A 283,999-nucleotide genomic window follows, 5' to 3' on the forward strand; every position below is an offset into this window, starting at 1 on the left:
GAGCCGGTTGTTGCATAACAGTTGCGGCTCCACCGCAGGCAGTAGCTAGGCCTACCAGCAAGCAGGGCCTCAGGCCCCGAGGGGCCCCAAGCCAATACATCCATGCCCCAAACGCACCTGGTGTCCGGATCAGTGGTAGTTGGTGTATTTTATTTTATTTTCCCCCCAGAGGTTGAATATAATCCCATCATACCAACAATTATTTTCCTTTTAAAAGTGATTTAATACTTTTCACAGCAACATCAGTGCAAGGAAACATTAATTAAACACAGACAGCAAAATTACCTTTGGTATGATGACATAACTTACATAACTTACTTTGAAAGATTGGATTTTCTGTCACTCACAGTATCAGCATAGAGGTAAAGAGGTGAAAAGGCAAAATGGGCATTACATCACTCACCTGCATGACATAACTAATAAGAGATAACATAACTAATCAGAGTTGACATAACCTAACCCTAAACTGGTGCAGACGCTGATCATATTTTATTTTTTGTCTGACATCATAGCCTTTAAACAAGACATGTGGGCCTTTCACCTTTTAGCATGATATACTGTAAACACGCCAATGGCAACACATTTGAAAAGGCACTAAACATTTTAATGATCAGTAAGGTGGATCCACAAACACACACAGGACTTATGCGTTCAGCAATGCTGTGAGGTGTGTTTCGGTGGCTCACTCACAACTTTTATGATTGTTGGTGTTTATTTTAATTTTTAACACAACAATTACAACAACTAAAACAAAATGACAACTGCAATGGTCAGATAGAAAATGATATAGTTATTATAGTTTTTATTCATTAATTGTAATTATCAATTATTTACAAAGAGAGCAGTAAATGAACAGAAACCCCTGAAAATACTTGCTGACACAGTGATCGTCCTTACATTAAGACTGTTATACCTCCACCCCATAGATTAGGATTCTGAAGTTTTTATGGTTGTCAAACACTTTAATTGTGATTTTTTTTTTAATTATAACTTCACTTGTACATGGTTGTTATGTATCAGGATAAGTGGTGGTGGTGATGATGGGGTCTGGAAATGTGAACAGAGTGGGAGCTCCTGTTGTACCAGCCTTCTCAGAAGTCCAGACAGTCCTTGAGCCAGAGCCGTGTATAATAGAGTTCAGTCAATTTTTCCAACACCCTCTAACTTCAGCAAAGAGCTGTCCTTGGCCAAATTAGGGCCCTAAGTAGGATTTGACATTTTTTTTAATTTTTAATTTTCTAAGGTGTATGTATGCAGACAAGTTTTACTTTTTCTTTTTTTCAACAACATACTACCACCTTCAAGTGAAGCAAGAGCTTTTTCTTGTTGTTTTTCCCTCTGTGTTGCTCCTGAGTTGTGATGTCTCTCGGGCATCATCTCTTCACCTGCAGCCTCTGACCAGTGATTGGTCAGATGTTGATTGTTGTCAAACACTGCAGTGACTCATGTGGTGTCAAATTACAGCTTTCATTGCTTTCTTGCCTCATACTGACTTGGTATCGTTCATGCATCAATTGCTCAAAATGCATCGATTTGTGCGTGCGTGGGCACAGTTTGTGTTCTGTGTTTAGGGAGAGGCGGCCCTGCAGCAAAGCATAATGTCACTGTTGCTCAGAGATGTTAAATATTATGTTTTCACAACAAAACACAAACTCAAAAAAGAAGAGGAACAAACACAGTTGTGGTCTCATTTATCATGTGCTGTTTGCTCATTAGCAAATATTTATATTACCGAGACATTTCCAGTTAGTTTGGCCCTAATAATGAAGAAAATGAGGAAACTGTCAGTTTTTTGTTTAGTTTTTTTTATTTTCAGAAAAACAGGAAATTTCTTCACAACACTGCCACACATCACATGTCTCAATGTTTCCTCTGAAACACATCACATTACAAACGTATTCAAACCTCAGTGGTCAGACTGAATATTGAAAGGTATATTACACAGAAATAAACTGACACTTCACTGCAACACAAATATAATATATTTATCATAATTAAAAATACATTCCTCTTGACCAGTTGCTTACAACCTGAGGCATATTTATCTCAGGCTCCTTTTGAAAAAAGAACAATAAAAAGCATAAAATAAATAAGAGGCTCAGTCATTAGAATATTCAAGTCTACTACGGTGGCTCCGCGAAGTTAATGCATGCAACTTCAGAAAACACTTGCAAAGACACAAATTTGATCTATTTGACAACACATGCACTGTAAAAACTAAACAACACAACAGAGATGGATATTCATATCTAAGATATAGATTATATACTGGCCTAACATGCAATGTTTGAAATGTTTTATTATCAAGAAATAAAACAAATGTCACTGACTCAGCAGTTACACAAACTTCTACTCCATATCCACATAAATAAAGTGAATCTCAATCTTTCCAACCTTACCTTTTGCTAACACTCACTCACTCTCTCCCTTCCTGACTCAACTCGATTTCTCAATGGCTCTGGCTCTTTCCATCATGACGCAACAGGCCTCAGCTGCTGAGGTGGTTTTCTCATAACTTCTGTTGCTGATTGGGTGAAGTCATTGCAGAGAAGCTCAGGGAGCCAATCAGTGATAAGAGTATATAACACACTCACAGGCTGTGTGTGTGGGTGATGCATGTTAATATACTCCACTGTGATGGCACACTGCAGGATGGTGAAATGTTTCCATATGAGTTCACTCTCAACTTGATCTTACTTTCATTTATTATTCAGTAAAACATTTAAGACAGCCGTACAACACGCTGCACTTTGTCCCCAGAGTAGCACTCAGGGAGACAGATTACTCAGACAAAACCACATAGTTTATAAAAATCATTATTTTTTGATTGTAGTTTAAAACAGTTTTACATATCAGAGGACTACCATATTCACGCAGGGTACCTGAGAGTGTCTATTATCATAATCTGTAAAAAAAAAAAAAAAAAAACGGTTTTGACGAGTTAACTTGTCAACAGTATCGTTCGGCAAGCTGTGACGAGTTTACTCGTCAAAGGTCGCGAAAGAGTTAGAAAGCAATTTAGCAAGAATGTGAATGAAGATGCAGATAAATGAGAGGGCTCTGAGTTCAGACTCAGTGCACCTCAAAACACAACTTTTTTTTAAGACATGTTGATACAAAACACAGGGATGCAGTGTCTTCTAGTCTCAGATCAGGAATTACTATAACTTTTGTTCAGGTATTTCAGGGAACTCAATATACCCCCTTTAAGCGATGTATGGAGTGGAAGGACTACTCCATCAGCCCATGGGAACACCCCAGGAAGAGGCTGAGGCTACTATAGGCCATATGTCACATTTTGGTGCTAGCATGCTAATAAATGCCAGTTACCATTAACACAAAATACAGCGAAGGATGGTGGGAAAAGAGCACTGCAGTGATGTCTTTTAGCCAATGGGATTTTTACATTTTTGAAATACAGCAGAAAATATATTGTATTATTAACAGAAGTTTATGATACTTACACATTTGATTCAGCATGATAAACTTAAAAACGTAGTATTACGATGTTTAAAGTCTAAATACAAACAAACACCAGAATTAGTAAGCTAATGTGGAACGATAACCAAATTTTACCACAGTCACATGACTTCAAAGACAGCTCAACTAAACTTTACGTCATCAGAAACGCACACTGAAGAGTTCCAGCTCTGAAACTTGGAGGAGCTCCAGTAACCCTGAGCTTGCAATCCAACATGGCACTGTTTATTAGCAACTTAGTCAGATCTTTGTGTCATTAAATTGTTACAGACAATAGTGTCCAACTTCTAGACATGTTGTTATGTTGCTTTTATGCGCAAACTAACATGTAGCGTGTTGTTATGGTGTTAACCAACAATATTGATAACAATAATGGCAAACAAATTACTTATATGGTCACTTCAGAGGTTATGTCAGTCACAGGTCCAACTTTTGAGCTAAATGAAAACCCTTAGTAAAAGTGCAACTATAAAAAGGTGTGTTCACTGCCATATTTGACGTCCCTGACAACCTCTGCAGTGTCAGTTGCTTCTTGTTAGCAAACAGCCTTTTTTTAGGCGCAAAAAAACAATTCATTAAGCTGTAGAATAAAAAGTTGAACTGCCTTGAGCTTGACCGGACTTTATCACAAAAATACTCAAAAAAAAATCATCATTTATCTCACTTTTATCAACATTTAATTCTGAAAAAGTCTGCACTAAATCTGTACTTGAGCCTAGTGTTTTAGGTAGTTAGCCCTTTTGGTCGTCTGGGAAGGGACGAGGGAAAAAAAATCTGTGCATAGACATGTTGTGGTATGCAGACATGCTGCAATCTTACATAAGGTGCAGATGATGAATGTAGAGCATTGACAGCATCTTAGCAGATGGTGAGAGTCAGTCAGAGCTTTCTACAATCCCAGGATGAGGAATTGTTGTACATGTAGGCTACATGTATGACATGTCACAAATATGTTGATAAAACAAAGTGAAATTTGACACATCGTAGAATTAATGCTTTGGTGGAGGGAGGGTGCTTCACAGAAGAATAGCTGCCAGTTGATTGAATCATCTGTCACCCATCATCACTCAAACTGCATCTTTGTTTCATGACCAGCTAAACCAGCTGGTAAAAGAAACTCACCCTGAGACCTGTCAGGAGAAAACAGAGTCGTTCCTGTTTCTACACGCTATGATAACGTCGTTAGCAGCCAACACAGTCATTAACAGTCTCTTTACATGCTCACAGTCACCAGTGGTTCTTCCCTGGTCAGGAGAAGATGCATTTTCGTCTACCAGAGATCCACCTGCCTCAGAGTTTTGGGTCATTCCGCCAAGATAGCGCCATTTGCTTGTTGTAACTCTTCAAAATTAAACTTCATTTTTCATTCCATTTCAATTTAGAATTTATTAATATACACGTTTACTCAACTCATTCAAAATGAATACTGGTCAATCTCAGGCTACTTTATTTCATTTATTGCAACTTTTGAAAGTTTATTATCATTGCATTTTTTTCTGTGCTGTTACCAAAACTCAAAAGCCATTTTAAAACCATGTTTAAAATATGAACCACATATACATGTAGCCTATTTTATTAAGCAATCGGACAACTGATGGAACCAATATGAATGTAAAAATAAAGTGTTTTTTCTTAATTTTTGGAGGAAACAATTTCATAATCGGAAAAACATTTGGTAACAGGAAGAAGAAAAAAAAGGGTAACAGCAATGAGTAGGCTTGGCTATTGAGTGATATGAGTATGAGTAACAGCAATGAGGGTAACAACAATGAGTTGATGAGAGAACACACAGAGCACATTCTTAAGATTGTTAAGATCTTGTTTCCATGGCGGTCAACTGCCGGTCTATTCCTTCTTTGAAACAGAGAGCTGTGCTGATCATTGTGTGATGTTCAGATGGAAACATCAAGGGTTAGGGTCAACAAAATCTCACATGTTCCTGATCTTGCAGGGCAGAGCTGTATTCCTGACAGTCTTTTTGAATATGCAGTTTAGTAGATTTACTTCTCACTGCCCAGACACAGAGTTGTCAACCTGTCACCAGGTTTATTATTCACGTTTTCTATTATCATCCGGCAGTTACAGAGAAACATTTACATTCCTTTGGCATCATATCGTTGGTTAGTGTCAAGCATCAGTGCTCTCTCTCTTGTAGCTCTGATTTCGGCCTCCACCCCCTAGCTTAAAATAATGAGCTTCAATATCAGGTAAGATGTGGGATATGTTCAATAAGGCAAGTTTGCTTAGATTTATGTCTGACAAACACAAGATCCTGAAGGCAGTATCTCCACTGTGGCTGCAGAAGCTCTGGTGTTGGTTTGAGTTGATCAACTTTGTAAGGTCTCAGCTGTCCAGTTGACCAAGCCACTACTTACTTCATACCTTGTACCTTGTTACCTGGTTGATCAAATGTTGTGTAGAGACGCCCTGAAACAGCCTCTTATACCCCTTTCCCACTGGCCAAAAAACCCGTTTAAACCCGCTAACAATCGCCTTTTGGTGGCAGTGGGAAAGGCGCACCGAGCCGCGTCGACGCGGGTCAAACGACTCGGCAAGCGACGCGGGTTAAAATCGCCTTTAATCGGCTCGGCTCTGCTCGGCTTGCAGTGGGAACGCCAGACCCGCGTCAACCCGCTAATTTACGTGATGACACTGAACGTTACGTGACGCTACGTCATCGCGCCGGTCGCGTCTCATATCACGTACCAAAACAAAGCTCTGCTTCGCTCTGCTCTCATCCGAGACTGGGATCAAAACATCAGAGAACACTGACCAAAAACGATTGAAAAAAAGAAAAGAAAAGAAGCGACAGTCTGTTTAACTGACGTGTTGTGCCGCCCGCGGACGTCCGTCATCCGGCCGCAGCAGACTCTCTGTCCTCCACGGTCCTGGTGCTCCAGGTCAGCCAGCCAGAGAGTCTGCCTCGGCGGACGGACACTCCGCGGCGGGCGGCTGTGGCATGACTGTGTGTGTCTCTTGCACCGCGGATGAGAGCGGGGCGACTGGTTCATGCTCTGTCTGATCCCTCAGCGGGGGGTCAGACTCGGCTCATTTTGGTCAATGGGAAAGGGGCCAAATGCCGTTTGTTAGCGGGTCGACCCGCGTTTAAAAAACCCGCGTCGACCCGCTAATTTTAGTGGGAAAACAGCTTTAGTTCCACATGGTGCCATAATTCCAGTTGCTGCTAGAGAGGGACTTGTTGCAGATATTGACTGACATCAATGTACATCAAGCACCACCAGTAAACTGAAGTCACATAGACAACAATGAAAACAGCCTGCACCCTGTTGTGAGGACTTGTCTCACGACATTTCAAAGATGAGTCAGGTTGAAACAAAGGACAATGATGATATTGATGAAAACATTTCACACATTGCAGTGGTGTTTGTCAACAGTAAACAATGAAGGGACCGGATTTTTTTGAGTTCACACAACAGAAAATACAGCATTGTAAACATTGATTAAATATCAGTCCTCCTTATCAGTCAGATAATTCATCTTTACACCAGTGTGGATTGTAAGTCCCACAGGGAGGGCGACGATATTCTGTCATAAGTAGGATTTCTGCTTCATTGGCTCTTACATAACATTACATAGCTGTACTTTTAATTTCCAGTTGAATGTGATCAACAGTGCAGACATGATCTGATGTGGCCTCACTCTGTCAGCATATTAAAACACACCCATCTCCTTCTGTCTGTAAAACCTCAGAGCTTCAGGCTTGCAACTATTTTCTTATGCAAATTACTTGTGTATGAACAGAAGCTCATCCTTACTGTCACAGCCTTTAGTGTCACTGATCCAAGCATCTGGACTGAACTTTTCCATCTGAATAATGGTTCAAATGTTGCTTTATTATGTATTTATGTAAGTATGTATACCGTACTATATTGAATATACAGAAACTTTATGTTTCTGATACTTTTATTTTCTTCTTGACTGCCACTTATTTTGGCCGACTGGCGACTGCTCTGTGTGAAAGTAGAGAAGCATGAGTCTAAAGATGCCTTTGGGAAACCCAACGCCAGCCTGTGAGTCACAGTGTAATCCCATCCAGGAAGCTTTCCTTTGTCCGTGTGTGAGTGTTGGAGCGCCGACGTCACTGGGATGAGCTTCCAACAGCAGAGATCACAGGCAGAGGATGAACAGATCAGAGCGAGACAAAAGGCCTGTGAAGGGTTAAAAGCACACAAAGCATTCCTCCTCTGCCTTTTTTCCAGGAACGGAGGGAACATTTGAACAAGACAGAGACACAGTGAGGTACAGTGGTCAGACACAGGACAGGATTTTACACTTCACACAACCCAAAGAAAACAGCAACGGGTGAGATGTGCAACGTAAGACATTTTACATGAGTCTGTGTCACTAACGGCTTCTGATGGGGACACACTGTCATGGTTGGTTAATAGTTCATACCAACCACATCAGAAATAAAGTATTTTCATTGGCTGGTTAATTCAACAACCACACTGGAGGCTGTGATGGAGAAGAGGAAGACGGAAGATATGTCATTTAAAAACAGGGATAACTGCAAATGATTTCAGACTCTGTGCAGTTGTTCACATTGAAATGAAAAAGAGGATCAGTATAATCTCTGGTTCCTCTCTCACCTCTGCACAGTCACGGGGCAAGTCACAGAAAATGGTTAAAAGTGTGGGGAGAGGATTGCCCGACCACCCAACATGCTCTTCACAAGGAGAATAAATCCTGCTCACATTTGATTTATGTTGAAAGATAAATTGGATTTAAGATCAGGTGGCAACTTCCAGGGCGAAATGTGCGGCTACTGCCATGGAAGCACGAAAACCTGCAGTTCCTCTAGTGGCCATAATGGGCCTGGCTCCAACAATGAGTCAGTCTCCATAAATTCCTGCTGAAATGTCCAATTTTGCATCGGTGCAAAAACGGTTTTGGTCTCACGATTATGTGTTGGCTTCATTTTTAAGATGCAGAGGTTGCTGTTTTATCCAAGGCTGCACCTTTTGTATATTCATGCAAATAATCTCTGCTTAATATCAGTAAAATAAATAAATAAATAAATAAATACAGGATTTGTGCAATGTTGACACAGAATTCCCACAAACCTAAAAAAAAAACTCTCATCAGTCTCGGAAGTTACTGAAATGCTGATTCACTAAAGTGTTGTAGTCACAGCAGGAGACTTCCTTGTGTCACATGTTGGATCACAGTATCAAAACTACAAGCCACACAAAGACAAAAGCAGAAGTTAACAACCTTACATATGCAGTTTGGAAAGTTAACTTTTAAAAGAAGAAGCTCTCACATCTTCACCAGAGAGTCATTTTTTTGCCTCTATTAATTAAAGACAACGAGAGAGTATTGATTTTATATGTGTAATGTTTTATTATGTATTTTTTTTATTCTGCAGTTCATAGTTCATTTGTTCGTCCTCTTCCACTTTAACTGCTTTATACATTTTATAGTGTATATGAAAATTTATGAGAAACAGAAATAAGATTTTAAAAGTGTTGAAGATAAAAAGGTCCGGGTGACAAATTTCACAAGCTAAGCCTTTCTGGAGAAACTCAATGCTCTCAAACATGTAGAGTAGCAATATGAATGAATGCATTAGAAAACGTGTGGGAATCGACCCCTGACCCCATTACTGACCCCCCCTCCTGTCTCCGGTCTTGCCTCAGTCTGAGTCACTCCTTCCTATAGTTGGATTAAAACATTACATAAATAAGATTATATGTAATACTTTGTCTTTGTGCAGAGAGGCCGACTGATTAGTGGTGATGTAACACTTTGTTGATGGGGCTGAAATAGCAGCACTGGGATTAATGGGCCTTAGTGCCTTGCTCAGCAGAACTCCAAACAATGTCTGCTGGGAGTGGTTTAAGATAAGTTTTTTGTACCAGACACATTTCCTGAAATAACAACATTTAGAACTGTTTTTATTTTAAGTTTTGACATCCATAATTAGATGGACAATGTAATTTTACATCTCTCTCAGGCTTCTCTCCGCAGCTCTGTGCAGGTGGGTGTCAGCCATCGAGCCTCTCTTCTGATTGGCTTTTGTAAAATACAGCAAATTTCAACAAACAGGGAAACCAAATCCTGCAAGTGTTGGGTGTGGGTCCAGTCGGGCGTGGCTTGGTGACTGGTGTGACATCATAAAGTCACAGAAGTCCTGACGGCTGGTTTTAAAGCTCAGTTTCTGAATACAGGCTGTGTGCTTTTAAGTATTACGTAATATAGAACCTAGACCAGTTTTATGATCACACTACACATGGACATCTACCTGTACTGTATTGAAGTTTTAATCAACTTTATTAGTTATTAGTAATTTTGGAATCCACCTGAGTTGTGGTCAGTATCTAGTGAAGATATGAATCAATATCTTCACAGTTTCACAATTTTTCAAGTCTGTCTCATAACAGTCACAGTCCCATATGTACAACAAAGGAGTTTTTGTTAGCTGTGATCTTTCTTCCTGTCCATACTTGCCCTATAGAGAGATGAATAGATTTATAATTAATGTGGTTTAAATTACTGTCTTTTAGTTGAAGGAAGCCTTGAAATACCCACTTGTGGAAGTGAAGAGTGGATATCTGGATGAACTGCATTTTCTAAAGTTTGATTTTCTAGGTCACAGACTGAGAAATGTGTTTGTTCTCTTGTCTTGACAGACAAATATGTCTTGTGCATTATGTAAGCGTGACTTGTTCTTCTTCTACCCACAGATATGATTTGCAATACATTTGTTACGTAATTGAATTGCCTTAAACCACACCTCTGAACCACTCAGACGAGTGGAGTCATGTGAATAGAAATGTTAGATATTACAAGAGCAATATATTTCTGTTATGTTTTTGCCTCTTATGTAAAGACGGAACAAACACAACTTTAGGTCAGTAAACAATAAACATATAAAATAAATAATAAAATAAACTTCTGGTCACAGTGAAATCAAGAGAAATTTACTTCATTTATGACATGTGTAACCCTGTGGCCTTCATTATAACCATTTTTCTTGCTCTTATGGGAAATAAAGTAAAATTAGATTAAAATGTCCACACCATCTAAGAGGTGTAATGCATTAGCTGTGAGCTGAGACTGAAACTCAAAGACATGATGATTATCTGGTAGGTTTTTGTTGTTTTAATGGTCTATTGATGCTCATTCACAATGGATATTTGAGGAGAATTATATATTTGGAAACTGTAAATCATACTGTATCAAAACAAATGAGCAAAATGTGTACATGTGTTCAGATTTGAAAAAAAAGAAAGAGAATAACATTTGATACAAATTGCAATAATCAGGTGCTCTGGGTTTTTAAGTAGCTTTATAATCTCCGTGAGACGTGTATCACTGCCAGTACTGCAGCTCTAGATTCTGACCGTGTTAAGTAAGTGGGTCAAAAATATGGGCCAAACCACAATGACTAACTAACTTCCTTGAAGGACATTTCCATGCACCTGTGCTGTCAAATAGGATTTTGGTCCTTCAGGCAAAGAGCCATTCCTTACAGTCAGACAACCTTAAATTATGAGAAGACATGAAAAGGGTATTATCATTTTGTCAGGAGTTAATAATGGTTTTTAAATTATAACTGTCAGTGAAGTTTGCAGTCATTTTCAACACATCAGTCAAACAGTGTACAGTATGTAATTCATGGTCAGGACAGGAGTCAGATGTAAATCTAAGCTATATGAAGACACTTCCTTTCTCATTAGAGCTGTGGATCTGAAACATTCATGTCAAACTAAAGGAAGGCTTTATAAAACAGTCTTTGTGAATCTAAAGGACTTAAAATATCAGATGCTAAGGATGCAAGACATACAGTATTTCTGTCGGCTGTCTTTGTTCCTAAAATAGTTTTCGCAGCCCATTCTCTATAGGATAAGAAAGATTTACAGGGAGGAATGTAAAAGCCCCCGAGGCTGCGGCTGTTCATGACAGCTCAGTCATTCTAGCCTTACTGCATCACCAATAATCCACGCTGCTGCTTTTTGAAGGAACTGTTTCTTGCTGAAAAGGTTCTGCGTTCAAACTCGCTGACTGACCCAGCCTTTCTGTCTGTGTAGCTCTCCTCCAGTCTTACAGTAACATGCAGGTGTAGGTGAACTAAATCTGAAATTGTGGGGGTGTGAATTGTGGTTGTGAATGCTTTTTTGTCCCCACATGGCGTCTCTGTGATCTACCCAGGGCGTAACCGCACTCTCTGTGCCGGTAAGAAGGTGCTATGGTTACAGTAATGATGAATGAATAGTGTTTTTTGATGTGAGCAAAACACTATTCATTCAAACTCAATAAAGATAGTCTCTTTTTAAACTCATCTTAAGAGTAAATGTTATTGATCTAGGGCTAACTTATAAAGTACGTAGTACGTACCAGAGGAGTCTTGACTTTTCCTATGGCTGCGTTTTATGATGCGTTTAAGATAGGATAGATAGATAGATAGATAGATAGATAGATAGATAGATAGATAGATAGATAGATAGATAGATAGATAGATAGATAGATAGATAGATAGATAGATAGATAGATAGATAGATAGATAGATAGATAGATAGATAGATAGATAGATAGATAGATAGATAGATTCATCCCATACCTGAAATAGCAGAACAACAGCGTCCTTACAGTAATTCGCATGGTTACTAAAGTAAACACACAACTTCACAAAGCGTAGCATACCTATCGTCACTGTGGTTACTAACAGTCACGCCTTGGTTAGGTTCAGAAGAAGCTTCCTATTTGGATTAAGTATGTCCTAAACATGATTTTTGTTGTCGCAGTAACAATGTGGTTAACTTTGCTGAACGCTCATGTAGTAAAGAATTAACATTTTAGCTGCTGGTTTTCCATGCATGCACAGGCATCAAATAGCCAATGATCTCCTTTGTCACATTCTGCCATTATTGACATAAGTGAGTCAGTCACATGTTTGAGCTCCAACCCGCTCCACAACAAACACACCTGAGTCTGTGCATGAGAATAACACACCAATCAAAAACTTTATTTATCCCCAAGGGGCAATTAAGAGCAGCAGGTAGAGCAGCAAGCTTAAAGGTGTACAGAAATGGCCGTTTGTCCTGTTTGTCGCGCCGAGTTGTCACGAGCTGCAACACGAGTTTACCCAAGTAAGGAAAATGAATTTGATTGGTTGTTATCGAGCGGGCGGGATATTCAAAGCTTGGGGCGAGACCGAGCTCTGTGTGTGTGTGCGTGTCTCAGACGTTTGAATGACGGATGACGGATCCAATATCAGTGGCTGGTGAATCGTGCTGACGTATAATCCGTGCGCCTGCATTATCCAATGCGAAAAAAAAAATACACACTTTCATCCCGGATTTACTCAAAAATAGAATTTTGCACAAAGTTTGGCCTACATCGTCTGATAGATGAGTTATCACATTAATTTTATGATCCAGAGTGGGCTCAAATTCAGTTTTCTTTTCTGTACACCTTTAAGTTAAAAGCAATCAAAGTTGGAGTCAGTGTTTGTTAATGTCACAGCCACAAACACACAAACCACAACCTGGATCTGATGTTTCTGAGCAACATCTTTGCCTCTATCTATTCTCAGTTTTAAAACTCCATATCATTGAAAATAAACTGCTTCAAGAAGGGTTTTTTGGTATCCTCATCCTTAAAACACATTTACCAACATCCTCCCACTTTACTCTTATCTCTATGGTAAACTCCCTCTTTCACTCATCTTTCTTCTGTCGCTCCGCTCCATCTTTGACACATTAACATTTCACAGTTTGAAGTTTAACTTCTCACTCTCTAGTCACCATCGATTTATAGTGTGTAGTTAGAGATTGATGCTGTTTGTTTTCTCCCATTCAAGGACGCAGCTGTAGCCTACAACAGTGTTTAAGGGACATTGTAGGTTACAAAGGAGCTGGACAAGAGCAGGTTTAATTTCTGAGTTTGAAACTTTGAATTTTCAAGTTCAAAGTCGCAACTTTATGAAACACTCAGCTATTCTGGCACGATAAAAACTCACAAAATTGTGAAAAACCTCTCAAGTTTCTGAGAGAGAAAAAAATTGTGTTTCTTTTTCTTTCAGAAAGTAAACATAATGCCTCCAAACCTTGCAAAGTGTAGGAAAAAACTACTGTATGTTGGAGGTTCTGGCTTCGACCCCTGGGCTAGTGTGGGTTCACTCCAGGTTCTCCAGATTCCTCATGTACACTGACTGGACTGACTGGAAACTCTGTCCATACACACTAAAAAATATTGGGTTATTTTTGTAACCCAAATTCTGGATTTTGAGCAAGTCAAAAATAACCCAAATTGGGAATGTGAGTGTGTAAGCTCTGTTGGTGTTGGCCCTGGTGATCCTGTCTAACAGCTCTGAACACATGTGAGCAAGTGCAGTGACACTTTGAATGACTCTGCTGTTTTCCTCTAGGCTATATGGAGGCAGGGTAATAGCATGCACGCATGTTTGGTATTTAAATTATCTTTGTGTTACTGTAATCTGCTGCTCCATGGTTGGTACTCTGTCGGCTGCCTCCTTTTCTTTGTTCACTACAAATCCAGACAAAAACCAACAGGGCTTTAACCAGTGTTGCTTAGGGACTGATTCATAAACACCTCTCTTACAGTAATCCTGAGGCTGGAGCTGCACAGGCTCAAACTGGTTCCTATGCAATGATGACTTGATTGAACTTTACACTGTTGTGTAGTGTGTAGTTTATGTGTTTCACTGCCTGCTTGATATAAACAATACATGTTACAAAGATGATTCCCCAATCCAAACCTTACACTTTGTTAGATAGCAACGAGGTCACACAGCAGCAAATGTTGATGCTTGTTGCTTATTGGTTTTAGGCGCACCCTGCTGTGTCGGCTGCATTCACGGCTGCTTGCTTCCTTCACACAGAGTCAGGGTCTCAGAGTTGGCCCAGACCGTCTGAGAAGAAGTGAGGACCAGAGTAAATTCCCTCTGTCGTACCTCACACTGGTCCCCACAAAGAAAACACACACAGAGCATGTCAGCACAAATGGACATGTCTAGACATCACTGCCTCACATGTTTGACCCTGTGACCCTATGTCAGTGTGCAGATCCTCACAGGTCACACACACACACACACACACACACACACACACACACACACACACACACACACACACACACACACACACACACACACACACACACACACACACACACACACACACACACACACACACACACACACACAAAGACTCACTCACTCTGTCTAGTGAACTTGCTAACCCCTAATCTCCACCGGACCTCAGCAGACCTCAGACTCAGTAAAAGTTACAACACAATAGAAGTTGCTCACATTTCTACTTTTGATTCTCAAATTTCAGTGTTTTACGTAAAACTAGAATCTACTTCTTCCTCCGAGGGTGCATATTTATTCTCAGATAGAGAGTTAACACCAGAGCTCTATTTCTCTCTCTCTCTCTCTCTCTCTCTCTCTCTCTCTCTCTCTCTCTCTCTCTCTCTCTCTCTCTCTCTCTCTCTCTCATCGGCTGTTGGTCGAGCCATTGTTTGCAGAAATAGAAAATCTCATGATGGACCTAACTTGTCCTGGAGGTTTTCCACTCACCCTGTGGGGAAGTTTCCCTCAAGTCTCTTTGCAGCCTTTGTGGATTACAGTAATTCATGTGTTTTATTCTGCTTGGGCTGCTTCAGGAGGAATTACAGGGTCAGTGAGGACCTGCAGACACAACATCACACTATGAACCAAAACAACAGAATAAAAAAAAGTTTAAAAATAATCTTATCACTTGAAATATTCAGTGTCTTGTTTTGAAAAATGTTGTTTGTGATCTATGTTCTTACACTGTTGCTCTTATGAAATAAAGAAAGAGTCATTCATCTGGTTATAACTAGATTCAACATGAATGACACAAAATAGCAGCACTGAATTCTTTACTTCTCGTTTTTCATTTTTCATGCACTTTGTCCTTGTGTGTCACTGTGGTTATTTCTGTCGACGTTTTTGTTGGTGTCACGTTGGTGTCATTGACTTCAGAAACTGTTACAGACCCTCTGATCTCATGACTCTCATGACTGACGAGTTTTCAATTCAGTTTTTTTCTTTGGAGATTGACTTATCAAGTGTGTGACAGTTTTTTTTTTACACACTGTTGTGTGGTATTGTGATGTATGTATATTTCTAAAATAAAAGTTTTTTTTGTATTGGTAAAACAAAGAAACACAGGAATTGGTAAACTGTGAAAAAAGGGTTAAAGCCCCAGTATGTAACTTATTTGGCTTTTTATTAGCAAAAATCAAATATTGCTTTCATAAATACGTATTTCACCGGAGCTGTCGGCTCGGGGAGAAAGTTTTCGAGGTAGCGCCTGTTACAAACTGTCACCACTGATATGCAAGTACACCATGGGGGTAATTCCTACACATTATACCTTTAAGGGTTAGACTGTTTGTTTGTTTGTTTGTTTTTTACTACCTTTTGATTACCTCTTTTGTAATAATTTAAATTTGGGGGAAATAAATTGCACCTTCAGACCCCAGAAATAAACATTGGTTAAAATAAATTGTTTCTATGGATATTTTATGGAAACATTTCTCTTGAGAGCAAGTCGTAGTACTGACAAATCTCCTAGTTAACATTCCCAGTGTCAATGTACAAGACAAAGTCACTCCACCTTTACTGTGAGTTATGTATGAATGAGACAAATTAGATTTTTGTGTGTGTGTATGTGTGTGTGTGTGTGTGTTTGTGTGTATGACCATGACTCACTAAACCTTATCTGTAACAGTGAACAGTGCCACACAGATTACATCCTGTCATGAAAGTCCTAGTAATCAATAATGACAATGTGTTTTGAAACATTACTCATGTGTAAAATTACTGAACTGAGTAACAACAGCCATAGGGACCTGTAACCACATCACAGGTTCAAATATTCACACCGGCTCGAGGGGCTGATAAAACCAATAAAACCAACATACCGTGACCGACACATGCTGTGTGCATTCACACCTCCAGCTTCTGAAACTTTTCCATAGAGAGCAGTGTTATCAGTGTTATCAGATAACAGAGCAGTGCCGAGGGATGTTAAACTTTTCCACTATTTTGTTATTAGTGCAAATTTTCATGTTTATAAGCCACGGATTCACATTTTTTAGGTTTTTTTTTTTGGTTTTTTTTGTTTCCTTGTTTGGCATGGTTTATGTTTGACAGGGACAACACAAGGTGTGAAACTCATGTGTTTCACAAATTTGAAGTTTATAACTGCTGCTATTTCTCAACTCTACCTTTACTTTGTTAGGTTTTATTTAAACAGGTACAGAAAAAACACAGACCAACACATTTCCAACCCTACAATTAGTAACAAATTATTATCTTTTCAAAAAAAAATCATTTTATTGTCTAAACTGTTAAATGAAAACATTGATAATCAATACAGCAGCCTAGACATAAGTTGGCTACAGAGAGAGTGTGGTGGGTTCAGTGCTTAAAGACATTATCACATTCAAAGTTGTAAGACAGTCTGAGCCTGAAACATTGTCTCTGAAACAAAAGAGTTTTCCCCCAGACTGGATGTAACCACTTTGTGTATTATACCCCTTGGTTATTAGTGATTTAATCAATCATCTATGTTAGAGTTTCACCATTTGATGAAGTGTTTCCTAAACACCTCATGTCCCCTGACTTCTCCCTGAAATGTTGCATGTCTGATGGTCTCAGTGCAAGAAGTACAAAGGGGTAAGTGATAAAGACCCCCTGATGATCAAAGGTCTCCAGGTGTGAATGGTGTCATGTCTCCATACAAAGTCCCATTCTATGTAGTTTAGAAGTGTCTTTGTTCTGGTTGGATATTTAAGGGAAAGAGCAAGAACCTCACCTTTGAGTTGATCTGCTTAGAGTTCCCACACATCAAGTGTGTTGCATTATCTGTTTCTTAAGTATTGTTACTGTTGGCTAGTTTATCACAATAAACTGGAATGTTAACACTTCATTTCTAATATTGCCTTGTTGAGACTTTTGTTCTAAATAGTATTTATTTGGTCTTTAGTTATATGGTCAGTTTTATTTGGTAACATTCATACCCTTAACATCTGAGTTGAATAGAAAAGATTGATGATTGATCATGTCCTTTAACTATTGAGTTATATTTTATGACCTCTGAATATCTCAACCCAGGTGTCAGGGCTGTTCTTCTATGTTAAGAAGGTCACTGAATAGTTTAAGTTTATATCTGCCATGAACTAAGTTAGTCTAAAATATCTTAGTTATATACGTTTCACTGGACGCTATTCATATCCTTAACCTGAGTTGGACAGAAAAGATTGAGTATCATGTTCTTATACCTCTGAATACTTCAACCCAGACATCAGGGCTATTCTTGCATGTTAAGAAGGTCATTGGGTGGTTTTAATAATCTATACCATCCCTGAACTAAGACTGATTCCAGATTTCTTAACAATAGAATTTAATGATTATATATTTTTTTACATTTTAATGATTAATTAACTTTTAATTCCAACCAATATTTAAGAGAAAAGTTATTTTTAAATGGAGTCAGATTAAATAAATAATTACTTTACTTTATTTTGAAAACCTCATCTTAACACCAGAAAGACAAGATACGTATTGTTATGTCTCTAGATATTTCCTCCCCTACAGAGTTTCTCTGTGTGTGTGTGTCCTCTTAGTTGAACACAGTTTGACAGAGTGTCTTTGAATGGATCACATAGTTCGAAACAGGTCTCTCTGCTCGTTGCACAGGGTCTTTGTTAATGTTTCTTTACAAATCACACACTGAAGTCACCACTGCTTCAAGTGTCTCCATGAGGTTTGTGTCAGACACACTTCGGTGCTGCAGCTGATAACCCTGTTGGTCACCAGGTCAAACTAAAATAACTGACTCTCCACAGTTCACAGAACCACAGTGTGCACCTGTCTCTGTGACCACACACCTCGTAAACGGTTCAATCCACCGGCAAATGCTCCTCTGTGATCTGCACCTCGTGTCTGACTGTCTCTCATTGTTTTTGGCTTGTCGTGCTTTAACTTCCTGCCATGGCTAAATTGAGGCTCTGAGAGAAGTTAAGAGTGAAGCAGAACAGTGATGATGATGAACAATGAACTGAAACTCAATCAGGTTATAACTGTCTGTGAGTTCAAGTCACTTGATACACGCACACACACTGAAACTGAATATTTTATTTTTGTGTCGAATGAAATAAGATCTACTGTGTTTCTGGTCACAGTGTTAGTCGTCCTGCAGGTTTTCCAGTGCAGCAGCAGCAGCAGCAGCGGTGGGTTGCTAACACCTGTTCACATGACCAAAACACTGTTCATCTATGTGCGTGTGTGTGTGGAGTGGAAAAACTGACCTGCATCAGAGCTGCGGTGGTTCAAAGGTTAATTACAGGTTTCTCACATGACAGTTTCAAATCAGGTTACTGAGTTTACGACACAGTGTAAACATGTGTGTGCGCGTGCATGTGTGTTTATGTGAGACATGTTGCCTGCTCACCACCTCTTTACAAGGCTGTTGGCTGTGGGTGAAGCGTGGTTGGGGTTAAAATCAGGGTCAAATGTGACTGATGTTACAGTGAAATAAATCATGTCCTTGGACTGTCAATCAACTACATCCAGAAGATGAATGACACTGTAGATATCATCAGCTACTACAACAATGGAACTGTCAACTGGTCTTTTATGTCTATATGTTTATAAAACTCCACATCAAATTATATTTATACGCTTTATACATAACTGCTGGTGATATGTGTAAAACTCTTGGTCTAACTGTGAAATATTCATTATGTTGTGAGGTCAGCAGAAATCTGACAAAACTTTTTTACTGCCCAAATATTTTTCATTTTCAGACTTAAGGTCCAGGTGGCACCGACTCATTTCAGTGTATATTCACTCAGGTTTCTCTGAAACACAAAAGGTCACATAAACTAACTATTCGTTTTATGATTAAAGCTTTAAAGTTTCAACATGTTATCTGCAAAACCTCAAACCTGTAGGCAATTTGCGTTTGACCTGTGGTGACCTTGAGAGGTAAACGACCTCAGTAATGCATTTTTCCAGTTTTTTGCCCCATTTCTCTGCAAGACTGACTCCACACTAAATGATTTTCAAAATCTTTTTTTTTAAAGTATATATTTTTTGGCTTTTTTGCCTTTATTCAATAGCACAGTGAGATAGACAGGAAAGGGGGAGGCAGAGAGAGGGGGAATGACATGCAGGAGAGGTCTGCCCGACGCGGGACTCGAACCGGGGACGCCTGCGTTGTGGACTGTAGCCTCTACATGGGGCGGCCGCTTTAACCACTGCGCCACGCACTACCCCGATTATTTTCAAATCTTAACTAATCTAAAAGACCACAGACATGAATACTAGTACTAATCCTCTAAACATGTTTGATGTTAACGATTCCAGATTGGGAGGTGTAAAATAATCGTGTTGACTCTAAGGGACTATATTGAGGATTATTTGTACAAAATACTCGTGTGACAAGCCTTGAATCAGGCCTCACTTGACTCAATCTTGGACCAGTGGTCCCACAGCCCAGTAAACAACATGCTCCACATACCTGTAGTACTGGATGAAACAGTGTAGTTGACTGCTATGTGTCCCACTCCCATCCTGTGTGTTCACTGTTGGATTCCTCTGTGTGTCGTCATACATGGTTCATATAAAGGAGATGAGCTGGTCTGAGCAGATATCTGATCACATATCTGTGTGCCATCCCTGATATCACACTCAGAGAACAGAGGAGGAAATAGCTCAGTGTGCTTATCAAAGTTTCCCTTTCTGTCGCATTGGTGACCTGAATGTTTCACTGCACAAAATCCTTCCTGACTGTTTATTCAGTTTGGGCCATAAAGAGCTTTGGAAAAGAATGAGGATTGTTTTCCAGATCACCAACATCACAATCAGTCAGTAGTGCAGAATGCCGAGCGTGCATGTGTGTGTGTGTGTATGTGGAATCAGTTAGTCATTGTGCTAAGTAAAGCACCAGCACCTGCTGCAGTGGATTTACAGGACAGACACAATAGAGAGGAGGAAAGATACAGTGCAGTCGCTTCATGGCCAAATGTATGCGGACACATTCAACTACATTCAGACATTTTTGCTATATCTTGCTCTTGCTCTCTGCATTTTTGCCACTCTAATTGTAAACTTTAAATTGTAAATCATTTCAAAAATGTGTTTTACCATCTTTTATCTCTTCATTTTAAAGCTACATCCTTCATTATGTTTTATATTTTTCTTGGCCAGGACCCCCTTGCAAAAGAGATTCTGAATCTCAATGGGATTATTCCTGGTTAAATAAAGGTTAAATAAAAAATATATATATTTTATCGCTGAAAGCACTTTTTAATTGTACAAATTAGTAAAATGGCCTGTATAAGTCAATTTGCCATGTTTTTTTATTCTATGTTGTTTCCATATACGTTACATTTTATTGGCTCACCTAATGTATGTGATGATAATGTACATCTTATTCCATGTGTTAGAGCTTCTAAACACGTCACTATGTCAGTTCACCTAACTCAGCACTGGACCAGAGGTTTTAGTGCGACACTGCTCATGTGAACTGCCTGATATTGCTTCACTGTGCATGACATAGAGGAAAGCATGGAGCCATCACGTTCTCAGTTGCTGCCCCCTGCTGGTGGCTGGTGGAAGTTAAAGCTTCTGTAATACAGCTCTGATCAATCATCATTATGTAAAGCTGTGTTCGAAGGAGATTAAAACTACACCTCAGTTCCTGAACACAGCGGCTCAGGACAGTGAAACACCGTCATTTAATCATCCAGGAACATCCTCAGACACCAGCTTTAATTAAAACACAGGAACAGGTTTCTGCCTCTGGTGGGAATTTGTAGCCGTGACTACAGCGCCCAAGGGTCTATGTGCAGCTGTGCAGTAGTTGAATGTTGTCAACATTTCTTATTCAAAGGAAAAGAAAAAGAAGGTTCAAACTAAATATTACTTTTTCAACTTGATTCATAGCCGAGGTGCTGTGATTTTACTATAATTTAAAGGAATACTCAGTCATTTTGCAATTCAATTCAATTTCAATCTAAGCAGCAAGGCCTTAAGGAGATCAACTGATGACAAACATAAACACGGTCTGCAGCCTGAACAGTGGAGCACAGTGATGCACAAGTTTCTTTATGAATCTCTCAGGAGGCAGACTGAGTCAGTTCAAATATTATATAAAGGCAACAACAAACCTCAACAGCCTCCAATTGAACATTTAATTCATCATCTATCTTAGTACAGACAGTCAACGACATGACAGACATGAAAACACACACACATCTCAGAGAGGTCGTTTGAGAATTGGAACTATACTTTTTTGTCACCTTTGTTAATTGACAATGGCTGAATTAAGTCACACTGGACTAACTCAGTCACACGTACCTAATCATCAATTAAGCCCCTTCATAATTTATAATAAGTGCCCATTAAATTATACCTAAATGCTGTCCAGAGCTGAAAGTCTCTATCAAGGGTGTTGATTTGGTTGTTGTTTAATGTTTTAGATGATTGAAGTGAATCAAACTACATAAATATTATCTGATATTACTGAGCACCCAGCCTCAACAGTGCAGTAAATAGCAGCAGCCATGAGCCCAAATCAACACCTGAGACCAGTTTATTAGAGAAACTGGGTCACTTCCCATCGGGTACATAGTGTTACAGTGCATGTGAACATCAGAGTGGAGACACCGCCACGTCTAACCGGCCCCTCTGAGCAGCAGGTAGACAGCAGACACAGTGATGGCGGTGGCAGTGTAGGTGAACACAGCGTTATAGAAAGTGCTTGTCCTGATTCGATCTCCTAGTGTCCTCCGGGTGTCCTCCAGACGTCTCACCACATCCTCAGGTTCCCACTGGTCTCCTCTCTCTGGAGGTGCTGGCAGCCGCTCGCCTGCCGGTGCGTCTGCTGCCTGTGGCGTGGCGTCCAGCAGCCTCCTCACCACAGACAACTCACTCTCGACTCGGCCGAGTCCTTGCTCCAGCTGTCCCAGCTGTGGCGGGAGGGACTCCAGGAGGGACTGAGTCTTTTGGCTGCCGACACGGAGGTCTTTTAAGGCGGACAGAGGTGCAGTGAGCGAGTCTGGGGTCAGACTTCCTTTGCCGCCCCTCTGTGTGAAGGCGTCGGACAGAGTGACCCTGAGGCTGTCGATGAGCGTCCGGAGCTCGTCCTGTTGGGAGCGGTGGTTTCCAGCCTGGACTCTGAGGGCTTCCTGCAGGCTCTCTGGACCTTTCTGGGCCTCCAGCAGCAGACCCTTCAGCTCCTAGGAGGAAGAACGAAGATACGTCAGCTGAATCCATGCCGGCACAGTAAGCACAAAAAATAAAATCATACTGTGATTATTTCAGCAGATACATAGACTGCAGTTTCTTTTTCATTGATTGTTTATTTTTTTTTTTCACTGTAGAAAAATGTTTTTCAGCACTTGTTGTCGAAACAGAAGAGGGTTAAAAAAAATTGATGATATAGTGGTCCCTTGAGGGTTGAATATTATCCAAGAAAAGGATTATAAAAGAAAGAAATTAAAAATTGCGGGTTCTAACCCTGCCTTCCCAAAAAGTCATTTTCAAGCCTTAATTACAGCGCCACCATCTGGCCAACTGGGCTCATATTTTAATAAAAGTTGATGCACATCATTTCCAATCATTTTGGAGTTTCATGTTTCTGGCTCATTCCAGCTTACGGGAATTTGAGCTCAAGCGGCAGACGACAAATAAAAATAATAAACCGGGACAATTTTAGAAGGGTTCTACTCCTTCGGGGTTAGAACCCTAAATAGTACAAAAATGAACATGGACATGAAGTTAGATTTGTCAAAAACAAATTTATACAAGCTAAATAATAAATTAGTAAGAAAATATAGTTGACCATATTGCGATTTCAACTATATTTCAACTATTAATTGTGTAGCCCAGGCTGGAACTAAGATCCGCTGGTGTCCTGAACATCAACCTCAGCAGAAAGCAGCAGCTGGACCGTCACCACAATCTTTCCTCACCTGCAGGCGGACGCGGTTGACGTACGTCGATCCCATGACTCCAATCAGGGCTCCGAGCACCGAGCCGATGACGGACCAGTTCTTGGTCCGCTCTGCTCTCGTCCTCTCCTTCTCGTGACTCTCCCTGACGCCTGCAGAAAACAAGGCAAACTTCTCCCTCTCAGTTTCCTCCGCGTTCTCATACGTTGTCCGGAGACGCCGCTCCTCCTGCATCAGGAGAGAACATGAGACAGTTTAATCAGCTGATCCGTTACTCTCATGCTAAACTGTCGGGACTAATAAGTACATTTCCAACATTATCAATCCAATACATATGATTCTGCAGAATAAATTTACCTCCACATCCTCTCCTAATCTCAAACTAGCGGGATCGTCAACACTATAAAACCTCACACAGCCACAGAGCAGTTTCTGACCCTCCTGTTTAATGTGAATTCTCACCGCCTCCACTGACCTGCAGCAGTTTGTGTTCCAGCGTGGCCAGCTCCAGGTAGTGAGTCTCCTCCCTGGACACTCTGTCCAGCCGGTCTCGGACCTCCTTTAGTCGACCCTGCAGGGCCTCCAGACTGACATGGGCCTCACGCACGATCCCTCTGGCAACCATGAAAGCTGCCTCAGCCTAAACAACACACAGACATGCAAGATTCAAGAACATACACACACACCCGTGTCATGCAGCAGTTCTTCCCAGGCAGCACAACTAAACTCTTTAAAACAGGGAACAGTTTTAAAGAGGTGTTGATGCAATTTAGTTTGTGATGTGGTTGAATTGTTTTGTGTGTCTACCCCCATCACATCAGTGTGGGTGGAGCTTCTTACTGTCTGCTGACCTCAGTGACCTTGGTCTGAGCCTCGCGGACCTCGTTAAGCCCGACAAACTCCTCATATCTGCCCCACCAGTAGTTGACTGAGGCCGTGGCAGTTTGAGCTGACCTTTGACCCCACTGCCGCCCCAACTCCCCTGCACTCTGCAGGAGGGAGAGAAGACGATGTTTCAGTGTGGTTCTGTGATTTCATCGAAAACATATGTTCATACAGTTTCCAGTTTCCTGTACCTGTAGGGCGGCCAGGGCGCGCTCCTTCGCCACCTCGGCACCACCCTTCCCACCAGGAGGTGGTGGGTCAGTGGGTGGAGGAGGGGCAGGCTGTTGGTGAGCACTGTAGGTTCGGACCGGAGGGATTCTGCCGGCGATCGAGCCAGGCAGGGAGAGGCGGGACAGACAGCACGAGCCATGAGCCCGGAAAGAGATCCGTAATCCTCTGTACCTGATAGAGTAAAGACACTGATAATCGTCAGCGTTGTCAATGCATTTTGTGTAGAGCTACTCATTAAACTAGTGTCTCTCTTGTACTGGATAAAATTGTGCAGAAGTACCTCATTGAGAAGAGCAGCAGTCAGACGTGCAGCTTGAAAACTGTGAGAGCTTCTACTGCCGCTACAGAGTTGACATTGGAAGAGGCGGCTGTAAACAACAACAGTGACAAGCAATAAATTAGATGATTCATATACTGTCAACTGTAAATGTTACATGCACTACGCACAAAAAGTTAGGGATATTCGACTTTCGCGTGAAAGTAAAATGTGCATGCTACTGTGATATTATATGATGAAAGTAGAATATTTAAGTAGAAGTATAGAATGGTAATTTCTTCATCTCAAACAATTTATTGAAATTTCATCTGAAAGTTGAATATCCCTAACTTTTTGTGAGTAGGCCTGGTGTACTGTATCAGCTAGAGGTGTAATGTTGTGTCAGAGGAATCTGACAACTGACTGAACAGGGCCCAGCTTTTAAAAATATTCCCAGTACAAACTCGGCAACCCATCTGTGTTCATTTTTCAAACTTTTTTAGTTGTTTAAAATGGATCATATTGATCATTACACATTAAGCTCTACAATAAGTGACATTAATGTTCAAAGCTAAAAAATAAGTTTCTGTATAACTTCATTCTGCAGCAGGACAAGACCAAACACTGAGCTAGCATCAGGGAGTCCAGGGGGTCTAGATCCAACATATGATTATTTCATCATCAGTCCTGAATCATACTAAGATCCAGAAGACACTAAGATAGACCAAATCCACGTCAAAGCTGTTGCAGGTTCTCTAGGATGCTAGAAACCTGTCAAGTACATTGAAAAACGATGTGGGTCACTGTGAAGGACATAACAACGGGGGGACAAAAAAACTACTGTGCTGTTAATGTAGTATTTATGTGAAGTGGCATCACTTACACCTGTACTAAATGATGGTTATTTAAGCTGCACACACGGCCAACCGCATAGCCACAAATAAGTGTACAACATAGGAGTAAATATAATCAACATGGACTTTACACACAGCATGACCTCACACGTAGCTGTGTGAACTGCGCTCATTGTGCTGCGAGCAAACTGCTGACATGCAACAGCGTTAATAGTGACTGGCACATCAGATGAATATTCAGACAGACTGTATGAAGACAATGTTTACATCAAGTGTTTATATCACAGTTATTCTCCTCCTTTCCATGCCTCATTCCCACCTGACCCGGCATTTAGCTCCACGTTTCTGGCAGGTAAATGAGTTTCCAAACGTGTAAAACTGCATATTAAATCCATTTAGACCTGTGGTGATGTGTCGAGATAAGATTACCTTCTTTCGTCGATGTCGTCGAAGCATTAATGTCACATATATGAACTTTATTGTGGCTACCGGTAACCAGCTAGCATCTCTAATAAAAGTGCTAGCATCCGGGTGATTGTTTTCGTTCAGGCACGTAGTGGTCATTCTATTTCCGGTTAGAACTCGACGGGGTCCTGACAGCGCGGATTAGAACTGAGGCAGCCGTCCGTTCTGTTCTACAGTTCCACAGTGACACATCTCTTTGAAACAGCTCTGAACAGCTATCAGCATGTCTGGCAGAGAAGGTGAGACATCTCCTTTCGTCTGATGGTCACATTTAAACCCAGGGCCAATGTAAAGGACGCCGGCGTGATAAAGCTCAGTGAAGCGAGTTTCACGGGCTGGAGGCTAGTTGTTAGCTTGTTAGCTTGCTGTTACTAACGGCTGCTTGAGACAGCGCGAGGCTGATAGCCCCCTTCTATAGCCCCCTCTATCTTTCACCAAACTAAACAATGGGCTTTTATCTGTTTACTGCAGGTTATTGTAAATATACACACACGAAGGACAGTGGGTTTAAACCACGTACACGATTAATTGGTCAGCGAACAAAGTGTTAGGCTCATGGCCTCAGTAAATGACTCATAATTAAGCTAGCTGAATCTTTACAAACACAATTTATTTGTTATTTACAGGAAAAACAATGCTTTGAATTTGAATGCTGCCCTCCCGTTTCACCAAATACACGCTGGTGCATATTTCATTAAACGACAGATCTACTAATAAGTCATAGAGCACCTGCTTGACGATATTTATATTGTCTATGGTTGTATGACATTTTTCCACATGAGCACTTTTCGCAAATCGTGCTGACAAAACAACCTTTATTTTATTGTCCTCAGGAGGTAAAAAGAAACCACTGAAGGCACCCAAGAAACAAAACAAGGAAATGGATGACGTAAGTATTTTTGCCTTTTCAGATGGATCAATAAGTCGATTATTTGTGTAATTATTAGTCCATACTAAAAAAAAGCCCCTCATATATCTTCAAATGCCGGTTTGTACGTGATTTTATTGAAGCAATCAGATGAATTGGACCTGATGTCTGCTGTTCGTTTCTGAGAATCAGTGTCACTTAACTTATTCAGATTTTAATTTCACAAATAATTGAACTGAAACCTAAATTTAAGCGAGGCATAAAATGAAAGAAATCGTTTGACGAGTTTAGTTGAAGGATTGTAAACTGAGTGTGTCCCTGCAGGATGATGTGGCCTTCAAGCAGAAGCAAAAGGATGATCAGAAAGCTATGGAAGCAATGAAGGCCAAAGCTTCAGGAAAAGGACCGCTAGGTAAGACAGAGGGGTGGATGGGGAACGTTTCTCATCATGACTGCCCCTTTAATCACCCATACAGACAGTGAAGCCATAAACAACCATAGGATTTCGATTCATAAATAGACAGTGCTATGGTTTTGATCAGGGTGGCGGTGTGGCACCAGTCTTGTCATGACCACAATGACCAGTGCAGAGTTGCAGCCAGTGATGCCAAACAGACAGTGAATGCACATAAGCACACACGCATCAAAGCACAAGCAAGCATAAAACACACTGCAAGGCAATGTGTTCTTCAGTATTGTTTGTTCATCAGTCTCATTATTACATTTCATGCTTTATCATCAACATATCAGCTTATAATGTGATAAAAAAAAGAAGAAGAAAAGAAAAAGGTTTTTTAAACAAAAACATTGATGTTATGTAAAAGAAGAAGAATGTGAGATAAAGTGGAGTTTCCTGTTATACATGCCACATATACACTGAAATAACTGAGGTGGGTATATGCTAACTGGTAAGTGCTGCTTTTGCAATCCGGCACTCGGTGTCAGAAGAAGGGTCATCTTATACAGGTTTCTCAAATGTTGACATAACCCTACTCAAATCATGCTATGATGATATTGACTGCTCTCAAAGGAAGTCCCATTGTATGGAAATGTGCAATGATAATAAAAGCATCTAATCTAGAAATTGTCAATGGAAACTCAAACTGACCTCAAATTTGCTTTACACTCTACCTTTCAGTCATTAACGCATGAACAACTCTTTAAGAATTTAAAACCTAGTGTTATGTGTGGCCACATTTGTGACAAGTTGTATGAAACTTGCCATATAATTATCTTATATATTGATTGTGGTATCTTATTCATTATCTGCTCCTTTTTTCCCCTCCAGGTGGCAGTGGCATCAAGAAGTCCGGCAAGAAGTAAAATCTGAATGTGGCGATGATTTTTGTTTGCTCCCTGGGCTTGCTTCCTGTGTCTGAGATGTTTGTATGGTCACTGAAAGACTCTAGTTTGCTCTGTTAAGCACGAACCCTGTCAAACGCAAATCCCACCCTGCTCCTGCAGCAGTGAACATATACAGAAAGAGAAATAGTCTAATAGTTTTCAGGGGCAGGAATATCTGTTACCAGACAGGCCTGGTACACGCAACTTAACTCCCCAATGGTATGTAATTAGAGGTTTCACACTGATATTTGTTGTTAAGGACATGTTACCCAGTCATACTCACTGACCATCTTCCTATGCCGTTTAGAAATGGTCTGAAGCTCAGAAATGGAGCCGTGAAACAATCCTGATCTCCGCTGTATCTTTTATGTCCATGTGAAATTTAATACAAATGCAAAACACCCTGAGCTCTTTTTTCTTCTTTTTATTTTATTGTAAAGAGGGAGATACCAATAAAGTTTTTGTAATTACCACGTGTTAAGTTAATTCTTCATTTGCCGAAAAGGAATTCATCAAGCAACCCCAACCATGAAACCACATTTTAAGTAACAAAAGTGTGATTTATTTTCCACCTTTAAACTTCAGATCAGATTCAGAGTCCACCAAGTCTTAATCCAAAAGCAGATGGCAAGAAGCTGTAGGTTGTCAAACACGTGAGTAGAAATGATCAAGGTCAAATTTGACTATTGTAATTGTACTATGTCTAAAATGTTATGAGCATCGACCTCTGTCAAATCACTTATATTTACACTACACATACAGTTTGATTCACATGTGGTCGATTGGGCATTAAAGGTTGTGAAGGTTAATCCTAGTGTTTCTCCTTGAGTCCCAATTCACATGCTTCCTGGAAACATTTGCTAAAACATTAGCCTATACATGGTGCTAGAAATATTCAAACCCTTTACTAAGGTAAAAGACTACTGTAATCTAGAAGTACTCCGTTAGGGATAAAATTTACTTATTCAATGAAATGTACACACATCTACCATCTTTACATTTAATTTAATTGAGAATGCGTGTTTAAGTCATATTTTATAGAAATGCTTGCACATAAAGATTTATAGATGTCACTCTTAAAGGGACAACGAGGAGTTTGTATTTGGTTATAAAAAAGTCTCACATTAATGTGGATGAATCTACGCTACCCACACTGGCTTGCCTTGTACATTTGTATACCACTGATGTAGCACACCATGAAAACGTATTATTTAGTTAAGCGATTCTTTGCTCAAGTCTCCAAGTTTTGTATTTTGTAGTTGAATGACTTTCTTCCCTGATGAATGGAACAAGTTAAATTACTGTTGTCCTACAAAAGGAGATATCTGGTGGTTTGCATGAACAGGTAGCCAGGGATGGTGACAAATTCCTGGCTATCTTTTTATACCACTCTTTTCTTACAAGTGAGGAAATAGAATATTATAGTTCACATGATAAGGTTAAAAAACATTAGTATTTATCATCTCTAAAGTGTATTTATTGCATGTGATCGGGTACGTGAGTGAGTGACATTATATTTCCTCTCCACTGTGGTTGAGATAAAAACGCAGTAAAGCAGGCCGTCATTCATCGTTAACTCTTTCCTTTATTAGTGATACATTTTCAAATATAAAAGTCGTCTCAAACTTGAGCTTTCTCTGCATCTTGTAAATTAAAGTTTACTTAAGACACTGTCAACATGATGAAATTTCAAGACAACTGACCATGTGACCAACTGTAGTTGAGTAACATGTGAAATTGCCTCCATTGATACAGTGGTTACTTCCTACAAATGTACAAACAAACAGCACTACACCAGGACGGCTCTGGGTTCATCAGGGTGAACCGTTTGTGTCTAGTGGTTCTGAGGGTACTGGGCTACAAGTTTATGGTTGTGTTTGTTGTTTGTGGATCTGGCCTCCTGAGTTTAAACATCCTATGTGTTGTTCATCTTGGCTATTTTCTGATTAAGGATCTTGATCTCCAGGCCGAGCTTCTCCCTCTCCAGCATCAGGTTTCCTCTCTTCATCTGCAGCAGATCCTCATCCACGGCAAAGGGCACCTGTGGTGGTGCCGCCTGAAGCAGCTGCTGCAGGTCCACATCTGTACAGATGAAAACACATGATTCATTCAGTCCTGCAGGTATGAACAGTTTTAATACACAGTTAAGTTTGAAATGTCTGTGTTCATTTTTGTTGGTGTTCTTATATTTTAAAATGTCTGTGTTGCAGGTGGGGCGCCCTTGAAGAATACAGGTATTATTGGCTGCAATGAAACACCTGTAAAACTGAATATATACATAATGCTGGTTACCATCCTCATCATCTGATGTTGGAGTTACGGACTTCAGCGTCACCTCCACAGGGTAATGGTCGCTAACATCGAGAGCCTAGAAAATAAACAGTTATTTATTGATTGACAGTCACTGTGGGAGCAGTGAGAAGCTTAGTGTGAAACAATTATAAGTACGTAAATAAGTAGTGAACACATTTCAGTCCTATTATTATTAGACCCATTAACTTAATAATTCTGCTTTTTTTATTCATCATTAAAAAAAAAGGGAGAGTAAAGAATAGTAACTGCACTTCATAAAGCTTTTTCTAGCGCCATCTATGGGCCAAAATGCCAACTTTGTACACACAAGTTAATTGGCTGACTCACCATGACATCGGTTGTTCCCATTAAATATTTCTGAACACTAAGGCAATATTTTGTACATGAACCTAAAAGATAAGATCGGCATATATATATAACTAACTTAATTGTCTTAAACTCTTACAGACCAATGTTAAATGTTGATTCATTTACAGCTGCATTATCTGGTTCCTGTCTATCTCAAGTGCTACTGTCAATAAAGGCCAGAAAAAGGCCAAAAGATATGACTAACAAAAATATTGGATATCTGGATTATGAATTTAACACAGTGTTTCTGGCAGAGTATTTCAGCCAAGCTGCATGCTGAGGCTCTATGAAACAAGTCCTGACCTGCTCCTCACTGAGGCCGTAGGCCTTATGGAAGTTGAAGGGTTTGGCAGAGTTTGGTACCACAGCCTGGAGCATGTCGTTGCCGTAGATCACAATCCTAAACAGAGACATGCAAGTCACAGTCAGCCAAGTATTATACAGTACACCTGTTCATCTGAATTTCAGGCACTTTGAAGAAACCCTATCCCTGTCTATCAATCTATTATCTTACCTTCAGATTAAACAGATAGATTTAAGTATCATCAAGTTTCTGAAAGTTGTACTATTCCTTTACGTCTTTATTTCAGGCTGATAACAGAGCTGATACTGCACTTGTTCTACTTAAAGTCAAGATTGAGACATTAGCAGCCTGTGATTAATCTTAAAACAGGTATTAAACATCATCATTATAACCTAATGATGCCATTATAAACAACATCTTTTTATTATAAAGAGCTAGTGGTTTTTATAAAGGTAGTATGAACATCTAGGGTCCTATAATTTGTAAAGGGCACTGAGATTTCTTCAGAATTTAATGCATTTTGCTGTTTGTTTGACATTGTAATTTATTTTTTATTTTGTTTTCTATTGTTCTTTTTTGTGGAATTGTACAGAGTTTATTTTAGTCAAATACAAGCAGGTGTTGATTTATCACAGGATTAACTTGGTTATGTACATATAAACATATACAAACAGTTAGACGCTCATTACCTGCAGAAAGCATTGGAGATAAGAAAACAAGTTCTTTTACAAGATAATCTGTAAATTGGAGAATTAATTTGACAAACATGTGTTTTCTTTTTTTTTCTTCTTGTAAGAATATTAGTAAAATATTATTTTGTAATTTAATTTATTTTATGTATCTGCTTTTGCTGATATTTGTAAAAACAGAGGACACCACATAAAGTAATGTGGAATCAGACTGAGATGACAGAAATAAAAAATGAATTAATCTAGTGCACCACCGGTATTTGTGTGTGTTACCTGTCGTAGGTGTGGTCGTTTCTGGAGCTTGCTGTGGTGTCGACGTCATCTTTAATCAGCCAGTGGAAGTTCTTGTCGCTACGGATGCTGATCTCCTTCATCTCTTTCGTGGAGACGTAGGAGCCGTCAGCGTTGAAGTCGCCCAGGATCATGACGTTCTGGAGCAGAGAGGAGGCAGAGCAGCAACAGGTGTCAGCAACAACCAACAGGTCTGTGTCCCTGACAGGTGAAGGGGTCTACTACTACAGTAAACAAAGGAAGGAGGGGGGTCTTGTTAATGTAACTCTTCTACAACAGTTTAGGTCAGCTTGCTTAAGTTTGCATTTCAGACAGTTATCCAATAGCTCTGCCATCATCATAAACTCACTCATGTTTTCTATGGCTATACAATACCAGGATTCAAATAACGTTGTGCAAAATACACAAATATTTGCAATTTTTATTTAAGCTTGAAACTTTTAATACATTTTTTTTTCTTTTGTACATTATGTAAACATCTTAACAAAGTACTTTTGTGCATCAATCTGATGATGTCATGTCCTTACATCAGTCTTCCACTTCTTCTTGACCTGCAGGAAGACTTGGTAAAGTTCATCCAGCTCCTTCTCCGAGTCAGTTGGTTTGGTGTGAACTGGGATCATCACGAGATCCTTCAGCACTACGGTGGGTGCACACACACACACACACACACACACACACACACACACACACACACACGCACATTAGATAGATGTATCTGAGGTTTTCTCCCCTATATAACACTAATTACATGCAAATGTAACTCTAAGTCCAGAGTCTGAGCTATGATGAAAAGAGGTGAGAACAGCAAGGTGTTATGTTATGTTTTGTTTTTGAGATATTCCCAAAGCTGCAGATATTTTGACATCTTTGGTATTTCAAGTTTTTGTGTGTATCTGTGTCTTCTACCTGTATTGAGGCATTTGAATCGCAGGATGTAGGGATCTCTTGCAAAAACATCTCCTCCCACTGTTGACTCGTCATCAAACTGAAAAGAGCTCACGAGGTTGACCATGTCATCTCTGCACAAACACACAGACATGCAATAAGTGAGAAATGAAGACTTGTTATAATAGTTTTATATAATAACACTAAAACATGGCATTTCAGATAATTTCACCAATTTTAATATTATATCCTATCCTATGGATAAAATTTGGACTTTTTTCTGTTGTGAAATCCTCTGGGAACACTCTCATGCTGACAAACTGCTGTGCAGCCTCTATTAACCTCCTTTATGACTCCACCACTTTTTTCACCTCTCACCTGTACAGGAACATAAACTGCTCCTTGTAGCGTGTTCGACCCAGACGAGTGCTGATCTGCAGAGTGTAATGATGCTTTTTGTTCGCTCTGTACAAAGAGAAAGACAGACACCTTTTAAAGCATTTGAATACTTGTAAAAAAAAAAAATGACATTCCTGTCAGTGAAAGTGGAAATGCACCTTATTCTGACATGGGAATATTCACTTGTCATAACCTTTGTCACGCCGGATAATCAACTTCAATTAGCTACTTTTGTTGTGTTTACGGATTGGTAGCAGTTTGCTCCGACACACCTATAAAAGGTGGCATTGGTGACATTAAACCTGTTTACTGTCATCATGCTAGTGTTGTCTTTGGATGCACGTTATGTTGAAGTAAGCCTTATTAATTATTTAATTGTATTTAATGATAATGGTAATAACAGAAACAAACACTCACTTGTTGAGTGCATCCACCAGGACATCTACAGATTTGCCGCTGGCATCCACTACCTCCAGGATCAAAATGATGTCATAACGGGACACAATCTGAGGAACAGAGAGAGGCGGAGGCTGACGTCAGTGTCATATCCATTTAACAAGTACAGTCTGAAGTACATATGATCAAAAACTAGAATATGACTGAAGTCCTTCACAGACTATTTGCATTCTGCCATTTGCCTATCTGATCACTTTGCGCTATTACATTATTTTTATTTCACAGTCAAATTCACAGCTCAGCTGCTGCGTTTAGTGACTGAAACATGATCCACAAAAGTCTACAGATTATCCAGAGAGTTCCTTTCATACCCACAATGACAAAATTACCTAATCAAACAGTGGCTGTGCTGTAATTACAGCTATTTATTTGAAAACTGATAGCTCAGACAGGAAGGAAATAATTCTTGAAATGTGTGATGATCAAGGAGGAAACTCCAACATTTGGCTGATTGACCGATGGTACAGTATAACCCTGTCACCAGATATGAGTAATGTAGAGTTTACTAATTATTAATCATCTTATATGTTTATTCTTTTGTTGTTACTTGTTACAGTAACAGTGTATTTGACCATTTTTATTGTTCAGGTTCCTAGAGTTGACCAACAAAAAATTATATTATTCTTCACATTAAAAAAGAGTTTTTTATAATAGCAGGTGACAGTGCGTGTGTTTTCATTCTGGCTGACGTTACCTTGACCAGGATGTTGAGAATGTCTGGGTCTGACACTTTCTTTTTTCCAAACCTCTGGATGTTAAAAGATGCTACCTTCATGTTGGCTGTGGAGAGAAAAGACACAGACATGAAGGAGTCGGAACATTATTGGAATTTTAATTAGTTTGTTTGTGTCTGGAAACATCATGTACAGGCCGGTGGAAATATTACTGTAGTGTGTTTGTGTGTGTTTGTGTGTGAGAAGCGTTGTGTGTGAAGGTGTGTGCCTCGTAAAACCTGGCGACAGCTCACCTTGCCTGAGGCCCATGTAAGAAAGCACTTAACATGAACCGCAAACAATGAGAACATGCTCCTTCTGCTTTAACTGCACTGTTGGATCCATGGTTCATTAAGTCTGCTTTAGTTACTGAAAAGATACTTAAATTGTCAATGTAGGGAAATTCATTTTGGACTGGCATGTACACATTAAATATAAGTAATTTGTAAAAAAAAAAAAAAAAAAAAAAAAAAATGTAGTGTACAGTATGTAGTGTAGTAGATCTATGTTACATAAATATACAGTATATCCATCCTTAAGCCTGTCAGTGTATGTAGTACATATATAATATTGTGTACCACCTTCCCTGAATGTGAAGATAATTTATGAAATAAGAAAAACATACAGTACATAAATATAGATATTATATGTATGTCATTTTTGTATTTACATATAAATTCATCTAATCTGATCTAATCTTATATCTACACTTACACCTTTTCAATATATGTAGCCTACAAACAGCTGACAGGAATTTTGAACAACTATATAAACACATAACAAACCAACATATTAAGAAAACTAAAAGTGAGATGACACAACATCATACTGCAGGGAAGTTTATATGGTTTACAATAGGCTGAAAATAAAAATTACATGACAAAAACTGTGAATACTCGAAAATGCACAACCCTTCGTATATTATTCAATTTTATGCATGAAAAAAGTTTAAAATATGCAAGAAATTAGACGCCAAAAACGCAAAAATATGCTTTGGTGCAACAAAGGGTCAAGAAAACTAAGTGAGATTGCATGGCATCATACTGTAGGGAAGTTAAACTCAAGAGGCTATACAGACATTAACTGAAAGGTTATCTAGCCTTTTCCCCCCTAAACAATCTCATTAACATCACAAGCTGCATTTTTGGACTTGTTCAAACAGGTTAAGTCACTACGCCTTTTGTTGCCCCCTCCTAATCCTCCTGTCTCTGATATGACCGAGCCCCTGCCTGCAGCACGCACTGGGCATCAAAAGCCTTTTTTCCCCCATTTTGCAGGATTTCTTTCACTTTTGATGATAAAAATACTTTCTGAAATACTTGTAAGTCAAAACAGAAAAAGTAAGTGAGAAAACATTCAGTGAGAGCCTTTTATGGAGTATTTTTACACTCTTTTATTGCTACCTAAAACCTATGAGAACCTATATAAGACACAGCCCTTGCGTTAACTGCAACTGCTCTTACCTGTCTACTGAAACCAAATATTTAAAACTTTTCCTTGAAATAAGTAATTTTCTTTAAAAAAAAAAAAACATTTTACAATCCAGTATCAAAAACTTGTGACAGCCTTATTGAAATCATTTCAACTTTTGGCTTTATTTTGTCTTCAGAATGTCAGAATAGATTTCATATATATAATTACATTAAACCGTTTTACTTAATGATTAGTTATTTACTAAAGGTTATTTACTTAATGACCTTTGATGATTCACAGTGATGAATACCTGCATTGAACAGTTTCTTAACACAGAAATGTTACGTAATTATTGCTGACATTATCAAGGGTATTATCATACATTATATGTTATATACGATACGTTTGGCAGTCTATTGAGGCGGGTGGGGTTTTGTGCCCACACTATTGACTGGAAGCCAACCAACTGTGGGGGCTGGAAAGAGGCACACAAAACACAATGATCCTATACCCTCCATAATGTTTTCCTGGTGTATAAGTGAGTGTTTGTGTGTAGCATGTTGTGAAGGAGGTTGTCAAACTAGTATGAATTAGTTGTTACTCAGCTTGACCTCACTAGATGCTACCTTTGATAACAGTGTGCCAACAAATACAAACAGACAAACACAGAGACACGGATGTCAAACAAACTACTCAAAACACTGGTTTCAAATGTCAGTGTTGTCCTGACAAGTTTTGTGTCGCATGACTTTAATCCTGTAGCTGCCTTTTGTTTCTTACAAATATTAATTCTCCTTTTGGTGATATCCTGTCTGCTCCCACTATGGACTGTGAAATAATTAATAATCAATAAGTCTCTGATGTCCAAATGGGCATTTTTGTTCCTGGTTTACAACGTTAATGTTAAGGCTCTCTTCTGCAGCAGGAACTTTTCAGGAGCTTGTGTACCGGTAGTTTACTTTAAATACTACCTATAAACTCCTGTTTTAAAAAAAACTTTTACTGCAGACAACAAGAAACCATGGCTGCTTGTAAACATGCAGATCAGTCTCTCAAACAGGAGAAAGCAGCTTCTTTAAGGGTTGGTCCATCAACAGTCAAATATCTCGTCAACTGTTAATTAAATTTATTACCATGGGACCTAATCCAACCACACCAACCAGAGTGTTTCCTGATCCAAAACTGCTCTGGTAAGACTTTCAGTTTAGGCTCACCGCTTGGTGATGTTTCGGGAAAGGTCCTATTTTGGATTTAAAGAAACAAATGTTGACTTTTTTACATTTATATTTTAGGCTTTTTGCACTTTCATTGTGATAGGACAGTGGGAGAGATGGGAAATCAGGGGGGAGGAAGAGACGGGACTGAAATGCAGCGAAGGGCTGTGAATTGGACACGCTGCAATTAAGACCTTGCCTATTAGGCTGCACTCTACAATGTGAGCCAGTGGAGTTCCCTAATATTGACTTTTGAATTTACATGAATTATACATGAATTTACATGTTCAGTAAAGTTTCAGAAGTTTGTTCTGAGGCACTACGACATGGCTCTGTCTCTGTGTCCAGTATCAGATTCCTGCTAAACAAAACTCCCGATGTTGGATCCACAGAACCTATATAAGACACAGCCCTTGCGTTAACTGCAACTGCTCTTACCTGTCTACTGAAACCAAATATTTAAAACTTTTCCTTGAAATAAGTAATTTTCTTTAAAAAAAAAAACTTACAATCCAGTATCAAAAACTTGTGACAGCCTTATTGAAATCATTTCAACTTTTGGCTTTATTTTGTCTTCAGAATGTCAGAATAGATTTCATATATATAATTACATTAAACCGTTTTACTTAATGATTAGTTATTCACTAAAGGTTATTTACTTAATGACCATTGATGATTCACAGTGATGAATGCCTGCATTGAACAGTTTCTTAACACAGAAATGTCATGTAATTATTGCTGACATTATCAAGGGTATTATCATACATGTTATATACGTTGGCAGTCTATTGAGGCGGGTGGGGTTTTGTGCCCACACTATTGGCTGGAAGCCAACCAACTGTGGGGGCTGGAAAGAGGCACACAAAACACAACGATCCTACCCTCCATAATGTTTTCCTGGTGTTAAAGTGAGTGTTTGTGTGTAGCATGTTGTGAAGGAGGTTGGGTTAGGGGCTGATTGAGAAACAAGACGTATAGCTCCTCAAGTCACTGTTTCACTGAAAGTTTGTTACATAACCTTACAACTGCTCCAATTTTTAAATAAACTCTCCTGTCTTTACTGATAATCTGTCTTGATTTAAATTTACAAAATGTTTGTTTGTAGTTAAGGTTTATCTCAACCCGCCCTCTCACTCTTATCTCTTTGCATAATTGTGAAGTTCCTTCAAGGACCCTCTTCAGCTGTTACCAACACACATCCATCTTCAAGTTATTGTTTTGTTTTTTGTACATTTCAATGAGGTGACAAAAACACAAGAGGAGATGCTAAGTAGCAGACATAAAAGTTGACCACTGATTTTGTGTTAATAAGTTTTCTGTATGTGTAATATCTGCTGCCTTCAAGTGGCCAAAAAAAAAAAAATCAGTTAATTCAGGATTTAGATTTAGTCTGATGATCTCAGGCTGAGATCTCCTAAAACTGCAACCAAACGCAATATTTCAAGTTTTAAGTATCAACACAACTCTATCCTAAAACTGCTATCAAAACACTATTTAAACCATACAATGTTGTCCTTTGTTCTCCTAAATATACGATCACATTGTCAGTGGTGAACCGGTGTGTGCATACATCCAGCAGCAGTTTCACTGTGACTGTTTGTCTGTGTTTACTGTCGACCACATCCTGCAGCTGAACTCTAAAACCAATGTAAAAAAGAAAAATACTCATACGCCTTTGAGAGCACTGACATGTTGTACAGTGCAAAGAAAAAGAAAAGGTAAATTACTCATATGAGTCTAATGGATGTTATGCACAACCTGCAGACAGCCTTTAGTGCCATGTGGTAATTTAATAGGCTAGTAAAACCACAGCTGGGTCCGTAACACTAGTTGCCTCTTGGAAACTTTACACCTAAGATAAATGTTTTGGTATGAAAACTACATTGTTCTTGCATTTTATCTGCAGAGTTGGACCAACAGAGGAGAGAAGCTAATGAATGAAGTAAATATTCCACTACCACAGAGCAGTTTTACTTGTTCAACTTTAAACCAACAACAAGGATCAAATTTAGTCTTGTATCTCTTCAAATAGAACATGTCAACTATAGCCTTTTCTCACCTTTCCATGAATCTACACGTCAACATACAAGAAAACGGAAAAATACCTGTGTTTTTGGAGATTTTAAAATTCCAATTTCCATTGCTGTTTCAGTTAGATTTGAGTCCCTCTTGTGCCAAAAACAAAACAACAAGATCTCAGGATCTATCAGGAATCCCTCGGATCTCTACTTGTTACTCCAACTGTGTTACTCCACCTGTATTTTGAGTTGCACAGATGGGGGAAGCCAGTTTCTTTGTCTAAAGCCTCTCGGGTATTTCACTGAGGGTGGAAAACCAGACAGACAAACAAGCTGTTTCTCACCTGAGTGAGGAGGAGGAGGAGGAGGAGGAGAATCTGCTGCTGCTGCTTCTGACAGGAACTTGGATCAGATTGTGTTTCTCCCAGTGAGGCTGAAGTGAAGTGAAGAAACCCTTGTGGACTCCACAGTCAGAAAAGGCTCCTGGGTCTGCAGTTACAGTAGTGCTGGGGGCAAGTTGTCTATTGAGAGTGATGTGATTGGTTGGAAACCAGCCAATAGTGGGGGCTGGACAGAGGCACACAAAACCGAATCCCGCCCTCCATAATGTTTGCCTGGTGTAAAAGTGTGAATGTTGTGCTTGTGTGTCAGAGCTATAATATTGACTGAAATTAATGTGTGGTATAAACATATGTCACCTGGTTGTACTCGGACATAAAGACAGACCGTAAACTAGAGCTTTAATGACTGTGTGTGTGTGTGTGTGTGTGTGTGTGGGACTTTACAGACAGGTAGTTGTTATGGTTAAGGTTTCGCTAAACAGCTGCAGGGAATGCATTATGTCTCTGAGTGACCTCGTAAAGATAGCTGTACAATGAGAGTGTGTGTGCATGAGAGAGAGAGAGACAGAGACAGAGAGAGAGAGTTGTCTGCTGCTCGGTTGCTCAGTCGCCACCCTATCAGATGACCTGAACCCACAAAGCAGTGGCATGGCAACCATACAGGAAGTACAAGATACCCAATAGACTATACCAGAGCGATAGATATAACATCGCTCTGGACTATACATCCTAAACCAGTGTAGATCAAGTAGAGCAGATTAATACTGTACATATACAACTGACACATTGCAGGCTGCAGGGAGGTTTTATTGTATGAATGTTGCAACAGCATCAGGTTGAGCATTGTTGTTGTTCCAAACAAACTAGAACCTGTGTACACACGTAAAATGACTCTTACCATGGAAGCAGACATCAGCAAAAGCGACTTCACCACACCGCTCACTTCTCGTTACTGCTTGGCGTTGTAATGAGTGTCACGCCCACTCTCTTGTGTTGCTAATGTTAGTTGATAATTAAGACAGCTGTGATGTCTGCCACTCAGCAGCTAATTTGGGTTTCACTAACAAGGTTTAATAACTCAGTAAAAAGCAAAATGGAGTTCCTCATAGAAAACAGAGACAGAAGCAAAACACCTGAGTTTTTTTGGTGCAGATGAATTTTTGTCAAGGAATGACTTCACAGAGGACACAGTTTTGGAGCTGAACAGGAAACTGGGCCGACTGTTATGCGTAGCAGTGTAAGAAATGCAGCCGGACCACATGCTCCCACATTATGAGCAATTATTTTCACTTAGTAACAACAACATGATGTTTGTGTCAGAAAAGCAGAAGCAAACCACTTTTTTATGTGGTCAAGGTCCTGGCAGCATACAGATTAGTTATATATTTATTTATGGAGTATGTATTTATTTCATTTTAATTTTGATATGCTCACTTGTCCCTTTTGATTAAACTCAGTTTGAATTCAGTCTAAATTAAATAAACTTGACTTTACTAAACCAAATTTAATGGTGCAGCAGAGCTTGGCCTAAACGCCTTTAATGTAAAACACAAACACTAAGTATTGAACCATACCTGATCTGAGCTCATTGACCAAAATAAATTGAACCTACCTATTTGTTTCTTAGAGCACCGACAGCCCGGTGACACAGGTTTTCACTCATATCAGGACTCTCACAGTTACTGTGGTTTGGACTGGACCAAACTGGTGCATATGGCAAACAGATGGAGAAACTATGTGTGACTTATCTCATAACAGTACGAGCCCACCTCTCTCCTGTCCACTCTTTACTTCTGATAGAGCATTTCTTATTGCTTGTGTTTTCCTTTTATCACTGATTGAATCAATCAATCAATCAATCAATCAATCAATCAACCAATCAATCAATCAATCAATCAATCAATCAATCAATCAATCAATCAATCAATCAATCAATCAATCAATCAATCAATCAATCAACCACTGTTTATTTATCAAGGACCTTACCACACCCAAAACAGTGACTTAAGTGCTTTACGTTGATAACATCAAACACAAAAGATTTAAAAAATAACACAACGGGAAGGAAAAAAATAAAAAATAAAACCTGCATTAAAACATAAATAGGAGGCACAGGAAAGGAAAAAAATAGCTCAGTCATTAAGGCAGGAAAAGGAAGACTGGCTGACTCCTGAATAAAGAGAATTACAATAATTAACTGAACTTGGACCAGTTCTAGGTGAGGCAGGCCTTAACAAAGTAAAACAAAGCTTAGCTACTTTGACAACAATGTCAAAGTAAGAGTCAAAACAGCTGTCAAACATCACCTTTAGATTCTTTACAGCAAGTTTAAAGTACTATGCTTAAAGGGGCTTTTTTTTTTTTTACAATCCTTATTTCTAGCATAAAATACGATCATTTTATACAGTATCTGTATAATGTGAGAACACGGGGCACGCAATGCAGCCTCTAAATAACATTGGCTGCATTGCGTGCCCCGTGTTCTCGCATTATACAGATACGCGGCTCTCGGCTGGATCTAATTTCGTCGGAACAACTTGTAATGACACCAAAATTATCTGGGTGAGTAAATGATCGTAATCTATGCTAGAAATAAGGTCCAGATTGTAAAAAACGGCAATTCCCCTTTAAGTGCCCAAATTTGAAACACTCTCATTCTTTTTTTCCTTTTGTCATTGTTTCTCTTCTCTCCCTATCCCATTGTCTCCTGTAATGTTTATTTGTACTTTCCCACTATCCTGCCTCAACAAGAAATACATCAGATACACACAAAGTCAAAAAAACATAGGTGTGTCACAGCTACGGAGGAGAAAGCTGAACTGCCAAAATATACTTTGTGTATTTTCTTTCGAGTCACCGCCAACAATTTATGATGCATTGGTTGTTAGGCTGCTTGGACAGGTGATTGACACCTCAGCAACACTGATGAGAAAAATCTATAACAATCTCCCTGTGATCAACAGGATTGTTTCTTAACACAACTTAATTTTTGTTGTTTTTATCTTTAGTAATGCTTCAGAAACCTGTGAGACATTACCAAGAAATGTTGAGTAGCCTATAATAATTGGTGAAACATTTATGAAAAAGTTCTATGAGCTAGAATCAAGCTTGAGGTAACAGATCAGAGACCACATAAACTGGGACAGTGTATTGGTGAATCATAATATGATTAGTCCAAAAATACTGGAAAGATTCAGGTGAAAATACTCTGTTCACCACAGTGTGTAACCTCTTTCATATTGTCATGTTGTTGTTTTTTTACATCGTCATTCTCGATCATTCTCTGAGTGACTGGGAGGCAAACAAAAGGATGGGAATGTCAGTGGGAAAGCATTTGGTCTCATTTTTCCATTTAAACAGGGACACCAACAAGACTGAACCTGCCATGCTTCTTAGCGCTCTTCCAGGGAAAGGTATGTTGACAAAACAGTCTGACGTTTTTTCCCCCACATTTACTGTTTTGGCTTCTAAAAAGGAAACACATTGATGGTCTGATGAAGCTCCTCCTCGTATGTCACGTCAACATGACAAACAGGAAATGCAGTTTGGTTTCTTCACTGTTTGCCAGAGAAGACGCGTAACCTACACTGAGAGACAGAAAATAGAACAAGAGAGGAACAAAAGGTAAAACTGAACACTTTCACCTTAAAATCAAATTGAATGTAGGTGAAGGATAAAACACCTGAGTGTCTTCTTGTTCCAACATCCAGGTGTGTTTTTAGTTTCACTTATAACAAAATGGCTTCAGCTGGATCTGAGTCTGTCTGCAGTCTACACTCTGAAAAACTGAAGCTCTTCTGTCTGGACCATCAGCAACCAGTGTGCGTCGTCTGTCGAGACTCAAAAATACACAATGATCACAAGTTCAGTCCCATTGATGAAGCTGCTCATGATCTCAAGGGGGAACTGCTCAAATCCCTGGAGCCCTTACAAGAAAAACTGAATCTCTTTAAGGATGTGAAAGGAAATTTTGATCAAACAGCAAGACACATCAAGGTCAAGGCCCGACACACAGAGAGACAGATTAAGGAGCAGTTTAAGAAGCTTCATCAGTTTCTAGAGGAGGAAGAGGAGGCCAGGATCAAAGCTCTGAGGGAGGAAGAGCAGCAGAAGAGTCGGGTGATGAAGGAGAAGACTGAGGCTCTGAGTGAACAGATAAAATCTCTGTCACAATTGATTAGAGCCACAGAGAAGGAGATGAGTGCTGAAGACGTCTCGTTCCTCAATAACTACAAGGCTGCAGTGGAAAGAGTCCAGCAGCGCCCCCTGCTGGATGATCCACAGCTGGGCTCAGGAGCTCTGGTAGATGTGGCCAAACATCTGGGCAACCTGGCCTTCAACATCTGGAGCAAGATGAAGGACCTGGTCTCCTACAGTCCTGTGGTTCTGGACCCAAACTCTGCTGAAAAACATCTCATCCTGTCTGATGATCTGACCAGTGTGAGTCATGGTCAGAGACAGAAACTTCCTGATAATCCAGAGAGGTTTGACTCTCATTGTATCGTCCTGGGCTCTGAGGGCTTCACTGCAGGAAGTCACAGCTGGGACACCGAGGTCGGGGACAACACAGACTGGACCCTGGGTGTGGCAGCAGAGTCTGTCCAGAGGAAAGGAAACGTAAAGACTGGGCTGTGGCGAGTGGGGCTGTGTGATGGTAAATATGCAGCAGTGTCGCCATCAGATCCCCACATGGTCATCTCAGTGAGGAAGAAGCCCCGGAGGATCAGAGTTAATCTGGACTACGACAGAGGAAAACTGTTGTTCTGTGATCCTGATACCAACACACACATACACACCTTCACACACACTTTCACTGAGAAGCTGTTTCCATACATCAGCAATAAAAATGCACTCCAACTAAAGATGCTACCAGTGAATGTCTCAAACATTGACACAGCTTTGTCGGTGAAGGTGACACGGTGTAAATAGTTATTATCTTTTAAGTTGCGAAAATCAACAATAACAAATGATTTCAAGGAATCCCCTTTCTCTCTGCATCTTTACATAACTAAGTTTCAAATATAGACTTATAGTGTGGTGCTGAAAGGTTTGACACTTCCTTCTTTTCTCCTTTCATATTTATACCCACAATGGTCACATTAAAGTAGACTGTATCAAAGATTGATTGATTAATTGATTTCTTCCCTGTCTTTTTAGACAGCTGTGAAAAAATAAATTTGAAGTGACTTGACTTTCATATTTGATTTATGTTTATGTTTATGTTATGTATGTACAGTATTCACTGATTTAGCCTGATTGAGGTTTGGTCTCAACTTTGGTAACAACACAGAAACCCCTCCGAAAACGAAGAGGGCTTTTTAATGCTGTCGACTGAGTTTTCTTATATAATCTTTATTCATTTTTAAATAAATGCTATATACAATAACACATCAAAGGTGAAAGAAAAGGGAAATTACTTGTGAATAGAAAAGAGAAAAATTAAACAATAAATTTGTATTTTTTCATTCAACATCAACATGTTGATATTCAGCAGATCAATTAGAGTTACAACTGAAAATTGCTGCAATTATTATTTGTGTTTAGTATTCAGACAAATAAACAAATAAAAAAAATGTTGATGACATTTTGGAAATTCTTTCATAAGATTATCAGCTACATCAACTTTGCTTGCTTTGTTGCATGTGTCTTTAATTTCCTGAAATGGACTCAATCTCCTCACATTTATTTAGTTGATAACATAACAAAGAGTTAGTGTCTTACTGCTGCTTTTGTAGAACAAAAACCTACATTGCTGGTGCTGGGAAAGGAAATGCATGCCTTGTTCATTACAAAATTGTTCAGAGTTTGAAAAAGATTGCCAGACAAGGCTCCGCCTCCGCCTCCAACTCACCTGAGACTAACCAGGAAATAGACTTGTTCCTTCACGACACAGAGACAGACAATAACAGTCTATTCCAGACCTAATTACAGCTTCCTTCACAAGAGGAAAGATATGACGCTAAATTCTTGGAGCAACTTTTAACAGCTTCATCCTGCTCCTGTAGAATGAAGTAAAACAGCTCAGAGTAACTTACAAGCGGAGGGAGTGGACTGACTTCCTGTTTAGAGCTCTGTCTTTTCTTTTTTTTCCCTACAGACTCACTGGAAGAGAAAATGGCTTTCCGATCAGAGGAGGATCTCTCCTGTCCAGTCTGCCAGGACATTTTTAGAGATCCTGTTGTCCTGTCATGCAGCCACAGCTTCTGCAGAGACTGCCTGCAGAGCTGGTGGGGAGGGAATCCAACACAGGAATGTCCAGTTTGTAAGAGGAGATCTTCAAGGAGTGAACCACCTCGCAACCTGGCTTTAAAGAACCTGTGTGAGACTTTCCTATTGGAGAGACATCAGAGAGCTTCAGAGTCTCTCTGCAGTCTGCACATTGAGAAACTCAAACTCTTCTGCCTGGACCATCAGCAACCAGTGTGTCTCATCTGCAGAGATTCAAAAACACACAGCAACCACAGGTTCAGACCTATCCACGAATTTGCACAGGATCACAAAAAGGAGCTTCAGAAACTCCTGAAGCCTTTACAAGAGAAACTGAAGCTGTTTGAACAAGTTAAAGGAAACTTTGATCAAACAGCAGAACACATCAAGGTCCAGGTCCAACACACAGAGAGACAGATTAAGGAGCAGTTTAAGAAGCTTCACCAGTTTCTAGAGGAGGAAGAGGAGGCCAGGATCAAAGCTCTGAGGGAGGAAGAGCAGCAGAAGAGTCGGGTGATGAAGGAGAAGACTGAGGCTCTGAGCAGAGAGATAGCAGCTCTGTCTCACACAGTCAGAGCCACAGAGGACGAGCTGAGAGCTGAAGACGTCTCGTTCCTCAACAACTACAAGGCTGCAGTGGAAAGAGTCCAGCAGCGCCCCCTGCTGGATGATCCACAGCTGGGCTCAGGAGCTCTGATAGATGTGGCCAAACATCTGGGCAACCTGGCCTTCAACATCTGGAGCAAGATGAAGCACCTGGTCTCCTACAGTCCTGTGGTTCTGGACCCAAACTCTGCTCATCCAGAATTTATTCTGTCTGAGGACCTGACCAGTGTGAGTCACGGACAGAGACAGAAGCTCCCCGATAATCCAGAGAGGATTGACTATCACCGCTCTGTCCGTGGCTCAGACGGCTTTAACTCAGGACTTCACATCTGGGACGTTGAGGTTGGAGACAATACAGCCTGGTTTGTTGGCATGGCGACAGATTCTCTCCAGAAAAGGGGACGAGTAAAATCTGGATTCTGGCAAATCGAGTTCTTTGGTGGTAGATACAGTGCACGGCTGTTAGGATATCCAGCTGGGATGATCCGAGTGAAGAGGATGCTCCAGAGGATCAGAGTTCATCTGGACTGGAACCGAGGGAAACTGTCATTCTTTGATCCAGACACTAACACACATATACACACCTTCACACACACTTTCACGGAGCAGCTGTTCCCATGCATCGGCACGTTGAATGAAGTCCCACTAAAGATTTCAAAAGGCAAACTCTCTGTAACCATGGATTGGATCAGTTAGAGATGATTGTGAGGATGGTGCTCAGAGGACAAGTCGTCTGTGTTTCAGATCATCACATTTCTAAAAAAGACTGGCACTCAAAGCTGTTGCCTCTGCGTTCTTAATAATATGTGCCTAAAACATTTGCATAGATACTGTACAAAAATGAAATAACAACAATACATGATGTGCACTAAGAGAATGTCAAAGAACAAACATGAAATGTCAGTGAAATAATTTTATTCACAATAAATGATCCATGTTCTTTACTTTTTGTGTAATTCTGCTGAAATATACAGACAAATGTTGCCAGAGGTGATAAGATACATCCTAAACTTGTATCTGTTTTAATAGGTCAACACTTCAAATCATGTTCCTGACATCAGAGACACACAGAGGACATCTATGTCTTTAAAAGTAAATTCATTGCTTCATTGGTTTCTGCATCTTTTGATTCCATACCATGCCAGGCCTACAATGTACTGTTCACTGTCTGCCTGCTGTCATTACAACATATGGCCACTTGATGGCACCACAACATGATTTGTGTGAGGTGTAAACCTGAAGTATTAGTTTGTTTAATTTGTGCAGGTTTTGTTTGTTATCTATTTGATTCCATGTTTACCTTCTCTTTACACTAGCCTAATGTCTTTAGTTTAAAATTAATCCAAAGCGCGACGCCTTCAAGAATTAAACAGTGGGATGAAAAATACAGCATTCATGTCATATAGCCATGCTACTTAATGCGTTGCTGTGCCTCTGTATGCGGAGACTGTCCTCCAGTCAAAAAAACGTCCCCACAGGTCGTTTGTTCAGCAGGTAACTGTGACCCATAGTTACGTTTTGTTTTCAGGTGACATCTAGTGGCCGCAGTAAATAGGCTACAGCTGGAGAAGTGAGGTGAGCTCGTAAAAAGAATGCAAAAGTTAGTTTGGAGACAAATGATGATCCTTTTCCAACCCAAACCAAATGTTTGTGCTAAACTGAGCCATGCTTTTTATGACAGCTTTTTGGGAGATTGTTCCCATGGAAACATTAGTAAGAAAACAGGTTAGTAAACTTTTTAAATGAAAAACAAGTCAATTTTATTTGTTTATTCCATTTAAATTAACCAGTCTGAGGACATCTTTAAGAAACTGATCCCAGATCTGAGACCAGTTCAAACTTTAAGAGATACATCAGTCAAATTTTCTGTCAGATCACAAGTTTCATTTCCTCGCTGATTGTGCGTGTGCGCATGTGTGTGTAAATAAGTCAGTGAATCTTTTTCCAGTGTGGATCTGTTCACCAGAAGAGGAAGCCTCCGCGCTGTCACCACTCCAACCCTGCGCTCAGCTTTGTGAGTAAATGTGCTGAAATACAGATGATAGAAAAAATTATAGTATTTGTTCATAGTTGCCTCTGGACTTTTAATATTATACTCAGAGTAAAGGTTCACTGTGATAGATCATCTCTGCAGCAAGATTCAAACCTCTTCAAGTTGTTTTTTTTAACAAAGAATAGGTCTACAAACCAATTTCACTGTTGTAATTCTGAATTAAAATAAAGCCCTATGATCAAGTTAAAGTAGACTTTAGATTTTAGCCTCTGTCCTGTTGTAATTTAAAAAAGCTGTAAACTCTTTGTCTTTTAACACAAACTTTATTTAATTTATTTGTTAATAATGTGTGGGGTCTTGCCACAGTAGTTACAAATAATTGACACATTTACATTTGAAATAATTAAATTGGTGAAACATCAACATTTATTCAGTTCATTTCTAAACAAAATCACTTGGAGAGACCTGAGTCTGAGCAACTGCTGTTAATAGATAGATAGATAGATAGATAGATAGATAGATAGATAGATAGATAGATAGATAGATAGATAGATAGATAGAGAAAACTTTATTGATCCCAATGGGCAATTCAGTTTGCAGTTGCACCTAGCCATGGTGAATAAATACATATAAGCACAGGACAATACAATACCATACCACAACCAGCATGACGTGAAAAGAGTCTCAACAACACTCGACAATCCCTCATTGCACAATTGCTTCCATGATTTTTAATTCATCATTGCTTTGCATTTTGTTTCTTTTTTCAGTATATTACCGGTATATGTGTTTATTGAACTGCTTGCAATTTCCTGTAGCATAAATCCTCAAAACAAAATGCAACCAGAAATTAAAGCAGAAGTGAGTGATATATTTGTGTTAATATAAGTCTTAAATAGTTATATCTTCCGGCAGCAATCACTTACATAGAGTGTTTGGACCGAAACACGGGTCTGTCAGTCACTCTGCTCTGCTCTGAGCCGAGGAGAAAACATTTATCGTATCCTACAGTTTTTATCCAAAGAGGAGAGAGAACGGCATGCAGGGCTGTGTGTGCAACCAAGGAACGCCGTGAATGTGGTGACGTAGCGACGAGGACTGTTATGGTGCGTTCAAGGAAACTCGTAGACTCGTGTTTTTCCGTCCTGTGAAGTTATATCAGTTTGATCTGGTAGGAGTTCACGGGTCGGAAGTTACGAGTGGCCGTTATAGTGACTTTCACAGGTAAAACAGGTCGGAAAAACACGAGTGGGTTGCCTGGAACGCTACAAAGTCGTAAGTTGTGACTTGAAGCTGTAATTTACGATTTCAAAAGCCTGCCTGGAACGCATCATTAGCGAAAACGACCGGATCACTCACTTCTGCTTTAAGTTAGTTGACATTAAAAAAAGAAATCTGAATTAGATATTAATTGTAAACTAGTTTCTGAAGGATGTGACCTCAGAGTAAATAACAAACACCTCAGTTTCTTCTCTTGTCTCATCATCATCATCACCTTCTTCTTCTCCAACCATCAACAGTAAACTTGGGGAAATCATGGGAGGTTATTATGGGCTGGTGGTTCTGGTCGGCGTGGCCTTGCTAATGATGACGGGGCAATGTGACCCACAATGCAATGGGAGAGACGGGAGTGCAGGAGTGAAGGGGTCCCCGGGCAGAGACGGGGTACCTGGATTGAAGGGAGAGAAAGGACAGCCAGGTAAAACAGCGCTTAAGGCGCGAGGGGGTGTGTCCTCCTGTTCTCACGCTCCCTGATATCATCAACACTACCATCATTAGATACCCAATATCCCTCATCATTAATTTTTTTCTCCAGCTGTGGCGGACCACGGCCCTGTGGATGTGGGCGTCCTACAGCTGCTGAAGGGGGAGATGGGAAGTCGGGGCTTGCAAGGGCCCATTGGTCCTAAAGGTTACCGTGGAGACCTGGGAACAGCGGGGTCAGCGGGACCACGTGGTCCCCGTGGTCCTGATGGGAGGAACATTGGCAGGGGTAATGGCTCGTCTTCTAACCCTAATAACTAATACTTTTAGCTCATATAAGATAAAAACAACAGCTGACAGGGAAGATAACAAACAACAATAACGTTTATAGTAAATAAACCTCTTTTTAAAAAAGGGGGAAACGTCCTCTTTGGATTAAATTCATTTATAAACCCCCACTCTATAAGAGACTTCAGTCAAAATGTGAACACGACTCATCAATTATTTTTCTTTATATTAGGGTTGTGTTGTGTTTCCAACTATAAAGGTTTTTTTTTTTGCATGGAAATGAAACTTTTGTATATCATTTTTTAATGTGTGTGTGTGTGTGTGTGTGTGTGTGTGTGTGTGTGTGTGTGTGTGTGTGTGTGTGTGTGTGTGTGTGTGTGTGTGTGTGTGTGCTCTCTGCTCACAGGACAACAGTCACCTGACCAGGGCCGTTCAGCCTTCTCAGTGACGAGGACTGACCACAGCTATCCTCGCGAAGAGAGGGTTCGGTCTTTCGTCTGTTGCATCTCTCTGATCTAAAACTTGCAGGATTTGTATCAATCAGAGATTTCTACTGTAGGCTGACGCCCCCTGAACAGTATTGTAGCTGGGAACCCCTCTGACAAACCCCTTATTAACTCCCTTGTTTTTATTAATGTGATAATGGTAATTTGCAAGAGTTCGGTCTTTTCTTAGGGTGGCAACTCTAAATTGCCATAGTGTTGATTGTGAGTGTGTTGTTCATCTGTTTTTGGTAACAAAACAGATATACACTAGCAACCTGTTCAGGGCCCCCAGACCCATGACCCTGCATGGATAAGGAAAGTATAGATGATGGATGAAGGGATGGGTCTTTTCTTCATCAAAAGCATCCATTTTTGTAGCACTGAATTCACAGTGTTTGCAACAGGCAGAGCAATAGGTGGCAGGTACAGACCGACAGGCCAACACTGCTTTGATGTATGATATTTTGGTGGCAGGCAACAGAAAGATGAACATGGACAATACAATTTCAATGATGATGCATTATAATAATGCACATGATAATTTCATTTGATTTCTTTAAATTCCATTTTTCTTCATTTTCCCTCCAATTGGCTGAGGACCCATGTGTTCCCTGGTGACACCACTACCACACAGATAGTTTCAGCTTTATCTGGTCAGGTTTTCGGATACTACAGACCTCAAGATCAGCATTTCCCAACAAAGTGGTTCCTTCAAAACTGTTAACTGTTCATTAACATATCCATTCAAATGGAAGAAGAGATAAATACACAACAGCACATTTACTTGTTTCCTTGTTGATTTTCCAAGTTCTATCAGCCTATAATTAATCTCTGACTGTTATCTGTGTGTATTTATCAGACAGTAACCTTCAACACCGCTGTGGTTAACATACCTGCTGATGTCTTCGAAACAGCCACAGGTTACTTCACCTGTCAAACACCTGGTGTTTATTACTTCACCTTCCACTCCGTGGCCAAGGTAACTTACTGCTCTCTGTTCTGTGGCTGCATGTGTTTATATGAGAAGAAATCCTGACCACATCATCATTTGTTTGTTGTAAAGATTGTGCAGGTTTTAGACATTGGGATGTGAGCATTAAAGCTGTGCTCTGTGTTTCAGGTCAGCATGTGTCTGCGTATAGCCAGTGAGGCTCTGACCAATAAGTTGGGATTCTGTGATTACAACAAGAACGTTGACCACGTGAGTTTCATTCATCATTATACTGGATATGGTTTCTCTCTCGGCCCACCCTCACTTCCTATCACTGTAATTCTAACCTGGCTTTACACTTTATAATGATGAACAATTAAACAATTATGGTCAAATTTATTATTTACATTTACATTTACCATACATTTGGTTGGAAATTAGCCTTTTTTGATTTTGCTTTAACTGATAACGAGAGATTTTACAGAATATAATTACAAATACTTTGTACCATGCCTGTTTTTACCATGTATTATATCAATTGAATTTCTCGCATCAAATTTAACCATGTATAACACAAAACAACACAGTCTGGGGAATGGTATTTTTCAAACTGTGCACGGTACAGTATGTGAAGTCTTGTCTTAGGTGCCTGACATAGTCAATCCACCTTGACCATACACCAGTAAATGTTTCCTGAGAGAGTATGGCAATTTAATTTAATTTAATTTGCATGTGCATTTTTAAGATGCACTGGACCAGAGAGCTATTCCAATGGAGTTTCGTCATGAAGACACAACGTGAATGGCTGTGTTGTTTTCCAGGTGCTGTCGGGGGGCGTGGTTCTACAGCTGACTGCTGGACAGAGGGTTTGGCTCGAGTCCTTCAGAGACCAGCAGACAAGTACTGAGATGAATGACCCTCGAGAAAAACTGATCATCTTCAGCGGCTTCCTGCTCTTCGCAGATTCATAGTGAAATTCAGCTGGAAACCTGCACTGTGACGTCAGCCTCTAAAAATCCTCTGAGTGCAGATCATGTCCCTCAAAGCTGACAGATTTCTGTAGCAGTGATATTTTTTAAACAGTGCCTGTGAACTCATAGGTAACACCTTCATCTGATCTGTCCTTCATATTAATGCATGTAAACGAACATAATTAAAGTTTATTATTGAGTCTGGGTTTGTTTGGTGAGATGATTTCATTGTACACTAACAGCTTTTAGAGTCAATCATGACCATGTGAATTAAAATACAATCAATAGAAAGAAAACCACAAAATGTGGCAACATACTGTACCACACACTAAGACTGTATGGTTTTCTTTCTATTGATTGTACTTGTATGCCACACTACCAGCACCTTGACTGTTCGCTGTTCACGGGCTTTTTTCAAATTTGTAATATATATGTGAATTAAAATATATGGTGGCCCTGGGCTGGGAGGTCAACACACTGCAGCTTAAGAAAACACTAGCAACTACAAAAATGTGCTGCAAATTCAGAAATCATCATCATCGCTAACTTGACAACACAAACTCTGCAAATAATAACAGATGTGTCCTTTCCTGTATTTCAGGAGTTAAGGTGAAGCAAGTTGACAAGTGATGAACCTGATTTTAACTTGAAAGGTCTCAGTGGAGCCTTGAATAACACGTCTGTGGTGATTTCACAACAAAAACCAGTTACCTTAGTAGCAACACAGACATACACTAAGACATCTCTAAGCACATAAACAGACCAAGATCCTCCTAGATCCACATAGAAAACCTGCTTATGTGAACAGCAAATATGTTTGAAACGGACTGACCTGACGGTATGAGTATCTCACATGTGGGATGGAGAAGTAAATGTCTGATAACTGGGACATTTTCTAAGCTACTTTTGCTGTGTTAGCAGTTTACCAGGTATTAATGGAAAAGCAAAAAAAACGGAGTAGAGCCTCATGTCTTGAAGGGGACGCCCATGTGGCTCACCCGGTGGAGCACGTATACCACTCCAACTCTGTCCTTACTTACTGTGACAGACGTTGGGTCAGACCCGATTCATGGCCCTCCAACTTTCTGTCACTCTCTCATGGTCTCTATCAAATCAAAAGTGAAAACCCCCGAAATACATTCAAGACGACATAAAAAGAAAACATTTTGAACTTTGCTCTGTACTGACCCATCAGGGGTGACACAGAGTTTATTTTATTGTTGACATATCTGCCCCTCTATGAGATATCTGCTGTGTTTGATTTGTATCACATAGAAAATGTGATATAGATCATGTGACCAGAGGACTGAAAGTTATAGAAGTGAAACATCTTTTATTTCATGTCCTTCCTCTTTCAGGTCAACTTTTTGCAACTTAGTGTCACTCTGGAAGTTCTCAGTTGAACTTGTGTGTGTATAAGTCTTTCCTTATTTCAGTTTGGCTTCTTTTTCTTAGAAGAGCAGGGTCAAAGGTCTTAAAGAGTACAGCTGATGTTTCTGTTTTTGTCAACAAATCCTATGAAAAGGCCAAAATCAAAAGTCAAGTTTTCAGAACCTCCTTAACTTGCACTCTATAACATCATAACTGAGACACTTTTTCACGAGCATCACTCAAACAGGAGGATATGGTGTATTTGTTGGGGACTGCGGCAGCACTAAATAAATAAAAAATAATGAATACATTTGGTGCATCAGTGTGAGGGTTTCTGTTTTTGTCCAACATAGAGGAACCAGATGTGTCATGTGATGGTTGGATTGAGCAGAATATCAAACATCAGCTCTTGAAGTGCCGTATGAGTAAATACCCACTACATTTCCCAGTTCTCTTTTGTTTCAGTTTCTCTGTTTTTGCTGGTTTGGGTCCATGGCCTCCCTAAACCAGAGGCTGCAGCATATGAAATGGACACAAGACAGTGATGCCAAAATCAAGTCAGCTGATTCATCCTCACCACCAGCCATCATACTCAGCAACTTTCAATTGTAAAAAATAAAATAATAAACTATAATAAATAACTAAATCCCAAGGGATGAGACATAATGGTGCATTCAGTTTGTCCAGGATCCCAGTCAGGTTCGTCACCAGAAACTCCTCCAGAAGTCAAAATTCCTTGGGCCTCGAATTTGAATGAATTATGCCTGGAAAGTCTTAAAAAAAACCTCTTGAATTTGATGTGAAAGAAGGTGTGGGAACCCTGATTATGACACTTTGAAATAAGAAAGCCACAATAAAGTTCATGATCAAAGCTGCTCCCTATCTTAACTTTTTCTTCTCAAACTTAATTTAATAACAGAAAATGACTTAATTAAATAAGTAATTATTCAGATACTATCAGACTTTTATAAGTATAGGCCTACTCTAAAAAGCAACTTTAAGTTATTTGTATGTATATTCAAGTGTAGCTTTCAAGTACTTTTTTTTAAAAGTATATTTTTGGCTTTTATTTGATAGATCAGTAGAGATGGACATGGAAGGGGGGAGGCAGAGAGAGGGGGAATGACATGCAGGAAAGGTCTGCCCGACGCGGGATTCGAACCGGGGCTGCCTGCGTTGAGGACTATAACCTCTACACGGGGCGGCTGCTTTAACCACTGCGCCATGCACCGCCCCAGCTTTCATCTACTTTAAACATGACTGAATGGGAGTGGACCCAGCATCATTGGTGCTGTTGTGGTTGAATGGGAGGTCATCCCTGCAACTAGCGTCCAAAACCAATGACATTTGTGTCTTCATACTTTTGACCATTTTGTGGGCATTTTAGGATATGGAGCCAGAACAGGCTGAAGATCAGTGGGACCTCTCTCTCTCTTTCTCTCTCTCTCGCGCTCTCTCTCTGTCTCTCTCTCTCTCCTTCTCTCTCTCTCGTTCTGTTTCTCTCCCTAAATTGCAGAACTACCTACATTCAGCTCAGAGAATAATTTCCGTAGTAAAAGCTGCTGAGTCTTTGGCTTTGTGTTCCTCCTCCTTCTCCTGCAGCCACTCGACTCATAACTTCACTTCAGTTTGTGTTGAAGTGGCCAAGGAGGGTTTTTTTTTTTTAATTTCCCGTCTGTTCTGTCAGGTGAGTTTTATTTTTAATCATGTTTTACATCTGTGAGTTGATCAAAGTTTAACAAGACACTGTATGTGGAATTGTGGAAGAATATGATCATGTCTCTGCTTCTTCATTATCCATGTGTATATCTAAATATACTGTACTGTATACTGTATACCGTCATCAGATGATTGAGATGTTCAGAAACACTGCGGTAGAATTGAACCTGTCTCTCTCTTTCCCTCTTTTCTCACCCCCTCTCCTTCATTTTTATCTAACCCTGATTGTCCTTTACTCCTCTTTCTAAACTCCTTTCTTCTCCACCCATCTTTTCTTCTCCTCTCTTCCCCTGTACCATCCCCCTCTCTCTTCACCATCTTATTTCTCCTCTTCTCTCCTCCTTTCCTATTCGTAATCTCCTCTCCTCCTACCTCATGTCCTATCATCTCATCACTATGTTCATCCTCTCCTATCTTGTCTTTTCCCCTCTTCATCTACTCTCCTTCTCACCTCATCTTTCCTCTCTTCTCTTTTCTTCTCCTCATCTCTTCACAGTTTTTACCTTTCTCCTCCTCCTTCATGTCAGGTTCTCCATCATGCTCCATCAGTTTTTTCTTGTCATTGGGGCCCTGATCTCATTGGCTGTGCCCATGCTGGTTGCCATGGAGTCCTGCCCAGCAGCAGGGATGCCAGGGATACCAGGTGTGTGCATTCATGTGTGTATGGTTGTATATGTTGGTGTGCATATGTTCAGGTTTGTAATGTTAGTGTTTGTTTATCTCGATCCTCAGGTATGCCTGGTCTGCCTGGCAAAGACGGTCGAGATGGAAACAAAGGCGAGAAAGGAGAGCCAGGTACAAATGAAGGAAAAAAATAAACGTGGAGGCTGCGAATTACTGTAAAACAAAATCTTCTAAATAAGAAAAGTCATACAAACAATACAAACAGAGAGACACCAGATGGGCACTAATCCTCTAACTCATCTGCCAGAAAAGACTCAAGTATATTTCTCAAATGTTGAACTATTCCTTTGTTGTTGGTGTTGGTGTTGTCTGCAGGAGCAGCCTGGCGAGGCAGCAGCGGCCCACAGAAGGGAGAGAAGGGGGATCCGGGGCAGATGGGATTTTCTGGTAAAAGAGGTCAGAGCGGCGAACCTGGGAAAGCAGGGGCACTGGGGCTTTCTGGACCTGCAGGTGAATCAGGAGCGGATGGGTATGTAAACAGACAAACCAGTGAGCGAGGCACCAGTGACTTACACAAGAGATAGGATATCTATATACATAAGAGTTACTATCATGATCACGTGGTGCATATTCTTCTGTAATTCAACTTTTCATTCATCTTTTCATTATCCTAAGTCAGGGAACAACAGAGGATAAATAGAGGCTCACAGTTCTTCGCTCTGGGGGGGCAGGAGCACCTTGATCTGGCTCTGGGCCTCGTGTAACCACATGTCCTGTCTGTGACTGTAGGACGGCTGGCGGCCAGGAGAAAGCAGCATTCAGCATGGCCAGGGCAACCGCTCAATCCCCAGACAGAAACAGCGTCATTCGGTTCACCACAGTCATCACCAACATCAATGATGACTACAACACTGTAACGGGACACTTTAGGTGAGAACACCAAATATTGTACAGGAAGTGGTGATTGATAGATTGCATAGAAATAGCCCAAAAATAACGGTCAATTGCAAGGACTTGGTGGAGAAAAATTCTGGCTTTTCCCAAAAAAATCAAAGCAAGAAAAGCACATGTAATCTTTTGCCTTTATGAAAAACATGAAATTACTATAAAATTGGCCGTTATTTTTAGGCTATTTCTTGACATAACTACGCAATTAATTGTTATTTCTCGGCTATTTCTTGAGATTATCACGTAGGCTAATTAGCGGCCTACCATCTATCCATCTATTTCAGGTGTCGGATCTCAGGGACCTACTACTTTGTGTACCACGCCTCTTTGAACGAACGACTGTGTGTGCTGCTGAAGATGGACAACAAACTGCTGACAGCGTTCTGCGATCATCGCCGTGGGAAGAGACAGGTAGCCTACAACATACAACCTACTGCATTCAAAATACATATAATGGAAACAGATACAAACATTTATAAAATATATAGGAATGTAGAGAATAAAATGAGGATATTACAGTAATGATAAATGAAACCCATGAAATCAATAAAAGAGCATATTAGGGAATTAATACTGATGTTGAACTACACGCTGTGATTAAATTACCTCTAGGTGACCTCGGGGGGTTTGGCGGTCTACGTGTCCAGGGATCAGGAGGTTTGGCTGGAGACCAAAGACTACAAAGGGATGACAGGGAGCATACGTGGTTACAGCATCTTCTCCGGCTTCCTGCTGCACCCCCACTGACCCAAAACACCCCCACTGTTACTAAACACTGATCCTTTCACCTTTTTATACTGTAAACACACTGTTTGCTTTTAATTTCCAAAACACTTTTTTCTTTGTACTTTAGTTCCAGCCAGGGTTTTTGGTTGCAGAAATTAGGCACCAGTCAAATATGTGCGGGTACAGAACTTACTTACAAATACATACGTATGTTTTTGCAGGATCTAGAAAATCTGATAAACCCAATAAAAAAACTGGAAAAAAACATCAATGTTTTTGTTTCTTTTCTTTTTTTTAGGTTCCATCAATACACATATTTGTCTCTGCATACAATTTGTGTAGAACCATACAATTTTTCTTGAAGCTTAAGCTACTTAAAGGTTATACGTATACAACATAGAAAAGCAGGTAACAAAACATTACATAGATTACATTGCATACAAGCGTATAGACACACCACCAGAATGGCATCCATATACCAGGCCATGTCAGAGTCATCTATACTATACAGTATATATAACTTAGTGAGGAACACTGAAGCTCAGTCCAAAGGGGTCCACAGCATCAAAAACTGGCTGCCACCTTGGAGAAACCTTCAACGTTATCACGAAGAGTATAAGTCAGTTTTTCCAATGGGATAATGCTCATTACCTCCTTGTATCAATCGTCCAATGTAAGAAATGTCCTTATGAATCCAAAATTTAAAAACTGTATTTCTTGCTATAAACAAGAGAACTCCGATGAGTTTCGCCTTGTGACTTTTCCTTGTGCTAGACACCTTGGCTACCAAAACTCACACACACTGAAGTGGTGATAACTATAGGTGGGGCAGAGCCTACCAAGGCTCACATAGATGGTATCAATGTCGACCGGTACAAAAGTACCGGTAGCTACATCGTCTGCATAGAGAGAAATGTTATGTGTTTTACCGTTGACCATTAAGCCTTTGATTGCTGGTGTAGACCTTATTACCTCAGCCAAAGGTTTGATGGTGAGAGCAAACATTAAGGGACTCAAAGGGCAATGCTGCGGCGTCTCACGTCCCAAAGGGAAAAGATCTGAACAATAGGAGTTTGTAGTTACAGTTGCCTTATGTGAACGATACAGCATCCTCACCCAATCAGTGAATTCTGTCACCAGTTTAATTTTTTTCATAGTGTGACAGTAGACAGTCCTGTCACTATGCCTCCAATTGATCATGTGCCCTGGCTACTTGGCCACAGGGATATCCCTTTGGTTGAATGGTCAGCGCGAATGACTCTCCCCCGGGAGACTGGGGTTCAAACCCTGCCCGGACCCTCCTTCGTCCTGCCACAAAAGCATAGAGAAAAAAAGGACTATTAAATCCTATCAAAAGCCTTTAAAGAGTCCAGTCAGGCCCCACATTTCTTCATCACTGGCCATCTGAATTATGTTTAAAAGTCTTATGTTATTAGTGGAGCTCCTCCCCTTTATGAAACCTGTTTGATCAGGTCTTACCAAGGTCGGGTTTAGTGGTTCAAGCCTAAAAAATGTTTTCATTTCTATATAATTTCTTGTTTTCTCTCGTTTAATTGTGCTGCATTTTTATTTGAAGAAATGAAAAAACACACTATTATGATCATTTCCATCCATTATTTGTTATTTAGTATATAAAGTCTGATAAGGATAAAAGTTTTACAATATAACAGGGAAATAAGAAAACTCTTTTACACAGAAGAAATCACAGCTGGAAAATTGGACACAACACTGAGTTACTGTTGTTTACGTAAACAGGTTTCAGTTTCCAGAGGAAATGTTTGAACAGAGTTTGACCATCCATCCATCCAACCATCCATCCATCCATCCATCCACTTATGGAAAAACAGAGAAGAAACAAAATATGAATACATAGGGAGTGAACACTGCATTTTCTATATCTGTGTTGTTTATGTAAGGTTAATTAAATACTGTAAATGTCAGGTATATGAACATTTGATTAAAGCAACATGTAGTTTCTTGACCTTAAAGTAATGTTTTTTAACTCATTCCAGTGGTAGAAAAACAGTTAATTAGATTAATCGTATCACCGTGGCAGCAACCTGCAACTTTCCTGGGTAGGAAGGAAAGCACACACAAAAAACAGACCATAAACAGAAAAAGGTCAGAATGGAATAAAAATGTAAAGAGGATCAGAAAATGACAAACTAGCATATTTTGCAGGATGTCACATTATTAAAAAAATACACATCAGCTCTTTGCTAATAGATATTGTTGAGGAAATTAAACATTTTGTGGAACAGATACTGACTGAGGTCAAGAGCCTCAGAGACACCCTGCCAGGAAAACAGTTTGTGTCTCTGACACAGACGAAGAGGAAGTCGGAAGAAAAACAGAACCACATGTTAATTTGGAGGAAAGATGTTTTAAAATCAGACACATTGAACTGATGCTTCATCATCAGTTCTTCCTCAGGTGGAGTTTTCCCAATTGCTTGATAAACTGTTTCACTTCTTCTTGACCCCAGATTGGGAACAAGTAAGAACAGTAAAACACTGCTTATGCTGATGTAAAGTGTTCTTTGTTTGACCAACCAGTGAAAGTGGACAAGGCAACACAAGACAAAAGGTACGGTTTAAAGGAGTCCTTTTTATTTATAGAAATATATAAAAACTAATCAAGTCTATGGGGGAAGTAATTAAAAGAGTCTGGAAGGAGGTGGCTGAGAGTGTGGCTCCGTGTGGCCTGGTGAGTGGCCGGGCTTCACTCACACAGGCTGGCAGGCTGGCTGGATCTGCTGGTCAGTTGGTGTACTGGTTCGGTGTCAAGGCTGTATCATCATTGCTGGCGCTGTGTGCTGTGCTGCTTACGACTGCTGCAGGCTGCTGCACTCCACTTCGTGGCTGTAAAGCGCTTCTGTTCAGCCCTTGAGGTTCCAACCTGACCCAGCGTCCAAAGTGACTCCAGCCTACGCCACACGCCACCTGTCACAGAGAAGATCAGAGGGAGACTCAACACCAGATACATTCAACTTACAATTTCTTAAGACCTCAGACCACATTCACACAGGTACCTGTCACAGAGAAGATCAGAGGGAGACTGAAGGAGAGAGTGTGTGTGGGTAATTAAGCTGGTTGCCGACCTGTCCAGCACACCTGTTTCCAGTTAGCCCGTCACCATGCAATCACTGCAGCACACTCACTCTGTTAAAACCACACCCACAGCAAAATCCACCACAGTGTCACACAAAATACAAAGATTACTAGCCGATACAGCTTTAGCTGTTACACTGATGATGCACCAGTGATAACACACTAATAATGGTTTAATTGACCACTGTGATGGCCCCTGCTGGCCTTTTCTTCTTTTGTCTGAGGTGGAAGTGGTGCTGCCCTTATTTGGATGTCCCCGCTGATCAGCAGCACCTGGGCCCGGTGCTCTGTGTGGCTTTAAAACCCAGTCCCCAGCGCAGCTCTCGCTCTCTTATCCCGGCGCTTGCACATTTGGTCTCTTTTCCTTGTTTTTTGGTTCTGCATCCAACATGACACACACACACCATAACCACATTCACACAACTAGGAACTCAGACAAACCCACCTCATCCATTTGGCCTTTGTTAAAACTTAAAAATTTGGCCTTTGTGAAAACTCTTTTGTGTTAATAAATTATTTGATTATTGGCAGTCGTTCGTTCCTTTTGTCACCGCTTATGAGCCAGGTTGTGACAACCACTAATTAATTCAGCTAAAGTTCTTTAGCTAACACCAGCTTTGTCCAAAAATGCAGCCGTTAATTATGTCATAGTTTAACTTGGGTCATTCCTGTGTTCCCACAGCCTTATTATCCCCAATTTCTAACTTTTGTTGTCACTGAAAATTAGGCCCTATGTTCCCACAGCCCTTTGGTCCCACCATTGGTTGGGTTTAGGCAATGAAGGAAGGAGTTGGTTAAGTTTAAAGACCAGGTAGAGGCTAGACAGGCCAGATAGATAGAGTCCAGATAGGTGAGTCCAGTGGGAACATAGGGCTGAGGGAACATAGGACTGTGGGAACATAGGCACGCTCCCGTTTAACTGATACAATTCTGTAGTAATGACATGTACCTAAAATTTAACCACAAAATAAAGCTGTTAAATGTAGTGTGGCAAAAGTAGAATGTTTCTCTCTGAAGCGTCAGGGTGTAAAAGCTTTAAGTAGTGCACATGAATATACTGACTAAATATTTCAATGGAGAAAAAGTAGTTAAACAGGTTAGGAAACATGTTGTTGTGATCTGTTCTCCATTCTTGACCCCCCCACATCAAATTGGCCTTTCTCACATGCAAAGTCAGTCAATAGAAAAAACAAAAAAACAGATAATAGGCTACATCTGACATGATGCAGAAAAAAAGTATTGCACTAAGATGATTCTTCAGTGTGTAAACACAGTTTTACTGTGGTAGTCGGTTGAAAGCTCAACGCTCACAGTACAATTACCTGAGTTCACAAACTACAGAAGTAAAAGGACAGTGCACTTTAGTATTCAATCTCTGGCTGCAGCAATCACTTTTTTCTTGTTTCCAAGATGACCACGAAAACCAGCAGGACTTGAGACCAGTAGAGCAGCTCTCTCTCTCTCTCTCTCCAACTCTTTCACTTCCCGTTTTTTTTTTCTGATCGAGCTGCTGCTGCCGCCGTGAAGCAGAACAGCTCTTCACCTCGGCTCTTCATCAGCTCATCGGTCCACCACAGGACGACTGACTGCACCACCTGCAAATGGTGAGACCTTGAAAACCCAAGAACAGGCAAAGACGGAGAGAGAAAGAGAAAGGAAACCACTCAGTCAGACAGATGATTTGTTAATAGAGGAGTGGATGGTGCACAGGTTGCTGAATGTTTCTTGATCTAATCTTTAAACACTGCTGTAATGTTATTACTATAGTATCTTCTCTCTGGGGCATTAAGAGTTAGAGCTTCTGAAACTCTGAAAGCCTAAATTTACCATTGTATCATATCATGTGTATAATATATGGAAAATGGGCCAAAACATTCAGCACAGTATCACTGCCACAGCATAATGTGTGTGACAGTCATTTTATAATCATTTTATGAATCTAAAGTCAGGATCAGTAAGTTATAGTATCTGTGTCTGTCGAGTCTGTTGCTGGGATAAACACTCACGAGGGGAAAAAACACAACATGAGATTGTAGTGTTTCAGTTTCAGTTTAATTTATTGACAAGGGACAATGTACATTAATAAAACATTGTAAAAAACAAATGTAAATGCACCCGAGTTAGCTAAAAAAGCTAATTTTCATCACCAGTCCCTCTGCCTGATGATAAAAGGCAACCTTAAAAAAAAAAGCAACAACAGTGTTATTGTAAAGGTCTAGAATAAGTCTCTACGGAGTTAATGCAAATTAATGTGAATGTGACAAAGTTTTTGTCCATGAGTTTCCAATGCACCTGTTTTTATGCAAATGTTTTTTATTCTTGTTTGAGGTGTAAACGTTTGTGAACTGATGAAAACAAAAAGTGACAAAGTGAAATGATGACAGACACAGTGAATGAAGCCTCATGCACATGAAGCTTCTGTCCTCAGAGTCCCCTGAGACAGAGACAGAGATACGTTCTCTCCACATTTACCTTCATCTCTACAACATGTGGCTTGTGTATGTGTGTCTGAGTGTAGGCCCCCCGGTGGCTGAGCTGCAGTTCTGCATTGTTGCTGCTTCTTGTTCACATCGCCCCGGTCGCCCCACAGACATGTGGAATCCCAGGGATTCCTGGGATACCGGGCACCCACGGCCCCTATGGCAGAGACGGCCCCAAGGGAGAGAAAGGAGACCCTGGTGAGTCTCTAACACCTATGTGGTATCTAAAAGTTTATAATTCAACGTTGTGTCATATAATATGTGTTTCTTTCTTGTCTGTGTGTTTGTTATGTTTTTTTTTCAGGTGAGTCAGCCCAGCCTGTGAGGGGCCAGAAGGGGGCGCAAGGTCTGCGTGGACCTACAGGACGGTCTGGGATGAAGGGGGACATGGGTCTGCCTGGGCCCTCTGGGTATCCAGGTCCGCAGGGGGAGAAGGGAAGAGCCTTCAACCCCGCCAACCAGGCGAGAGCCTTCTTTTCCCAAAAAAGTGTGTTATCACATGCACCAGAGTTGGACACAACCATCAACTTCAACAGGTCAGTGATGGTGAAGATAAAGCAGTAGTGGTGCTTACAGTTTTTCTCTGTTGGTTTGGCTCATTTCTTGAAACATAAATTACATTCTTAAAACTATAAGACCATTTGGCCAAACAGTCTTACAGTTCTGCACAACATTACAGCTCACTAACAAAAGCGCATATCTCTCCCAAAACTGTTCACACATGCTTCAAAACTAGATTCCTTTACCATGTAAAGTGTCAGTACCATCAAAATGGCAAAGATCTTTCTCAATTGCTTTTGGCTCATTTGCATTCACTTAGTGCTTTTACCAAAAATAAACTGGATGGTTCAGCATAACACCATGGATGAGCTGCAGAACCTCATATCTCTCCCAAAACAGTTTACTTATGTGTCAAAACCAAACTTCTTTCTCATGTAAGTAGTCAGTGCCCCCAAAATGCATCATCCCTGTGGCATTCTGTGAGCACTGCAAGTCAAAATGCTTAGATGTTTTGTCACTATGGCAGAGACATATAAAACCTAAGAAAAGGACTTTACAGTAAGAGCAGCCTCCAAAGTTTGACATCACACACACTGCACTCATATTGCCAAGGAAATTGTAACCATTTTTATTCACATATAGCCTACATAAAGTAACTCAAGATTATGTACTGTAAAAACAAAGTGTATAGGCCTACAGTTCTCTGTACATGTATGAAATATGAACACAAAAAAAACAGAAAAAATATACCAAGCCTATAGTGCAGTAAACAAAGTTTCACAAGTAGAGACATTTTCACTGGTCATCACTGTCATCACCCTCTGTCTGACTGTCAATTACTGTCATAAATTTATGAAATGCTGCAAGAAATTCATATGGTTTTCATGGTATTAGCCTACAGTATGTTGACTAATTTTGACAGTTGAACAGACTATTGTGCATATGATGATTTACACAGTGAAATCATGCTGACATGTTTTGGAGAGAGCAACCATTAGACTGAGAATCAACTAATCAGCTTAGATCAGCAAGATCTATTCATTTGGAAAATGTGCTAAATGTATGCTCATTGTGCTAACTCTAGGGTACTTGTACATAACCATTTGCAAAGATGCACTAAGACACTTGAGACATGTACTAAGACATTTGCAATTTGATGAAATCAATGGGAAATGCCATTCTGTTGTGAACATTTGCAAGGTGGTTTGGAGATTTGTCCATGTTATTTTGAGAATGTAATTTCTGTTTCAAGAAATGAGCCAAACCAACAGAGAAAAACTGTAATGTCATGTGATGTAACCTAATGAGACCATGAACAGAAAGAAGAATGTCTGATTGGATAGGAGAGGTCAAAGGTCCGGATCTCGATCTAAAAACTTTGTATTTTTTGCCATAGAATTAAGCATTAATGACTTAAATAGCAGCACAGTTATGTGTGGGGAGAAAAACATCTCCAGAAAAATATAAACCATCAGAAATCTGCTCCATCATGGGGAGGGGGGTGTTGATTGAATTTGTAAGCAAACATTTGGTTGAAACAATGTGCAGTTTTGATCATAACATCAGCATCATCCAAACCACTGAGAAGAGCTTAGACAAGGACAAAGGATGCTTAGACAGCTTAGACAAGGACAAACAAAACTGTTGTAATTTTGACAGGAAACTGTATTTTGATGTGTTTTTCCTGATGATTATAGTAAGTAACAAGCAACTATGTTGCCAAACATTTGTTGTTATGGTATATTGTTAACAGTGTGATCCTGGAAAGAATGAAAATACCTAAATGATAAAGAATTGATTATAATTAATTTTTTTTAAGCTTCTTCTAATCTTGCTGACGTGTTCACAATAAAAGTGTCAACAAGCTGGTGCTATGCCAGTGTTGCAGTATTTTTTACCATATTCCTCATATTAGTAAGCACCATATTAGCACTAAATGCAAAGTGCAGCTAAGCCTGACGTAAACATCATTGATTTTACTGGTATTTGGTCACAAACCATGTCTACAACAATTTAAATATGACAATCTATCCAGTTATTAGAGAGACACTTTCATGATGACAAGCTAATGAGTAAATACTAACAGACACCGAAATGTTCCCACAGACCGATTCTGCCGGAGCTGGAGGAACGGTTCCAGGGACTTTCCCTGGCAAACGGGTCGTTCATCTGCACCATCAAAGGCGTCTATTTCTTCAGTTACCACATATCAGCAAAGAGCAGAGTGAGTCCAACCATTCCCAGGCCTTTGTGTGTGGGGTCTGCATGTTTTCCCAGTGCCCATGTGGGTTCTCTCCTGGTTCTTCCCGCAGTCAAAAGACCTGCACAAATAGGTTGATTTGTGACTCTGAATTCCCTGGAGGTGTGTATGTGAGTGTGTAGGGGTTGTGTGTCTCTCTATGTCAATCCTGTGACAGACTGATGAACTATCCAGAGTGAACACCACCGTCCGCCTATATCAGCTGGGATTAGCCTCCCAAGACCCTTCACATACTGTATGAGCATAGAGCTAATAATATTTTTTATGATTTTAATGAATGAATAAATGAACGAAGAGCCAATTCTCCAATTATGTGCATTTGAAGAACGGAGAACAGGATTTGATACCCTGATTGCACCGTGTAAAATGACTCCTGTCCCCTTCACTCAAAATGTGTTACCTTCTGAATTCCTGTATTTTATCACTTATACCTGTAGATAATGTTATTCCCTTGGTATGTATAAATATCCATTGTAACTAATTCGGTTGTGTTTGTGCTCTAGGTGTGTCTGAAGCTGGTGAAGGGCAGTGACACCCACATGACGCTGTGTGACATATCGGAGGGCTTCCTGGTCACCTCGGGCTCGGCCATCCTGAGTCTGAATGTAGGAGACACAGTGTCGCTCCAGGCAACCACTTACAACAGCATTGTGACGGGCCAGATCAGCAGCACCAGCCACACCTTCACCAGCTTCCTAATCTTCCCCACAGCCTAGAGCCGCAGCCTCTGACCCACTCACACAGTCAAATCTGAAAATAGCACAGACTATCGGTGACATTTACAACAATAAATGAAATATATGATCTATGGTGGATCAGCAGAATGAATAAAGGCTGATTCAGGTGTGGTGTGTTGCATGTTTTAGTCTGTTACGTAAAGCCAATATGTACATTGAATTACAGTAATCCATCACAGTGAAGTCAAGATTTATTCAGCTGTTTTCGGTCCATTTCAAAGGTGCAGGTTGTAAATCCATGAATAGAGACTGTCATGTTCTTCATACAATTTACAGTAACACATTAAAAAAAACTTCATCTCCATCAGTGATGTTCCTGAACCTTCTGTGTACTTTATCTAAGCAAATATCAAAGAAGAGAGCCTGAAGTCATACAGAATATCACAACCAATCACATCCTGTTATTGGCTATGACAGATCAATCAGTGCCATATTGGTTCACAGTAATAAGAAACAGCAGGTAATGATGATTTCATTATTTACAGTATTTGACTTTGCCAACACACTGGTATCGGAGGTATAGATAGATAGATAGATAGATAGATAGATAGATAGATAGATAGATAGATAGATAGATAGATAGATAGATAGATAGATAGATAGATAGATAGATAGATAGATAGATAGATAGATAGATATATTTCTTAAACACTCTTGAAGAGGTTAAATGTATAAAAAAAACTAGAAAAACTGATAATACAGTAATTTCAACATTAATACTTTATTTACTAAAACATCTTTGTATTTGTACAACAGTAATAGAGCTGCCTAAAATGTTATTATGCCTGATGAGAAATAAATGATAGTATTGTGGTGTGTAACATTTCCTCCAGTGACTCACTGTTTAAAAACACTGTGGCATCAGGTGTCAAATTAACCTGACTCGTTGTGACTGATCCCCGGCCAGTAGTTAATCAATTATCCATGACAGAGCGTCAGGTTACGGGACATTTAACCTTACAGCCGTGTGGACGGTAAACAAACAGTTTTCACAGGAAGCTGAGGATTTCTGAACGGACTTATCTGTTGCATTGGACACACTCTAACCCAGTCATGATGAATGCTTGACTGAAGGTACAAAAATATATTCCCTTATTCTGTTAAAGCATTTCCAAATGTAAGGTTTTATACTATGGCCCTGAAAGCAGCTATTTAAACTTAAAATCCCTCAAAATTATCCAACCCTTAGGCATCAAAACACAATTCGTATTTCAAAAAAAGCTGTGAGCTGCTGTGAACGGTGAGCCACTGGCTGGGCCTCAGGCCAGCGTGTCGCTGGCCGATGGGCAGCTGAACACGCCATTCCGGGCATAAAAGGTGTTTTTCACCACCGAAGACCTGGCACGGGACGGAGTCCTGTAATCCAGAGTGTAGTCACCTGTGGAGAAAGGCAGACGCGGTTATCTGGTAGAAAACATACTTTTCTCTGTATAAAACAGAGACAGACAGGAGGCTGCTCATGGCGTGATCAGTGATGTTTTGACTGTCAGGCAATAGAAATGGTTATGGCACATAAGATTTCAATATGATATGAAACACATTTTATAACAATGAAATATTGTTTCTAATTCTTGTTTCTAAACAGTCCCTCTATCTTACCCAGTCTCCACCCGTACTCCCAGGATGAAAGCAGAGGAAAATCAAACTTCTCCTCAGGTCTCATCTGTCCACGCCTGTGCAGGTACTGACTGCGCCCCTTCCCCTGCATGGGACAGCTTTGTTTAATGTGACGTTTTTAATACTTCCTGTTCAAATCGCCACCATCATCTTTTTTGTTTTTGACTGTTTGGCAACAAGTAAAGTACAGGTTAAGTTTAATTTTTTTTTTTTTTTTTTTAGAAAATCAATTTAAACAGACTTTTGTTTTACATTAGTGACATTTTTTAAATTAAGATTGAATATGTTATGATTAATAATACTAATTATCTAATATAATTCTATAATAATTCTATAATAATAATGATTGAAACAGTCAGATGTAGCTACATTAGTATTTAAATTGGTATTTGTGACACCTGGACATTTCTTGTTGTTGTTGGACAGTTTGAACCGAAGGTGTGTTTCTTACATGGTGAGAGGAGTCCTGATAGAGAGATTTTCTGGTCTGAGGAGAAACTGGTCTCATCAGGGGGGGGGCACTGGCACGCCCCTCCCCTTCTACAGGGAGCACAGCAGGAGGAGGAGGAGGAGGAAGGTTGCTCTTGGGCATCATGGTAACAGGAGGCAGGCCAGTCCTGGAGCGAAAACACCAGATTAATATAAATAGTTAGTGTGGTGAAGTCACAGTTTGTGCTGCACCATGGTGAAACAGTACAAATGTAAATGGTGTATGGAGTATTATATAAATAAACGTCTTATATGGACATTATCTAAGAATAAGAATAATAAGAATTACTTTTTGATGCAGTTTTATTGCATGTGTCACATCCAGCTCAATGTTCAGCTGTGTGCTCTGCATCTGCACATTTGAGTATTGCAGCTCACCGAGGGTCAGCAGGCAGCTGGGGCAGCTGTGTGGACTGTGTGCTGTGGTCTCTGGGGTCAGAGCAGGATGGGTAGAGCTTGGCGTAGCGGTTTTTCCAGGCCAGACGGGTCAACATCTCCTTCTGAATCTGCTCCCGGTAGCAGTTCTGGCACTGAGTCGTCAGCAGGCTGCGCATTTCCTGTCAGGAAGCCATTAGAAACTCAGTTTAGCATCTCTGAGATGCATCTCAAAGGGCTTTACACTAAACAAAGACACACTTACAGTTGTTTTCATGAGTTGTCACAGTTCCTCTCCAAATAACCAGTAATTAATGCTGAACACCTGAACCAGGTTGAATCTATGCACATCTAAGATAAATAGTTTGTATAAATTAAAAACTGAAGATCAGTTGCAAATCCTTAGGTGCACCTCAGCCACCTAGATCTAATTTGTGTTAAATTAGGATTTTATTTGATTGATTTCATTCAAAAAATCTTGACTGTTTAAACTTGCAACTTCCAGATTCTTGATCTGTTTTGTATCATTTTAACTACGTTGTCATTTTTGTCTCCAGCAATATATTTGCTGACGTTCTGCTCACCACCTTTTCCCACATTTGTGACTCAGTTCGCCAAGACAAATATTGTTGTTTCATGGTGGACAACTTGTTGTATTTACAAACAATACAACATTTCAGATAAAAATGTTAATTAAGAAACACCTGTCATCTATAAAGAAAAAATAACTCACAAAAAAAATCTATGTCACTGGTTTTCCATTTAAAATGAGCGATGATAAAGAAAAACAGATTATTTTCAGGGCCACAAATACAAAGTGGAAGAAAGTCAAAGGCAAGTGAAATTTGGGATTGAAAATCAGTCCATCAACACAACAAGCTGTAAAGCTGTAAGCTACTGTACTGTATTGTGTAGAGATGCTTCGTTGCTGAAATCCCATTATATGAAATAATAAATTGTAATTTCATTCCAAAATATCCTACTTTACCTTTGAGGTGTCTGAAGTGGAGCTGTGCAGGGTCGGCCTCTCACTGTGGGAATGAGCTGTGGCTCAGATAACACACGGTAATACAAGGAAACATGAGACACACACACACACACACACACACACACACACACACACACACACACACACACACACACACACACACACACACACACACACACACACACACACACACACACATTTGTACAGCAGTCGTTGTGTGGACACTCATTGACATAATGCTTTCCCTCGCCCCTTACCCTAACCTTAACCGTCCAAAACAAATCCTTAACCATTACTCTTAACCTAACTTAAACCTAATTATAACCTAAAGTCTAAACTAAAGTCTTAACCCTCAAACAGCCCCTCACAGTAAGTGAGGACAGGCCAAAATGTCCTCACTTTCCCAAAATGTCTCTGGGCCAGGACCCCCTTGCAAAAGAGATTCTGAATCTCAATGGGATTATTCCTGGTTAAAATAAAAAAAATAATAAAAATGTCCTCACTCTCAAACTCAAACTGGTCATCACATGTAGCCTATAGCTGTACAAGTACACACACACACACACACACTGTGTGTATATCTCCTGCCTTTTCCCTTCATTCTTTGAGCGGAGGGTCATTAATTTTTATGCCTGAAGACTATCGGAACAACTAATGTTTAACCTACTGACCACCCCCACGCGTCTGTGTGTATTTGCAAAGTTGTCGGTTGACAATGGCAACACCTACAACTGTGGCGTAGGTCAGTTTTCCAGCTGTAACGGAGTTAAGTGCAACTGAAACTAAATGAAAACATCTATGAAAAAATGTTTAATTTTACAGCTGAACAGGATCAATATAAGGGCACCACATCCTTTTTTTTTTTGATACAGACTACAGTACATGACAAAATGACCTGCACAATAAAAAAAAGCATAAAGTCAGTGATAAAGTATACATCCAGTTTCATATCATACATTTCATCATACACACATTGATTACATTTGTACTGATGACACAAACAGTATGAAATGTGTACTTTCTGTTGCATAATTTTCATAATTAAAGCAGATATCAGTGGAATGTTTTTGTTAATATAAGTCCTAAATAGTCCTATTTTCCGTCAGCAATCACTTACATGAAGTATTTCAGCCTAAACACGAGTCTCTCCGTCACTCTGCTCTGCTGTAACCCGAGGAGAAAATTTTCCTTGTGGGATACAAGTGTTATCCAATGAGGAGAGAGAACGGCATGAAGGGCTGTGTGTGCAGCCAAGGGATGCGCGTGAATGTGGTGACGTAGCACGAGGACCAATTGATGCCTGACAAGGGCGGGGGCTGCTAACTCATGGTGCGTTCAAAGAAACTCGTACTTTGTGTTTTTCCTTCCTGTGAAGTCATACCAGTTCGATCTGGTACGAGTTCACGGGTCGGAAGTTACGAGTGGCCGTTATAGGGAACTTTCACAGACAACAGGATGGTAAAAACACGAGCTACGGGTTACCTGGAACGCTACCAAGTCGTAGTTGTGACTTGAAGCTGTAACTTACGGTTTCAAAAGCCTGCCTTGAACGCAGCATTAGCCGAAACGGCCGTGAAGCTGGTATCTGCTTTAACTGTGTTTACATCAAAACAGTCACACCACTGGTCTATTCATAACCATCAACCCTATAATAATAATCATGGTTGCCTGGTCTGTTTTACTGTTACAGAGTCCTACACTGGAAATATCTTCAGTGGGAGTTTATTCAGGTTGCTGAAGTATGGGAAAAGTCTCTCAGTGAAGGTGTGTGTGAAGGTGTGTATGTGTGTGTTAGTGTCAGGATCAGAGAACGACAGTTTTCCTCCATCAAAGTCCAGCTGAACTCTGATCTTCTTTAGTTTCCTCTCCAAAAAGAGAGTGATGGAGAAATCTGGTAGCAGACGTACTGAGTATTCACCTTTATACAAGCCAATCCTCCATAATCCAGATTGCGGTTCTCCCTTTCTCAGGACAGACTCTGCTAACACGCCAACTTTCCAGTCTGTACTGTCTCCAACCTCGACGTCCCAGCTGTGAGTCCCTGAGTTAAAGCCCTCAGAGCCCAGGACGATGGGATAGTAATCAAACCTCTCTGGATTATCAGGAAGCGGCTGCTTCTCTCCAATTCTCACACTGGTCAGATCCTCAGACAGGATGAGTTCTGGATGAGCAGAGTTTGGGTCCAGAACCACAGGACTGTAGGAGACCTGGTCCTTCATCTTGTTCCAGATGTTGAAGGCCAGGTTGCCCAGATGTTTGGCCACATCTACCAGAGCTCCTGAGCCCAGCTGTGGATCATCCAGCAGGGGGCGCTGCTGGACTCTTTCCACTGCAGCCTTGTAGTTATTGAGGAACGAGACGTCTTCAGCTCTCAGCTCGTCCTCTGTGTCTCTGACTGTGTGAGACAGAGCTGCTATCTCTCTGCTCAGAGCCTCAGTCTTCTCCTTCATCACCCGACTCTTCTGCTGCTCTTCCTCCCTCAGAGCTTTGATCCTGGCCTCCTCTTCCTCCTCTAGAAACTGGTGAAGCTTCTTAAACTGCTCCTTGATCTGTCTCTCTGTGTGTTGGACCTGGACCTTGATGTGTTTGGCTGTTTGATCAAAGTTTCCTTTAATTTGTTCAAACAGCTTCAGTTTCTCTCGTAAAGGCTTCAGGGTTATCTGAAGCTCCTCTTTGTGATCCTGAGCAGCTTCATCGATGGGACTGAATCTGTGGTTCTTGTGTGATCTTGAGTCTCTGCAGACGACACACACCGGCTGCTGATGGTCCAGACAGAAGAGTCTGAGTTTCTCAGAGTGCAGACTGCAGACAGACTCTGATCCTGCTGAAGGTCTCTGATCCCTCTGCTGTAAGAAGGTCTCACACAGGTTCTTTAATGCCAAGTTGCAAGGTGGATCACACTGTGGAGATACTGTCTGACAAACAGGACACTCCTGCTTTTTTATCTCTGTCCACCATCTCTGCAGACAGGCTTTACAGAGGCTGTGGGTACATGTAAGGAAAACAGGATCTCTGTAGATGTCATGGCAGACAGGACAGGAAAGATCCTTTTCAGACTGCAAAGACATTATCTCTCAGAGCGAAGCTGTAAAGTCAAGACAGATCAGTGTTACAGGAAGACAATTTATCAGCTTCACCTCCTCCACCGTCCTCTTTAATGTTTCCAAAAACCTACCCTCACTGTGGGTCGTGGCTTGAATAAAGTTGAAATTCTCTGACTGCATTAGGAGGAAGTGACAGTCCTTCCGTCTTCAAGTCTTGTGAATGTCCTCTCTTATTCGAGATTTGCTCTGAAGGTAAATAATAGCATTTTTCGCTCAGTGTTTGTGGTTTCCTCTCAGTGCCAACATATCAGACTTCCTGGTTTGTTTGGGTTGAGAGCTCAGATGGGAGGAGTTTCACTGGGTGAGGCATTGTTCGTTTAAAGCCGTCTCTTTCTGACTCCCAATCGAGATACAGAATGAATAATCCATCTACACTGACATCATCGGAAATTACATTTATATTTGTATTTCTGAATCCAACATGAGAGAGGTTTATTTGATGCATCATATATGTAAAATGTTGAAGGTGAGTCAGGAGTTGGTGAGTCAGTGTTTGTGTCGGCCTGGCCACATTCACAAACTCCAGAGGAAATATCTAATTCTTTACAATGACAAGAAAAAGTGTGTGGGTTTCTCCAGGAATCCGTCATAAAATGTGTCTATTTCATCTAACTTAAGTACTAAGTAACTTTAGTACTGTCAAACACCATGTCCTTTAGCTAATACTATACATCAACATCACTGTAAAGACAGAAGAATCACTTAAACATAAAAATGTAAGGATTTTTTAATAATTATATTTATCCAGCTAAAACAATGATACCATCCTGATTTATTTAGACTACTCTTTTTGTTCATTGTTTTTCCATCTGGCCTCTGCGTCTTTCCCCTGTGGAAACTCTGCTGTAGTGGGCTACACTAAGGTTTCAACACAGACCCAGGAAATGAACGACCAAGGTCAACGTTCTTTCTTCCAGTTGATTTTAATTATTAAATGTACATCATTTCGAGAGTTTAGTTTCACATTAAATCACCCATTCCCAAATACAAAATGAGAATTTTTCTTCCCTCATACAAAAATCCTCCTGTGAGTATCAAAAGTAGCAGTGATTAGGCAACAACATCCAGGTCAGACATAAAGGACAGATTCATCCAGATTTACACACAAAACCAAAAACCCAACCTCCAGTTTCCAGCTCAGATCTGAATTTGAATGTTTCATGCAGTGATTGACATCGAGTGTGTGAACGGAGCCACACAGTTAAAGGTCAGATCTGCTCATGTGAAAAAGCAGCTGAGGGAACGACAGAGAACAACGACGGACCTCTAGCGCAGGAGCAAGTAGTCTGTGGTACAGTGCAGGAGACAGTAGTGTGGAGGCAGCTCAGTCTTTTATTTGTTATGGCAACATTACGTACTCGTGGGGTTTGAGGAGCCACGGGTCAAAGAGAAAGAAATCAACAAACATCAGTAGTCGTGTGCAGTGAATCTGGTCCGTCTACACTTTAAAGAAACATCACACAACAATAAACCAAACACAGAGAAATCCAGTTATGTTAATTGAGATGTTAAGCTATTTGTTTCGTTCACAGCACTTTATCATGCTCAGGGCAGTGGGCCGGGCAGAGGAGCCCGCCAGGTTCAAAGATTTGGCTCCTCGCTAAAATCCCTCAGAGAGTTGAGCAATGGCACTGAGTAACCTGAAGGAAAGTGCTGTGTAATTCCAGTTATTTTTCTAATCATACACATTTAAAAGTTCAGTCCAAGTCTTTTCCAAATCCAAAATCCAGCTAAACGTTTTAGGAAACATGACACCAACGTTCTCTCCAACTAACTTCTCTTGTAAAATCAGCAACTTTTTATTTAATCTTTAATTTACCAATCAAGTATAAAACTCATCAAGTGCAAAATTTGTCAATTGATATTGTCAGGGTAGTAAAAAACGATCTCTTTCTCAATCGGGTCATTTTTACCGTTTAGCCTCCCTGACTCACTGCAGAAGTGCGTCCTCTCTTGCACCAAGTCTCGTCTCAGTGATGTTTGTTGTTTTTTTTCCTCCCTCCAACTTTCATTGGTTCTTAAATCAGATTTTCTCTTTTTGAGGAACAGTTTGGCAGGTTGAGTAATTCTAAACTAATGAAACAAATACTTGAGGGCAGAAAATTGTGAAAACATCTGATTTGAAGTGAAAAAGTTTGCACATGAAGCTTCATTAGGCAACTTGTTCATTGGACTGTTATTTACGGTGCAGCTAACGTGTCCACTTTAACAGGGAAAATGCAATTCCTGCAAAATGTTGCAGGAAGCGTGGACAGTTTATGTCACGGTGCATCATGGGACGACGACGTGGAAGGGGGAGCCGGGGATGTGGTCCTCGCCCCACTTGACCACCAGGATGTAATTGCCCCGCTCTTTCAGCATGTAGCTGACGTTGTACTGCAGGTTGCCCATGTGTTTGACCAGGACCTCCTCGCAGGGGACCTGAGGGCCGTGCACGCCCACCAGGAGCATGTTCTTACCTGAGGAGAGGAGGAGGGAGGGGTTAACAGGTGCGTCATAGTGTCAGCTGTCTTTCCTATCACTGTTGAGATGTGGAGGTGTATAGGGATGTGATGACTTCCTTACCGGCCTTGCTGCAGTCGACAGAGAAGCTGCTCTTCTGGCCCACGAAGGCCTTGCTGAGGCCGGGGCCTCGGCTCAGCACCTTGCTGGCGTCCGAGTCGCCCAGCCTGGGCATGGCGCTCTGCGTGAAGCTGCTGCTGGAGGCCCGCACTGCCGGGTCCAACGTCAGGGTCGACGTCTCACTGGCGTTGGTGACGTTCACCAACCGGGGGCCTGAGAGGATGAGAGAGAGGAAGAGAAATCAAGTAATATTTTATTTGAATAATTATTCCAGTGGTGGTTTAAAATGTTTAAAAAAGCAGGAGAAAAAAAAAAAGATTTATGTGAAATTAGTCCACATGAAAGTTAAGCCTGCCTCTGCTTCTGCTTTAGTTACTGATCTAAGTAATGGTACAGAGTAGGTGCTGGAGTAGACTTCCTGCCCAGTCGTCATTCTTCTATTTGATGAAGAAGAACTCATTAGAGTGAATATTTTTTCAAAATTTGAGGAAAATGAATAGTTATACAAATATGCTGTAGAAATATAAGAATATGAAGTTTGTACGTGGTGAAATAACAGAGTGAGTGAAAGTTCAGGTGAGTTTTGAGGGGTGATGTTCCCCATGTTACCTGTGACTTTAGCCTTGAAGGGGCTGCCTGTGATGTGGTTTGGTCCTCCATATTTGATGCTGATCAGGTAGTTTCCAGGCGCCATGGGAGTGTACTGCACCTTGTAGCCCTCTGAAACCTCCTGGCAGTCCATCTTCACTTTGGACGGCCCCTCGATGGTCACAGCCAAGGCCCCGGGGCCCGCCTTAGTGTTGTTGATGATGAACTCTGACTGGGTACCTGCAGGAGCGCAGAGAATCGACAAGTGGTGTTGTCCTGTTGTTAGTGGGTTCACACTCTCCCTATTCACTGGTTTTCACTATCTTTTCACAAGCAAATTCATTAATTGATGAATTAATAACAAAATAAATGTTGTCCTGTTTCTTTATGATGCTGTTGTGTTGTAAAACACTTTTCAACATTGTTATTTTGATGGCGCCGGTATTTCAACTAGTCATGAGTAAAAAGGCCAAAGGTCGGACAGGTAATCAGACATGTAACCCACCTGTGGTGCCTCTCTCCAGGCCAGCTCCGTACGCTGTGACCAGACCGGGCTCTCCAGTCTGTCCTGGTTCCCCGACTCGAACCTGGAAAGGACTCCCTGGGATGTGGGAGCCGTTGAACTTGACATCGATGGTGTGGATGCCGTTCTCTCGGGGGATGAAGCGGATCGCGTACTTGTCTGGAGGACAGGCGGAGGGATGTGTTGCAGATAAATGTAGTTTTTTTTTCATCTTATAAACCCTCTTATGAAACACAGACCTCTCTCCAGCTCGGTGACGACACACTCCTCCAGAGCACCAGAGGGGCTGTGGACTTTGGCCTCCATCTTCCCCTGCGCCCCATTCAGACGCACCGCAAAGGATGCTGGGTGATTCACCTTCAGACCAGACTCCTACCGAGGCCGGACGCACAAACAGTCAGTGTACAGAGCAATAAGGTAACACTTGACAACACAAACACACATTTCACACACAAACACACTCACAAGGAAAGACCCGTTTCCCTGTTTCAGTATTTTTCTCTACTCGTTTCTATTATTCACTCCGCTCTACTTCTACTATTCACCTCTGTGTATTCTACTGTTTTCTACTCTTACCTGGGCTCCTGTTGGTGCAGCTGCAGCAGACAGAGGCAGGAGGCCACAGAGTTACAAAGCAGACAGACACACTGACAAAGTGCTGCAGTGTTATAGTACAGTCTTAATGTCACAGTTTAAACAGATTAAACTTAAAATAAAAAAAACATTTTTGTCAAAGACCATTTACACTTGGTTCTTTAAAATGTGTGATCAACAATTCAACCAGTAAATGATCAAATTGATGCAATAAATAAATCAGATCATTGATTTTTATCTGTTGTCTGTACTATAAGACTCAGGTTTAACTAACACAGAAGAACATTGTTCATCTACAGCTACAGACAAACAAACAACAGTGTCTGTGGGGGCAGCAGGAGTCTGCTGTGCCCCACCCCTGTCTGCTGTAGCTAGGCAACCAGGGAGCTGATGATGATGCTGCTGCTGCTGATGAAGATGAAGATGACGGTGCTGTTAAAAGCCTTTAAATGAAACACAAGAGAAACACCAGCAGTTCCACACCAGACAAAACGAGGGATGACCAGAGCCAGGCGACACGGCAGGAAGAGAAAGACAATCTGTCTGTGTGATGAAGAGTTTTCTCTAAGTTGACATTTTGTCCTGAGGGCGGCGTGAATGGAAACGTCAGAGTTCACAATGAAAAGAGTTCATTGTAGAGTTGAAACAAATATCAAGTCTATAGTTATGGCTGTCAATTGATTGTAATAGTTAATTATGATTATTAGGAAATTCACTGCAACCTTTTTATTTGTTCAAACTGTACCTGAAGGGATATTTAAGGTACAGTTTAATAATGGAAATGTATCTTTATGATACATTAAAGCAGAAGTAAGCGATATTTTTGTGTTAATATAAGTCTTGAATAGTTATATCTTCCGATAGCAATCACTTACATAGAGTGTTTGGACCGAAACACGGGTCTCTCAGTCCCTCTGCTCTGCTCTGAGCCGAGGAGAAAACATTTATCGTATCCTAAAGTTTTTATCCAATGAGGAGAGAGAACGGCATGCAGGGCTGTGTGTGCAGCCAAGGGATGCGCGTGAATGTGGTGACGTAGGGACGAGGACTGTTACGGTGCGTTCAAGGCAGCCCGTAACTCGTGTTTTTCCGACCTGTGAAGTCGTACCAGTTCGATCTGGTACGACTTCACGGGTCAGAAGTTACGAGTGGCCGTTATAGTGACTTTCACCGGTAAAACAGGTCGGAAAAACACGAGTGGGTTGCCTGGAACGCTACAAAGTCGTAAATTGTGACTTGAAGCTGTAATTTACGGTTTCAAAAGCCTGCCTGGAACGCAGCATTAGCCAAAACGACCGGATCGCTTACTTCTGCTTTAACTATGACAAATTATGTCCAGAAACCACTTTAGCTTGAGACTGCAGCTGATTCAAAGCTCAGTGTAAAAGCATGTGTGTTAATTGTCTGTCAAAAAGATGGAATTAAAAGAAAATATTTTTTATTAACTCACCATTATTGTCTTGTCCTAGATACAGTATCATAATGACCCGTTTCAGTGTTTTCTAACATTTCACATGATTAAATTATGGTGCAATAAATTAGTCATTAATAAAAACAAATGTTAGAAATGTTGCTTATCCTTAAGAGTGTGTGAAAAAGGATGGAGGACGTTTCCTTCAGCCGCCCTCTCAGGCCTGTGTCAACTTCACACAGTAACAGTGTGTTTGCCTGACTGTGGTCATGTCCATGAGGCCAGTTGCATAAAGAGTTATTTCAACCTGCCCACCTATAAAACTGCAAGGGTTCGACTGATATGGGCTCATTACTGCTGTGCTCAATGTTACCTTATTTCCAGTTTTATATGAGAAACAAATCAAGGGTTGAATTTCCAATGTACTTTGAAGAAGCTCTGACAGTATGATTTAGGCATCGTTACTAGTCTTCAAAAGATATTCTGGACAAAATCTTTGAGTTCTCAGTTCAGTGTTGTTTTTAAAAGCTGAAGCTTGAAGAGTTTCTCTGTGTTACACTGATTCCTCCCTGAAATTGATCCTCAGAATAAAATAAGAGCTAAATTCAACAATCATCTGTCTTCAAACAAAAACCCAAACCAGTCGAAGCCTCACACCCACTTCGTCTGCTCTGTACGACGTCATATGTTTATGCAACTGTGCCCCAGAGCCCTTTAGCAAGGCAGGGCGGGCTGGGTGTGGAGGTGTCTCCTCATGCCTCACCTGAAGGCCGGTAACAGTGAGGCGGCGGGCGTCGTTCACCGGAGCCATGACGGGGACCAGGAAGGGGCTGTCGGGTATGTGCTGCTCGTTGAACTTCACAGAGACTTCGTAATCACCTGGGGAGAGGGAGAGAGAGGGAGAGAAGGTCAGAGAGAGAGAGACGTTAATGAACAACTATCAGAGTAACCTGCTGGTGCGTTTTCTCTACCGGGCTCCTGAGCGATGTAAGAGACGCCACAGGATCCGTCTTTGCGGTCGTCGAATGAGATCTCTGCTCTGCTGGGCCCCTCCACCGCGATGGACAGACCGCCGGCCCCCGCCTCCCTCGTCCAGATACTGAACTCAGCTGGTGAGAGAGACAGAGAACTGGTAATCCTCAAAACAGATCTCTGTTTTCTCTTTAAGAAGCTAATAGTTCTAATTAATTAGGTGAACTGTGATTTACTTCTAAATACATCTTCGATATAGAAAGCAGAGTTTGTGTGGTCAGTGTAACGATAACATCTCTGTGTGTGTGTACCTGGTTCTCCGGCCTGTGCTCCCTCCAGTCCCGGACCTCCGGCTCGGACCTTGGCGGGGCCGCCCTCGCCCAGCGGTCCCACGGTGAACTGGAAGGGGCTGCCTGGCACGTGCGCGCCCCTGTACCGCACACTCACGCTGTGCACGCCCATCTCAGTGGGCACGAAGCGCACGCAGTAGGTGTCGTTTCCCGCAGCGACCAGCTCGGCGGGCTGCTTGGCTCCAGAGGGGGAAGTGACCTCGGCGGTGACGTCCTTCACGTCGATCGCTGTCAACGAACGGCACCGTGTTTTATTACTGTGTTTCAGTGAAGTTTTCTTCCTGCACTTGTTCAACCTGCTCATCCAAACGAAAACTTGACCAAAGTAACTAGTGGTAACTGGTAACTATAGTAACAGTGCAGTATAAATTAAACTCGTGCCCATTGAAACTGAAAACCAAAAACAAAGCAAAGCTGAAAACAGACGAGACACAAACAGCTGCAACTTAACAAAGCTGCAAACCTTGTGCTGCCAAGCCCAGCATTTTTCCCCCTAGGGCTCTATAACGCACCCTCCACCCCAGCACCGGGGGCATCAACCGCCCAAACGCCCCTCACAGGCCTCGCTCCACCCGCTAACACTAGACCAGAGAGGCCAGAGATGAGACGGACGCGGCCAGGAGAGAGGCTCGGGTCTGAGGCTGCGGCAGAGAGACGAGCCCCGCGACCGCTGGATCCTCCAGACCACCAGAGGGAGCAGTAGGAGCGGGAGGAGGTGTGAGAGATGAGCTGCCGAGACAAGACCAGGAGGAACCAGCTCACTGGAGGAATGAGGAGGAGGTGAGAGGACGGAAGAGGAGAGGGGAAGGAAGACACAGAGCAGAGAGGAGGAGAGAAGAGAAGAAGAGGCAGAGGAGGAGAAAATAAAGGGAAACTGAGCAAAGGAAGGAGGAGAAAAGGGAAGAGGAGGAGGACAGAAAAAAGAAAGACAAACAATTCAAGGAAAAAGGGGAAGGGTGAGACAAAGGGGAAAGAAGAAAAGACATGAAAAGCAAGATCAGAAAGGACAAAAGACAAAGCTGACACACAGATTAGAATCAGTGCTCAGAAGACAGAAACAAGCTCCAGAGGAAATGGATGTAGAGAAGAAGAAGCGGCAGCTCTGACGACATCTCCAGTTTTACACAAACACACACACAGCTCTGACTGTTTGAGACGTTGACAGGTAACGTGGTGGGTTAAATGAAGACGTTCCTCTGACCAACACTGCAGAAAGCCAATCAGACGACCCTGTCAAAGTGTGTGTGTGCGAAACCGTGTACCTGGTATCTTCAGGCTGAGGTCACACACACTCCCCACGCTGGCAACAGATGCTGCCTTCTGTCGTCGAGTGATGCTCTCCCGGATACGACCCTCACCCGTCACCCGCACCGTGAACGGACTTCCTGTTGTCAAACACACACACACACACACACGTCAACCTGTTTGTCCAAAATGCAACTTAGTTCTCCGTCCTCAGGGCGCTCGCTTGTCATGAGGAGAGATTGTGGAAACGATGAAAGCCATAAAAAATGAGTGATTGTACCCGGGACGTGTTCCTCAGCGAAGCGGATTGAGACGATGTAGTTTCCTGGTTCAGTTGGACAGTAGGTGACTCCACACGTCCCGTCATCCATGTCCTCCGTCTGGATGTCCACCTTACTGGGACCCTCGATGGCCAGAGCCAGGCCGCCGTAACCTGGACACAGATAGTAGAAGTTAACTTGCCATGTTCCCAAATCACAGCAGTTATCCCGTTGCATAATCAATACAATTAGTACAATGAATACAACAATAATACTGACATCACATTACAGGGTTTACTGTACATCAGTAAGAATTCAAGTCAGCAACCTGAATGTGAGGCAGCGTACAGGACAAGCGGTGCAGATATAAACATGCTGGTGTAATATTTGATTGATGTCGGTGTGAGACAAGAGATCGACAACAGTCAGTGGATCACTAACATCGACAGGATTTAACCTCTGTAGAACATCTGTATGAAAATTCATGGATCCAATAATTGTTCATATATTTTCAGTCTTGATCGACCGCCAGTCGTGCACCGACTAAAAAAAACACCACAGCCCATGAGGACAAGTCGCTGTAACGACTGAAGCTGCACTGACCGGCCTCTCGTGTGTCGACCACGAAGCTGGAATTGGTGAAGGTGGTTCCCTGGATGAGGCCGTCGCCGTGGACTTTGACCCGGCCGGCGTCGCCAATCTCAGACTGGACGACCATGATGGTGATGGGACTGTTGGCGACGTGTCGGCCGTTCTTCAGGATGCTGACGCGGTGTTCGCCCACCTCCCGGGGGATGAAGGAGATCCCTGTGAGGCAGAGGAGGCAAGGAAAGGAGAATTACATCTAAAGACAGATTTGTATACAAGTATATTTTTGGGGCCTTTTGCCTTTAATTGATAGTTTAGTCATAGAGAGACAGGAAATGGGGAGGCAGAGAGAGGGGGAATGACATGCAGCAAAGGGCCGCCTGATTCAGGATTGATCCAGAGCCGGCGGCAGCGAGGACTACAGCCTCTGAATATGGGGCGGGTGCTCTACCCACTGAGCTACGGCGCCCCCTACTTTTTTAAAATGTGTGTGTGTGTGTGTGTGTTACCAATGTGGTTGTTGGCCATCCTCTTCAGCAGGCAGGGCTCGTCACGGCCGGACGGCGATCGGATGCTGGCGGTCAGAAGGCTGAGGTCCGTCTCATTAATGTCCAGAGAGAAATCTGCTGCTGAGCCCAGTTTGACCTGAGAGCGCCGCTTGTTGTCCTCTGATACACACAGACACACACAGACACACACACTAAGAGTTAAGACACTGGCAGCACAGGTATCATTAATGTGTGTGTGTGTGTGTGTGTGTGTGTGTGTGTGTGTGTGTGTGTGTGTGTGTGTGTGTGGGCGTGCAGACTGACCAGTGACCCTCGCGGTGAACGGGCTGCCGGCGATATGGTCGTCGTTGTACTTGACCAGGATGTTGTAGTCTCCGGGCAGAGTGGGCAGGTAGCTGACGCTGCACGTCCCGTCCTTGTTGTCCACACAGTTGATCTCTGCCTTGGACGGACCCTCGATGGCGAGGTCCAGACCGCCTGGACACACAGACAGATGAGTAAATATTGACATCCATTAACTCAAACTACAGCAACATAACGCACAGCAGCTCCTCCTCCTCCTCCTCCTCCTCCTCCTCTCTCTCCCGTACCCTCAGAGGCGTCGTCTGTGTAGACGGTGAACGTGGCCATCTTGTTGGCGACGCCGTAGCTCAGACCGGGACCGTAGGCGGTGACGTTGGGACTGCTGGCATGGTTCACGTAGAACTGAAGGGGAGACTCTGCAACACACAGTCACCATTAGGACACCAACACGGATAAAAACGATGGTTACGTATGTGTGGTAAGAGGTGGTGGGGATGGTAGAAATGAAATAGACCTGCAGGTTAACGGAAGTAAAACTTGACTGATGATGGAAATCAGTGTCAAATGAGGGGGCCATTTGAGTTGAGGACAGATTCCACTAAATAAATATCTTCATTCATTAATAATGATATTTTAGAAAACAGTATTGGTACAGCTTTGGGTCAAAAGTTAGTGTTTTAGTGCGTTAGTGTCTTGTCATGTCAACGCTAGTGAAGTGACAGATCTCAGTGCTGCACCTCACTAACTACGACTGGAGGCGCTGAGGCTGATACAGCAGCGGGTTAATGTTCACGCTTATGAATCACATGTTCGACACATTAGCTGGAACAGACAGATGTCCACATGCTTTTAACCAAACCCACCGACACCACAGACACACACATGTACAAACACAGATTCTCAAGGTGTGATGTCATACAGGCTGGTGGTTAATAGTTTTCTCCTGTTTGCTGAAACACACACACACACACACACACACACACACACACACACACACACACACACACACACACACACACACACACACACACTCTGTTCTTAATCACAAACATGCAAACCTTATGTACAAAGCTTCGACATGGTCCTAATCACACACACACACACACCTCCATGTTTCATCCTGGCTATGACATCATTGTCCAAACATCCTGACAGCTGATTGACATGTGAGGGAGACATCGGCTGCAGCTCTTCATCTGCACACCAGGTGTCTCCAGTTCAGTTCTGTCCAACTCCAGACGGAGGGAACAATGTGTGTGTGTGTGTGTGTGTGTGTGTGTGTGTGTGTGTGTGTGTGTGTGTGTGTTGTGTACTTACCTGGGATGTGTGTGCCGTTGTATTTGATGTGCATCTCGTGCAGACCAGCCTCAGTGGGCGAGTACTGCACTGTCACTGTCCCATCCAGGTTGTCTGTGATCAGCGGCTGGGCTGATTTTCCTGAAGGCATCAGCACTTCACCTAAAGACAAAAACATCCTCCTCTTTAACCCTCTAAGAGTTGATCACTGAAAATCTGTGGCTTGATCTTAGACATGCTGCGTTTTTGTCTTGACTACAAAAAACATCTGCAAGTGGTTGTAAAGGACTTTCTTAGTTTGGTGTCCAAACTTCTGCACATGCCACAATTACTGTTACTTTCTATATTTCATGTTGATGATAGAATAAGTAACAGTGATAATGTTTGAAGAGGGACTTGTTTTAATGGCTGCTTGCTGCATTTCAGTTCTTTTCACTTCAGAATAAATCAACTCATCTGGTCATTTGCACACCGCTGCCTGTGTCTCTTTATATTTCTGCCTTTTATTCTTGTCTTATCTAAAGCATGTTGTGTTGTCGTGACGGTCTAATGAGTTGAATCACAGATAAAACTGTAGTGTGAGCGTCCGTGTGTCTCCCACCTGTGATCTCCCCCTTCCTGAAGGAGAACGGTATGACCATGTCGAAAGGTCTGAAGCCGCTTCCGTTGACGCTGCTGCTGACTGGCGTGTAGCCATCTGACGTCACCTGGAGACGACACAGATGGACACGGACCAACGTTAATGTGTCATCTGGTACTAAGAACTACTTTCTGGGCTTCTCGGCGGCCCGCATTAGAAACATGCTGCGGCATCCAAGCCCCGCCCCCCACACAGGGGCATCCTGGGAGGTGTAGTGCGATAGAGCGGGAGAAAAGAGGAAGAGGTATGTAGGAGTAGGAGGATGCTGATGATGATGATGATGAGGAGGAGGTGACTGTGATGCAGCCACAGCGATCAAGAGTGCACTGAGGAAGAGAAGGAAGAGAGGGACCACCACAGTAAAACCCCTGACGAACACCCGTAACCGTAGCAACGCCTTCTTCATTACAAACGCATGGATTTATTTATGTAATGATGCTAGAAGATTGCTGCGATCCCATTGGCTAGGGCAAGAGGAGAAGCAGTGACACGGAGGAAGCGAAGCGGTCGAGCGAGTATGCTTTCGAATGAAGAGTGAGAGAGAGAGGGAGAGAGAGAGAAACAGGTCAGGTTTTAATCAGCAGCCATTCACCTGCAACGGAGAGGAGCAGTGTGTGTGTGTGTGTGTGTAATTCAATCAATGTTTTATTGTGTGTGTGTGTGTTTTGGGGGTACCCAGGGCTGAAAGCCAGCTCCAGGGGGAGGAGCCTGTTGCTGTAGGGACGTCTGCTCCTGCACCATGGGAACCTCATCAGTGGCCTGAAGACACAACATTAAGGGTTAACGTCTGACAAGAAGAGGAGCCAGGAGTCCTGTAACGGACGGTCTGATCTTCACAGAGTCCCGGTCTCCACGTCGTAGAGTGGAGAAGAGAGAACAGAGACACTGACACTAAACCCACAGAGGAACGGAGGCAGCGCTCCCAGACGCTGGAACAAGATTTGTGTTTTAAAGGCAAAGTAAAAAGAATACTGATAAAAATGTGATAGGACTAAATCTGCTCAGTCTGTTTATGCAGGATCTGTAATTAAGGAACTAAACTTATTTAACTTCATTGAAGGCAGATGTCTCTAAGGTGCTGTGACGACCACCTCCTCCTACTGTACGTGAGCCACATCACACTGAACCGTGCTGCGTCCCGTCCTCACCATGACTTTGAAGGGGCTGCGCGGGATGTTCTCTCCTCCGAACCGCACGTAGATGACGTAGTTTCCTGGAGCCGGAGCCGTGTAGAAGATGTCGAAGGTGCCGTCCTCGTTCTCCAGCACCTCGGCCTCCACCTCGCTGCCGTCGGGCTGAACGATCACGCAGCTCACCTTCCCCTTCCCAGCACCCTTAGCGTTCACCACCAGGCCGAGCTCCTCGCCGATGGCCACCGTGGGACCCACACCAGGACCTGGGGGACACACGTTTCATAGGGTCTTCATAATGTCCCCCTCCGCAGTGTTTTAGAAGCTTAAATGAACTATTATCATTATTAGTGAGCTCTGTTTCCTGTGAGACGCGTCGTCAGTGGTCGCGTACCGGTGACGGTGCACTTGCTGGCGTCTCCGGTCGCTGTGGCGCGAACTCTGTACGGGGAAGCTGGGATGTCGTCGCCGCCGTACTTAATGACGATGGTGTACCGGCCTGCGCGGTCTGGGACGTAAGACACCCGGTATGTGCCGTCACCGTTGTCATGGATACTGGGCTTCTTGGATTTACCATCCTGGTCCTGAAGAGGGAGAAGAACAGAAGAAGAAGAAGAAGAAAGGTGTGACTCTTGTGACCTCCGACCTCTAGTCTGATTAATTCAGTTTGTGTGTGTGTTACTAACAGAGATGAGCACGCTCAGTTGGCCTTGGCCGGCGTCCTTGGCATCGATGCTGAACTCAACAGGGAAGCTGGCGGGGACGCCGCTGGTCAGCCCGGGGCCACTGGCTCGCACTTTGCTGGCGTCATGAGTGGGCAGCACTCGGAACTTAAAGGGGCTGCAGAGATGACAGACACAAGTTACTACAGACGGTGATCTCAGGGAAAACCGCCGCCATGTGCCACGAGCGAGGCGCCCAAACCTACAACCTAGAAAAGCAACTGTGTCATCTACACCGTTAGCAAACCACGACTTAAATCCCTCCTGTGTACCTGTGGGGGACATCGTCCTCTGCGTACTTGATGGCCACCGAGTACGGCCCCTCCACAGACGGCGTGTAGGACACGGTGTGAGTCCCGTCCCCGTTGTCCGTCACCTCCACGGGCTCGGCGACTCCTTTAGGTCCTGTGACGGCCACCGCCAGGGGAGCCACGCCAGCCTTCCTGCAGTCAACTGCAAAGGATTGTGGGATATTGCACCTGACTCCTGACCCCACGCCGGGTCCAGACACTTTGACCTTAGTGGAGTCGACCACGTCCGTCACTGGGACCTTGAATGGGCTTCCTAGTGAAAAAAGAAGGAAACGAAACGTTGGCTAAAAAGCTTCTGGGGTTGATTTACATTATAAATTTCATTTTGGGTGAAAATAAAAGCTCATTGCTCTTGCTCTCTGTCACTGACCTTTGTCTTTATGTGGTCACAGCAGCGTCACTATCTGCTACATTTATCCTGATTTCACACTTTCATGGAGCAGGACCACAAACCCACATCTGTGTGTGTGAAAGGTGTCGAACCAGAACTCACACTGAGCTTTTCCTGAGCAAAGTCAATTAAAACTGAGCTGCGGCTTTTTAACTTGTGCCAGTAACTTTGACCACATCTTAAAGGCATTAAACCGAAACACTTGGCACGTCTTTTATCAGCCAATAACACCAGCAACATCTTTTAAACATTAACTGGAAAGCATTTACCGCATCTTTTAACTCCACTGGTTGTTGACAGGCGGAAACAAGAGCGAAGCCAACAACAGAGTTGTAAAGGCATCGACGTTAAGGTGAAATAAACAGACGCATGTGAGGACCATAAACAAACAGGTTTCTTTACACTTCTTTAGATGAAAAGGCCATGAATAGATAATAATAACACTATTTTTCTCAGATTAATTTGAGTTTTTTAAGTCATGTCTGCACCTGACTAAATACCAGTGTTATTGGTATTTTGTTTGTTACTTGTTTTTTTGTGCCTTTGTTTTTACTTCATCTTAAAGCAAGAGAAGAGCAACAGAGTTTCATTGTACGTCTAATGAGAATAAAAATTCATTCATTTAATATTTTTATTAATTGGCTGCTGGACATGAGAATCTATCTATCTATCTATCTATCTATCTATCTATCTATCTATCTATCTATCTATCTATCTATCTATCTATCTATCTATCATCCCTCCTAATCCAATCTGAACTAATCTATGTTAAATATCTATTCATTTAATCATCCTGCATTTTTCTTACTTGCAACAACTCCCAACGATCAAAACCAGAAACTATATATTTTATTGCGCTGTGTTTTTTTGTTTTTTCATTTCATTTTATCTTTTTAAAATCAATCCCACACAAACGGTCCTGGTGCTGGAAACACTCAAGAGCCAGATTGTAAAATAGTCTCCAACAGATGAACCATTTCTTCCTGTTTTAGCTACAACACTGTATTTTTACTCCTTCAGTGGGAACAAATTGACTTCAGGTTGACAGCAAGAAACGGACGCGTTTCGGCAATCAGCGCTGAGGACGGCTGATTGCCGAAACGCGTCTGTTTCTTGCTGCCGAGCAGTTTTAATGAATTAAAAAGTGTTTAACTGAAAGTGAGTGCTGTCACAACCTTTTTTTATAAATAATATCCAGACAAATGATCCTTTACGATATTTCGGTGTTGGATCCATTGAAACGATCCTAAACCATCATAAACATAATATAACTTGCTCACCTGGGATGTGCTCTCCTCCGTAGGTGATGTTGACATCGTAGAGGCCTGGGGTGAGAGGGACGTACTCCACGCTGCAGCTGCCATCTTTGTTGTCTTTACAGGACATCTTGGACTCTGACGGACCCTCCACAGTGATGCCGAGACCCCCGATACCTGCCCCTCTGTGAAAGGACAGCAGTGAGCCAGACTTTAAGACTGTTTTATGAAGACAGAGCTCTGCATCAACAGACACTCTTCTGTAAAAGGTCTGTTTTTAGATAGAGAAGAGATCAGTCTCAACAATTGAAAAATCAACTGTTTTATATATTATTATTGCACCTCATATTTTCAGGTATTTCAGGCAAGGTGCACTGAAGTACAGCTTTACTTACTTAACTACTAAGAGGAGACATATCACATAGTGACATAAAATACATGAAGATACATTTATAACTCAGCAGCACTACTAAATGAAACATGATATCAAGCTCCAACCTCCAGCAGCTGTACCTGGTGATGATGTTGAAGTTGTTGGGTTTGTCCGTCAGGGCTTGTTGGAGCCCGGGGCCAGTGGCCACCACCCTGCTGGGGTCACATCCCTCCGACACAGACACCTTGAACGGGCTCTTAGGAACCGGAGTGTCGTCATACAGAACCTGAACGCTGTGGACGCCTGAAGTACACACACACACACACACACGTGAGACGGACACCTAAACACAGTGTTCCTCCATTATCAGGGGTGGACAGTAACTAATTACTTTGACTAGAGGATTGTACTTGAGTGCATTTTCCAGTATCTTTACTGAGTTTACTCAACCATACGTGATTTACTTTTGACTTAATTCCTATGAAGTACTCTTACTTTGACTGTGAGTCATGTGTGAACCTGTCAGTGTGACAGATGAAAACGAGGTAGAGGTATTCTTCACCACACTTCACTCTGTGGTGAAGAATACCTCTGTATTTAAAGGTTCAGAAATAAAGATTTATTTGGTTTTAATGTTTTCTGAGTTTAACACGACCAAACGTCATCCCTGTGTCACGTTTATTTAATTAAAGAGTTTAAAGTTTAAAGAAACAGCTCGTACTAGCTGCTGTTTTCATGATGTGGTTGGACAAATAAACGGTAATATAACATTCGCTTGTCTTGGCCTCATATAAGACCAGGAGGGTCGGTCTACAGGTGAAGGCGTGTTACCGTTCTCAAAGGGAGTGTACTCGACGCTGTATGTGCCGTCGGCCTTGTCGACGACCTGACAGTCCGTCAGTGCTCCAGACGGGTTCCTGACCTCCGCCCTCACATGGTCTCCTCCCCGCCGGCTCAGAGGACGGGCGTCCACCGTGAACTCTGTGGTGGCTTCTCTGAAAACAGCTGAAGAAGAGAAGAGGTAGGAAGACGTTACAATCAATTCATTTAAGCATTAATAACATTGTAGAAGAGGTTTTCAGGTGGACTCATACTGCACCTTGTCCCTCCACCCCGGGTCCAAACACTTTGACCTTGGACGTGTCCACAGCAGGATCCACCATCACCTTAGCAGGGAAACCAGGGACGGTCTTTCCTCCGTACTTGAGCAGCAGGGTGTACATGCCAGAGGTCAGAGGGACGTAGGTCACTGTGTAGGTCCCGTCCTTGTTGTCCACCACCTCCGTCTTAGCTTTCACACCTGGAACAACAGATTTTTACTTTTTTTTTATAAGCCGCAGAACTGACGACTGTGAATGTACAAAGTGTCAGCTGTTTGTTTTGAGACGCTTCACAACTGGAGAAACGCAATCTCACTACTCTGAGCAGGATCTCAGGATAGACAGAAGACAAAAGGATAATCAGACTGACTGACAGGGCACAACGCGGTGTTGTGTTACCTGAGCCTGGTGCGGAGCCAGTGGGGCTGCTGGGGGCGGAGTCGAGCGCGGCCTCCAGGCTGAGTTGACCCGGTCCGGCCTGAGAACAGTCCACATTCACCACGCTGGTCTCTCCGACCTGCACAGACACAACAAGCTGCATCACACCTCATACGTTTTAGATTAGGAATCAGACATTTCCTCATGAATCCTGGCAGAGCGAGAGCAGATCTCATGTTTGGATGTCGACAGAGCCAGAGAGAGACTCACACTGCACTGACAATTTCCATTTCACACTTCTCTTTCAATTTTACATCCACCGCTAAATTTTAGGTGAATTTCAACAAAAGTGGTGAAAGATGTGACTCAACGATGAGTAGTTGATGCAGAGGAAGATGACGTGATGAAATGATGTCATTAAAAGCAGCAACTGATGGAAAAACACAATGAATCACTGTGGGAACATTCGTTTCATATCTTAATCTGAGAAGGAGTCTCCTCACAGACAAATTCAGATTCTTTGTTTGAGCCAATCACCATTTACTGCTAAATTCATCCACAATGGCTGCTGACAATGAACTGATTCAAACTGTTTAACCTTCATCTTCAGCTCTGCCCCCCGTCCGTCTCTCCTGACCCTCACCTTGCCTCTCTTCAGCCCCGACCCCGACGCCACCACCTTCGAGGGATCAAAGGGCATCTGGATGTCGGCTCTGTATGGTGAGCCTGGGATGTGGACCTCCTCAAACAGGATGTTGACCAGGTAGTCTCCGGGCTCGGTGGGCAGGTAGGAGACGGAGCAGGTCCCGTCGCCATTGTCCGAACATTCGATCTTGGCCTCGGTCGGCCCCTCCACCGTCAGCCCCAGGCCTCCGGTGCCGGCACCTTTGGTGTCGATGGTGAACTCTGCCTGGTTCCCGACCAAACCTCCCTTCAGCCCTGGACCAAACGCCTTCACCTAGACAGGAGAGGGGGGTAGGGATGATAACAGGACCATGTAGCCACTTTCTCACTATTTATTATCTTAATTTCCATTGGAACTGTGAAATCAATTTATTCCAAATCAAGGTTTAATTCACTCGTTTTCTAAATCTGGTTTTTCCTGCTGATTTCAGGCGCAGAGCTATAAAACACTGAACATACAGACAAATCATAAACCTTTTATTTCTATTTTTGTAAACATTATTATGTGCTATTTATCATGTGTTTTATTCTGTTTATTTTCATGCTGGTCCTAGCAGTCTTTGCCAGTAAAACACTGTGGGTATAAAACATTGACTTTGTTGAACATCTTTGAATTAAAAGCCCCTCCTTTTCCAAAATAATGTTTTATTAATATAAATTGCAACACTTTTATTTACTCTCCACCTGAAGGATCAGACGTTACCTTGCTTGGGTCTGGAGGCAGCTGGGCCTCCACGGGGAAGGGGCTCCCAGGTACGGGGTGTCCATCGTAGGACACGTTGACAGCGTACACCCCCTCCTCTGTGGGGGTGTACCGGACCAGACTGACATCAGCTTTGCTTGGCTGAGGCTCCACCTTACAGGGAACTGCGCGCTGACTGGGACTCAGCTACAAACACACAAGAGACGCTCAGTTTCTATATCAATAAATGCTGCAAACTTTGACAGGACATTAACAGAGCATCTCTGTCACTCACCACTGCCACCTCCAGGTGACCTTGACCTCCTGCACCCTTGGTGTCAATCATAAACTGCTGTTCCTGGTCGACCTCAACCCCTGAAATGAATAATTATCAATTTAATAATAATAATTTACAGATGAGACTTAATAGACTTTGAGTTGTATGGAGCCTTATCAGCACTAAATACTTCAGCTACTACTAAAAATAGTATAGAACATGATTCAGAAGTAAATGTGGAACTGTATTTGCTGATAAATACTTTAACATGTTGATGTGTTTAAGTTATTTTCCAGTTGTCTGGGAAACCAGCTGAGAGTAGAGGAAGACAGAGAAGATGTCTTACTTCCTTCCAGGTTGTCCACGGTGACCTTGCTGAGGTCCAGCGGAGCAGCGATCCCGACCTTGAACGGGCTCTTGGCGATGGGATCCCCTCCAAACTTCACCAGGATGGTCATCTCCCCCTGTCGACATGCGCGACACAGTTCAACAATTTGTCACGAGGCACAACTTGGTTTGTTTTTTGTGGTTTTTGATCATTTGTTCACAACTCTTCATTTTCATGTGACCACTGCAGCGATGAGCAGCACGGACACAGGTGTACAGGTGTGTTTTTACGGATCTATGAACAGACACATGTTCAACACATCTGTTGTTCAACCTCATGACTGATACTTATGTGATTTACAGGTGAGCGAGTGATGCACCTCATCACTCAGGTGGGTTGACGTACCTGTTGTACAGGTGTGTATTTGACAGTCTGAGAGTAGTCGTAGTTGTCGATGATGTCGAAGTCTTTGACGGTGGAGGAGAAGGAGACGTCCAGCGGCGCTTTACCAGCTCCTTTAGTCAACACGGTGAAGTGAGTGGGCTTCCCGCTCTCCACACCTGGACAGAAAGAGAGAGAAAGAGGTTCAGAGTGCAACAGGTAGAAAAGAACAAGTGTGTGTGTGTGTGTGTGTGTGTGTGTGTGTGTGTGTGTGTGTGTGTGTGTGTGTGTGTGTGTGTGTGTGTGTGTGTGTGTGTGTGTGTGTGTGTGTGTGTGTGTGTGTGTGTGTGTGTGTGTGTGTGTGTGTGTGTGTGTGTGTCTCACCAGTGCGAGCCAGTCCAGGACCCTCTGCTTTAACCTTGGATGCATCATGGGAAGGCTCAACTTTGATGGTGAAGGGGCTCTGAGGAACTTCCTGTGTGAAACATGCACAGTGGAACTCACCAGATGGTAGTTGTTTAAACCTCGCACTGTGTGTTAGTTTGTGTGCGTGTGTGTGTGAGAGAGTGAGTGTGAGACTGTACTTTGTCAGTGAACAGGACTTTGACGACAAGTCTTCCTGCAGCAGGAGGGATGTATTTCACGGTGAACGTGTCATTGGCGTTGGGGATAATGTCGAAATCCACATCAGCCTCTTTGTCACCGACCATGTTGGCGTCACACTTGATGCCCACACTGACATCACCTGAACCAGAAAACACACACACGAAAGAGAGTTAGGAAAGCTCACTATAGTGATAAATTCTTCTTGAGTGCAGAAAACTGTCGGGACACAAGGGGGCGCTAGACTGTTTTTGCTTCCTGCTGCTCGATCATTTCATCTATTCATCTCAGGGACACTTTGGCCTTTGGATTTTTCACTGACACCAGCTCCAGTGTAAACAGTGAACTAACCATTCAGCACGACCTGCATTCCCTGCAGCACGACTGAGCCATCAATCACAGCTCAGGAAATCAGAGTATGAGAGGAATGAGACCTGAAACTGACATCGGGGCCAACAGAGTCAGATTCTTAGTGGGGGGGAAACCACCAACTTTTACCCTTTACTAGTTTCCTTTTTTATTGCCAAGTAAATCTTACAGGGCCTCGTGGTAAACTGGCCAAATGGCCTCAGGGGGGCCACAAAAAGACATAAAACAACCAGACACACATAAAAGCAACACAATAAGACACTAAATAAACTCCTCCGAGACAAAGGTGACATAAAACGACTGCAAGGAGGCACAAAACTACTACATTGCAGTGACCCTGCTGTGTAGAGCAGGCAAAGGAGGCCGTTCTACATGTCTACACCCAGGGGCCCAATGACCCAATGTGTTGAGAATCTGATGTTAAATGAAGTGGGTGTTTCTGCAGCAGTAATTTGAGAAGTTTCAGTGAACATTTTTTTGTTTTACTGAAGTTTTATTGAACATATAGATGGTAATATAGAGGAGATGGTCATACACTTACACCTGTTTAACTATTTTACATCTGCTTCAGACTCTCTTTTTAGTTCTGTGGATCAGAATCAGATGCTTTATTGATCCCCAGGATGACATGTGTAAGTTACAATTGCTTGTCCAGCAAATAATAGAGATAAAAGCTATTGTTCACCTTCTTTACTTCCAACAGGTTAGAACTCTGTCAAGAAGTAAACGTCATCTCCAGCTGGTTTCATGAACATGACACCGAGTTACAACACTTGTTTAATCTTAATTTTAACCACCAAAGCCTTTTTTCCAGTCACCAATCATACAGCGCTTTTCTCTACACATCACTAAAACATTGGGGGCAATGTGGGGTCCAGTGTTTCCAGTACCCTCCCCAAGGACACATTGCTATGTGACCTGAGAGCTGGGGATCAAACCATCGACTTTCTGATTAGTGGACGACCTACTCTACCTCCCCAAACACAGTCACCCTGAGCTCAGTGAACTTCCTGAATCCATGAGGATCCACACAGGTTTCATGGCAAAGTGAGGTCTACCCAGTGTTAGTGTGGCGTTCCTTATAGAGTCAATGCAGAGCGTGTTTTGTTCACGGTGTGTGCAGGTAGATGATGAAATGTGTGTTGCTCTGCTCAGGAAAGTCAAAGTGATGAATTTCCTGTCAGGATGTTTCTGTCTTGAGATCATTGCCAGGACATACCAGTATTTGTGTGTGTATGTGTGTGTGTGTGTTGTAATCATTCCCAGACAATACAAAAGGTGAGTGTTTGTGTATTCGTAGCAGTGTGTGTAGAGTGTGTAGACTTCAGTGTGTAATTCTTTTGTGTGTTGTTCTGACAGATGGAAACTGCTGTCACACCAAATAAAACAGTCTGTGGGGATTTCCTGCTGTAATTGTTACCCTGTGTGTGGTTGTGTGTGATTGTGTGTGTATATGCGCACGCATGTGTGTGGTCGTGTGTGATTGTGTGTGTGTGGTTGTGTGTGTGTGTGTGTCTGTTACCGTCTCCAGCTCCTGAGCAGTCCACAGTGAAGTGTGTAGGCTCATTAGCCTTTAGTCCAGTTCTCTCCACCCCGGGACCGAACACCTTCACCATGTCAGGGTGGCTGCCTTTACCCACGGTCACCTATGAACACCAACAGGAAATGACATCTTAATTTGACAGGACATTTAGGAATGTTTCTCTATTAAGTTCATCAGTTTTTTAGTATTTTTCTAAATCATTTTTTTTTAGAATGAACACTTAATACGGTGTCCCACAGGGCTCTGCCCTGGGGCCACTACTTTTCAGTCTCTATCCATTACATACATGGTTTCCACACAGGAAAAAAATCTGGAGTCCCTGTGGTACCAGGCCTGTGTTGCTGTAGTTTAATACAGTGAACAAAAAATACTCGTAATCAGAAATTGTAAGAACGCTGCTGACCAGTGTTTTTGCTACGCTGATAACATGAACAGCAGCAAGAGATTACGTGTTAACAAATCAGAGACCTCATTGAAATTTCATGTAAATAAGAATAAAATTAATTTTAAATTAATGAGTTGGACAGTCACAAAATGTTTTTGGTGTGACATATTTATCATAGATAGCACACATACAGCTACATATGTATTGTAGGTTCATGGTGAAGGTGATATTGCGGGTCAGTGTGATATGTTTAGTCAGAGTGAAATCTTTCCTGTGTGGTAAACATTATAGACACTCATGTTTCTTTTATCTAATTCAGACTCTGAAAAACAGATCAGAGCTTCATGCCTATCTACTTCTATATTTTCATTTTTGCCAAGTTTGAAATATGTATCAGTGTCAATTTTATATTCCAAATTCTGGTTGGTCCTATGAAGTGAAATTAAAATTTCGCTCAAACTGTAATTACCTGTATGTGAAATACATTCCCAAATAGTTTTTTTTAGGTGAAAATGGAGAAAATGAACCAAACAACACAGTAAAACATTTAAATGAGATGTGAGAATTTATTTTAAAACCAATCTAACTCTAACAATTCTGAAAATTTAGTATGATTAAATGGATTTTAGTACAGCTGATGATCGAAGGTGCGTTTCAGTCAACATGTTAGTTACAAACACATTCATGCTTGTTAGAATTGGGTTTTGCCAACAGAGGTTCAGTTTCTCTACAATTGAAAACAAACTGCAGTTACATTTAGATTTTTATCACAGCAGATTTCACTGACAGTCAGGGTCACGAGACAGTGGACACATGTCTAGCTCCACTTTTTCTGTGATCGGATCATGGCTACAAATTTTTTACAAATTATAGTTAAGCACCCCTCAACTCCTGTGAATCTGAGGTGAAAATCCAGTGATGTCATTTTCTGCATGAATAATGTTGTGACCATAAATAAAAGACATAATTTTTTGCCTTAATCACACACAACAAAAGGAACACAAATGTCTCTGACTGTTAAATTATCCTCTCAATTCAGATCCCATATTAAACAAATCTGAAAATAAGGCAGCATTGTCTTAGTTCTGTTCTTTCTGGCAGAATTTATCATAATGAACAACTTGATTATTTGCTGGACTTTGTATCACTATGCTCCCTAAATGTATGTACATATAGAGGAAATACAAAACTTTCCATCACTCCTTTGTTTCAGCTTTAAAGCCGGAGTGAGAGTGGGTGCCAGGCAGCCTGCAGGCCGCTGCAGCTCACAACTAGCCTGTTGGATCATCACAGTGACATCAGCTCCAAACCTGAAGCTTTTCAGACAATTAAAAAAACTCCCCTGAACCAGATGAAATGATCTGTGGAGCCGTGTGAAGTTCGTCACCAGCCACAAAGAGCCAGACGAAGCACATTGTCTTGCTCAGACTTTAAATATGGTCAAGACGTTTCCAGGCTTAAAGACTCAGGAAACAAATTTCTTCTGTTATTTTCCTTGGATCATGTCACAACATTCGGACTTTGTACCTCTGTCGCATTATAGCACAACAACAGGAATGTCTTTGTTAACTCCTGTTGGCATCGTTATAAATTCCTGAGCAAACGTGTCTGCAAATGCATGCAAGGCCTGCGGGCAGTTTCTCATGAGACTTATTTACCCCGAGGGTGAAACTATACACGACTTAAAACAACAACCGGGGAAGACAAATGATAAACAAGACAATGAAATAACAGTAATTACGACTGTAAATCTCTCAGACTGTGACAGTGCAGTTCGAGTCTGGAAAATGAAAACCGTTTCACCCTGTATCAGTTTGTTTCTGTCATTTCATTTCACCCCTAATCAGATGATTGTACATGAGGATGCAGAGATCAAAGGTCACTGCAACTCTGACCTAAGGAAATAATAACATGATGCATGACACTGTAATGTGCTACGTGTTCATGTTTCTACTTCTACATGAAATAGACACAAAGTGAAAAGGTCTTCATTCAACAGGAGCAAAATTACCTCACAACAACTATAAATCATGAGCTATAAAGATGATGGCAGGGCTTCACTTGTCTGAACCTCTCACATCTCCCAACTTGTAGGGTTGTCATGACAAGATCATTCTCAGTGTTTCATAACGGATCTGAGGAGGTGTCGTATCAACCAGGAGGAGTCACTAGAGCAGGAACACTATCTGACATTGCACCACAAGCACGATGAGTGTGTTGATGTGACGTCAAAGTCAGAGGATTATCCTGCATTAAAGACAACTCACAACTTGGAAAAAACAAGCTTTGAGTTGTGAAAAATGAATTAAACGGTGCCAAACATGGAAATTACAGGTTGGATATTCAGGTATCATCTGAGAGCGCCAATCAGTGACAGCAATAAAACATGGCAGCTCTCTCGTAAGAGAATGCTATTTTAACAGAGAGATCAGTGCAGAGCATCTTAAAACATGCTGACAGAGATGTCTGAACAAATGTTTCTTTGTGTCACACAAGACTTTTTTTATTTTATCTTTATTCTTAACTCTTTAACCAGGATCTGTAGCATTTGGATCAAGTAGATCATGAAAAATTAGGTGTGGCCAGTGTGAGAGGCATATTAAATCAATATTTAAGTTAATATAATGATCAGACTCCATATTGGTTGATATCAACTATTTTATCAAAATATTCTAATATCTATATGTATATTATATTATATATATATTATATATTTATATAGTTTTAGGAGCAATTCAATTTATGACACAAGTTTATAGTTTGGATCAGAGAGGTTCAGATTAGTGAGATTTAAAACGCACAAAAATCAAAGAGAATAACAGTGAATGACACAGTAGTTACAGTAAAGGACAGATTTGTTAGTGTACACACTGATTAAATCATCTAAAGTTACATAAAACTTTAGTTAAGAAATCAAAGTGAATAATCGATCTGAATAGTGAGGCACTAGTCGACACCAAGGAGCACACAGACATACAGAGGTTACAGTTTGTGTTGTTAATGAGACACATGTAAACTACATATAAAAAGTTAAAAAAATTAATAGAAAATACAAGAAGGTTGAGTTAAACATGCTTTTGCAAATGAATTTTTTTTGATCATGTAGTGGCAGTTATTGTTTCAATCAACACAAAATATTCTGATATTAGTATCAGCAAACAAACACACACGCAAAATTATGTCGTACCTGACAAATTACACATCTGATGTTGTCCCCATTTAAATAGCACATTTATAAAACTTTGTTGTGGTGATTTAAGTCTTTAACTTTCTTGTTGCATTTCCAATGATTCAAGTGTTTTCTGGTGAATTATAGATTTATCAAATTATTATCAAACTTTTTCACTTTTTATACATTTTTTTTACTGGCTTGAACATTTTGGGGTGTTTTCTGCACATACCAATTTTCTTTTCTTAATTGTGTGTTTTCTCTGTGAAGCTAAACTAGCTACTGAACCTCTCCTCAATGTATGTGATGATGATCAGAGGCTTCCTAGTTTTAGTTTTCACTTCACTATGCTTTGAATTCACCACATTTAATTTCTGCTCTGACTTCAGCGTCTCTGACTGGACGACGTTGATGTTCTCTGTTTTGACTGAAGTTACTGTCTGAACAACTTTAGCTTCAGTTTCCAACTTGACCGGAGCCCCAGATCTGGGTGGGACATCCCTTTCTGTAGTGACACAGTGCTGTGATTGGCTGCTTACCCTGAAGGGGCTGTTGGGGACGCTAACTCCTCCCCAGGCGACGGCCACGGTGTGCTTGAGAGGGGAGGCGGGTGTGTAGGAGCAGGAGTACAGGCCCTCGCTTTTACTCTTCACCCTCACCTCCACAGGGAGTCCCTCTGCGTCCTGGCCCACAGACAGAAGGACAGTCAGTCAGAATACAGATAATTATTACATTTCTAAAAAAAAAAAGCTCCTGCAAATCAAAAGACATTTTTAGAGCAGTAGTTGAATAAAATTAGATTCCAGACTAATCGTTTTAACAATCAATAAAAAGCCAGATTTGCATTCTTAGTTTGTTTGTGTCACATCCCCTTTGTATGACACACTGAACTACTGAGCTACAGACGCACAAGGAGGTTGAAATGTGAGCATCACCCACAGTAAATTCAGACCTACCTGAGCCATGATCTTCAGAGGTCCTTTCCCAGCATTCTTTGCATCGACAGTGAACTCGGCCGGCTGGTTGACCAGGCAGCCGCTCTTCTCCAGCCCCGGCCCGTACGCCTTGACCTGCAACCATGAAACCAGGAAGTTAAGGTGACCTGCTGGGTTTTTGTGCGTCAGGTGTGTGAACTGGGCTTCAGAGGGCAAGTCGCTCACCTTTTCTGAGTCACTGGCATTGTTGTCAGGGACGATGAACGCCATGAAGGGGCTGTGCTCAATGTCCTCCTCGTCACAGGTGACGTGGATGGCGTATTCACCGGCCTCTGTCGGCCAGTAACGCACATCACACGACCCGTCGTTCTGGTCCTCGCACTCGATTTTAGCCTGAGACGGCCCCTCGATGGCGAAACCTGGGGAGACAGCAGGTCGGATCAGACCGGGCCTAGAGGAGGGCGCAGGCTGAAGGCGCCAAGAAGACGTCTAACGGCGATGAAAGACTCACCCAGCACTCCCACATCAGTGCCAATGGACTCCACTATAAAGGCAGCAGGTTTACCCACAATGCCTCCCTCCAAGCCAGGACCCCAGGCCCTGATCTGCTGAGGCCCCGCCTCCGGGCCGACGGCGACCTCGAATGGACTGGGAAACAGAATGAAAGAAAGAGAGAGAGAGAGAGAGAGAGAGAGAGAGAGAGAGAGAGAGAGAGAGAGAGAGAGAGAGAGAGAGAGAGAGAGAGAGAGAGAGAGAGAGAGAGAGACAGAGAGAGAGAGTCAACGTGAGTGAAACCACACAGACTCTGTGTGTGTGTGTGTGTGTGTGTGTGTGTGTGTGTGTGTAGGGGACGTAAGCAACACCACACAGCATGAGCTCACCCATGAGGCTGTCAACACATTTACCCATATACACACACACTGTAATCCAATCTTCAGCATTTACTGGCTGATTTATAGTTTGGATCCTCATTACACTCACTCACTCACTCACTCACTCACTCACTCACTCACTCTAACTGCTATGTTTGTGAGGACCCATTAACCCTATCTGAGTCATCACAGCTAAATGTCCCGTCCCACCCTGAACTCTGACCTTCACCCTGTTTAAGCCTTGGCTCTTCGTCTTTTGGCAGAAATGTTGCCACACACGGACCCATTAGAGAAAGACAGACTCTCACTGGTGACGAGGTCCAGAAATCATCATTTACTGAATTATTCTCTGGGCACAGAGAGAAAAGAGTTCCCCGTGTTGTTACTGTAGCTTCTCCAAAACCCCCTGAGGAGCTGAAGTCAGATTCTTCACTGTGGGAACGTTCAGACCTGTACGACCTGGGACCGAGCCTGGACGCCACTCTGCTCTGGACCACACAGTTGTGTACACAGGTACTTCCTTTACATGTACGCGGTCAGATCCATGATTTGTTCTCGTATCGAAAAAAATGACCTCAGCACATGAGTTTGTCTCGTCGCCAAAATCGCATTAGTCGGTTTCTCTGCTCCGAGATGTGGGAACTCCCTGCGCTGACGCTGTTACTAATATCTGCACAACAGACCACAACAATCCGCTGCACGGAGAAGTGACACAGAGAAGGCCCAGACTACAACCCCTCATCCCCCCGTGTCTCCAACCATTCAGATCGGATGAGGTCATGTGCTGAGGTAATGCCTTAAAACACACACACGCAGTTTACAGCTCACCTCTTGGGGATGTGCTGACCCCCCCAGGTGATGGAGACGGTGAATTTGCCAGGACCACTGGGATAATACTCGTAGGAGAACACACCGTCCTGACTGGAGATCTGCTTCACTGGCTCCTCGATGCCTTCTGAACACACACACACACACACACACACAAGAAAATGAATGTTATTTAGAAAATCCAAGGTCCTGTGATAGACACTCATCAGAATTTAATGGAGTTAAATAATAACATTATCAGAGCTCATTGTGGCTCATATGGGACTAAAAGGTCAGAAATGTATCTGGATGTAGTTAGATCTTAAAATCCACTCTGTGTAAATCTCAGTGTAAAGAAGTTCTGGTTGTGGTTCTGGCTAAAAGCCTGGAGCCTGAGCTCTGTGCGGTCCTGACGTCACCTCCAAGCTTGACTCGCTTCAGTGGCTCCAATGACTCAATGAAATCTCCCATTTCAAACGTCTTTAATCTGCCTCTCAGGTTCTTCAACCCAGTGCCGAGGCGCTATTGTTATCCTGCGTGTTTCTCCTTCTTCTTATTCATCTTCCGTACCAAATTTCGATTCGCTACTCCTCCTACAGTTTTGAGAGGACCCTTCTTGACAAAAAAAACAATATCAGAAGAACTTTGACATTCTGATATCTCTGTAGTTTATCAACTATTTCAGTGATATCGCTCCCACACATTTGTGTGAAACACAACCGCCACCCACCCACACACAACTGATTCTCAATCAGTGATGACTAAGCAGATAAAATCACCATGGCATCCCACCAGCAACAAGGTGACGTGGACAGGATGCACTGCTGCAACATGAAGGGGAAAGCTGCTGGTTATCAATTTACAGTATAACACTGAAACCATCACAGACAGACTTGCTCCACCTGTTTCAAGTTTCATAAGTCACATAACCTACACAGGAGAGTATCGGCCCGTGTGGACTGATCCAACAGATGAGCTATTGTTGCTTAACTTGCGGAAGAAGTTCATACTGGTTTGTTGCGTATTTGACAGCAAAAAGGGGAACAACACAAAATTTGGCAGATGGCCATAATGTTATGCCCGATCTGTCTGTATGTAGATATTAATAATGTTTTTTATTTATTTTATTGTATCAGAATAGATTTCATGTGTGTTATTTCAACTTAAAGTTCTCTGCACATCCACCATCTCTGTTTCTGATTGAGACGTTGGTCAGACGTTGGTCGGTGGTGCGTTTGTCAGTGTGTCGAGACAACCACGCACGCAGGTTGACATCTCCTCAAAGTGAGTGTTTAGAGAGAGCTGATCATGTGTCAGCTTAGCTTGTACAACATGTAACTCTTGACCTTAAGGTTCTGGCTTTGAATCCCATGTTGACAGCCCAGCAGAGCGTCCCCCAGTCCCATTTCTATCCTTTAGCTTTACCCCCTGCAGGTTCACATCGGGGTAGGGGTCTAATCCTGATTCTCTTTAGGGGGAAGGGGTGGGGGTGATGTGGGTAGAAGGCTGCACTAGCAAACACAGAGATACATAAATATTTCTATTTTACCCATCATTAAGGATTTTCAAATTACAACAACCATTTTAAGTTACATTAAATTGTGTGCCCTTTTGTGTTGAGTTTAGTAGTGGAGTTCAATTTCATGGGGGGGGTATTACCCTGCCCCTCACCACTCTGTTGACAGCGGTACGTGAAGGCGTACGGATGACGGATTGGATTGGGCCTTAATGATTGTGTAATAGCTGTGAACGTGCACTTACTGGGTCCTTTGACGAGCACCTTCAGGTCTCCGCTGCCTGCTGTCCTGGTGTCCACCTTGAAGTCTCCCACCTGTTTCACCCTCAGACCGGACGGCTGCAGCCCCCGGCCCGTTGCTCTGCAGGCCCCCGGCATGCAGGCTGAGCCAAAACACAACAACGATGATGAGTTCATGTGTGGTGGTGGTCATCAAACTCATGAGTCCATTAGAACAAGTTAGTGATGTAGTGAAGGCGAGACCACTCACCAGGCCCGACGTCTACGCTGAAGGGGCTCTTGGGGACCCCCACCCCTCCAAAGGTCACGGTAATCGCATGCGGTCCGGCCTGGGTGGGCCGGTAGGTGCAGCGGTACGTGCTGTCGCCTTTATCCTCCATCATCACCTCCACGCTGTTCTGGCGGCCCTGAGGGTCTCTGATCATGGCCGTCACGTCACCTGTACCGGCTCCTGCAGAGGAGACGTCGACAAGACGACAGTGAAGACCCCTCTGCCGTGCATGTGTACACACTAACTAACAGGTGTGTGTGTTGTGAGGCCGTCTGTGTGTGTTGCAGTATCGCCATTACAGACGGTATGTCAGTCTGTGGTTGTGACATCACATCTGTAATAAACAAACTCTGCGCCTCTGACGTCTCTGACCTGCAGTGTAGATGTCAAAGTAGGTGGGTTTGTTCGCGATGTTGCCCACAGGTTCAATTCCCGGGCCTTTGACTGTAACTTTGGAGGCGTCGCCCAGCGCTTTGTCCACATCCACCTCAAATGGACTCTTGGGGATCTCCTGGCCTGCAAACAACACCGTCACCTTGGACACAGAAACAACAGATTAGACGCTCTAAACCATGTGACACGATTAAACACACTCATTTTTTATTGTTGTCCCTTTCAAAATAAAACAACAGTGTCCTTCACCACGAAAATATAAACACAAGGACATGTTTATACCATATAATTCCCAAAGAGCTGTTCAGGATTTAAACTGTACTACAGAGCAAGTTCAACATACCTAGAAAAGAATGTAGTTATCTGGGTTAACTGAGCCTAACATTTGTTGTCCCGAGGCCTCGTTGTAAAGTTTTTATTTTGTCCCCGTCAGCCTGAAGGAATGATGCCTCTGTTTTTCTAGGGATCTGATTGGTCGGTAGTTTGGTTGTCAACAGGTTTTGATCTGATCCTCTGAAGTTAACCTGTTCTGGACCAGGTGAGGAGTCAGTTTCCCAGTGACAAGTGAACCACGGTCTTAGGACTGAAAACCCAAAGTTAAAGCTAAAGTTACCTTGGTAACATTAAAACCTACTTCTTAGTACTGAGCTTTGGTCTTAAAGTTACAGATTAAATCATCAATTCTCCTCTGCTACATACGTATATAATAAATGCATGTGATTATTTTATATTTTACATGAGAAGAGAGAAACAGAAATTCACCTTGTGAGGTCCCATGACTTGAGGAATGTAGGTGACGCTGTACGTTTTCTTGCCCTCGTTAAGCTCCGCCTTAAGCTGATCAACAAGACATAGAGATGGACACATGTTTTAGAGTTTCTTTTTTTAGGAGATGCTGTGAGGAGAAGAAGGAGAAGGAGTAGGAGGAGGAGGGGTGGGGGTTGTACCTCCTCTCTGGTGCCGTCTGGATGATCCAGGTAGATGGTGACCTGACCCTGACCTGCACTGAACGTGTCGACCGTGAACACAGCAGGACGCAGCACTCTGTTCCCCGTTGGTTCAATACCTGCACAATAAAAAAAACTCACGGTTAAAAGGCTGATCATTATAAATAGTTTCAGTTTGAACCAGCTGCACATTTAATCCAGATTAAAAAGCTGGGTGCAAACAAATTAGTAGTGAGAGGGAAAACTGGAGATTCACCGTGTAAACAGATGAATGTGGTCTTTACTGTGATGAGATGAGATATCTAACTCATAATTCTGTTTTCCCATAGTGCTCAGTGTGTGTGTGTGTGTGTGTGTGTGTGTGTGTGTGTGTGTGTGTGTGTGTGTGTGTGTGTGTGTGTGTGTGTGTGTGTGTGTGTGTGTGTGTGGTGTCCTGTTGCCTCTGTAGGCTACATGTAACCATTTCCAGGTATTTCCTCCTCAGGGTTGTAGTCCACGTTGGAGAACAAGTAATGACCTTACCAGTGTGTGTGTGTGGACCATTGTTCGAACTAACAGCTGCCGACTTCCTCACATTGTCAGACAGAGACCAGTGTTTCCAGTGTGACCATTTTTCAACACAAATTGGGAACAACAGGTCAGAAACAGAAGCTCCTGTGTTTTCCAGACACCTTCTACAGAGTAATCAGTGTTTGTTTATCATTTTTGCTTGTTGTGCTGTGTGTCGTTATTTACGGTTACAGCGACTGAATCTTTTTATAAAGTTAATCTGATTTCATTTGGGATAGACTGAAGAGTTTTTCTTAGTGTGTGTGTGTGAGTGTACCTGGTCCATATGCGCGGGCCTTCTTGGGGTTGAGTTTGGGTTTGAGTGGAGCTCCAGGCTTCAGTTTGGCTTTGGGGAACTGAGACAGGTAAGTCATCACTGACTGTTCATCCACACTGGGGTCAATGATCTCCTCCGGGGCGATCACCTACACACATACACAAAAACACACACATGCACAAAATTAACGTGTGTTTTAAATAAAACTGTTCTCTACCTGAATATACCCAAATCATCTTTCAATACCTCTGGGTGAAATCAATAATTTGATTTACGATAATACTAATTAACATGATCGCACCCTTGATGTCACACGCAGAACCACAGACATCATTCTCCTTCGTCAAAACTTGGCATCTCTACCCACAATGCAACTCAACTGCCGATAGTTCAAACTGAGTTTGAGGTGTGTTGAACGAGTAGTCTCAGACAGAAACAAGCAGTGTGCTACGAGGTGGTAAACTTTTCAAACACTTCCAGATGTTTTCAATTTCACCCTTTATGCAGCTCCTTGTGCACTCACAACAGATTTAAAAAAAAAAAAAAAAACTTTATTCATATGTAGCAGCAAGAAAATACTTAAATGAGACGCTCAGTAAAGCTGCTTGCGCCAGATGGTCAATCGTATGTGGACTCCTGCATTTTTCACTCATATGTGACAGCTGGAAATATGATGCACACATGGATGTGACTCTACTGCTGTGAACAGCCTCAACTTTCTGGATCCAGGCTGCAGAGATTTTGTTCCCATTCAGCCATTAGAGCAACAGCGAGGTCCAACACTGATGGAGGGCGATAAGGTCTGGCTCAGAGTCCACGTTCCACTTCATCCCTGGGGTGTTGGACGGGGTTGAGGTCAGGGTTTTGTGCGGTCCAGTTGAGTTGTGTATGGATCTGGCTTTGTGTACAGGGGCATTGTCATGTCGAAACAGGAAACATCCTTTAACAAAGTGCTGACACTAAGTTGGCAGGAACACTATTGTCTAACACATCATTGTTTTCTGTCGCATCAACATTTCCCATCGCTGGAACTAAGAGGCTGAAACACAGGCACAGACTAAAATAAGAAATACATACAAGTAAGTAAGTGGAGAGAAGATGTCCACATACTTTTGTCCAAATGGCAATTTCTCCAAGTTTTTCTCTGAGGCTGAACTTGATTTCTTGTCACGAGTGAGGGTTAGGGTGGGGGATCACTTGCCAAGTGCTTCAGCCATTGTTGTGTTTAAGACACAAAGTCGGGATATGTCCTTTGAGCCGATGAGCTACAGGACTAGCTGGTTAGCAAAATAAAGGGAGTAAAATATAAGCAGAACTTTGATGCTGCAAGTAAAGGGGTGCAAAAATTGGTACATTTTATCTAGATTGGTAAGTAAAAAAATGTTAATGCTAACATTACTGTAGCTATAAGACAACAGTGAAAACTTATAGCACCTTTAGAAAATTCTGAAAAGGGTGATAAGGCTTCAAATTTGGCATAATTAAGGGATGTGGCAACTTTGAGTGACAGGCGAATGAGCATATCCACCAAAGTCTCAGCCCATAAAGGTCTCACCGCTGTGTCCATCTGGGTTTAGAGGGCAAAGTCACGTGGAGTGGAGCAGCTCTCCAGAAACCTGTAGCTGACATCACAGAGGCTACATCCATCTTTATTTGCAGTCCACAGTTCTTAGAAATGCAGCGTGCATAAAGGAGTTGTAGCAGAGACCACTCATTAAAACAAAACTAAAAACCAAATCTAACCTCATCAGTGAATCTAAAAACAGACCAAGGTGAACAAGCTGGCCGCAGGGGAGATGTGTGGCGGAGGAAGACGAGTGATGATTCGCAAAGGAAATGAGGCTGTGAAGGAAATCTGACAAATCCCTTAGTTCAGTGCAGGACACTGAACTCTGTCACACTGTTGTCTTTTACGGTCGCCACTCTTTCCCTCCCCTTACGTCATGGTCTAAATTCTTCCTTCTTCAAGTCAAACACTGATTTGGATTACAGTCACTATTTTCCCAGCTTTCAAAGATGTCCTGAATTAATGTCATGGGTGTAACAGTGGAGTTCGTGAGCTGTGTTTTTTCTGGAGGAGACTTCCTGAGGGTGTCAGCTGACTGACAGGAAGAAGAGCATAATGTAATGCAGCAATGACACGAAAACATCCAACTTCGACTTTATGAAACCAGAACAAAAGAAACTTTCTTCATTATTACAGCCGAGATTGTTCTACATACTGAACATAAAGCAGAATATTACTTTTGAGGAAGGTGAAAGATGACCTCTAATGGAGAAAATAATTATAATTATAATTTTTTCATAGAAGCGCAATTTTAAAAGTGCTTTACACTAAATACTTTGATCATTTCTTCCCCGGAATAGTCATTTATTTCACTCAATAAAGAACATAAAAAAAAAAAATCCTCTGCTTTGGACAATCAAGTTGGCCAAACAGCCCCTGTCTGAGATGCTGCTTGTGACCTTTGACCTCTGGAGAAAAACCACAGTGAACCCAACTCCATCTTCATCGGGCTGCATAAAAATACAGGACGTGTGATGTTTGTTGGATATGGAAAAATGGAGAAATGGACACTGATGGACATTTGATGTCCTACATCTCCCTACATGTATCAGATGTCACCACTGTGAGCAGTGCAGACAGATGTGGCATCATCCCTGCAGCTGGTTCACAGTAAAAGCCTCTCAGACCCTCCTCATTCCCTTACATTCATGTCTTGGTAGCTGGAGGGCTTTTATTGTGAAGTAGCTGGAAGGAAACAACATACAGGGAAAAAAAAACAACTGAAAATCAGTCATTCCGTCTACTCTTATGTATAACAGAGGGAATCGAACCTGCGGGATGCCCAGCCAGTCGTCAGCCAGCTGCATGGCTTCAGTGGCATTGTTCACTGGTTTCACTGAATCCCATGTCTCCCAGTCTGGACAGAGACCTGCGAAGGACAGGGGGAAAAAACAACACTGTCATCAATGGGAACACACAGACACACGACGGTGCAGCGCTCTGCGGGGGAACGTACCCGGTGCACAGCTGTCCACCAGCGCTCCCAGGGCCTTGCCCGTCCTCCAGTCCTGGCTGAAGTTGGTGATGGGCAGATCAGGGACTTTGTGTTGGATCCAGCCCAGCAGGCGTTGTTTAGGCGTCTTTGACTCTGACTGAAACACAAACGCACCGACATCAAATCAATCAGCCAACAACAGATGCACGAGCTTCACGTTCTGCTGTTCAATATTTCTACGTTTAATCGTTCTTCCTTTGTTTCCCTCTGCAATCAAACTAAAACACTGTTGCCGAGGAACAAACCGAGACGGAGGCCATGAGATCAACAGTTGGGCGTTACCTCCTCATCCTCGCCCTCCCACACTGGCATGGAGATGGAGTAGTGCAGGATCAGAGTCCAGACCAGACCCAGGATCAGCTTCAGGTTCCCATCCACGATGGCCTTAGAGTCTGAGGGAGATAAAAAACAGGACAGACTTGAGATCAGCTACACAACTGGTTTATTGCTTATGTTTTCATTTCGGTCAATACAGTTGCAGAGATTTCTGACATACATGTTTATACTACAAACAGAACGCCGGTTTGTCTCAGACTGGGATAAAAAAAAGAAAAAAAAAAGTGCAACACCGAGTAGAGTTAATGAAACCTCATCTGACTAGTAATGGTGGATATTAACATTTAACCTGTTTGTTTTCAGCAGAGCAGAACGGAGAGCTGCTGGGTAATGCTGCTCATTAATCAGACTTCACTGTACCAGCTGGTACCTCATACAGGCTACAACACACACACACACAGGACATGATATTAGCTAATCTTCAGCTCCGGCACACAGAGTTCAGGGCAGACAAAACATTCCAGTCATTTTTAATCTCTCTGCCTCCATTTTTCTCTCCCATAATAACAACCTACTCATTAAAGGGGACAAAGTGTTTCGGAGCGTGGGCTGAAATATGTCAGGGACACAGATAAGTCAGATATTTTGAAATAATTCATCAAAAAAAAAACAGCCACATGCACTGCAAACCAAAGCTTCAGATTAATGATTAAAGTAACACCACAGAAGACTTTGTAATTAACTGAAACGCTGAAAATAAATGCACTGCGTCTAGTCTTCACAACAACCCAAAGCGCTTTACACTGCTAGTCATGTTAACCCATCCACACGCACATTCATCCGCTGCTTTAGTCCACAAATAGCAACTTTCAAACCACACACACTGGAAGACTGATCAATCAATCATTTTCCAGCTGTTCCAAGACGAACCGTGATGTGTGCTGCTAAAGGAGCTGGGGATTGAACCCCTTTCTGTCTGATTAGCAATGTACTGTACAACTGAGCCCCAGCTGACACACAGGCTCATTTACAGTCAGTCAGTCATCATCAAACAAAGCAAAAAAACTTTGCCAGTAGCCATGAGTTTGGTTATACTGTATAAATACAGTATGTAGGCCACTGCGTGAGGTGCAAACAGGTCGTGTTGGTTCCCAAATGAAAGTGTATGTTTATGAAAGTAGATCTGCTTCACAAATGGTGAGTGAGGCACAACTAGCGGAGGCCTGAGTCAGCTCTGTCATAACAAGATAAAATGTCGGTGGGATATTTTGGCTTTCCTGACAGTGTCCGACCTTCACAAACCTCCAGCTGTGTCTCAGGAGTTTCATCTGTGTTCAGTACAGACGTAGAGCAGGAGCCACTGCTCTGCATCTGTTGCTCCAGTCTTAGTTTTGCTAATTGATCGGTCTAATGGCAATAAGCCCAAAAATAAAAACGGACTCATTTAATAAGAACATAAGGCAAGGTCTAATACTAGTGTTACAATAAATGACACCAGCACTGACCAGTAGCACCAGACAACAATGATAAAATCAAAAAGAGCTAAACGTGACTCAGAATTTGTGGTTTGCTGACATTGTTATAAAGTACTGTATTGTGACAGAGCCGCGTCTGATGTGGTTTCCATGTCGGCCGTTTTATTTTTGAAAAGTTATAATTTACCCAGAATTCATTGTTCCCCAGCCCAGTTGAAGACAGTCAAGGCCTGAACTGCTTTGTGCAACAGATGAATTTAGACTCCGCCAATCTGAATTCATTCAGTTATATCAAAGATACTCTATTTACCAAGATACCCCATGAGAGGCTGCTCCAATGATAGAAATGGTTCCACACACTGTCTCCTAAATGGGCGTGGCCAACCGTCACCCCACCTCATCTGTTAACGTGTGTGGATTTATACAATTTGTAGGTAGATGAAAGTGAAATATTTATATTTTCTCATGATAACATACTAACAGTCATATTTATCATGACGAAAATTATTTAAATAATTTTCACGGGAGTTTGCGGCCGTTTGTTTGGCGTTGCCTGGGACATCTGTGCCAAATCTCGCGAGAGTGTGTTGTTGAGACAGAGACAGGTCGTGAACAAAGTTAATTTTCTCCTGATGTGTCCGTCTGAAAATTGCCATTTTTGTGTCAAAATGTTCAGAAGAGATGTGGCTTTTGAAAAATGAGTTCAACATTTAGTTCAGTGACTGTGGGGCGAAAGGATCGACCATAATCTGTGTTCACGTTCAATTTTCCCATTGGAGTCAATACATTCAAGGCTGCCGCTAGTCTCCTAAAAAGGCGTGGCCGTGCAGAAACCCACGTGACATGTATACAGGAAGCTGACTCGTCATGGGGGTCTTGGTTCATAAACCGTCTTTGGTTATATCTAAGCCACAGGCAGTGTGTCCTTGTGAAAGCGCCCCTCTGATTGGCTCAGGAGGCCGAACAGTGTGTGTAGATGTCGGGGACGTTTCAGTCCAACGTTTCTCTCTGTGCAGGTGTTGCCACATCTATGACTCACCTATCAGTTCTCTGATACACCTACGACTTCATGCCTGTGAGGTGAAGTGATGACGTCACTGATCAATCACCGGCCGAATCAGACGGGTCCTGATGCGTCTCGTCTTGTTAACACATCATCACTCATTAAACAAATAGTTGGAAGCTCTCTTGACACGGCCGGGGGGGGCGGTTGCCGTTTTCAGTGGTGTTAAACCAACTCCATGGACTGGAGGAAAAACTGATGGAAAACTGTTGTTGAACATATTGTTGGAGTCAACAGAGGCAAAACACTTCTGGGGCTGTCCCAGGCTAAACCTTTGTTGGAGCAGCATTCCCAGAACAATAAGCGCTGTGTTCAAGCTCAAATAGCGCTGTGTTTGGAGAGTCTGTACCTGGGCCATGTTTGTGTTTAACTAAGTATAGTTACTTCTTGAAGAATGTGCAGCCTGAAGTAGAAATCTGCACAGGTACGCAAGTTGTATAAATAGGGTAGTGGACAAATTTTCCTGAAAGTGAAGATGACAAGTCATCATCTGTAGGACAGAGCTAAAAACAGCAACTATGATTCACACGCTTCTTCCTGCTAATATGCATAAAGAGAGCCTAGAGTAAAACGAGTTCAGCTTATTGTCTGTATAATGTCAATGCCCCACACGTTTTTTCATAATGTCAATGCCCCACACGTCCTCTTTCACAGATATAAATGCATGACCTTTGCTGCATGACGTAATGTCTCTGCTGTGATTACAGCCTAAACCTCATACGAGCCTTCACACGTTTAGGTTACCAAACATGTTTGCGTGTCTTTATGTGAGTGGAGCTGCTGCTGCCGACTCTCTGCAGTGTGTTGCCATGTTTGACTCGGCGGACCTGAGCCCGTGAATCCACCTGGTGAAGCTCCAGCTCTGCTGCAACATCAGCAGAGCAGCTGTGCTCCCAACATGTTGCAGCAGCGCAGGTTTAGGTGGAGCTTTAGCTGCCTCACCCATGGGTGACACAACGCCGTAATGACGACTGTGTGTGTGTGTTAAGGCTGTGCGAATATCCACAGAGAGGTTGCGACATCCTGTTTCGACATTCCTAATCACTCTCTCTGCTGCCAGACTCGACTCACTCATTTATCTCTGCTCCTCTCTCCGTTTCTCTTTTGTCTCCATGTATTTCAACCTTTTCACTCTCCACCTGTTTGTTTAATCTCTCACTCACTCTGATCTATGTGGCGTCCCCTCCCTTCTTTTTCCTCTTTCTCCCACTCTTCCCATCTGACCACATTTCTTCCCTCCTTTCTTTGTCACTCCGAGGTCATCCTGCCACACCTGTGTGAGTGAATGTGTGTCACCACCAGCCGCCTCTCCGGCAAACATCCTGTCAGTGAGCAGCGCTACACAATGGCCTTTGCCCTTCACATGCACGCACACGCACACGCACACGCACACACACACACACACACACACACACAGGGCACCACCCACCGCTGAGCTCACTCAGCTCAGCACTGATCAGTCTCTCTCTAAATGAGACACATCTAGACTGTTTGAGTTGAGACATCATTATTTAGTTAAGACGGATTCAGATTCTACTTTTCATCTCTAAATTGATGTTTCTGTAACTTTAAACAGCTGTTGCTCTATTTAATGGTTCTCTCACACACACACACACAGAGATTTCCTCTCTCTCTCTCTCTCTCTGGTGCAGTGGTTTCCAACCTTTTCTATTTGTGACCTATTAAACCAAAGTGATTTCTATTTATGTCCCACTGTGACCGGTTGCATAAATCTGTGGGTTGTGACTAGTTGAAGAAATGAGGGATTTCATTTTTACAGGTTTAGAAGAAAGTAAATGTTGGGACTGTGGTTCCTCAGATACTAAAATGATCAGATGTTAAAAAAAAAAAAAAAAAAAAATATATATATATATATATATATATATATATATATATATATATATATATATATATATATATATATATATATATATATATATATATATATATATGTGAAAAAGAAAAAATCTCTTTAGGATAGCAAAAAAAGAGAGAAGGAATAAAATATATATATAACTTCTCATGAATGTGTTTTCCTGCTGATTTTTCTGACCTGACATGGACGTTGGAAACAACTGCTTTGGTTCTGCAGATCTGCACTGATCTGATTTGTGCTGCCTTACATTTCATTTACTGAACATTTTTATGATTAAAAACAAGGTTTTATTTTTGAAAAGTATCCCATGAGTAACTAGTTCCAGTTCAGATGAAGTGTTGCTGTTTCACATTCGTAAATGGTAAACCTTAACCTCAAACTGTGTGTGTGTGTGTGTGTGTGTGTGTGTGTCCTCGCTGACACAGTTTTGTGAGGAATGAGGGTATCGCCATGGTAGCCTATTGTTCAGAGAAAGGACCAACACAGAGAGGGTGGGGGGGTGGAATTTAAAAACACTGAGTCAAAACACAGTAGGCCTACTGCTTAAAGTGTGTGTGTGGTGGTGGGGGGGGGTTTACAGCGATAATAATCTGCTGCATTGTTTCCTGATCTCTCCTTCCTCCAGACTCCCTTCATCCTCCTCATCCTCCTCATGTGATTGACTCAGACCTGGCAACCCAAACCAGTTTTCATCCGTTCACAGAGACGAAACCCCGGCAGCATGTTTCAGATGCTGAGTGAGCGGCTGATGTCATGCTCTGGGTTTCCTCCAGAGAACACAAATACTTCAGGTAAGTAACATGCCAACACACACACACACACACACACACACACACACACACACACACACACACACACACACACACACACACACACACACATCTTCAGACACTGACTGGTCTTGCCTTGTAGTTTTGTGCCAAAAGGTGAGTCCTGGCCCCACTTGAGCCGACTCAGCACAAATCAACATGTTCAGTCAAACTTCTCCTCGGGGCGGCGGTTTTCAGAGACTGAGTCACGACGACTGTGTAGTAACATTAAAACATTTACCAGAGAGACAATACAACACGGTCGTCCTGGCTAATTTCAATGACTCCAAAACAGACAAATTAAGATAGCCTACTGATTATTTTTTACAGTGCTCATTTTCTCTTTTACACTTTGCTACATCAGTGAAAGGTATTGAAATGATTTTCCACTAATCTTGTTTTTTCCGCTCTTCTCTTTTAGCTTCATTCTGCACCGGGCGGGCAGCTGTGTCACATGTCTCACTGTCACCATCTTGGCGGCATCTGAATCTATCCTAACCCCACTTCAAAGCTGATCGAAGCCAGGAGCAAGGAGGGGTGTGTGGAGCCCAAACTTAAGTACAGAGACTCACCCACCTATCTATCAAAGCAGCCACACCCCCAAAAATGTAAGCCATAAAAGATAAACAGAAACTGATCCCAGTACAGTTGTCACAAAGAAGGAAATTAACCATAGAGACCAACACTGTTTTTGCACCAGGCTGTATTATTATTATTATATTATATTATTATTTGTGCTATTTGTGTTTTTACATGCGAGTCTGTGGGGACTGGCCAAGGGGGCAGTTGTCGGTCTGAGAAGTGAAGCTCACTTCCGCGTTCAAAAAACTGCAATCCCCTCGGCTTTCTCTGGGGGCTGGTGTCAGAAGGGAGCATTCTCCATAGACCCCCATGTTAAAATCGCCAACTTTACATCCTCAATAAACATGATCAAAGCCTGGTGTCAGAACGTTTTTTGGTCTCAATCGATAGTTTCTACCCCCGCACACACTCTGAGGGGGGTGAATTTTTTTTTAACTCTACCGTTTTACTGTTATTAGGTTAAAACTCTGGCCAATTAGGGCGCGGAAACGTTGAGTGACAGGTCCGGAGCAGCTCCGTGGACAGCTGCTTCGAGGCCAGTGGGCGGGTTCTCGGCCGGCCAATCCAACATGGCGCTGTTCAGGCCGCCATATTTGAGTCACAAAAACGACTCCCCAAAACCAATGAGTGACGTCACGGATGCTACGTCCATTCTTTTTACAGTCTATGGGACTGGCTCACTTTTGGAGACACACTCTAGTGGTCATTAAAGGAAGTTCAGTTTTTGCTGCCCCTCATTCTTCAGCCCTGTAGTTTGGCGTTTGTGTCTCGTAGATAAATGTAGGCTTAGCTACATGCTGGATCAGAGTCAGTATCAGGTGATACTGGGCTCACCTGGTTCTCAGCTTTGAAGTAATTAAAACACAACGACAGCTTTTAAAATCTGAAGGATATCTACTGTATGCTACTGTGTGTCCTTAAGCCACAATTAAAGCAGAAGTGAGTGATATATTTGTGTTAATATAAGTCTTAAATAGTTATATCTTCCGACAGCAATCACTTACATAGAGTGTTTGGACTGAAACACGGGTCTCTCAGTCCCACTGCTCTGCTCTGAGCCGAGGAGAAAACATTTATCGTATCCTACAGTTTTTATCCAATGAGGAGAGAGAACGGCATGCAGGGCTGTGTGTGCAGCCAAGGAACGCCGTGAATGTGGCGACGTAGGGACGAGTGACTGTTATGGTGCGTTCAAGGAAACTCGTATTTTTCCGACCGTGAAGTGGTACCAGTTCGATCTGGTACGAGTTCACCGGTCGGAAGTTACGAGTGGCCGTTATAGTGACTTTCACCGGTAAAACAGGTCGGAAAAACACGAGTGGGTTGCCTGAAACGCTACAAAGTCGTAAGTTGTGACTTGAAGCTGTAATTTACGATTTCAAAAGCCTGCCTGGAACGCAGCATTAGCGAAAACGACCGGACCACTCACTTCTGCTTTAAAAACCTGAACCAGTATCTTTATGCACAGACCTATTGTACGACTACAGCAGCGGTCAGGGTTCTGCTGCCCTGTCCGCAGCATGAACCAGTCACCTGCAGCCGCCTGATTTACCTCTACACAAATCCATTCACAAAAGCTCCCTGTTTGATTCAGGCCGGATCTGAGGCAGATAAACAGCAGTTTGAGCCTCTGAGGCGGCCGCTGCTCCTGCCGATACCTGCTGATTTGTTGACCCGTCTCCATGGAGACGCACAACAACATCCAGACAACAAGAGCTCTAATGGAGGCGTGGGGGCTGGAAAGGGTTTAAAGTCTGTGTTGGAAGACAAAGAGCGAGTGAATGTGTAGAAGGAGAAACGGAAAGTGAGGGAGCGAGATAAAGTAAGTGTGGGTATGTATTAAGTGTGTGTGTGTGTGTGTGTGTGTGTGTGCGTGTGCGTGTGTGTGTGCAAAGGTGAATTATGTTGAAACAAAATGCCTCTTATCAGCGTGGCGCACCTTCTCTGCTACAGGAAGTTACATAATGAGCTGCCAGACGAGGACAGAAACACCTGCTCTCTGGTTGCACAGCCGAAACCAACAACCTACTGACCACAAACACGGTCAGTACCGTTACCTGGTCACCGCACTCTGACAACTGATTGATCTGATCTGATCGTTTCAGACAAGACTGAGAAAATTGAAGCCGCCACAATGTTTAAACCTGGAAAAGCAGCGAGTCTCAACAGGTGGGTTGTGTTGATGAAAAACAGGAGTGGACACATGCAAAGAAATCCCCATGGTTACAGCTGTGACCATTCACAAGACACAACCAGAAAGTTGTCAGTCACGCCCATTACTTGATTTGAATCAACAGGAGAAAGTTTGTCACAAAGTGCTTGATGAAAAAGTGGCGATAAAAAGCAAAAACCTCTATTTCAACTGAAATCACAATATCTGTTCTTCTGAGAAAGAAAAAAAACCTCTAGAAATCAAGAGGTGGTGATGCTCCTTCTCATACCTGACTAATGATAGACCAATTAATCCAGTCACTTAATCGCATTTTTAAATGGCTTTTTTTAATATATATAATTGTCATGGGTCGATTACACACAAAAAAGCACCAGAGACGGTTTTAATGCTAGTTACCGTAGCTGTGGAACAATGTGGAGCAGTTAAGACACTCTGAGCTTTCAAAGATTAATTTGCCACTTTTAATAGCATACAATGATTACTGTCTACATTGCATTTACCACAGTCTTTTAATGCAAATAAAGTGAAGTTTGGTCTAACAGTGGCATACTGAGAAACTTTGTTTCCTGCAGCTTAAAAACTGGACCTGGAGATTAAAATAAAGAAATACTGCTGGTCTGCTCTGCACATACTGATATTACTCTTTTGCTCTTTTCTTAAGTGCACTTCAACTTTATTTATTAGTTAACTTTTCACTCATAAGGTTTTTAAGTATGTGCACTACAGACAGAGTGCCGATCTATTTGAAGACAATGCAAACTACAGTGATCAATAAACTTTCACATGTTTTACCAAATTTTGTATTTCACTGCTCCCTAAATATCGATCAATGACTTGACCTGAACATTTCTTACTCAGTCCAATGTAAACACATTCACTCCTGTTTACAAGTGAGATAACTGTCAGGTAACCACTCTGCTGTGAATCCCTGCTCCTCTCTCGCTCTCTCTCTTTCTCTCCCTAAGTCTCTCGCCCTCAGAGGGTCAACATCTGTCTCACTCACACCAGCTGTTCCTTCACATGACGACTAAATCACTGTCACACAAACACACACATTCGGCTTCCAAACCCACAATTTGCTGCTGGACTGTACAGAACAGTCGACGCCTGAGGCGCAACATCACACTGATGTCAGCGAACGCACCACCCACCAGCCCACCCCTTCCCCTCGCTGCCCGACGCTGGCAGGAGAGGACCGAGGCCACATACTGTATTTATCACAGCTTCTCATCTGACACAGTGATTAAGTGTGATAATAAAAAAAGTAAAACAAACAAAGCTTGAGCATAATGATTCAATGAGCCGTCGGTCTTACAGTATGTACACACATAGTGACAAATGAAGTGAGGCAACATGATGTGTTTTGATTTGATCATCAGTTTCAGTGTGACTGTATTTAGATCCTTTAACTACATCCAGTTGTTTTTCGTCTGTACGAATAAAAATCTGAAATACATCGATACAGTTAAATGACAATGACATCATAGGTTGACTTTGTGTGCGTGCGTGCGTGCGTGAAAGCAGCTTTCAAAGTGAAAGTCCAGTGAGCAAAGTGGATTTTAGGTGGAAATGCCCTTTAAAACAGGACAAGCGGTACCTGTAGTGGTAAACAGGATGTGGAGCTACTGTGTGTGTGTGTATATGACACACACACACACACACACAAATTCCTCAACAGTGAGATCATAACCCCACCCCCTCACCCCCTAATTCACCACACACACACACACACACACACTTCAACACCCCCTCCCATCTGAGGACCCAATGGATAGTGGCAAAGAAACAAAAGCCACACCAACACACACACGCACATACACACACACAGGAAAAAAAAAACACACACCAACTTGCACATTACCCATTACTCTGATCTGAGAGGCTGAACACATAAGAAGTGGAGACCATCATCATCCTCACCATCATCATCATCATCATCTTACTTATAGTCCTCCATACGCTAACCTCATAACATCACAATATAGAAAAAGTAAATACACAGAAACATGTAAAGAGTGACATTTGTTCTAATGAAGAGACCTCTACTGTTCAAAACATCAGGGCAAATACAATGTAGAACTGACTCGTCAATATAATTATGCAAACCAAACTTGATCTTGATTAATCTTATTTGGCTGAGGGAGAGTAAACAACCCGTCATCAGCTGATATTTATATCAATAGACTCAGTCTCAGTGATGACAAACAGAGTTACTTTGAACAACTTCACCTCAAATAACTACAAATTCTACGCTGATTAAACAAACATACATAATTCATATTTAGTCAATAAGAAGAAATGAGTGAGTTGTCCCCAAGAAGTTTTAAAGTGACTTAAAAGATTTGAGCCGTTACCAAATCAGTCAGGAGTCTTCCCCCAAAGCCTCCGAACGACGGCACCTCCCAAACTGTGGCACCCATGACATCACCGCATGATGCATTGCTGTAATAACGACAGCACTTAATTAGAGTCACATGAGCTCAGAGCAGCTCAGAGGAGGCGATCCCAACGAGGAACCCAGATGACAGATGAAGAGAGGACCGTTAACGTCCTCCGTCTGGTTAATGAGGGGCGAGCGAGATACCGAGTGTGTGTCATTCTGTCTCTCTCTTTAATCTGGTCCATGGTTGGACAGTTACACAAAGGAGAGAGAGAAAGATCAAAGACTGAGGAAAAGTTGCCCTCGTGTCACTCAGAGCCATTCACAAGGAATCAAAGAGGTGAATGAACCAAGGAGAAAAAATAAATCAAACTGGAAAGAATCTGGTGTTGGTTCAAGAGGTGAACGACCACGAGGACGAGTCCCAGACCAGTTTACAGGCCGACTGTAGTATTTTGAAACAGATCCTCAAGGTAAGATGCTCATTAAAGCAGAAGTGAGTGATCCGGTCGTTTTCGCTAATGCTGCGTTCCAGGCAGGCTTTTGAAATCGTAAATTACAGCTTCAAGTCACAACTTACGACTTTGTAGCGTTCCAGGCAACCCACTCGTGTTTCTCCGACCTGTTTTACCGGTGAAAGTCACTATAACGGCCACTCGTAACTTCCGACCGGTGAACTCGTACCAGATCGAACTGGTACCACTTCACGGTCGGAAAAATACGAGTTTCCTTGAACGCACCATAACAGTCCTCGTCGCTACGTCACCACATTCACGGCGTTCCTTGGCTGCACACACAGCCCTGCATGCCGTTCTCTCTCCTCATTGGATAAAAACTGTAGGATACGATAAATGTTTTCTCTTCGGCTCAGAGCAGAGCAGAGTGACTGAGAGACCCGTGTTTCAGTCCAAACACTCTATGTAAGTGATTGCTGTCGGAAGATATAACTATTTAAGACTTATATTAACACAAATATATCACTCACTTCTGCTTTAAGGACAAATAAAACTTCCCCAAAACCAGTATACATCACAAGTCTCTAGCTGGGAGTAGGGGGCGGAGTCAGGTGCTGCCAAGATGGTAACAGTGGAGCAGCTCGACGCTGCTTCAAAACCGCTCCTCAGAAACATGGAGGTGACATCACAGGGTGGGTTTACATGGACAGTTTCAAACGGTTTCAGAAAGGTTTAGGAGACCAAACCGATTGAAAATCCAACCAGTTTGAAGGGGGTAGTAGTTTAAACCTTTCTGCCTGCCCGGGCAGTCGTTTTGCGGCAGGTAGTCTCTTTTCGGCACAACACCGGCAACATATTGCATACGCACTCCCGAATCCAAACGCTCTCTTTTCTTTTGCTGCTAAAATTAGGAATATGTCACGCTGCTGTTTAATACAGAGAAATATTATAACAGTGCTCAACCAACAATGTATTTCGGCACAGCTGTAGCACTTCCGTAATCAATACTGTTGTAACCATAGTAACACAATAACTTTAAACTTTATCTATTTTCTTTTTTTTTTATTCTTCTTTGCTCCTGTTTTTAACTCTGTGTTTTTTGTTTTTATGTTGTTTTATGCTGTTTTTTTTGTTTTTTTTATGTTTTGTCTTTATGTAAAGCACATTGAGTTGCCTTGGGGGTGAAATGCGCTATATAAATAAAGATGCCTTGCCTTGCAATCACTGACGGCTGCGGGCACATTTGAAGCGTTTGTTTCATCGGCGCATGTTAACACCCAACCAGTTTATTTTGTAACCCATGTATACGCTTCAGCTGAAATCTTCAAACAGATTGAGTTAAACCAAACCTTTTTGAAACTGTTTGAAACTGTCCATGTTTATCTTTACTTAATGGACCAGAATCATTAGAATCAACCTGCATGTCTTCAGACTGTGGGAGGAAACTGGAGAACCCACGCTGCCACAGGGAGAAGATGCAAACTCCACCCAGATCGAACCTGGAACCGTCCTGCTGTGAGGCAACAGTTCAATCCACTGCGCCACTGTGCCGCCCGTAGTGAAAAATCCTCTTTGCCAATGTAATATGAGAAAGGAAATGCACATCACACTGAGGACTGAGTGAAACACAATATAAACACAACTTTGTTTGTGTGTAGTCCTCGGGTGCCGGGTACAGTACACATACAGTGCAGCACGTTCAAGTGAGTGGGACGGTGGTTTGAGGCTCTCTGGCCCCTCTGTAAATATTTAAGCTCATTTTAGTGGGAAGAAAGTTGAGCTCGAAAAGAAGTTTGAAAAAAAAAAAAAAAAAAAAAAACCAGCAGAAGAAACATGAAAACATGAGAACCACAAGAGCTGAGTAACGAGCCCAATGCTGCCCTGTCATTACCAGACACACACACACACACACATCTGGCATTACGTCTGCATGCATAAACAGGACACACACTGACAAACACACTGCAGCGTTTAGCCTTGCATGACCTCACCCTGCTGGTTCCCAGGCTATGATGTCATCAGAACCAGACGAGCCATGTGGTGAGGAAGAGGAGGACAAAGAGGGAGAGGAGGGGATTAATGAAAAGAAAAAAGGTGTTGTGAGAGAAAAAAAAGGGACAGTCGCATCAGAAAATTAACAATAGGAATGAAACAATGCGCAGAAACCTGTAAAGAAAGAATATTTAACAAAAGAACAAAGTCAATGAAAAGTCACAGAGAGAGAGAGCACCCCAAGGTGAGACTGATCGGCCAAGATCAATATTATGTTTTAAATGAACCATTAACATTTTAATTTATCCTGAGGCTGACCTTCATTACAGTACAGAAACAAGAAACTGGAGGAAATGCAGCACCTGACTAGTTTCACCTTTATTATCATTATTACAGTTATTCAATAAACATTTAAAAAAACTTTGTCCCAACTTTCAGGTGTTGAATATTTAGCTGCTGAGGAGCAGGACAGGCCTCCCAGACACGGAGGTCAATACAATACTTGACTTCACAAGTTTCATCGCGTGGCCAGAAACACAAAGACAGTGATGTGCAGATGACAAGATGTCGAAATCATTTAAGTGTTTTCTGCCTCCAAAAAAGGGTAAAAATAAAAGTACAACAAGGATTGAAGAAAAACTATAGGGGGAAAAGAAACGAGAAGGAAAAGGAGATAAAAAAGAAACGAGGGAAATCTGGAACCAGAGTGAAGAGAGGAGTCAAGCCAGACTGCAGGAGGTTCGCCACTGTGATTATCACTGAACAATCCTCAGCACACCACACACACCACTGTGTAAGAAACTAGGGTTTTGATCTCTGTGTGCGCGTGCGTGTGTGTGAGTAAGTGAGAGAGAGAGAATAAAATAGAAACATGTCTCGTCCTTTGTTGGAGCCATCTGTCGCTCGCTCTCTGTCATCTCATCTTCCCGTCTGATCATTAACCAAATATTTAGTGACTGTCCCGAACTGTGCGTCATGTCGACCGTATCTGCAACCACACAACTCTGTGTGTGTGTGTGTGTTCGTGCATGTGTGCTTGCTCGCGCACGTGGATGACAATGACACCAGAGACATGATGACAACAATTCAGCTTTGTAAGTACATGAACATCTGCGCCGAGACAACAGGATGACAGGGAGCAGCAAGGACACAAACACAGGTGTCATCATTATTCACTAGTATCTGTGAACTGTAACTTTGGTGACCTGGACCTTTAAAGGTAACTTTAAAGGAAAACCAAACTGATCGTATTCAGTTTCTCTTTTTAGGAGGACAAAATGCATCTGACAACAACTTGTTTTAATTAAAGGAGAAGTGTCGTTTTTTACAACCTGGACCTTATTTCTGGCATAAAATACGGTCGTTTACTCACCCAGATAACTTTGGTGTCATTAGGAGTCCTTTGGACGATATTTAGATCCACTTGAGAGCCGTGTATAGTGGGTGATGTGATATAGTGGGCATCGAAATGCAGCCTCTAAATAACACATTATCTCCCATGAAACTTGTTAATTTCACCAATATTTTGTTATGATTCGCTAGTGCTATTCCCCTCTGAGTCCAAAGTTGCCTGTTATCGTCATCTGGTGTCTGTATATTGACCTACTAACCTCTGAACTGGATGATGTCACCCGCAGCACGGCTCATTCACTCTGCCTCTTTGTGTATATCATTTTTATAACTACAATAACCCTTGCTAAACAGTATTGTTGTTTATGTAATTTTTAATAAAGCAATTAATTCACTCTGTGACAGTCAGCTTTTTTTTGCGATGGTTGGCTTGTTTACTTAATTTGCTACTGCTAGTTTCGGTGCCCCGATCACTCCCACTATATCGATATACGTGGCTCTCGAACGGATCTTGTTCTGATCATTCAACCACCTAAAGACGTTTAGTTTACAATCCGCGCAGCAAATAAAGCAAAGGGAAAGTTTTCTGTCAATCAGACAAAGTCAAGAAATGTCTTTAATGGGACGATGCACTTTTTCATTTCTGAGGCTGCTATATACGTTCACCCTGAAACGTTTTCATTTTTTAACAGCATTTCAATACACCGAGTGTGCGTCATTTCTGTAGGTCTTTGTTTTCTAACTAACTAAACTAAAACACAACAACCCTGGAGTTCTCAAACTAAAACAGCATCAGCAGCATTTCCAAAAGTTTGTAGAGGACAGGAGGTAAAAACTTAGCAAGAGAGATGTGTGGTGGTACAGTGGCGTGGGGAGGGTGGCTTGATGCAGCCTCAGAGAAACGACAGCAGACAGAGTTTACTCTGGGTGTAGATGGAGTTTAAGACGACATTGTTCCTTTAAGTTTCACATTGAAAATCCTGCACAAAGCTGCTGCATTTAGACCTGAGGCAACAAAGGAGCTTTCACTGAGGCAGACAGGAGGTGTGTGTGTGTGTGTGTGTGTGTGTGTGTGTGTGTGTGTGTGTGTGTGTGTGTGTGTGTGTGTGTGTGTGTGTGTGTGTGTGTGTGTGTGTGTGTGTGTGTGTGTGTGTGTGTGTGTGTGTGTGTGTGTGTGTGTGTGTGTGTGTGTCTCTAAGTAAGTCTATATCCACACCTCTCTCATGTTACCTTTTCTGCAGCAGCACAGAGGCTCAGTGTGTTGTCTTGTGTTGTGTTGTCTCTCTCACACAGACACACACGTATAAAAGCCTCTTTCTGTGTTGTGGAGCTGTGGAAATGATAAACACCTGTGTACAGGTGAAACATCTCTGAGGTCATCAGACAGAGATAATCCCTCAGGTGAGCGGAGCACTGTGTCCGACTTGGGAAAAACCCTGCTGTCTGAGCTTTTAGCCAAATGTCCAATCACACTGACCCTGCGCCTCCAAGCTGATTGGGTCAGAGATGTGAGTCGCACCTGAATGAGGCTTTTGGCAGCGTCCCTGCAGATCTCAGCTCTGCATGTCCCACAGTTATTTTCAGTTCGTCTGCTCGGAAAACATCAGTCTGCATGTGACCGGTTTTCTCCTGGAATTAACATGTGAAAGCGACAGGAGCAGCAAAGAGGGAGGAGTCACTTCATTTCAGGAGGAGAATAAAGCGTCTAGGTGTTCTAGTGTCAAGATGAAAGTACAATACAAAGGTGAATTAAAGCATCAGAGAACACACTGGACAATCATGCATTTTAGAAACTGGACTCATCGCCCTGGCTGATAGCTCAAGTTTAAAACATTGAATAAAAAGTGTGCCTAAGCAGCTTCATCCCCTTTTTTATTTCTATAATGATAAAGAAGTCCCACAGGTTGCCACATGTATGTTGTGTTCAAAAACATCATCAAGCTGATGAAGTTTTGGTGAATTTGTCATTGCTTGTTTTTTGTTTTGTTTTTGAAGTTGTAGTGTGTTGAGCTCTCAGGGCCACAGTACTCATGGGTATTGTAGTATTTACAACCATGTTTTACCAGAAAGGAAAACTCCATGTTCATTTTCTCTTTGCATCACTACACACAAAACATGACTTGTCTATTAAAGTTTGAGGAAACTCCAAGTCATTAATATACACGTACATCAACGCTCTGACCTTTGTTCTTCTAAACATCAAATCTGACATGAAAACAACGACTATTCATCATGTTTGCTTTCTTACAGTCACGCTGTGACCTGATCACTGCGAATCATCTGGTAATGCATCTGAGGAGTCCACATGCTCCGGCATCAGTCCCACAATAATTCCCCAGCATCTCTCTGATCGTTAAAGATTTTCCAGGAAACGTCTCATCAGCTCGACCACATTTGACGAGCATGGAGTGAAATTCTTTGTTTTGTTTTTCTTTGCTATTTTTGCTCTGATGGTGTTTGGAGCATCTAAACACAAGCTCCGTCTTAAACAGCATGAGCTACAACCTGAAGCAGTTTCCTCCTCCCCCTAAAAATGTGTCTTCAGTGCCAACACCACAAGTCACGCTTCTTCAATTCCTCCACAACCATCCGTCATGGTGCAGAAGCTAAACATGGCTGAAGTTAGCCAGGCTTGTACAATGTCCACTTTGATAGGGAATTGAGATCTGGTTGTAATTATTGATCTGGGTGTAAGCACTGATCATCCTGACAGAAGCAGTAAACAGAGAAGCTGCAGATGTGGACTTCGAAAACCACTTCATCTGGTGGACGCGCTGTGGTTCGGCTCTTCTACAGAAACGACATGTGCAGAAAGAAAAAGAAAAGAAAAGAAGAAGAGCAAACGCTACAAGTATGACATCAGCTCTGTTTTTTCCCCTAGAAGGGAAACTGAAACGGTCACAAAGACTGAATAAAACACCTGAGAAGTAAGTGTGTGTGTGTGTGTGTGTGTGTGTGTGTGTGTGTGTGTGTGTGTGTGTGTGTGTGTGTGTGTGTGTGTGTGTGTGTGTGTGTGTGTGTGTGTGTGTGTGTGTGTGTGTGTGTGTGTGTGTGTGTGTGTGTGTGTGTGTGTGTGTGTGTGTGTGTAACGTCTTAGAGACATGTAGAAGCACATTAGCGTCCTGAAGACTCAAATTTCCAGAGGAAATGAAAGTGGTTTATGAACCGTTCAGTGGCTTGAACTCAAGTTCATGTCCATATTATTGTTTTAAGTTCACTGCAGATCTACTCCATCATTAGATAGAAGTATCTGGGTTGCCATGACGTTTTGCACAGGCATTAATGGTCCGAGGACGAACCCTGAAGACTACAGTAGGTGATCAGATTCACAGCTGAGGTTTTGAGTGAAATGAATCTCTAGAGTTGCACATGGCCTTAAGTTAAATGACAAAGACGAAGAGGACAAAGATGAAGACATAAAAGAGGAAGGAGGGGGAGAACAAGGAGAAGAACAAGATGAAGGAGGAGGAGGAGAAAGAGTAGAACAAACAAACGAGGGGAAAAAAGAACAACAACATGACCAGACATCAGCCTCAGCAAGACTTTGTGTTTTGTGCCGTTAGCTCTGAACGCGGAAGCTGCTAATGGCCGACACAGCTTAAAGGGACTAAGAGGAGTTTCAGAAAGCAAAGTATTTTCACATTACATTTCCCATGAGCCTCCGCGCGCACGGTGAAATTGTTGGACCGGCGCAACATTTACCAAGAATGTTTTCATTGATCAAGAACGAAAGTCGGCGGTTCGAAGACGATCAGATACTGTTGTAGTTCCGACCATAAACGATGCCAACTAGCGATTTGGCGGCGTTATTCCCACAACTCGCCGGGCAGCGTCTGAGAAACCAAATGCTGGGCGGGCCGACCACTAAATAATAATATCAAAATAACTATAAGACAAAACAATATATTTATTAAAAATGCGGCCATTAACAAGTGGGTAACGTAGATTCATCAACATTAATATGAGACTTTTTTATAACCCAAAGCAAACTGCTCAGGGTCTTTAAAGGACAGTTCCAGCCAAATTCAACCTGGGGCTCTAGTTTCCTAATATAGTATTTTAGGTCTCAAAGAAGGAATCTGAAGATTTTCTTTTTAATCGTCCTGTTATGCAGCTACGCTGCGGTAGCTGTCCCTGCATCGCCACCGCAGCGTATAATGGGAGCTCATGGATCTCAGGCTGTTTACATCCCACAAAAACCCAAAAAATACAGGTAGTCTGAAGCGCTCCAATCTGTTCTATCAACTCGGAGGCACAATGTTTTCGTAGCAGTAAGAGTTGATATTCCTTTAACATGAGCAGCTGTCGACCTGATCTGGGCCAGATGAGTGTGTGGGTCTGTATCAGTCTGGTGTGTGTGACCGCCGGCCACCTTCACCCTCCGTGCGTGATGTGTTCACAGACGGCGCGTTTCGTTCTCACAGTCTCTTATCTCTCATCTTTCTCACAGGACCTGAACGCAGCGTGAGGCAGCTCTGGGTCATTAGAGTTATGTGACACTTCCCCTTCAAGGCGACCACACCCCCTCCTCCGGTCGGCTCCAGCCAATCACGGACTGTGTTTACCAAGGTAACCATAGCAACAGGTGGAATGTACCTCATCCCGTGCTGACCTTAGTACACTTCACTCCCCCTGTGTGTCTATGTGTGTGTGTGTGTGTGTGTCTTCTCTTTATCTTGACACTCTTCGTTTCTTTATCATGACGAAAGAGAAAAACAATGTTGCCACATCAGTTTCAGCTGAATCTGATCCTAGATCTGGTTTCTGTCACTTCTACAGTCTTCATGCTGCAGGTCCTAGATCTATAGAGTGAAATAGGCTAGCCTACTCTCAACTAACTGAGAAGGATCATCAATACTTATTGATGAAATCATAACAATATATTTTCTTTCAGCTTTTTGTTTTATATATTTCAGTCTTCCTTATTACAATTATATACACAGTTATTACATCTGCCTTCTCTACCAAAAGTTACATGAAACTACAAACCTTTAAGTACAAGCCATTTCAATGTTTGGAGTAATGTTACTAGTAGTTAGTTAGTAAATGATTCGTTATTAGTAAATTCAATATGCATGTTCTCTATGTGCCTGTATGGGTTCTCTCCAGGTTCTGTGTTTGTAAAATAGGAGGTAGAGATCATAGAAGGAAAGATAATGATGGTTATTATTATGATTATCATAATTGCTATTATTACCATTATTTACACCTGAATAAACCAGGTCAGTTACTTTGGGGTGGAGATAAAACAAGGTGACTCAGAAACAGGATATAAAGCTACCAACAGCACAACAACATTAATATAAACAACAAAAATGTCCCTGTTCACAAATGAGCAGGTGTCAGCTGAATGACGCTTTAGAGGGGAGACTGTAGCTGAAACTACTGCAAAATAAAAACCATCCCTGCTGGTCAAAGAAAACTCTACACAAACTACACACACACACACACACACACACAGTGACAGACTGAAACCAAGCGTCTTTGCTGTCCAAGTTTAATGAGGCGAGGACTGTTGTTGACACACAGCTCCAAGGCAACGAGGGGCCGAGAATGAAAGAGAGTGAAAGGGAGAGAGAGAGAGTGTGTGTGTGGTATCACTCAGTTAATATGTCACAGAGAGAGAGTGTGTAGCAGCGAACTGTTGACTACACGTCAGCAGACACTCAGAGCAGCAAATTACAACTATGTGTTTTGTTTGCTTCTTTAAAATGCATCTTTTTGTCCAAATCATAAGAATGCACTGATCCAGAATCAGCGTTGAATATTGACCGGATTAGATCAGAGCCGCCCTGTTCACCTGATGAAGCTCCTCCTACTCCGACGCCATCGTGTTGTGACCTCTGCTCATCGCTGGTCAACGGGTCCAAGCATGGGTTCTCCCACGGTAACCACGGTGACACCCAGGCTACGACCACAGTGTTGATGTTGGTGATGTTTCACAGACACAATGTCTTTATATCTCACCAAGCGAATGCCTTTTGTCTGGTTCAGAAACACAAACACTTGGTCGTCTGTTGAGGCGGCGGTCGACGGTGACCGGCTGTGGTCAACAAGAGTCACGGCAGCAGCTACGGCCCAAGTTTTCCAGCTTTTTTTTTCCTCCACACCTTCAGTTTGTGACATAGTAACATTTCCAGAGGCTGAGCTAAAGAAGTGGACGAGGTCTGAATCACTGCTGCATTATAAACTGTGACAGATACGTTTACACACAGAGCTACAGTCAGTCAGGTACTCCTCAAAAACACAGCCTGGAGGCAGTGAGGCCATGTGTGTGTGTGTGTACTGTATGTGTGTGTGAATGAGGTCAAAGTTAAGGTCATAACTGAACTGAAAGCTACAGATCCCGTTGGGCCTGTTCTTAGTTTTTCATCTGACTCCTTAAACAAACACACACACACACACAGAAGTAGGACAGCGGACAGCAGCCGTTATGTGTATAATGCAACATTGCAGTTTCTTCCTGCAAAAGCCTCAGAGCTCGTTCCAGCGGCTTGGTCTAATTGCTGGTGGGAAGAACGTCACTGGACTCAGACTGACTTTATCCAACCATGATGCAACAGCAGGTTTTTTTTCTGGCCACTTGGGCTCAGCAGCAGAAACACACTGCTGTCATGTCTTCATCCTTTACGTTAATATTATAAACTGTCGTGTCTTCCGGCAGATGCAGAGCAACACTATCATTCATTTGATTCATGTTTGTAAACCACTGATGAATGTAACGCCAAGACTGGACTCTTTTAGCTCCGATTTTGGTCTCAACCCTCAAAACATCTGGCTCTTGAGCTACTAAACGCTCCAGCAGCTGTAAGTGGACAGTGACCTTTCTGAGCTTGTGCCCTGAATAGGTTCATTCTTGAGAGTGGCGCCTTTCACATTTGAGCCATTGCTATCATAAAAACACAGACCTGGAATAACCTCCAGATGAAGTCCCGCCTCCGACCAGCTTTATGCCAAAGCTAAAAACGTTCCTTTTGTACACTGTCGTCTACTCCTTTCAGCTTTGTTCAGCACATTATTTAGTTTCTACTACACAGTCACTGTTTGGGTCTGTGTCTGTCTCTGATAAACCCACTGTGGATCCAGAGGTGCACATGAACCAAACCAGGACTAAGAGCAAAGACAACTCTGAAGTCCCATTCATCAGGCGGACACAAACACAGCTCCAGTGGGAGGATAATGTTGCTCATTCTGCTGGTTGTGAAAAACAGACGACCTGCCACACACTCTCAGTCTGAAGCCTCTGTCCCACTTCAACACACCTGTCTGCACAAGTGGATGGACAACACCCTCTTTATGTAACAACTCTACACACTAACACACACCCCTGTGGTGCATTTAAGGGCCATTCTGGGTTTTTTTGGCTACCCTTTTAAATCAACTCACATGAGAGGCAGTATGTGTGTTAAAGGAGGTCAGTAATCTGATTCTTGAGCGATAACAGTGCGAGAGGCTAAAGATAAAAAACTCAGATTATCCACTGACTTATTCTGTTTGAGCTACACAACTCTGTCTGATAACAGTAAACGTCTCCTTCCCACGCCCACGCCCCCTCCCCCCTCTCTGTCCTCCTACTCTTCCTGTCATGCCGGTGAGGCATCTGACAAACTAACGTTACCTGTGTAGCCATGCTGGAATCTGTCCAACATGTCCACATTCCAACTTGTTGTTTTTACCTTTTGTATGAACCAAGGTTTTTTATTCTTTCCGTAAAATGTTCCAAAATAAACTCCTACGTGTAAATACATTTTATCAGGACATGATCGTACATTTTACTGTTTAACAGTATAATGTCACTGCAACCTGCCTCATTCAAACACTTGTGGTGTCCAGTCCACCCCTCTCTGAATATTTCATATTATCACCATCATTATTGTTGTTCATTGATGCCAGTGTTCCTCTCTTAGTCATTGTTTTTGTTGTTGCTTCTACGTTTATGTTATCATTGCTGTCGTTGTCAATATCTTAATTGTTATCGTCACTGTCTTTATTGTTGCTATTGTTATTGTTCACCCTTGTAATGTTAATTTATTTATGTATTATTGTGTCCACGCTCGGTGTGTCACTGTCAGTGCTATGGTTCAGTGCTGGTCGGGTTCTGGTTGAGGCCAGAGACACCTGACTCGCCTCCAGAGTCCAGAGCACAAACATCAACGTGTGTCCTCCCTCCACTCAACGACGCTAAATCATTGAAATCACAAAAGCTCTGGAAGCTGAAACACAACCAAGTCTGCCTCACAGTGTGTGTGTTTCTGTGTGTGTGTGTCCCACCCTCCCAGTCATTTCCTCTCCTCAATGGAAAATCAAACCTCCATAGTTTTACATCAGTGAACACGCCCTCCACCTCAGTGACTCAGGACGTTTCACACTGTGGACACTGGACAACAGTTTGTTTTTTTTATCCTTAAACGTCTGATGGAGCAGAAAAGCTTCTGAGGTCTGGGAGCAGCTCGGCCTGACCAGCGGGCCTGAGGCTCTGGTACAAACGGCCTTCACCAGCTGCTGAGCTCAGATCAGCTGTGGAAAAATGACGTTCACACTCCGTCCCATGACCACACTGTGAAGTGACGCGTTTCCTCTAACTGCCACAGAGGCAGAGTGCCCGCTAAGAGCACAGGATTGTGGGAGTTTATCAGAGCTCAGAGGGACACACATGGTTAATAAAGACATCCTGTCACTCACAAATAGAAACACACAACGACCACTGGAGCAAATGAGTCGCAAAAAACCAAGAGCAGCACAAAAATAACCATCAGGAGCTGAGAGGAATTATACAGTTCATATAGATATATTAATCATATTACATAAAGAGAGTTCTTTTTCTGACTTATTGACGTTGACAAAGTTTTGGCAAAAAGGTCACAAACCACAATGTATCACAATATGTTATTACAATATTCCAGATATCACAAAATTATTGCAAAACAGCTATGACGATATTCTATCATCATGGGGCTTAAATAGTTTGGTTTTATGGACCAGTTCCCAGATCAGTGTGACACTGACACTATACTGTAAGAAACTATAGTAATGAACTCTATGTACTTTCACCACACGCTGCCACTGCGCTTTAATAACCTCATCCTGTCCCAAGTTGCTCCCCACCTGAGGGTGGAGCTGCACTGCACAGGTACAAAAAACACAATGAAAACTAGATGAATCCCTCTTTATCATGAACTGAATAATGACTGCTGTTTATTCATTAAACAATTTGACCTGAGAGCAAACACACAGATCTTTAAACAAAGGACATGCTGTTCGAGTCCTTTGTCTCAAATGTGAGCAGCTGATTCATCGATCAATCAGCTGTGTGTGTGTGTGTTTTGTGTGCAAACACACACTAATCAGCTGCAACATTAAAACATGTGACAGGTCTGAATGTGGCCGAGTTGAACAATGAAGCTGTGAAATTGAATGGAAACCACAATTGAATCAAATTACATAAGAGTTAACTTTTAATACAGGTCATAGATTTATAATAAAAGCAGTCAGCTGGTTTAATGCTACGGCTGAACAGTGAATACGTCATCTGAGAGACAGAGAGAGAGCGGCCGAGTATGATGAATTGTGGGATACACTGACTCCGAATGCACAAAGAGTGTGTGTTGGCATTTTTCTGACCTTTAGTGCTCAGGACACGAGACACAACCTCAGTGTGAGTCTATGTTTCAGTCGTGAATGACTCTGACACACACGCACACGCACACACTATGAACAGACCAACAGCAGCCGCAGACACTTTGCCAGGAAGCAAGAATCTGAGCCTGGAGGTTTCATCGTTCCACAAACACACACACACACCTGCTCTGACCACAGATATGAGATGAGCTCATTAATAACGACCTGAGATGTTTCTTACACAAGCAACAGTGTGTGTGTGTGTGGGGGGGGGGAGATTCTGCTCCTACTGTGGCCACTCAACACATCTATACAACAATGTGATAACAACACTATGGGACTTATTGACAAAACAAACAGGATTATGGGTAGGAAAGATGGATGCTTGGATAGCTGGACTTCATTTGCCCTCGATTCCCAGTAAAAAAAGAAAAGACAAGAAAAGAAAAGGCAAATGTTTAAAATTATAAAATCAAAGCTGAAATAAGTCAACGTCCAGCAGCTTCATCACCGGTCAGCTCAGCTCTCAGCCTGAAGCACTGAACGCCTCAGAGGCTGCAGCTCCGGTCTCTGGACACCGTGGAGCTCCAGGCTTCAACTATTACAACACCAGTGAGCTCTAATACAACAAGAGACTAAAGTAATCTCAGTACAATCACTCAGTGTAGTGTTAAACTGCAGTAAGGTTGGTTGAGTGACACTGTATAATACTGAGATGTGTTATTATTACATTGTCCATTCCATTTGAGAGACGGCTGATGATAGAAACATGTCTCTTTATCCTTCCTTTACAAGTAATTTAAATAACAATAGTGATATATATATATTTTTTTTTCAAGTCACTTTTTGGTGTTTTTTTATTCATCAGTGGCTACTTTATTCCATTCGAAGTTAGAGATCACCACCACCAACTGGGTCACCAAAACAACACAAAGAGATTTTTAACTGAGCAATTATCAAGAGTGAATCTCAACACAAACTGAACATTATAACCTCAATGGGAGAACCTCCTTACGGGCTTTTGGACTACAACGGCTGCTGGACCTAATGAACCGCTAACGCTAAGTGCACAACTGGTTGAAGTCCACTTTGACCTCTTCTTAACGCAACATTTGAAACCAGCAGAGGCAACAAAACACATTACATGAGAGGAAAATCACAGTTTCTCCTCCTTGGATCATGAAAACAGACCAGTTTCATTTTCAATAATCATCAGCTCATTCACTGATCATGTTCTCAATCAAGAAACCTCTCAGTGTCAGAAAATATTAAAATCTCAGTTCCCGTATAATCTAAACATCTGGTGAGTCCGACGTCACACCGGCGCATTTGACAAATCTGATTAAAGTCATCAATTATCAAAAGTGATGCTGATTTATTCACAATCGATTGACTAGCCAAAGCTGCAAATGAAATTAATTTAAGGGAATGAGAAATACTTTTTGATCTTCATCCATCAGACTGGATTAAATCTTGAACTGCTGAGACCAACTCTGGTTTTTCTTCGCAGAGGAACAAATAGAAAACATTAGAAACCTGACTTAAGCTGCTTGCAACATGTCAGTCCATGTGTCAGCGCTGTGCAGCCTGGGCCAGAGCCAAACATCATTAATTAGCATCAGCAGTGTGCTAATTAAGTTCAGGACACAACTACAACAACAAGCAGCTTGTTAAAGGGGAAAAAACGCTTCACAAAGCAGAAGAAGTGATTAGCAGATGGAGGCCCATCATCCACAGCACGGACTCTAAGGAAATCTGTTGGTGGCTTCATCCAAACTGAGGAAACTTCCCCTCTCCACCTGAAGCCAGGCTCATCAGCACAGGTGTGTCCTCCCTTTGTGGGAGCCTGCTCATTACATCACACACTGCTGGTGTCAGGTTGAAACTCGAAGACACAACATTTGCCAAACTCCAATCAGAAATCTCTCAGTTTGATGCTGCCAGTGACATGACACGCTGTAATTTATCAGTAATTATCCCTGGCCTCAAACTGTGCTAAAGGATATGGAGAATACATACAGTAAATGACCTTTGATGTATTGAGTGTGATATGGTGCCAGTTTCAAAGCCGTTATGTAGGCTATGTCCCAACAAGATGTGGAGAGCAACTTCAGGGTTTTACTGGGGGGAAAAATTTCCTAAATTTCCAAAACACTGGTTTAATTCAGGGCTGTGTATTTGGATCCTATACATTAGTAAAATACTAATTTACGATGACTCTAATGTCGCTACTGGGCAAAAAGACAATAAACTGAGGGATTTTGTAACAGTTTGGCCTGGAGTCCTTGACACACCTAGGGAGGGCCCATGAAAAAAAAAACATATGAGAACATATCTCATTAAAAAGTTGATTAAAGAATGTAGGCTATGACTTTAAATTTACGAGGACCTTTAACTCAACATGTTACTTTTGGTTAACAATATAGTGAAAACGCGGGGAAACTTCCACATAAATTAAAGCACAACGGTACAACATGAACTTTGGCCTCAGAGTGAGCATGACACCACATTAACACAAGTGGAGGTTTTGAACATTGAACATCACAGGATCAATACCGACCATTTCAACTAAGTATCAACGTTTAAAAGTGGTTTTCCTCCTGATGCCCAGCCCCGCCTCTCACCTGGCCTCAGCAACAACTTACAAAACCTCACATTTTATATGAAATATTTGCTGCTTTGTGCATTAAACATATGCCGAATTGAAAAGTGTCCCCGACTGATTAAACAGGCATTAATCACAATACTCTAGGATGTATATTAAAGTGTACAATTAAGCCATTGAACTTTAAAATGCTATTTTCTTACTAACAGCCCGTGTCCATGACAGAAAAACTGAGTTCAGGGGCCAAAGAACTGTGAAAACTCAGGGAGAAAACTTCATTGTGAGCAGTAATAGGTTAGATGTATCATCACTGTCATGTGTGGACCCCTCACTACCAGGTGAGCTCACTCTCGGAGCCACATGTTGGACTGTTGTGGAGCCTCAGCCCCGCGTCCATCTGAATGAATGGGACTCACCTATGGAGACCAGCTTGATGTTCTCCTTGTCCAGGAACTCCAGAGCCACGGACACGTTTTCCAGCTTCATCTGCCTGAAGTTGGGCCTCGGGTGGTACTTTCTGAACATCTTCTTGTGGCTCAGGACCTCCAGCAGGGCGATGAGCCTCAGGCCGTCGCCCAGGTCCAGCTGCAGGTCTCCGATCCGCTTGTTGACGCACTTCAGGTGCTCGTTGATCCAGCGGGTGAAGGTGTTCTGCTGGATCTTCTTCCACGGCGCGTCCTCAGCCAGGTCCTTCTCTGTGGCCGGCATGTTTATCGGCTTCTCCTCCAGCTTTCCTTCCACGCTTCTTGTCCGGGGGGTTTGGTTTGAACGGGGCAGAGAGTGAGGCTTTGTCTTCCCGCGGTGTCTCCTCGGAGCAGCCTGTAGGTGGTTTGAAGTTTTCCTGAACCGCACTGAGACTGGCTGGCTGCTGCTGCGTTCAAGTGCCGCTTTGAAAACTCGGACTGTTCAGCTTTTCACTTCTTGTCGAGGTTTGAGCATGGATGAGGCGTCGCCGGCGTTGTAGCCTACTACTGCCTCCCCTGGATGAAAGTGTTTAATTTATTTGTCAGAGAAACAAAAGTTCGAGAAATCTTCCACACAAGAGCAACATTTTTTTTTGAAAACGTCAGAAAACCTAATCTAAAATAAAAATACACGAGAAAAACTACAATATAGTGGGTAAAGAAACAGCAAAAAGCAATAACAACAAATTAGGTTCTTCATGCTCAGCAAATAATCTCAATTGTGTGTAACAAAAACAAAACAAAAAAACATGTATTTATGCATTCATGTATCATAATTAGCATGTATTATTAATTTAGCCTAACACATCTATCTATCTATCTATCTATCTATCTATCTATCTATCTATCTATCTATCTTGCAAACAGCTATAATTAGGCTATGTTGTTTTATCCTTTTGTACTTTTTTTGTATAGTAGGCTATTTAGCCTACTTCTTCGAAAGTGTCTGTAGGCCTATAAGAGGTTCCTTGTAATATTTCTTGATTGTTAGGAGAAGGACAAGAATGATGTCTGTGAGGAAAACAAATAAGAAGGAAATTAAGACCATGAAACGAAAATTACCAAAAGGAATGAAAGGATTTTTATGAATGTCAGAAGATGATTGTATAACATTGTTTAAAGGCTACACAAATTCCAAACCTGTTCACTTAGCATAACCTTCAGACTGTGACATCTGAAGCAAGTTTTTCAATTCATCATTGATACTATATTACCACATCTGTTTTTATTCATTGGACTTAATCATTTCAATGTCTCCATGCATCGAAAGACAAATCGCCATATTTCCTGTTTCTATAAATGCAGCATCGGTGTGGTATGAGGCCATGCTGACTTCGTCAAGGGTCGACTATGAGCACAAACTAGAACCATGCTCCATCTTCTGAGGCCTGTTCCTCCAAGTTCAGCTGTATCTCCATGTCTCTAGATGTGTTTCTAAGGGAAAACCTGAACTTAAACCACCAGAAAAACAACGTCTCAGTTATGATGGTAAAACATTCACAGTTAATCACATAAATAAATAAATAAATAAATAAATAAATAAATACATAAATACATAAATAAATAAATAAATAAATAAATAAATAAATAAATAAATAAATAAATAAATAAATAAATAAATAAATAAATAAATAACAATCTGTAGAAACAGTGTCCTGATGAAACTTACCACTTAAAATAGGGGCTACAATTGTGATATAACATCCACCAGCATTCCTGTTGTATTTTATGGAAAGCACTTCATACATTATTTGAAAGGGTGGCATACAGTAAAATAATGATCATTTATAATAATAATGTTAGTTAGAGCTGTCTCATGTCATGATCACAATATTTAAAGACCCAGAGGGTGTGGCTGGGTGCAGGCTGGGTGGGTGCAGAGCAGCTCAGTCTCCGCCCACCACTCAGAGGTGCATTGCTAATGAGCTGCTGGTGCTCTGCAGAAGGAGAGCCCTGGGAAATGGCACAGGTTTTCTGATTTTGGCTAAAAAAAATCATAAATACAATTTAAAAACTACATAATGCTTTAAAATAACCAAAAAGGATTTGTTGGATGGGGACTTTAATGACCTTCACTTGTTTTTATACAATTTTTTCCCTTTTCTTCCTTATTTCTTGTTTTTATTGACAAATGGAGTTTAACACAAAGTTAAAGTGTTGTTCTCTTCCGCCGCGTCCTGATGGTTGATGTGATTTAGCAGTGAGCCTCAGCGTGATGTAAAACAAATGAGGAGGAACCTGAGTTCTGCTCCTTGTTTCTGTTCGACAAATACCTCTGTGATGTTCCAACACATCAGTCTCTGTTCATTATCTTCTCATTGGTGACAGATGTTGGTTCATGTTTCCTTTGGATGTCCACCCTCACATCTGTAAGTGGCTACTGAGAGCACATCTGTTTCCACCTGTTTTTTTTTTTTTTTACTTCTGACACCTTTGTCATATGAATCAGGAGAAAAATCTCTTCTCCTCAGTTTCCTGCCTGGACCTGTCAGAAAGCTGTGAGCCAGACCTTAATTTACCCTACGTTACACCCGTCTCATAAACATGACATCATCCTGCAGCTGGATGATTGACGCGTGTTTGTCCTGTGAAGACATTTAGCTAATCTTAAGAACTCACACACACACACACACACACACACACACACACACACACACACACACACACACACACACACACACACACACACACACACACACACACACACACACACACACACACACACACACACACACACAGGTCCAGGCCTGTGTTTGTCTTGCTTGTGTCTGTTTTGCATCATATGGTCTCCTCTGTGGCTGAAAGTAACTAAGTACATTTACTCTAGTTTGAGTGTTTCCTTTTCTACTCCACACTACAGAAGTAATCATTTCACTTTATTTGTATGGCACCAAATATAATACACATAATTACAAAACAGAGCTGGGCTCAGGGTGGGAGAGGCTGTCTGGACTGGGTGGAGGGGTCTGTGAGAAGGAACAGCAGTGTATACTGATGATGACGCTATATGCTGTTAGTCATTGACTGTTACAGTATAGCCCCAATACTATTAAATAGATAAATAATATAAATAATAATAATAGTGCTTTTCTATTGCATTCATGTGAATAAACATTACCTTTCACATTAAATAGCCTATGTAAATACACATTAGAGTTCTTCAGAACTGAGCTACATTTGTTATTATTGTTGATTGTGTCTTTTGCCTATAAATGACTGATGGGAAACATGTTTCAGATCATTAAGTGCTTCTTTTTAGGGTGTTACTACTGTAGGATTAGGCATTTTGCAGCTTTAATTGTATTTTGTATGTGTACCTGAATTGTATACATTATGTATTTTGTTTGTTGCTGTGACTTACAAGCTCTTGAAGCTTTCTGAAGTGGCCCATTTACATCCATTACTGTTATCATGTTCATATATTTGTGTAACATTTCCATAAAATTGCAATATAAATGAATGAAAATTAAAGATTTTTATTAATAGGTTATGTACAATTTATGTCCAGAAATCACAGCTTTTAATGTAACAAATGTAAATGTGGAGATGAATGAAGACACTGGAAGCTGGTGTGGTGGGTCAGCTTGCTACAACTTTAATCCAAACATCGCTCTGCATAATCAATACATCATATCCTCTACATAGCTCCCTCTCATATCTCTAAACAATTTTAACAAAATAAGTCTAGTAGCACATCATTCAATAACATTTTATTTTACAATTCTCTCTCTGTACTGTAGTGTTTTTCTCTTTAAACATCAGGAATATTTGTTCGTTGTCTTTTTTTTTCTTCCTTTTTTTGTTTTTTTTTAACACAGAGACAAGACAGAGTACACGAATGATGACAAACGCTGCTCGAGAGTCCAGAGTGTGAACACACACACACACACACACACTTTGAAATAATTTAATGTCTGCTAAAAACATCTGAGCAGAGGCCTGACATATCGAGCTGTGTGTGTGAAGTGACCGGCCCGACGTTACATCACATACTGAAACATGTAAAACAACATTGGTTTTCAGTATTTTAAATGACACTGTAAAGTTATTTTCTCTGTTCTAAGTTTAGCACTTTTATTTTTCTGTTTGAGTTCATTCCTCAGCAGAAATAAAATTAATAAAATCCTGGATGGATGAAAACGGAAGAGAAAATTTTATTATTTGAAGTTTCACACAAGTGAGGCAAAAAATGCAAAGTCCTGAGGGCGGCACCGGAGGAAACACCATGTCGTTCAAGTGTCACGTCACATAAGACGGATTAATAAAAAAGGATTGAAAGATTGTGGAGGAAATGCTGTTCCCATATAGCCACTGACCTTCCCATCTATACAAGCACAGTTGGTTTGTACGCTTTGTAAGAATACAAGTTTTCTGGTCAGAGTTATTCCCTCTTGTCCTGAAGTTTGAATAAAGGTGATTAAAGAAACTCTGATTGGACATGAATGTGGTTTTATCCTGTGTGGCGTCTCTGAATGAGCTCGTCTTTGAAACTGTTTCAAGCGACCTGCAGAGCGGCCGACTAAGTTCACGTTATGAACTCAGTGTTGGGCAAGTAGGTGTTTTGCTCACGTGGTGGTGCTAGATGTAAAGTCATAAAACCAAGTTAGGTGGTTTGGATTCATCCTCTGGGGACCAAGGTTCAGTCCGAGATGTTTCAGTCTGGTTGAGCAAACAGACTGAAACACTAACGAGGCAGAAATCAGCTGATGTTGATTATTGATAAAGCTAAAATAATAATTTCGGTGTGGGGGGAGCAAAACCAACTTAACTCAAGGGTCACTTACGAGCTATTTCCTGAGCTTTTAATCCTCCATCTCACTGGCATCGTCAGCTCAGTCACTGGGTCAGTTGACCTGACCACAGTTAAACACCAGTAGCAGCTGAAAGCTCCAGAAAAAACTAGTAAGACAGTGTGGGAACTCTCCACAGTCAACACCAACAGGCCTCCAACAGTCAAATACGATAAGTGTGCGTGTGTGTTTATCAGACAAAGTGTGTGTGTGTGCATGTGTGTATTTGCGTTTGCCGGCACACATACACAAACTGTGGTGTTAGTTACATCAGAGGCACTTTGACCCCCTTTTTCTGTGTCCCCCCAAAATTAAAAAAAAACAAAGAAAATTAATCAGATTTTTATTTCAGTAATTTGGCTTCAAGTTTTAACCCCAACCCCACAGACTGCCCCAAAAAGAAAAAAACAAAACACAAAAACACAGCGAGAACGCCATGTTAGACATCCAACATGGCCGACTAAAACCAGAACAGAGCAGGACCTCGTGAACCCGTCCTGATGTGCACACTTCCCAGCAGCCTCAGCGAGAACTGAAACACGACGTCACTGTTTGTGCTTCATCTGACACACGACACATCGAGGTGTCAGTGTCTATCTGTTGTGGCGGTGGATAGAGGCGCAGTGAGAGATGTGGTTTTTTTAACTCAAACTTCCTCATTCACAGCTAGTGTCAGAAATCAATGTGAGGCTCTCCAGTGGCCAAATATTGTTTATATAAAGAGCTGCAACAATTCATCATTTGATATATATTGATATATACTCAAATTGATGCCAAGGCCAGAGCCATTAGTTGCCTTTCTTCTTCAGTAGTGAGAGACAGTAAACTAAACATCTTTGTTCATTGGACTGATGGTAAAAACTGCAGATTTTTTTACTGAGTGAATGCTGTGTTTAATTTTTCAGTGTGAATTCAGAATAGAAGTTTACAGCCTTAATCACCTCCTGTGTCTGGTTTGAAGTTTGTCAGCTGATTTGTGATCATCTCACTAAATATTACCAAATATTAGCAGCTTCTATCCAAACATGATCACAACTCACTGAGGATTTCAGGGAAAGCTTTAGGAGGAAATGGAAGAATTTCACATGTAAAATTAAAGCTGAGAAAAGATCGACCTCAACGTGAAAGGAGAGTTGAAGATACTGGAAGTTAGAGGGAAACACTGGCCCTTAACAGTCGCTGATAACCAATCACATGTTTTCAACCTGTTAATTTGTCAGTGATGACTGAGGATCACATTCCTCTGAGTGCGCTGAAGCTGCTGGGAAGTGTTGCATTCACCTCCACCCCGTTCATTCGAGATGGGGCCGGCGTGAATGTCACTTCGGGCGGGTTTTTGCATGGAAGCTTTGCCCTGCAGGAGAACGGTTTGTTACCCAGAAATCAGCAGAGAGACAAAAACCGAAAAGCCCCCCACCACAGCTGAGAGAGAGAGCCGCCAATAAAAACGACAACAGAACTCCCCGTTGCAGAAAAACAAAACAAAAGCAAACAAAAACAAAAAGCTTCTGTATCCTCTGTAGAAACCACAACCTTTATATTCCCTCTACAATTATGTACAATTAGACTTTATACAAGTAAAGCAGTGATGCTCTCCTCACAGCACTCTCTTTCTCTGTGTGTGTGTGTGTACACGTGTGTGTTCGTGTGTCCTAGGTGGAGCTGCTCTTGGAGAGGTTGGGGTAGAGGACGGCTGCCGTCACGGCGACCATCACTGCGATGACCGGCATCCAGGGGCTCCAGCCGCTCTGTCCGGGAAACAACACGCACAAAAAAGCAGAGACAAAGAAGATGAAGTCAGTCTGATTATTGAGTCCGAATCTCTTCACTTAAACTGGACCAAGACTGGAACCAGGAAAGAGAGAGTGAAGAGAAAGAAGAGAGACGAGGAAGGAGAGCAGAGAAAGAGCAGAGGACTGGAGAAAAGAAAAAATCTGCTGAAGTCCCCTAAGACTTTTTTGTGCTGACAGTGACAAACTATTTGTATATTTAAAAAAAAACATTTTAGTTTGGTTCCTTTAACCTGGTCTAAAAGCTGTCAATAAAACTGTGGCGTGGACTGATGAACCAAATGGACGACGCCTGAGAAACGGGTTGTTGTTCTGCCTCCGATCAGACTCTGGTGCTTTTAATTTGAAGGAGTTAGTGAGTCGGTAGATGTGACCTCGGCATTGATTGAAAAGCTGAACTGTTATTGAATCCATCTGTGAACTGGTCAGAAATGTGCCTCTCAGTTGTTTGCATAAGCAGAAATGTATGCAAGATCATGCGGTAACCATGGTAACAAGTACACATGGCAGCATGGAATTTCAATACTGGGCGACCGCGACCGCCTCCTCTTCGTCCCGTTTCTACCTGCCAGTCACCACTGATGACACACGACGTACCAGTCTTGACGAAAGAAAGAAGCTTATAGTCAATAATCGATTATTTTCTACACACGCTCTTTGCAGCAGCAGCAGAAAACAGATAAACACACCAGGTTCAGTAAAGAGCCTCATGACCATGATGCAGGATGACATCGCTAAAACTGTCAATGAGCCACTTGTCAGGTCTCTAGTTCCTCTACACAGACAATTACAAGTGTATAGGGCTGTCACAATCATAATATTTAGTTCAGTTGCCGTACAAACAATTTGTCTTTTTCTGATCATTTATGCCATTATTATAGTATAAGCTTAAACATAGTTTAATAATGCACATACACTTCATGAAGAAGCACCAGTCAAACCTCTAACGGTGGAAAACGACGAGAAAATAATGATGGAAATATGACATGTCTGTCAGTTTCCTCCAGCTGTTTTTATACTGATAAATGGAAACTATTTTAACGATTATGCAAAATGATCTTCATCTTGATCGCTCGTTCAGGTCAATGTCTGATATTTAATCACCCCAATACGCAATTATCAGTCTCGTAACACCATGTTTTCCCCAAATAATTTTATGGGAATTAAACCGCAACAGTGTTATCAAGCAAAGAAATATGAGCGCAATTTCAGTTTGAATTTATGACTGATTCATTATTTGATGGTTGGTATGAAGGTTTGTTAACTAAATCTTAGCGGCAGCAGATGTGTTTATCAAATAAGAGAAAGCTGCATGGCAGAGAATCATATGTGATCCCGTTCCCATAGCTCATGCACAAAATAAACATCTTGAATTATTAAATAAATAAATAAACAAATAATATTGTATTTGGGACTTCAGGAGAGGCAGGAGAGGAGTATATGAAAAATAAAACACAGGTAGAAGCAGCAATGTAAAACAAAGCTGAGGAGGTTACCTGAGTAGAGAAACAGACAAGTTACAGACCAGTTTTCCTTCACAGCAAACAACTGGAAATACTGGTGAGACATTATTGAATAACTAGACAAGCAGCAAACAACACAGAACAAACAGGATGGACAGAATTATGAATGGTTTGAAATGAACAAAAACAGCATCAATGACTGGAGAGTAAAGACAAAATCTGCAGCAAGTCAAAAAAGACTGAAGATGAAGAAGATGGAAGGGCGAACAGAACAGCAAACCTGGATGGAAAACTGAGCTGAGATGCAAAAAATTAGAGAAATAATAAATTAAACACAAGCACTTTTGCAAGAGTAAAAATGATGCATGAACAAAAATAAAAAATAAAGCACCAACACCCTGAAAGTGAGAGGGAGCTGTGAAGAGACAGTGAGTGAAGGCGGCGAGGTGGAACAGTGTTAGTGACTCAGTGTTGGACGAGGCGAAGTTGAGACTTTAAAGGGATACCTTCACCTCCGAGGCTCAGACTGACATGTCATTTACTGATGCTGACAGTAAAAAAAAACAACAACTCTGCAATTCGACTGCTGACCTGTAGCACGGCGTAAACAACTCTTACAACTGATTGTCTCATACTGTACATAAAGAAAAATGAAGAATTGGAGCAAATGTTCACCGTTATCTGTCCTTCGTCGATCAGTCTTAGATCTGCTCTCATCCAACAAATGAACAACAAAGTCTATGCCAAAAGAAAACCTTTCACGCCAACTGTTTATTTTTTTCGTTTCTTCCTCTGAATTATAATCATTCCCATCCTGATCTCCCATTACATCATTTTCAAACTCCTACAATTAAACGTCCTATAACCTCACCCACTGATTAAAGTGACTCAGACTCTAATCTCTGAGCTGACTGGCTGAAATTCAGGGCCAAAAAGGAATAAAAAGCTCCAACAACAAGCTCATCAACAGACCTGTCTGATCTAGAAACAGTGTCTTGCTGCTCGTCATAGCTCAACTATCAAATACACACCAGCGAGACACACTGTTGCTGTGATGGCACTAACACATACACACACGTTTGTGAAACTGATTCAAAATAAACCAAACACACACAGTTCCTCAAAAAAAACAACTTTAGATTAATCTGCTGGTGAAAATAGTCCAAACATCTGATTAGATTTGTTTACAGAAACAGGCGTTGTTGGAAACTATAATTTAACATTTCTAAAAGTGATGTTTCACAAATGTGTTTTTGGTCTCTTTGTGGAACTTGTTCACAATAAGAAAAAAATATACAACTGTAGAGCAAAAGGAACTCACTGTACAAGAACTGCTTAATTTTCATCACAATAACCACTTAGATTTTGATAGGGTGCATTTCTCCCTGAACCACCCACAGGCAGCAAACGTTACATAAACGCTACAATAATAACTAAGGCAGAGAGCTTCTCCTGTGGACGCCTGAGGACTTGATGTTTACTTGGAGATGACAAATGTCAGCAGGCTTTGAGGAGACCAAGGTATCCCTTTAAGCACGGGGCTCCGTGGTGGGTGGGAGCCCCACCCCTTTAAAGAGCACAGCTGAGCGTTGGCTGCAGCAGAGTAGAAGCAGGCAGACGAAAGGACAGAGAGTCATGCGTTAGTTAGAGCTGCTTCAACCAGAAGACGCAGACAGACCGCCATGATGATGATGAAGACGATGTTCGGTCTGAAAGGGAAGTGCAGGAGGTGAAAGGCCACGTCCCGTTGATCAGAATTCAGGGTTTAACTCTAAAAACTAATTTACTGCTTGGTTCATCATTGACTTTCTGCCTGTGCACATTTATCCAATTCAATCATCTTTCCCTGCCTCGTATATAATTTAAAAAGTCAACACAACAGCCTGCGCATTGAAACCCATTTACTTTATTGTTATAAACCAAGTCAAGTCTGCTCAGCTTTGTCATCTTGTTTTTATCAGATAGAGTCTGACTGAGTCATAATTTGACCGATCCATTTTTGTTAATGTTTGTTCAGCATCTAAGACAAGGTTTAAGGATTTATAGTCGTTCTTTTTTGTTTGGTACTTGGGTAGTAGGTAAACCATTTGGTACCTGCACTAAAACTCTTTTGTAATGAAACTAGCATAGAAATCTACACTGAAGAAAAAAACATGTTGCTAATAAAACCTAACCAATTCCATCGTGTGGAAACCTCTGTGTTGTACCCTCAAGTTTTAGATTTCCTACAGACTCCTACGACCCTGAATTCATGGAAGAACAGGACGGTGTTTTCACCTCGGTCAGCTTCCCTTCCACAGACGCTGGACAGATGGAGGCAGCAGAGACAGACAGAGAGAAAGACTGATGTCATGTCGGTGTGTACCTTTCTACCACAACTGGCCGAAACACCAGTAGAGCAGAGCCAGGACAAGGCCCATGAATATGGCTTGGACAGGCTGCAATATGGATGGCTAGAGGGAGGGAGGGGAGAGGAGAGGGGTAAGAAGAAATCAGCCGGCAAATCAACCAAAACCAACATGGAGGATGGAGCAGCTACGGCGAGGAGGGAGGGGGAGAGAGAGAGAGAGAGAGAGAGAGAGAGAGAAAGAGAGAGAGAGAGAGAGAAAGAGAGAGAGAGAGAGAGAGAGAGAGAGAAGGGGGGGTTGTAGGAGGACAGGTTTTACCTAGTCAGCCGTTTCTACCAAGCAACACCGCCGTTTTTACACTCAGCCACATTCACACACACAAAAAAAAACACCAAAGAAGAACGGCCGTCCGTCACCAGGCTCTTTTCAACAGCAACACTTTCCTGTTGGACTTCAGCTCATTAACTCTCTGCACCAGGACGTCTCGTCAGCGCTGTGAGCAGCAGCTGATGAGATCAGTTTATGAATAGCCTGTTTAGAGTTTAAAGCAACACTATGTAAGTTCTCAACCCTAAAATAATGTTTCTAAACTCATTCAAGTGTCAGAAAAACGGTTAATAGGATGAATCGTGCCGCCGCTGCAGCCTGAGCGGGGTTGCAGCAGCATTCCTGAGCGGGGTTGTAACACAGCCCCCCGACCCCCACCCGCCGTGAAGGTGAAGAGCATCCGCGGGGAAGCACAATACGTGAATTTGTTGACGGAGCCAATGTCGGAGGAAAGCAAAGAGACCGAGCTTACACTTGATGTTGAATAAAATCTGACTCCCCCTGTAACTCTGACCAGGGGAGGGAGATTCTGGTGGCGAGTTCCTCAACGTCGGTCCCATGTTTAGGCTTATCCGTATTCGAAAACTACATAGTGTTGCTTTAATGGCCAGTGTGAGACCTTAGGAATCTGCACTGATCTTCAATAGTGATAATGATATAGTAGCACTGTTAGGGATGGGCTCCAACAGCTGGTTTTATTCTGAACCCACATGTTACAATAAGATGATTTGACATGAGAGGCCAACTGATACTGTTATACTGTAGTCTCTGACCTGTGGCAGCATCTTCAAACTGTGTTAAGTTAATTTCACATGCAGCCATTGATTTAACTGTTATTTACTAATTGCTGAATAAGAATTAGTATTATTACAGTATTTTCACTTCTATGGCTTCTGCAGCTGCAGCACAGGACTCCAGTGAGAGTCCATGGTTCGATGCACATCACTGTCTGGCAGCTGGTCCCTACATCACTTCATTACCAATTATGTTATTAATGTGATTAGAGGAAGCTACAGTCAAAACAGTTTAACAGAACATGCCTTCACTCACAAAAACGTATTATTCAAAAAGGCAGCAATTGACTGAACGACTTAGATTCAGTAAGCAGATTCAGACTTGATGTTTGCTATTGGACCTCATCCCTAACACAGGAGATATTGCAAAATGCTGGATTCACGTGTTTCCTGGAAATTACAGTGCAAATACATGACGCAGCCTGGTGAAGATCAATAATGGACTTGAAGGATAGTTCTGAATTGGTACAAGTTGGAGCTTACTTTCATGGTTGGACCATTTCATTTACCAGTAAAATAATATCGTAACAAAATAAGTTGGTTAATACATTCATACATACAATTATTAATTTCACTTCAACATACTTGACTGACTTTTTGTGACAGACAGTAATCATAGACAAACCCATGAAAATAAGACCACAGTTGTAACAATCACGAATTATCCTTTAGAAACATCAGTTTAGTTATATAAGTTTGTCCGTCTAGTCCTGTGAATCTAGTAGACCAGGACTTTTATTGTAAAAGCTCTGTAGAAATAAAACTTCAAGAACAAGACAAACATCTACTGTCACATCAACAGCAACTCTGAGGAGGAGGAGGAGCTGAGGAGCAGAAGAAGAAAGAGGAGAGAGGAAAAGGAGGCTGCTCTGCCTCACTGTCGTCATGACTCAGATTCCTCTCTGGAGTTTTCACGGTGGCAGAGACAAACCAACAGCTGCTGCTGATCAGCTTAGGGTCAAAGGGCAGCAGAGACAGTACTGTGACATGGCGTGGTATAGAGGAGCTGGCACGATTTATTTCTTCTTTGAGCTGCACCAAACTGATGCAATCCAGAGATTTTATTCTTGTTACTGATTACTGTGCTGTTTATAGTAGATGCTGCTCAGTTAGCATTTTCCTCCACCACATAGTTTATCAGTCCTGTTTGTTAGTTGTCAGGACTGAGGGTTTCATTAAAGTTTTGTTTTGAAATCCATCAACGCTGATTGTGAGATATTTTTCTGTCTAGTGTTAGTAAGTAAGCAGTGAGGAGGGAGGCTGTGAAGTGGTTAACAGCTAGCAAGTCCAAGCCTGCCAGTGTCCAAGAGCCAATCTGGTGCGTCTCCTACATTCAGCTCCAAAACAACAAACAAGCAAAATAACTGTGGAGAAACATCAGGTAAACAAAAACATCTGGATTAAAGCTGAACACACAAAAACAAAAGGTGACAGCACAGATACTGTCCATGATAGTCTTTGGTCTTATTAAAATGGAAGTGTGTTTGAGATTGTGTGTGTGAGTGTAGTTGTTTTTGTGTGTGTGTGTGTGTGTGTGTGTGTGTGTGTGTGTGTGTGTGTGTGTGTGTGTGTGTGTGTGTGTGTGTGTGTGTGTGTGTGTGTGTGTGTGTGTGTGTGTGTGTGTGTGTGTGTGCACTCACAGAGCTGGTCTTGTCCTGCAGCAGCTTCAGGCTGCTCCTGCACTGCTCCAGCTCCTGGTGGATGTTCCGTTTCTCCTGCTCCGTTCGCTCATAACGCTGACGGAGGTCCAGCAGCTGCGACTGTGTGTCTTCATACTGTACACACAAAACACACACACGCACACACGTCATTATAAGATGGCAGCTCATCCATATATATACACAGCAGGAAAAATAAGTATTGAACGGGTCATAATTTTTCTCAGAAAATATATTTCTAATAGAGCTATTGAAAATTTTCACAACATGTCGGCAACAACCCAAGTAATGCACATATAGAAAGAAATCCAATATTTATGTCCATAAATTAAGTAATGCGTAATACAGTGAAATAACACATGAAGAAAAGGAGGAGATGCAAAAAGGTATGGAAAGCCAAGAAAGCAGCTGGAGTCTGTCAGTATTTAGAAAGTAATCCTGTCTCCTATCAGTGCTATAAAAATGTTTCTCATCACCAAGGTGTCACACAGGAGGCATCTCATGATGGACAAAAGCAAAGAGCTTCTCAAGACCTTCAGTAACTGATGTTGCAGAACATACTGATGGCATCGGTTACAGACGTGTCTGAGTGCACCGTTTTATCCGTTAGTGCCCTAATCCGGAACTAAAACGACGCCTCTGCTCCATATATACATGAAGAAGTGAGTGAACAGCTTCAAAGGGATGGTTTACCTCTTTCTGCAGTGTGTGTGTGTGGGCCTGGGCCTGGTCCAGCTGGCACTTCAGCCTGCTCTCGTCCTGCAGGTGTTGGTTCTCCAGAGAACCCAGCTTGCCCTGCAGAACCTCCTCCCTCTTCTCCAGAGAGACCAGGCTGGTGCTGAGGACCTCACTCTGCTCCCTGGTGCTGGACACAAGCACACGCAACACACACAGGTTACATTACATGTGTTCCCACAGACCGGCTTCAGGTAAAAGTCAGACGATGTCATTCCTGAGATAACTAGTTTTTAATACTATGATTGTCTGTGTATACTTCACATGAATGGAATAGCAACATAAATGCCCGAGGACACCGATAGGATGTCAGGTTACTCAGGTCTGTGATCAGGGTTTATTGTTTTTCCGGCACGAACTCCATCTGTTCGCTCTCTCTGACCTCATCTCTCTTAAACGTTTATTGTGAACGGGAATATTATGTGTTGACTGGATGGACTTCAGTTGTCCACAGCAAAGATTTTGATCTGATGAGACATTTGGCAGGACAGGAGGAAGCCTCCCCTCTGTGACTCAAGGGGAATTTCTTTCTGATCCAGCTCCCAAATATGATTATCTGCTTATGCACGATCATGTGATACAACAAATTACGAAGTTTTGAGTTTGTGCTCTGACTCAGAAAGTCTGCAACATGTTTGTGTTGGGGAACACTTGTAAGAAAAATACCCTCGGCTTTCATTCAACCGTTGTTTTGAGCTGCTGGAAGTATTTTCACTAAACTGGGACATTGTTGCATTTGGCTTCATCTTTTACGGAGCATTTTATGTATTAAGCAAATAATTTCTGGTTGTACTGATCTCAGCAGTGAGAGGATGTGCACTTTTACTGACACAGTTCATTAAAAGATTTCCACAATGGCACCTACAATTGACTGTACAGTGGGGAAATGTTGCCTCTAGTACAGATAAAAGCTGCTGAGCATAGTGGTGTTTTCTCTCCACAGAGATCAGACGAGGCACAGAGCTGCAGTCGTTTAACCTGCTGACTGCTCGGCCTGGTTCAGTCAGCTGTCAATCATCTGCTGTCCCATCGTCCCGCTCCACCTGAATCAGCCGAGCGCCACAGTTTCCCCCCGTCAGTCTCATCCTCAGTCCATCTTTTAGTGCTGACTCTAAACGCTGAGCTACGTCAGGGTCTGAGGACTTGGCAGCGCTCCTGTTCGCTGTCCCGAGCCAGAATTCATCAGCTCCATCATGGCTGTCACAAAGAGTTTGTAATGTCCACCGTGGGTTTAACACACATTCCTGATATGTTCTGGTTCGAACCTCCAATTTTCATTTAGTAAAGGACTTGGGGACTTTAGAAGTTTTAGTCTGAAGTGTGGTATCATAAATTTGGTTATTATTATAATTATAATTATTATTATTGTTAATAATCAAAGAAAGGTAAGTTTTGTTTTTTGTCAGGTGGGGAACGTTCAGGTACTTGAATTTCAATCATGGCGGATGTAAAATCAGTGTAACATGTCTGTACAGTATATGTGTGTGTGTACCTGCTCAGTTCAGTCTCCAGACAGTGCAGTTTGTCCATAAGAGCTTTCCGTTCAGCTCTCAGGCCGTCACAGTCCTGCTGCAAACACACACACCGCTGCTGCAATGCAGCACACTCCACTGGTACAGAAGGAGAGAGGGGACATATCGTCATTTTTAGTATCCAGAAAAACATATAGACTGTCACTGGCACTAAACATCCGCCCGCACACACACGCTCTCTGCTCACCCTCCAGCTGGTTGGCTGAGTTCTGCTGCTGCTGCTGCTGTGTGAAGGCCTCCTGCAGCCGGCTGATCTCCTCCTCGTACTTAGTGGCTGTGTTCCTCCAGTGCTCCAGCTCGGAGCGCACAATGCCCAGGTCGGCCTGCAGGGCGGCGATCTCGCGCTCCCGCTCTGTTGTGGCTGCCTCCATGGCGTGGCGGAGGACGAGAATCTGACAGCAGAGGAGTCCAAGGGATGGTCAGTGATAAAATACATGACTGGGATTTATAATGCTACGTCAGAGAGACAAAATCAGGAGAACTAAGGGAGGTAGGCTGGAGTGAATCAGATGGATTCAGGAAGCGTGAGTTAGGAAGAGTCACTAGGGAGTCAGGAGAAGTCAGATATAGTCAGCAAGATTCAGGAGGGAGTTGGGAGGAATATTCAAGACGTAAGAAGGAGTTGGGTGGAACTGGAAAAGGTCAAATTGAATCAGAGGGAATCAGAGGGGGAAGATGTCATGGAGAGAATCACAGGTCGGACTGAGTCAGGATGAGTTAGAGAGGTCAGAGGGAGTCAGTGCAGTGGTACCTCCTCCTGGGCGGAGTAGAGCTCCTCTCTGGTGCTGCAGATGGTGCTCTCCCTCTGCTCCCTCAGTGCCTCCATGTCGGCCTGCAGCTTGCTGAGCTGAGCTACACACACAGAAACACAAAAGGGGGGTTAAGGAGGGAAACAAGGCAGATTATGACACACAAATGTGCAGTATCTTCTGTGTGTGTGTGTGTGTGTGTGTGTGTGTGTGTGTGTGTGTGTGTGTGTGTGTGTGTGTGTGTGTGTGTGTGTGTGTGTGTGTGTGTACTCACTCTGCAGGTACTGGATCTGTTTGGTTGACTCTTCAGTCAGTTGAGAGTTACTCCTCCTCTCCTCCTCCAGCAGAGCTACAGAGACACAGAGTCACACAGTCAAGTCATCTTCCTATCACTGGTCTGTTGTGATGTGATGTGACATACTTGACAAGAAGGAACTCAGTTTGTTTGCGGCCATGTTTTCTTCTAGTCTGGACTTATTTTCTTTAGAAATCTCAGTTTTGAGCTCCCTGGTTGCTGCATGCTGCTCTGCTAAACTCCCCTGTTGAAAGGTCAGCCTCTTTTTTTCTCCAGACCATCTTTAACAGCTCTGGTGACCCATGGCTTGTTGTTCAGAGAAATGGTAACAGATTTGCAATAATCATATGCAGCAAAGCATACATCAGTCGAAGTGTTTTTATACATGTTCCACTCTGTACAGTCCCTACTCCACACTTTCACCTGTTTAACACAGTTTTATAGGTTGGCAACAGATGCACACAGCTATGATCCGCTGATCTAATCCCTCTCCCTGCTTCGTTATGAAACTTTTTAAATTTCACATTTTATTTTCAGAACGTCAAGAGCAAATGGAGGAAGTTTAGGAATTTGTTGATGCTATCTAGGCCCCTGATGAGTCACAGCATCCAGAGGCGGATTATTTGTATACTGTTAGTTGGTTACCTTGTAGCTCTAGACATTTCTGCTTGCCGGTGTTGGCTAATTCCTGGGCCTCCAGGAGCTCTCTGTGGAGATGGTGGATGACCTGCTCCGTGTCTCCAGGCTCTAGACCGGCCCGATGCAGCTCAGCTACACACACAGCAAACACAGAAATGAACATTTGCGAATATTCTTTTTCTTGAATGAATATCTTTTAACATACATGATGGCTCTATGAATAATAATAAAGTCAAAGAATACAACTCTGCAGGCACCACAGTAAGTGAACAGCATCACGCAGTGGCTCATAATCCTGGTTTATGGTGTTACAGAGCAACTACAGAGCACAGACGAGCTGCCATGGTTACCTTTGAGCAGAGCTACTCTGTTCTGTGGTTCATTGAGCTCCTGGTCATCCATGTTGCCGTCTGAAACAAACACGCACAAACACATGAAGGACTATCAATAAAGGACTGACACAGGGCTTTAAAAATCCGTTCACCACAAGTTTACCACATAAATAATAATTGAATCCAAAAATTAAAGTTACTGTTAAACAAAAAGAAACAAATGAGCACTTTAATTTCAGCTAGTATCCCCTGGTCCAACAAAGAGCGTTGGTGCAGATACTATGTACCTTTAAATAGAGTCCAAATATGTGGTTTAGTGTTCAGTTATCATTACTTTGATCCTCCTCTATGATGAATTTATCACAGAGCAGAATCTCTGGATGTAAGACCCATGAAATAATCATATTTTCCAAATACACCCCCCCCCCCATCCCAATTAAACATTGTTTAAGTTATTTATGTTAATAAATACAGTTTAGACTGAAAAAAACAAAAACCGATAGAAGCTATATAATTAGTATGTGCTCCACTCCATATTCACTATATCATTTGATGTGTGATTGTTTCACTGACCTGATGTATCGTCACTGCTGCGATCTTTGCTAGGACTCAGTGTGTCTGACATGTCTGACTCTTTAGCATCCATCTGGTTCCCTGTGGACAGACGCACACAAACACACAGAGAGGGAGAGGGAGGGGATTGTCAGGTGGGGGCAGAATCGGTTGGGCAGAGAATTAACACTGTAGCAGCAATTCAAAAAAAAAATTGCATCAAACAAATGTCAGAAAAAGTAAATAATAGAAATAAAAAAGAGCAGTATAGTTAAACATAACATAACCACACACACTTGAGTGAAGTGCACTGACTGGAGTTACTGTAGTGAATGAGGCACAGCAGGGTTCAGGAGGTGATGTAGAAACAGCAGCAGCACTTCCTAAACTTTTGAATCTTTGTGGATATAATATGAGATTTATACCTCAGGACTAAGGACGTTCAGTCTGTTCCTTGCTTTTTGTACACTATGGCAGGTGTGAACAAATATATTAAAAAAAGTGTATGAGTGTGTACGAGTAGTCAAAATGTATTTCAGCAGCATGTTGAAGTCCTCACACATGGCTGCTGATGCCTGTGCATTGTGCGTTCACAGAGGGTCCAAAGGATGACAAACAGTCAGACCACTCACAACAGCAAAGGAAAGGTCACAGGTCACAACAGAAGGATTTCTCCATGTCAGCAGTTTAGCCCTTTGTGATCATTTCTTCACAAAACGAAAAGTCATTTTACTTTCCCCCCACAGGACCAAAAGTATATTAGTGAGGAGGCCCTCGAACATTTGATGATGCAATTACATCAAGTTTCTGGTCATTTTGTACTCAGATGACAACAAGCTTCAGTTCATCCCTGCTTTTAGGTGGGAGGCTATGCCCATAATACTCCCACTGTGTGTGTGTGTGTGTGTGTGTGTGTGTTCCCTGTACCTTTGAGCCGATCAGGGCTGGCCAGGATGTCGTCTTCTGCAGTCTGGTTGTTCTGCAGGTGGGCATCCATCACTTCTACAGACAAAAACAAGCACACAAAATAAATATTTTACAACTAATAGAAGTGACGGAACATAATGAGAACAGTGGTTTTTATCTATAAAATACTTCACAGGTAGAATAAACTACTGGAAGTACTTTTTCCTTGAAGCTTGAAGCTCTTACCATCAAAGTTGGCCAGTTTGTGGATTGAAGAACTTACAGTCTCCTTCAGCTGTTTGACAGCTGCAGGGAGAAAAAAAAAAGAGAAATCCAGGAAACATCCGTGAATAAAAACAGTTTGAATTTGTTGGAAAATACAGACCTGATTCCGATCTGTCCCAAACTCTGGTAATGTCCAGTGGGGCAACTTAACATCGTATTAATACAACTGGCAGCGGCAGCTGTAAGGGCACTTACACCGACTGGATTAGTGGTTAATAACTGGTTGATAACAGATACACTGAACAGAGACTCACTGAACTTGTGTTTCACTTCAGCTTCTGAAGTGATCTAAGCCTCAAAGCCTTAACTGATCATCATGGTCATGAAATGTTTCATGTATTCATTTTCAAACTCCTTTCAATTTAACTTTCTGTCAGTCAATGAATTAATAAATAGACTAGTGTTATCTGGCAACACAACTTTGATGTAATTGATGGAAAATGTCACTGCAATCAATCAAAAAGGAAGCGCTAACATCAGCTGATGATTGGCATGATTAGAAATGTAAGCAGTCAGGGGAAGTTTCCAAAGACAAAGATACTTGAACTGCTTCAGGTTTGATCAGTTGTTACGCTTTAAATTGAAAAGCTGCTGAACAAATGCCCTCCAGGCAACCAAGAGGCAAGAGAGAACCAAAATGGAAGGATGGCAACAGAAAAGGAAGGAAGGTAAAACAAGGAGGTTAGTTAACTAATTCAGTGGAAAAACATGCAGAAAAGTAAGAGATGCAAATATTTGCAGAGGAAAATGAACGCTAGCGATTTTTGAAGAGCTGAGAGGCAACCAGTCAACCAGAGGAAAAAGCACAACTGAAATAATCCAAAGAAAAGTAAAAGTAAAAGCTGTTACAACCAGGACCGAGAACTTCACAGAGTTCATGTGGTTGAGAAACAAACACATCTCCAGTAAAACAGCTGAGCCAGGAGAGAGATAGGAGTACATTCACAGTCTACTACTTCTAGTAGACTGTAGCAGACACACACACACACACACACACACACCAAGCAATGTCTGTTCCTGCACAGTGTCAGTTGCTCCTGATGATACAAACTTCAACACCAGATTTCAGTGCAACCTGTTCACACTGTCGTCTGTGGATTACTCCTCCAGACCTCCTTTATAGTGTGTCTTCAGAACATCAGGACTGTCAAGAATATTTTCTCTTGCCTGACAAAAAACTAGACTCGACGTTGTTGAGGAACAGCTAATTACATTATTCTGTTTAGGTAACATTCTTTTGACCAATAGTTCATTGGTTTAACAAAACAAGTTGCACAAAACAAGAAAGGATGATAGATTTGTTATTAGTTTTGCAGGTGGGCCATAATGTGCTATTATAAGGTCACAATTTCAAACTTATTACAATTCAACCTAAGGCTGTATGCACCTCTGTACCAAATACCATAACAATACATCCAATACTTCATACATACACCCCCAAAGCAAAAAAGCCTCATGAGATAAAGGAAAAGTCAGATGATGATGATGATGGTGGTGGTGATGATGATGTACTGTCTGGCCACTGTGCAGCAACTTTCGCAGCAATCCATCTTATAATTCATGAGACATTTCAATCTGGACCAAAGTGGTGCACTGAATGACGACCAACATGAGCACTGCCAGATCAATGCTGACTGAAAGATTAGATGCCACATTATAAAAACAGTCTTGGTCAAATTCTGAGATAAGACAACTGTCTGAATTATGACTTACTATCATACCATTTTTATTTACAGTAATTTCTTCCTCATTTTTTATCTCTTTTTTAAAATCATTTCAACTTCTTCCAGGTTTCCATGGTCTTCTGTCGGCACTGAGAGTAATAAAGTGAATACAGACAACATGTGTTTGTGTGTATGTGTAGCCGCGTACTGCAGGGAAGGACGTTTGTACTCACGCGGACACTCAATCAACTGTTGGATTCTAGTCGAGTCTCCTCCGCTGTTGTTAACATGACAGTTGTCTGATAGAAACACAGAGAACTGACGTTACTATGTCGCCTATCAGAGTTGAGTTGGGTATTGATCTTAGATTCTATTGATTCTGCTCATCAATGCCAGATCGAAGACAAGGACAATCTTAATTTGGTGCAAACTGCAACTGTCAAATATCCTTTTGAATTAGATTTTTTTTAAATAAATACATCTGAAATACATCATTATACTCTATTACACCATGTAAAAGTTTAATGCCCTTTTTTACACTTGCTATTTTCCCTCAGGTTTTAAAACAATGATGAGTTTGGCTCGTGACATCAAAACAGGAAATGCTTCATCAAGAAAGATGGACTTCCTCTCAGCATGAGATTATTTTGTGAAATCATTTTACTGGTTCACGACTCACAAACACTCACGTTGGTCGGCTGTATTGTTGATGCATGCATAGCCAGCCGACTCAACATCTTACTTTCTGGAATTGACAAGCTGAATCAGCATCCATGTTTTTTAATGAGCACTCTGAGCTTTGTGTGAATTTGGAAACGGTGCCAATTCAGAATTGGTTCTCAAATACCCAACTCAGTTTTTAGAGAGTACGAGACAAAAGGAGTTGAGGACAGACAGCGAAGAGGAAAGGACAGACAAACACAACCAGGCAGAAAGCATGACAGAACCACCGAGTTAGAGAGAGACTGAGAGCTACACAAACAGACAGATGTTCGATAAATAAACGGACAGAGCAGAACTCAGAGCTGAGTATAAGATAAAGGGCTCAACACAGATACCACAACACTGTAACATCAGACAGGATGTGGACAGCAGTCAGACAGCTAAGGTGTAAATGGAAGTCTCTCAATAACCTCTCAGTTCGACAACATGTAAATCCATTGGCCCAACAGTTTAAACTGAATTTAACTACAGCTTCATAGAAGAAGAAAAAAAATAACCCAACAACCTCATCATCCAGAGGAGTTTCTGCATCAGCGACCGACTCCACAAACTAAAACATGACAGCTTGTACAAATTATAGTTTGGGAATGTTTGGAAATGTAAAATGTAAAAGTGATGTATTGGATGCCTCATGCACATTAAACTACATTTTCTAAATATATTTTAAAAATTGATCTCATAATGAGAGAAAAATATTTTAAGACACAATAAATGTTAGAAAAAGTTAATTTAGCATTTCTTCTTCAACTAAAAAAATATGGAAAACAAAATGTTCTGACTATACAAAGTCTCATTGTATAGATTAAATTTATATTATATTCTAAATATTGTTTATTTATCTAACAGCATTTCTATCTGCAATGTTTTTTACTCATTATGTGTATGGCTCTATAAAGAATTGTTTTCTTTTATCCTGTAAAGCTCTTTGCCAAACGTGCTGTCTACTGTAGAAATCAAATGGTTTATTATTATGATAATTAAACTAACTACCATCATTATCTTCATCTTCCCCAACTGCACCATCATCGGTGTCTGTATCCTCCTCATCTTCGTCTTCGTCGTGGCTCTCGGGTGTCTGCTGGTTCTGTTTGTCCTCGACAGGCTCCTCTAGCGGTCCGTGGGAGACAGTGTCGACATCTGTCATGTGACCAGATCAGATTTATACGATTTTGTCGAAACGTTACGAGCCAGACACATGTTCAGAACAGAGTAAAGAGTCCAAATGATGGCATGTTCCTTCACAAAGTGGCTACTGTGGCAAAGTGCGCAGTGAGACAGTCACCTCCAGCATTTGTATTCAGTGTTGTCATTCAATCACCAGAAGTCAATCAGTGACCAAAAGCTCTTTTTTCCCCCAAACCAAGAGAAACAAAGCAGTGGACAGTTTGGCAACCACAGAAACGACCCAGATTATCCACCAAGCCCCGTCCAGACCTGACAGTGTTCCACCGTGTCTCAAAGACACCCAGGGGTCACACATGCTATCATGTCATTCAAAGGTCTCATCCGGCCTGGCCCTGATGCAGAGTCCGACACAGTGGCCACAGTTGGTACTGCAGGTCATGTGACACACTTTGGCCCAGAAATATGTTTTCTATACACAATCGTCATAGAAGAAACTACTTACAATGATGAATATTTAATTTCTGAGCGCCTTAAACCCAGAAACATTTCAACTAAATAAAGTTTGATCCACTGGGTCCAATAAAATGCACCACTATCAAGATGCTGTAACAGCATATGAGAATGATTCTCATGAGCTGTGAGGCCAAAAACCTGCAAACCTGAGGAAACTTTTCAGTGTGTGTACCTGATGAGCCACCGTCACTGAAATTAATGGTAAACTAACTTGGAAATAAAAGTCTCTTTCTGTCCCTAAATATGTGTTTAAAAAATTCTTTAATTACAGGAGATGGTGTATTTCACTAACACTGTGCTGTATAATTGCACTACATCTTCCTGTTCCCTGTAGTTGTGAGGTACTAAGCACATTTGAATAACATCTTATTGAAATCAATGATGGCTTCTTTGCAGTAACCTTTTTTTTTCCTTTTTCCTTTGAAATTAAAGTAAATTCACTAAAACAAGATCAAACTGAAAGAGCGAGTACTGATGTCCTCTTGTATAGATTTATCTATGTGTTTTTGTATATATCAATATGTTCTTTCAATTTCCATTCATCCATATCTTTTTTTTTTTGGTATTATTTAATTTTATCATTCTGAAACTGAATCCAAAACAAATTCTTTAACGCATGTAAATTAAGTTTGTCATTCTGTTTCTGAAGTGAAGCAGTTGTGTGTTGATAATGAAATCTAAAGACTTTTATTAAGGGGGACTGATAATTTATTTGGTTAACAGGAAAATACCGGCTGTAATAATCAGTTGATTGTTTAATGTCTAATGTCTTGATTTGGCGTCTTCTACTATCTTGACTGAACCTGAATAAACGTCACATGTCCCCTGAAGGACACCTGAGGGCTGAGGATACCATAAACAAGACCAAAACAGAAGAGGAAGAGCCAGGTTCCCACTGTGACAGACAGAGAGACGGATGAACAGAGAGAGCGAGGAGAGCGGCAAGCAGCACAAAGTTATGTGGACATCATGCAGGAAGTTGTCATGCGTCATTAGTGAAGGATGAGGATGTGAAGTTAGTGGCCACAGAGATACAAAGAGCGACGGAGAGGACAAGTGTCCCGGAGCAGACCAGAGACGTGAGGACTCACCCAGACTGTTGTTCTCTTTTAAGCTTTTCTCTTGTAGCTGTTCTAACCGCACTGTAAACAACAACAACAACAACAACAACAGTGGAGAGAGGCGTTGACTGACAGGAAGTCCCAGCTGAGCCTCCTGACTGGTCAGAGGTGTGTACTGATCCAGCCACTGGTTGCTACGGTAAATCTTGTGTTGACCAGGGGGTTAAAGTGATTGGTCTACAGGGTGCAGGTATGTTAGCATGTTAAACGTTAGGACAGGGCTCTGTGGGTGTGTGTGTGTGTGTGTGTGTGTGTGTGTGTGTGTGTGTGTGTGTGTGTGTGTGTGTGTGTGTGTGTGTGTGTGTGTGTGTGTGTGTGTGTGTGTGTGTGTGTGTGTCTATCTTTGTGAGGACCAATTTCAGTATTCAACCTTGTGTTGTCACAATGTGATACAGGTTTAAGGCTATAATTGGGTTTAGATAACTTCCTTCAGTTGCGTTACACTCAAGTTAGGAGGTAAGAACGCATCAGGCACATCCTCACAAAGATAGAGGTACAGGCATGTGTGTACGTGAACTTTCTGTGGGTGTGTGTACCCTGTAGAGCGGCGAGCCTCTCGTTGCTGAAGTCGTTGTCGGCCTGTAGAGCCTCGATGCGAGCCTGGAGAACCTGCTCCTTCTCCTCCATCTCCTCAATCCGCAGCTCCAACTCCCTCTTCTCTGTTGCGCCCCGCTGGGTCAGCTCCTCCTGCCGGCCCTCAGCTGCCTGGAAGAGGCGGGGAGGAAAGTGGAAAAGGGGAGGGTGGGGAGTCGGAGGACAGAGGAGGTAAATGTCAAGGCAGGGGAAAGGAGGCAGGAAGAGTAAGTTAATTGAGACGTTTATTCTTCAATCCATCAAATGATTAAATCAGACTGGATTCTCAGGAGGCGAGGGCGAATGTCACACTAGTACTCTGATGTAATGCACTCGGATAGTGCGTCTGTCAGCCTTTGTAGGTCAAGCACTGTACGTACAGGCCAGCCATGGGATTGACTGCACTGCAGCGACATGTTTGTAAAGCTCGACTGAAGTGCTCGAGTGTTTTTATACTTGTTTTGCCACTGAAAATCTAAATCAAATTAAATCTAATCTAATCTGAATAATTTCCTGTCCACGTGTCTTGAGTTGAGTCTACCCTCCGGTACCTTGATCTTGTCTGTGAGCTCCTTGATCTCGTTGACTGCAGCGTTGTACTTGTTGGCGAGTTCCCTCAGCTCCTCCTGGCCCCTCTCAGACATTTCCTTCATGTGGGTGCACTCGTCCTCTGTGTTACTGAGCGAGCGCTACAGGACAGTAGAAAAAACTGTTTAGTTTTGCCTCGTTTTCCTCTGCGATGTTGTGCACAGTGTGTATGGATGTGTCCTACCTCCACCTCCGACAGCTTCCTGACCACCTCAATCTTCTCCTGCAGGACTCTCCGCAGAGACTCCTTCGCCGTCGTCTCGTAGTTGTGTTTGTCTTCCTGAAGGGCCAAGAGCTCCTTACGGATCCCTTCCTCTGTCTGGGACTGAGAGAGTAAAGGGGATAAATTCATCCATTTACTACTGTACAATATATTTTTTTCAATTGTGTGTGTGTATGTGTGTGTGTGTGTGTGTGTGTGTGTGTGTGTGTGTGTGTGTGTGTGTGTGTGTGTGTGTGTGTGTGTGTGTGTGTGTGTGTGTGTGTGTTACCTTAGAGTAAGCCTGTAGCTGACTGCCCATCACTTCCAGTCTGGAGAGCAGACGGTCCTCATCAATCAGAGCCTGTTGGAAACACACACTCAGTTTAGGTCAGTGTTGGACAAATGTGTTCATATCACAAGAGCAAAACAAGAATGATGGGAAAACCTGCCATGTGGACTTGATAATATGGGGGAAAATTACAGCATACATGTTGAAAATGACATTAAATTATGGTTTAGCTGTGTTTCTTGAAGGACTTGCACCGATACTGACCTAAGGCATGTTTATTTTCTCTTTATCTCTTAATGACTGATTGTTATGACTAGCCAATCTAATACAATCCTTTTTATATGATGCAATGATGACACCTGTGCTGTATAAATGAATTTAACATATTACAGTGTATGGTAGCTAGGTTAGATAAACCTGCATGCAAGGTGCACATGGAGGGTTTGACAGAAAGCTTGTGAGGTGAACAATGTCTTTACACAGGTGATGTTTAATTTAATGTAAGTCAAAGATGTAGCGAAGGAAACATTGTGCTGAAATGGCAAAACAGGGTTTTTAGAGAGCAGGAAATTGATCTTGTGTGTATTCAGTGCAGAAAGTGTCTCAGCCTTCTGTGTCAGCACCTTTACGAGAGCAGACAAACTGACCAAAGGTCCAAGTGCCAGGTGTTGTGTGTGTGTTTCCTACCTGCCAGCTGCTCTCTGAGGCCTCCTGAGTGGTGGCTAACAGACGCTGCAGAGTGGCTAACTTCTGCTCCAACATCTGCTCTCGGTGTAAGGCCTCCTGGCAAAGAGACAGGGAGAGGTAGAAAGAGTGAAGCAGGTAACTGGAGTCTCAAATGAAAACATAAATTAGCAGGAACAAATATCAACAAAGTCAGTTACAGTGAAGAGGAAAGGATCAAAAATGTGTTGCATTGTCATAAACGACTTATTTTAGTTACGTCAATGTGTATATGCTCTTTGTTTATTTCACCTCATCATAATGTCTCACAACATCATTTTATGTAACTGTGTCAATGTGGAAAAGACACTTTAATTCAAAAGTCTTTAGGAAAACCCCCTGAAATCATTTGGACCTGATCCTCAGCTTTAGATCTGTAGCGTTTCATTGATCAGCCATAGTTATTTCTTAACTTAGTCTCCTGTGCTGTGTCTAAGTGTTTGTTTTATATATTGTATTTTGTATATTTTAAAATTGTTTAATGAAGGATGGATGATATGGTTTTGGTGCCTAATGAAAAAGTAACTAATGTTATTACCATCGTTTTTAGTGTAGTTACATACAATGACCAGTAGGTGTCAGTGTGTTACCTGTAGATACTGGGAGAGCTGGAACAGTTCCTGAGAATACATACTGGGAGTGTTGGCTGCAACCTACAAAACACACACACACCGACATACTGAGGGTTGCCTGGAGTTCATTCAGCCTCGTGTTTGAACTGAAGGTTGACAAACAGATGAACCACAAGTCAAAAGTATATGATTGACACACACACAGAATTAGGAAACGCACAATCCTACACACCAGAGTCAGTGTACCATACATGACAAGAGACACATACATTCATTGAACATCAGCCAATCACCATTTAAGAGTATTGATCATAAAACTTTTGTGACACTGGGAACGAGCTCTGTCCAGTTTTGCTGCTTTAAAAATGAAATGATGCAGCAATCAGCAAGCAGCATCAGTGATCAGTGAATTTGCTTCATAACTGTTAAAATTAGATGAATACCCTCTCACTGATCAAAAGAAAATTAACCACCATGAACTATTTGTACTTTTAATTTAACTGAATTTAATGAATGATCATATCCTTTTATTCCAAACATCATAGTAAACTGAGTTTATCTGGAATTGGGCTGCTGGTTGGAGAAAATAAGACACTGTACATAACACCAGAAAATTCCTGCAGAAGGCAAAGTTTGCAAACCTGCACCCACCTAAACCGAGAAGTTACACTAAATGATCTGAACTTCACTGTCATTTGGTTGTGGATGTACTGTCCTATTCAGATTTGTAAAGCACTTGGGTCAGTCATCTCCTATCTGATGCCTTCATTTGTCTGATGTAATGCAAAGTGACACTCAGCATCAGTCCACATATCCAAAGTGAAAACCTGCTGCCATCGGTCAGCTACATCTTCATCTCTGGACCGATGTGGGTGGTGTGAACTGAAGCCATGTCCCCCAAAAATGATTATGGCAGCTAATTATGGCTTTACTTTACTTTACTTCTATTTAGTTTTCTACAGCTTACATCTGCTTTTTGTGAGTCTGACATTTATTGAGGGTTTATTAACCAAAAGATATATCAATTAATAGAGAAAACTGGCAGATTAATTCAGTGGGAAAGCAGTCGTTATTTACAGCCCTTTTCTGTTTGTGTAAAGATTAAACTTAAAGAGATACATTAGCTTTCGTGGCAAGTGCAGTTTTGAACCTTGGACTCCAGGCCGGCCACATCCTGACTCCTGCTTCATACTAATTTCTTAGTACAGAAACTGATATCCATCTCAACATCTGAGCCTCTTTCGCTCCCAAAATGTTGAAGTATTTCTCACATGATGGAGCTGCCACTGCACATTAAAAAAGCCTCATGGCAGCGAAAGCATGTGTGATGCGTCTTATGAGCTATTTGGCATCCACGGTTTTTTAGTATTTTGGGCACCGACTTGAGCAGACTGTGACGAAACCGAAGACCGAAGCCACTGGTACATGGAGTATTGTCCAAAACCCACATATTCTGCCTGTGCATTCAGTACATTTCCACCTTAAGTCAATGTGACAGCCAGGGTGTGTGCGTTTCTGAGTGTGACTCAGCATGTGTGTGCGTCTTCCGAGACTTGGGAGGTGTAAAGAACCAGCTTTAGGACATTTAATTATGTTAGAGAAGTGGTTCAAATCTAATCACAGCTCCTCCCTGACACACTCGACACACACACACACACACACACACACACACACACACTAAGACAGTTAGCTCCAGCCTACATTCCTCAGACAGGTTACACTGAGGCCCTGTTGTTCTCACTGTTGGAGGGGGACACAGAAGACAATCAGGCAGCAGTGGAAGCCAACATGAAGTATGGGACAGAATGGACTTAAACACTGTAGTGAAATGTATGATGTTATACGACATAACGGGTTTTACATTGCAGGTTCTGGTTAAAATACGATAGCATAACATGGCTCCGTTTGCTGGTGTGGCACAGTAGAGTCTAATTCATTGGTTGAGTTTAGTGTGATAAGATGAAGTCTTGCTTGTGTGTGTTGAACACTGAAGGCAAACATAAAACATAACATAATAGACAGGTGTTAACACACAGAACAATTGGTGAAATAGTGTGACAAGCCAGAAACTAAAATCAAAATTAGAAATAGCATCAAAATAAAAAATTAAACATAAACATATGCTGACAGAAGACAAGTGCACAAATGTACATCTGTAATGGGCAAACATGCAGATGATATTTTGAAGCTGTGTGGGACATTCAACAGCGGTATGAAAATAAACATGTAGGTGTTGTGCGAGGAACCAGCTGTGTATTAACCAACATACACATGCTGAACAGAAAAACCTGCAATAATCATGTGAGCAAATACATTGGCCTGGCTGATTTATTTTTGACTTACTTACCACTTACTGTTTTCTTTTGTTTTCAGATTTCAAGTGCATCACATCATCTCCATCAGTGGATTTAACACCAGCTGAGAGAAAGCCCCTGAAAGGGACCTTGAAGTGGGACTGTTGTCATACTTGTCTAATACCCAAAGTTTTATATGTTTGTTTAACTGCGTCTTAGTCCTGTAAAGTCAGATTGCTGGTGTTTTACAATTTATGTCTGACCGACCTTAATTGTTTTGTTTTTGTTGGTTTTCAGTGCTGCGAGTGGTGAGGCCACGGACAGTTTTCCATATTACGTAAACCAAAGTCCCTCCAACTTGCTACTCAGAGACTTTCTCTGTACCAATTAACAGAGTCCCCCCCAATAATAAGACGACCCTCACCATTTAAAGCTTTTTAAACCAAGTGCATACTCAAATACGGGATAAGTACGAGAGTCGTCCCTTCATGGCAGATGGAACGACCGAATAAGATCCCACAGACAGAATCACAGTCCAACTTCATCTCTGAGCAGAGAACAAGAAAAACGGGCCAATAATTTCTGCGGTTGGTGGAGCAAACATCTGAACAGTGTTGAAGTCATCTGAAGCACTCGGAGAGAACAGTGGGAAAAAAAACATTGCCCCTGATCCACGTGAAAGATTTCTGTAGTGCAGCGGCACAAACTGGCAGCAATCCCTGCATTCCTCTATCAGCTGACTACTCTACTACTGTGTGTGTGCGTGTGTGTGTGTGTGTGTGTGTGTGTGTGTGTGTGTGTGTGTGTGTGTGTGTGTGTGTGCGTGCGTGCGTAAAATTAACACACACATACACAGACACACACAGAGAGCTCCGTTAGGCCGCCATGTAAATGTGAGACGCACATGGGACAGGACAACAAAACAACACCACACACGCACACATCTCTCTGTGCTTACCTTGTCTACAGGTAGTGGTAACGGAGCCTGGATGACACTGAAAGAAGAAGAGCGAGGGGAGAAAACAGTTAGTCACCATGGAAACAGAAGGAAGGGAAGAAGAAGACACATGGAGTAACCACAGCGACAGAAGGAAAAAAATAACAGCTCTTGAAGGTCTTGTGACACTCGTTCTTCATCTCCCCATTAAACAAAAATCTCATCGGAGCAAAGCCACGTGCACAGGAGAACTTACACCTCCAGTCGCCCAGAGCTTTATCTGGAATATATGAGGCTCTCCACAGCAGCTTTGCCCTGAGCCTCAAAAACACGCAGCTGAACATTTTTCCACACAGGTCCTCATACTGCAATTGTTTCAGCTATTTTCCATCTCTGTATAATTTCAAAGAGATGCTGTGGCGGACACACACACACACACACACACACACACACACACACGCACACACACGCACACACAAATGCACACGCAGGAGCCAGTGAGTCAACAGGCTTCAGGCTAAAGGGTCAGTCCAACAGGTAAACCCCTGCAGTGGCTGTCAACTGCATTAAATCAGTGTTTTGTGGTTTTGTGGTGCATGCACACAACTCAACCTCAAACAAAGTCAGTAAATCATTAAGTAGGCCAGGAATCTCTCATTTAAAGAACAATTACATTAGTGAGGGATATGACAGTTCATTCATGCAGAGCAGCTTGAGGTGAGCTGTCGAGAGTTGCAGGATGAGCCTGTTGTTGGCCACAGAACGAGTCCTTCAGCGCCTCTCTTCAGGTTTCTCAGCAAATCTCAAGGGGAGCATATTTACACATCATCAGTGATTTGAACTGCGGCGGTGCTGCGGAGCTCAGCATAGAGGCGAGGTGTACTGCAGGTTAACGTCACAGCACATGTTAAAAGAAGACTGACAATTATCCTCAGTGATAAGAACTACATAATTAAGTCACATTTTGTCACACTGCTTTTTGTGGTTCAGGTGCGGACAGCATGAAAAGAGAGAGATAAGAGAGAAGCCATGTGCGAGTCTGTTATTCAAGCGCCACCAGATTTCGGAGGCACTGTGGGGAAAAGTTGCGACCTTCAGTTCATGCCCAGCAGCAGCATCTCCTCTGCCGTTCGGTGGAGACACTGTAACTTTGTAACGCCACACAGTCAGACAGGTTTTGTTTGAGCGAGGGAGAGCATGGCCATGAATTTACCTAGGAACAGTCAGAGTTCAGGAATGAAGGTAAACTGGTCTCTGGGTAAAGTGTAGCTTAAGTCTGTTAATGTATAACTCCCAACCGATGGGAGGCGGGGACTCCAACATACATGAGAAAGTACACAACCACCTCTCAGTAGAATAACTGATTTCATAGCTGGTGAGTCGGATACATATGATAAATACACATTGTAAAGTAGGGCTGCCACGATTAGTCACGACTACGTCGACTATTAAAATCGTCGACAACTAATTTAATAGTCGATGCGTCGTTTTTTTTTTTTTTACTTTGTTTTTCTCTCAAAACTGCTGCTGCACCTTCCACACACGCACCCGCCGCTGCAGCCGCCCACACACACGTGCACTCACTCACTCACTCAAGGTGAGTTAGTACAGGTGTTCTCTCTCTTTTCTCTCTCTACCTGTCTTGTCCGTCATCAAGCGGCACCGGTGTAGCCCCCCACCCTCCTTTAAATGTAGCTATGTTTAATGCCAGAGACAAATGAAGGAAAGAAAAACCTAAAAAACCTTTAAGTATTTATTTTGGTGTTGTTTAGGCCAGTGCCTTATCCTTATTTTACTCTTCTGTTTGCACTTTATGCTACAGTTAAAGCTGCATATTTCATTAAAAGTTTAATGAACTATCATCTTAATTGTCTTTATTTTTAGTTAGCATATACCTTAAACACTTCAAGCTGAAAGCTAATGATGGTTATATGAGAGCAGCTGCATGCTGGTGCGATAAACTGTATGTTTTACATTCAATTTACGTATGATCCGATTAGTCGACTAATCGAAAAAAATAGTCGGTGACTAGTCACTATCAAAATAATCGTTTGTGGCAGCCCTATTGTAAAGAGCTTCTAATTAGTTGCAACACTTACACTTTCCCGGTGATTGGGAATATAGTTTGACACTTTATGAAAGTGACATCTGATGCTGATGATTAATTCGAAGAAAACTGCTTCTAATACATGCCAATGTTTAACAAAATGTTGAATCACAGTTGCTTTTGGCAACAAGATATTTCCCTATGATGTACTTCCCCCTATATATTTACATGACACAGTTCTTCATGTGTCCGAACATGAATAAGACAGAAGTATCACCACAGGTACAAAAGGATTATCAGGTCATTTTGGCTCATAAGAACTTAATCATTATTAGTGTTATTTAACATTGTTAGCGTTATTTAACAATGTACACATTAAGGTCCTTACTTGCAGAGACATTCCTAAAGTTTTAATGATGCAACCAGATTTAGTAAATCTGTGAGTACAGCTGGTTGTTACTAAATACTTTAGGAAGACTATACACACAGGAATGGATTTACAAATAGCTTGTACAGCATAATCTTGACTATAATCTCATGTAATGTTGCTATTTGAGGAGCGGAACAATGGAAACTCAACGTAAGGCAAAGTTATGTAGAGGAAAATGATTCTTGCTAGTACTAAATAATAACAGTTATTAATAGCAGAGACAGAGGTGTGGACAGAATGAAGGGACGGGGTGGGACGAGCACTGTTGAGTATTTGGGGATGAGGACAAGGTTTCTGTTAAGTACTTGAGGAGCGCTGCAAATGTAAATAAATGGAAGATACTTGATTACTTCAGAGAGACTTTGAGCTCAAACACCAATTTGATATTTTGTAGCATTTCCATTTGTTTTTTCAGGGGCCACTTTAAAAAAAAATACTACACATTTTACCTCTGCATTTATTTTTTTATATTTTGTTTACCGTCTTTCAGATTACTGTTGGTGGGATAAGCTGAGGAGGCAGCTCCCGTGTCCTTACTGACTTCTCTCATTGTGTACTGCAGGTCCAACTATTTATCTCTGCTACATTCAAGTCACAGTGGTCTGTCACGCTTTTTACATCACCAAAGCAAATCACTGTGAATATTGTTGTCCTTGTTTATCACTGCTGCCGACAGCAGTGCCGATAACAGTCTTATCACAACAGGAGGCCACGTGCTCATCATCATCAGATTTGTTTTTTGTTGAACAACAATTAACCCGAGGCTGGGGGCTTTCCATAACCTAGACTTGAGACTTTTAACCCAAACCTGAATGTTTTAGATGTATGACATTAGATGCTACGGGTTTAAAACTCTACTCACAGCGCACCTGGCCCTGGGTCTCGCCTCAGACCATCTTGCAATAAATGTTTTGATATACGAGCAAAATCAAAGGAAAAAGATGGAGCCAGACACAGGATGTGGTGGAGTAAATCACTAATTTTCAGTCAGTCAACACTGAGTCCAGAGACCAGACAAGCTCTGTTCCAAAATAACACTTTTAAAAAGGTGGAAAACATCCACAGCATAACATGACCTAAATTCACATCTCTTCAACTATGGCTCACAAGAACATCAAGTATGCGCACACACACACACACACACACACACACACACAGCAGCTGGTCCACAGGAATCAGTCATCCACATCAGATCTAGCCGAGTGTGTTTTGCATGCAGTCCAGCAGACACTGATGATGGAAACCACTGGCAGTAGTTTCCATCTGCGGCCTGCTCACATACTTTTACCACTAAATAGGTTTAACAATCACAACACAACTCAGACCTGTTCTGGAGGACGCAAAACCATCATGGGGAACATTTCAAACTGTCCATTTGGCTCGGCACCAAACAATCTACATAGTCCTTATTTGGCACTGACCAAAATATGCATTTACCACCAATGATCAAAAAACTGTCACATAACAACCTGGCATCAAATCTCTTGTCACATTTGTTCTCTTCTTGGATAATATTTTTTTCCATTTTTGCCAATTCTATTAGTAAGATAAAGCTGACATTTTCATTTCGGTACAAATACTAGTGCTGGAACCATTTAATCAGTGGAACAGCTGATTAGTCAATCACCCAATATTTGATAACCACCAAAACTTTAAATGTTTTTACCACATATTTATTCAACACATTAGAAGCTTTTCTATGTGATTCATTGTTATATCTCTCTAAATCAGTCCTGCAGGAAACCTTGACCCTTTAATGATGAGATGTGGACCTGTCCTGAAGAACGTCCCGACTAGTCACAGTTTTCTTTCCAGGCAGATTGTCCCATACTAAAAACTATAGTAACTAGAGGTGTGACGGTTTTTGTACTCATCCCGTGCCATCACGGTATGGGGGTCACAAACACGTCTGAGTGAGTATCAAAACAAACAAAAAAAAGTGGAGTTAGAGCATAGATAGACTGTATATAAAAAGGAGCCGCCCGCCTCACACTTTGGCTTCTCAGGGAAACAACAGCGAACACGAGTGGTCGACTGGATGGTCAGCGATGTTTCATGGATGTGCGGTGCGTCGTGGAACAACTTATTCGCTACTTTCAAGCCTCTTGACAGGACCAAAAACATCACACCCCTGATGCACTTGTTTTATTTTTTTATTCTATTTATATTTTACTTTTATTACAGAAGATGGTTTTTAGTTTTACATTCAATTGGTGTCTGTTGTACCGAACTGTGACTTGTGTGTAGAGTCACACCCCTCATAGTAACTGAATGAAGAAGAAACAACAGAAGAGTAAAGGATGGTTTTCTCACAGCTGCTGCTTCAGATATGGTGTCTTTGTTTTACTAGCATACAGCGTGAGTAACAAACCATCAGTCATCTGAGCAAACCACAAGAAATCAGCTCTGTGCTGCAGCGCTGCCAGCCACTTTGCACTTCCAGCCACATTTTATGATGGGTTGGTAAATCACTCGGTGCTCTTTAACAGACACTACGGAATCACAAGAGGCTCATGCTCTGAATTGTGACACAACATATTTTAGGTCATTGCAGTAATAATTGTAAGGTTTCAAAAAAAAAAAAACCCAGAAAACCCAGCAGCATGTTGCAGGCTGCTCAGGAGTCTGAGTCTAAGACCTCGTCCCCGGAGACGTTACCTGTCAGGTCGTCTTCCTGTGTGTCAGCTGCTGTTACAGGACAAAGGTCACTGAGCGGCCTCCAGCTCGGCCTGATTCAGCTACTCCTGTGAGAAAGTGAACTCTCCCGCTTCTTACTTCATTTCCTCCTCTAGTTTCAGATCAAGTAGCTGATTCCTCTCTGCTTTTCCACAGCGTGAGTAAAGTCATCCCATAACACAAACTTTCTTTCTTTCTTTCGTTCTTTCTTCCTGCTCTTTGCTCCTCCTCCTCCTCTGAGGAAAACAGCTGATTTTCTTCCTTTAACTTGTGCAAGTTACTGTAGCTCCACCCCTCCTGGCAGTCCGCGTGAGGAAACAAACTCTCCCCTCGGCTGCAGCTCCTATTGTTCACTACCTTTATGTGCAGTGGGACCGTACAGGTATGCCAAGGTAAGTAACATGGCGCTGTGAGAGGGGGTGGAGTTATCTTCTTTCTCAATCTCAACAATATAAAATCCAAATAAATTCCAGTGTCAAAAGCTCCACTCACCTAAGAGGAAACAATAGTCCTGAACACGAAATATCCACCTGTCGACAAGGGTGTGTGAGTGTGTGGGTCTTTTAAGGAAATGTGGCATGTGATAACAAACTGATAAGGGAAGCATAGAGGAGGTTTTATCATGGAACAAAATCACGACTAGAGACAAAGAGCGGTTGTTAAACCAGAAACATTTTTTATCATTTAGTCATATTTTTACCTGCTGGAATTTAAAATACCATGTTTCCTATACAAAAACTAAAACTGTGATGCATATTTAAAATGGCAGAGTCAGAGCTTTAATGGAAATTGAGGTTTTAGTGCAGTTCTGCTCTCTGTGTGTCACCACTGACTCCACACTGATTCACAGGCAGAGAGCTGTTGCTGCACGTTTTTAAAACGTTTCTGGCCACACAGTGATCTCACAGCAGGTGTTTTGCATTAGAGAAAAACAAAATAGTATGGGTGTGTTCACAGCGCTTCTTTTTTTTTTAATCTGCCACTGCCTGTTTTACATAAAATCTATTAGCACTGGGAGTATAAGCTCAGGTTTGCAGCTATTTAAAAGTTGAAAAGGTGTTTTACTTTTCAGATTGTTTGAGCTGCAAAAGGTGAATTAACTATTCCTGTGAAGTTTCAGGCTCACGCCTACAGCTTTCAGCAGAATGAACGACTGAGTCGGGCATTTCAAGGACACAGATTTTTGTCTACTGTATAAATATACTGTAGGTGTTTAACTTACACACGGGGGGTTACTGTATAAAGCCGTATTTGGCTGACGTCCAGATGGCTAATCCTATCACCGGGGAGCACAAACATTCTTCAGCTATTAATAAATCTGTCCAAGTTAGCCTCACATCACTCTCCAGCTTCACTTTGCTGGAGACAGAGCTGCACAGACGCAACTACGATGATAAGTAAAGCTCTACATGATATGATTCATGAAAATGTCCAAAGTAAATGTATTTGTTTTATTTCTTATGTTCAAATAAATAAAGTCTAAAAAAAAAAAGAAAAAAAAAACTCATTTCTGAAAATTCGACATGTTGGACAATTTAATAGATTTGTGATGGTGGGTGGCATCGCTGGTATGTGAGTCTAACACAGTGCTGCTTCCATCTGGGCATCTCTACAGTCCAATAGTATTTTTATTCTTTAAGATGATGTTGGAATAAAATAAAAGATCAAATTTGATTTTGACATATTTGTGCGCTCCAGTGACATCAGTCACATTTGTACAGATGTTTTCTGTAGTTGGTCTTTGATTTTTCCATCTGTTTGAGTAATTGTGAGTAAAGGCACCAATAGTTATGATTTGTCGCAGGTTTCAGTAGATCCTAAACCCGGTTTTATCAAAATCAGTGGGTAAAACTAAATAAAAACCTAGTGACCCCTTTTCCACTGCCAGCTGAGTTTGCCTCTCTGTTCAGAGTTGGACTGAGGACACACACACAAGTGCATGAGGTTACATCATCACAGAGGCAGTGAAGAGAGTGAGCTGCAAGCCAGTAAAACTGATCCGTCACATCTCATCCCCAGATTGGTGCTCCTGTAAGTCACCAATCCTGCCAGTGTGACAATTTGATCTGCAGTAGTGTATTCTTAAACTTGTGTTGAAGCTGTGTTCACTCTTTCGCCTGTGTGTGCAGTGTAGCTGGGGAGTTTCTGGTCTAACATCAATGCTGGACAGGTGACAGTTCTGTCTGCTCTGAAAACATTACAGCAGACAAGGGATAAAAATGAGTGGGTTCACCTGGAGTTTATATTTACATCCGAGCCGATGGGGTAAAAGACCTGCATCTAACAGCAGTCATTTGATTTGTAACCTTTTCCATTGCTGACAAAAGTCTAATTTCAGGAGATCTTAGTGGAAAAGGGGGCTTTAGCTGAAGTAAGCTTTCTTAATCTAACCAGCTCACTATTGTTGAATGTTTTGGTAGCTCACGATATTATTGCTGGAAACCCTGATTCTGATTTTGGCCTGGTCTCAGGTTTAAGCCACAGGATCTGGTGAAGATGAGGAGTTTTCCATTCAAGCACCACCACTTCATTTCAGCTCTTTGTTTCACTAAGCGGCGTCTTTACAGAATGATCTCATGTAGGATTAAACTCAGGTGAACTGTGTGTTTATCCTGAAACATGTGAATGGAAATGAACTCTTCATTGGCCAACACACAGACAGCCGGAGCAGAGTGGACCCAAGGGACCATTTCAGTCTGTGTTCATGCAGGTCAGGATGTTCGTCTGCATTTTCCAGACTGAATGCTGGACAGCAGGGCAGCAGATGGCACTGCCTACCGTGGCACAATGCCCTGTCAACCACACATTGTCCACATGGTATCTACAGTAGCCAATCACACACGCACACAGACAGGTTGGGCTCCCAGTACAGTAGGAAGCTCCACGCTGGGTCAGCTGCTGGTCTGCTACAGCCCATTAAACTGTACGCACACAGACCTTATGATCCTGTAATACACGACCAAGAAACTAGTTTTTATTCTCCAACCCACAGCATGTATCAATGTAAACCTCAAACCATGACTTGACCAACATCAACAGCAGCTTTCAAATTACTACCACAAGGATCAAGACACACTCACACACATCATTTCCCTCGCAGCATGTTAACAGAGCGGCTGCCCTCATCAACAACTAGACTGACAATAATTACATTACTATGCAAGAAGAAATTTGGTGTGTGTGTAAATGCAGGCGACTGGCAGTAACAGCATCATTTACAGTAGCTAGAGAATGGAAACATCGGTGATAATCTTTCAGCCACTCTCTTGATCTGACCACCAGCTTTGACTAGTGAGAGTACTTACTCGCTTCGACGGCGTGCCTCCATCCCATCAGGTAGGAAGAGTTTGATTGTTGACACGATGCAGCCATGGGTGACTGGAAACACAAACGGACAACCACCATGTTAATGTCCACATCACGCCAGCAGAAACCGTGAGTTCTGTGAGTTATCAACAACAGTAACCCTGTTCAGTGCGCCGCTAAAACACAGCAGAGGACACTCGGACAGGACGTGTCAGGGATCGAACATCTTCATCCCTACAATGAATGTCCAACCTGCTTTACCACCCGAGCTACATCCGCCATCTAAGACTAGTCTTCCTGGTGTCACAGCTACAGGCATTTCTTGTTTATGGCTGAGATAAAAAAAAACAAACAATAATTTGTAACTATTTTTGATAACTGACACAGTTAAAGCAGAAGTAAGAGATCCGGTCGTTTTGGCTATCCTCTTGTCAGCCGATGGAGTTAGCAGTCCCCGCCCTCGTCATGGATCTATTGGTCCTCGTCCCTACGTCACCACATTCACGCGCATCCCTTGGCTGCACACACAGCCCTTCATGCCGTTCTCTCTCCTCATTGGATAAAGCTTGTAGGATACAAGGAAGTATACAAGAATTTTCTCCTCGGCTCACAGCAGAACAGAGTGACTGACAGACCCATGTTTCGGACCAAACACTCTATGTAAGTGATTGCCGTCGGAAGATATAACTATTTAAGACTTATATTAACACAAATATTCCGCTTACTTCTGCTTTAAGTATGGTCAAACAAATATTCTCTTCTCAAATACTCCAGCTGCTGCAATTCCCCACAAAACTTCTCTGTAAGATTAATATCTTTTATTCATCTTCTATTTTAACAACACATTTCACATGAAGATGTCACTTCTGTGCTGTTGTGGTGGGCATTTCTGCTGATCGCATTCTGAAGATCGTTTTGACATCCACAGATTAATCGATAATGACAACGATCACAGTCCCAGTTGTAAAGCAATTTAAGTCCAGATTGATGTGAAAGGTCTGTGCTCTATTGCATCATTTAAATAATAAAGATCAATAAAGCAGACCTACAGTATATTCATCTTGACTCATTTTCATACTGTTATTGAATGGAAGCCAGTGGTTGCACTAAAGAAATCGTTTGAGTTCATCTAATGTGTTTTTGCTTTATTCTAATTAATTCCACAGACTGGAGACTTTGTGAAAGCGTGATGGTGACAATGTCTCATAGCTGTCTTGTATGCGGTGCAATGCAGGCTGAATGGGTCTTCAGTATGAAAGTGATATCAGTGGAGCTGAAAATTTGACCTCAATCTCTGCTCCGCTCTGTGAAAATGTACATTATGTAGTCTATGACCTACACAAGACAAGCTCTGGGATACCTTAAAGGGACAACAAGGAGTTTTGGAAAGCTAAGTGTTTTCACACTACATTTCCCATGAGCCTCTGTGCGCACGGTGAAATTCTTGGACTGGCGCAAGACGGACGAAAGCGAAAACATTTGCCAAGAATGTTTTCATTCATCAAGAATGAAAGTCGGAGGTTCGAAGACTATCAGATACCATCGTAGTTCCAACCATAAACAGCGATTCGGCAGCGTCCGGGAAACCGAAAGTAGGAAACGCTGCATTTCCACCACTAATAATAATAACAAAATAACGATGGAGACAAAACAATATATTTATCGAAAATGGACCCATTAACAAGTATGGGTAACGTAGATTCATCCACATTAAAGTGAGACTTTTTTATAACCTAATACAAACTCCTTTTTGTCCCTTTAAGGGTTAGTTGAGTGATTATTTCAGGGTTGTATGGGTGCATTCTCAGCTCAAAAGGAACGCGTGAAAAGGAAAACCTCTTTTTTTATTGTTTATTTTAACGTTCTACTACACCATAATCACCTATCTTTGTTTCTTTCCGTTCTACATTGTATCTGTCTGTGTTTATCTATCTAGTTTGTGTGCAATACCTTTGCGTGTGTTCTCAGTGACGTCGACACCGAACTGAATGATGTCTCCGGAGAGGACCTCGCAGGGTGGACTCTCCTCCGAGCCGCGACTCAACCTCTGGCTGTTGATGAACGTCCCGTTGCTGCTTTTAGTGTCCTGCAGGTAGAACTGACACACAAACACAAACCAGGTGAGAATCATGAAGAAATCTGGACGACAACAACACAAAAACAGAAAAAGACAAAGACTGTGTATGGCATTACGTCGTAGAGTGAATGAAGTACTTGGTATTAATGACACTAGGAAATGTGACACAGAATGACGGGGGACATTCAGGTGCAATTACACAACAGCGATTTTCAAACTCTATAGATCACACTAGTGTTTATGCCATGTGACAGCAGCCAAGAGCTGTCGGGCCCAGAATGTCAGCACCAGCCTGCAGGAAGGAGAAGATAATAATAGTGTCTATCATGATATATTAGCATACCATAATAGTTTGTTTTGAGAGGTGTGCAGTCAGTTGTACACAGGTTAGGATTTCAATACAAGTAGGGCAAAGGCTGATTTGAACATCCAGTAAATGGGCGTGAACTTGTGACCTGGTAATGGCATTAGATGAAAAGTCAGGTGATCAAAGTCAACAGGTTTCATCAATGTCTGTGTAAAACTTCAAGGCATCAAGTAGTTGCTGAGCTATTTTACTCCAGACCAAAGCGATGGAGAGTCTGACCTATGATGCCATCATGGCATCTACTTTGTTAAACAACCTAAAACAATTATATTGGTGGTTATTATTATTATGCTATACCAGTGGTTCCCAACCTTTTTTGGCTCGTGATCCCATTTTGGCATCACAAATATCTGGCGACCCCGCGATCAAGTGCAGTCACGCGATTATGGCCATCAATTAAGATACACCAGCTCAGATTTTTATATATACACTGCACTTTACTTTTTTTATTTTTAACTCGATTTATATCCGAGAAAGTGAAAGTATAGAGAATACAGTTGTTTAAGATTGTGTGTGGTGTTTTTAATCATAATTAGTTAAAAATATATATATTTTTAGCAGTCATTTTTTTTTAATCAATTACTAGACATTTCAGCCGGCCCCATTTGAATTCCAGGTGACCCCACATGGGGTCCCGACCCCAAGGTTGAAAAACACTGGGCTATACAATGCTAACTGGCAACGTTTTAAACACTGATTTAAATTCTGTTTAGGTATTTGTTAACATCAAACCTATGTACTTCTTAAGGACCTTCCTGCCCCAGCACAGAAAAGTTTATTTACCCTTAAAACACTAAGCGTTTCTAGAATGAGGACTAGCAGCTACACTGACACTCAAAGACACCATCTAGAAAGAGGGTCTTGAATGTGACACACTTCTCAATTGTGCTGTGTTACAGAGGAGTCTCTTGTCCTCTCTTAACACAGCACAGCAAAACAATATATTGTTTTAGTTGAGCAACAGAAACAAGAGACTTATTTACAAATTGAAGAGCTGAGATAGAGCAGGAGATGCAGTACATGGTCAACTAAAACAACATAAAAAAACAACATAAAAATTTGATTTTTTCACAAAATATATAAAATCTAAGTACTTTCAATAGCCCATGTAAATTTGAGTCTATTTTGAAAAACCTTCAAGGCGTCTTTCCTCAAATTCAAACTTAGAAGGATTTCAAGGACCTGTGTGAACCCTGCATTCACAATGAACTCATCACTACTCGGCTGTCATCAGTACTTAGGTCTGCATGACTGTTTGTTCATCATTTAATCCGGAGGCTACGCTGTAGATCCACAGCCAAGACAGAAACACAATGAGACGCACAGCAACATTAAACAACACTTAAAGGCACTTAGATACACTTACACAGCATGACCCTTTGATAATGACAACCATAAACACAACCATTACCAGCACAAAATTACATCAACTTTGTTTCATTCACCTACTGAAAACAGAGACACAAACACACACAGGTAAGACAGGAAACTGAACACACACATACATCAGACAAAGACACGAGAAACACAAGGATTAAATATTAATATATAAACACAAACACACATAGATCTAATGTACAAACACACACAGCAAGGTATAACATTACACCGGCACGCGCACACACACACACAGTTAGCGTTAGCCTGAGGCCTGTCTGCCTGTCGTTCCAGGAGTTTCATTCATCAGCTCTTAGCTCTCCGTCATGACTGAAAACCACTGTCGATCTACCAGAGACACAGAATGGAAACTGAGGAGAGGAGGGAGGGACTGAAGGAGGGAAACGCAGAGCGAGAGAGAGAGAGAGAGAGAGAGAGAGGCTGAGGAGTTGACTTCGCCGTTCATCTGACTGCAGTGTGCTACAGAAAGCTTCCAATTCACAGCTCATGATAGCTATAACCACACACACACGCACGCACGCACAGACACACACAGTTACCTCCTGTCCCCATGGTAACCTAGAGGCAGGGAGGGAGGGACCTAACTATAGAGCTTTTCACCCAGCAACAACACACACACACACTATGCGTCACATACCTCACATATGGCTCTCACTCACACACACGGTGCGCCTCACACACATACACACAGAAGACATGACGTCATCGACCTGTGAGCAGCCGACTGCTGGTTCGGTGTCAGTCCAGTGAAACTCGTCTGTCTGTCTGTCATCTCTCTCCTCTGACATGTGGACACTCACAAAGTCATTTGCAAGATTATCAATATGCAACTGGTTCCTAATGTAATGCAGTTGCATTTTTGATCCAGTTGTGACTCCCTATCAAACCTTTCATTCATGTTTATTTGTAAAATTTCTCTCCTGCCTCTTTGAGGCAGTGAAAAGGCGCGATATAAATAAAAGATTTATTGTTTTATTGATCTGAAAAGAAAAACATAGGACTGATTATGTGTTAACTAAGAGCTGTTCACAACAAACACGGTAGATGGGTTTAACAATTCCACAAATAATGCAACGGCAATGGCCAATGGCAAAAATAATAAAATGTCCAGGAGGAGCCTAACAACAAACAGGGGGACAACAAGTCCTTTGTTTAAATTTCTACTGTCCAGCAGGTTAAAAATGTTCAAACACAATTTTCCCCTCCGGCAAAAGGATGAGTCAGGTCAGGGTTAATGAATGTCACAGAGCAAAGATTTAATATGTGGTGGAAGCCCTACAACCTCTCAGCACAGTGCAGCCTCTGTGGTCTCTGTTAGTGTCCGTGTCATACTGATCCGTAAATCGCAATCAAAATTATCAATTGTGTTATTAAAGTGATTAGAAGAAGCTACAGTGCAGGTTATGTATCGTATAACCTGTAACTCCTCCAACAGCTATGCTCATTCGCCGACAAGCGAACGGCTGCAAATGATTCAATAAGTGACCTGTTCTGATTCTGATTCAACAAGTGGATTTGGAACTGGATTCAGACAAATGCTATTAAACCACATCCGCACAGACGGGGACAGGCCTCACATTAGCTTTGTGCATGAAATGAGGGCAGTGGATTTTGCTGCCATCACCTACACTGGAGTGGAAATGCACAGGGAGAAGATCTGTGGCAAGTTGTTTTTAGTTTCAACTAGAAAAACTCTCATAGCTGCCTCTTGATCATGGAAGAGCAGAATTATTCTTAGAGTTTGGATAAATCAATCTGAACCTATTTTGAATTGAAATCTATCATTTTCATTGCCTATAAATCTACAGATTAATATTTTTGATTGACAAATTTAAATGGAACCACTAAATGTTTGGTATTTATGACTTGATACTGTAAATGACTCAATTAACTGACAGTAAAAAAAAGTTGCCCATTCATTATCAACTACCGGTAATAAATGATCTGTTAGAGCTCTGTGTATATTTACTCATCTGTCTGTCTGTTGATGTTTCTGTCTCACTGTTCATCTAGTTAATGTTTATCTGTTTCTGCCATTAGTGAGTCATCTCTATTCTAATTATCAATTATACAACTAGTTCCTTCCGCACACACAACCACTGGTTCCTATTTATTTCAAAACAGTATGAAACGACATCTTAAAGTCTCATAATTCTTGAATGGCTAAAAGGTCTTTCGGCAGGATGCAAATATACTGCAACTTTAATGACCAACAAAAGAAGAAGCCTTGAAACGTCTTGTGTTAAAATGGCCCTGAAAAATAATCATTTTTCCAGAGCCTACAGTGTCACACAAATGCACCACCACAAACCAAGTTTCAACAGATTTTCAGCACCACCAGAATTGCTGCACCACTTCCACCCACGGACAGAACATTTCTCAGGGAAACACTGCATCCCTTTATCCCTCTGTCCTCCTCCTCCTCATCCTCCTTCCTTTCTCTCTCTCTCCCTTGTTCTCTCTCCTCTCTCATTAGTGTCGGCTAAATGAATGCCATGTAATTGTGTTTGGATTTTAATTTGCCCTCAGCTTCCAAAAACAGTGCAAACCATCAGTGGGCCATCAACGGGCACGACAACCACTTAACCAGTCAGCAGGTCGACACATGACACCAGTTTGGTTGGACGCTGCGCAGTGCGCACGCACACACAAACACATGCACACACAAACAGATACAAATGTGTTAATAAACAGATAGTAGCAGTCAGCTGACAGATAAACTCCAGGCCAGTATTTATCGAGTCACTCAGAATCACTCGCAGCAGTCTCACTGAAAGTTTGACAACTACTAAAAATACTTCAAGCTCAGATTATTTCTCTCGTGTCCTACAAGTCTGCAAGGACGGGCAGAATAAGACCCACTGTTTTACTATTTTACACTGACATCTGAACACAGTGAATGAATGATTCACTGTCAAGACAGGCATAGGATTCATTCTAATCTAGACCTTAAGTCCACGACCTTTGGTGTGCACAAATGATATTTGAAAAGTTAAGATTTTGTTTCGTCCTATAACTTTATAAAAAGGAAAAGCTCCTACAATCAAATTTATTCTCAAATTGGTACTTTAATAATTCTACCTGCAAAGGAGAACTAATTATGTTCTTCACTCAAACCACATTTTATTATTAGACACCCTGCTCTCTCAAGGAGCGCTGGTAAAGTGTGATGTTTCTAATTAAGTGTGAAAAAATACAAAGGTACAGAAGCTACATATACTGTAAGTACTTCAAGTACTTCATGTGTGTCGATAGTAAAGAGCAGCTTGTGAAAATTAGAATTTATACCCCAGACATTAAGTGTTAAGTTAAATGGTAAACAAAGAAGAAACCATGAAATCTGTGTTTATAATTATCAACAGTACAAGTATGAAAAGGGATTCTTTGTGGGGCTGGATGTCAAAGGATTGGTCACACCCCAGGACTGGAACTGCTGGAACTGAGGCAAGAGACCTTTTCTTTTTTTTGTTATTGAATGAATTTGTCACGCTATAGAAGGCGAGAGATGACTGGTGTGGTAAATCTGCTATATGAACACTAGAATGAGGGACAGTAGGATTTCTGGGCCACAGAGTTCTCTCTTTAGCCCAAACAATGGTGAAAAGTTTCATGCTGACCATTCAAATTAAGGACAAACATCCACCAAGCTTTTATTGTCCTAGTCCTGAAATAGAGTCAAGTGCAATAATTGAAGTGTGTTTCTACGGAAAGAAGGACAACTTAAACTTATAAAAAGAGCCACATTACCACAAGAGGAATCTGAGTTTAAATCAACGTCCAGGTAGTTTGTTGTTTAACTGCGGGTGTTTGTTGACAGTTGTGTAATCCAATTAGGCCACACGACTAAAGGTAATGATGACCATAGGTGAGCGGACTAATTTGCCTTCTGAAGCTTTTGGTCGTGTTGTGGAGACAAAAATCTCTTCCCGCTGAGGGAACTGTAACTCCTGGGAAAGCACCAGGATATTAGTTTCTGAAATGTCACTAATGGTAGAAATGCACCTTTATATTTACATTGATTATTAATAACCGTATCTCAGTTAATGTCACACACTAATTTTAATGAGGTACATGTTCCAAATATACTATGCTATGAATGATCAAAATAGATGCTACGAATGGAATAGCATAGCAGTGCTATGAATGACAGATTAACTGGGAGAAGGCAGCTACAGAGACACTCGGACCATTATGGAAACACAGAGGGGAGCATCTTCCCCCCCAAATGATTTTTGGCCTAGCACAGACAGCAGCTTGCAGAGGGCGCACCAGTCAGACAACAAACAAGTTTCTTTTTGGCTGCCCATCAGATCACTCACAGAATTAACACGAATTAGCATTAGTCAGTGTTTTCCACAGGTTGGCAAGCACAATGTGGCGGGGGGTCGTATCAATGTGCACCGCTCTTAAATGATAATTTTCTTTTGAGCTTATCCACCCAAATCATTTTACACTGTAATTTGAAGCTCAACTGTCACACTGCCAAACCTGCTGCTGTAAATGAGAGCAGCTGAGCAGGATGAAACGGACGACTAGAAGACAGTCTTGGATTTTGATCAGGACATCTAGTTCAAACAGTGGATCCATTTTGGCCAGTGGTGCAGCACTCACATGATATTTTGTAACTTCCACTCAAACACTGTGAAAGAGGGCAACATGCCAGTGATAGAAGTAGTGCAACTTGCCATGAAGTAGTAGCCGCTACCTTAGGTGTGGCTGATGGCGATCCAAATAAATTAAATAAATATATAAAACTACTTTGTTCTCTCATGCTAAGTGACTTTTAACTTGGAGTTGTTTTCAAAAGGATGATAACATGCAAAATTGGCAAAGAATTTACAAGTTACAATGTGTCTGAAAGAGGCTGTAGATAGAGAAGGAGCAGTCACGTTTGTTGATGCCAGTGTGTGTTGGTGCAGAGCGAGTGCCAGCCGGCTGAGGCCTGAACTCCTTCCACCATTTCCAAAAGAAGTGGTTTGCTGCTACTGGCAAACGGAAAGAGAGTTTTATCAGTCAGCATTAGAGTTGCACGATACCCACGGTAGCCACGGTACCCCGCGGTGCCGAAACGTAACGGTTCCTACTATACTAGAAATTCTACACGACGGTACTACCGTGGATTACTACTACCGGTGCCAGTTTCCGCTATAGCGGCCGCCTCTCCTCTCCTCCCGGCTTCTCCCTGCATGTAAACAAAACCCACATGCACCCACTGCAACCTAACTACACAGCTGCTGAATGATTGGCTGTTTGCCTGTTACTGGTGATGTCCGGGGATATGATAGGCTGTTTCCGTACGCTGGGTCCGCCCGTCTGTTATCTGATTGGCTGTTCGGACTCCATGAAGACAGCTGAGACAGCTCCGCTCCGATAGAAATTTGCTTCAAAACAAACAACGAGCTAAAGTTCTGTCTCGCCCAGACGCGCACACGGCTTCACAAACACGAGACAACACACTGACCACGGCAGAAGCACCGGGCGCGAGCGGCGAGTCTGCCGCGGCGGCGTCGTCGTCGTCAGTGGCACTTAATTAATTTAGCTCTGTTTATTTTCTCATTGGCTAATATCAGGCTATATGCTCCGTGTACAGGCTGAGGAATAAAGAGTTAAAGGATGTCCAAGTATAAAGCACCTAGAAAATGCATAAAAATATAGTTTTCACAGGGAATCAGTTCCTGTTCATTGTATCTTGTCTTCTATGGTTTATTATGTTGGAGAAGAAGCATTATTGTCAAATAGATTTTTTTTAAAGACAGTGGATTTGTTTTTATCCTAAGTTGATTATTTATATTTGTTAAACATTAATGAATGTGCAAGAGACTGAATGGTTATTTATTTTCAACCATATCAATTCTAACTTCATTTATTTGTTTTTTATTGCTTATTTAAAAATATTTGTTTCAATCTAGTTCCTACTTCACCAGTATTATGTTTATCATGCACCAAACAACATTATAAGTAATTAATAAGTATTTATAACTTGTACAAATACATTGCAGTTCATAAAAATAGTAATAATAAAAACAGGTTGCAGTATCGTGATATTACCCGGAACCGTGATACTTTGTCTGGTATAGTACCGTGGTTACTCATTTTGGTATCGTGACAACTCTAGTCAGCATGTGACAATATCCCTGCAACAGAGAACGTGTGTGTGTTCCCTTGATGGATAGGCGTTAGTGACACCATTTTCAGCAACAGATCTTAGCCTCCTATTTTGCAGGTTTGTTACTTCAGTGATCTATGCAGGACTGATTAATCATTTAAGTAATGAATAATGAAAAATGTCAAACATGCCAAATGTCAGCATCAACATTCTCTGCTTTACAACAAGAGTAGCGGTAAGTTGTAGTAGTTTGGATCGCTGGATAGAAATAACTACATCTGAATACATCACATTCACTTTCTTTAGTTTGGACTCAATGTTTCAACAAAAGATATTCAGGTATCTGTTTTCTGAAATGTAAATCCCACCTGTATCCATAGGCTACATTTCAGAAGAAAAAAAACATTACTTCCCCATTAAATGATTAATTATTCAGTTTGATAGCATGTTTCAGAGGCACCCTTCTTTTATGATGCTCTTTATGCAATCATGTCAGTTTTGCAGCAACAGCCAAGATCAATCAATTACTTCATAAGCTGGAGTATCAATAAATAAACATTGGATCATGTATTAATAAATGATGCAGCAGATGTTTCTCCTCTGTTTAATTTGTTGAAAAATACTCACTCACTTATTAAATATACCATTTTGAAAATACTGTGCTGTAAGTTCACCTGAACCTACTACACCACAACAGGATTTGACACCACGTGTTCGGGTGGTGACTTCTAACAATAAGCTCATGTTTGAGGAAGTGTTGAAAAGCTAGAGACCCAGGATTAAAGGTTTCACCAGACAATAGAGTTAAATGGTTTATCTGCCGACTTGAGTTTGTTCTGGTGAATGAGAGTGACTGACAAGCATATCAATTTTTATGGCTTAGTGATGACAATCTCCCCACCAAAGCATCGACAGGATGGTGCACTGTTCTGCAGCCAACAAGATGTGTTGGAGTTCTGCCTAATGTTTGGTGTAGAAAAGAGTGATGCAACAGATATATAATTAGTAAATGAATTTTTAACATCCCTTCATTTAAAAAAACAAAACAAAACAAACCAAAAACATTCCTTCTACCAGCTAAAATCGTGTATGAACAAGTTATAAAACCTGACAGAGCATGTTGAGGTATCAAGTTCAAGATGGTAAAAACCATGTGTCACAAATAAAATGTAAAGGCGCCTGCAGATTGTGAGACTGCTAAACACTTCCTACAGCACGGAGCTAACAAACCTGAGCTGTTGAATACTGAACCACAGGCTACGATGCAGGTCACTGTACAAGAATAAACCATATGCATGTTTCATCCATCATTGCCGTTATGGTGGTAAATCAGTTAATCATTCAGTCATTCAGTTAGTTTCAGCTGATTAGTGAATAATTTAATGCTGCGTTTCTATTGGGTGGTTAGTAGATGTGGGCTGAAGCAGCAGTTATCCTACATTTCTGACACTGTCAGAATTTTGTCCTTTGTTGAACTTCTCCGCCTCCATTTCCCACCGTTCATCTTTCCTCTGGGACAGCCCATTATAACAGTGTATATACCCGAAATAAATGTGTACCTAACCAAGAGTGAAACCATGGCCTTCAATACAATGTGATGGCTCATTTAAATCTTAATAGTGCCTCAACCTTTTGCAGAATAGTGTTTATATAACCTCCAAGTACTAATATCCCACCCTCAAAGATTTGCTCCAGTTCTTTTCCTTCTGTCTCTCCATAGGGCTTGGTAATTATTAACATTAATACTAGACTAATGTTGGAAATTAAGCATATTTTGTCACTGACCTAACTGCAAGTCAAAGGAAAACAGGACATTTAGCTAAACAATATGAAACTAGTCTGTACTAGTTTCACATACAATAAAAATGACTTCCATTGTGGTGTCCTGCTGCAGTGTCTGGATGTGGTATTCATTCTATCACTGAATACAAACGTGCACAATGCCAAAGCCGAGTCTGCCAGAGTGCATCTCCCGCCAACAGTGTCTTATTCCTTCACACTCGCGCACACACATATAAAAGAGTTATAGAGCTGTGTCCAGTTTGTGTAACAGCGTTCCTGTGCTGTGTTGGTATTCAGACACAGGCCATTACCATGCAGTGGACTACTGACACCAGAAAACAGCTCTGCCTTCCTGTCAGCACTGTTCTCCACCAGCGGCCTGGCTGACTGACTGATTAGCTCTACACTCGTCTTTATCACAAACCAACCAGCCAACTATGCACATGAAAGCGGACTAAGAAGGCTGGTGAATGATGCTGGAATAAAACAGCACCCAGGCCAAGTGACTGACTGGCTGCTTCCTTGAATTATGCCCTTGTTTTATAGTCTGTCGCGGCGAGAATACAGCAGTGAAGATATGTGATTTGCAAGGCAGGTTCAAACTGCAGTGTATTTTCAAAAATATTCAGCCGTCTGTGTTTTCATGTATGCTATAATTATTCAGATTATTGTGGCTCGAGTCAGTGCCAAAATCATGGTAACACCTGGGTCTGACAGCTGAGCAAATCACAAACCTAATCATGTAGCTATAACTTTATCCATTCACACTCGGCGATGTTGTGCTGACTGACACTGGCTGTAAGGGGGCGCTCACACTCACTACAGGTAAAAGGAGCAGAGAATCTGTTCTCCATTTCAGAGTACATCAAGCCCAACCTGAGGCCTACAGCAGTCCAATGACTCATCTACCGTAGTAAGGGTGTGTGTGCATGTGTGTTCTCATACCCTACAAACACAACTGACAATATCAATCTCTCACCTGGCCTGAACAAAGCATCACACTCATCTATATGATGAAACATCTTGGGGGGGGGGGGAAACTGCTGTTTTGCAATATCTTACAATTGTGTGTACAGTGGTGCAATATGCAGTGTAGTTAACCGTTTATATACAAAAGGTGATTGACTTTTAGTATGGGGAACAGAGAGTGCTTACATACTGTATATGGTCATGTGTAGCAGCGATCTGAACAGGGGGGGGGGGGGTTGGAGTGAGTGGCTCAGTCTGTGCAAAATTACAAAGCTGCGGTAATTTGCTCTGTAACCTTACTGCATAGCCATACTCCTATATCCACAAGTGCATTACTCAGGGTAGGACGAGGGCAAAGGACGGTTTATCACCAAAGTGTCAGTGTTTATCCTCCTAAGATCAAATGTTACCATGGAAGAGACTGTCAGAAAATCCAAGCTGTTATTCCTGTTTTCAACAGATATCGCTTCTTGCCTGTTTTGTAACAGCCAACTTTCCAGTCTGCCTTCCAGTGTGGCTGGATCAGGTACAACTACTTTAGATTTACAACTTAGGTTGTACTCTAGTCAATTAGTTTGAACATGCCACAAATTGGCAATTTGTCAGTTGATATGCCAAATATTAGCCACACAGCCACACGTTAATATCAATGGAAACTACCCTGCCCCCCTCCCTTCAGCTTGAATCACACAAATGCCATACCCACTTCCTTTAATTTCATTAACTTGATGAACTACAGTAAAGCTTTTATGATATGACAGCTGGTAAACCTATGACACATATTTCAGTGGAATTACAGCTTTTTTGGGGGGATATTTTAAGTAGACACAGGCCAGGGTGAGTATCTGCAGGCAGCAGCTTATGTTCTCATAATTCACTATAAGGCTTTTGAATAAAAGTTTAAAAGGTTAAAAACTAGCAACAGTCGTAAGTTAATACAGTTATGGCCTAATGTTTATTATTATTATCTGGCAAGAAACATATTCCCAGTACAGGCATCTACTTGCTACACCTGTTTAAGTCATGAGGTTTGAAGTCAATAAAGCTTTTAAACCATACACACTGATAGTAAGATCACAGTCTGGGCTTCCTCTGCCTTCTTTCCACCTCTCGGCTCTAATTCCTGCCCAGACTGAGCTGACCAAACACAACGACCTGAAGAGAAATGCTGCAGATCTGGATGTGAGGTGTTGCACTGAGGCTCATACTGTAGGCTGCCAGCAGGGAAATCATGCAGGACAAGAGGAGACAAATTTAGCTCCGACACAACAGCGCTGATGCAGCAGGGCCGACACATGCTTGCAGAATACTAACAGAAAAAAACGCAAGAAGCTGCTGGACACTGAACCATTTGAGCTTCACGCTAGCAGCTGTGAACCTGCTGATTCAAAAGACTCATCAGTCAGAATTTGAACAGCAGCTAAAATTAACCGATACTCAATTTGCTTTTCCATGTTCGGCTGTACTGTATGTGGAGTTACCAGTCAAACATAGTTCACAACTATGTCCGCCAGAGGTATATAAACCTGGTCTGATCCGGTCAGCTGGCACGTCTCGAGGTTCAGCGTACACTCAATGGATGAATGAATGACTGGCTGGATAACTCTAAGTGATACAGTCGTATTACAGGGATCTCCATTGAGTCCTAAATCTGGTTTAATCTGCTACGTATCTGCCCGAGCATGCTACCGACTGACTGACAGGCTTCTGAGTGGCTTACTGACAGGCTGGTTGGTTTAATGACAGTTAATGACAACCACACAACAGCCCTGTCTCAAGTCCAAGGATGCTTCTTAGACAGCATTTTCTAAGTGGGAAGTTATAACAGTGTTATAGTAGGCATTTTGTTGACTGGTCATAACAAGAAATTCCCAAGTCATATACAGTATTTAATGGCTTAATTCAACGAAGGCCCTAATGAGTCAAGCAATTTGGTCAAATCCATAAGAACGAAGATTCATAATAACTGAGCATTATAATAACTACAGTGATAACAAACATACACATACACTCCGTCCATCACCGTAACGCCACAAAATCTACCGGTATTTTAATTTTGACAAAGTTGAGTACAAGTCTGGTGTCACTGTCAACAAAACCATAAAAAGTCGAAAAACACACCGTCTTATTCGTTTCGATGCTTTCCACAGTTTGAACACATACGTTTGAAAAGCCTTGGTAATTTTCTAAATCAGCTGGCTGCTGCAGTTTGATGCCGGCATTGCTCAAAAAGGAGGCAACAGTGCATTTGTTAGGGACTATTTTCAGCAGTGTATTAATACACATTCGCTGCCCCAGTGTGCATTTCCAGCAGAGTCAAAATAACCTACAGTGCGTCACCCAGTGCAACAGTGCAGCTCTTTTGTCAGTGATACTGTAAGTCTGTACAATACAAATACTGAATTTCAACCCTCAACCCTCATTATCATCAGGTAGGATGTTTGTGTGTGCGTTTCTGGCAAGACTGAGGGAGATGTAATTTGCATCCAACATCTCCATGTGGACAGTGTTATCCAACCAACTTGGGCCACCAGCACAGTTCTATAGTGTTTTATCTTGTCTTCCTGGTATGTAAACAAACTTCCGCTACGCTTGATGTATGGTTGCTGTAGTTGCTGCTGTAATGATAAACAAAGAGCTATAAATGGAAATTATGCAGTGATGGAATCTGGTCGACAAATGCTAGTATTTCTTAAACACTGAACTGAACACGACATCGTTAAATCACATTTTAATCTGAGGACATGTTTTTCAAAGTTACTGAGGAAGGAAGAAGAAGCCATATGACACAGCACCGACACCTCATCTGACTGACGGTGTATTTTACTGAGAAACTGTCCGACTGTCCCCCTGGTTGGACTGCAGGCGGTCTGACTGGCTGCTCTCTCAGCTCCTTCGGCGCAGTTTCTTCTCAAACCGAGCTCGCAGGACCTCCAGGGTTAAGATACAAGCAGCTGGGTTTGCTCTGACCTTCCCGTGATGGCCGCTGCTTAAATAAGAACGCACTTAATTATTTTCTCTCAAAGAGCCCTTCAGATACTCATCCTAACAGCTGTGCTCATGTCAATTAGTTCATCCCTCCTTCACAGTAGTCAGTGTCAAGGCAACGGTCCCAGCAGGAGGCAATGACATCAGATGGCTACAGTGCATAACATGTAAATCCCGGTGTTACAGGTCTCAATCCCTAATCACCTTTCAGTCCGGCTGTAGAACAATAAAACTGACCAAAGCCATGATGTTGTCATTTTTCCAGCAGTCAGATATATGAACATGTTTAAGGCATCTAAAAAAACATCATGTGCTGTCAGTCCCTTAGAGGTGAAGAGTGAGGTGTCATTGTCTCTGTCCTCTACTCCGACAGGTGGAATACATCCTGCTCTGACATACAGAATGATAGCATCAATAATAAAGCAATCTGCTGGATCACTGAGCCGACTGATTGGCTCATCAATCACAGGATGTGACCAATCACACCAGTTTTTTCTACACTGCACACCAAAGCTGAAGGACTGGCGAAGTATCAAAATAAGCAGTATATAATAACAGTGACATTTTACCTTATTCTATTTGCAGTTCCTGAGTGGTACCCCATGTAAGTACTAACGCTAGTCTCAGTCACAAGGCAGAGCAGCTCAGATGGAGGCAACAAACTTGCATCAAACAGTTTCAAAATCTTACCCATGTAAAATGAAACTGTTGCCTGGGTTTGAACAGATGTAAACTGCAGACTCATGTGACAAACATCTTACTGCAAGAGGAACCTACAGTTGTGAGGTATTGGTTAAGCAAGCCAGGTCTATGTGCTTAATTCCTCTGTGTGTGTGCGTGTTACAAAATTACCACCACGGCTCTGTCTTAGCAGTGTGGCCATTTTCAGTTGTTATTTATGTTACCCCTGTTTCCCACACCCACAGGTACAGAGGTAAACACACATGTGATAGTAGTAAATTCTGTAGTGTAAACTCAACTTTTTCAACATTTTCTAAATTTCTTATGTCACATCTAGTGTCTATTTGCCAACAAACTGCATACACCTATGCCGAAAGAAATCCAATTTGTTAGCTGAGTGTTGAACATGTTCTACTCTCCTACATTATCACGCCTAAAAGAAACAAACATATGACTCTAAAAAAGCAACGGACAGTTTCACAACAACAGAAATACTAAGAATCATAACATCAGATTAAGTGCAATTCCTCACACAGTATCAAATATATCCAAAATCTAATATACATCTAAGAAGTCTGATGTCTTGTGACCCACTTAAAGACTGATTGAAATTTCTGGCCTAATGAGTGATGAAGCAAGAGGCAGTAAGAGTGTGTATATATATATATTTGGAGCAGAGCTCAAATGTGACCAACCACATGTATCCAAGCAAACCTGTCACTCAAGTTGTTTTCATTTATTTTCATTATCTCACATTTTTAAATCTGATTGCCCAATATGCCTTTATTACAGAGCTGACAGCTGAGAGACGTCAGGAAATGAGAACACGAGAGAGTGAGAGAGAGATGGAGAATGACAGGGTAAAAAAAAAAAAGGAGGTCCGGTTAGACCTGAACCAGGAACAATGCAGTCCATGGTTGGTGCCTTAACTTATCGGTCACAGGGCACCCAGGTTAACTGTATCTTATTTTAAATGTGACAATTCAATTAGTGGATGTTAAGGGCCTTTATCCAGAAAACGGGCATTCTTAAATTCTCTTGCACTGAGGAAAACAGAGAGCCTATTGTAATTCATTCCACACTGGTGAAGTCTGTCTTATACCATTGGGCTGCTTCAGCACTGCAAATTATTCACAACCAGTCGAGTGACCAAGTTCGTAATGGACTGCGTTAATCAGCCTGACCAAGTATCTGCCCTTTTACGAGCCATTAAAACCTCTGGTGATTAATCAATAACAAAAATAATTGATCCGCTGTTCAATCAATTTCAAAGCATTGCTAAATTACAAGTGTCAATAACTCAGTGTTTGTTGGTGTGTGTGTGTGCATGTTGGTCAGTCCATGTGGGTCCATTTATCCCTGAAGAGGAGGAAAGGATGACGCTACTCCTGGTGTCGTTATAAATAGCTTTTGCTACACACAGACACACACACACACACAGGGTATTTCAAAGTCCCTGCATGCCACATAGCTGGGTAATCCCGTGGCTGTCTCAGCTTGTTCAACCTGTTCTATGAAGAAACAACAGACACACAGAAGCCACACAATGACAGATGCTACAACATACAGATTTGATCTGTCTGCCTCAGACCTCAAACCTGTGGGGAGAAAAACAGTTTGGTTTCCTAGACAGGGATTGAGACTAGTCGTAGGCTCATCTGAGGACATTCCTAAATGGATATCTGTGCTAAATTGTGCTGAGTCCAATATTTAGTTAAACTTCAGGCTGGGAAATGAACTCTGTAGCTTTTTTCTAACAAAGTATTTACTCTTTTGTCATGGTGACATGCACCGCAGCTTTGTAATTTTGCATCATCACAGACGCACCTCTTCCAATGAAAAAAATGACTTTGATATTTCACAAGGTTTTTCTTTATAGTTTGATTTGTTGTGTTAGTGCATGACAGCTTTACTGTTATCGTTACCAAAAAGCATGTACTTGATGAAGTTGTGAAAACAGTGTTTTATAGATTTGGGCAAATAACAATAAGATTTGTATATGAAACCAGATGGACAAATGTGCAAAGACCAAGGTTAAGTTTATAAATGTTGAGTGGATCTTTGTCTTTATAAGATGTGAAATATATCCCTTACAGACAACTCTTATTTGATGTTGTAATGTTCATATTCTGCCATGCATCCTCATTTTTACAGCTGTTACACTTGAGTGGAAACTGAGGACAAACGCCAAGATTATAACTTAAACAGTTCCAGTTTACATGGCCGGGAATAACCAAGTATTTGTTGTATTTCATTTATTTAAAATTTGAAAAAGTAAGTAAGACTTGTGCGTAGCTTGTCAACTGCAGAGGATTTTGGTAAGACCACCTCCAAGAAGAAAAGATATTTTGGCAGACGGTGCAACATAAAGCCAGAACTGATCTGCTCTCTCTCAGCTTCCCTAGCTTGAGGAAGAGCATCTGTGCCCATAGTCCCTTGAGTTTTGTTAACATTTCCTGTCCTCAACTGGGATTGTGTGCTGCTTTCCAAGTACAGTGTTAGGTATGTCTACAGCAAGCAACACTCCAGAGTTTGACAGCTCCATGAATGCACCCTTCAACAAACTTAATCTGTTCAGGTCTGAGCAGAGTTCACACTTGAGAGGAAACTTGCTCCAGGGTGTTATCATGTAAAAGAGCATGTGCATGTTTGTAAACGGTAAACATATTTATGGTAGATTTCCATCCAATGCATTTGACAACCTGGAGGAAAGCTAATCCTGTGAGGAGACATGGAGTCATGATCATCTTCTCTTACCTTGCCAGTCTTGTGGTCAAACCAAACCAGGGCATGGTTCCTGGACAGCACCTTGCAGTCGAAGGTGGCGTTGTTCTGGGCCGGGCGACACCGAGCCACCGACCTGCCGATCTTGACTGGCTCATCCAGGTACACATGCCGCTCCTGGAATGGGTGCGAGTTGGGTCGGCAGGCGAACACAGCCAGCGCTGAAGGCATTGATTTTGGCTTGAGAGTATTACTCCAACCGGACACGAGGGACAAGTTTTCTTGATCCAGAGTGGCAGCCTTCTGTTACAATCCCCAGTGAATAACCTACAATATCTGTGGCCTGTATGCAGGCTGAGTTGTTAGTCCTTTAAGCTTTTAGGCACTAACTTATAAACATTGTCCACTGTACACAGCCCGGGCTGTACCGCTTTCCCACTTTGTTTCAACAAGACTCTCCTGTGTTTGAAAAAAATTAAAATAAAAAACAAACCAACAGGTATAAAAAAGACAAGACATTCCCTTCACTGACTGTCCACCAAAGCTACATAACGACACCTATATCTGACAGCAGGCACTATGTACAGACCAGGGTGCCATGTGTCAAGACATACATGACTGAGTATAGCACTGACAGCCTGGCAAGCAGCCCTCCACGTCCATCAAACTCCTCCAGCACTGAAGTAGGTGAGGGAAGCCAGTCAGCCACCATAGACTTGATTTCCAGTCCCCCTAGAGAGTAACAGCTCACGTAAATAATTGTGTCTATTGATCAAGTCCCTTATCAGCTCGGGAACCTATCTGATGTCTTTCGGGAGCAAATTATTGCGCGCTCTCTAGCTGTGTTGAGTCTTGTCTTTGCAGGGAGCTAACAACAGGCACACACCCCGATGTGACACACGCCAGTCGGTTCACACACGTTTGGCGCTCAGTACTGTGTCATCTGTAATCTTTTGGTCATTTACAGCTTGTCATAATCTGCGTGACCTTGTTGCCCTGATACAGGGAACCTTAGCTAGCTACCTAACGTTACCACTCCCTCCACAGTACACCTCCAAGATTGCTATCGACACTTAGCACGACTGAAAACAAAACACCCCTGAGTTGTAATACTTTAACATTGACGTTCAATTGTAGCTGTGCCAACTAAAGCGGTCCGGTACCCACTCTTCGTCTGTATGTGTTGGAGCAGAGGGTTCAAACAAACACTCAGTCGGGGTGAGCTGGGGATTAGCTGGTCTTCTGGTGCAGCTGAAATGCTAATTGGCTAGCTCGCTAGTGGACAGGCGAAGCGCCCAGTGTCGGCCAACGGTCTCTGGCGTTGTACCAGCAGGCTAGGCTAGGCTAGGCTAGGCTAGTGAGTGCTGACAAACTTATCATCCAGGTCCTCAAATGTTTTCTCCCCACCCTTCTCAACCAGTTCGCTTACCGAGTGAGGGCGAAATGCCATCCCTGTCTCCTGGGGCAAATTAAACCAACAAGCTAACCCGTCGTTTGTCTACCTACCACGGAGCCCTGCAGGCGACCGTTAGCATCAAGGAGCGGGGGGAGCTACCGAGCAGCTAGCCGGCTAACTGACAGTCAGGGGCAGAGGCAGACGCGGAAAAATCAGGGGAGTTTCTTGACTGCGGCTCCTCACGCATCACACACCAGTCCGATTATCATCCAGGAAAAACCTCGGTACAAGACCACACGTAGCGCTCCCGTCGTCTACCTCAGGCTGGGCGGTGTTTACCGTGGCTGCTCTGAGTTAAAGCTGTCGCCTTCCAACAGTTTTCTGGAAGGAATCTAGAAGAAGTTGTCCTCCTCCTCCGCAAGTCCCAGCCGCCATACTGTAACTAGAGAGCAGACAGGCGTGGTGCGTTCACGGCCCCAGTCACATCAACTCTACTCGCCGCTCACATCATTGGCTGTGGAAGCAAGATCTTGTTTGATATGCGTTTCATTTCGGCTTTTTGACAATGAACACGTTTAAATTACGACGATAATAATATTAATAACAATAATAGCCCTACTGGCGTGATGCTAAAAAATAGTGTCATTAAAAAAATAACTGACAAAGTCACGATTGAAAAAAAAAAACATCAATTTGAATATAAATTAATGGAATAAATTAGGATATTTTACCAATATTTTCTGACATTTTATAGACAAAGCAATTGTTTTAAAATTAAAAAAGAACAACTGTTGATGGAATAATGAATGATGGTTGCAGCCAAACAGAACAGCCAAAAAAAAAGAGCAAGAAAAATATGAGGTCTTCAAGATTTTTTACATAGGCTTTAGGGACTTGACCCCAACAAGATTCAAGATGAAGGAGTTGAACGGATATTGGGTAGCTTGATCCATCCATTGCACAGCTTATCTGTGGGTCCAGGGTTGGGGGGTAGGCCATGTGGTGCAAATTTTCAAACAAATTTCCAGTTCATCACATTGTGTAAAGCCAAATGGTATGACATCAAATCCTAGGTGTCTTCCTGAGGGCCCATGCAACAAATCCAGACAGATTCATTCTGCTCTATATATTAACCATCAATGACAAAATACCCACTAGGCCTGCATCATGGATAAGGGGTTACAGTCAACACAACAACATAGCTTTTCATAGAGAGTAAAAAAAATGTGATTTGTGTTTCAGTGTATATCTGGGTGTATTATATATATCAAAGCAGAATATTCCAGGAATATCACACATATCACATACAATCTGAGGAAATATCAGTTTCCTCCCTTGCCTAAACCTGCCTGGTAGGGTCATTTCAAAATGATAATAAAAACAACAAACCAACAAAAAACATTGTGTTACATTACATATCAGTAGACCACACTCTGAAAACCACCGCTATATCCTTCAGTATCACTTGCAATATATTGAACACAGATTGACAATCAGCTCCATCATAAGGTTTACAGGTGACTTGATTTACAGCCTGGGGCAGCAGGGTGGTGTGCGGTGACATGGGAGGGGTTCAGATTCTGCTTATGGCTCCAGAAAAGTCCCTGCTGTGTTCTGGTGAACTGACAGCTGAGACCAAATCAATGCTGGATGAGACAGTAGAATAGTTAAGTAGGAGAGGATAAAGCACCACAAGGCTTCACTGCTGCTCATTTTCTTTAATTCAGTGATCACTAACAGGAGACATGACGAAAACATTCATAATTTAATGTTAATTATTCCCAGTTTTGTCTTTATGCAAACTGTTCTAAACCTTTGTGCCGTTCAGGTGTCCTGACAATCCAGAATTTTTAGGTAAGATATTGAAATGAATAATTAAAAAAAAAAAAGGAACTGAACTGTGACCAGTCTAAACAGTGGCCAGGAAGGAATAGTTGATTTTAGTTCATTGATTGTTACTTTTACAACAATTGCCCCTCAAATTAAAGGTTTTTCACAAAATGGAGTTTTAGGTCTCAGATTGTTGCTCTAGCGCCCCCATTTGGAAAACCAATTGCACAATTTAGATGAGACTAAAAGTAATTTAAAAACAAAAACATGATTGTAGTTTTAAGCTTTTACAGCTGTACAATTTGTATTAACGTATTAATCACGTTACGTTTACTTTCAGATGTGATCAGTTTTCAACCAACAGAGCTCTGTGCAGATGGTGAAATTTAAAGAACTGTAGCAAAGTAGGAAATAGTGGTCGCTGCATTTGGATATTCATTGTTTGGTAATGGACAGGACTGCCATCCAAAATTTGATGGGTCAGTTATCTTATTTTTTATAATTCAAAAAGAAGTCTAACAAATTTGCCTTAAATTGTAATATGTGTGACTTCTTGAATTTTGAATTTTATGTTTGCGTTATTTATTGTTTATATTTTGGTATTATTTCAATTTCCATGTAATTTGACATAGCCTACTAATTTTCCAGCCCATTTTGTGGAGATTTAAAGGACTGTTCCATACACTTCATGCAATAGATAAAAAGACACTTAAATAACATTTTCATAAAGTGAAGATGACGCTGGAACCTGCATACTGTTAGATGAGCTTCGCTAGGACAAAGAAGGAAAGGACAGCTCCGTCTAATTGAAACAAAATCTGTCTGCCAGAAGACCCATTAATCATTTCCTCCAAGTCTCTGCAAGAGAAAAAATATGACTTTTCTTTTAAACTCTATACCTTTGTTACTTTTTCTGTTTCATTCACAACACTGTCTCAATGTAATATAATCTCAATTTATGCGCAGACAAGTCAGTCAGTCAAACAAGTCTGAGAGGCCTGAGGGTTGATGCAGGATTCATTTCAGGATCAGACTGATAATCATTCTGTTCCAAATATACCAGGGTGAAGGACAAGACAAGGGCCGAGGGACTAACGCAGACTCTCAACATTAGACCATAACAATAGAGCCATGCAGTCTTTTGATATGTTACGTGTCTCAGAATCAAAAAGTCTCATAACTATTCTGTGACATAGTCCTGGTCCTGGTCTTGGTCTTGGCCATGGTTATCGTACAGGTCTTAGTCCTGCTCCCTGCAGTGCTGCTCAGCCCTCCTGCAGATTCAACCATGGGACCAGCTGTCCCTGCACTAACAGTCCGACTATTATTTGAGATTTAACAGCATCTTACTGTGTTTAGCTTCTTAGCCCAGTTTGACTCTGTTAACACTTTTCAGTCATTTTATAAATGCTGTGGTTTGTTCAGTGTTATTCTGTTAATTGATCCCACTCTATTCATCTGCTTCAGCTTCATGTGAAACACTGGGTTCCGCTGCTTTTACATTAATATGATTAATCCAGCAATGAAGATTTTTTGCATCGGACAGTTTAATAATGCAACAACCACTTGTGTTTCATTGAACATCACATTTGACTTTTCTTAACTTTTCTCAGCTGCAACTAATCCATTTCCACGTTAAAGCCAATTAAAAAACTGATTATCTAATCCTCATTTGTTTATCTTTGTATAGTTGGTGATTGATTATTGTTTGACTGTTTACTATGCGATTATTTCAGCGCATTATTTTATTCATATTTGTGTTTTTTGTATCTATCATAATTTCTGCTCCAAAACTGTCTAAAGATGACATAAGAAACTACTTCAGTAGCAGTTTGTATTTTATTTAGAAATTATTCTAACTGAGTATCAGTCATTTTGTAGTAGTTTTGTGAATAAATCTTATTGATTTGTGCTCTCAGACGATTAAAGCATTGCTTCTCTTACCTAGGTGGATTTGTGTCACAACTTGGGCCAACACGGGGTGTCCCTCTTCCATCTGTGAGCACCCCCACTCTGTTTAATCCATCTGCTTTCTCAAGGATGGAACTACAGTGTTAAAGGATTTAGGTAAAGCTGATTTACTACTGTATTCCTGACTCAAACTGAGAGTCAGGTTGTAATTGAATGAGTAATTATTTCAGTGATGTGAGTTATACTGTGAGTGAAGGGTGAGGGGGGACAGATCCAGCAGGATGAACTAATGTTGCTTACAGAAGCAGGTACATGTATGAATGAATGGATGAACTTATACCTTAAACAAAACCTCCCACTTGGCTTTTTTCAGTGAATGGAGATCAAGCTAAGTAGATAAATTCTTACTCAACAAGTCAAAATTGTAATTGACTATTAAGCATAGCAGGCGGGTACTCTTGTGGTTTTTCTTTTGGCTTTTGTCTACTATTTTAAAACCATCACAAAATAATTATAAGAAAGAACATGTGACTGCATCTCTCACAATTATTAAGAAAGCCACCATTTTTGATATAGCCTACTACTAGCTCAAAACACCCCACAATCTAACTACATGTCTTGTTTGAGTAGGAATCTAAATTACGATTATTATCATCTTGAATCAAAGTGTCAACATTTCGGTGTTTGGTGTCATTAAATGTTCTCTCTTTTTTTAATCATGTGACTAAAAAGAAGGGGGGGGGGGGGGGGTGAAGGCTCTATTTTTTTTTTTATCGCTTTAAAACTTTATACAACCATAGACGTTCTTACGTGGTCCTGGTCCAGAGTTAGACAGAGTGGCAGGTGGCGGCTGATGCGGAGAGTTAGCAGAAGCAGCGTTCTTTCTTTTGTGTATAGCGTGTGTGTATTGTGCTTTGTGTCTCAGGTACTAGGTCTGGGAGAGTAGGTGCGGGGGTGCCGGCCGACGGCCTGTACAGGTCCGGTATACGGTGCTTTTGCTCTGCTTCTTCCTGGCTGGTGTGCCAGGGATTAGTTGGTTAAGTTTGTGGTTGTGTGGTGCGGGAGTTGAGTAGTGTATGGCTGTTGATTCGGAGGAGAACGGAGGAAGTAGGCAGGGTTGGGAAAAGGTGGAGAGAGGGAAACGTGGTCGCTCTTCGGAGAAGGAAGGAGATAGGGTGGTGAAAATGGTGAGGGCTGAAGAGGAGTTTCGGGTTATTTTCAAGTTGAAAGACCAGGTGGGAGGAGGGTTTAGAGCTATGAATCCCCTTAAAGTTGCTGAGTCTCTAAGGTGTGTAGGGGAAGGGCTAGATGCTCGGATCTTGCCTAATGGGGCAATGCTTCTGTTGTGCAGGAATATGGATCAAGTAGGGAGAGCAATGAAAGTTGGGAAAATATTAGGGAAAAGAGTGGAGGTGATCATTCCTGAGAAGAAAAATGAGTTAAAAGGAGTCATTTATGGAGTGTGTGCTGACATTTCAGAGGAAGAAATTAAGGAAAACATAAGAGGGGGGAAAGCAACAGATGTGAAGCGGTTTAAGGCCAAGGAAGGTGGAAACAAAAATACCCCTGTGCTGATAAGTTTTGATGGAAGTGTTCTTCCAGCTCGTGTCTTCTTAGGATGTTTGTCTTTCCAAGTCAGGCCCTATCAAAGACCTCCTTTGCGGTGTTTCAAGTGCCAGAGATTTGGCCATATGGCGGCTTCCTGTAGGGGAAACAGGCGTTGTGCTAAATGTGGAAAAGATCATGACATCCTGAAATGTGACCAATTGGCGTCTAAATGTTGCAATTGTGGAGGAAATCATATGGCCTCATTCAAAGAGTGTGGACACTTTCTAAAAGCGAGGCAAGTTCAGGAGGTCAGAGATCAACATAAAATCTCTTATGCAGAAGCATTAAAGAAAGTGGAAGGGTCAAGGGCCTCAGTCCCGGTTGTGAGAATGCCTGTAAGCGGGCCGACGGTGTCTAGGCAGCAACCTTCTCAGGTTCTTTCTAGGCAAGAAGTTGTAATCAATAAGGAGGCCCTTCTGGCATTTATGGTTGATGTGATCTTTGGTGCTCGGGAAAAGAAATCAAGGTCAGATGTAATTAAGTTTGTGTCTGAAGCTGCGGTGAGATTTCTGGGAGTAAAAGACTATTCCCCTCAGTCACTGCATGAGTATATGAGGGTAAATCAGGAGCAACCAGTGCCGGAGTCTAGCAGCCAGTCTGAGAGGGAGGATGAGGAAGGGGAAGACATGGATGATGGTGCCCTGTTCGAAGATGTAGATGATGTTTAATCTTTTCATGGTGTTTTGCATCCTCCAGTGGAATGCAAGAAGTCTTATAGCTAACGGACAGGAGTTTAAGAGACTAATCAGAGATTTTGAAGTTAAGCCTGATTTTTTGTGTGTTCAGGAGACGTGGTTAAAACCACATCTTGATTTTGTAGTTCCAGGATACATTTGCCTGCGCAAAGATAGGTCTGATCAATCAGGGGGTGGATGTGCAACTTTTGTCAAATCAGGGATCCAATATAAAGTTTGCGAGTATGAGTTATCTCTTGAGTGTCTAATAGTTGAAGTGTGGAGTCATCAGGGCAAATTAAGTTTAGTAAATTTCTATAATCCCTGTAAACCTTTAGGCTTGACTGAACTTGAAGAGTTATTAAATAAGATTTCTTCCCCTGTCATTTGGGTAGGTGATTTTAATGCCCATAATCCTTTGTGGGGAAGTCAGATAAGGGATGGGAATGGTGTTGTGGTTGAAGAATTGTTAGATAATTGCGGGTTAGTAGTTATGAATGATTACAGACCTACTCGATTTGACATTAATACTCTTAAAATGTCCTGTCTTGATTTAACTTTTGCTTCTCCAGCCCTGGCAAGAGTAGGTGAGTGGGATGTACTAAGGGAATACTCAATGGGAAGTGACCATTTTCCTGTCTTAAGTACGTTTGGAAGGTCATTAGTAGTGGTTCAGGGGGATTCAGGTAAAAGATTTGATTTTTCTCGGGCTGAATGGGGTAAGTTTGGGGTAGAAATTGGGAAAAGTTTAGGAGAAATTAATAGTGAAGGTTCAATTGATGAGTTTAATGATTCCTTAAGTAAAATGATTTTTGGTGTGGCTTTAAGGACAATTCCGTGCAAGGGGGTCCCAAGGGATCGAGTAATTGTTCCGTGGTGGAATAGTGAGTGTGATAAGGCGGTGAAAGAGAGAAAACAAGCTTTTAAGCTTCTGCGCAGTACCCCTACACAGAGAAACAGTATAAATTTCAAACGAAGTAGGGCAAAGGCAAGGAAAATAATAAAAGATGCTAAAAGAAAGTGTTGGAGGGATTTCTGTGGGACCCTGGGGCCGGACACCCCTGTTGGGCAGGTCTGGTCAAGGATTCATAAAATGTCGGGGAAAATGGTGAGGTCACTAATGCCAGCCCTGTCTGATGGAAGTAGTGAAGCAGTCAATAATAAAGAAAAAGCGAATATGTGTGTCAAAGTTTTTCAAGAGGTACATAACTCCAAGTCTTTAGGGGATTATGGTTTGTTGAGGAGGGAAGAAATATTGAGAACTGAAGGGTGGAAGTTGAATGTTGTATCTTCGGAAAATGAATGTTATAATGTATTCTTCTCTGTGAAGGAGCTTAGGCAAGCAGTTCAAGCAGGAGCTAAGACCACTCCTGGACAAGATGGTATCAGTTATGAATTGCTTAAACATTTAGATGATGTAGCTTTGGAGGAAGTTCTGGCATTATGTAATTATGTGTGGGAGGCAGGTGTTTTACCTAAGGTGTGGAAGCATGCTGTTGTGGTTCCTGTTTTGAAACCAGGGAAAGATCCCTCATGTCCGTCGTCATATCGGCCTATTGCTTTAACAGCTGTTTTATGTAAAGTAATGGAAAGGATGGTGACAAATAGGTTGGTTTATCTCCTAGAGACTAAAGGGTTTTTTGTGAATTATCAGAATGGATTTAGAATTGGAAGAAATACTATGGACTCTAATGCTGTGTTAGATCAAGATGTTAGAAAGGCCGTAATTAATAAAGAAGGGGTGATTGCTGTGTTTTTAGACATTGAAAAAGCATATGATTCTATGTGGAAGGACGGGTTACTAATTAAGCTTCATGATGCAGGTGTTAAAGGTAGGATGTTCTATTGGATTAAGGATTTCCTTAATAATAGAACTATTCAGGTTAAAATTGGGGGAGATCTTTCTGAGACTGTTAACATTATAAATGGAACTCCTCAAGGTTCAGTTATTAGTCCTGTCCTCTTCAGTATAATGATAAATGATATATTTTCAAGTGTTCCTAATCATTTTGGGAAGTCTCTGTTTGCGGATGATGGGGCTGTCTGGAAGAGGGGGAGGAACTTGCGTGTTCTTTTTCAGCAGATACAAAAGGCTCTGGACCAGGTTGTTCAGTGGGCAAATGATTGGGGTTTTAGAATTTCGTCCTCTAAAAGTAAATATATGATTTTTGGGCACAAGAGGAAAATTCCTGACTTGAGTATTTTGTTGTATGACAGTCCAGTGGAAAGAGTTAAAGAGTTTAAGTTTCTTGGTCTATGGATGGATGAAAGACTAACATGGAAAAGCCATATTAAGAAAATTGTGAGTAAGTGTGAAAAGGTGATTAATATCCTTCGCTGTCTGGCTGGGAGTGACTGGGGTGCTGATCGAGATACTCTAACTATGATTTATCGTGCCATGATTAGATCTGTTCTGGATTATGGATGTGTGGTTTTTGGTTCAGCTGCCAAGTCTGTGCTGTGTAAACTGGACCGGGTTCAGACTAAGGCCCTGAGAGTCTGTAATGGTGCCTTTAGGACGACTCCTATTCCTGCTTTACTTATAGAAAGGAGTGAATTGCCACTGGAAATCAGGAGGAAAAAGCTAGGGCTCCATTACTGGGCTAAATTGAGTGGCTCTAGTTATAGTTTTGCCTCAAGGTGTCTGCTCGAAAGTTCCTGGGAGTTCTCGGGTAATGGGAAGAAGGTTAATTTTTTACATTGTATTAAGCAGTTGGCGGGGGATTTTGGGGTAGAGGGGCAGAGAATGGCTGGGCATGTGTGGTCACCTGTGCCACCGTGGTTTCTTCCTGAACCTGAGGTATTGCTGTCTCTCCTTGAAGAAGGGAGAAATAGTCAAATTAGAGATGTGAGAATGATCTTGAGTCAATATGAAGGATTCATGAAAATTTTTACTGATGGATCAAAGGATCCTATCTCTGGGAAAACTGGGGCTGGGGTTTTTGTTGCAGATGAGAATCTTAAGTTCAGCATTCGTTTATCAAACAATTTATCTGTTTTTTCAGCTGAACTGGTGGCAATTTTAAAAGCTTTGGAGTGGATAGAACAAAATAAGCCTCAGAACAGTGTTATTTGCTCAGATTCTGCAGCCGCTTTGTTGGCTCTAGAAGTAGGTTCTTCTTGTGCCCGACCTGATCTGGTAATGGAGATCTTGTGTTGTCTCCTGAGAATTGAGAGACTAGGTAGCCATGTGTGTTTTATGTGGGTGCCTGGTCACTTTGGGGTCGAGGGAAATGAAGTCGCTGACAGTTTGGCTAAAGAGTCGCTGTCTAAAGAAAATATAGACCTGAGTGTCATCATGGGTAAGAGCGAATGTGTTAGTATTTGTAATGAAAAGCTTGAGCAGCAGTGGCAGGTTGAGTGGAATCATGAGCAGAGGGGAAGGCATTATTATTGTTTGCAACCCTCAGTCAAGAGGAAAAAATGGAAAAGTACATTGGGGAGGAAAGATGAAGTCGTTTTAACTAGGTTGAGGCTGGGGCATTGTTGTCTGGCTAGTTGTCTAAAAATAGTAGGTAAACATGAGAATGGGTTGTGTGAATGTGGAGAGGTAGAGACGGTGGCTCATGTGTTTATTTCTTGTAACCTCTATGCCAGTCAGAGACGGCAGTTGTTTATGGAATTGTGTGATCAGGGTCTTACTGTATTTTCCTTGCAAGGTATTTTAACATCAGGAGAAAAATCAGACTCCTTTGGGAGGGCGGTGCTGAGGTTCCTGCACTCTACTGGGCTCTATGGGAGGATTTAGTAAGTAGATTTATTTATAACCGGTGGAGGGCAGCATTACGCTTGAAAGCGTACAGCCTGCCGGAATACGAGAAGAAGAAGAAGAAGACGTTCTTACGTGATGACGTTGCATGTTCAACGTCACGCCGTACGTACAATCCTGCTGCTAAGCTAACTCTAGCCGAGTGGTTCCTACCTGTACCGCTGCTGGTGTTGTTGTTTCCTCCGGGGACACTAACTGGACAGAGCGGTAAACTTGTTCAGAAAACCGGTCACCGTTACTCCAGAGCTCGGGAGTGTCCGTGTCGGGCGGTCGCCATGGCTCTGCAAGGCCCGGAGGAGCTGGGGGAGCAGGTCGAAGAGCCGGAGGATCTGGACGACCAGGACGCTAGTAGCATCTCCCCGGCCGAGGAGATAACATTGCCCCCCGGGCCCGGGGGCGACGAGGAGCCGGAGGAGGCTCTCCTGCTGCCGTGGGACCGCTTCTCCGCCTGGCTGCACTGCATCTGTGTGGTGGGCTTCGACCTGGAGCTGGGGCAGGCGGTGGAGGTGGGTCATGTAAAACCCCTCTGCTCTGTGGCTAAAATGTCCAAGTTAGCGGTTATCCACGGCTCTGACTATTTCCTGGACCGGACCACACAGTCCTTTAACTCTAGCTGTCCGTTTGATAAGTCTGTGGTCAAATGCAGGTGGCATGTTTCACACAAATGCTACAATAAGAGCACGACGATTTTACTTTCTACTCTTCATGATAGCGGGTTCATGACCTGCTGTTGTTTTTAAAGCCAAGTTGAACTGTGTGTGTGTTTAGGCTGTAACAGCAGCCACAGCATCACCCATACGCCTGCTTCATATTGAGGCATTTTGCTGAAACTCGTCCCCACACACCATTCACATTAAACTTGTTCAGGTCTTGAACAGTGGGAGTCGAACATGGCGCCTTTAGTGTAGGGTTTGAATCCCTCACCAAGGTTAACACAGCAAACACCTGTTGTCTTCACAGGAGTTTTGGGCACAGACATTGATCAGTAACCTGTAAGCAAGTTTATAATACTGTGCATTTGTTCAACAAGCTCCCATAGATCTTATTTAAAGATCTGAGAGTGTGATTGTTTCCCTTTCTCTATGTATCTGAGCCACACACAAAACCGCTGACTTGACATTTTATGACGACTTGGACATTTTCATTACTGATCACTGATAACTATTTTTGATTGACTAGTTATTGATTAACTCTACAAAATGGCACCAGACTGTGACATTTATCAATTACTAGCACCCAGATCCCATCCATACAGTTACAAATATACTGATTTGTCAGACTGGTTCAACATTGCATGGCTGGTTCAACTTGCAGTCATTGCAGAGTTTGCAAAAGAAAATGCATTTCAGTTTCTTTCTTCTTTTTTATTTGAGGAATATACACGTTTTTTTTTTTTTTGCTTCAAGATATACTAGTTCTTCTGAATAATTCAGTCTGAAATTGAGAACAAAGTTCTATATAAGTTGTATTATAAAATAATCAAGAGCAAATAATGAAGACTCAAGTAAATATGGGTAGATATGTTGAAGTTAGAAAAGTTTCACAGTTATTAAATGTTGCTGGATGAGTTCCTGCTGTGTGTTAATTGTGTCCTTTTTTCTCCAGGTCATTTATCCGCATCATTCCAAACTGTCAGAGAAAGAGGTGAGTCAATAAAAAAGTCCCTACAGGTTCATCTTTAAAATATTTACCATTCTGTTGGTAAACTCACATTTTAAAAGAGTAGCGCTGTAAAATTGGTGGAGTTCATGTTTGGTCATTGATGGTTATCCTTAGTCTGCTGCTGTTTGTTGTGTGTCAGTATTGTCTATGTGTGAATGACTGAATCAACTGAAGGTGAACACAATAAAGAGAATTAAAATTAACGGTATAACCTTGTTGCTGTTTTTTTTGTTTTTTTCAGAAAACAAGCATCTGCTACCTTTCCTTCCCCGACTCAAACTCAGGTGAGTTTCCGTCTCAACTTTTTTAAAAATTTGTCATGCGTTGTTGAACGCTGTGCAGCATGGCGATTCGTCAGATTAAGGCAACAACAAGTGTTTTGATTGTTCTGAACAGTCTTGCTCGATAGCACAGGAAAAAAGCCAGCGGCCTTATCGCGTGAGAAACCTAAATCGTTTAACATGGAGTTAAAAATGCGTGTTTTCAGGCAGTCTCTCCTAGAAATTATTCATATTGCACTCAGCTGCTCAGAACAGAAGGAGACAGAAATACTTGTGTAAAGAATGAGGAAAGAGCTATGGGAAGAAAAGATAAATCCTTGCTTACTTTCTCACCTCCACACTGTTGGCCACTCACACTGTGAAGTGGGTGTGAACGTTGGATTGTTGGTTTTAGAAACACCCAGAAGCTCCAACACATCACAGTTAAACTGAACCGCAAACTGCATCTTCCAAAACAACCACGAAGCTGAGACAAATGGTTTCATTAAAAACTCAACATTAGTACCTTTATGCACATGGGATTTACTGCAGAGCTGTTGTACTAAGCTTGAAATGAAGGCGCTTGTACGATGTGTCGCCTCAAAACAGACGTGTTTTGAGCTTGTCTGTTTGGCCACAGGAAGGTGAAGGCCTGCTGTCACAGAGGAGTGAGATGCTATGAATCATAAAAATGTGGGGTGATGGTCCACTCATACAGACTGTCTCTTCTGAAAGATCCTTGTGGTGCTGCTCTCTGGTGCACGTAACAAAGGCCAAACTTTGACTTTTATTTACCACTCAAGGTGGCAAAATAAATATTAACATTTTTTGAAAAGGTGCACGTCCATAAATGATAATTCGGTCCTAAGTGATAGCTTTGTGACAGTTATAATCATATGAAGATAACTGCCCCCTAGAATAAATGGGCCTCCAGGCGTGGGCGCATATCCTACTTTTGGGCCTGTCTGAAAAATGTAATGGTCACATGAGCTCTTCAAACAAAATGATTTTTTCACAATTTTCGCCTTAACAGTAGTCTTTATTTTAGCATTGTTACATGTACTGTAGGAACAACACTGACACAAATAACAGAAACTGAAATACTCACAGGACTGTAAAAATTCCAGAAATGTATAATCGTCTCCTTATTATTTCACTATGAGGGGTGTTTGTGTGCCTTAAAATAGAACATGGGCCCAGGCGAGAACTTGATTTCTACCACCCAAAGTGGCAAATTCTAATTTGGTCTTTTCAAAAAAATATTTTCGATGATACTTCAGCTTGATAAACCTTCCCAAGAGGTATCTTAGTCACAGCTAACCTTCTAACACTCTGATATGGTTTCCACTTTGTATTGATAAAATGAGGTGGTGGTGTCTGGGGGGGGCGGCAATGTCTGTTCTGATGACACAAGTCAGCGTTGTAAAGCCCAAGCATGTGGGAGCCATTGTTGTGTGAAGAGTAAGAGCAGGAGAGAGAGTTAAGACTCCACCTACCTAATCATAACCATCATCTCAAGATTAAAAAATATATATAATTTAAGTTTTTGTTAATTCATGTGTTGACCACCGCAACTCACTGTACATCACACACATCGCCCATCTGTGTCATGGCTCCCACTGGTTCAAAAGGCAGCAGCCTACAAGCACATGTTACATTCTACCACTGGCAAACTATACTGGTTAACCATAGTGTTGTCGCATCATTGTATTATTCACTCTCCTCTAGTCTTGGAATAAACCATGTCAGTTGAAAGTGTTGGGGCAAGAAGCTGCTGAAGCTCACCTTTTCAGATGCACTTTGCCACTTGATGCTTTCTTTGTAATGTGTGATTGGATGGCTGTGTAACTTTACTTTTTACTTTCTGAGAAGCAAGCCATTGACTGACTGTTTACATGGGATGTGTTTGTCATCAACTTACAAAAACAGTGGGACACACACACACAACCCCACCCACCTCCACCATCAAAAAGATGTTTCAGACATGCTGGTCACTTTTAACCCATGACAGTTTGGGGCTTGTCGTGCAACTAGGGCTCTTTTTTTGTTGTTAAACATTTTTTGACTCCATTGGCTGTTTGTTCTATAGGTTTTGTCTGATTAAAATTGTTTGGTCTACCAGTTACAGCCAGGGATTGTTTCTAAAATCTTTTGTAGTTGCCAAAAAAAGGCAAGCCCAGAAAGAACAGGAGAAGCTGGCAGAGACATTTTTAGACTCTGAAATTAGTGTGACATGAAACTGAAGATAAACTGGGTTATGGATTGGCTTGTACATGCACAAACACTTCTCTGTGAACCAAGTGTGAGTGTGTCTGCCTGCAGGTGTGTGTTTTTGTTGACTATGAGTCAGCACGAGGTGAAGCTGATGAACTTGCTGCTCTCAGGATGAAGGCAGGATTAGGACAAAATGCTTACAAGGCTGCTCTATATTTATACACCGTGTAGCGTAGGTGAGAGTCAGAGAGTGAGAGACACTACACTGTAGATTTGTAGCGCTCTCGCTCTCGGTGTCTCCCATAATTCAGCCTCGGGTCTGGGTCAGAGAGTTGCCAATGTTTGCCTTAAATCCACTTGGAGAAGTGAGTAGCACTGACACATGATGAGTTGTGTTGTCTCTGCACTGCAGCACACAGGTTTTCAAGTAGCGACTGTGATGTGAAAGTGCTGACTCTGTCCTTCAGTCTGAAACTGTTTACATCTGATGAAGAGCGAAGGAAATGCACCACCTGTTTGAGATGGAGAGATACGACCAAACCCGAAGATTAGTTCTAAAAATCTTTAGAGAGGAAATAACATGAAACATCTTTCTGAGTTAAAGAGCCTCAAACATCACAGATTGATGTCGCAGAATCACAGGATTTTGACGTGACATGTTTGTGTCTTGCGCTCTGATAACTTCTTCACTTCCGGACCACACTGCTGTGTCATATCCATGTTGTTTTAATCTGTAGTCATAACATCAGTGTCACACGGCAAGAAGGTTCTGGGTTTGATGATCCCCGGGCCTGGGGTGTTTACAGTTTACATGTTCCTCTGTAACAAGTGTTCAGACGAATAGGAATATGATCTATTGATTAGTCGAGAATGCAAACAGTAGGCTTAGCTAGTGTAATACAGTCTATAACCATGTTTCCATCCACACCATTTTTTTTCACATTATCGAATTAAAAATGCCTTATGGAAACAGTAAAATTCAATTAAATGTCATGAATATTGATAAAAAGTTAATATGGTCGATGTTATCGGATTTTATCTTGATCGATACAAAGTAAAGGCGACAATTGCTGATGGAAACAGTTCTTTACCGGATAAATGTGAGTTGCGATTGTGTTTAATGTCAATTCCGCTACGTATTCCCAGCTGTTCAAAGACACGGCGGGAGTTAACAAAGAAAGATGCAGGCGTACAGGTGGACAGACTGGTTTCCATACACCAATATGATCACAAAACAGCACATGATGTCATTACGCACGGCTTTTTATTCGATTTAAAGGTCTTCGATGGAAACTTGAACCGGCATTATTTGCATTAATATTCTTATCGATCTTCAGATAATTCGATCAACTAGTGGATGGAAACATGGTTCATATGATGATGAATCAGGGTCTCTGTTGTTAACACATCAGACCACAGCTTTTCCTCCTGTGGTGGCAAACACAGTGACCGTGCTGCTGCTGCTTCTCTGTGTTTGTTTTGCTGATGAGACACTGCAGGGTCACACACTCGGAGCCAGAGTCACACAAACTCTGATTTAAGTAAATAGACCCACAGAAATACAAAGAGGAGACTCTGGAGCCTGTAACTTCAGACCCAGACTCATAATCAGAGCCGTGCTTCGGCTGCCTGTTTCATGCTGGGTGGTCTCAAACGCAACACAACTGCATGATGTCATGAAAGAAGTGGGACAAACACTCACACACACACAACTCACACTCGAGTGTGAGTTGAAGTGTTTGTCTTGTCTCGTACTCTGATTACCTCTATCTCGTCTCCTCCTCTCACACACTGGTACTCCTCTGGCGTGTCTGCTGAGGTATGTGCGGAGGTCATGATGAGGTTAAAGGCCGAACTGGTGACTCATTGTGTACTTCCTATTCCCGTTTTTTCCCCCGTTTCCTCTTCCTGTTTGTCTAAAGTTGGGGAGGAAACCAGGATGACACTGAAGAGCCACTTGACATGACGGAGTATAGATCAGAATCAAAGTAAAATCTGCAACAAAAAAAAAACAAAATAATCATGAATGTAGAGGTCAAGTTGTAGAAAGTTTAGGATTGGGTTATGAAAAGCCAATATAAATTGTTCCATTACCTCAGTAGCTATTAAGACGTGGCTGTAACGAGTTTACTCACTAGTTAGCTCTGTTATTTATTTGTTATAATGCTTTAGTGAACTATTCACATTGCTTGTGTTGCTGACCTTTTAACGCTGTGGAGGATTCATGACACGGTTTGATTGAGTAAAACCAGAGGTCTGTTCCAGAGAGCAGGACTAACAGCCACTCAGCCAAACCCTGAACTCTGACTGAACTCTGATCAGCGTTCCCACAGTCGGCTCTCTCAGTGCCTGTCTGCTGAATGACAGAAATCCATCATCAATGAAGCTTTGATACTAGGATACTGCTTCACCATGGCAACAGATAACTAAAGAGCAGCTTCTCCATTTTAAACCAGTGGAGACAACAAGGGGATAGTGCACATGTGTGTAAAAAAGTAGCTGCAGTAGTCAAATATTCTGAGTTGGAGTTGAGTAACATCCAATAATATAGCAATATTAGAAAAACACACCTTTTTCTGTGGTGAAATACCATTTTGTCTTAACAGTTCTTATCAAATGCATTTTTCAATGTGCGAATCTACATTCAAAGTGTCTTTGTGTATATTTGAGCCAGTTACAAGTCCAGTTGCCTACGATGCCTACGATTCAATTTGCCCAGGAAAAAAATACAAGTCCAGTTGCCTATGATTCAGTTGCCCAGAAAAGAACGATGACCGGGATGAATGAGAATATCCATAGACTTGAGCCAGTTATGAATCTTAAATGCAGCTATTTATATCAAATGCATCTCCTTTGTGTCAATACAAGTGTAACACATCCATAAGTTTTGTCCGGGGGGCTTAGAAATGGGTTAACTTGACGGTTTTTCCCTAGTAACCACATCAGCACTCGTGTGTTTCCAGGTTGCCTTGGCGACACCCAGTTCTGCTTCCGCTTCCGTCAGGGCTCCAACAGGAAGTCATCACTTGGCTGCTTCCTGGAGACCACCGATCGAGACGCACCGCCCTGTCTGAAGGTGGGACACACACCCTCGTACATTACAATGTCTTTTTTGATTTACAAATCATTTATTTATTGTTTGATATGCAATCATCAAATCAAATTATCAAATTAACCTAACACTAAGACATATGACAAACACTACGTACACGTAATGTTCATAACCCGTGATGAAGACCACACCACCCACCCAAGGCCTGTATATTTGTATACAAGTCATTGTATAGTATCTAATTGAACACATACAGCTGTATCTCACTATGCCTGTAAATGAAAGTTCATCCTCTCATTTAACAACATTGGAAAAAGCTGTCCCATGGTTGAACATCCTTGATGACCTACATCTGTTGCCTGCTTCAGTGATATAAAGCTCACTTCTGATTCTGTGCGTGTATGTGTGTGTTTCAGAGGGAACAGGGACATTACTACGGCTATGTGTACTTCCGTCAGGTGCGAGACAAATCCCTGAAGAGAGGATACTTCCAGAAGGTCAGTGTCGGGCTGCAGGGTCCCTGCATACGATTCGTCAAGTGGACAGTTAATTGTAGTGTATAAGCTCAGCTGGTAAATTCAATATATCATACATCAGCACCACAGTTAAATCATACAAACACTTTACTACTTACTTGTTTACCCGTCAAACTGTGCAAAGTCTCTTAAGTGAAATATCTGAGAATCTGTATTTGTATTCTGTGGAAATACGTATATTTATCAAGGTAAACATGGAGGAGTCGTTGAGTTTAAATGCTGAGGCCAATGAAAGCCGCTGAGATTAAACAATAATCAGTCATATATTGGATCGTTTGTTGACAGACAAATGTTTCTATACATTTTGTGGTATTTAATTGTTATGAATTATTAAGTAAAGATACTAAACATTCTCTCTCCCGATATACAGTATAATCATAAACTTAGGGTTTAAACAGCTAACAGGGTTCACTGATATCTTTTTCTGAGATAGTGTTGTGAATGTAGATTTGTTTCTGTCTGTCTACCAGTCTCTGGTCCTGATCAGTAAACTGCCCTACGTGACCTTCTTCCACTCACTGTTGAAGATCATGGCTCCAGAATACTTTGAGAAACAGGAGCCATGTCTGGAGGCCGGTCAGTTACCTGTCTGTCTCTACCTGTCTTGTCTCTGCCTGTCTGTCTCTACCTGTCTGTCTCTACCTGTCTGTCTCAAGTTACAAGGACACTTTTACTATTCTGTTTTCAGGAGCCATCTTTAACAAATTGAACAGAGACAAACATAATGTTGTTTTAATTGATATAAAGTGGATTGTGATTCATATTGTTCTTGTCTGATTCACAGCTTGCAATGACATAGACCGCTGGCCGACACCACATCCTGGACGAATCTTGACGCTGCCTATTATGGGCGTGGTCATTAAGGTACACACAGATTTACAGGCAGGGGTCGGAGGGTTCTGTGCAGTTTGTTGTCAGAGTACAGACTGTATGTGTGAGATAAATAACTTTATTAGTAGTGCAGGACATAATAATAATTCCACCAAGCCACTGAATTAAAAAACGGTTAATACAATTGATCAATTAGTGTATGAAGAGCTGCAGGAAAACAGGAAGTGAAGATGAAACAAAACCTCAAAGATTAAAAATACCTGGGCATCCCAGCGGCACAGGATTTAATCTGGACCACGGGGTTCAGTTAATCAGAAAATGTAATAACACTAAATTTGGAGATGTGTGGGTTTTACTGGAAGGGTAAAGAAACAAAACTGATCCCTGATCTGGACCTCTTCGTTCCTGCTCGTTTTCTTTGACTGTGAAACACACTGAAGGAGACTTATAGAGTCCTAATTTAACCCTGCAGGAACCCTGATTAGATTACAGTAGTCCAGTTTGTCCCTACCCCCACCCAAGAAACAGACTCAGAACCAAATTTATGACTACTGAAAAAAAAACGTGTTAAACTGTGAACAACTCTGACTGAATTGGATCTGTGTGCTGCTGCAGGTTCGAATCCCCACCTGTTACGACAAACCAGGAACTTCGCAGCTGGTCCAGTCCGCTCAGGTAATTACACGTGACGCACAGACGATGGTTTCCATTTATACAGTGATTTTTATTTTTTATTTAAAACGTTTTTTTAGGGGTTTTAGGCTTTAATTGATAGAGAAACATGGGGACAGGGGGTGGGGGGGCTGCTCTACCCAGTGGGCTATTAGACGCCCCCTTATACAGTGATTTTCATCTGCAGTAGCCTACCCTTTATCTGAAGTGGTTACTGTCTACATATGGCTCTTGTGTGTGTTAACGTACCTTCACTTGTGATTGTTTTTCAGAGTGACAGTCTGGTGTCCATCGTGCTCCCAACCATCCATGAGGTCGACCTCTTTAGGTGAGACTCACGGTGTTATATCCTTCGCTACTCTGTGCAACAATTTTACGTAAGAATTAAATGAACATGACCTTGTTTCTCCAAGTGATAGTCGGAGAGAAAAAAGCCTGACCTTCTCTCCAATATTCAGTATTTTCAAAGCTTGATTACTGACATGTACAGTCAGTGCCCTTCACAGAACTTGCCCACAGGGTCACGACTGCTATGAATAGTCATTGTAAATATTTTGTAGCATTATCACTCTGTTGTGTTAATTTTCATACCTGTACTCTGGCCAGAAGACGAGGGATAACCACCACCTCCTCAGATTATGTTACGTTGACCTTGAGCACAGACACCTCTTCAATAAACTGGTTAAAAGAAAAGCATAAAACCAGATAAGAACATGAGCAGAGTAAAGGGAACCAACAGAGCAGTTTGACCTTGTCAGGAGTATCTGGAAACAAACAAGAAAACACCACCTGCTCTGTTGTAGAGCAGCCCAGTAATGATGAAGTAAACTCTCCACTGAGGCAGCCTCATCAGTTTCTTGGGCCTGCAGATGCTCCCCAGTCCAAAAATTATACTCAGCAAAGCACAGAAAATGCATTTTAACAAGTGTTTGCTCTGTCAGTGTCATTTGTGCTTTGGTTTGTTAAAGGATTGAATGTTTTTGTCCCAGTCCATGAATTTCTTACGCAGACAAAGAAAAAGCTGACATTTGTTTTTTGTGCCGTTGAAGGCGCTTTCTAACTTCACATATAGTTTTACAAATAACCTTTGAGAACCAATTTTGGCATGAAGGTGCTCATTTTAAACTCATTTTTCATATTCATTGTCTCTCTCCAGGTGTTTCTACCCGGTCTTCTTCCACATCCAGATGTTGTGGGAGTTGGTGCTGCTCGGGGAGGCACTTGTCGTGATGGCGCCGTCGCCGGCAGAGTCATCGGATACTGTGCTGGCGTTGGTCAGGTGAGTTGGAGGGCTGAGGGACAGGCCTCTATATTGTCTCCACATTTAATATCATGGCTTTAAGGCAGTTGTAAAGGTCTTGAATGTGTTGTGTTTTCATGGTGAACTGTTTGGTGGACACAGACTTGCTGCATAAATACACACCGTCATGTGATGTGTCTTGTTTTATTTTCATTTTTTCCTTCTACAACAACAATAGTTGCATTATTCTATTTTTAAGATTCATGGTTTCATTGTTTTGTTCTTTTTAACAAATATATTTTCCACAGTAATAACGAATAACAGAGAACAAATGAGGTGCAAGTAGTGGATTCACAGCAAGACTTCCTCCAACACATTGCTGTGACAGGGCACAGCACTGAGTTAATCATAACCATTGCCACGGGCTCTTTTCTCACTTCAATGTAATGTCTCGTTGCTGAGGAGACAGATGGCAGGGAATTAACTGAACAGGTCCTTGTCCTGTGGCGTTGTTTAGTTGGTTTGTACTGGCAGGAGATAAAAGTCCTACAGCCATTGAATGGGGGTAATTAAAATAATTTGGAAGAGCCTTTAAGAGTTTCTGAATGTGGTATTGAGGTCTGTCTCAGGGTCACACTGAGAAAGGTTCAAGCTTCAAACATTAATATCACTCTGTCTTTCTCTCTCTCTCTCTCTCTAGCTGCATCTCGCCTCTGCGTTACAGCAGTGACTTCCGGCCATACTTCACCATCCATGACAGCGAGTTTAAGGAGTACACCACCCGCACGCAGGCTCCGTGAGTAAACACGAACCAGCTCAACAGCTACCATGCTGCCCCTGAGCAAGGCACGACTGCTCATCTGCATCTGCTGTGCATACAGTGTTACACTATCGGTTGCTGAGCTGCCCCACGGTGCCTCGCTTGCTAACCCTCCTCCTGGCCATGTGCATTTGTTTACAACGAAGCTGGCGAGAAAGCAATCAATAGAGCGGTAGATGACGTTATTACGATGTTACGATATGTATATTGGTGTAGTTTAATCTTTCATAAACAAGACATTAGGGGTTTTGGGGCGCATTTGTGTCGCGCTGCGCAGAGACGAGAGTTGCAAAGTTATTTTTCAGCCAAGACGTAATAAGTGACACGCACGTGGAAGGCAGAGAGCCTCCATTGTCCCTCGTAACAGCTGTTAAATTTAGGTAAAAATGTAGCATAGTTCCTCTTTAAGTCTGATCCCTGAGACGTTCAGTGCACAACACACACTGGCTGTTTTGTAGTGCTTTGTCTGTTGATGCTCTGTGTGAGCAGAAGAAGTTGTCTGGGATGTTTTTGATCCAGTATGCGATAAAATTGCTCATTTTCCGGAATGTTGATTTTTATCACTGGTGGAAAAATAGCGCCGTTTTGTATCCTGGTGCATCAAAGCAAGTAAAGGAGGCACCAGTGTGTAGGCTGCGTCGATGGAAAACAACAGGCACAGCTGTTGTGAAGCGTTTCTTGTATTATTCTTATGGGACCGTGGTATGGGTGGGGGAGGAGGATCTGTACAACACAGTATCACAATATTGTGTGTAGCAAATGTGTATCACTCCACTGACACAAAGTATTGTGTGTATATTATGCAAATTGCAAATGAACAAATTGAAATTTTAATCACCAGAATACTAAAACTGAACCCATCTGTTCTCCCCCTCACCTGTTGTTAAAGTACTCTTTAGGTTGGCAGTTTGAATCCTGGCTGCTTGTTCCTGTGCGTAGAGATTTGTCCCTGTTGCGTATTTTCAAGTCACCTGTGATGTGTCTCTGTTCTCTCTCTACAGACCGTCAGTCATTCTGGGAGTGACCAATCCTTTCTTTGCTAAAACTCTACAGCACTGGCCGCACATCATCCGCATCGGAGACATGAAGCAAGCAGGTAGATGAAACCGAGTATCACCCGAGTCAAATCTGAATTTTTAGCTAGTAATCACTTAAAAGACACAGACAGTCCACTACAACAACCCCACAACTCTACAGCCCCAAACTTGTGGACAACACCAGAGTCCAGACACTTTTGCGTATTTTAGAGTCAAGCTGTTACTCTGTGATTTCACTCGCATCATTTAATTTAACATGGAGTCTTGTTTGTTTTTCGTTCGGAGTACAGCTCTTAGGTTGAGTGAACAAAACAGTAAACTGAAATATTAAAATATCAGTGTAGTTCCTGCTGCGTTACAGTGTACAGAGGTTTCTAGCTGACTGCTAACTCTGTCTGTTACACTGCACAGCTGTAAGTAAGATGTCAGGTGAGATGTTGTCAAAACCATGAACTGTTCATTTGATCTTTCCTCTCTCCTGCTGTCTGTTCGCCTCAGGTGAGATGGCCAAGCAGATGAAAGTGAAGAAACTGAAAAACCTCAAAACTCTGGACTCTAAACCTGGTAAATGTTTCGTATTGTTCATTGTTGTTTTTATATGCTGTTGTAATTATGGATCAGAGAAGGCCTGTACAAACAAAGGGGTCGCAGATTCTCCACCAGGGGGAGCTGTTGGGTCAGCCTTGATCAACTGGTGTGTGTGTGTGTTTGCAGGCGTGTACACTGCATACAAGCCGTATCTCAGCAAAGATGAAGAAATCATCAAACAGCTTCAGAAGGTAAAACAATGTGACTCCTCAATTTCCTACAAATTATTATTTTTTTTGTCCATTCACAAACAGGCTGAGAATGTTTCTCATCAGCCCACGGGACTTGATGAGAGGACACATTAGTAGCTGATGTTTGCCTTCTTAAGAAATGAAATGAAAAATGTTATTAATGAAATAAAAAGGGGAAACTTGTCCACACACCGAATAAGAGACAAACTACATGACTGGCTGAGTCAGTCTGACAGAGGAGGTGTACAGCTGATGGTCATTTTCTTCTTGATTCTCAGGGTGTTCAGCAAAAGAGACCCTCAGCGGCCCAAAATGCAATTCTTCGACGCTACTTCTTAGAACTGACACAGAGCTTCATCATTCCCCTGGTAAAAACGGCCTCTTTTTTATTTCTGTGTGAAGGAAGATGGTTTCATGTGACACGTTGTGCTGTGTTGGTCCTGTCTCACTCTTTGATCAAACATGTCAGCTACTGGGACAGCAGTGATCTTGATGCACTGTCACACAGTCACACGTCCCAGAGCTTCCTCTCCTCCTCTTGGCTCTGAATCAACTCTCTATGTTCTCTGTCAGCGTTGGTTTGTACTCTATCATTAAACCACTGGTTGTGTGTGACAGGAGCGGTACGTGGCCAGTCTGATGCCTCTGCAGAAGTCCATCAGTCCCTGGAAGAGTCCTCCTCAGCTCCGACCGTTCATCCAGCAGGACTTCATGAAGACACTGGAGAAAGCTGGACCTCAGCTCACATCCAGACTGAAAGGAGACTGGATAGGACTTTACAGGTACACTCACACACTCACACACTCACACATACTCTGTTAAACATAATCCAGAGCATCGTGTTGATTTGAGTGTTGTTTTCTCTGGGTTTTCAGGCATTTCCTCAAGTCTCCCAACTTTGACGGCTGGTTCCGCAGCAGGAGGCGAGAGATGACCCAGAAACTGGAGGCTCTGCACCTCGAGGCTCTGTGCGAGGAGGTGAAAAGTTTAAAGCTCTCATCATTTCAGAAATGAAAATGTGTTGGCAAGTTAAAAAAGACAGGACCGAACACCACCTTTTGTCTCTGACCCTCTGTCTCTTTATTTGTGCTGTCCGTAGGATCTGCTGCAGAGGACCCAGAAGCACACAGAGGTGGAGACAGTTGATCTGGTTCTGAAGCTGAAGGATAAACTGGTAGGTACAAACTCAACAGCAAATAAATACAACTTCTTCTACTGTTACTACCACTATCGTCCTCTGATGGAGGCTCTGGCTGCAGCCATTTCCATGTTCTGACTTTCTCAAGCAGCCAAGAGAGTTTTAAAGAGATGCATCCTGAATGTATCATTTTTTGTCTTCGATAATCTCTTGCCAATGTGAAATAGTTTAGGCATTTAAAGCTCAGTCTGGATTTCCCATCCATCAATCCAGTCATCTTCATTCAATTTCTCCAGGCCTGATTTTTTCTGCCATGTTCGTTTGACTCTGATAAATGACGAAGTTCTCAGAGTTGCAATTAATTATCATTAACTATTTAGTCCAGCCATCCTTGCTGCCTCCTGGGAAGCACTAAAATGTTACTGAAAACTGCATGAACCCTGTGTGACCTCCAATAATGTTGATGACTTGCTGTGGCTCACGATGCTCTCTGCTGCAGTGTCAGGCGGAGAGGGAGCAGCTCCCCGTGCGTCCAGGGACCCTGTCCAAACTGAAGGCCCACATCGACGCCGTCATCCAGGCCTTACCAGAGGACCTGCAGGGCATCCTCCACAAGCCCCCCATACCCTGACCTTTAACCCCCACTCTGCAACTCTAACCCCAGTTTGAGCTTGTTTTAAAGTTTGGCACGGGGGTCGTGGGTATCCTGCCACTTGGCTCGTGGTAACTCAGCCCGGGCCCCAGTCCAAGGACCTTCAGTTTGCTCTAACATGGAAAAGCACATGGCATTTTTGTTTCACCCCCAAAAATATCCAAAATCAGTTATATTTACTCCCCCCTCACCCAAACTGCGACTGCGGTGGCTCGGTGGACCAAATGTCTCAGCGATCAGATGACATTGAGACGACCAGCTCGTCCGAAAACAACTCATCAACACCTCCAAACTGTGAGAGGATGTTTTTAATAACTGAGACATAATTAAACAAAGAGGAGCATCGAGCGGAAGTCCATCTGAGCCCGAAGGATTTGTCATCAAAGTGGAAGAGAGAGCAGGACGGGAAGCCCCGCTGAGCTTTGACCCTCAGCGTTTTTACCTCTTGATATTTTTAATATTTACTTTTTTAATTTGACGACAGACTGCAGCAGGCAGAACTGACTGTGGAGCTTTCATCCATTCTTAAAAAAAAAGATTTTTATAAGAAGTGCACTTCATCGCTAACAGGACCTGGGTGCCCTTCACACACACACACAAACACAAACACACACACACACAACAACGCATACAACACTCTCTGACACTTTTATGCAAACAAACTGAAGCGAGCAGAGCCAAACAGTGCTTTATGATTCAGTTTTCCTAAAATGTTGTCCGTAAAAACACACTCAGCATTAAGCACCAGCGAGCCTGTTACTACCTGTTGATGCAGTAAACCTCTTTTCGTCTCGTGGGCTCAGGAGCGACTCACTCCTCTGTCTATGTCGTACCAGTCTGAGGAAATACTCACAGTTGTCTCTGGTGCAGGTTGTCATTATATTTCTATTTTTCTGAAGAAAACTTGAGTCACTATTGTGTGAATACCTGTTTGAACCTGTGTGAAAACCTAATTTCTGACTAGATTTAACAAAAAAAAAAAAGATAAACAGATGAAAAGTAAGAGATGTTAAATATACTGAAAGTTAGAATCGTGAGTGCTCAAGTTAAATGAATCAATTTTATGTTTTAGTCAAAATGATAAACTACAATGAAATAAAAAAAAACTGACTTGGTGATATAAGTAAAAGTTTGATTGGCAATTTTAACATTTTGAGTTAATATTTAGTCACTTAAACTAAGAACATGTCTGATTTTGTCATTTCTAACGTTTCATCTGTTTATTGTATTTTCCTGCCACGGCTGAACTGTTATAGTGAAACCCTTTGATACTTCTGTAACACACTTGAGCTCAACGCAATACCACTTCACCCACTGTTCTCTCTGAACATTTTCACTTGGCAGCGGCAACAAAAACATGCACTTGATAGATGAAACCATTATATATTACATTATATGTAGTCCAGTAATAAGGTGACTAAACACAGGGTGCACAAGTCATGTAACTGAATTGAAAATGATCTAAAAGGTAAATTCTGTTTGGTGTAAGAGCAGGGTTTTTATATACCAAATGGAGGAAACTGCTTTCTAACGACTTCAGTGACTCCGGCTGAAGGAATGTGAACAAACCTGAACTCACACTTGCTCTTCTTCGCTCAGCTAAAGTGACTGTAAAGGCCACATCATGGTTCAGACATGTTGATTGATATAAATTATGCAAAACTGATGCATTTTGTTTGTCAGCCACAGATTTCATCAGGTCACAGAAAACACTTTCTCTCACACCTGTGACTGAAGGGTGATTGACTATCGAGGAAAAAAGAAGCTGATGAAATAATTCCCAGACTGTAAATATACAGGCTGTTCTCGCTGCTGAACAAATGTTGTTGTTTTTTCTGGCCAAAGTATGAATAAAACTTTATCAGTCAGGAGCTAACGAACAGTTTCAGCCTCATCTCCCCTGTCGTCTGAGGCGTTTATTTGCTAAATCATATATAAACATGTTCACACACAGCCACACCACATTTTAATCTTGTTGTTTACAATAGCTTTTTAATTGTACTGAGACAGTTATGTAGTATGTTCCTGAGAATCTAAATTTCTACCAGTGGCAACACACTGACTGCAGTCCTGAATATAGAGCTAAGGAAAAATGATAGGGATAATAAAGATATTATTTGACCTGTCAAAATTATTACATACTGTTAAAATTTATTAATTTTGCCTTGCCTAAAATGTTGAATTTGAATGATTTTATTTTATTTTTTTACACTCTGGCAGAAATGTGCTTCCACAGTTAAAAGCTAGGTTACAATAGCACAGGCAAACTTGAGCTTTCTCTTAAGTCCGGCTTCCCACAAGAAATAGAAAGATACTACCAGTTAAAGAAAACATATTGTCCAAAAAGAACTACCCCAAGTGCATAGGACCTGTGTGCTGGCTTTTGTGCATTTGTGAGAAAGTAAAGATGAAAACACTACAGCTAGCCTTGTTAACTGATGGAGAAGCTTTTATGATTGGAGTTAAAGTGATGCTGGTGCCTTACAAGGAGGAGTGAAGAACCAAAGTCTTGATGAGTTAGTCTCAATCTGAATGAATAAAAACCAGTTCCAGTAAAGATAATAATTAGGGCAGTTATGTGACTGCTGCTCAACACTTAACATTTTTCTTTCTTACACTAAAGTAGATTTCTTCTGCTGATGAGTTCCCTCCACTCCACTCCATCCTGTTCAGGATGTTACCATGAGGCAAACACATCTGAAGTTTGTTTTCAGTATTTTCCGCTGAGCAAGTAAACTTAACAGATGGACCATCAAACTTGTTTAGGATTTGTAACTAAATCTCAAAGGAGCTCGACAACAAACCTACTTGGTTCTTACTAAGGGAAGACTAGCACTGCTGGGTCTGTTGAAACATCACACTGCTGCACGTTTTTACCCTTTAACTGAAACTTGTGTTGATTTACATGACTGTGGATCACTTCAAATGTCGGAGTACAGAACATGACTTCTGTCATTTATTAAAATTGTAAAAAAAAAAAAAAAAATATGTCACAGCAGCTAAAGTTTTACATTTTGAACTTGAAGAGCCAAAACATTGAAAATCCTCAGTGTTCTCCTGCAAATTAACCTCAAAGCTTCTGATGAACATTCCTGGACATCTAACAGTGTAAGAAAATGACAAAACCATACATAATGACAGCAATAACAATACAGAAAATGTTATTTATTATGGTAATTTGTATTTTAATAGTGTAAATTACTCTGACTTACCAGATTTTGTGTAGTTAGTGGTCACACACATCTGCACATGAATTTTGCTTGGTTTGCATTTCACTTGTTTTTAAAATGTTAAATGTGCTTTTTTTTTTGTCAAAGTTGTTTGGGTTGTTGTCTTTGAGGCCATCATGTAATATGTGTTTTATGGATGCTTCGAAATTTGCCTTGTTTTTGTTCAGCAGAAAATTGTAAAGAAAAATAACAAAAAATATGCGCTGGTTGGAAAAACCTGTGACATATGGTTGTTGGGCAACCATGTACGTTTTATATTTGTGAAAAGAAAACACAACTTATTTTAGCAACGTTGATTTTTTTTTTATGGAGGGCTATTCTCATATTCCGCTCTGTAGAGAATGAAGCGTTTTGTACATAATGGTGTAAAATGTATCTGGCCCTGATATGAGGATGTACAATAATTATTTTGTTATTGCAGAACAGATGTCTTGATAAATACAGAGTTATAAATATGAAAGGCTCCATATAATGTTCATTTTCTTTGCTTACAGTAATTGCAATATCATTGAGAGGCTTTGACATTTTGAATTTGTCGCTTGTTTGCTAACGGACACTATGGGAACAGAAGGTTTTAGCATTTCTTCTCACTGACATTGAAAATAATTTGTCACCTCCCGGTTGGTGTTGGTGTCAATGGCCAATATCTGACTGCCAATGTTGAATGAACATTCAAGCAAAACTCCAGCTTAATTGAAATATTTTGTTTTAGGGATGTCTGATGGGAAATATCTGGAACAATATAAACTTTGTATGAGAGTAATGCTTTTTGTATCTGTTCCCAGACAAATAAATGTAATAAAATAAACTACTTTGAACTTAAGCCTTGTTTTTAAAAATACACCAATTAACAACCCCATATTCAGGAGTAGCCCTATTAATTCATATAACAAATTACAACATATTTGCTGCCAGTTTTTACCTGGTGTTCATGACGTCACTAAACATAAAGAAGAGTAGCTGTAGCTGCTCTGCTATAGGTTAGCTTGTGCCTAATGTCAACATTGAATGACAAGACTTTCAAGTGTCAAAATCTGTCCGTCAAGTGTCAGAAAGAAAAATACCACGAATTAAAAAAGTCAGTGTAAACTTGGTCACGAACATACAGCCACATTTTGCTCCACTGACACTCACTGTCACAGGATGTTTGTTTTTTTTCATTTTAGCCATAACCACTACACGCAGCCACTCTGATTACCTGAAGGACAATGTTTGATCAAAGATGATGATGGAAGACGATGAAAATAAGTGGATCTTTATTGATGCTTGTCACATAGTGGCTTTGGTAAAACTGATTACATTCTTATGTCCACCACTTTACTACTCTACTGCTTATTTTCCTATGCCTGATTTTCAATTGTTATTCCTTTCTCTTTTTTTTAAAGAAAAAAGCGACTATTTGAATATTTGATCAATTTCATCTGCTAGTTTTATTTACCGATTAGCTAGTCCCCTGTCTGTGCTTCACAACTCCTCTTAATCAAGATGAACAACATGACACACCTATAAACTGTAAAACCTGAATCAACAAACAAACTTCAAGAATAAAAAGGAACACACATTTGTCAATTTTATTGTGTTTTTTTGTTGTTGTTGTTGTTGTTTTGTGGCAGTCATATGGGTAAAGTGTCTGACCATAGTTTTAAAAAGGTTGCTGCGACAGAGACGTTAGAGCAGAGTCTTCACGTTACATTTCAGGTCTTGATGAGGCCACTGTGATTGTATTTTCAAAAATCGTTTCCTGTTTTGCTGGACGGTGACACCTGACCTGACTGGAACTTGACAGTGGTGGTTATTAGAGCCACGGGGTCCGTGTACGTTTCGTTAGTTTGATTTTCCCTTTAAACCGAACTGTCAGAAAACGAAAGTAAGCTGACATAATGTGTGTAAATTAAATAAACTTGTTTTGTTAAAATGGCACAATGTGTGGTGAAGAGTGTGATATACAGTATGTTTGACTACTTGAACCCACCTCTGGTAATTATAGATAGGCTACATAATAAGAAAAGATCAGACATTTTATTAACCCCTCACTGTCCAAGCTGCACGTTACATGAAACTGATGAATACAATAGCCTTTTCTTAGCCATAACTTTTATTTGTTTATGTCTACCAATATAAAACAAATTTAGAAGTTTTTAAAAAAAACTGTTTCTTGTAATATGAAAAAGAGATGAATTAGCGCAAAGCATACAACTTTATACTGAGACTAGTTGTAAATATAATCATACTTTTTTCAAATCAATACCATTTGAACTTCATTTTTGTATTATTGCTTGCTGGTGATTTTTTGTTAGCTGATTCTAGTTCGAGTTTCATCATTAAACAATTAAATCAGAAACAGAGGTCACAGTTTTTCATACATACACCTGTGTGTTTCATTAAAGCTGCTGTCTCTTGCTTTCTCTCACATTGAAGCCCAGCCCACTGCTCTTCTTCCCTCCCCTCAGCCGACGCCCTCTCCCCCTTAACGGCAGTTTGGCCTGGACCTCATAGACGTCCTCCAACAGCATGTCTCCACTGTTCGAGTAGCTGATGTCGGACCAGGTGAGGAGGGAGCCGCGGTACAGCCTTAAACACACAAACACAAACTTCATTTTTTGCTAATCAAAAACACGATATTAGGATATTTTCCCGGTTATGTTGATAACATTTTATACATTTGTTTCTATGAACAGACAATTCACTGTAAAATATCACTGTGTTTTATTTGGTCACTCAAACTGACTTGGCACTTAAAGAAAACATAAAACAAACAGAATAAGAATGGCCATCACCCATGTTGTATCCCCAATCTCGCTTTCCTGAGCTACAGCATGAATGTTTTTACAGTGACATCACAGTTAAGTCGACCATTGACGATTTAGATAATAGATAAAATTTCATCACTTCGTTTTATCCTTACATTTATGTTAAATTATTGATGATTGAAATTGTGATGTTGTGATTTATGATATGCAACTTCTGCCCTAATTTAAATATGAATTTTAAATCTCTAAAATGTCAAATAAGAATTGATCATTGTTGTTTTTCTGTAGTTGTGAGGACCGTATCCTGTAAACGTAACCATCCTAACCGAAGTCTAATCTCACACCGTCTTGATTTTTGAGCGATTGTTTTAGGGAGTGAGGGGGCCAAAGAAAATGTCCTCGTAATGCACAATTATCCTCCCTACCGTGGTTCATTTGGTACCCACAAAGATAGGAATATGGGCTAACACACACACACACACACACACACACACACTGGTTCGTACCTGTAGACACCGCCATTCATGTACTCAGTGACCTCTCTGTAGTTGAGGGGATAATCCCACATCTGGATGTCAGTCACCTGACCAGCAAAATCTGAAAACTGAATCACAGGCTCACCTTGCCAGGAATGCTACACACACACACACACACACACACACACACACACACACACACACACACACACACACACACACACACACACACACACACACACACACACACACACACACACACACACACACACACACACACACACACACAGCAGTAGATAGATAACATTAAAGACAATTCTAATGTACAAAATTGTTCAAGTTGTTGAATTTGTAGTTTTACACTCTACACATGTGTCAGTATCACAACTTCTTTAAATTTGGCATGATCATTCATAAGGGGTGGAGCCTGAACTGGTTAGATTTTGGTAGTCAGGGGTCAAAGGTCACAACACCTTTTAGCATCATCTTTGGACACAGCAATTATGAAAATTTCACATCAATAGTTTTTATTCTACGTCACCTCGGACAAACCGGGGTGTAACCTGGAACTAGTCTGAGTGGTAGAAGAATTGGACTGCAGCCCACACGTCTGGTATCATCATGGTAAACAATATAAACTTTATAATGTCATATTATTATAAAATAGATTTCTTCTACTTGATTCTGTTATTTTTGCAGTCATTTAACATAAGTCTGCTTAACATGTCGTCCCTCTTGGTCCTCCTCACCCAATCAACCAGCCTCTTCCTGATGCTCATGTTGGAGTCTCTGAACATTTGGGCCACCTTCTTCGTGAAGTCCATGGTGACACAGACTCTGGTCCAGATTTCCGGTGCAACATCTGACAGGATTTTTATGCTGGGACTCAACATCAGGCTGTTACCCCACCCATAGGTCAGTCGATAGTACAAACCACTGTCATCACTCAGAGTCACAGTGTCTCTGCCTTGTTGTGGACTGAGTGTGAGGTATAAGCCTGAATCAGTGAGGTAACGCAGACACACGGACAAACCTGCAGGGTTCAAATGAGGGAAACTTGACTTAATAATTCAGTCTAAAAAGTTGAGTAAGAAAACAAAAAAGCATGAATTAAAAAATGAAACAGCATGAAAAATAAACAATTTAGTGCACAGAGCAGAAATAGGCCTGCATGTGCAATGACTGATGTTTCAAGCACAGAGACTCAACAATCACAAACAAAGATCTGTTTTGCTCACCTTATGTCACCTTCAATCTCATGTTTCAGTTTAGTTTTAGTATTTTTACATTTTTCATTTATATTTCAAAAGATGAATTAACATCATTACTGAGGCCAAAGTCTGACCATCTTTAATCCAGACAGAAATTTCACTTGTTTTGGCCTAAAAGGGAAAATAAATGGATTTGGGAAAGAACCACAATAAACTAATGGTAGAATAAAGATATATAAAAAAAAAGAGATACAGTTTTAAGTTGATCTTTAAGTCTTTCTACACCCTGTGAAATCAGAAATCACAGCAAACCATGAAGAAGAACATACTTCCAGTTTTTTGACTGAATCATGAGGGAGCTACGTGATTCTTTTTGTGGTTCTGTTCCTGTTTCACAGGCGAGAGTCTGAACTGAAGAGTCGTCTTATTTTGATATAACGTGGAAACCAGACAGGGATGTTATCAAGGTGACAAACAGATTCAACTAATATTTCTTCTTTTTCCTTTTGTGAATATTCTCACCTCTGGTTGAAGGTGGCGTGGTCCATGGGGCAGTAGTGGTGTAGTAGGGGCGAGTGGTGGCGGGGCCCGGGTAGTAGGAAGGAGGGGAAGTGTCAGGAGAATAATATGGGGGATAGAAGGATATTCCACCACCACGACCAGACAAAGTTGCCATGACCCCATTTAAATTGTACGCAGGACGACCTGGAAAAGGAAAGAGAGCAGCAGCAATTATTATCAATCTTCTTCTTCTTCTTCTTCTTCTTCTTCTTCTTCTTCTTCTTCTTCTTCATATTATTATTATTATTATTATTATTATTATTATTATTATTATTATTATTATTATATTATCTTTCATGATACATTGTATTTTAACAAATGCCATGAAGAGACCAACAGCAGTCCAAGACGTATACACTGGAATCAATGTGATATGTCCCTGTATCAGCATAAAACCTCTCATGTGTATGTACAATTCACGTTGCGTATTTATATAATATATATAGTTGTATTCTGCTTCAACAGGCTACTTATAGTTATCTGCTGCTGTTACCTCAGGTGACAACCCCAGCTGTGACACAGACACAGAGGCTCTAGTCATGTAACATGTTTAATCAAGCGGAAATCTTTTTTTTTTTTTACTTTGACAGCCCTACCTCTTTCAAATGCCTGTTAAAATGTGAAATTAAGGAAATGCTTAATTATGTTTCATGTGACACCACTGATCCTCCTTAACTCACAACCTGCTCAGCTGCATAACTTGGACAAAGCCAAAGTTTGTTTTTGACACCTAACTTCCTCCGACAAAGTGTGAATTGAGTGCTTTGTGTTTTGTGGATGTGACCTGCATTTACCCAGGAGACATCACCTTAAAGGCCAAATCATCCAGTGTCGGTCCTGTCTGCAGCAGACAGGTTCAAATCAGACTACAGCCCTTTGGAGCATGTCAACCTCTCTCTCTCCTTTTCTCTCTGTCTCTCGTCCCTAACTTTACTGACTGACTCTCTCTCTCTTTCTCACTGTTCCTGTCCCGATAAAGCCAAAAAATGTATGTGTGTGTGTCTTTATACAGTACCTGTTGTCCATGGAGTTGTAGGTTGTCTGGTGGTAGTTGTCTTTGGAGTGGTGGTAGTTGGCGTTGGAGTGGATTGTGCATTAGTCCGTTGAACAGTAGTTATCATGATCGTCATCATCAAAGGAACAGAAAACCGTGGGCTCTTCATCTTCATCTTCATCTTCACCCAGCTGACCAGTCTTTACATGAAGTGTCTGTACGAAGTTTTTGTTTGTCTGTCTGTCGTCCCTCTGAACCTACAGGCTGTGCTGTGTCTGCCACAGACTTAGGTTTCGTTTCTGTGCACAGAACCCATCCCACTTCTCTCTCTCTCTCAAAAAACAAAACAAAAACAAAAAACTTCTCTCTCTCTTCCCCTCTCTCTCTGTCTCCCTCCACCACAATATTTCTTTGGTTTGGTTTGTACTTTGGACCATACACTCCCACCTTTAATGCAGCCAATGACAGTGCAAATGATGATAGTAATAAATAGAATTTCAAAAAACAAACAAACAATACAATTAAGAAAACAGTAGCACAAAGTGCTTGAACACGGAATCTGAATTGTGTGTATTCCCTCATAGGAGCTTGGTCAAAGCATGTTTTTTATCCAAGGATATAACAGCTTAAAAACACAATATTATGGGGATGAAATGATAAGAAGTAAAACTAATATTTAGGAACTTAACTGTCAGCGTTTGGGATGTTTTTGCTTCATGTTATCCGTCTAAAATGTTGTCAATTAACTTCTCTTTTTATTTACTGGAATCATGCAAAGTCACATTCCACAACAGCTTTCTGTATCAGTAAATACCATCTTTAAGTTTCTAAGACCGACCTTGTTATAGGCTAATAGTAGACTGGATTGTTTCTATTGACAGGATTTCAGACCAAACAGATGCTGTGCAGGGTTAAGATAGTCCGAGAAAAACAGTGCTGACCATCAGAGAGAAACATGAAGCAAGCAGCTGTCTCTTGTGTCAAAGTCCAAACTGGGCCGATACCCCGCAGCCAACTTCAAGAACTGATACATGACACAACTTCCATTCATACCAGTCGTGCCTGACGCGGAGTGATAGCCTACCATGGATGTATTTAGCCTACGCTGTGATAAGGCTTTAGTAGCCGTGGGATATGCTCATTATACCACAGTTAACAACCAATCAGATTGCCGGATTTCACCTTTCCGTCCGTTGTAATGTATGTTTGACTACTTGTGACTCGAAAAACGGACTTGAACCCACTTCTGGTAATTATAGATAGGCTACATAATAAGAAAAGATCAGACATTTTATTAACCCCTCACTATACATAATGGGAATAATGAATACAATAGCCTTTTCTTAACTTTTTTGTTTATGTCTACCAATTTAAAACAAATTTAGAACAAATACAGAGGACAAGTCTTTTTTTAAAAACTGTTTCTTGTAATATAAAAAAGAGATGAATTAGCGCAAAGCATACAGCTTTATACTGAGACTTGTAGTAAATATAATCATACTTTTTTCAAATCAATACCATTTGAACTTCATTTTTGTATTATTGCTTGCTGGTGATTTTTTGTTAGCTGATTCTAGTTCAAGTTTTTTCATCATTAAACAATTAAATCAAAAACAGAGGTCAGGGTTTTTCCATAGATAAACCTGTGTGTTTCATTAAAGCTGCTGTCTCTTGCTTTCTCCCACATTGAAGCCCAGCCCACTGCTCTTCTTCCCTCCCCTCAGCCGACGCCCTCTCCCCCTTAACGGCAGTTTGGCCTGGACCTCATAGACGTCCTCCAATAGCATGTCTCCGCTGTTCGAGTAGCTGATGTAGGACCAGGTGAGGAGGGAGCCGCGGTACAGCCTAAAACACACAAACACAAACTTCATTTTTTGCTAATCAAAAACACGATATTAGTATTTTTTACCCGGTCATGTTGATAACATTTTATACATTTGTTTCTATGAAATGTAAAAATATCACTGTGTTTTATTTGGTCACTCAAACTGACTTGGCACTTAAAGGGATAGTTCAACATTTTGGCAAATTGGCCCATTGCCATAATCGCTATAGTCATAGCAGTAGGTTCGTTACCTTTAATTGTAGGTGTAAGCTATTTTCAGTACGGCGGAGCGCAGCAGCTGGCTGCTCAGAGCTACGCTATGGAGGCTAATGGAATTTCTTGGTTTCCCTCATTAAACTCATCAAATTCAACATCCCAAAACTCCACAGCGCTTTTGTAGACAAGTTGTGACCTGCACAACCACCACGCTATGATATAATGACGGAACGATACGAAACGGAGCCGTTTTCGAGGTAAATACAGGGTAAATACGGAGACTGCTTGCTGAAAAACTGTCCCTGAACGCAACGCGCATCAGCGGTTTTGTATGAATTTACCTCGAAAACGGCTCCGTTTCGTGTCGTTTCGTCATTATCTCATAGCGTGGTGGTTGTGCAGCTCACAACTTGTCTACAAAAGCGCTGTGGAGTTTTGGGATTTTGTATTTGATGAGTTTGATGAGGGAAACCAAGAAATTCCCTTAGCCTCCATAGCGTAGCTCTGAGCAGCCTGCTGCTGCGCTCCGCTGTACTAAAAATAGCTTACACCTACAATTAAAGGTAACGAACCTACTGCTATGACTATAGCAATTATGGCAATGGGCCAATTTGCCAAAATGTTGAACTATCCCTTTAACTCTTTCGCGACCACACTATTTCCTCAGCACATCCGCTCAGGACCACATGTTTTTGGCTATTTGTTTACCTTTTATCTCACGTCGAACCGAACTCTGTACATCACCTAGAAACAAACGGTCTTCACGTGGTTGAAGAGTGACTTTACAACGTGCTTCTCGAAAAAACGGCGAGTTTTTCCACCGTTTCGTTCGTGAGTAAGAAGTAGAAGAAGAGAGCTGGGTTTAGTTTCAGAGAAAAACGCACTTTTGTGTCAAGTGGCAATCTGCTCATTTTACCGCTACTCTGCAGTGTGGCGTCTCCCAAATCATTTCTACGGCTAAATAAATATATTTGTAGGCATATCTGGGGGGTGTGGCAGCCTGGAGTGCAGCGGTGTGGGTCTCTGGCCGCAGCGCAGCAGCTCCGGGACACTGCTGTGTGTGTGACTGGCCGGCCTGGCCTCCAAACCATAAACGTTTGTAACAGCACCGGAAAAACTCGCCAGATTTGTCGTCGGTCGCTTTTGTCAAAAGAGGGTTTGGAAAGTCGCCAGATTCAGCGAGGAAGTCGCAACACTATAGCCGACAGCCGCACAGCGCTGCACGCTGTCCCCAGAGCAGCGTTCAAGGAGAACGATTACTCAAACAAAACCAAGATCACACAGTTTATAAAAAACATTATGTTTTGATTTGAGTTTAAAACAGTTTTACATATCAGAGGACTACCATATTCACACACCTCAGAGTGTCTATTATCACAATCTGTAAAAAAACGGTTTTGACGAGTTTACTCGTCAATGGTCGCGAAAGAGTTAAAGAAAACATAGCTACTATAACAAACAGAATAAGAACGGCCATCACCCATGTTGTATCCCCAATCTCCCTTTCCTGAGCTACAGCATGAATGTTTTTACAGTGACATCACAGTGAAGTCGACCTTTGACGATTTAGATAATAGATAAAATTTAATCACTTCGTTTTATCCTTACATTTATGTTAAAGCAGAAGTAAGCGATCCGGTCGTTTTCGCTAATGCTGCGTTCCAGGCAGGCTTTTGAAATCGTAAATTACAGCTTCAAGTCACAATTTACGACTTTGTCGCGTTTCAGGCAACCCACTCATGTTTTTCCGACCTGTTTTACCGGTGAAAGTCACTATAACGGCCACTCGTAACTTCCGACCGGTGAACTCGTACCAGATCGAACTGGTACGACTTCACGGTCGGAAAAATACGAGTTTCCTTGAACGCACCATAACAGTCCTCGTCCCTACGTCGCCACATTCACGGCGTCCCTTGGCTGCACACACAGCCCTGCATGCCGTTCTCTCTCCTCATTGGATAAAAACTGTAGGATACGATAAATGTTTTCTCCTCGGCTCAGAGCAGAGCAGAGTGACTGACAGACCCGTGTTTCAGACCAAACACTCTATGTAAGTGATTGCTGTCGGAAGATATAACTATTTAAGACTTATATTAACACAAATATATCACTTACTTCTGCTTTAAATTATTGATTATTGAAATTGTGATGTTGTGATTTATGATATACAACCTCTGCCCTAATTTAAATATGAATTTTAAATCTCTAAAATGTCAAATAAGAATTGATCATTGTTGTTTTTCTGTAGTTGTGAGGACCGTATCCTGTAAATGTAACCATCCTAACCGAAGTCTAATCTCACACCGTCTTGATTTTTGAGCGATTGTTTTAGGGAGTGAGGGGGCCAAAGAAAATGTCCTCATAATGCACAAATATCCTCCCTATCGTGGTTCATTTGGTACCCACAAAGATAGGAATACAGGCCAACACACACACACACACACACACACACACTGGTTCGTACCTGTAGACACCGCCATTCATGTACTCAGTGACCTCTCTGTAGTTGAGGGGATAATCCCACATCTGGATGTCAGTCACCTGACCAGCAAAATCTGAAAACTGAATCACAGGCTCACCTTGCCAGGAATGCTACACACACACACACACACACACACACACACACACACACACACACACACACACACACACACACACACACACACACACACACACACACACACACACACACACACACACACACACACACACACACAGCAGTAGATAGATAACATTAAAGACAATTCTAATACAAAATCACAAGTTGTTGAATTTGTAGTTTTACACTCTACGCATGTGTCAGTATCACAACGTCTTTAAATTTGGCATGATCATTCATAAGGAGTGGAGCCTGAACTGGTTAGATTTTGGTAGTCAGAGGTCAAAGGTCAAGGTCACAATAACCTTACAAAACATGACACAACACCTTTTAGCATCATCTTTGGACACAGCAATTGTGAAAATTTCACATCAATAGTTTATATTCTACGTCACCTCGGACAAACCGGGGTGTAACCTGGAACTAGTCTGAATGGTAGAAGAATTGGACTGCAGCCCACAGGTTTGGTATCATCATGGTATATAATATACACTTTATAATGTCATATTATTATAAAATAGATTTCTTCTACTTGATTCTGTTATTTTTGCAGTCATTTAACATAAGTCTGCTTAACATGGTTAAGCTTGGTCCTCCTCACCCCATCAACCAGCCTCTTCCTGATGCTCATGTTGGAGTCTCTGAACATTTGGGCCACCTTCTTTGTGAAGTCCATGGTGACACAGACTCTGGTCCAGATTTCCGGTGCAACATCTGGCAGGATTTTAATGCTGGGACTCAACATCAGGCTTCTCCAACCATAGTTCAGTTGATAGTACAAACCATTGTCACTACTCAGAGTCACAGTGTCTCTGCCTGGACTGAGTGTGAGGTATAACCTTGAATCAGTGAGGTAACGCAGACACACGGACAAACCTGCAGGGTTCAAATGAGGGAAACTTGACTTAATAATTCAGTCTAAAAGGTTGAGTTAGAAAACAAAAAAGGATGAATAAAAAAATGAAACAGCATAAAAAATAAACAATGAAGTGCACAGAGCAGAAATAGGCCTGCATGTGCAATGACTGATGTTTCAAGCACAGAGACTCAACGATCACAAACAAAGATAATGTTTAACAAAGCCACCCAACAAAACAAAATAAACAATGATGGTTGGTCATACACACTTTCCATGTTTTGCCTTTGTTTTTTTCAATCTTACCTAACTGTTTTGCTCACCTAATGTCACCTTAAATCTAATGTTTCAGTTTTAGTCTTTTTACATTTTTCATTTATATTTCAAAAGATGAATTACGTAAAATCATTACTGAGGCCAAAGTCTGACCATCTTTAATCCAGACAGAAATTTCACTTGTTTTAAGTTTATCTTTAAGTCTTTCTACAGCCTGTGAAATCAGAAATCACCGCAAACCATGAAGAAGAACATACTTCCAGTTTTTTGACTGAATCATGGGAGAGCTACGTGATTCTTTTTGTGGTTCTGTTCCTGTTTCACAGGCGAGAGTCTGAACTGAAGAGTCGTCTCATTTTGATATAACGTGGAAACCAGACAGGGATGTTATCAAGGTGACAAACAGATTCAACTAATATTTTGTCTTTTTCCTTTTGTGAATGTTCTCACCTCTGGTCGAAGGTGGCGTGGTCCATGGGGCAGTAGTGGTGGTGGTGGGGCGAGTGGTGGTGGTATAGGGGCGAGTGGTGGTGGTGTAGGGGCGCGTGGTGGTGGTGGTGGTGTAGGGGCGCGTGGTGGTGGTGGGGCGAGTGGTGGTGGTATAGGGGCGAGTGGTGGTGGTGGGGCGAGTGGTGGTGGTATATCGGCGAGTGGTGGTGGTGGGGCGAGTGGTGGTGGTATAGGGGCGAGTGGTGGTGGTATATCGGCGAGTGGTGGTGGTGGGGCGAGTGGTGGTGGTATATCGGCGAGTGGTGGTGGGGCGAGTGGTGGTGGTATAGGGGCGAGTGGTGGTGGTGGGGCGAGTGGTGGTGGTATAGGGGCGAGTGGTGGTGGTGTAGGGGCGAGTGGTGGTGGTATATCGGCGAGTGGTGGTGGGGCGAGTGGTGGTGGTATAGGGGCGAGTGGTGGTGGTATATCGGCGAGTGGTGGTGGTGGGGCGAGTGGTGGTGGTATATCGGCGAGTGGTGGTGGGGCGAGTGGTGGTGGGGCGAGTGGTGGTGGTATAGGGGCGAGTGGTGGTGGTATATCGGCGAGTGGTGGTGGTATAGGGGCGAGTGGTGGTGGTATATCGGCGAGTGGTGGTGGGGCGAGTGGTGGTGGTATAGGGGCGAGTGGTGGTGGTATATCGGCGAGTGGTGGTGGTATAGGGGCGAGTGGTGGTGGTGTAGGGGCGAGTGGTGGTGGGGCGAGTGGTGGTGGTGTAGGGGCGAGTGGTGGTGGGGCGAGTGGTGGTGGTGTAGGGGCGAGTGGTGGTGGTGTAGGGGCGAGTGGTGGTGGGGCGAGTGGTGGTGGTGGGGCGAGTGGTGGTGGTGTAGGGGCGAGTGGTGGTGGGGCGAGTGGTATAGGGGCGAGTGGTGGTGGTATAGGGGCGAGTGGTGGTGTAGTAGGGAGAATAATATGGGGGATAGAAGGATATTCCACGACCACGACCAGACAAAGTGGCCATGACCCCATTTAAATTGTACGCAGGACGACCTGGAAAAGGAAAGAGAGCAGCAGCAATTATTATACATTGTATTTTCATTACTGTCAACAAATGCAATGAAGAGACCCACAGCAGTCCAAGACGTATGCACTGGAATCAACAAATCAGCCTGCACACAAATGTGAGGCCTACTGTATGTCTCTGTATCAGCATAAAACCTCTCAGGCGTATGTACAATTCTTATTCAAGTTGCGTATATAATGTATATAGTTGTATTCTGCTTCAACAGGCTAATGATGTGAAGCCTGCAAAGCTAGTTCAGGCAGACAACTCATGCCGTGCCCATCCTGACCAGCTGATCAGTCACATGCTCCCCTCGCCCAAATAGGGTGGGTTATTTAAATCCCCCAGCTTACCTGCTCATCCCTTGGCTATGCTTCTGCTGCTACTCCGCTGCTGTTCTGCCTTGCTGCCCATGAGGTTCTGCAAACCCAAAACCTCCCCGGCATCCACCTGTGGGCTCTGTCTCTTGATTCCCTGTGGGGGGTCGGCTTCATTCCCTGTAAATGTCTGGCAAAGCAGATCATTCAGGGAACGAATATGAGTCAGAGCCTGACGCCAAACCTGCTGCAGCCATGCTCAAGAATATGCTATCCATGCTGTGCTTCAGCTTGCTATGCTTACGCTCAATAAATGATTTCTTCTCATTCCAGAGTTGTCTGATTGAACTTATAGTTATCTGTTGCTGTTATCTCAGGTGAACCCCAGCTGTGACACACACAGACCATAGACTGTACACACAGACAGGCTCTAGTCATGTGACATGACTTTTTTTTTTTTTTTTTTTTTTTACTTTGACAGCCCTACCTCTTTCAAATGCCTGTTTAAGTGTGAAATTAAGGAAATGCTTAATTATGTTTCATGTGATATCCCTGATCCTCCATAACTCACAACCTGCTCAGCTGCATAACTTGGGCAAAGCCTTTTGACACCTAACTTCCTCCGACAAAGTCTGAATTGAGTGCTTTGTGTTTTGTGGATGTGACCTGCATTTACCCAGGAGACATCACCTTAAAGGCCAAATCATCCAGTGTCGGTCCTGTCTGCAGCAGACAGGTTCAAACCAGACTACAACCCTTTGGTGCATGTCAACCTCTCTCTCTCCTTTTCTCTCTGTCTCTCGTCCCTAACTTTACTGACTGACCCTCTCTCTCTCTCTCTCTCTCTCTCTCTCTCTCTCTCTCTCTCTCTCTCTCTCTCTCTCTCTCTCACTGTTCCTGTCCTGATAAAGCCAAAAAATGTGTGTGTGTGTGTGTGTGTGTGTGTGTGTGTGTGTGTGTGTGTGTGTGTGTGTGTGTGTGTGTGTGTGTGTGTGTGTGTGTGTGTGTGTGTGTGTGTGTGTGTACCTGTTGTCCAGGTTGGAGGTAGTCTGGTGGTGGTAGTTGGCTTTAGAGTGGTGGTAGCTATCATGATTATCATCATCAAAGGAACAAAAAACAGTGTGCTCTTCATCTTCATCTTCATCTTCATCTTTATCTTCACCCAGCTGACCAGTCTTTACATGAAGTGTCTGTACGAAGTTTTTGTTTGTCTGTCTGTAGTCCCTCTGAACCTACAGGCTGCGCTAGTGCGCTGTGCTTTAATTTCCTCATTCAGGCGTCTGCCACAGACTTAGGTTTCGTTTCTGTGCACAGAACCCATCCCACTTCCTCTCTCTCTCTCTGTCTCCCTCCACCACATTATTTCTTTAGTTTGGTTTGTACTTTGGACTATGACTTTGGACCATACACTCCCACCTTTAATGCAGCCAATGACAGTGCAGATGATGGTAGTAATAAATAGAATTTCAAAAAAACAAACAAACCACAAAGAACCATGAACGAACATCCATGGTGTTGAAGAGGGGGAAGGTGATTGACGAATTCCATTTTTCCATCTCAGGAACAGCAATCCCTTCCATTACGGAACAACCAGTCAAGAGCTTGGGGAAGCTCTTTGACTCCACCCTGAAAGACACTGCTGCCATCCAGAAGTCAAGTGAAGAGCTTGGAGCTTATTGGCTCACCAAGGTGGACAAGTCAGGCTTGCCTGGTATATTTAAAGCCTGGATCTACCAGCACTCCATCCTGCCCCGAGTCCTGTGGCCTCTCCTCGTCTATGCAGTCCTAACAACAGTGGAATCCCTCGAAAGGAAGATCAGTGGCTTTCTTCGGAAGTGGCTGGGCCTTCCCCGCAGCCTCACCAGCGCTGCTTTGTATGGGACGAGTAACATCCTGCAGGTGCCCTTCAGCGGACTGGCCGAGGAGTTCAAGGTGGCACGCACAAGAGAAGCCCTACAGGGACTCCAGGGTCCACAAGGTGTCATCAGCCGGGATTGAAGTGAGGACAGGAAGGAAATGGAAGGCAGAGAAGGAGGTGGCAGAGTCACCTCCAATGCCACGCTGGAGCGTGGACAAGGTTGGAGAGCACGTTGCAGCGCAAAGTCACCTGGTCAAACATCATGCAGGCAGACTTCCATCGCGTCCAGTTCCTGGTGCAGGCAGTCTATGCCCTCTCAAGCCCAGCAAACCTTCACACCCTGGGGAAGAGTGAGACACCTTCCTGCCCCCATTGCTCCGGAAGAGGCTCCCTAGAACATCTCCTCAGCAGCTGCCCAAAAGCCCTGGCTGATGGTCGCTATCGTTGGCGCCATGACCAGGTGCCTCAGCCATCACTACCAGCAGACACCATCGCGCTCCTAAGACAGTCCCCTTCGTCAAGGCCGGAGAGAACACAACATTATGGGGATGAAATGATAAGAAGTAAAACGAATATTTAGGAACTTAAAGCAGAAGTAAGCGGAATGTTTGTGTTAATATAAATCTTAAATAGTTGTATCTTCCGATCACTTATATAGAGTGTTTGGTCCGAAACACGGGTCTGTCAGTCACTCTGCTCTGCTGTAAGCCGAGGAGAAAACTTTCCTTGTATCCTACAACCTTTATCCAATGAGGAGAGAGAACGGCATAAAGGGGCGGTCCTCTCTTTGTGTGCAGCCAAGGGATGCGCGTGCATGTGGTGACAATTAACTTCTCTTTGTATACTGCAATCATGCAAAGTCACATTCCACAACAGCTTTCTGTATCAGTAAATACCAATTGACCTTGTTATAATAGTAGACTGGATTGTTTCTATTGACAGGACTTCAGACCAAACAGATGCTGTGCAGGGTTAAGATGATAGCCCAAGAGAGGGAAACATGAAGCAAGCAGTGTCAAAGTCCAAAGATTTGTTGATCCATCCATAGATGATCCTCCCCCACATCCTTCCTTGGTCATCTAACAACTTCCTCTTTTGCTGAAATCCAACAAGTCACAATTAAGACAGTAACCAGAGGACACTTGACTGTAACCATTCAGTGAATGCAAATTTATCAAAAAGGATCAAAGGGTTGGTTGAAGCACCATTTGCATGCCTGGATTTGGGGATTTTCTGCAGCTCCTCTTGAGCTCTGTGTCATTCAATGGAAGATACATTCATTTTCACATACTTAATATTGTATATGCTCAACCATGGTGAGTGAAGAAGACTGAATGATATTATTATTTAACAGTCACAAATGTAGTCAACTAATAAGGTTTTTTTTCCCTCTGAAAGGAGTCACAAATCCATCATCAGTTGTAATTTTGATTATGCTTAGATTATTATTATGTTATTGGCCTACTATTTTATGAAGCTACATTGTCGCCATCTGCTGGAGAAGTTTAATGCGCGTCAGCTACAGCAGCAGATAGGCTACATGTTGATAGAAATGTGTGTATATTATCCATTTGTTGACAGAAGGAGCTAAAATTCAACATATGTTTTGGAATATCAGTCTATTATGTGCCGATTTGGCTTGTTTTGATCGAGATTGTTCATGTAGGCTAAATAAAAAGATGGACATAATTACTACTACACATATTCGCCATTGCAAGCATAGACTGTAGGTAAGTAACCCTATATACCCTATAAATAGCGGCAGTAGAGAGTAGTACCACCAGTAAGCGTTAACATGTTGTTATTTGTCACTTTTTTTTTTTTTTTACTCGGTGGTACCCTTGGTTTGAATTAATTCCCAGGCTCCGTGAACGCAACATCGTTGAACGTAAACGTCCGAATGAACGTCTCTGATTGGTTGTTGGTTTTGCACTGAGGGACGGATTAGCCAATCGGTGAAGCCGTTCTTGGTCGTTGACAGCAACCAACGTACACAATAATTTAACATCCAGGAACTGGCGTGTGTGGCGGTGCGGTCAGTCCAACCATGGACAAAACCCTGTTAAAACACATTGTAAGTGTGTTTTAACCGCCCGCTCCGCCGCTATTAGGCTGTTGTTCAACCCGCCGCCCCTCGGTACACGTCTTCTGGCAGCATGAATCTGGGGTGAGTCTGTTTTTATTATTTTTTCCAAATTAACACTAGCAGGCTAGGCTAGCACAAACAGTGTGTGTCGCAGTGTAACCACACAGGGATTATTTTATTTAGCTAGCAGCCAAACTGCGATCAAACAATGCTATTTGTAAAACACACCATACGACTGGACACACGAATGATTAAAAAGTTTATTGTGTGTTGACGACTGAGTTTGGGTGCTCGTTGTTGTTTGGAAATAAAGGCTAAACTATAATGTAATATAAACACTAATGTAACCTGAGTTCCTGCCGACAAAAAGAGAAAAGTGTGGACTTCACTTAAATATTTTTCTCTTTATGAACAGAGATGGCCTGCTGTTTGAACTTGAAAATGGGAAACCGAGGTTGATTTTACTCAGCCATGGTGAGATATTTTGGCTTTTATTTGTTTTCAGGGAACACTAACCCCCCAGCTCCTTTTCATATTAACACTTTACATTTCCTTCTGTCTACACTGGTTATTTTTTATTTTTACACAAATGGATCTTTGGCAACCATATCCAAATTTGAGTTTTTAACAAAGCTTCACGGTGTGACATTCAAAGCTGCTGAAATTTATTTTAATTTTCTTCCACTACAGGTAATGAAAAGAATCCAGCAAAGGTAGGACTCATCGTCACACATCTTTACATTGCCCTTTATGTAAAATGTTATGTTAAAAGTTTTTTTTACAATCCGGTTTAACTCCATGTACACACCCAGCAGCTGTCCATCAGGCCCAGAGGAGCTAACATCCTGAGCCCCAGGCAGCCGTCCTGTGTGGACGAAGTGCAGGTGGATGAGCGTCCAGTCCGGCAACAGCCACGGAGACACAAAGAGTCCAGGGCCAAAGCAGGAGGAGCAGCTCCTTCTTTCAGCTCCACTACCACCGGAGGAAGAAGCAACACTCTGGTATCATCCAGGACACATGAGCATCACAATGGGGGCAGTGTCAAAGCTGTACCCAAGGTAAAGCTTATGCTGCGTCTCACGTCTTTGCTTTACTCCTGTCATGTCATCCTGCTGTGACTAAGTGTGTGTGTGTGTGTGTGTGTGCACGCCCTGTAGATGAAATTGGACAGACACAAACACGGTCCCACTACTGGATCTTCAAGAGCCAATGGGAAAACAGGACAACCTCAGAACGGTGGGACACAGGCTGGTGGCAAGGCGGGGCTTAAGGAGACACCGGCCTTTCGGGATGCTGGACTGAAGGAGAGCATGGTGGTTCTGACCAGTGAGCAGCTCCAGCAGATCCTCAACACCGTCCAGACCTCCAGCAATGGCCAACACCTAGGAGACGACCAGAAGACACAGGGCAGAGGCAGTGATGGTACTAACAGTGATAGTGGCAGTGCAGAGAGAATTACACATTTAAAAACATTTAAATGACCCAACAAAGAATCCACGGAAATTCAAAGATATAGTTAATTAGGCTCATTTTTCTGCTGATCCGTTAATTAATGTCTTACTTGCACCAAAATCAAACAGGCACAAAGTGTGGTACCTCAGTGAATGAAGGAGGAGGGGGAGGAGAGATGAAGGAGGAAGACAGAAGAAAGGGAGATGGTGGAGGAGTAACTGATTCACCTGAGACCTCTCATGATAAAGACAACAGGTGAGAGGCCCTACTGCAGAACAGGATAAAAACAACATTTACATATTTATTTATCAGCAAATGTACAGTTCAGTCTTTTTTTATCCTTTAAAAAAAAAAAAAAAAGAAATCTGTGTTTCTAAAATTGACATTAAAAGCTGAACAATATCACTGTTGTTCAGGTTGTCCGGTTGTTTGTTCAGTTGGCTGGAGGAGCGACAGTCATACAGCAGATCGGCCATCGATGCAAAGAAGGCTCAGTGGAAGAGAGAACTTGGTACACACATATACATATACACACAACACATACTTATACATAATATATGTATTTAGTGTTTTAGCCCCTTTTTGTGTGTCTGCCGTTAAACTAGTCTCCAGCTTCTCACAGACGCACAATAAATCAAGAAGATAATCCACATACCGCAGTCTAATATGGTTGCATGTACTGTATATGACCTGACAAAAAAAAAAAATTATTGATCAAAAATTTAAGATACTTTGATTATGGTCTGGTGCAGCTTTTTTAAAGTACCTCTAACAAATGAGAGTGTGTTTGTCAGATGAACAGGTAGCGCTGAAGCAGCAACAGCAGCAGTGTTCAGCGCTCAGCAGACTCCAGGTATGACACATACTTAATTTCTGATCTGTTTCACTGTTTTATTTGGTTGATTTTATGTCACTTTAGGAACTTTTAAGAAGTTGCTTATCTTTGTTTAACCTACAGCAGTTTTGGTAAAATGTCAGGCTGTCATCTAAACTTGTTCACGTCTGTTCATGTTTATATTTCAGGCTGAGGAGGACACAGAGAGTATGTTATCAGTTCGGAGCTCTGTCAGCCAAAGAGAGCAGCCTGCAGCCATCAGATCCAGCCTCAAACTAGGGGTAAACCTTTCATTTCTCCACGCTGATGATGACAAAACATTTTCTTCAATCACAAACTTGTGAAGCAGATCAGCATATTCTTTGGTTTAAGCAAAGCTTTGAATGAACACGTCTGACTGTATCTGTAAACTGTAGGAGATCACACCAGTGGAGGAGGTGTCGACTGCTGAGAAGAGAGAGGAGCAGAGGAGACTCTGGCTGGAGGAGTTGGACCGACAGAGGGAGGAGAAGACTGAACGCAAGAGACGAGAGAAGCTGCTGCAGAGCCAGGTACAGGGGCCTTTACTACAGGTTCAACACCCAGGGTATCTTCCAGGTTCACATGAAGGTGGCGGGATTTGCAGCTTCTGACCAATCACAGACATGGACACGTCTGACAGCAGCTGCAGCAGCAGAGCGAGTGTTTCACTAACAAGGAGCAGACGATAATTCTGCAGCAACATTAAAAACTGTAAGAAAATCCAGACAGAAAGAAACACAGTCACTGCAGCAAAGAGCAGGAAGTGCTACAGAGAATGACCGTGTAAAATGCTTAAGTTCATAAGATTAAAATGAAATAAAATCACTACTCCGTCATTATGGGATGGCTCCGACTCTAAACTGGCCTGGAGCTCATATAATTTTGTGGTGAGAGAGAGAGAGAGAGAACGACATATAGATATAAAACGTCTTTGATCCACTCACAATCCATGCTCCTAGTTTTTTTTTCCTTTTTTTTGACACTGTGTGTACAATATTTCCACACAACAACGGTGATGTGATTTTCCAAAGAACTGATTGGTTAGGAGGCGGAGCTTTCCTACCTGGTGATCTCAATCTGGAACATAACCTGCTCCGGACCAGGTTAGCCGTTCAGCATAAGTTACCATGGAGATGTATCCCAGTAATAAGTGAACCACCGTCCTAGTACGGAAAACCCAGAGTTAACCCTGAAGTTACCTCGATGAGCTCAAATCCTGCTTCATAGTTCACACACACACAGTTCTCCGCACAGTAAAAACATCAGGAGACATGAGCTGTGTGTTAGAGTTGATGTCTGTTCCATGTTTGTGGTGGCGTTCCTGCAGGCGGAGGACCATGAGCTCTGGGCCACCCACTTTGACTCTCTCCAGAGGAGGCCTCCTGTCCACCCCGCAGCTCCTTCAGCTCCACCTCCAGCTCCGTCCAGTAACTCTGAGCGGGGGGACTGGGAGCCCTCGTCCAGCCTGTCCCTGGTGTGGGAGGCCGCCAGCAGCTGTGGAGCAGAGAGCGTGGGGCGGGCCAGCGTGGACACGACCGGCGGACCGAGCAGAGCGGGGTAGGAGGGAGGGGTGGAGGGTAGGAGGACAGACGGGTTGTTGTCGTTGTCATTCTCATTAATGAATCTTTTTCTGTTTTGAGCAGCTACCTGAGGACCATGACAGCCCTGCTGGACCCCACCCAGTTAGAGGAGAGAGAGAGGAGGAGACTCAAGCAGCTGGAGCAGCAGGTAGGAGGAGGAGGAGGAGGAGGGACAGGAGGAGTATGAAACACAGAGAGGGAAGCAGCTTTTATAAATATTCTTCTACCATCTCCTGTGTCACCTCCAGCGAGCTATCGAGGCGCAGATGGAGGAGCGTCGGCAGCAGAGAGAGCGAGAGAAGGCGAGGAGGAGAGAGGAGGAGGAGGAGGAAGACAGGAGGGTGGTGCTGGAGAGGGAGAGGCTGCAGAGACAGTTCAGACTGGACACGATGAGGGATAGGCCGAAGGTCAGAGGGCCGACATGTGCACTCGTACCAGGGTATGAGCGTTTTTTTTTCCACCGCTCCACACCGGCACTGAACCGTTTCCTGTGTTTGTCCCCAGGAGCCGAGTCATCAGGCAGAGGAGCCACAGAGACGGCAGGAGGCGCTGCAGGAGGAGGCGCCCAGCGGTGAGAGGAGCCGTCGAACATCTGTAACAAACACCTGTCTGCACTGTGTGTCGGTCAAACAGAGATACAGGAAGTAAGGAGTGTGTGTGTGTGTGTGTGTGTTTGTGTTTGTGTGCAGCAGTTACAGGACAGGCTGAGATCGACAGTTCAATCTCCTCGTACAGAGACACCGCTGTACAGACAGGTAACTGAACTATTATTGCTAATCACTATTATTATAAGCTCCTGTGTCACTTCAGTGTACGAGGAACACAAGTGGTTCCCTTTTTCTATTTTGGTTTTCATCATTTCTTTTGAACTACGGGGGCCTGGACAGCTCAGTGCACTGCAGCTTCAGAAAACATTGTCATCAGTTTGCAAAAACAACAGAAGTGTCTCCAGGGGACACAAAAAGTGATTCGACTTAAAGGGATAGTTCAACATTTTTGAAAATTGGCCCATCGCCATGATCCCCCTAGTAATAGCAGTAGGTTCGTTACCTTTAATTGTTGGTCCAAGCTGCTTTTAGATCGGGGGAGAAGAATACCGAGCGGCGCAGCTACACTACGGAGGCTAATGGAATTTCTTGGTTTTGCTCATCAAACTCAGCAAATACACAACCAAAAAACTCAAAAACGCTGTGGTGGACAAGTTGTGACCTGCACATTTACCACGCTATGAGATAATAGCGGAAAGTTAAGAGAAGTGAAGCAAATACTCGGAACTACTTTCTTCAGTGAACCACTGGTCGGAGGGACACAGTGTGCGCACCTCAGCCAGGACGTATCTGCAGTAAACAGGCGCTTTTGAAATCACTCCGCCGAGCAGCCGTCTAGAGTGTAAAGTCCGACTTTGCCTCTAAAACAACTCCATCTCGCAACTTTCCGCTATTATCTCATAGCGTGGAGAATGTGCAGGTCACAACTTGTCCACCACAGCGTTTTTGAGTTTTTTGGTTGTGTATTTGCTGAGTTTGATGAGCAAAACCAAGAAATTCCATTAGCCTCCGTAGTGTAGCTGCGCCGCTCGGTATTCTTCTCCCCCGATCTAAAAGCAGCTTGGACCAACAATTAAAGGTAACGAACCTACTGCTATTACTAGGGGGATCATGGCGATGGGCCAATTTTCAAAAATGTTGAACTATCCCTTTAAGACGAAGGCTAAGCCGACAATTCATATTCATGTAATCATAATGCGATGGTACAGAAGACCAAACAAACTCATCTTATCTTCAAACACCACTGAAAATGTTACATAGATTATCATGACAAGAGGAGAAGTTATAAGTACCTAAATAGACAACAGGATCAGTAACCACAACAGTACACAATCAAAACAACAATAACACCACGATGCATGTACCGGTATTAGAATCAGGTTGGAAAGTAAATATTTTTGTTTACTTGTGTAGAAGCTCCGCCCACTCTCCTACTCAAAGAGGACGACGTCTCTGCGCAGCACCAGCCTCCTCCTGCTCCATCTGCCGCTCCTCCAAACAGCAGGAGCAGAGCAGCCAGAGCTGGGAAGGAGAACGTCTGTGTGCCAGGAGCAGGAGCAGGAGCAGGAGCAGACCCGTACGAAGCGTTTGCCCGGACGGAGAGGAGCAGGAGGGACAAGAGGAGACCGGACTGGAACACACAGAGGTAGAAACTCACCAGAGTCTCTCGTACAGAACAAAACAAAACCTCTGAAGACGTCACCTTGGACTCTGCAAATCTGTGACTGACGGATCTTTTTTTGACATTTCATAGACAAAACAGTGATGAACCCAAAAACTAACCAGCAGACTGTGCTGTACAAACACATGGTGACCAAATTCAGTGAAGCTCTATGGCAGATTTCAAAACCCAACAGCTGTACTTCTACTAATTTCAGCTCAAAACTCTAATGACTTGTCAATTTATTGTAATTTTGTAAATTGTAATAAGTTGCTCAGTTAGGAACTCATTTTAAAGTTAAAAAAAAGAAAGAAAAAAGAATTCACTGAGAAATGATTTAAGAGATTCATGAAATGGAAAGGCCAACCTTCCTGCTGACAGAATTGATTTATGCATTGCAACTTTTAATTTACTTTTGCTTGTTTTATGTGACGCCCTCCGTTATCTTATTATCTATCTACTATATCATTATAAATGAGGGTTTCACTTTTCAGTGAGTTTAGATAAATAATGGTTTTGCCACTTTTTAAAGAACCCAAATATTCAAAATGCCACATTTAGAAACCAGTGCTTCCTCTCCACCTCCATGTTGCTCCTGCAGGCCCAACCGTCGGTTTGTTCCAGCCTCGGAGCGATACCCCGCCGCTCTGCAGAGGAACCGGCAGGAAAGTCGCCTGAAGCGGCAGGCTGAGCTTATCGCCCTGCAGGAGAGGACCTGCCAGTCCAGGACCGACCCTCCTCCTCCGTCTGACACCCAGACCCCTCGTCTCTGCCCCACACAGACCAGGATCAGTCCTCGCAGTAAAGTAGGAGCATCCCTGATCTCTCACTTTGTAGATACTGGAATTAAAAGTACATTTTTCTTCAGCTCTTCTTTGTAAACCTGTGTTAATGACTCTTGCTGTTTCAGGTGGAGACGGTTTCTAGAGGACAGAGCGTCTCTGCAGCCAACAACAGTGGAAGGTGAGCAGCTCTGAGCACAGTTCTCCTACCGCTAAAACAGCAAAGGATCAAATCTTCAAAGAAAGCAAAGTTGAGGAGTGGAAAGTTTATGCAGTGACCAAAAATTATCAGTTCAATCAATATCAAAATTCCTCCTCCAGGGGGAGCTCTCCTCCCGCTGCCAGACACAGAGGACCGACTCCGCAGACCTCCGCCCCGCTTCTTCCTCCGGCTCTGGACTTCATTCCCTACGTCCGAACAGATGAAGTCTTCAACCTGGACCCGCTGGAGCCTGCGGACACACCCCCACCTCACACACACACAGGTTGCACATTTTTCAATAATTTTTACAATAATGTTAAAGTAAAAATAAAAAGTATAATTGTTTTGATAAATAAATACCATATAATATATATGATTATATATGATTAACATGACCTATCAAATATCACATCATCACATTGTCACCTTGAGCTGAATATGAAGTCGTGGTGGGAATTTTCAGTATTTCACAGGTGAACACGTGAACGTGAATAATCGACCTTGACATTAACCTGACTTTCTCCTTGTCAGACGCTCCTCCTCCTCCTCCTCCTCAGAGAGCAGCGTCTCCTCCCATCCTCTCACACCGAGACCCCCTCCTCCACCCCGAGCTGCTGCGCAAAACACACACACACCGACAGCAAGAGATACTGAGAGGCCTGGCTCAGCTGCGGCAGGTAACACACACACACACACACACACACACACACACACACACACACACACACACACACACACACACACACACACACACACACACACACACACACACACACACACACACACACACACACAGTTCAGGCTCCGACTCGAAATAAAACATGGTTTTATTATGAATTACATTCTACTTAACTAAACTGTTAATAAGCTAATTATTAATCATTGATGTGATTGATTATCAGTTAACCAAAGTGCTTTAATTTGCATGTTTGCAGGGTCTGTTACAGAAACAGAGGGAGTTGGAGGCGGACCTGAACCCTCTGCTGAAGCATCCTGACAACGAGCTGCGGTCGCCCTCGGCAACTCATCGCATGTGACCGCCTCTCGGTCAGATGCTTTGTGTGTGTGTGTAAGTTGTGCGACTGGTTGAAGCTGGGCGCTGGCCGAGTTCACCTCAGTTCACACTTCACTTGAAAACCAACAAAGTTTTGGGACTTTTCAAAGTGAAGCTGATTGTGTCAACGTACGTTTGGGTGAGAAACATTTTATATGTGATGACTGTATTTTTGTTCAATGCACTTTCCACAACAACGTCACTGCACCCCACGGGTGTTGAGGTTTACTTTTTTTTTTACCTGGTTGGAGTTGCAGCGGAGGCGGAGTCACACTCTTTGCTTCCTGCATTCGACTTATTTAAATCATGAATCGGGTTAGTTTTGTTCCTTCAGCTTCCTGCTGGACGAGGAGCTTCAGCTTCACTTCACGCTTCTGTGTTGTGTAGTTTTTTAATGGTTTTACTGTATAAGTGTATTTTTTATTTATTGTAAATGTAATAAATTATGTGTAGAAATCCATCTACTTTTTAAAGCATTATTTCAGTTTTCGGTAGCAGGACAACTTTGACAGTCCAGACGTCTTCAGCTCCTCCTGAGGAGTCTGGACGTGTTCCCAGGCCAGAGTGTGTGTATCATCTCTCCCAGCTCTGGACCTGGAGTGTGGGAGGCATCACAGAAGAACCTGTAACGTAAAATGTGATGTTCTTTACAGTTGTGTTTTGATTTTTTTGGTCTTGACCACTGTAGGGCTGCACAATGTCATTTCAGTATGAATGGTCATTTTCGGTTTTCATTTTCACCTTAAAAAATATGTAAAACTGACGATGGGTTTTGTGTTTTGTACCTAACAAATGTCCCTTTACATGATTTGTTTGACCAGGGTTTCTCTGTAGCAACACGACACTTTTGGTGCTCATAATGAACAACAATGGTGTGATGCATAAACAAAAAGGCAGCTCCTGTGATTTGGATGTTTCAGGTGGCCACGCTGATTTTGATTATGTTGTGATTAATTGGCAAACCCTCAATAATTTGGATTTCTGACTTTTTTTAATGGTGTACAGAAATGGCTGTTTGTCCTGTTTGTCGCGCCGAGTTGTCACGAGCGGCAACACGAGTTTACCCGAGTGAGGAAAACAAATTTGATTGGTCGTTATCGAGCGGGCGGGATATTCAAAGCTTGGGGCGAGCCCGAGCTCCGTGTGTGTGTGCGTGTCTCAGACGTTTGAATGACGGTTGACGGATCCAATATCAGTGGCTGGTGAATCGTGTACAGGCTGACGTATAATCCGGCGCCTGCATTATCCAATGCGAAAAAAAAATACACACTTTCATCCCGGATTTACTCAAAAATAGAATTTTGCACAAAGTTTGGCCTACAACGTCTGAAAGATGAGTTATCACATTAATTTTATGACCCAAAGTGGGCTCAAATTCAATTTTCTTTTCTGTACACCTTTAAATAAATTATTTGGCATTGATTGATACTGTATGGTAATGCATCCATATTATATATATAGAGAGAGATATATACATCATGTGACAAGGAATTGAGACTCTACTGGAGTTGAGCTGATCATACATAAGAACGTGGTGCATTTTCAAAACTCAATTTTAGTGTTGACAACTGACATGATGCAGGTAGAACTGAGAGTGAAGAGTCTTCTTGTCATATTTGGAAACTTGTCTAATGTGAACATTTGACTGTTAAACCAACTACTCACCTAGTTGAGACGGGGCACATTGGTGCATTCACTGACGAGACGCCTGATGAGTTGACGGCTGAAACAGTTACACGACTGAAACATGTCATTTTTAAACAGAGACACAGAATTCACAGGTTCTCACTTCTGACATTAAATCTATTTACTAGTATTTTTAGTCCTGTGTGATTGTCTTTTAGTTCTGGACAATATAGAAACTTGATCATATCAATTTGACATTTTATCCACCAAACAATTGATTAACTTATAAAGATGATCAGAAATCTAATCAGTGATGATACAACAACAACAACCATAATCAGTCACGGTCAGTGTGACTGAGCTGCTTCTGTTGTCATTGGCTCCTGTTGTGGGAACTGTGTAGAAGATCTTCAGGTGTTTCCACATATTCACAGAGCTGTTTCTCTCATGATTCCCCTGAACGTCTCATCTCCTGAACTACGACTGAGAACCTGCAACCTGGGAGGAGACGTCTGCAGCATAAAGCTACACAGGAAATCAAACAACGTTTAAGTCCTGGTGAGTCCAGGTCTCTATGCAATGGATGGTAAGAGAGGCTCGGCAACACCGCCTGTATTTGTACTTAGCTAAACTTTTATAATGATCCGTTTCTGATCATCAGTGTCAAAACTGTTGTGGTTGATCTGCCACTGAAACTGCTGTAAAATAAAGAACATGAAAATGTCCAAAGGGAGTGAATGTTTGTACAGAACAGTTTGTCTGGTTCTTATGATCCGGCCCTAACGCAGAGACACTGAAGTGGACATGAATTGACAGGAATTCACTGGAGATATTTTCTGACAAAAAAACTCACTCAAAGTCAGTGTTATATTTGCTCTAAATTCTGACCTGCCCTGGGTCATGAACACCTCAGACTGAGCTCTGATCTTTATCTGCCGAAGACAAACCGAGACAATGAAAAATGTTGAGTCAAATGTGCTGGTTTACGCAGGCAAGTTTAATACAAAAACACTAGATGTAAAAAAAAACATAAAAAAAGACTTTAAGTTAAAACCAGTCTGTTACAGAGTCACTTCTACGTACAACAGCAGATAAACACAAACGGTTCCCAGGGTAACAAACCAAACATTCAGCTCAAAAAAATATTTTTTTTTACAAGATTATAGAGTGTTCGCTGGAAGACGAGGAAGGCTTCAGTCCATCGTGCTCATTTCCAGCTCTGTCCTTTTTTCCTAGTTTAAGTTTCCACATGAAGAACCAGGGTCTCTGTCTCCACTCTGGTACCTGATCGTCGCCGGGATGTTCGACCTCTGGACTCCGAGTCGACCCGGTGAAGCTGAACTGGTCTCTACATCCCGTTGTAGCCCCCTCTCTGCCCCCCTCGGCCCCCCTGACCTGCAGGGTTGCGGTACCCCCCCAGCAGTGACGGGCCGGCGCCCCAGACACACGCAGGGCTGCGTGAGGGGCCCAGGCCGCCGGGCCAGATGGGCGTGGGCCCCAGGAGGCTCCTGGTCCCCCCCAGAGACGCCATGGGCCTCAGCAGAGGACCGGCTGCGAGGGGCTGGCCCGAGTGTCGGGGCAGGAAGTGGGGGGGCAGGAGGCCGGAGCCCCACTGCTGCTGCTGCTGCCGGTTGTGAGCAGGAGGAGCGGGGAGCGACCGGCTCAGTGCGTGTTGTTGGGGCTGTTGTAGCTGAGGCTGAGCGGGATTTGGGTTGTCCTCCTTGCCTGTTGCTATGGTGACGCCTCCAGTTACCTTGGCGCCGCTGACTGTGCTGATTCCAGGTGTCGCTCCCTTTCCTCTGATTGGCTGCTCCTGCCCCGACTGAGCGTCTCTGCGAGGAGAAGACATGATGAGGCTCAGTGGCAACACAAAGACAAACTAGGAGAGGTGACGGATGCAGACAGCAGATCTACAGCAGAGAGAGGACCCAGTGCGCTCATTTCAGGGGCTTTTAATGTGACATTGGACCCCAGTGGGGCACTGTTGAAAGTTTCCATCGATAAAAAACTATCGCATACAAGCTGTCTGTGTACTCCATTCTGACAGTTTCCTTTTCTTTACCCACAATAAATATTGTTTATGTTTTGTAGACTTGAGTGCCGGTCTCTGCTATTTTTGTTGTTTTACCACCTGGACCTGTCAACACTTTTTTGGAGTTGTGCAGATATTTTCCACACACTGAAGCCAAATAATGGCTCCTGATGCATCATCAGAGAGTGAATGTGTAAGAATGAAGAGCTAGAAATGTGCAATATAGTATACTGAATATGCCATGGGTCATTTTTCCTTGCTGATTCACATGACAGTCCCACATTTAACATATTTTAAAGTCTGAGACAGCAGGTGATCTGAAATATAACTCAGTCCAGGTTTGTTTTTTGACTACTCGTCTGATGTCAGTGCCTTGCGATGCAGGTGATGATATATTATGGTTGACTATGTGGTGTGATTACTCACTGTACCAACATGAACCATCCCAGAGCAGTGATCAACCCGTGTTGTGTTTACTGACCTGTTGCCCTCTACCGGACAGGAGGCGGCTGCCTTGGGAAGTGCAGGTTGATCAGTGTTTTCTCTCCTGACGCAGGTTGAGTCACTCGGCCCCACTGTTGCAGCTGTGCTCTGATTGGATGTAGGCGTTGACGTGTTACTGTTACCGAGACCACAACTCCGTCCCAGCGGTCTTACTGGTCTAACAGGACCACAAAATCCAGGCCCTCCTCTTCCTCCTCCTCCTCCCCTCCTCCTCTCTCCCTCTGTGGGGTGGCCCCTTCTGTCCTTCCTCCTCTCCTCCTCCTCTTCCTCCAGCTCTGGCTGCAGTCGTGAGTGGATCAAGGCCAGAGTGTCTGCCACCGCTTGTCTGCCAGTAAGAACAAACTCAGTTGGACCTTTCTCACCGACGGGCGGAGGAGTGGCGGCCCGGTCACCGCCTGCACGGCTGGGGAGGAAGCTCCTGACGGGGTTGGTGCTCAGCTCGGCCTGGGAGTCCAGCTGCTGCTCCTGCTGCAGCTTCGCCTGGCGCTCGGCCCGAAACTGTGAGATGGCCAGTCGGAGGACCTCCAGGTCGGCCTCCGAGGGCAACGACGCGCCGTCCTTACAGGAGCCGTCGGGGACGAGTTGGTCAGAGAGGTGAGGGAGCGGGAGGAGGCCAGAGCCCGACTGCTGGAGGAGACGCTGGGGCTGGTCCGCTGACGAGAGGGGGTGGATGTGTTTGGGGAAGATGGAGGGAGACTGATCAGGGCCCGACACAGAGGTAGTAGGACTCAGCTGCCCACTGAGACCTGAGGACAGAGGACAGAGGAGAGGAGGGGGAGGTAGTTGAGAGTAGGAGAGTAGGAGAGAGATAGGGTAGAGCGACAGAAGGAGTGTTTAATCTGATGCTCTGGTTTGCAGTTCAGAGTACGTTGCCACAATGATTTAACCTGGTATGAAGTGAACCACCATCGTAACCCTGGAAACCCAGAGTTAAACCTGAGGTTTCCTCCCCCGCCTCAGACCCTGCTTCATCAGTACCGACCTCGGGTCAGGTTGAGATGCAGGTTAGTGAGAATAACCAGGGTCATTAAACATAACCCAGAGACTCACTTTGTTACAGTCCATCTACATTTCTCTAATTCAAATGAACACATCTGCCACAGCTGACCTTTGGTGGCTAGCAGGTCGTCCATGATTGGCTGCTTGTCCTTGATGTCATGGTAACCAACCAGTCTGGTGAAGCTATGCAGAAATTCCTCAATACCGGCCACGATGACGCCCCCGCTGGAGTAGGTGGGAAACATATCAAAGCGATGCTCTGAGAGAGAGAAAGCAGAGCGAGGACAGGTCAGGAGGCAGATTAAGATCAGACACAGACACAGAGTCCTGATGAGGAACCGGTGGGTCCGGTGGGTCCGGTGGGCGCTGCCACGTACCGGTTAGGAAGACAGTGTGGCGGTACTGTGGGTACCGGGCCTGGAGCTCGACGAGACAGTCCAGGTCAGGTGACTGATGGTTCATCATGTCGCAGTCATGATAAGGGAGGAACTCAACGATCTGTTTCTTCTGATAGTTTGAGAGCAGGTCCAATATGTTTGCAGCATCCCTCCTGAACCTGACACACACAGACACACACACACACACACATTAACTTAAACTTTGCCTGAGTGAAGGTGTGACCCTGAACACACAACTGGACATCTCACAAAACAAAAAAAAAACCCAAACATCATATTGTCTTAACTCTAAACTCTGGCATAGACAAGCTGGAAGAAAGTGGGGGCTTAATATCCGAGTTTAAAATTTTGACATTTTCTGACGCTATGAAGTCACAAATGACTCAAATATTAGTGTTTTTTATTCATCACGAAAGGAAAAACAGTTTGAGGGCAAAATGCAAAACAAGCAACGCCTGCCAAACTAAAAGTGCAGACGAGTTTCCTTCCCTGACGGAAAAAAAACTGTTAATGATGTTTTTCTCTTTGCAAATTTGTGCTTTGAAGCATGGAATTCTGATTTTTTTTTTTTTTTAAGCCAAGTGGGCCTGTGTCCCTAAGAGGTTGTCACCTTGGAAGTCACATACAACTTAACACTTCTTATAATTTGTATTACCTTAAAATTCAGAATCAGTACCTGGCTTGTTCTTTTAGCTTCCTTTGGGTTTTGCAGTGAACTTTCCACTTCCACACGCTGCCCACAGAACTGTGTTGCTCCAGGAACTTCAGCAGAACAGCCAGTCGAGCTGCAGGACAACATGTCATCCATCAACACCTCCACTGTTTGGTGTGTGCAGAGTAAAATAACAGAGTAAAAATAAGACTGGCTGTTGTTCGGCGTAAATCCCAAAAACCCACCGTGACTGATGAAGTCTGGACTGAGGATCGACTCATCGGAGATGATGCAGCCTCCAGACACAAAGAGCTCGATGTAGCTGCTGTTCCTGATGTCGTCCAGTGTATCGACTCCCACAAACGCGACAGAGGGATGTCGCTTCAGAGACACCAGGCTTGGGATCTGATGTGTACACACAAACACACACACACACAAGGATCCTGTCAGTTGGTTTTCAGTCCAGCTTCAGAAAAAAAGGAGGGAAACTATTGTTAATGGTGAGTTCCATTGATATTACAATAACAAAGTCACATGACTGAGTGACACGTGTTTCTGCTGCCTCAGAAATTCAACCACTGGTTCAACCACTCAGACACAACAAGGATTTTCTTCTGCCACATTGTTTTTACAAGTTGACAGGCTAAAAGACATGTTTTGTTACAGATGCAGTTTCCTGCTCCTCTGGTCTCAACCAAGACAGAAACAAAAGCTTCACGCCAACTTTATACAACAAGAAGGAGGAAGAAATAAGAGACAGAGAAAAAGAGCATGAAATAAAACAAACACATGATGACATGATGATTTTACCAGTTACAACTGTTACATTAAAAAATTAAATGCAATCATAAATTCTTAATCAAATTTAAAGTCCTCCCGTCGCCAGTCACCATCTTTTTTTAAAACCCACTGAAAAAGAAAAAATTGACCTAAACAGACTTTAGTGTGTGTTTTTTTTGTTTTTTTTATTACATCTTGATTGTTATCATTATGTTCTCCTTCACATGTTTTTTGCTTACTTGAGGTTGCATTGCTTTATGTAGTATGTTTCTTTGAAGGTGAAGCCTTTGTATGAACTCACTCACTGTCCTGAACTGTTTTTGCTGAAGTCAGACAGCAGACGAGGCTGGTGTGTGTTTCTCTCCAGAGACGGCTGCATTGTTCGAGAACACCAGGTGATAATGAAGCGATGCCACGTTTGTATTCAAACTGGCACTACGCAACCTCATCAGCTGAGGGGGAGAGGAGAGGGGAGGGGAGGGGGGGCTTCAGACACCTGGAGGCTTCTGCACATACACAGACCTGCTGGTTCGCGTCGGTCCCTGATGGCTTGGGGTCAATTAGTCGGTGTACACATCTGGTGCAGTCTCATCTCCGCCTTGCTGTGAGACGGCTGGCGCCACTTCTGAGGTCGAGACAAACTCTGTTGGTTTGTGGAGCAACGTCTACTGTGGATCTGGCAACAAGACTAACAGCACGACAGGCAGTGAAGCTACCCGTCTCTCACCCACAGGCCTGACAGCAAAACGTCCGTCACTCACCACAGTGTTTTCTGTGGAGCTGCGGGTGAACATTCATCTACAGAGCAGTTAGCCTGCACAGGTCACCCGGTCAGTGGAGTGGAAAAGTTTAGTGTGACTGCCTTCGTAACCTGCCTTCTTATTGTAGTGGACAAAAACTCATCGTTACACCTTTATAGCTGATAAACTGTTAGTTAACTGTGGTAAAGGGGTAGTTCTTTATCTGCCCTCTTACCCCACACATCCAAATTCAGATAATTTTCAGTCTATCATCACCGTCCATCAGCTAAAAGGTGGGTAGCACCACATTCTTGTTTTTCATAAGTCTGCTTTCTGTATTAGTGCAGAGTCCATTTGTAAATGTGATGTCTAATTAAAACACAGGCAGGTCTGAGTCTGAACTTTAAGATGCTCAAAAACTGCAGCTGAACGAGCCACCAGGTGGTGTGTGTGTGTAAATCCACGCGTTCATTCTGGACAGGGAGAAGCAGAGTTAGGAGTTAAAGTGGTCGTTCACCTCGTGTATGTGTGCAGCGATGTCTTTGTTCTTGATGACGACCAGCAGTCTGTTGTCAGGCTTCTCCTGGTTCAGAAAGGCCACAGGACTCTGAGCCACGTTGCCCTGCTTCAACAGGTGTTCCTTAAACACACACACACACACACACGTTATAAAAACATTGCAATTCTTGACCTTAACAAATTACTTTTACCCCCTTTTATTATAAGTTGCTTGATCAAAGCTACATGAATTCATTTCTACCAATACAGTTTCACTTCACTGCTCTTCTACATCATGTCTGTTATTTCTGGGGCATTTTTACCTTCATTGTGACAGGACAGTGAGAAATAGACAGGAAAGTCAGTGAGAGAGCGAGGGGACGGCCCCGAGAGCTCAACTCAATGCAACTTAAGAAAACATGCAAAGCCCAAATACAGTATAATATCAGAAAACAACATCGACATCCCATGGTTTACATGTTACAACAAATGTCCCTGGAAACACTACTATTGTGTTGAGTTTTTATAGCGCAGTATGTGTTGTAGGGCTGGGACGATATGCTTTTCTCCCGATTCGATTCTTCTATGATTTTTTGGATGCCGATTCAATTTAAATTGCGATTCTACGATATTGCAGATTTTCTCGATTTTTTAGTCTGCATTTTTAACACCAGTGACACAGTTGAATGATTATGGTTGTATACAAACTATTCCAGGAACCATATTTCCCCCAAAATATGAAATACACATCATCACATACACATCACATGTAAGTCAGTTTTTAAGATTTATTCAGCAGCAATATGTTTACTCTCTTTTCAAAAGCCTGGACTGCAAGAGGCAAAAATAAAGGAGTATAGAAAAAACAGGCTTCTGAAACCTTTCTGACAAAATGAGATATAGACTGAATTAAACTGCTACATTTTAACATTTATCTGCATACACTTTATAAAGTGAACTTAAACCCTTTTCAAAACCTGGACTCTCTGCACAGTATGTAAAAAAGGCAAACAAATGCACATTGCACAATATAAGAAAAAAAAAAAGAAAAATCGATTTTTGACAAAAAAGAAATCGATTTTTGGAAAAAAGAAATCGATTTAAAAATCATCAAAAAGATATATCGTGATTTTTTTCTCCCACCCCTAATGTGTTGTCAAATTTTTGAAGTTGTTTTCTGAATTAGTGGCGTTTGGGTCTTTGAATGTTTTTTTTCTTACTTGTCTTGTCGCATACAGCACACTGTGCAATTAAATTTTTTTCATCACACTCATCTGAAGAAAGTTGTCTGCTGTTTCTCTGAATTGATGAGATGATTATCTCAGCTGATTAGAAAACTGTTTTTCTTTTCTCTCAAGTGAATGCATCAACACTCACACACCAATGAGACACTGGGAATCATCTTTCTTCAGTTTCTGTTCAGTGGACGACTCCCTCCACATCATGACGTTTTATACAAAGTGCAGGTTGTGAACCAAACGTACCTTGATGTCGTCGTAGACCTGGTCCCCTGGCTCGGTGCTGTGGAGGTAGAACTTGAGGGAGTTTTTCTTGACGTCTTTGATGATCTCCACCAGGCTGTTGAACACCTCTGGCTGCAGCTGGCTGATCAGGGAGCTCAGGGCCGTGGCTGGCGGAGCGGGGACGGACTGGGAGGCCGAGCCGGGGACCAGCTCAGAGGGACGCGACGGTTCCGCGAAGGGTTCGGAGACGCAGTTTGACCCTGGGAGGCCGCTCCCTCCTTCTACATCAGACGCACGGTAGATCGTCCTGGTGATGCTGTTGTCTTGTCTGACAGTATGACCGACCGTCCTGTTGGACTCTAAAGTGTAACTTTGCTGGTGTGGCGTCTTGCCGGTGGGAGGGTGGACGACAACGGTGTTAGCAGTTTTGTGCACGGAGCCAGAAGCCGAGGTAGGGACAGATAAAGTGGCGTGAGAAGTTGGGGGCGTCCTGCTGTCGGTAGCATCAGGAAACTGTTTGCTGGCTGCATCTGGCCCCCGCGCTTCCTCTCCTCTGGGGAGAACAAGAGTCCGACTGACTGAGGCGCCGCCGTCAGCGGCAGTCAGGTCGCCACAGGGAGTAGGAACCCTATCGTCTTTGTCATTTTTAGTGTTAGCTGCTCGGATGCTGGCCACGAAGGCGCTCACCGTGTTGGCCAGCGAGGTGTCGGTGGTGGCCGGGCCGCGGCTCTGCCAGCCCTCACCGAACTCTGTCATCATGCTGTTCATGCTCTCCTGCAGAGAGCTGACGTAGTCCTGGACGGGGGGGCAGGGGTTGTAAAAAGACACGTACTGCGAGAACTGACATATGGAGGAGTTTGGGAGCGCGTGCTGAGGCGCGGCGGAGGCGGCAGGGTGCGAGCACGGTGGGAAGCTGTAGTGAATGCTCTCGTCCTGCAGGAGGAGCTGTATGTCAGAGGAGAAGTTGCCCAGATGTTTGTCCACGATGCTGTCGATGTTTCTGAGAGGACGAGCGGGAGGAGAAGAGATGCCCGCGAGTTCCCTCACGTCCCCCTTTGGCCTCCTCTCGCCAGCCGCCTCGCACTTCGAAACAACGTCTTCCACCTTATCACGCCACCTCTCTGTGACCACTTCCCCTCGTCGCTGCACAGTTTCTTTTTCCTCCTCCAGAAGTATGACATCGAACTCCTTCGCCACCCCTGCTTCTCCCTTTACCTCCTGCTGTCTGTGCACAGCAGGCGGTGAGGCGCTTGTTCTCTCTCTGGGTGGAGGCCGCATGGAGGTGAAAACAAACGTTTCCTCATTTTTCTTTTCTTTTCCCTGAGGTTTCTCTTGTCTGTCTTTGGACACTCCTACAGGGGAAACACACAACAGTGAGACAAAAAAAAAAAGGTCACCACAGAAGTCCTGAGGTTAATTGAAGAATGTGTGACTTGATGAGCTCTTTCACACCTTCATCTCAGGAAGCTCAATCCAGAAATGTATATGTGGCAAAGCAAATTTATTTTTAAAAGAAGCATAGTAGAGTAAAGAGTATAATAAAACAATATTGTAAAATAGCTTGTAACTCATAAAGTGCAAGATTTTAAAGCAGAAGTGAGTGATCCGGTCGTTTTCGCTAATGCTGCGTTCCAGGTAGGCTTTTGAAATCGTAAATTACAGCTTCAAGTCACAACTTACGACTTTGTAGCGTTCCAGGCAACCCACTCGTGTTTTTCCGACCTGTTTTACCGGTGAAAGTCACTATAACGGCCACTCGTAACTTCCGACCCGTGAAATCGTACCAGATCGAACTGGTACGACTTCACGGTCGGAAAAATACGAGTTTCCTTGAACGCACCATAACAGTCCTCGTCCCTACGTCGCCACATTCACGGCGTCCCTTGGCTGCACACAGCCCTGCATGCCGTTCTCTCTCCTCATTGGATAAAAACTGTAGGATACGATAAATGTTTTCTCCTCAGCTCAGAGCAGAGCAGAGTGACTGACAGACCCGTGTTTCAGTCCAAACACTCTATGTAAGTGATTGCTGTCGGAAGATATAACTATTTAAGACTTATATTAACACAAATATATCACTCACTTCTGCTTTAAGTTTTTAATAAGGGCAGAGAAGGGCAGAGTAGCATTTAGCTTCTTTTTAAAGCCAGTTCAGTTTTGGGCAGAGTGAATGATTTGTATGTTGCGTGTATGTGGTCTTTTCTTTGCTGCTGCTGTAACAACATAATAAAAAGTATAATGATAATAAAGTATCCTTAATTTTAACTTTAAACAGTGAGTTTACGGTGAGAAACCCTGAGGAGATGCATCAAGTAAAGGCTGAGAGCGGCTCAGGTTGTGTGAGGTTACCTGTGAACTCTCTGGAGGCTGTGGGGGGGAAACGCTCCTCGTTAGCACCGCGGTGGCCCTTATGAAGTGGGTAACGCTCGTTAGGTCCCAGGGATGGGGGCTGGGAGAGGGAGGGAGGGGGGATGGGCTGTGGAGATGGGCACTGAGAGGGGGAGAGGGGGGGACTGGGCACGGGAGATGGGCAGTGGGAGGGAGAGGCGGTGGGACTGGGCTCAGGGGACGGGCACTGAGACGGGGAGGGAGGGGGGCTGGGCTCTGGAGACGGGCACTGGGAGGGTGAAAGTGGGGGGCTGGGGTCAGGTGACGGGCACTGGGAGGGGGGCAGAAGAGGACTGGGCTCGGGGGACGGGTAGTTGAAGGGGGACGGAGGAGGGCTGGGCTGCGGAGACTGGGTGGGGCTCTTCCTGGGGGGTTTGGTTGTTGCGGTGATGCTTGTTGCCGTGGTGAGGTGCTGGAAGCGAGGGTCCTGGGGGATGTTTCTCTCTCCCTGAGTGTAGCGCTGTGAAGACAGACCTGCAGGCAGAGCTCATAGTTAACGTCAACTTTCACCTCTGAGTAAACCCCCCACCCCCAGCGGCGTGGCTCGGTGTCAGATCTCCTCCACCTGGCCGCAGACGCACTCCTGTAAACCTGGTCCCTTGTGTTTGCTCACGGGCAGCGGAGCGCCTGTTGTATTAGATCACAAGGGCTGATAGAACATTATTATGAGATATATTAGAAAAAATATTGATTACAGGCTGCATGTTGCCCATTACATCTTCTAATTAATACATCTCAGTAGACATGACGATTTCTACCTCTTCCTCATGTAAACCCTAGTTTCAGTGAACCCTAAAATATGGTTCAAACACGTGTGACACATTCTTATTAAAGGTTTAACATTTTACTCTTTAACAAAAGATTGCTTTTATTATCAAAACTAGTACATTCTTGGGAAATTCTTCTTTCTTTTCACAAGCACCTGTCAGTCCTACAGTGTTGTGTGGTGTGTGGAGCAGACCCACATGATTAACCACCAACTAACTGAAGATAAGTCTAATATTACTTTTCTCCAGTGGATCAACCAATGCAAATATATAATTTGTAAAGTAAACCCATTTTGCAGCCAGCAGAGCACAAAACAGTATTAGCCAACACATACACCTATACCTCAATCTCTGTGATGACGGGTAACAGAAAAGTGGTCAAACTGGTGAGAAATAAAAAGGGTACAATTAAATCTACCAATCTAGTGAGTATAGCTTGTCAACCTCAAAACTCACCAGTGTCTCCTGTTATCTCCACAAGGTTAGCTCTACTCAATATCAGATCACTAGCCAACAAATCCTTGTTAGTAAATGATGTCATCATGATTCATGACCTATAATCTAGACTTTTTACTTCTTAGTGAAACATGGCAACTGAATGTAGCTGTGGTACCATTCTCAATGAGGCAGCACCAACACATTTCAGTTTTATGAATAAGTGTGGTAAGAAAGGCGGGGGAGTTGCTGCCATTTTTAAATCTGTATTTCAGTGCAAGGAAACTATATTTGGTGATTTTAGCTCTTTTGAATATCTCTATTTTTTAGTAAAGGGGGATCCAAAAGTTATTTTCCTAATCATTTATAGACCACCGAGATACCCAGGAAAATTATTTGATGAGTTTGCTGAACTGCTGTCAGTTATCTGCACTGACTACAACTTTTTTTTATCATAACAGGGGATTTTAACATTCACACTAACACTAATGTCAAAAAAATGTGTTCTCTTCTTGACACTTTTGGCCTCTTCCAACATGTGAAAGGGCCCACACACACCCGAGGCCACACTCTGGATCTGGTTATCTGTAGAGGTGTTGACATTACTTCTGTGGATATCAAGGACTTGGCTCTTTGTGATCATTTGTGTGTTCTTTGACTTACAGATAACTCCAAACACTCAGTTACCCTCTATGTCTGTCTGGAAAAGGCACATAAATGAGAATACCAGTGCTAAGTTTATGGAGGCTATAGTCATTCTACCAACTGTGAGTGCAGAGACAGTTGATGAATTCCTGGATAATTTCAACTGGAAAATCTCAAATGTCATGGATACCATTGCACCAGATGACCTTGACCAGACAGAGAACACCATGGAGGAACACTATGATGGTTAAAGGCTTTGAAAACAGAATGCAAACAAAGTCTTTGTTATTTTAACCACGAGTTACTCAAGGCTAGACAGCAACACTTTTCTGAAATGATTAATAAGAACATCGACAACACTCACACTCTGCCATGGCTGATAAGCTTACAACCCCCCTAATGTCAACTCTCATAGTTATGCAGATGACACACAGATATATCTCGCACTGTCTCCAGATGACTGCAGTCCAATAGAGTCATTATGTCACTGTTTAGAGCAAGTCAAAAAATTGGATGAACCAAAATTTCCTTCAGTTAAATCAAGAAAAAACTGAGGCAATTGTTTTTGGCATAAAGAGAAGAGGGTTGCTGTCAGTAAACACCTTCAGTCACTGTGTCTGTAGAAACTAAAGACCAAGTCTGAAACCTTGGTGTGCTGATAGACTCAGATCTGACCTTCAACAGCCATATCAAATCAGTCACCAAATCAGCCTTTTATCAACTTAAGAACATATCCAGAATTAAGGGTTTTATGTCCCAAACTGATCAGGAGAAGCTTAGCTCTCTGGATGGATCACTTCCCTGGAGCCAACTTATTTTCCAAAGTTTTATGTCCCTCTATCTATCTATCTATGAATGGATGGATAACATTTCTTACATTCAATAATTACTAAGGATGACTTCATCATGAACAGTACATCCTGACAGACGGACAAACCTACCTGTTATGGGGATGAGGATCCATGGGATCATCCCCTCTACTGCTTCCTCTCCGTATCCTCCTGCTGGCCTCACCATTGCTCCTCCTCCACCTCCTCCACCTCCTCCACCTCCTCCTCCTCCTCCTCCTCCTCCTCTGCCTGCTGCTCCGTGGTGATTCATCTCCCCGCTGTGGGAGCCAGGACTGAATCCCTCCAAACTACTGACGCTGCCAGCTGTCTGATCCTACACAAACACAGTCAAAGGGAAGATTTACATACAATCTACACAATAACATGATGAGCTGTTTGTTTTGTCTGACACAACCTCTTACTGTGGTTACATGAAGTGAACTGTATATGCAAGACAATAATAATGTTCTCTCTGGCATGAAAAATAGACTAAGAAATAGAAGCAATCAATAATTAATGCAAGAAAATCATCCAACGGTGGTCCTCAACTTTCACTGATGTTTGATAAATACAAGATTTAGACCCGTGAAGTGAGCTGGGGTCTCAATACCGTATGTAGACAGTTTTGTGTTTGTGACGACGTTCAGAGCCTCCTCCCAGACTGATCCAGCAGCCAGTGCAGCGAGTCAGTGTCTGGTTGTAATGTTTCACTAGGTCAGTTACCTCCAGCTCCTCCTGTCTCCTCAGGTCAATGTCACAGTTGGTGGGCAGGCCCAGTTTGGTGGCCAGCCTATCAAATGGCCAGGACTCCTTCTGCTCCTCCTCCTGCACCTCGCCGAGGCTCTGAGCGGCCGAACCGCTTGCAGCCTGGGTAAGGCCTGTGCCATGAGCAGAGAAGCAGAGGAACTTCATTTTTAAGAGGTTAAGAGCCACTCCAGGGTCAAAAGAAGTATAACTGACTGGAAAAAGCTGAAACGTCCACGTTAGTTTGTTAGTCTAGGTTGTCCGACACAGAATCTCAACATCCCGTCACCTGTCAGCAAAGTGAGAAGTTTGGCAGCTACTTCAGATCCGTCTTCCCTCAGATCAACATCCCTCAAACCCACAGAGTCAATCACAGACGTAAGAGAACCAGGAGAGGCAGCGACTCGGCTTCCCTCCACTAGGAGCCAAGAGCAGAGAGAAAACATGTTGGTAACAGGTCACCCACTGATTAAGAAGAAAAAAACACCCACGACGAGGTACGTGTAAAGAATATGTTACTGTGTTTAGAGGCAGAATGGAAAGAAGAAAATAACACATCAGGGACCATGCAAACCCAGACAAAGCTGATGAAAAGATGAGAGAGTTGCACAAACAACACACAAAAGCCCAAAGTCCTACATTTGGTGAATCTGTGAATCTGAGTCACATTCATGCTTGAAAGGGTTATACTTTAAAGCTGCTGCAGCAACAAAATAAATCTATTACTAGAGAGTATCTAAACCCCACAGTACCTACAATACACTGGGAGACTGGCATGAGATAACTATTCAGAATGGAGAAGTCGACATATTCTCCGAGAAATCAAAAAGGCACATTTTAGTCAAAATGGGAATAAAGATTAATGACGTGTTTGTGTGTAAATAGTTCAACTTGACGACGAAGAGGAGAAACTCTCCTGACTGTGATAAAGGTTCCTGGGGGATGAGCTATGATTACTATGATTCTTACACACTTCCTTCTGCTATTTTTGTTATTTGAGCTTATACACTGCCCGTCCAAAAAAAAAAAGCTAATAGGTAAGAGCCTCCCATTGGATAATCACTGCATAGATGATTATGTTTCAGCTGGCAACAACTTATTTAATAACTTATTGGCATGCATCAAGTAAAATATCATCTAAGGAGATTGCTGAGACTACTAAAATTGGGTTAAGAACTGTCCAATGCAATATTAAAAACTGGAAGGATAGTGGGGAACCATCATCTTCAAGGAAGAAATGTGGTCCAATGTGACCACAGAGTCCAGATCTTAACCCCACTGAGAATATTTGAAAAATGAATGTAGCTCTGGATGGAAATAAATGTTGTGACATTGCAGAAGCTTATTGAAATGATGCCACAGCAAATGTGTGCTGTAAACAAAGCTAAGAGCGGTCCAACAAAATATAAGAGTGTGTGACTTTTTTTGGGGACAGACAGTGTATTTAGCCCTTTTCTAATAAATAAAAAAAGGAAATAATTATATAATTATACAAATTTCTACAAAAACATTCCTTTCCCACAACTTTACTCAGGTATCTGATTCTGATGGACAAAATCCAACCAAACTCTGATTATTCACTTTCTTAAAAAATTGTGTCCTCATTGAGTCATTAAAAAAAATGCCTTTTGTATGCTACATACATAGACGTTGACCCAGCTCCCATAGGACATGTAACCTCTCCAGCTTTATGTGCACACACGTGAGAGCCTTCTGAGCTAGAGCCTCCTCCTCGTCTCCTCACCTGGAACCTTGTCATGGCTTCCTGTTCCCCGTGTGGCCCTCAGGTATTTGAGCGTCCTCTCTGCTGTTGCCTGTTCCAGCCTCCTCTTCCTCCCTGGTGCCGTCAGCCCTCCTTCTCCTCCATCCTCCCTCCTCAGCTCATTTTCTGCTCTCCTCTTAGAGGTCATCACCAGGTCCATCAGCTGCTGGATCTGAGACACAAAGAACGAACTTTTCAGATCCCCATGTCCAGCATGAAAGAAAAAGGTTGAAGTGTTTCTAGACCAGTCTCTTTACACCAAAGTGTTAAAGAAATTATATTCGTATGTTTCATCATATCAGTCAGGCTCACCCTGATGTCACTTGTCCCGATATTTTCATCTCTAGTGTTGCCCGGCAGCTGCTTCCCTGACGACTCTCTCTGGTCTCCACAGCTCTTCCTGGTCCTCACCTGGGGCTCCTCGGGGCCAGAGTACACCTCAACCACCTGCCTGGCCCGGGCCAGCGACAGCAGGTAGAAGGCGGGGTTATACAGGTAGGAGCGCAGGTAGCCATCCATGTTCACCTGGTGGTGTTTAGGAACAGGAAATGCCTTCGCTTGCTCCTCCAGTTTGGGGTCATAGTCACCCATGGGATACTGTCGGACCTGGAGTATGAAGAAGAAAGATGTGCTCAAATGTTATGAAGCAGGAGTCGAGGTTTTATCACCCAACATCACCAGTAATCCAGGGGCTGAATATGGAGCTCAAGTCGATGACTAAATCTAATGGACAGTCACCATAGTGGTAATAATTCATGATAATGAGGATAGACAAGAAAGATTCTATAACAATAACATAAACAACATAAATAACATTAACATAAACTTTATTTTCTCAACAGTTACAAATTGTTCTTCAGGAAATCAAAAACAAGAGAAAAGAGAAAGTAGGTTACATGAAAACTGTAGACTGTCTGTGGAGCTGCAATATGCAAAGAAAACCATCATATTGTGATTGTATGGGCAGATATTATGATTGCATTATGGAACTTTTGTGTCAAGTGGCATTTTTTCTTTTCATTTTGACTTGAAAAAAGTATAAAATTGATGTTGACAAGTTTGTGGGTCTCTTACATTTTGAGAATATGATTGTTGGCCAGGATGCCTCTGTAGCAACACAACACTTATGGTGCTTAACAATGCACTTTACCTTTATGCAAAAAACACTGCAGCTACAGCGACTTAGATGTTGCACTTGGCCATTCTGTCATTTTGATTTAATTGTGATTCATTTTGCAGCACTAATTTTTTGCAGACAGACGTTCATACTGTAGAAGCGACCAGCAGATCAAATATCAAAGTCCCACAGGAATACAAGAAAAAACACATAGAGATTTGTTGATTACTATTGAAAGAGCTGTGGGTCTTACCTTGCCATCGTTCAGGCCGCTCAGGTATTCCTGTGCCTGCCGCTCCACACCAGCAGACAGCTCGGCGGGTGGGTTGGCACGGGCCTTAACAAGGGCATGATGCAACGCTGGGATAAACTGGTTCAGACGCGGCATCACCGTGGCACCCGCCTCATGGCGAGAAGGGGATATCCTCAACGCTGTGGGGAGACACAGAGGAACAACATGAACATGTGAAGTCAGTACATGTCAACTGTGGGTGTTTCAGTCTTCCTGACTGATTCCTCTGTGCTCGTCATCATTTATATCAACAGTGGGTGAAATGATTGTGTGTAAGGTAAAAAACCTCTGCTTATATGGCGACGATCCAAGAGAGAATTTCAGGCTACATCCACACCAATTCATTTTACTTTTTAAAAGCAGTAAATTTACACCTGCTATCCCAACTGGGTCTACAGGGGCAACAAAATACAATCACTGATGACCTTGTTGTTCTTGCATTCAGCTGCTGCAGTTAAAATCAACACGCTGAACTTTGACTCAAAGAACTAATGGAAACTCTACATTTAGAAAGAATATGTTTTATCATTCATGAAAAAGTGGCAGATTTTGAAAAAAAATTGGCAACCCTTGATTTCTCTTGCAGGTGGCAGGTGGAGCTTGTTCATAGTTAGTCCTGGATGGGACTAAGGAAAGGATGAGGATAAGGAGGGTATTTGTTTGCCTAAATAATGAACAAGAAATACATAGAAATTTCAAAGACCTTTACATGCTACAAATAAGTCAATTTTACCATTTATGTTGTTTATGTACGTTGGCATATTCTTTCCTACTGTAACATATGTTTAGGACTAAAATTGCACTTTTGCTCATTGTACCTTTAATTACCTCGGTTGCTCATGTGGATTCTTTTCTGTGTTGTTGGCTTCTAATCTGTTGATTAGTTTAATGCTTTTCAAATGATTGTCTGATTATACATAGGAAGCACTGACTCAGACTGAGGTTAACTATACAGGATGATTTGTCAAAATAAAAATACTTGAAACAATGAATTCTACATTTCATAAAGCTACAGCTGCCATTGCTGTTCCACACCTGTGATATTTTCTGCAACTAAAAAACACTAGAATAGGAAATCAGCTTCTTGCACATGTATGTCCACTGTACATTAACAGTTGTGTGACATATGCGGCCGTTTAGTTGTGTTGGTATGGATGAAAGTTATTTGTATAGAGATTGTTTTCATTGTAAACACTGCTTTAAATGCATACAATTAAACATATTTGAGTAGGTGTAGCCATAGCTACGGAAAATACATTAGGGGCCATTTAGGAAAAATATGAAAATGAATTGCCCTCCCTCCCATCAGCCTCTGTGTGACTCACTGGATTTGGCCACGTCTCTGGTCTCAGGGAAAACAAATAAGGCTTGAAGACACCTGCTCCAGTTCTCTCCTCTCTCTGGAAACACAAAAACATATTTGTATTTTATGTTATATTTGTACAGAGACTTTGTCCAAAATTTCATATCTAGTTTCTCACTGTTTTATGTAACTGTAAAAGTAATGTTTTAAAAAAACATGTAAAAGGAACTATTTCTTGGGCTCCGTTTAGGTGGAGGAGTGTAGTAAAACACTTCATTGTTAATAATTCGTTTTTACAATAACCAAGAGATTTGCCTGACATTGTCCGCACCATTATCCACCAGTCCACCCCATGTGCCCCGTGTCTTACCAGTGGGAGTGGCCATCTGGACGCTGGAGAGCAGAAAGAGAAACCCTCTCTCTGTGAGTGGAGTCACCAGAACCTGCACAGAAAACACACTCATTCAACAGTTGTTGGGTAATTTCCCTCATGTTCCCTTCCTTTCCTTTTTTGATTGTTTTGCTTTTTCCTTTTCTTCCCCCTTCATTGTTGTTTTTTTTCTCCTCTCTCAATTTCTCCCAGTCTTTCCATTGTACATTTCCCTAGCGTTCAGACACATACTGTCAAGAAAATGCACAAGCAAAAAACAGCTGGGCCAGAAAAAAAAAAAAAAAACAGGAATAAACTACATATCATACTCAACAATATCTCTTTCTAGCACATGTACTGTTTTCAAATTATCTCCAGTTGTTTGTTCCTTGTATTTCACTTTTTGTTAAATTTTCACAATAAAATCCTGAAAGTAGCTTGACAATGATCCATAAAAACTGTGCGCTTGTTAAAAACAGAAATACATCTCCCATAAAGTAAATAGAGGCCTTAGCAGCAGATTGACTTTAACTTATCAGCACATTAAACTGATTTTAGAACGTTTAACTAAGCACAACTCACTATTCTCTTAAACTCCAGCTCCTGCAGTAGTTTGGTGACGCTGGTTGTTGACCGATTTCTGTCAACCACTTCCAGAAGACTGGAGCAAAAGCCGTCCCTTACAACTACACAAAAACACACACAAAACACACAATACTTTTCATTGTCAGTTATTACCAAGATTCAGACAGTAAAACACTGACAACAGGAATGCCGATGGAATAGACTGTATTCTTCTGGAGGAATTTGATCATTGTGCACCATTAATCTGACCTCACCTTCTTGACTGCTGGTGTAGAGGTTGTAGGAGAACAGGTGAGAGGGAAGGAGCTTGGTCGCCTGGTCCAGCCTCAACAAACAACCAATTTTTAACTTCTCTGGTCTGAGGGAGATACACATGGAAAGACACAACACGAAGCAGATCATCTTAAAATCTGAGGCAGACCCAAATGTAGAAAGATATTTTAAGGATTGTAAAACTTTACACTCGTCTTCTTAGGAAAGTATGTCAAAGCCCTAAAGCAAAACTATGCAAACTATCATGACTAAACCAATAAGGGCTGCTGCTAATGGTGCCACTACAGAAGGGAAGTTGTTTAATGAAAACCTGATAATGTCACAATTTCCTGAGCTGAAGATGAGATAGCAAAACGCATGGACTAAATACATGAATTTCCCCCATCTGACTACAGAGCACAGCAAAGAGGTAGATTAATTTACTTACAGTCTGTGGGGGAGGAGGGGAGGAGAGAAGGAGCGAAGGGAGATCTGGAAGAGGACCTGGTCGTCTTTCACTAAATCTCCACTCCACACTGTGAACTGTGCGCGCTCTGAGAGAGAGAGTGAGAGAGAGAGTGGTTTGTGGAAATACAGAGGAGAGGACTTGCTCAAACAGTCGTCTAATGCCATTAGGTGGACACAAAGACAAGAGCTCACCTTTACTCCCCTCTGCAGATTGACTGTTTGACCTGTTCAAACACAACAGACACACAAGCTGTCAATCCACATTTAGTGCGTAGATCAACTTCCTGACTCAATGGCTGTTTCAAATTCAGAGGGCACATGATCCTCCAAAGGATGCGGCCCGTGAAATTTGGACAGTCAAAATTGTCAACTTGACACAACCCCCGCACAGTTTACATCGCTACCAGCTGTTAATTAGCTAAAGCAAATCATAACAATACATATTTCTAAATTCGCATTTTCTCTCTTGGATTGAGCTTTTTGGCATTTTTGCCAATTACCTTGAGTTCATTCAGTATTTCAAACTCTGCATTTACACACAAAAAGAATCCATTTCAACACATAATTGTTGATTGTTGATATAATACGAGCAGCAAATTTCAATTCTTTTCAAAAAGAAAACAGCCTTGCTTTGTTTTTGCTTGTACACAAAGTAACTGAAGGTTTATATGCAAATTGAAGGACATGTGGTCAAATCCATTTGATTAGAAAAAACACTTTGAAAGCATTGGCTGACACGCAGAGAAGTCTAAAGGACTTCAAGAGTCACAGAGTTAAATACAGTTAGAGAGTAAAAAAGGGAAAAGAGAAATAACCTACATTTATACGCATTTACAGTATATACTCATATACATATTTCCCTAATAAACCTACTGCTCTCTCCTCTGGCTTATTCAGCTTTTATTTAACTGTATCAGAACTATTATTGTATTTTAGTGTTGAACAGTCCAGAGCTCGATACCTGATGGGGGCCAGAGGTTTGTTGGGAAGTTGCGAGTCCTTTCCTTTGAAGTGAAAGGAGATGACAGCGTACGGACAAACCTGACGAGGCCGCTGCCGCAACTCGTCAAACGAATACTCGTAGAAGTATTGCTGAAATGTACACATGAAGATGACCATGAATACATGAAAGCTGTGATCTGAAACGTTTACAAGTCAACCCACCACCTACAGTGATACAAAACATGTGGCCTGGTCAGTGCATACTGCTCATGCAAACACTTTGTATCTGTGGTCTGAGATTTTGTGAATTATTTTGGTTTGGCATTAAAAAACTGTGATGAAGTGCTACATGGCTGTAATTACTTCTGTGTATTTCTTCACACCACAGTGGCACAGGTGTTGTATTTACCTGTGTGAGCTCGAAGGCGCGGTAGGAGGTGAGGGAGGTGACCTTGTTGGCGTTCTTGGAGATGTGGCTGTCGAAGCGAGGTGTTGGATCTAGAAGGTTCTTAATGTTTTCATAGATGCTCTTCACTTTTCCCTGAAATTAAAAAAAAAAGGGTCAAAAACTGGTTATAATTTATGTAATATAATTAGAGTTATTAAATAGGGTGGCGCCACCAAGTTCAGCGTTCGCCTGTTGTTAACATTCTCACAGAAATATTGATAATTAGCAAGGTGGAAACATTCAGCACCGGCTAAAATTGAGAAGCTGCTCCCTGAATGTTTCGTACAGTGCTCTTTGCTAATTAAGAAGACACTCAGTGCTCCCAAATGATGATGGTGATGATGATGATGAGGAGGAGGAGGAGGAGGAGGAGGAGGAAGACCAATTGCCGGCTGATTTACCTTCATAACTTTGAAGATGACAACCTCTCCCGTAGCTCCTGCAGTGAGGGAGTTCACCTGGAGGAGGTCTGAGTACTTGGACAGATACACTCCTACACACGGACAAATACACATCCACATAGACACGAGCAGAGAACAACACCACAAGATAACAGGTTATCATCTGTCCAGTGTCCACCATGCTGGTTTTGTGGCCTCTCCTTTTTGCATGCAGAAACATGAATAGAAAATGGGTATAAAAGGTAAATTCTCTACATTCTCTATGTGTTTATCTGCGTGTATCTGTTCATTGTTACCTTTACTGGGGTTTCCCAGCACTTTGATCCAGCTCTGCCCCACTAACAGCCCCTTCTCACACAGCACAGGCACCTACAGACAATCAATTCAGAAAAATAATAAAGGTTAGTTCATTTATTTCTTTGAAAGGGACAATGGGCTTCATTCATGAACCAAATTTGTTCTTAAGTCCTACTTACACCGTTTTTACGAAGGTTGTGGCATTCACGAATGTTTTCTTATCCAGGATTAGTTCTTTTCTAAGAATAAAATCTATGCACACTCAAGAGCATACTACACAGATTTTTTTTTGCGTTTTCTTCTGTTCTGCAGTTGTATAATATTATATTGATTTGATTTAGAATAATTTTCTATTTAGAATAATAATCATTTATGATGTTTTAAATAATTATTTAAATTATTTTATGGAGCACTGTGGTCTCTTAAAAAACTTCAGCACTACTACTGTTCTTTTTACGCTTGGAGTTCGGTGCTCCCTTTTTGGTTTTTCATTTGGGCATTTTAACTTTCTTTCCACTGTGCTTGATTAGGCTAATAATAACACAATGGATAATCGTACGGTTTAAAAAGAGACAACAATGGCACAACAACTAGATATCTAAATTTATATCTACAATGTGCAAGTTTTACAGTGAACGAATCCTATTCACTACTTTACTGTCTCCGCCTTGGATGTAACTGGAGAGATACTCTGTGGCTGAACTGTTGATATGTTTATAAACTAATTTGATAAAGCAATGATGATTAAAGCTTTCAAAACCAAGCAGATTGTATCTTTTCTTCATGAGACAGTGACACCACTGCACAGGCTTTTTGTCCATTATTTCTAGTGCCTGACTGTATAAGCATGTGAGGGTAAGTATAACAAGAATATGACTCAATAATAAATATCATATGATCAATAACATTTATTATTAAAAGTGTTGTTTAGTATTTTCCATATGGACATTTTTTATTTCTAAGAAATAAGTATTTTTTCAAAATAGAACAAAACTTCATCAACAGTCATTGTGCTGATTTAAACCTCCACTTCACCTTGTCAGCGTCAGCCAATAGGAAACAATAGCTCTCCTCCAGCTCCTTGTCCGTCCTGCCGTCTGCCTTCATCTCCTTCCTCTTCTCCACAAACTGAAACACAGCACACACTCACAATCATCACACATGAGCTATGCTATACTATAATAAAAGTACTTTTATCTGCATTTTCCACATTTCCTCAACTTCCTCAATAACAAAAAAAAGATGCAGTGTTTTCAGACCTCAAATAATGCAAAGAAAACAAGTTGATATTCATTTTTAAACAGACCATTAATGTTTTAATTTAGGAAGAGTTCAGATTAATATAGATGGAAATTTAATCCTGCAGCAGCAGTGATTGTTTACTGCTTTATGGATTATTTACTGATGCATATGTTATAGTTCTAAGATTTTCTATTAAAATAAAGCCAATAATGACATTTTTTGTGTTCTCTTTTTATTTGGAAAAGTACCGAAAAGTATCGAAAAACATGTTGGTACCGATACCAGTACCAAAATGTTGGTATCGTGACAACACTACTTCATATTGATCACAACCTCAATAACAGGCTTCCAGATACTTCAAATTAAACTCCACAACCTCTTGCTCAAATTGTGCAACTGCAGCTAAATTTAAACAACAGGTGAAACCATCAAAAGCCGAGTCCTGCTGTGCAGTGGCCTGTTGAGTGGAATTACATTTCCTCCAGTCCTCCACCCGTGCTGCTCTCACCTCTTTCTCCAGCAGCTCGCTGTGGACGAGGCGTGGTTGACTGTAGACGAAGCAGCCGGTAGAGCCAGCGTCCATGTAGCTGGAGGTCAGAATGGTCATCATGTCTTCAAACTCCCTGGACTCAGTGGAGACATGCTGCAGGGGAGCTGGACGACATAGAGAGAGAAGAGATGCTTTGAGCTTATAGGTTCAATGGAGAAACCCAAACATTACACCTCTATGTGGGAGATGGACCATGATTTCAAACTCAGACATTAACCTGCTGCTACGACAACCTGTCCTCTACTCTTTTGGTTTCAGCCCTCTGCCAACACTGATGTTTGGTGATAAAGGCTGGCTTACAGCCAGTGTATCGCTTCGGCACAGGGGTGTTGGGACACAGTCAATCTCTTCCAAACCAAACTGGAAAAACTATGTTTTTACGGACCTGCCATGTGCATGGTGGCATTGTCGTGTTGGAACAGGAAAGCACCAAACACAAACCACTGACAGGAATCTAGAGCCACGCTATTGTCTAAAATGTCATGACTGTAATATTAAAGTTTCCTTTGGATGTTTTGAAAACAGTGGAAAACAAACAGCAGAGCAAAGTGAATGAACACACAAAACTCTTTGCTAATAAAAAGTAATTTACCAAACTCTAGAAAAAGGTACAGTTTTTAATTTTTTATTTAAATGAGCCAATTTAATGGGTTCCACCTAAAAGAAGTTGCATATATATGTGCCATAGTTAAATGCCCTGATACTTTCAACCCCCTTCAGGTGACCCTTTCACACACGCAGACAGAAGGTGTTGGCAGCTGGGGACACACCTCCTGTTCTAACGACACCAGCAAAGTCTTTTTGAGCCAAATGTGCTGGATTCTCAGGAGACCGAAGAACCTGTAGCAGCTGCCGCCCCCGAGCGCGGGGCCAGGCGGCCTAGCTGGAGCACATGAGAAAAGGTGCTGTTGACACGCAACCACACTCACGCATGACAGAAATTTAACAATAGATGACTCGTAGTCATAGTAAAAGTAGTGCGGGAAATATTTGTGTGTGACACTGAAGGCCTTGTTCAGTTTCAGGTTCAACCTCAGGTGCACGTTTACTGTCATTCCAGTGGAAGAACATGTGGGAATAATTTATCTAATGTTAAATATGAAAGGACAAGAAAGACGACAAAATAATAAAACTTAAAAACTGCAAAGTTAAAGATTTCTATGTTCAAATTGAATAAGACAATAATTATCTACTAAGAATAATAAGTGTATGTACTCTTGTTTGTTTCAACTGATGAACAAATGTGCTCTCATCTTATTTTTCTGCATGTTATTACCATGATCTGCAACTAAATGTTGCTGTGCAACTGTGTCTGTAAGTCATATCATGCAATGGCATCACTGCAGTATCATGATGCAATCACATTATCTGTTTCCACGCAGAGCTGGAAGAAAAATAAGCTCTTGGAGTTGATGTCGTAGGAAGGTAAACTTGTATTGAGGTAAAATGTCAGCTCACTTCAGCTTTAGAGTCTGAATTAAATCACAGCAGGTAGAGGAATGGAGTAAAAGCTGGTCAGGAATCTATCCATATCAAATATCATATGTGATCGTATCAAAAGCAACGTAACTCCCTACAGAGATCTGCCAGTCTAACTTTGCCTTGATCACCTTTTAGTTTAAACACACTGGAACAGTTCATACTCCAACATCTTCATTGTTAGAGCACCCAATAAATTTGGAATTTACAAACTGGCTGTGAGAAAAAAGACAATGCTGACATGATGATCTACATGCTGAGATTAGAGAATGGATAAATTGCATTTTTAAAGGGCAGGTACGTAGTTTTGTTTATTATGAAATCCCTTTTCTATCTATGGCGAATAAATCCATCTCAGTCCACGTAGACTTGTTTCATCCTCCACATCGTCCACTGTAACCCAGTCAGTACAAAGATGAAAGATTTGTTGACTGTGGGGAAGTGAAACACATTTGCACTGACACAGCTGAGCCCATTTGAATCACATTTGACTCGATATCTAATTTTAGAATCAAGTAAAACTGGAGAACAAGTCGGATTGTGTCATTAAGGCTTACCTGTGCAGGGTCAGAGGGCGAGGGCGTCACAATGCCAACATATAGAGACGAACAACCTCACACACTCACATTCACACCTACAGCCAATTGAGAGTCAGCAGATAACCTTGTGAGCAGAGGAAGACTCCACATCAAAACACAGGATACTTCATGTACTAAATGCACTCAGTGAGTGTAGGACATGTGGCAGAGAAAGAGGAGGCAGGGTCATGAATTGAAGAAAAAGAATTGAGGCAAAAATATGGAGAACACAAGAGAAGAAATGGCTCTTAGGACGATGCCGGTGACATACTCAGGTGTCTTGTTTTGATCAACCAACACACAAAGACACAAAAATAACCAATGAATTCACAATTAAAAAATATTGTGTTTGGATTTTCCGCCAGGTTTGCTTGAAAAAACACCAAAAATTAAGTAATTCTCAAACTAGTTAGTTATTTTTCTTCTCTCAGTCAACTTCCTGATTCACCAGCTTATCATAGCAGTGCTCAAACAGATGCTGATGTCATGGAGCGCCACTCATGCATCACGCTCAGTTTCCCCCCACAATTAACTAATAAGCAGTGTTGTGGCCCCAGTGGACCTGTGCAGTCTGGGGTTAGGTCAGGCTAGCGACTAGCTGGGCTAATGGACACGTCTGGGCCTTGGGACAAGGTGGAGGAAAAACACAACATCCAGCCACACTGGGACACATTTACACTCACTGAGCAGTTTATTGGAAAACCATAGGTCCTCCTTTTGCTCTCAAAACAGACTTTTAAACACTCCTTTGAAACTCTGCTCCATGTGGACAGGACTGCATCACGTCGTTTCTGCTGATAATATACCAAAAGTCTCAACTGGATTCAGACCTAGAGGCCGGGGCGGGGAGGACACCTCAGGACATTGAACTTACTATCATTATAATCAAACCAGTAAGTGTTAACCTGCTGGAAGTAGCCATCAGAGGATGATAAAGTGTGGAGGTTGAAGTCATGAGGATCAGCGACAACACTCAAATAGGCTGATTCAACCACAACTCACTGGTAATAAGAGGGACAAAGTGAACAACCTCCACCAGCCTGGACTGTGGACACAAGGGTGGTTGTGATTCAGAGATTCATGCTGAAAAGAAAGCCAGATCCATTGGAGTGCCCCCGTGGCCCACCTTGTAGAGCATACAGCACTTGGGCTCAGTCCTTACTGCAGTGGTCATGGGTTCGCAAAAGAGATCAAACATAAAAGGCTATAGCGGATTAATCGACCGATAACCCATATCATGAACCAACAGTCCAGACAGCTCAATCAGAGTCAGCTTCCATGATACAGTGAGTGATAATGAGATGTGTGAATGGTTAGATTCCTGCGCTGTATGAATGTGTGTGTGAAAGGGTGAATGTGACCTACAGTGTAAAGCGCTTTGATAAGTGCGAGTCCATTTACCATTTACCATTTATAAATAGTCTCTGGTACACAGTGGTGTTTCTCTCTGTGGTACAAGAAGATGACTGTGAGGGATGTGCAACCACTGGAGCCAAAACTTCTGCCACCAATGGCAGTTTTTTTTTAAAAATCCCAAGGAGCATCAGTTCACAACTCATCATGTTGACCATTGTTAAGTCATGCGGGACCCTGGGGAACGACAGTCGTAAAGAGTCATGTGAGGTTGAGTTGTTTACTCGCCTGGGTATAGATGAAGGAGCAGCATTATAAATGGGAGATAAGGGGTGTCGCAGACCCCCACCCCCAGTTGGGTTTTCCACTTTTACATAGAGGGCTTCGGTTCTTTCAAATCATCTGTCCTTTAGGTGTGAATACACAGCTGAGACTGGACCTGAGAAGTTAGTCCTTCGGTGTTGGGCCATACATTTGCTTAAAGGTTGTTTCGTTTCACCAATGTATAATGTATCCCTGCATTCCTCGCTGCACTGGACAGCATGTATCAGGTTACTTTTATGAGTGTGTGGTACACTGTCTTTTGGGTGTACCAGTTTTTGCCTGAGAGTGTTACTGGGTTTTAAATATCCTCCTGAGTTTCGCTGATACCCTGGACACATATGGGATGGCTATATTTTTGCATTTCATTTCCTCAGCACCCTCAGCGTTGGTAGGTATTCTTTCTGAAGCATGTTGCTGTTTTATCAAAAGTCCAACTCAGATAGCCACAAGTTTTCAGAGCTCCCCTTAAATGTGTATGTTCTTTCACTTGGGCCTGAGTGGAAGTCGTACTCGGTACATTATCGGTTTGTGGTCCAATGGATGGTGTGAGTCAAATAGAAGGTATTGGTCTGTGTGTGTGGGTTTCCTATTGACCCCAATGTGGAGGCTCCTGTCCTCACCAAAGTGTACGTCATAATCCAAAAAAGGTAAGTGGTTATCCTCAACATCTTCTCTAGTGAACTTGTTTTTGTCCACTGAGTTGATGTGTTCACAAGGTCTGTCATCATCTGAGAGGCTGATGTGACCCTCTGTTGTTGTAGCTCATTCACCTCCAGGTTCAACAAGTTGTCCACCACGCTGAGGTGCTTTTCCACTCACCTCCGTCCTACAGGTGCGGTTAATCTGAGTAACTGAATCTTTGTAGTTATCAGCTTGATCCAGTCTGGTGCATCCCCCTCTGAGCCCTCTTCATTCATATCTCTGACGACAAACACTCAGACCAGCCTGTTTGACACTAACAATCATACTAGAGTCGTGTCAGACATTGATATTTGGTGTGAACATTAACTAAAGCACCTGACCTGTATTTGCATCACTTTCAGACTCGCACTGCTGCCACATGATTGGCACGATAACTGCGTGAGTGGGCAGGTCTACTAGTGCTCACAATAAAGCACCTGTGGAGTCACATCTAAACTTTAACCCCCCGAGCTGGCATGAAGTCAAAGAGCTGCTCAACATCGATGTCCTCGTGTAATTAAGGTTTTCAGACCTAAATCTGAGCAGCGCAGTGTCCGCCCACACCTGCAGGGCTCACTAACTTACAGTGTAAACAAACACATGTTAACGTTAGCTAGCGCCTGCTAACGAAGCTGTACTTTGGTTTAAATAAATAAACCAATAGTAAACGCACTGAGATTCATTATAAGGCATGCCCACGTTGTTATTATCACAGATTAAATGGAAAGAGGCGTTAAGGCGCTCGACAATTTGCATACATTCAAATAAAGCCACCCCGCCAACTGCTAACTAACTAGCACCCGAAAACACCGAAGCTACGTTACTACTTGTAGCCTACGTTAACGTTACACTGGGTTTATTCCGTTCATAATGTCTATAAGTTATGTGACAGCGGGGTTGGTTGTGAGCCGTGTACACCAGAAAACACGGGTTATTATGTGTAACTATGTGAGTAACTTTACCCGGCGGGCAGCATCCAGGTGACAGGTGACCGTTAGTAACGTTAGAACAACTGTAACGTCAACGTTAAACCGTCAGTAACGTCAGAACAGCTGTAACGTTAAATGACGCTCTACAACTGTTAGAGAAACTGAGGTGTTCTTTCTGTGTTGTTGTTTTGTTGTTTACCGAAGTGCAGACAGGTTCAGGAGATCCACCCACCTCTCTTCTCCTTGGTCTTCCTCGGTATGTGGAACTTCTTCGGCTCCATGGGCATATGCCTCTGATGGAAGAGTTGAGTCGCCGAGTTCCTCCTCTCCATCCTCCCCCCGGCAGCACCCACCCTCTCCAGCCCGGCCAGAGCCTCGCTCGGCGGCTGGAGGATCTCGACCACCTCGCCATCTTGCAGGCTAACGTTAGCTCCGAGCTCCGCGGCTCCAGCAGCAGCAGCAGCAGCAGCAGCAGCAGCAGCAGAAGACACCCTCCTCGGACGGGCTGACACCCTCCGAGCCAGGATGTCGTCCATAGTCGGATTCCGCAGCGGACCCGCGCCCCTCGTCCTCACCGTCGCACCGTCTCTGTGATCGAGCCCCGGGAAGACGCCGCTGTTACCTCCGGACGATGCCGCAGCAGCGCAGGAACTCCGACCGACACACAACCCGCGCCATGTTTCCTGAGAGCAGGTCTTCTTCGCTGAGGCTTCATCACGGCCGCTGGTGAACTGGACACTGCTTTACTGCCATCTCCTGGATATTCATATTAACTACAATATCAACTCTAAATGGAAACGAGTTTCCCTAACATAATAAACAACTAGCCTAGGTCAATTCAGATTAAATAATTACAGAAAAGCTTTATTTCTCTAAGGGTCCTATGTTTCCCGCTTTTCCCCAAAAGGGTCCTGTTTCTCCGCTGTGACCGGACTGGGGAACATAGGACCCTTTTTTAGAAAGAGGGTCCTATGTTCCCCGCTTTTCCCCAAGAGGTGAAGTGGAGCTGTGAGTGACTTGGCATCATAGATATTTTTGCCTATTTTTGAGAGAGAAGTTGAGTTGTGACTTTGAGTGAGAAGTGTAATTGACCCATTGGTTGGGTTTAGGCAATGAAGAAAGAGTTGGTTAAGTTTAGTAAAAAAGACCAGGTAGAGGCTTTACAGGCCAGATAGGCTGTAGATAGAGTCCAGATAAGTAGAGAGAGTCCATCGACCAGCAACAGCTTTTAACAGTGGGGAACATAGGTCCCTTTTTGGGAAAAACGGGGAACATGGAACATAGGACCCGGGGAACAGGTAGCTACCCTCTCATATGGGACATAAAATGCTGAGGGGACAATTCATATATTACCAGCCAATCACAAAAACAGATTTTGAATTGTTGCCATAACACCTCTGGTCAGAAAACAATCAATTTGATCATTGGATTGTAATATGTATGTAAATATTTTGTAAAATGATTTGGCAATAACACACCTACTAGTTCTTGATGAAACTTTGAAGGAGACTCAGGAGGGAAATTCAAGAGCAGTGACATGTGGAATTTCATTTTTGCCAGAAACACGGGCTTGATGTTGTGTTTTAATATTGTTTTCCCCTCAGTCCCCTGAAGCCATTGATTTCCATTAATTTACAGATGTTAAAAAATGGTCCACTCTTGAAACTTGAACATTGGATCATTTTCACTGACCCTTTTCTTTCCAGAGAGGAAACAAATAGCCTACAAATGTTGAACATAAATCAGAAAAGAACTTGTGAAATATGTAACAATATTTTTGAATCAATAACGGCTGATGTAGAATAGGTCTCTCTTTTTTGTCAGAATTCTGTAATAATTTAGGCTTATTTAGCTATAACTTAAAAGACTGGCTACAACCAGGCAAAGCAGACAACCACCAGCAGATGCATCAGTTAGTTCAAATTGACCACTGTCATCTATGTTGGGTTCTCTTGAAGAAAAAATTCAAAGTTTTACACAACTTTACAACGTCATTTGTTTATTCAATTTTCAAGTGTCAAGTAGGCTAATTAGCAAAAAGAAAATGTAAGCACGATAGTACTATTCCATCAGGTTAAAACCAGTTATAATAGTAGGCCTACAGTAGCTGTTAACTCAACAGTAATGCCGGTTAAGCATTTCCCATTAGGTTTATGGTGTATTTATGTTTAATTGAGTTTGATAGTTAAGGGCTGGTGAATGAAACATTAATCGTACCTTAGTTAGCTGGGAGGAAGACGCTAATGGTTATTAATGAGACATTCTGCTACCTCTAATTTCGCTCTGAACCCTTTGATAATGACAGCTATCATTCTGTCCAAAATCACTGTCAATGAGACACTATTTATGTTAACGAAAACATTGTAGTTATTCCTCAGTATTTAACAACAGTTTAATGGTATTAATGGTATTCCTCAGGGTTCAGGTCAAGGTCCATTCATTTTATGTTCAACATTAATTGCCAAATGTTTATAACTGCTGATGCAGTTGCACTCATTTACAAAAACCTTTCAAATTTTGATTGTTTCCTCATTAAAATACTCTTTTTTTTGCAAACACCAATAACCATTCAGTGACAGACTTCTTTGAAGACAGTTTATTGAAGTTTTGGTCTTGTGACAGTCCACACATTCCCACAAGTTTTGTCTGTGTAAGTCTTCTTTGAGATGGGTATATAACCTGATTTTTGTCTGGTGGCCGAAACACTGTGGTCTAGCATAATCCATACCCATCACCATGATAACTACTCTGACAATAGTCATTTATAATGTAAAGACATTATAAGTCCTGCTCCATGTGTTATGTGTTAAGACATATATCACAAACAGACACGCTTGGCTTTGTTCCTACATTCATATACAGACAAACTTCATATACATTCTTTACATACAGTACATACACAACAACAGACCCCTCCGTTAGGACTTCTCCGGTTGCCATGACAATACACCTGCAGCATCAGCAGCTTAGCAGTAACAGCAGCTGTTTCAGTTGGATGGTCAAAAACAGAAAATCCACTGAAGATCCAATTAATGCATTTGAAATACACACGACATGCTACAATTGCAGTCATTTATAATTATTAACATTAACAAGTTAGGGTTTGAAGGAAAAGTCACATGGCACTGATAGCTCAAGGAGAGTCTAAGCTTGGAAAATTATTATTTCCATTTTGTTTTTCAGTTTCTATGTAACTTCCTTA

General features: G+C 42.1%; 15 protein-coding genes across 26 annotated transcripts; 7 read left to right on the plus strand and 8 right to left on the minus strand.

Moving 5' to 3' along the window:
• Positions 1 to 21,830: 21,830 nt before the first annotated feature.
• Positions 21,831 to 26,236, minus strand: ccdc51 (coiled-coil domain containing 51). Its single transcript, XM_083971783.1, has 7 exons — positions 26,116 to 26,236; positions 24,857 to 24,944; positions 24,537 to 24,747; positions 24,312 to 24,449; positions 23,936 to 24,100; positions 23,482 to 23,688; positions 21,831 to 22,746 (listed from the first exon to the last, which is right to left on the minus strand). Exons 2-7 carry the CDS (start codon positions 24,859 to 24,861, stop codon positions 22,183 to 22,185), a joined length of 1,290 nt encoding a protein of 429 aa, XP_083827909.1. The 5' UTR covers positions 24,862 to 24,944; positions 26,116 to 26,236; the 3' UTR covers positions 21,831 to 22,182.
• A 31-nt stretch (positions 26,237 to 26,267) lies between these two features.
• Positions 26,268 to 28,833, plus strand: tma7 (translation machinery associated 7 homolog). Its single transcript, XM_083971784.1, has 4 exons — positions 26,268 to 26,390; positions 26,985 to 27,040; positions 27,344 to 27,431; positions 28,308 to 28,833. Exons 1-4 carry the CDS (start codon positions 26,375 to 26,377, stop codon positions 28,340 to 28,342), a joined length of 195 nt encoding a protein of 64 aa, XP_083827910.1. The 5' UTR covers positions 26,268 to 26,374; the 3' UTR covers positions 28,343 to 28,833.
• A 1,445-nt stretch (positions 28,834 to 30,278) lies between these two features.
• Positions 30,279 to 34,826, minus strand: dnase1l4.1 (deoxyribonuclease 1 like 4, tandem duplicate 1; the record flags this gene model as incomplete). The annotated part of the gene is made up of 9 exons (XM_083972137.1): positions 30,279 to 30,445; positions 30,656 to 30,731; positions 31,328 to 31,424; positions 32,291 to 32,448; positions 32,836 to 32,948; positions 33,218 to 33,330; positions 33,575 to 33,661; positions 34,013 to 34,101; positions 34,746 to 34,826. 9 exons carry the CDS (start codon positions 34,824 to 34,826, stop codon positions 30,279 to 30,281), a joined length of 981 nt encoding a protein of 326 aa, XP_083828263.1.
• An 8,662-nt stretch (positions 34,827 to 43,488) lies between these two features.
• LOC310986294 (E3 ubiquitin-protein ligase TRIM39-like) lies at positions 43,489 to 47,259 on the plus strand (the record flags this gene model as incomplete). The annotated part of the gene is made up of 2 exons (XM_083972138.1): positions 43,489 to 44,515; positions 45,848 to 47,259. 2 exons carry the CDS (start codon positions 43,489 to 43,491, stop codon positions 47,257 to 47,259), a joined length of 2,439 nt encoding a protein of 812 aa, XP_083828264.1.
• A 1,203-nt stretch (positions 47,260 to 48,462) lies between these two features.
• c1qa (complement component 1, q subcomponent, A chain) lies at positions 48,463 to 53,139 on the plus strand. Its single transcript, XM_083971521.1, has 7 exons — positions 48,463 to 48,577; positions 50,077 to 50,255; positions 50,373 to 50,549; positions 50,955 to 51,031; positions 51,893 to 52,012; positions 52,154 to 52,234; positions 52,786 to 53,139. The coding sequence occupies exons 2-7, from the start codon at positions 50,093 to 50,095 to the stop codon at positions 52,933 to 52,935; spliced, it is 768 nt and encodes a 255-aa protein (XP_083827647.1). The 5' UTR covers positions 48,463 to 48,577; positions 50,077 to 50,092; the 3' UTR covers positions 52,936 to 53,139.
• A 2,671-nt stretch (positions 53,140 to 55,810) lies between these two features.
• On the plus strand, positions 55,811 to 58,553 carry LOC310986238 (complement C1q subcomponent subunit C-like). 3 transcript variants are annotated; one of them, XM_083972071.1, is made up of 7 exons: positions 55,811 to 55,993; positions 56,553 to 56,668; positions 56,758 to 56,820; positions 57,025 to 57,178; positions 57,439 to 57,579; positions 57,882 to 58,008; positions 58,210 to 58,553. In XM_083972071.1, the coding sequence occupies exons 2-7, from the start codon at positions 56,563 to 56,565 to the stop codon at positions 58,342 to 58,344; spliced, it is 726 nt and encodes a 241-aa protein (XP_083828197.1). In that variant the 5' UTR covers positions 55,811 to 55,993; positions 56,553 to 56,562; the 3' UTR covers positions 58,345 to 58,553. The 3 variants fall into 3 exon arrangements, with proteins under 3 accessions (XP_083828197.1, XP_083828198.1, XP_083828199.1); XM_083972072.1 differs by having other exon boundaries at positions 55,841 to 55,993; positions 56,522 to 56,668; XM_083972073.1 differs by having other exon boundaries at positions 55,901 to 55,958; positions 56,522 to 56,668.
• A 4,273-nt stretch (positions 58,554 to 62,826) lies between these two features.
• c1qb (complement component 1, q subcomponent, B chain) lies at positions 62,827 to 67,522 on the plus strand. Its single transcript, XM_083971712.1, has 5 exons — positions 62,827 to 63,037; positions 63,952 to 64,111; positions 64,218 to 64,449; positions 66,521 to 66,638; positions 67,178 to 67,522. The coding sequence occupies exons 1-5, from the start codon at positions 63,035 to 63,037 to the stop codon at positions 67,388 to 67,390; spliced, it is 726 nt and encodes a 241-aa protein (XP_083827838.1). The 5' UTR covers positions 62,827 to 63,034; the 3' UTR covers positions 67,391 to 67,522.
• Positions 67,523 to 68,670: 1,148 nt separating this feature from the next.
• LOC310986295 (protein SPMIP1) lies at positions 68,671 to 70,911 on the minus strand (the record flags this gene model as incomplete). The annotated part of the gene is made up of 5 exons (XM_083972139.1): positions 70,881 to 70,911; positions 69,896 to 70,074; positions 69,480 to 69,645; positions 69,011 to 69,113; positions 68,671 to 68,789 (listed from the first exon to the last, which is right to left on the minus strand). Exons 2-5 carry the CDS (start codon positions 70,069 to 70,071, stop codon positions 68,671 to 68,673), a joined length of 564 nt encoding a protein of 187 aa, XP_083828265.1. The 5' UTR covers positions 70,072 to 70,074; positions 70,881 to 70,911.
• A 1,663-nt stretch (positions 70,912 to 72,574) lies between these two features.
• LOC310986296 (E3 ubiquitin-protein ligase TRIM39-like) lies at positions 72,575 to 74,192 on the minus strand (the record flags this gene model as incomplete). The annotated part of the gene is made up of 2 exons (XM_083972140.1): positions 74,056 to 74,192; positions 72,575 to 73,965 (listed from the first exon to the last, which is right to left on the minus strand). Exon 2 carries the CDS (start codon positions 73,946 to 73,948, stop codon positions 72,575 to 72,577), a length of 1,374 nt encoding a protein of 457 aa, XP_083828266.1. The 5' UTR covers positions 73,949 to 73,965; positions 74,056 to 74,192.
• A 709-nt stretch (positions 74,193 to 74,901) lies between these two features.
• flnba (filamin B a) lies at positions 74,902 to 137,266 on the minus strand. 3 transcript variants are annotated; one of them, XM_083971886.1, is made up of 49 exons: positions 136,847 to 137,266; positions 110,059 to 110,168; positions 109,738 to 109,873; positions 109,553 to 109,650; positions 106,715 to 106,862; positions 105,889 to 106,007; positions 105,704 to 105,778; positions 104,921 to 105,083; positions 104,528 to 104,728; positions 104,283 to 104,420; positions 102,543 to 102,669; positions 101,354 to 101,490; positions 101,068 to 101,261; positions 100,864 to 100,977; positions 100,447 to 100,590; positions 96,333 to 96,456; positions 94,423 to 94,583; positions 94,223 to 94,313; positions 93,863 to 94,017; positions 93,476 to 93,593; positions 93,148 to 93,227; positions 92,874 to 93,059; positions 92,130 to 92,444; positions 91,508 to 91,625; positions 91,108 to 91,308; positions 90,840 to 91,013; positions 90,149 to 90,311; positions 89,660 to 89,820; positions 87,950 to 88,241; positions 87,642 to 87,795; positions 87,350 to 87,539; positions 86,974 to 87,221; positions 86,501 to 86,584; positions 85,787 to 85,892; positions 85,207 to 85,347; positions 84,177 to 84,305; positions 83,890 to 84,063; positions 83,587 to 83,745; positions 83,093 to 83,296; positions 82,510 to 82,662; positions 82,247 to 82,369; positions 80,946 to 81,212; positions 80,634 to 80,771; positions 80,426 to 80,541; positions 77,897 to 78,029; positions 77,640 to 77,816; positions 77,156 to 77,374; positions 76,550 to 76,759; positions 74,902 to 76,443 (listed from the first exon to the last, which is right to left on the minus strand). In XM_083971886.1, exons 1-49 carry the CDS (start codon positions 137,136 to 137,138, stop codon positions 76,256 to 76,258), a joined length of 7,848 nt encoding a protein of 2,615 aa, XP_083828012.1. In that variant the 5' UTR covers positions 137,139 to 137,266; the 3' UTR covers positions 74,902 to 76,255. The 3 variants fall into 3 exon arrangements, with proteins under 3 accessions (XP_083828012.1, XP_083828013.1, XP_083828014.1); XM_083971887.1 differs by lacking the exon at positions 86,501 to 86,584; XM_083971888.1 differs by lacking the exons at positions 102,543 to 102,669; positions 104,283 to 104,420; positions 104,528 to 104,728 and having other exon boundaries at positions 101,354 to 101,480; positions 105,036 to 105,083.
• Positions 137,267 to 140,466: 3,200 nt separating this feature from the next.
• On the minus strand, positions 140,467 to 196,832 carry slmapa (sarcolemma associated protein a). 6 transcript variants are annotated; one of them, XM_083971889.1, is made up of 26 exons: positions 194,998 to 196,832; positions 177,823 to 177,970; positions 175,872 to 175,944; positions 167,435 to 167,471; positions 164,201 to 164,263; positions 163,575 to 163,670; positions 162,888 to 162,959; positions 162,581 to 162,721; positions 162,360 to 162,497; positions 161,772 to 161,940; positions 161,206 to 161,256; positions 159,467 to 159,613; positions 157,987 to 158,052; positions 156,051 to 156,110; positions 155,826 to 155,900; positions 154,920 to 155,000; positions 154,365 to 154,424; positions 154,021 to 154,146; positions 153,355 to 153,429; positions 153,083 to 153,183; positions 152,519 to 152,723; positions 152,292 to 152,409; positions 150,758 to 150,929; positions 150,047 to 150,181; positions 147,303 to 147,390; positions 140,467 to 143,432 (listed from the first exon to the last, which is right to left on the minus strand). In XM_083971889.1, exons 1-25 carry the CDS (start codon positions 195,193 to 195,195, stop codon positions 147,307 to 147,309), a joined length of 2,691 nt encoding a protein of 896 aa, XP_083828015.1. In that variant the 5' UTR covers positions 195,196 to 196,832; the 3' UTR covers positions 140,467 to 143,432; positions 147,303 to 147,306. The 6 variants fall into 6 exon arrangements, with proteins under 6 accessions (XP_083828015.1, XP_083828017.1, XP_083828016.1 ...); XM_083971891.1 differs by lacking the exon at positions 159,467 to 159,613; XM_083971890.1 differs by lacking the exon at positions 157,987 to 158,052.
• Positions 196,833 to 206,262: 9,430 nt separating this feature from the next.
• dennd6a (DENN/MADD domain containing 6A) lies at positions 206,263 to 222,124 on the plus strand. Its single transcript, XM_083971906.1, has 19 exons — positions 206,263 to 206,658; positions 207,758 to 207,796; positions 208,056 to 208,098; positions 213,252 to 213,364; positions 213,757 to 213,837; positions 214,347 to 214,452; positions 214,661 to 214,740; positions 215,323 to 215,382; positions 215,652 to 215,707; positions 216,536 to 216,658; positions 217,320 to 217,415; positions 218,441 to 218,535; positions 218,975 to 219,040; positions 219,191 to 219,255; positions 219,534 to 219,623; positions 219,874 to 220,037; positions 220,131 to 220,233; positions 220,355 to 220,429; positions 220,893 to 222,124. The coding sequence occupies exons 1-19, from the start codon at positions 206,428 to 206,430 to the stop codon at positions 221,022 to 221,024; spliced, it is 1,818 nt and encodes a 605-aa protein (XP_083828032.1). The 5' UTR covers positions 206,263 to 206,427; the 3' UTR covers positions 221,025 to 222,124.
• Positions 222,125 to 226,351: 4,227 nt separating this feature from the next.
• Positions 226,352 to 230,532, minus strand: LOC310986134 (uncharacterized protein). The gene is made up of 5 exons (XM_083971914.1): positions 230,289 to 230,532; positions 229,235 to 229,417; positions 228,251 to 228,534; positions 227,532 to 227,659; positions 226,352 to 226,846 (listed from the first exon to the last, which is right to left on the minus strand). Exons 1-5 carry the CDS (start codon positions 230,446 to 230,448, stop codon positions 226,657 to 226,659), a joined length of 945 nt encoding a protein of 314 aa, XP_083828040.1. The 5' UTR covers positions 230,449 to 230,532; the 3' UTR covers positions 226,352 to 226,656.
• Positions 230,533 to 241,579: 11,047 nt separating this feature from the next.
• ccdc66 (coiled-coil domain containing 66) lies at positions 241,580 to 250,384 on the plus strand. Of its 3 annotated transcripts, none has more exons than XM_083971895.1 (21): positions 241,580 to 241,870; positions 242,205 to 242,263; positions 242,480 to 242,502; positions 242,605 to 242,847; positions 242,947 to 243,211; positions 243,370 to 243,496; positions 243,658 to 243,752; positions 244,036 to 244,094; positions 244,265 to 244,357; positions 244,493 to 244,627; positions 245,425 to 245,654; positions 245,741 to 245,825; positions 245,926 to 246,084; positions 246,182 to 246,248; positions 246,367 to 246,432; positions 247,639 to 247,870; positions 248,487 to 248,691; positions 248,796 to 248,848; positions 248,989 to 249,152; positions 249,401 to 249,546; positions 249,805 to 250,384. In XM_083971895.1, exons 1-21 carry the CDS (start codon positions 241,860 to 241,862, stop codon positions 249,904 to 249,906), a joined length of 2,619 nt encoding a protein of 872 aa, XP_083828021.1. In that variant the 5' UTR covers positions 241,580 to 241,859; the 3' UTR covers positions 249,907 to 250,384. The 3 variants fall into 3 exon arrangements, with proteins under 3 accessions (XP_083828021.1, XP_083828023.1, XP_083828022.1); XM_083971897.1 differs by having other exon boundaries at positions 243,679 to 243,752; XM_083971896.1 differs by lacking the exon at positions 241,580 to 241,870 and having other exon boundaries at positions 242,159 to 242,263.
• Positions 250,385 to 252,541: 2,157 nt separating this feature from the next.
• Positions 252,542 to 281,463, minus strand: tasora (transcription activation suppressor a). The gene is made up of 28 exons (XM_083972141.1): positions 281,030 to 281,463; positions 275,412 to 275,557; positions 274,697 to 274,789; positions 273,661 to 273,733; positions 273,365 to 273,456; positions 272,925 to 273,056; positions 272,535 to 272,665; positions 271,766 to 271,797; positions 271,554 to 271,659; positions 271,108 to 271,211; positions 270,851 to 270,954; positions 270,269 to 270,341; positions 269,921 to 269,995; positions 268,557 to 268,735; positions 267,499 to 267,792; positions 267,169 to 267,358; positions 265,714 to 265,842; positions 265,404 to 265,558; positions 264,792 to 265,014; positions 261,965 to 262,477; positions 259,637 to 260,967; positions 258,172 to 258,294; positions 256,380 to 256,539; positions 256,159 to 256,267; positions 255,462 to 255,640; positions 255,194 to 255,343; positions 254,063 to 254,831; positions 252,542 to 253,381 (listed from the first exon to the last, which is right to left on the minus strand). Exons 1-28 carry the CDS (start codon positions 281,331 to 281,333, stop codon positions 252,898 to 252,900), a joined length of 6,453 nt encoding a protein of 2,150 aa, XP_083828267.1. The 5' UTR covers positions 281,334 to 281,463; the 3' UTR covers positions 252,542 to 252,897.
• Between the last annotated feature and the right edge of the window lie 2,536 nt (positions 281,464 to 283,999).

Source organism: Trachurus trachurus, assembly GCF_905171665.1.
Source record: "Trachurus trachurus genome assembly, chromosome: 5".
NCBI classification, from domain to species: Eukaryota; Metazoa; Chordata; class Actinopteri; order Carangiformes; family Carangidae; genus Trachurus; species Trachurus trachurus.

Bases quoted from the DNA above. Each gene is read 5' to 3' on its own strand.
- c1qa (XM_083971521.1), top strand. From the start codon at position 50,093: ATGGGAGGTTATTATGGGCTGGTGGTTCTGGTCGGCGTGGCCTTGCTA. The intron at 50,256-50,372 runs GTAAAACAGCGC...TTTTTTCTCCAG, and splicing joins GGGAGAGAAAGGACAGCCAG to CTGTGGCGGACCACGGCCCT. The intron at 51,032-51,892 runs GTTCGGTCTTTC...TGTATTTATCAG, and splicing joins GCTATCCTCGCGAAGAGAGG to ACAGTAACCTTCAACACCGC.
- c1qb (XM_083971712.1), top strand. The intron at 64,112-64,217 runs GTGAGTCTCTAA...TTTTTTTTTCAG, and splicing joins GGGAGAGAAAGGAGACCCTG to GTGAGTCAGCCCAGCCTGTG. The intron at 66,639-67,177 runs GTGAGTCCAACC...TTTGTGCTCTAG, and splicing joins ACATATCAGCAAAGAGCAGA to GTGTGTCTGAAGCTGGTGAA.
- flnba (XM_083971886.1), bottom strand. From the start codon at position 137,138: ATGCCGGCCACAGAGAAGGACCTGGCTGAGGACGCGCCGTGGAAGAAG. The intron at 94,314-94,422 runs GTACAGTCTCAC...TGTTTCACACAG, and splicing joins AAGTCCTGTTCACTGACAAA to GAAGTTCCTCAGAGCCCCTT. The intron at 77,375-77,639 runs GTGGGTTACATG...GCGCTCCTGCAG, and splicing joins CCTGGAGAGAGGCACCACAG to GTACCCAGTCAGAGTTCATC.
- ccdc66 (XM_083971895.1), top strand. The intron at 242,848-242,946 runs GTAAAGCTTATG...CACGCCCTGTAG, and splicing joins GTGTCAAAGCTGTACCCAAG to ATGAAATTGGACAGACACAA. The intron at 243,753-244,035 runs GTACACACATAT...TGTGTTTGTCAG, and splicing joins TCAGTGGAAGAGAGAACTTG to ATGAACAGGTAGCGCTGAAG.
- slmapa (XM_083971889.1), bottom strand. From the start codon at position 195,195: ATGCCTTCAGCGCTGGCTGTGTTCGCCTGCCGACCCAACTCGCACCCA. The intron at 167,472-175,871 runs GTAAGTACTCTC...TTCTTCTTTCAG, and splicing joins GAGGCACGCCGTCGAAGCGA to TGTCATCCAGGCTCCGTTAC. The intron at 155,001-155,825 runs GTACAGGGAACA...GTCTGTCCACAG, and splicing joins CAGCCCTGATCGGCTCAAAG to GGAACCAGATGGATGCTAAA.
- tasora (XM_083972141.1), bottom strand. From the start codon at position 281,333: ATGGACGACATCCTGGCTCGGAGGGTGTCAGCCCGTCCGAGGAGGGTG. The intron at 265,559-265,713 runs GTGACGGGATGT...CTCATGGCACAG, and splicing joins ACTTCTCACTTTGCTGACAG to GCCTTACCCAGGCTGCAAGC. The intron at 258,295-259,636 runs GTACGTTTGGTT...TGTGTGTTTAAG, and splicing joins AGGTCTACGACGACATCAAG to GAACACCTGTTGAAGCAGGG.
- dennd6a (XM_083971906.1), top strand. From the start codon at position 206,428: ATGGCTCTGCAAGGCCCGGAGGAGCTGGGGGAGCAGGTCGAAGAGCCG. The intron at 206,659-207,757 runs GTGGGTCATGTA...TTTTTTCTCCAG, and splicing joins AGCTGGGGCAGGCGGTGGAG to GTCATTTATCCGCATCATTC. The intron at 216,659-217,319 runs GTGAGTTGGAGG...CTCTCTCTCTAG, and splicing joins ACTGTGCTGGCGTTGGTCAG to CTGCATCTCGCCTCTGCGTT.
- LOC310986134 (XM_083971914.1), bottom strand. From the start codon at position 230,448: ATGAAGATGAAGATGAAGAGCCCACGGTTTTCTGTTCCTTTGATGATG. The intron at 229,418-230,288 runs GTACTGTATAAA...TTCCTTTTCCAG, and splicing joins TACAACTCCATGGACAACAG to GTCGTCCTGCGTACAATTTA. The intron at 227,660-228,250 runs GTGAGGAGGACC...GTGTGTGTGTAG, and splicing joins GGAAGAGGCTGGTTGATTGG to CATTCCTGGCAAGGTGAGCC.
- LOC310986238 (XM_083972071.1), top strand. From the start codon at position 56,563: ATGCTCCATCAGTTTTTTCTTGTCATTGGGGCCCTGATCTCATTGGCT. The intron at 57,179-57,438 runs GTATGTAAACAG...CTGTGACTGTAG, and splicing joins GGTGAATCAGGAGCGGATGG to GACGGCTGGCGGCCAGGAGA. The intron at 58,009-58,209 runs GTAGCCTACAAC...AATTACCTCTAG, and splicing joins ATCGCCGTGGGAAGAGACAG to GTGACCTCGGGGGGTTTGGC.
- tma7 (XM_083971784.1), top strand. The intron at 27,041-27,343 runs GTAAGTATTTTT...GTGTCCCTGCAG, and splicing joins AAAACAAGGAAATGGATGAC to GATGATGTGGCCTTCAAGCA. The intron at 27,432-28,307 runs GTAAGACAGAGG...TTTCCCCTCCAG, and splicing joins TTCAGGAAAAGGACCGCTAG to GTGGCAGTGGCATCAAGAAG.
- ccdc51 (XM_083971783.1), bottom strand. The intron at 24,450-24,536 runs GTACAGGAAACT...TCCCTCCTGCAG, and splicing joins GCGCCCTGGCCGCCCTACAG to AGTGCAGGGGAGTTGGGGCG. The intron at 22,747-23,481 runs GTGAGGAAAGAT...TCTTCCTCCTAG, and splicing joins TCAACCGCGTCCGCCTGCAG to GAGCTGAAGGGTCTGCTGCT.